The following is a 288,358-nucleotide window of genomic DNA, read 5'->3' on the forward strand; positions in this document are numbered from 1 at the left end:
TATAAATGACTTTAACCATAATTTTCTCAGGAACTATTGAACAGATTGACACTATAAAAGCAAAAGGCACAAGTCGGAACTGAGGACTACCTCTCTGCCAAATTTGGTGTAGTTCCGTTTAGCCGTTCGGGCTGTAGCTGTGGCTAAAGGTCCTATGGGAAATTGCATGGGAAAACATGTTTCGGGACCCCCCTTTTTTCTTGGCCCCCGCTTGACTAATCACCCCCAAACCTTTAGGGAAGGAGCGGAACTGACCTGGCCAAAAGTTTGGAACATTTCAAGAAGATTCATCAATCGACGCCAAAGTTATTGCCAATAGAATGTTGAGGTTTTCCTATGGATAATAGATCCTGACTATAACTACCTACTGGCGACCGCATCACGGACAACGGGAGCGGGGTAGCAAGGACAACGGAAGTGCGGGTAGGGGGAGGGGGAAAAGGGGGCACGAACAAAGTAGTGCTCACAGTCTAAATAACATGTACCGTATTGTGTAACACTCGAAGTAAAGGGGCCTGTAGCCATGAGAGGGTACAAATTACGTTGTGGCCATAATAAGGAGGGACTAACAAGCCTCATAGTCAATCAGAAGGCAGCATTTATGAAAGATAATGACATGAGTCAATTAAAAACATGGGTGGAGACTGGGTAGAGCTTCCACTCCATACTCCATTACTGCATGTCTCGCTATAGGCTCGACCTAAAAAGCGAATGTAGGGAAAATGAAATTTTAAATATTCAATAAAAAATTATACATTCTAGCACCAAAAATCTTAAAGTGCCACCTCTGGTGACCCTCTGGAAGACTTAGGCCTTAATGTTGAGGGGCTTTGGAGCTTTCAGTGGGACAAACTAGCACTGTCAGACAGATTCGCAAGTTGATAACAGCGGCTTGACTCTTGACGTCTAGCCAGTCTCCTTCTGGAGCTTTTCTGCAAAACTTTGCAGATCGTTTTCAAACTTTCAAATCTGGTTGCTTGTGGGTTCCTTTGGGGAAAGTAAGGTTCCAGTAGCTCCTGTCAAGGATTTAAACACTTGGGATTGCCTCTTGGTGGCTAGGACTCAATTACCCATAATGTACCTGCAAAGTCCAGGAAAAATCCAGTTGCAGCTGGTCAGTTAGGGGGATCGTCTATTGGGCTTTGCAAGGGACTTCTTCCAGGTCAAATATACCTGCTTCTGATCAGGGAGTCCAATCCTTTTCCTTTGAGTCAGGCATAGTTCTTTCCTTGCGGATCCTTTGTAGGTGAGGCAAGTGCAGTCCTTCTGAGTACAAGCTTTCTGTGGTGCAGTCCAACGGTCCAGCAGGGCAGTCCTTCTTCTTTTGTTTTAGGTAGTTGTCGGAGGAGTTCCTGCAGCTCTCCCATATTTATCCTCCATTCTGGGCTGGCAAGGGAGGGACACCTCAACCAATAGGGGTACTGATACCTCCCTATGCTATGACCACTTCCTTCGAAGTGGGGCATATTTTTGAACCAGAATGCACTGTTTGGCAAAAATAAAAATGGAGTAAGTTGTTATGTGTGTTTGTGTAACGCAACACAATTGTGTGGCTACCATATGGTTACAATCCCCTTCCAGCCCCTTTCCTCATCTAATTAGGGGAGCACCCATCTGGCTAGGAATCAAGGAAGTGGGGTCCCGTGATATCTGTTCTCCTGCCTTTGAAGTCTAGCTTATCTCCCAAGGCACCTTCCATTGCCTGGCATTGTTAGGAAGCAAATCTCCTCTCACCAAATGGCTGTATTGTTTCAGCCCCAGCCACCTTACACCGACCCAGGGAGCAGCTTGGTTCAGGCTATCAAAGGATGAAAACCAGAAGGGCTGCTACAGGGCTGTTTTATGTACCTTCAGGATAGTAAGCTCAAAAACTACTTCACTGTAATAGTCATAATAAATCCAATTTTAGCAAGTTGTTGGATTTATTGTAACCATTATGTTGATACTCTGAATGAGGTTGCTAACTAGCTCCCAAGCAATGACAGACATTATTAAGTTTAATAATGCCTTCCCCACTTTAGGCTATTGGGCTAGCAGGACTACAATAAGGAAAATTACTTTGGTTTTTTTTCCCTACAAGGGCATATAAAACATCTTTTATTTCGTCTGTGCTTTTTAGGTCTCGTAGAGAGACCAATTGCGGTCAAACCAGAAAGCTAACCCATGGCTCTCAAAAGGCTCTCCTCAAGCGGAGGATTTTCAACAGTTCACGAGAATCCACAAGCTCCTCGTGCACGAGCTCTCATCAAAGGCAGCCCAGCCTACCTCACACAAGCTTCTCCCAGCAGGCAGCCCACCCCCCTCCCTCTCCATATGGTCGCTTGAGTTGCAGGCAGCCCACCCCCTCCCTCTAATCTGACATCTGACCGAGCCTTCTGCCTATCAGCCTTCCTCCCACCTCCCCCCTAAGTGCTTTCATTTTCACGGCCTCAAGGCTGTGAGCTACTTCAAAGAGATCCGCTCCGCAGCTAATCAGCCTGCCCACTCCCTTCCTGTCTGTGCCTTTATCTCCGTGCCCCTGCACCAGGCCGCACTGTACCATGCTAGACAGCATGTATATAGGATGTTAGATTATGGATTTGCCACATTGCCACATAAACCACCACCTGAGGTAACATGCAGATTATAACAAGAACGATTTTGTTTCTAGCTCAAACAGATCAAAAGTTACTAAAAACGTGGTGATGGGGTTAGGCGTAGCGAAAGCCCTTCGCAAAGGGAAACTGGTCATATTTCAGTAGCTTATTTCTGTATTTGGCTGTTAAATTGCTACTAATAAGGTGCAATCTTTGCTAGTATTTCTTAGTACTGCCATATGAAAAAAATTACTACATTGTTTGGGCAAACAATGTGCCCGCATAAAACAGTACTGCATCATTTGCCTTTTCTTGCCACACACATTACACTTTTAACCTTGATGAACGTTTGATAATGCTGCATTCACAAGTACATTTTGTGTCTATTTCTGATACATTTAATCTTCAAATAACGTACTCTACATTTGAAAAAAAGTTTGTCGATGAACACAAATGTAATGACATTAAACTAAATGTTTGCTGGTCGTGCTACTGAGGGTTTGTCAATGTTAAACTCATTTGTGTAATTTCAGTACAAATAAATGTGCTGTTTTACTACGGATCGGATTAAAAAGTAATATCAAGCAACAGCTCCCTCCAGTGGCCGTTAACTGCAGTAGCATTACAGACAAAAATCAGTTTGCTGAGGTCTGCCGATGCTCGCAGCAGGAGTACTATTCAGAACTACTTACGCGTGTGTGCAATTCACGTATTAGCAGTTCCTGTTTCCTTATCCCTAAAGGAACACAGCAGTGGGGAAGTATTGCGGCTGAATAGTTCCATTAAAGTTACAGGAAAGGACCACTTTTTTCCTGCCCAGTTTAAGTGTACACCTTTTACTTATACCGGTCAATTCTAACTACCGGCTGCCATACAGTTGCCATTAAGAGTACAAAAGTGGGATACAATTATTTATTTATTTTAATAGTTGCATCCCAACTTCACGTGATATTTAGAGACACTCGGGACGTTTAAAAAACCATACGCGGGACAGGACTTTAGGTTCTGATTAACACTTTAGACAATCGTATTAAAGGCATGTTAATATGAATACTTTCAGCATAAACCAACGACACGGGAACGCTGCATTTTGAAGTATTTACAATTCTGTAAAACACAATTAAATAAAATAATTCAATTATTTCTAAATGGCCCAAGCGAAGAAATATACAGATAGAGGTGCTGATCGTTGAAAACTGTAAAAGAACGGCAGGTTGGATTGCTTGTGAATGCAGAAAACAAGTGCAAAGAAACGGTTTATAAGACCGGTACAGAGGCGCAGGCACGAAATCGAAGTAAAAGTTGCATATTTTACAGCTGGATCAAGTCACCCTTCTCCTTCTGGACCCCTAGTTGTCTTTCATCAGAACTCCAAAACAACACTTGCTGTGTACACGAAACTAGCACTTCCATCAGAACAGAATTTTGACTTTAATTTTCAAAAAGAGTATGTACAGTTTATTTCACATTTCGGCTAAAATGCAAATAAGCCAGCAAGAATATGTACAAAATATTTCCGCTGAGTTTTTCTTTTTTAAATTTTACAACACGGTCAGAGAATGGTTCATCAACGGGTGAACTGTCTTCGGTCTGATGTGTTCTTATTGATGTGTTTGAAGATCTTTGATTTGTGAACACTGTTAGATTTCTGATATCAAGTCCGATTATCTGGTGTATGTTAGCAATCTGAGTAGTACGCCAATTGCCTCCAAACTGTTCTCACAGCCAGCAACAAAGCCTTACCCGCTCCCAATGTCCCCATTGTTTTGACTTATTGCAGCACGGAGTCAAGGGGGTAGGCAGCAATTTTGCTGGGCTTTGTATTTTAACTGTTGAATGCCACATTTTGTTGCATGAAAGACGCTAGTACCAGGTTAATATGGAAAAGCACATTAACATGCAGCCTCCAGCCTGCACGACTTTCTGAGGCGAGCTGGACCGTTGCCTTTACAAACGAAGACAGTGCAAAACCAGATTGGAGTTTAGAAGCCATGTAGGAGGAGTTCAAGATTCAAGTCTTTCTCTCTATACTTGGTCAATAACCTTAATATCCCTGACTTTTATTGCCTTTCTTTGTAATGCGATCCGAACACATTATGCTTCGTTTAATTTGCAACATGCACTGGCGAGCCATGGGCATGCTGCAGCTCCCGATTTATGTGACTGCTGCTTTCAAGCTTGTGAACAGAAGATGCTCGGTTGCAAGTTAAATGATAATTCAACCCCCCACACACACAACCCCACGCACAACCCCACACACACACCCCCCACACAACTCCACACACACACAACCCCACACCCACAGACACAACCCACACACCCACACACCCACACACACACCCCCACACACACCCCCACACACCCACACAACCCCCAACACACACCCCTACACCCCCCACACCCCCACACCCCCCCCACACACCCACACACACACACACACCCACACCTCCCACATACACAACCCCACAAAGACACAACCCCACAAACACATACAACCCCATACACACAAATTCACACACAACTCCCCGCACACAACTCCCCATACACAACTCCCCACACACACACAACCCAACACCAACACCCCACACACACACCACAAACCACAAACACCCCCCCACACACACACCACAAACACACCCCCCCCACACACACCCCGCACACAAACCCATCTATCTATCGCCCTCACTCTCTCTTTCGCCCTCACTCTATCTATCTATCGCCCTCACTCTATCAAGCTATCGCCCTCACTCTATCTATCTATCTCCCTCACTCTATCTATCTATCACCCTCACTCTATCTATCGCCCTCACTCTATCTATGGCCCTCACTCTATCTCTCTATCTATCGCCCTCACTCTATCTCTCTATCTATCGCCCTCACTCTATCTCTCTATCTATCGCCCTCCCTCTATCTATCGCCCTCCCTCTATCTATCTATCGCCCTCCCTCTATCTATCCATCGCCCTCACTCTATCTATCTATCGCCCTCACTTTATCAATCTATTGCCCTCACTCTATCTATCTGTCTGTCGGCCACTCTTATCTATCGCCCTCCCTCTATCTATCTATCGCCCTCACTCTATTTATATATCGCCCTCACTCTATCTATTGCCCTCACTCTATCTATCGCCCTCACTCTATCTATCACCCTCACTCTATCTATCTATCGCCCTCACTCTATCTATCTATCGCCCTCACTCTGTCTATCTATCGCCCTCACTCTATCTTTCGCCCTCCCTCTAGCTATCTATCGCCCTCACTCTATCTATGCCACCACCACAGCATCACTCAGGGGCACCACAGCATCACTATGCGCTACCACAACATCACTGAATGCCACAACATCACACCACAACATCACACCACAACATCACTCAGAGCCACCACAGTATCAATATGTGAAACCATTCAACAACAACTGGTTCAAATATGTTCTCTCAATGTTTCAAGCTTTATTACAAATGTCACAAAAATATTTCACTTATGTTCTTGGATTTTCGTCCCAATAAAATACACTGAACAAAATCTTCACAAAAGTTATTGACAAAAGTGTAAGCTATTGCCATTATAATTTACAATACCTTTTATGTAAGTATTAATTATTAAAAAAAATTAAATATCAATACATCTAAGTCACGTAAATACAAAACATGTTGCATTACAAATGCTATAGGTGTCACATTTGCAAAAGATAAAAGTATTGACATTGTAAATGACAAAGCTATTCATTTCGCTATTTTCAAAACCAACACATAAATAATAAAATGTGTAATTTACAAGACCAATAGCTCAAACTTTCTTAATGCAAGACCTATTGCATTGCAAATGCTTGTCTACATACCGACTCTGTGTCGGCAAGTACCCTGTCCTGTGGGATACCTGTTTGTTCTCCCTTTACTGATGTCATGGAGGATGGCATGGAATCAGTTGGTCAAGAGTTGTAGGCAAAAGAAAAGTGTACTCAAGGATTCCTATCCAGCCTTCGTTTGCCACTAAATGTTCTTCTTTAGCAACCTCATTAAAACACCCAGTGCCCTTATTTAACAAACACTACCTGAAAGGAATCTCTGTAATACATTTATGCTACGAAACGTCTGCAGATCTGCATGCTGCACCAAGACCAAAAGTCCAGAGGGTGTGTTAGAGAGTTCTATTCTTTACCACAACTCTGAGGCTTTACAGAAGAACCCCATAGGAATAGACAGCAAAGAGGCTCAATGAGTTGTACAGCTACTGCTGAAATATGATCTGTAAGTCGCACATTTGAATACCGCCAATTCCACTCCGGCTTCCTTCCTTTCACATTCATTACGTTAAGTATCATACTTGACGTAATTGTGACACCTTTTATTTGATGCACATAATATCTGCAGACATGTGTTTTAAAGCCATGTATAAAAACAGTTCACTGTACCCTAGCTCTGTAAACACTGTAGGGGTATCTTGCTGCCAAGTGACCCCCATGCCATTTGTGACATGTTCCGCCGTCCTTCGGTTTTTAGCTGATGGCAAAAGTTGTGCAAAGAGAGAGAGCGAGTACATTACACCAAAGGTAGCGAATTCACCTGAGCGGCGACAATGTTTTGCTTCTAAAAAAGAAACACACTTTGAAAAAGGAACTTTTAGTCTTTACGGCAGTTTATTTCTTACCATTGGTTGAGTTAATTGCCACTCTGAATTTCTTCCTTTTTATTGGTGAGCGCACGTCGGCTTCCCTTCGTCTGTGTGTGTTTGTTTTCTTCCCTAGTGCTTGGACCAGGTACTGATTGATTTGTTGATTACTGTTCTACACTGCTTACGCTTGGATTGTGTTTTTAGGTCGAGCTGGTGTAGCAAAGCGAAGCATTGCGTCCAGCGAAGTATCTATTGTTATTAACTTCCTGGGACCTGAGACGGGGGATGTGCACGCGCAAGCCCTCGGCGATTTCACCTCGTGGGCGCGCACGCCCAGCCCGGCGCCGTGCACATCTCCTATCCCACATTCTCTTCTCAGCAATTGAATAACACATACACACACACAGCCACACTCGCGCATGCATACACACACACACACACACACACAGCCACACTCACCCATACACACACACACACACACACGCACACACACACACCCACACACACACACGCACACCTCACCGTTGCTGTTTGGGACAGTCGCCGGGTCCTGGGCGGGCCGGGGCGATGCGGCCAGGGGCTCCAGACCAAGCACAGGCTGATAACTTCCAGCCTGCTAACTTTCTGCTGCTCCGGCGGGACCTGTGGTGTGCTGCGGGAACGGCGGCTGCGGGGCAGGACGGCAGCTGCGCAGGATTCATAGCCCCTGCCCTTCGGCCACCTCCAGGGCTCCGCCCTGCTAGCGCACCATTGGCCGCAGCTCCGGTGTTGGTGATGTCACCTATCCCAATGTTGCAAGGCAGATGACAGGCTTTCACTGTGCAGAATTATTCATTTGGAATTCTGCATGTACATTTTACATTCTCGTCAAAATCCAGGACTGTTCTCCAAGCTCCTAGAAGCCGTTCATTTTATTGTGCGTGCTCTGAAAGTTATCATGAGGGTGGGAAGCTCACGAGTCTATCAGGAGGCAAAACCAGAAGAAAGCACGGACACTGCGCAAGCGCTATTTCACCACCTAGAGCCTCAAATTCTATCACGAGGCACTAGTTCCAAGAAGACAACAATTGCCTACGTGCCTCATATGGCCGGTGTTTTCCGTGCAACGAACATGGAAGGCCTCCCCCATTACAATGTTAGGAGAGGGTACCCGCTGCCCCTGTGGCTGTTGCATAAACATGCATGACACCTGTATCTTCACAGCCAGCGCTGCACAGAACTGCAAATGAGTCATCGACGAGCTGCTGTTCTTGTGTAGGTGTCGACACAGGAAGCATGGTACGCTTGTCCAGTACCAATGTACCTTGAATGCTCTGCATTTTTCACCCTTGTGTAGGTGTCGCCACCGGAAGCATGGGACGCTTGCCCTGTACCAATGCTTGTCCGTGCCTTGAATGCTCTGCATTTATCACTCTTTTGTCTTCCAGAGCCTGCCTTTGTCAGGGTAGCGGCCTGGGCGGAGATGCATTTGGCGCCCTCCTGCTGGTGAATAAAACGAGGCAGCGGGAGCCCCTGGGTTCAGAGGTCAGCCCCTGGAGGATTGCATTAGTAGTGTCTTGCCTCTGAACAGATCCCTGCGCCACCCCACTCACCTGAATTATGCACCGATTTGCATCTCGCCCTGGTGCCGAGTTGTTGATTGGAGGTGGGTTAATAGTGCGTGGCAGCAGCGGGTGGAAGGAGATAGGAGGGCAAGAAAGCAGGTTGATGTGTTAAAAAAAAAGGTCTGCAGCCCTGGAGCCAGAAGCACGGTCTCTGTTGACATTAATGCAGACAGCTCCTTACGCCCCTCTGAAGCCTGCGCCCTGGGCATGAAGCCCGCTCGCCCATGCCAAAAGCACAAACAGAATGGCCTCTCTGCAGTGATGTCACTCCGTTCCTGCCATCCCCTTCTGCCTCGATGTTTTCAGAGGCCTACTAATGTTGAGGGCGGCCATGGGCAGTGCCACTCAAAGGCTGGCGTTGGGCATGGTGTATGCGAGCTGTTATTGTTCCTACTTTATCCCCAACAAGCACTAGGATATTCCGGGGGTCAAGCGCTCCTAAACAGAGGATATATTTTCCAACATTTAATATTTTCTTCATATGTGCAATGAATTAAATTGTTAATATGGATGGCCAGTTTATATGGCCAACCGGAGCTCAGTTAGCTGCTAGAACCAACAGTGTCCTCGTGGCACTGGATGCTCAAACTAAACATTGTAGTTGACTGACTGCTGTGATGTACTCAGCTGCTCCCATGTTGTCTTCATGACTTTGCTGGTACTTTCCAATCCGTTCCCCATGCTGACGAAATGCTGGGGCAAAGCCCTGTGGACTCTGTTAGACTGGGGCAACACTTGTTGCCACCACAGCATCAATCTGTGCAACCATTCAACAACAACTGGTTCAAATATGTTCTCTCAATGTTTCAAGCTTTATTACAAATGTCACAAAAAGATGTTAATAGTTCACTTCTGTTCCTTTATTTTCGTCACAATAAAATACAATGAACAGAATTTTCACAAAAGTTATTTACCAAAGTTTAAGCTATTGTCATTATAAATTACAATCACTTTTATTTAAGTATTAATTCTTTTAAAAAATAAAGCTATTGCTATTTGTAATATCAATACATCTAAGTCATGTAAATACAACACATTGCATACCAATGCTATAGGTGTCACATTTGCAAAAGTTAAAACTATTGGCATTGTAAATCACAAATCTATTAAATTCGCTATTTCTAAAACCAAAACAAATAAAAAAATTGTCATTTACAAAACCAATAGCTCAAACTTTCCTAATGCGAGACCTATTGCATTGCAAATGCTTGTTATAACAAGGCACCCTACACTAGGGGCACCTAGGGCGGACATTAGGGGTGACTTATCTATACTAATATAATAAAGAGAGAGCCCAAACTTTTGAGGCGGGTAATCCCAGGAACCACAGCACCAATCACAACACCCAGGACAGCGTTGGAAAGGGCAGTTGCAGCAGAAGGACATAGGCTATGCAGATGCCCACCATATACATTTAAAAGGTAAAAGAACCGTTCCAGCAAAGTAGTCCCTTGTGGGCGTGTCTGCGTTGTGCTGTGGGCGTGTGCTGAGGGCGTGACAAATGCTGGGGGCGTGTGGTACGTTCCGCCGTTCATGCCATGTCTGATATTGTGTGATGTGGGCGTGTGCTGGGCACGGGATTACGGGAAAAAAAAGCGAGCGGTGTGCCCAATATTTCATTGTTTTTTCCTCCCAGGTTCTGTACATTCCAGCTCCGGGTGTCCACCCTGCTCCCTTTAAATAGACCTGCACCCCATAATCATAACCCACCCGTACTCCTTAAAATACCCCAACACCCTTAAACACTAACCCATTTTAACCCTATAAATATACCCTGTACCCCAAAACCCAAACCTATCCCTAAACCCTAAAAATACCCCTGTACCCCAAAACCCAAACCTAGCCCTGAACCCTATAAATACCCCTGTACCTCAAAACCCAAAACTAGCCCTGAAACCTATAAATACCCCACTACCTCAAAACCGAAACCTACCCCTGAACCCTAAAAATACCCCTGTACCCCAAAACCCAAACCTACCCCCTGAACCCTAAAAATACCCCTGTACCCCAAAACCCAAACATAGCTCTGAACCATAAAAATAACCCGGTACCCCCAAACCCAAACCTACTCCTGAACTCTCTAAAATACCCCTGTACCCTAAAACCCAAACCTAGACTTGAATCATAAAAATACCCCTGTACCCCAAAACCCAAACCTAGCCCTGAACCCTTAAAATACCCCTGTAACCCAAACTCATACTTATCCCTAAACCCTAAAACTACCCCTGTACCCCATAACCCAAAACTATATCTGAACCCTTAAAATAACCAAACACCCCAAACCCCAAAACATATACATCAGTACCCCAAACATATACCCCTATACCCATACTTACCTTTTCCAAACATTAAAAAAAAACATGCTTTTACCATTCATGCATTTACAACGAATTTCATTGTAAATGTATGCATGGTAAAAGTATATAAAATGTAATGCTATGCATTATAATGGCATTGCGGAGTCATGGTACTTTAGTAATGAAAGTATGTGGAGTGATGGTATGCGGAAAGAAAGTTGTGGAATAATGGGTGTTGGCACGGCGGCCCACATCTCCAGCAACATACTCATACTTTTTCTCCACCGATTTGAAAAATGCACAGGTCTCTCTCATTGATGGCCAGCATAGACATACACTTTTAGACACACCTCCCGCCACAAGTTCTAGAATTGCGAACTTTAGAGCTGGGGAGCAACGTTTGCATCTCGGCATCAGCTCAACATCCTGTGATTCCAGGCAACTCGCTTTGTCTCCCCGTGCCTGCCACAAATGAATGTGTTCTTCTGTAATGTAAATTGTGCTCATGCCATCTTGTCGAGTTCGCACTAGATAATATTGCAAGGAAAAATAAAGTAGGGAGAATCGAGTTCACACACTACTGAACGCGCACTCTTAAGTGCATCAGCAGTGCACTGTGAATCAGAGCGTTTCACAAGCCTGTCACCGATAAGAAATGCTATGAAAACGAAATCCTACAAAACAATATACTACTGGCCGGCAGCAGTTCATACCCGGACAACGTCGAGACGGGCTGCTAGTATGTTATACAAAGGTCGTTTTGGGCTTTGGAAGTACATTTAATTCTAAAGATGAATGTGGACATAGTTTAATTTTTAAACCAGGCTACAAGGCAGGGATGGCTTTAAAACACACCAGACACCACAGCCGCGTGGTGTGGACATTAAGTCCACTGGGGTCTCTAAACCTACATGCCCTAGCATATACTAGGGACTGACAGATAGTTCTTCATGGCCAATTATAATTATACCAATTACCAATACCTTTTAGAGGATAGAGCACTGGCCCTGGACATTGTTAGCAGATCCCAGGGCACCACCTGTATCAATCAAAAATAGGGGTGATCTGGGCAAAAAGGATTACTTTCCTACATGGCCACCCCAGACATAAGGTGATGGGCAACTAACCTACACCATGATAGTCCTCATCATCTAAGTGGACATACCTGGAAAGTCCATCTGCGCTAGCATTGGCAGTCCCGGGTCTGCATTCCACAGCGAAGTCAATCCCATGAAGGGAAATGGGCCAGCTTAACAATTTTGATTTCTTCCCTCACATCTGCACCAGCCATCTGAGTGGTCTGTGGTCAGTTTGAGCAAAACCAAAATAGCCTACTATGTGCATGATTAGGCTAACATAGAGCAAACGACAATGGACCATGTGAGAAACACACAACACCCTCCCTTCGGTAAGATTGGCAGCACAATAATGCACTAAAAAATATATATCAATGTTATTGGAAGATAAAATCAAAGCAGGATTCATAAAATTATATTGGGGAAAAAATTATCTAGAAAATGAATTGTCAGTTTTGTAAAGTAGTCAAATTATGGTGCTTCCGAGAAATCCATGAAGTTGTTCACAAATTCAAAGGCCAGGGACTCCAAAAAGGAGTTGACTCTGCAGAAGACGATCGATTGACAGTCCTAGTTACAACTTCCAAAAAACAGACATGATCCTTGGTCTCAGCCGTTGCTGAGATAGCTACCGGGTAACCTGCATCCGTGTTAGTTGATTCTGTTTTCTGTCATTATTGTGCCGACGCACACATTTCCTCAAAAGTGAGTGGCTCAAACCTCACATTGTTGAGAAGCTGCAAACCTAAAGGACAGTCCTGACAATGGGTCACTATGGGACTCATTAGCAGTACAGTGACCAAGGCAGCAGGTGTCTACAAAGCCAGGCAAATATCCAGTGCCTGTTCAATAGGGCACGAGAGGAAGTGGAACACGGGCCAATCAAGATCCAGCTCTTGTAGTAGTATTGAAACATGCACTCTATAGTGTTGAAATGTTTGCAGGCCCCTGGGGCTTGCAAATGGAACATTTATTGCAGAGAAGTAGAAATCCTCCTAACACCCTGGAAAATATGGAATGAGTAAAAGCAGGTTTTATTCCAAAGACAGTTTGGAATGAACTGACTGGGACAGAACCAACAACCTTAAAAAAATGTGTGAGACCTGCCATGTTAGATGCAATAAAATTCAATGCACTAATTCAGCAAATGACTGTATTTCACTAGAAGTTCTACCCACCTGTGAACCAAAGTTTTTGCAAGCAAATGTCAGAGCAACCTTTTTTTGAAACAATAGTGATTTGAGTCTATTTAGCTTGTTGAAATGTACCCTCAGAGTTGGAATTGAAGGCCACAATGAGCTATCCACTATCCCCTGTATAGGGAAGGGGCAGGATGCTGCTGCAACAGGTGACAAACTTGAAAACAGACACAATGTAGGGAAGCCCAGCTAACATTCTGCAACAGTCTTGATCTCTAAGCACTAAATAACTGCCATTTAAAACAACCATATTAAGTGGAAGAATTGCGGGAGGCAGTATTTCTTTTAAATAACAGGCCAAATATGGTGCCTGAGCACTACATGCGCCCCAGATCGTAACATGCTTGCAAACAAGTGAACGCCCGACAGAAGAGTTGCATTCCTCACCAGTAAGGAAAGCTTCCTTATTGGCACGTTCACAACAATAGGAGAAGAGAAGCAACCATAACTCATGTATGAAACTACCTCCAAGGGGCTCATATCTACCAGCAGGAAAAATGTTGATGCAAGCTGTGAACTGAAATGCTGAAATAGATAAGAGATAGATGAAATAGATAAAGACTTAACACTGTGTGTCAACCATTCAGCTGAAGGTGTTCGGGTTATAGCAAATGGAATTTTTCTAACTTCTCTAAATGCAGCATTGTGTAGGTTAAGACTTTCTTTGTCATCAATTGTTGTTTGCTTGTAAATTAAAGGGCAAGACTGCAATTAAAAATAGCCCCATGATAGGTACTCTTTCTTAAGGGTTTGTAGCATATAGCTAAACTGCATCATAGATCTAAGCTGACTTTGCCATGATACAATGTATAAAGCTGAAATAGATACGAGCATTTCAGCCATGAAATGAAACCACATATCTGTGCTGGAGGAGTGTGAAAGAGAGTGCAAAACAGAAGACATTTCTGAAGAATAATCAGCTTGATCCATATAATGCCCAGAGGCACTTGGTTGAAAAACTGGAAGCTCAGTTTCAATAACAGGACTCAAAAAGTCCAACAGAGGTGGATCTGCCAACAGTGGATCAGCATTAATGACATCAGCTGTAGAAGACGCAGTAGTAGAGACTGTTCTCACTCTGTCGTGTTGTCGGTTGAGGACCCAGTTCCCTGACGCCACAGCCGGGGAGTTTCAGCATTGGGAATGCTCATGGCCTGCAGAGGATTTTCCAATAGAGTAGCACAAACACCCCATTACTTACTATTGAGTATTGGTCACATGGTGTAATTTGACATGTTCGATGGAGACAAAACATCTGTCACTAGAACCAAGAAGCAGTTGAAAGTTTGCACTCCTTGTAACTTGATTCCCAAAGACTGGCACTGGAGCTCGGTAGGATGGGCTAATCTCCTTTTTAATCTTCAACTTCTCTCAAACAAGATCTCCAATTTTTGGAATCCGCCGAAAACGTCAGGCTTTACATCTGCACTTAGAGAGAGAGACATGTGCAAGTGTTTGTTTGACTGAGCGTCACAGACTTTTGTACGTCCTCTAAGACAGCACAAGGTTATCTACATCATAGGTTGCAGCAGCAGCCACAATGTTTTGGACCATCAATGTCTGGAACATACATCTTGAGGCCAAAAAGTACTTGGTATGGGATCTGCCCACCCTGTGATCTTTTAGGGAGGGTTTTGAGAGCCTTTTGAACCCTGAAGTGTTGGTTGACTCAACTATGCCCAAACTGCACCTCGTTGTTTGAGCTTTGTCATCACCAGTATGGGCAAACCCATGGTGTAAGAACAAAAATGTTTTCTATGATTCTTAGGTCTTCAAGCTTCTGCTTCTCCAATTCTTTTACTGGTCATAAGTGAAACAGGACCCACCAGTGTCTCAGCGATGCCGGCTTGCCATTTATTTTAACAATATGGAGTTTTACAAGCTGATCCTTCAGACATACTAGACCTTGGAAGAAGTGGTAATCTCACTTGCTCAACACCATTTAAGTAGATGTTGGGAGCAGAGTTGAAGACGTCCAGCTCTTTTATAGTTGTATAGATGAGAAGCACATTCCAGGCCTTGGAAATGTGGCTGATCTGGAGATCTGTTGGTGATAAAGTTTCCTACTAGTAGAAGCAATGCAAGGCTCCCATTTGAAAAACCTTTTTGCAAAGGTGGGGGCCAAAGTGGGGTAAGATCTGAACATGGCACAATGGCACTGGTTCATAACATGGTGGCCCTCATCTCTCTGGATCTCTCCACAGCATTTGACACAGTCTACCACCCTATCCTCAACCAACACCTACATGACATTGGAATACAAGGCCACACAATCCGATGGGTCTTCATGATTGAATGGGCCCAGTTGGTCAGCCTGGCATTGTTTGCCTCAGGCACCCTGCAACCTCATCTTTGGAGTTATGCAAAAATCCTCGCTGAGCCAGATTGTCTTCAATGCATAAATGACCCTCTGGTCAACATCATCTGATCTCATGACATCAACGTCCTCTCCTACCCTGATGACACATAACTCATTCTCTCCATGGATGAGATGCTAAGTACCTGGATCTCCATCAATGCCTGCATGGCCTAAATCACTACCTGATGAAGACCACCTGTCTGCCTCCGCTTGTCCAGACTCCAACTTTCACATATCAAACACGTACTGAAAATACCCTAAATTATGGAACGACCTACCGCTGCTCATAGGAGCCTCCTCATCACTTCTTGAATACCACAAGAAGCTGAAGACCTGGCATTCTGAGTAGTCCCACTAGCCTCTAGGTTTGGCTAGACTCACACAAGCTTGGTGGCAGGATACCCTCCTGTGTGATAGTGTGCTTACAAATCCACCTAATATAACACTATTGACAGAAGTGCCCATGTAGATCGAGACTACAAAGGTGAGCTACTGAATTAGCATTTTTATATATCGGGAGCCTCTTTTTTCTATTCTTTGCCATGTTTGTAAATGATAAATGGAATGAAGCACCACTGTTTCATTTTCTTCTTTAAACAGCAGCCTGCTTGTGGGAGTTCTAGTTTCATCATCAGCATCTGCGTTTAGAAGCGCCAGATATGAGCTTGGATCCTAGGCTTGCTGGAACAACCTTCACCAGTGCACAATCTTGTGAAACGATTATCTGTACAACAGTTGCAGCATGATGTGCTGTCCTGGGATGGACAGTCACATGCCAGGTGAGGTACCATTCTACAGTATCCACAGCTTGATCTTGCACAGAGGTTCCCTTTTCATTGCTTGTCCAACCCCTTGTTGTGCTGCCGTTTGGCCAATTTTACAGATTCTATCTTGATAGGGCTTTGTTCTTGGGGTTCGTCTTTGGTCTCCAGTTTGGTAAATGCAGAATCTACTTGGCATTTAACAGTTTGTGTGATCTTGCCACAGTCAGAATGCCATCCATGGTGAGGCCAGGTTGTCTGAGAATGAGTATGCCCACCAATACAATCAAGAACTTTCAATGAGATGCACCTTAACTTCCTAGTTTGGGTTGCGGTTGGTGCACATCAATTTAAGCCTCATCAGTCTGACATAGAAGATGTCAATGGATTTGCCTTCTTTTTGTCATAATTGTCTCATCTTGAAATGTTCCAATAAGGATTAAGTTGTGGGGTAAAGTGCACATTAAAAGCAGCCATACCCTGATCATAATCATACTCACCACCAGTGTTAGGGACATTTGGGATAAACTTAAAAATCACCCTGCCTGCAAGCTAAGAGAGATCTCTTAAAATCAAATACAATATCCTTCGTGGTCCGAAGATAGTTGTTAGAAGGTTCAATCCAAAATGTACATGTAGGTGAAGCATTGGGCGATGCCGCTAATTTGTTGAAACTGCACCCACAGTGTGAAGCGCTGTCCACTACTGTAATGAGCCACCTGTGACCTCCCCCACGGTAGGACATTGCCTCAGATATGCACCTGGTTCACCCTCTGGCCAGGCATGACTAGACATTATATAATAAAAGGATCCTAGACCGCAGATGCAGTTGCGGCTCCTCCGCTAGGCGGAGGAGCATTGCCCCACCAAACAAAAGGAAAAATAAAATGATAATAAGGTATTGTTATTTTAATTTTATTTTTCCTGTTGTAGTCACTGGCTCTCCGCGTGGGGCAGGTCTGGCCAGTGCATTAGGGCTAGTAGGGCTGAGTTTGCATCCCTAAGTGTGCATGACTGTTTGGCCATTCCTTTTGGGCCGACCACACTGTCCTGCACACTTTGCATATTCCCACCAGGCTGCATTACACAGCCTGGTGAGGAACATGCAGGGGCTTCCTGTACCCGTCTGAGCACCGAACCACAGCTCTCAGACTAATCACAATGCTGCATTGTGATTGGCTCAGTGGAAGCGTGGGAGCGCTGGTGCTTCCTGCTGTTTCCTGCTGCTGGGCCAGAGAGGGGAAAAAGAGGACGGAGGAGAGGCTGCAGTGACCATTTTCAGGTAAGTGTTTTTTTTTCTTTTCCCCTCCTGTGCTATTAGAGTGGTAGCTGTGGGGCCTGATAACACACTTACTGAATGAGCAATACGGCGCCACCCACCACAGCTACTTTCAATGGTATTCCTTTCATGTCAAACTGAGGGATTCAGTTTGACCATACAAATCAACTGAAAGATACCATTAAATTTGACATTTGCTGAGTCATTTTATATTTCTGTGCATAGAAGCCATCGAACAGAGCACCATCTCTACTTCCCTTTCAGCAAAAATAAATCAGAGCAATCAAGAAAATACTAACAAATATACATGTGTCGCGTATAAATCACAAAACGCACTATAGTGTCAAAAGGGAGCAATCCTTTGGCTAATTAACAACGCAGTCAGTACCACAAATGTGTCTTTATCATATGTTCCCTTAGCTCACAAGTCGTTACAATGACTTGCTTTTTCGGCATTGCTGGACTTTGGAATAGTATAAATTACTATTCCAACTTCAGTCAGTGTATGAGCAAGGAAGGTGTTGGACTTAAAATCCAGCACCATGTTCCCTAAAGCAAGTAGTTGTAATGACTTGCGTGCTAAAGGAACGTGTGGTAACGTGGGGCAAAGGCAATGCATTGTATTGACTGTATGGTAAAGAATATTTCCCCTCTCCAACACCAATGGTGGTCTTAAAAAACACACAATTACAGGAAAACTGCAATATTTACAGAGTTTTCACAACATAAAAATAAGTGAAACACCCTAACAGGACAACAGTCCAGTTTATTCTATTAAAACACCTTGTACAGGATTTTTTTCATTTGTAATCCCACTATCAATGTCCATGGGGCGGGTCATGGAAATAAGTGTGGGAGAAGTTGATGAGTCAGTTCCTTTGAGCACTTCCTGGACACATCACGTTCCGCATTCATACCAGTTGCAGGGGTGGAGGGCCTGGCCTGCTCGGTGAGCCCCACACCACCTGAAAAAGAAAGGTGCCACCATCCCTGGGAGATCGACAGGCATGAATGAAGGCAGCCCAAGCCTTTCACCAGCAGCCTTCATGTTTCTTATTACCTCGAGAACTTTCCTGGTTAGATTAAATGCCAGGTTGGTCCTGATGTGTTTTGCCAGTCTCATGTGCTGTGCACCTTTGTTGTCTTACAGTGTTACTGTCAATAATGACTCATAAGCAATTGTTCACAGTTTAAATATATATTTTGGTATTTATTGGTGTTTTCTCAGGGACGATTTGTAAGTTGCAGTAGGCTGCATCATCAGTGATGCCTTAATCACAGCATTCCATTTTAGAAACGCAAACATAGAACGCAGAAATTTGATAAAAGAACATTTTGAAGCAACACAAGATGGCACAGCTGGGGCATGTCCCCTTATGAAACCCTCCCCTCTGCTAATTTAAGCTGCCCTCCTTTGAGGCCGACAGATCCACCGAAGGTACTCATTAGGGGCCTTGAGGAGACCCACTTTTCTAGCAACTCTCTGTGCCTGCACGTTGTACTCTGCAGTGATTAAGTAAAATGGGAAATCAGCCCACTGTAGGCGGAGGAAAGCAGCGAAGCACATGAGGAGACTGGTGAACAGCCCCCTGCCTTGGTATTCTGGCTGAGTGTATGCCATCCGTAGCTCTGCATTCTGATCCATGATACACCATGAGACAGGCCTCCCTCCAGGGTCTCGCATGCACAAGGAGGGCAGGTGTTGGATGCGTTGGCGGGTAAATTTAAGGCTGGTCTCTTTCCCACTATTTACCCAGGAGGCATTCACCACCTCAGCTTCAGCATCACTGAGCGGGGAACATTTAAAAGCTGACAGATCATCCCTGCAGAAATTAGACAAAATATTATTTAGAAGAACTCATCATATATTTCTATCAATCACATGTCAATAATCTTCCCTCTTATCTAAAAATAACATATTTACAAACTTAATAGGTATAATTAGTGTAGGTATCCTACCACAACCAAGTTGGTAGGAATTAGCAGGCACAGTTGATTGAATCAACAACCACATCGATTATGTGCACTCACAGTCTTCTTAGTGAAGACCTCTCTAGTTGAGTTGAAGGGGTACACTGGGATTTAAGAATGAAATACAAGCACACTCTCTCTAAGAGCCCGATTCACAGAATGAATTTAAGACTCAATCCTAAACTTACTACTATTTTGGTATTCACAGAATGAATTTACTACTTTTGGTATTCACAGAAGTTAGGATTTTGTCTTAAGTTTGTCTTAAGACAAACGTAAGACAGACTTAAGATAGACTTAAGACCGATTTAAGACAAAATCCTAACATCTGTGAATACCAAAAGTAATAAGTGCATTCTGTTAATGCCAAAGTAGTAAGTGCATTCTGTGAATACCAAAATAGTAGTAAGTTTAGGATTGAGTCTTAAGTTCATTCTGTGAATCGGGCTCTTAGAGAGAGTGTTTTGATTCATATTGCGAATAGGATCGAAAGTAATCTCTCACCATATGTAAGTTATTGTTTCTGAGATGCGGCACTGAAATAAAAAAAAAATAACCGCACGATCTAGATTATCCATTCAGAAGACCAGCCCTGAGAATAACATTTAATGAAGCCACTACAATTGAAATGAGTAGATAGGTACTTTATTGAATCACTCTTGTACACATCTACACAGCAGGCTCAACCAGATACTACTGCTGTTCTCATTAAACTTAAAACAATAATGTCAATCAAGCATTCTTAATTCCCTTGTGAAATCCTCACAAGGGCATCATGAGCAACAATAACATCCCAACATTTCTCTCCAAGTCTTAAGTAGCTGAACATCAAGGCCAGATAGGCCGAGTCCAGCAGTGATGGTGACAGCATACCTGCAATGTGTGAAGGAGGCAAAAACGTCCACATCCCCAAGAATCCTGTGCCCACTTATGTGGAGAGAGATGACATAAACAAATTATTTTCTGCCTAAAAGGTACCACTTAGGGTCCACTAGGACCCAGAAGAGCATTGGGGGAGTAGTCTGTGGAAATGCATGCAGGACACGCCTCTAACACTAGAGATTGGGGACCAAAGCAGGTAAACTCCAATGAAAACCATTTTAATTGATAAGTTTGGGCTGACCCCTGAAAACTACTGCCAAAAGATCAGGGTTCCAACTAGAAGAAGGGGGAGAGGAAAATGTAAAAATAAGGCATTCTCTAAAGGCCCCAAAATAGTTCTCAAAGGAGTAGTGATACCAGTCTCAGGATAACTGGAAGAAGAAGTGGTTCTTTGATAAGCAGACCGGGTAGTTCGTTGTCCAATGCACTGAGTGCTACAACTATGGGCACTCCAATGGTGACTCCAAATGTCTTAAGAAGGCACTGCCCCCCACCGATGGGCCAACATCTGGGTTAGTGAGTGTAGCGCTCAGGGAGGACATACTCCCAGTTAGCTTTGGGGAGCAGACATAGGTGGCCCTAGTTTCCATAGGTAATACGAATATGGTGCCAAAAGCCCATATGCCTTCAAATTCCTCTAAGTACAGGCACTTGGATCACCATCAATATGCAATGGGTGGGGTGCTCTGAGAGACATAGTAGTCAGTATGACTACTATAAAGTGTCAACATCACAAAATAAAATGCTGAACGAATTGTTGAAACTTTTCAAACACTCACCCCCAGTCACAGATCTGGGTCTAAGCAATTGTTATTGTGCTCAAAACATCTTCCCAGTATGGACCCAGCCATATGCAAATCAGCCTTGAGCCAGGGTAGGCATCAAACTTATTGGACCCCAAGACTGCCTTAGGCGACAGATTACTCCAGGTCTTGGTGGACCACACCACTTGCTTCAAAGAGGCCATCCCTCTGAGGTCAACGACTATACCTGTGGAGGCCTGGGCACTGATTTGCAGTTTTACCCATGATGGGTTCCCCAAAGAGGTAGTTTCTGACAAAGGCATTAATGTCATGTCAACGTACATGAAGGTCAAGTGAGATGAGTGTGGGGTAATTTATAAGTTCTCCAGACCCTATCACCCCAAAACCAACGGTCTTGGGGTGAGATTCAACAAGACCTTGAAGGGCATGATTTTTGGGCCTATCTGAGTGCATAAGGCATAAGTGGGATTTCCTACTTCCATGCCTTCTCTTTGCCTCCATGGAGGTGCCACAGAAGGGAGTGGGGTTTAGCCACTTTGAGCTCTTCATGCTCACTGTTAGGATACCTTTTAGCCTAGTGAGAGAGGGATGGAGGCAAGTTTAAAAGAAAGATCCACCGGATGTGGTTAGCTACATGCTGGCACTCCGCAACCTGATGCAACGCTTCCAGAAAAAGGTGAAAAGTAATCTTGAGGCCAGTCAAGAGGTTTTAAAGCTCTGGAAAGAGCAGAAGGCCACTCTGGTAGAGTTTTAACCTAGCCAGAAGGTGTGGGTTATGGAACGTCTAGAGTCCAGAGCTTTACAGGATCGCTTGAAGGGCCCATATGAGGTGAAGGAGCAGAAGGGGGAGCCAACATATTTGGTGGATCTCCAGATCCTTAGAATCCTCCTTAGGGTGCTCCATGTGAACTGCCTCAATCTTCACTTTGAAAAGTTCGAAGTCAACATACTCCTGGTGACAATTAAATAAGGTAATGGAAGAGTACAGGGATCCTTCCCTGACCTCATGTCTGCCTAGGGCCTTGATGGGTCAGGGGATGGTGTCAACCTTCCCCCTACTCTGATCTTAGAACAGCAAGGTGACTGTTGGCAGTTATTGGGTTAGTTCCCTTCTCTGTTCTCCCTCACCCCTGGACTCACACACCTCTGCGTCCATGACATAGACACTAGAGATAGTACACCCATTAAATAAGAATTACAGATCTTTAGACAAAGTGATGGCCAGTATCAAGGAGGAAGTCTACAATATTCTGGTGTTAGGGGTAATTGAGCCCTCCACCAGTCCGTGGTTCAACCCTGTTGTGCTGGTACACAGGTATGCCTCACTGGGAACCACTCCAGAACTTCATGGTGTATCTAGGCCCCATAGTTGCCAGGGACAAGGTACAGCCCATCCAGGCCGAGATTTAGACTATCCTTGAATAACAACTCCCTAAAACACAGAGTAATTTGAGGGTCTACCTTGGCCTCACAGGATACTATAGGAAGTTTATTGAGGGACATGGCACCATTGTTGCCCTAACTTCAAAGACGTAGCCAAGACAGGTGATCTGGGCAGAGGCCTCCCAGAAAGCCTTTGATACTCTCAAGGAGGCCATGTGTATACCACCTGCACATTGGGCTCTTGACTTTTGTAAGGAGTTTATAGGGCAGGCTGGAACTTCAGACCAAGGCATATGGGCATTCTTTGCACAGTTAAAGGAGGAGGGCCTAGACCAACCGGTTGTATTCATTAACAGGAGACTGATTCCACTGGAACTAAGGTGGAGTGCGTTTGAGAGAGAGGCCTTTGCTGTGGTCTGGGAACTGAAGAAGCTGAGACCATACCTGCTTGGGACTCACGTCCGGGTTCAGACAGACTACAGACCCATCGGGTGGTTCATGCAAATGAGAAGAGAAAATCCCAAACTGTTGAGGTGGTTCTTCTCCCAACAGGGAATAACCTTTATGGTGGAACACAATCCTGGGTCAGACCATGATATTGCTGATGGTCTATCCATGTCCTTCCACCTTAGTGATGAGAACTTCCATTGCAGTACAGTATGTGGTACAAACTACCATTCCAACCTGGCAAAATAAACCTGTTTGCTAGGCCCAAACCTTCCTTTTTAATACAGATAAGTCACCCTTGAGGTAAGCACTGGGCAGCCCAGAGGGCAGTGTTCAATATATTTAAAAAGTAGGACATGTACTTTTAAGTTCTACATGTCCTAGTAGGGAAAAACTCTCAAGTTGATTTTACTATTGCATGGCCTATCTCTCCCATAGAATACCATTTGAGTTGCCTTATTACATTACTAATCAGTTCATGTTTGGTGTCTCTGGAATCACAATGTAAGATCCTAACTGATGGGGAAGTCGGATGTTTATTTGCAGTTCTGAAAATATCACTTTTAGAAAGTTGTCATTTTCTGGCCTCAGCCATTTAGTGCCTGCAGCTTTCCTCTGGTCACATGACTGGGTGTAGCTTTCAGTAGAGGTTTGTGTACTCCTCTTAGACAGCCACACACAATGGGAGCTGAGGCGTGACTGGATGGGCCATCACTGGAAGTTTTGGAGGAAAGAGCTGGGCACAACCTAACTTGCACCAGAATAGGCTGTGCCCTGTTGCTACACAAAGGGTGTAACACCACTGCATTGTCACTCCAGCCAGCTGGGAGACAGGGAATTCCTTGCACTGCAAATCCATTTCTAGAACCATTTCCCACCTTCCAGAAGCGGGGTACGCGTGTATAAATGATAGACCTCAGATACCACTCCTACAGTACACTTCTGGGCCTGCGGATACTATACCAGGATGAAGGGCTGCTGTTCTGCTGAAAGGTTTGCCATTCTGCTGGACTTCTGCTGTGAAGGGACTACTGCCCTGCTGTGCTGACCTGCTGCCGTCTTGCATGAGTGAGTAGGACTGAAGCTGCATCTCTTAAACCCAGATAGTGTGCTGGCCTCCTTATCTGAAGTCTCAGAGCCATCTGTAAGCCTACCATGCCGAGTTTCACCACTTCAGTCCTAGACTCTTGGAAGTGGGCATCAGGTGCTTGCCAGTAGATTCAGAGCATCTTTTTTGCTGAGCAGCCCATCCCCAGCAGAACCGACATATTACCACTGCAGCATGAATTTGACCTACCTCAAGGAATCGCATTACTGACACAGCCCACATCTTCTTCAGAACCACCACTGTGCTACACATCCTCTGTGCAAGCCCTCAGATCTCTTGTCAACAACTGCTTTAATGATGATACCGAACATCATAGAGAAAAGCCTTTTGAGGGGATCCTAGACGGCGACCCAACAGTACCTCCCACAGCAGCCTCACCGCCTCTCAGAACTGAGGGCCCGATTCACAGAATGAACTTAAGACTCAGTCTTAAACTTACTACTATTTTGGTATTCACAGAATGCACTTACTACTTTTGGCAGTCACAGAATGAACCTACTACTTTTGGTATTCACAGAAGTTAGGATTTTGTCTTAAGTTTGTCTTAAGACAAACTTAAGACAGACTTAAGACAGACTTAAGACAGACTTAAGACAAAATCCTAACTTCTGTGAATACCAAAAGTAGTAAGTGCATTCTGTGAATGCCAAAAGTAGTAAGTGCATTCTGTGAATACCAAAATATTAGTAAGTTTAGGATTGAGTCTTCAGTTCATTCTGTGAATCGGGCCCCAACACTTTGCTCCGGCTGCATCACGCATCTCAACAACCCAGAATTTAAGGTACTTTATTCAGCGGGTGTAACTAGGTTCCAGCAGACGGCCCATGCTCCATCGCAGTCGCCCTGAACTTGTGACTTTGTCCCAGTCCTACATGAAAAGATTCCACAGTTGGTGTTTTTGCTGCTTTTTCCCTAAATTCACTAAGATTGAATAGCTCAGGTTCTACTAATTGAATTTTCAACATTTTGGTCTTTTTTTTATTTATTAAAACCAATTATATTTTTCTAACTCTGTTGTGGGTTCCTTTTGTGGTATGTATTCACTGTTCAAAGTGTTGCACAAATACTTTACATTGCCACATTGACTACTCTGAGCCAAGCTACTAAGGGGGTAAGCACAGCTGAACTTGGGCTTGAGAAGAAATCTGTAATGTGACAGATTTTAACACTTCGACCAAGGCAATAAAAAAAATTCAAAGCCCGAAATGTCACGTTCACATTGTGCAATCAGGAATTTCATTGTTGCCATCATAAACACTACTCCATGGACACTTCTAAAATATCAAAGCACCTAAAAGCAATGCACCCAAACAAGACTGCCCATGCCAAGTTTCAGTAACTACATCTACCAGGCGAAGAAGTACGGGGAGCACCTGCTGATGTAGTAAGACAACAACTGGAGGCACAAGACTGCAGTATGCACTATGTTACGATATGCTGCAATCAATGTCACAAGGTGGTGTCTTCAGGCAAGTCTAACAGAATAGTGTTTGCCATAGCCAAGGGCATGTGTTTAAAAGAACACCATAAAATGTGTATAAAAAGACAATAAATAAAAAAATAAATGAAACAGCTACAGCATTATAATGTTTTAAAAAAATTGCTGTTTGAAAAAATCTAAAACAAGAATCAGCATTTACCTCCCCCCTTCTCCACCTCGTTCTCTGTTTGTATGCCTCTGTCCTTCCCCACCTCCTCTCTGTGGTCACCTTGCTCCTGCTCCACATGCACCTCAGCCTACTATTCTCTGTGTGCATACCCTTGCACCCTCCCTCTTACAGTCTGTGGTCCAATCCACTGCATGTGCCCCTGCTGCCTGCCCTCCCTGGTTGGATTGTAAACCCTGGGCTTATCCAGTTCTACTCTGCCCTGCATTTTTTTGTGTGTGGGCTCCCTTCTACAACTTCTCCCTCTGTGGTACCTCGTGCTGCCACTGCCCCTGTGCTGCTACTGTTCTCCCTGGCTGCCCCTACTCCTATCCCCCTCCCTCTTTGCCTTTCATGTGGCGCATCATCGCCTCCTCCCTCACTTATCCTTTAGGTGCCACTGCCCTTGTGCTTCCACTGCCCTGCCTGGTAGCCCCTCTTCCCCTTTGTTTTCCGTGTGACGTTCCCCTGGCCACAACCTTCCTATTTTCTTGTGCTGCTATTGCCCCTCTTCTGCCACTTCCCTTGCTGTCATTCCCTACCCCTGGTCCCCTCCTACTTTTTTGTCTGCAGAACATGCCCCTGCTCCTCCTTCTTTGGTCCTTCCCGGGTCCCTTATGGTGTCACTACCCTTGCCTTGATAATGTGGTCCCTGGCTGTTCCTGCCAATGCCCTCTCCCCCTCACTGTCCGCGTGGTCATCTATTGCCCCTTCATCTCTCGTCTGTTGTTCTGCTTCAACCCTTCAGTTGCTACTGACCTCTCTGTTTGCCCTTCCCCTTTACTGAGTGTGGTGTAACTCCGCCCATTTTCCATGACCCTTCATGGTGTCGCTGCATCTATCTCGCAAAAGCTCTCCCCTTGCTGACCATGCCCCTGACTTCCTCCACGCTCGCTGTCCATATGGTGTGCTGTTGTCCTCTATGTCAATAGTGTGTTGTAATCCTTCTGCTCTGTGCTTCTACTGTCCTTCCTGGGCACCCCCACCCCTATCCTCTCTACCTGTCAGTTTCACAGGCTCCTGCAAGCTATCTTCCTGGCTGCTTCTGCAGGCAGTACCACTGTGCGGCTACTGTTTACTTGTTTCCCTTTTCTCTGTACCCTCGGGGGGTGGGAAACAATTATTTTTTCTGGATTAAGTTTGGCACCACAGGATTGACAAGGTATGTAGAAGACAGCAGCTACTCCGGAACTGTATACCGGGAGAAGTCATCAATAAAATAGATAAATCTGGATTGTTTGTTAGTGAATAATTAAGTAACAATATTAAGTTACAATATCACAAGTTGATAAACGTATATAACAATGAAGACATACAGTATATGTGTATCCTAATTTACACATGCCTTTGGTAATCCTTGAACACTGAAGAGAGGTTACAATAAATTCAACCAAGTGCTGACATTCTCATATTATTTTAGAAAAAAGGTTTACCCTTACTGGGTTTAGAGCATCAACACTTAATATTGATGCATCCTTTATGTTAGAAAACGGGGTCTCTGGTTGGCAGAGGTAGATACCTTTGACCAAATAGGGACCCATGCTTCTAGTCAGGGTAAGTGGTGAACACACAGTAGATAATCCCTGCTCACCCCCTCGGTAGCTTAGCACGAGCCGACAGGCTTATCCCCAAGGCAATGTATAAAGTATTTGCACCAACACCCACAGTTACACAGTGAAACACCAGAAATGGATACCACAAAGGTTGTTATAAAAATATAGATATCTCTATCTAATTTAGGCAAGATCAAAATGACAAAAATCCAATATACACAATTAGCTCTTTTTAGAAATGTATTTGATACAGGTCTTGGTAGATAACAATCTGATAGTTACAGTATCCCTTTAGGTAAACATAAGGGGATCTAAGGACAGTCTCAGGATAAAGGATTCATATAGACTGTATCCCTTTAGTAGCCAAGCAAAAAAAATACGGCTGATCCTGTCCTTGTTGACCTTGAGACAGTTCCTGTGTCCTCAACTTACTTTTCTCCTGCGGGGGCTGCCCAACCTTGGTGGTGATGTTGGCACCAGGAATCATGCCCCCAGAATTGTAGAGAAGCAACAGGCTCCTCGGAGCGGTCCCGGTACCGCAGCACGCCAGCTGTGCTGGTACAGGCCATCAGGGAAGTACTGGTCATGGAGGCTTCACTCGGCGATGCCGATCGGGGCACTGTCTCCCTAGTAGTAGTAGCACACAGCAGTGCTGGACCGGAGTCTGAGTGGTTACCTGGGGGGGTTGCCTCGTTGTCATCTTTCCTCCCATTGGACACCCCACAAAGTGGCATGGGCACAAGCAGCTGTTCCCTCGTCGAGGGGAGACTCCAGTTGCCAGGCGACGCACTTGAGCCGGTCGGGTCACGGTGCTCTCTCTCTTCAGACACGCAACTCGTGCCAGTAGCGGTGAAAACACACATCGCTCTCGAAGATCACAGGCCGGAGGCGGTGACAGCAGGCACCCCTGCACTCTGGCAGATCACGGGCCGGCGATGGTGAAAGCAGGCACGCAGCACTTCTTGGATTCCTCACGGTCACAAGCAGAGGCGATCACGAGGAAAGCTCCTCTCAGCAACACGGGCTCCCCGCAGGACACAAGCTGGGTGCAAGCACTCGCACACATCGGTGATAAGACGTTTCTTTGGAAACTTTTGTATCCCTGAGTTTCTGTACCACGAGGCAAGCTCTTCTCAAGCCCTTGGAGAAGTTTCACTTCAGATCCTTGCACCTGGGGGTGAATGTTTGCATTGTCCAGCATTCCTTCCAACAATTTTTTTTTTGCATACTTCAGGACACATCACTCAGCAAAGTCTGTGTTGCAAGCAGGGGAGGGGGACACAGCACACAGCAAAGTCCCTTGTCCTCTCCTTAGTAGAAACAGCAAACTGCAGACCAGTAAGGGCAGTACTTCTCCTCAGACTATTGAGCTGATCTTCTTTGCAGAGATTCCTCTTGATCATGAAGTAGTTTGATTTACAGGGATTTCAGCTCTTACATTTATACCCCAAAAGTCTTTGTTCTTTATGTGTAAGGTGGTCCTGGACCCAGTCAAAACCAGTTCTGGGTGCACTCTGACAGTGCACAACTTTTTCCTTTGTGAATGTGAGCCATGGTCTTCAGACGCACCACAGGAGGTGGAGCCAGCAATGTGGAAGGCAGTCACAGCCCTATTCAGGCCCAGGTGCTACTCCTCCCACCACTCCAAATTCAGATAGGTCTATTCAGTCTAGTGCTGATTCACCAAGACTCCTGGAGTCACCCCAGCCCCTGCGTCTCTTACGTCAGACAGCCAATCCACAAACAGGCAGAGGCACACAGAACAGTTAAACAAGAAAATAGCCACTTTCTAAAAGTGCTATTTTCAAACACAGAATTTTTAAACCATCTTTACTAAAATATGTGTTATTACATTCTTAGTTCAGGGATACCAGACTTGGGCTTGCTATAGGGGTATCCTCTGTACATAGAAAGGTAAGGGTATGGCCTGGCAAGTGGGTGCACTTGTCAGGGTGACATGGCAGTTAGCAAACTGTGCACAGGCACTGCGGTGACAGGCCTGAGACCTCTTTTTAGGGCTACTCATGTGGGTGGCACAATCAGTGCATATGCAACTGACACATCCATTCACTCACCAACACACTAAATCATCCATACAGGGACTCATACACCCACGGATTCATCAATACACCTTAAACATTTTAAAAACACACACAGGATGATGCCATCAGTGATGTCATTTGAGATGTCATCATTTAACTATAATGTACACCCCTGCATGTACTGCTTATAACCTCACATATTACATCACTCATGACATGGTCATTTACATCATTGATGGCATCTCAAATTTCATTACTCATCATCCAGCAAAATAAACTTCAATATACTTCATATAATACCATTTATTTTGTTTAAAATAAGAAGAAGACACATAAGAGAAGCGTACAGCACAGACCTGTCTAAAATCTCTATGGGAAGTTGCATGGGGTAAATACGTTTTGGTACCTCCCTTTTAGTACCTCGCTTTTATTCAGCCCCTGCTTGACGATCCCCCTGGAACTTTCAAGATAGCAGCTAAAGTGAATGGCAAACCGGTTTTGAAAGTTTCATGAAGATTCATCGATAGGGTACTAAAGTTATTAGCAAAACAAAAAATGCTAATAATTTGGAAACTAGGTCCGATTCCTAAGTATCTACTGGCCACCAAGCAGGCCCTCTATATATATATAAATATATAGAAGGGGCTGAAGTTTCCTCCGTCTCGGATGGCAGTTCAGATATAGACAGTGAGTCTGACAACGAGTTGGCAGGAGCACAGAGGGCGGGGTTTCAAAAATGTACCCTAGCACAGGAGCTAGAGGTGGTCCAGCAGGATCGCAAGCAGACCCTCCGCTCTGGTGCCAAAAGTGCAAACATAAACAAAATGCCAACACAAAGCGGGCAGCAAGGAGGCGCTGCAACAAACAGCAGAGGGGCAACAAACAAACCAAGAAATACGCAGAAAAAATGGAACCGCAGATAAGTCAGGGATCTGACATATCACAAACAGTTGTCAACCTCACGGATATGCAGCTAACCCCCAAAGAAATGTCTATACTCTCGCTAGGTCTGTCTTACAGTGCTAAGTCCAACTTTGATTATGCAGGTACCAAAATTGAGATATATAAATACGTGCGCAAGCTCAAACTGCGTAAATATCACTGTCTACATAAACGACGACCACCGTCCACAGAGGTTGTGCAGGGAACTTAGCTGCCAACTTCGCAGACAGATGACTCTATTTTGGTACAGGAGCTACTTGATATGGTTAATGACTCTGATTTGCCTTTATCTAGCCCGGGCATGAATGTTTCCACGATAACTACAAACTTCAAACCTAAGTCAAAATTCTGTCCATTGATGATGAAAGACAACATTGACGCGTTTCATGATAAATTTTTTCCCAAGAACTAAGAGCACTTTTTCTTAAACAAGGCACTTTTTCCAAAAAACATCACTACCGTGATTTTGAATATCATCAACTGATCAAAAAATTGCAAAATAATACTAACATAATCATAGGACAATCCGACAAAGGGGGAAATGTTGTTTTATGGCCCCAAAAAATGTACATGGAGGTGGCGTTGGGGCAGCTTAATGATCGAACATGCTACCGACAGACAGATGCCAACCAAGTACAACAAGCGAAGTGTGACATCTATTCCAAATTGATGGCTTGGAGGAGCACTGGCATTATTACCATGGACGAATTCAAGTTCATGAAGAAGGAAAATCCAGTAATGCCAGTAGCTTACTTCATTCCCAAAATCCACAAGGATAGATCTGCACCGCCGGGCCGTCCAATTATTTCTGCTTGCAACAGTATACTTGAAAATGCGAGTAAGTATGTTGACTTTTTCTTGCAAGACTTTGTTAGATCATTACCGTCATTTGTGCTAGATACAGGAGATTTTTTGAGCAACATTAACAATGTGTAGTGGAAACAAAGTTATCTATTAATCTCACTTGACGTGACCTCATTGTACACCAGTATTGTTCACAAAGACCGGCTGAGAGCAGCTCAGCATTTCCTGGATTCTAGACCAGATTGTTTGAAAGACCATACATGCATGATTATTGCCATAATCACATTGTGCCTGGAAAACAACTTTTTCTTATTTGGTAAACAATTGTTCCAACAGACAAGGGGCGTGGCGATGGGGGCCTGTTTACACATGGATTACTGGGAAGAACAGGTCCTCACGCCTAAGTTCAGGGACATCATGAATACCAAAATTATAAGGTGGCTAAGATACATCGATGACCTCTTCTTAATTTGGGATGGGTCACAGGATGAGGCAGTTGAGTTCATTGACAATCTAAATGAAAATGACCTCAACTTACAGTTCACAGGCCAAATTGTGACACATCAGTTTGTTTCCTTGATGTAGAGGTTTTCTCTCGTGGGGGGGAAACTAGAAACTAAACTATACCACAAACCAACTGCAGGGAATAGTGTCTTGCATGCGGGTAGCCACCATCCAGGTCACCTCATAAGGAGCATCCCTTATGGGGAAATGCTCCGAATTAGGAGGATTTGTAGTGCAGATATAGATTGCACAGAGGCTCAAGCAGCATGCAAGGGTAGATTCCTACAAGAGGTTACTCGAAAGAAATTATTGATAAAGCCATCGTAAGAGCTAATTCTTGTGACAGAATATCTTTGTTGTCTACTTGTACGCAAAGCAGAAATAATACATCCACAGTTGCAGACAATGAAACTCGACTCATTCTAACATTCAATAACCAACACTTGATCATTAGAAACATTGTCAAATGCAACTGGACACTTATCTCTAGTGACCCAGTACTAAGTGGGCAGATCAAGGGCACTCCGAGTATAGCCTACAAAGAGCTAGAACTATGGGGAACTGTTTAGTATCTAGCAGTCCAGAGATCCGGACCACAAGCTCGTGGTTGGACTCAAGTAAAGGTTTCCTCAAGTGCTCCTCCAACAAAGCGTGTAGGAATGGAGTTAGCAAAAAAGAATATGTAACTCCGTTTAGTAACAAACCCACAGTAAACAAGTGCCAATTAACATGCTGCACCGAGTATGCAGTGTATGTGCTGGAATGCCCCTGTGGTCTGCGCTACGTCGGTAGCACAAGACCACAGATATAAAAACGCATTCTTCAGCACCTTAGGGCCATTACCAACGGCGACACTGTGTACCCAGTTGCGAGGCACTTTAAAGAGTCACAAGGGAAAAATCCGGCAGAATTGAGATATTTTGTCATTGACGTGGTACCACCACAAAGGAGAGGTGGAGACCGTGAGCTGCTATTGCGCAGGTTAGAGACCAGGCACATCATTTTATTAGATACCAAGACCGCCAATGGTCTCAACTCTGGTGAAGAATGTCATACTTACCTATAAATACTGTTTTAATAATGACCAACTGTACGACCAAAATCATACCTGCTGTCTCAATCAATTTTTACTATATAAGCATTGTTTTTTTATTATTTTCACAATTTTATGTTTCACTAGGTAGCACTATTTTGTAGTATCTATCTTGCCAATATTTATTGCTGTTTTTGCACATAATTTAAACATGGTTCATCTTTTTGCACAGTTGCTTGCCTAACCCATTAAGGCGTGATTTCCAAAGTGTCAGCGTTTAATGTGCACATAGGCTTGTATTTTGAGACGCTAGCCTTTAGAACTTGTAATTCATGGTACTATGGACCCGTTCTGTGGCTAATTCTATGCATACATAACAAAATATTTATTCAGGTGTATGGTCTCATATCTGTAAGGGTGGAACAATATCAATTTTAATTTAACTATACATTAAGTTATTTTATTGTTGATATCCAGTATTTTGCTTCTATATTTATATATGTATTTTTAATATCTTTTATATATATATTTATATATTTATGCATTTATTATGTTCAGATATACTTCCATCCTGTTGTGAAACTGATTGAGCATTTATAACACAGTATGTGTCTTACACAAATGTTAATTATGTGCATATCTGCATTTATGCAGTTATTGGCTAAGGCAATATGTTTTCTATGTCTATGATAGCAATATCTGGCACTAGCACTTTAAAAGGAGCACATACGCCCCTGCACGTTGTCATGTGATCAAGGGCTTGTTATCCTGAAACGCGTAATGGTTGTGTGGTGGAGAGCTAAATAAAAAAATCAGCACCAGTATCTGGGTTCGCCTCGTCTATGTAACCTACGTGACTGCTGGAGACGTTTGTATGCCGAATATATATATATATATATATATATATATATATATATATATATATATATATATATATATATATATATATATATATATATATATATATATATATATATATATATATCAGTGAGATGGAGTGTACAACTGTACAACAACACTCTACATAAGATTGTGAACAGAGCAAATCAATTTAACGGACTCAATTAATATCAGGAGCAGAATGGAGTTTTAGAGACTGTTGTCCACAGTACACATCTAATGATGTACCTCAAATCATTAACATATAACTGCAATATTCAGGTAAGACCTTCAAGGATATTTCAGTATATATGGCATATTTAAATCATATAGCCGTATTGACAGAAAAATCTATAGATTCCATATTTCATCATTTTGTCAGCAAGACCAATAATAACGTAAACACTTACCTCAATAAGTAAAGTGCTGTGCTATAGTGTTATTGCTACAATTACAAAGTGCAATTGCATGATCATTCAAGTACATATTGCAGAAATTATTGCAAAACACGTATTGTGATGTAATATCGAAGTGCCATTGCAGCAATTTCGAAGTGCAATGGCATGATTCTTATAGTTCATATTGTACATATGGACCATATATATACAAATAAAATGCATAGATAAACATCAAAACAGTATGTAATTAAAAAAAATCATAAATTCTGCAATCCAATCTTCCTTGCCAATATTAGTATTGAATAAGTTACATTCCATTTCAAAGCCAATCATTGCCAGAGTTTCGCTAATTAGCACTCTCCAACATCACTATTGATCTAATATTGATTTTGCATTTGTCTCTCTCCTATGTACATGATAAATATCCTGAGCTCTAAAAATGAACAAATGGTGTCTCAGGGCCCGATTCACAGAGTGAACTTACGACTCAATCCTAAACTTACTACTATTTTGGTATTCACAGAATGCACTTACTACTTTTGGTATTCACAGAATGAACTTACTGCTTTTAGTATTCACAGAAGTTAGGATTTTGTCTTAAGTCTGTCTTAAGCTTGTCTTAAGTCTGTCTTAAGTCTGTTTTAAGACTAATTTAAGACAAAATCCTAACTTCTGTGAATACCAAATGTAGTAAGTTCATTCTGTGAATGCCAAAAGTAGAAAGTGTATTCTGTGAATACCAAAATAGTAGTAAGTTTAGGATTGAGTCTTAAGTTCATTCTGTGAATCGGGCCCTCAGTGTCCATAAGTATAAGTGGCTTCATCTCTCCTTCATCTCAGTTCACCAATGCCTTATCTCTCATTGTTTTTGATGTTTTGTATCCCATAATATCTTAGATCATTGATATTGCCATCATGACTCTCACAGAAAGGGTTGGCTAATGGATAAGTGAAAACCCTTTTTTTTATTGTGTGAATATGCTGCAGAATCATTAGTTTCAATTTGTTGGTGGTGCTTTCATATCGTTCTTGTCACATGTACACTGCAGCACATAAGCAAGACGATCAGTTTCACATTTTATGAACTCCTAAATTTTACATTCCTGATTGTTGTACAGTTTATATGTAGATATATGTATCCCATATTCACAGGCTTCACATTCTGAACCTTACCTGTGCCTGATCTCTCTTTATTAAGCCAATTTGTCTCCTTTGATTTTATGGGTGACATGTGACTCCGTGTCACAAGATATCGAAGGGTGGCCACCTTTCTGTACATGATATGAGAAAAATTCTTAGGTATCTCTCTTAAATGTTCATCCATTTGTGAAATATTCCAGTTCATTTTGATACTATTTCTTAATTCTTTGTACGAGGTATCAAAATCCATAGTAAAAACTTATGTCCGTTGTATCTTTGCATTCTTTCTTCCTGATTACCATCAACTCTTCTGTGGTTTTTGCACATGCTCCGTGAAGGGCATACTGAAGGACATTCAATGGGTATCCTCTCTGTTCAAAACATGTAATCATCTCCCGTGCCTCAAAATCTGAAATTTCTGAATAATTGTGCCTGGCTTGCAATAACCCTCCATAAGGAACACTTCATTTTAAAGCTTTTTTTTTGTTTCAAAGTTATTTTTATTAAAATTTTTATGAGTATACAGTCCATAGGCACTCAAGGCATCATCACGTGGTCCCACGCAGGAGATCAACAAGACACAATAAAAGCTTGGTATACAAGATAGGTACCGAAAACAGAGGGGGTGAGCTCCTTAAGCATGGGCGGAAAATCCGTTCCGCTCGCGGATTTTGCGGATTTTCGGTAAATTCGCAATCAGCAAACGCTCGCGAATTTACCGAAAATCCGCAAATTCGCACGCAGTGGATTTTTTTTTCTTGGTGATACAATTTTGCGGCGTGTGGTGTAAGTTCGCAATTGCGAACATGTAGGTGCGGCGGGCAGCAACAATCTCGCACTCGCAAAATTACAAAAATTGCAATTCTGCACAAGAAATCCACTAGCAAGCAGCATAGACCTTCTGAAAATGATGATTTTTATCAGAATAACTCCTCAGGTTGACATTTGCCTGCACTTTTTTGGATTTGAGGCCTTTTGACTTTCTTTGGATCACTTTTGGATTAGAAATCAACTTTCACAAGTAAGCTTGTTTGGGGCATTACAGTTGCTGTAATGCTTCTCTGCAGAAAAACGAGTTTTGCAAAAGTGAAAGCATTCAGCAGGTGCAAAAGTTCAAACTCATCATTAGTAACCATTCCCTGTAGTGCTTCCTGACTGGGGCCCCTCCAGAGTTCAGTTGCTAGTTGCAACAATTGTATGACCCTGCTCTGACCCTCACAGCAGGCTCATAGAATAGCTACAAGTAGGCCACAAAGGTCCTGGAAAAAAAAATTGCACTGCAACAGAAAGCAAATTACAGATAAGGAAGCAGGTTCCAGACTGTAATTTTAAAACAGTGACACATTAATAAATCAACCCCAAATTAATTCATGTCAGTTGAAGCAGGGCAGGTGTGCTTGCTTTTTCCCCCCATAATCTACAGTGATGATGAACCAGAGGGTGGCATTGATGTACCAGAGGGTGGCATGGGTGAAACAGAGGGTGGCAGGGGTGAAACAGAGGGTGCTGGGAACCTGTGATGATGAACCAGACGTAGAAACAACATAATCGCGACCGTTGCGAGCCGACATGTAAGTTCGCAATTGCGAACTGGTACAAAACCCTCGCGAACTGGCAGAAATCCTTGCAAACACAAAAAAAGAAAAAAAAATCTGCAAATTCGCGAGAATTCGCGGATTTTGCGGATTGCGAGTTCGCAAATTCGCTAAATTCGCGAACGCCAGATTCGCAAAATTCGCCCATGCTTAGAGCTCCTCCTCGGATTCAGCTAGCAAAACGAGAGGTGCAGCTGCTAGATAAGAGGAGCGTTTCCTACTGTCTCAATAAAGCTCAGGTATACAAAAGATCAAGTATCTTGTTTGGCAGTTGACCAAACCTCATGAAACTTGACAGGTTTCAGCAATATTACATTATCTAGAATACTCATCTGGAGTGCTGCAAGGTGTCGAAAAGAACAAATTTAGCGCAACAGAGCCTGTCCCAATGTGGGGCAAGCAATAAAATGACAACCAAAAGAACAAAGAACTCCCCCCCCGCCCTAACCCACCCCCCACTCACCCGTGGTGGCGGCAGCATTCGTAAAAAAAAAAAGAGTGCCAGACACTAGTACAGTAATCAGAATTGGAAGAGATGCAGGACCCTGATGGTAGAGGGACAAACAGCGGAAGGAAGGCCTTGAGAGAGGAAAGCACCCAGAGACCCCCATTTGAATTCGAAGTTCTTGTAATCGTCTCTGAAGATGTCGGCCATACGTTCAAGGCTCAATAACCTCCAAAGGCGGGCATGCCACAGGGAGATAGCTGGGGTCTCCTTCTTCTTCCAGGCCGCCGCTAGAGTGACCTTGTCCGCGCTGATACACAGCCAAATATTCATCTTGTCAGCTCAGGTCTGAGGATCTAGGGAAGGGTCACGTAGCCCCAGGAGGACCCCCGCCACAGTAGTAGGGATGGGATAGCACAACATTTCTTTTATGCGGGCCAGGATTTTGTCTCAGAAAGGCCGGATAGACAGGTCACCCAATAGTCCGCATCCCCTCTAACATCTGTCCGAGGTGGTGGGGAATATTTGCCGGAGCTTGGAGGGGTGAAGGTACCAGTCCATCATGGTCTTAAGATGCGCCTCTCTGAGATCTATAGAATGATTGAATCGGGTAATGCCAGACCAAAGATGAGTCCATTCCTCGTCAAAAATGGGACGCTGAATCAGGTCCTCCCACATACTCATGTACCTGGGCTGTGGGAAGAGAGCGGTCCTAAGCAAGAAGTTATCGATAAAAGAGATCACACCCTTCACAGTGGATGTGTTGGAGAGAAAGACTTCAAATTTTGTGAGAGGTCGGGTAGCAACCTCCTGAACTTGGGGATTGAGGGCCCAGTGCATCAATTGTGCATGGTGGTATAATTCCACGTCCTCCAAATCAAACCCCCTTTTGCACTCATCGAAGGTGAGGGACTCACAGTCTTGGAATAAATGGACCAAGGCTAGACAGCCCCACCTCTTCCATGCCTCAAAGGGACCCTCGTGAAGAGCCGGAGGGAAAAGTGAAGTATGATGAATCGGGGTAAAGGGAGATGGGAAGGAAGTCCACCTTTCGCCACCCAAAACTGTGTCCCAGACTTTGAGAGTGGTGCGTGTAGGTGTGCTGAGGTAAGTATTTGGGGGCCTGTCTTTACGGGGGTGCCACACCAAGTCCCATATGGTCGGACCTGTCACGCTACGGTCCATGTGCAGTCAGTGTTTCTCAGAGTCTTTCTGAGACCATTCGTCTAGGACCGCAGCTGAGCAGCCTTGTAATATAGGTGGATGTATGGCAGCCCCCCGCCCTCCGTGCGAGAGAGGTGGAGACGGGAGTAGGAGAAGCGTGCTCGTCCACCCTGCCAGATAGAGCACAGGATCATGGCTTTGATTTTTCGAAAGAAGTAGAGGTCTAATTCAATAGGCAGGGCCTGAAATAAATAAGTTTGGGCAGGAGGGTCATCTTTACTGCATGTACGCGACCCAGTAATGAGAGGAAGAGCGGCTTCCATTTTGTGAGCTCTGCTTGGATGCGTGTGAGGAGGGGAGGGAAGTTGGTTCTGTATAACCCCTGAATATTCGGCATCAGGAAGACCCCCAAATACTGAATGGCCGATGTGGCCCAAGCCAGTGGTGGGAGAGTTCGGAGATTAGAGACCGTCTCCAGCGCAAGAGTGAGATTAAGTATAAAGGACTTCCCAGAGATTATTTTAAAGCCCGAAACACGCTCATAACGTTCGAGTTCAGATTGCAGGCTTGGTAAGGAGCTTTCGTGCTCCGTGAGGGATAAAAGCACATCATCCGCAAAGAGTGAAATTTTATGGGGATTGCCAGTAAACAGGATTCCCTTAATGTCTGGGTTATTCCGGATCACCAGGGCTAGAGGCTCAATGCTGAGGGCGAAAAGTAAGGGGGAGAGGGGGCACCCCTGCCGGGTTCCCCTCGAGTGCGGAAAAGTGTTGGAGCGCACCCCATTAACTACCACCCGGAATTGGGGAAGCGATAGTTCGCTTTTATCATGTCAAGAAATTTGGGGATAAACCCAAAAGCTGTTAGTGTGTGGAAGAGGAAAGACCAGTCGACACTATCAAAGGCCTTCTTTGGATCTAAATGGGGGGAGTTGGACTCTCTGGGTTCTGCCGATGAAGGAGGAGGAGATCCAGTTCAGGGTTTTGTCACAGATCGCTGCGTTGTGAAGGCCTGTGCGTAGGGTGTGTTGGTAGAAGGTGTCGAAGGTGGCCGAGAGGTCCAGGAGATGGGGCCGTGGTTCCGCCATTGTCCAGCAGGGCCCTGATGTCGTTGGAGGCAGAGATGAGGTCAGTTTCGGTGCTGTGATTGCTGAGGAATCCGGATTGGAAGGAGTCCAGGATGTTGTTCACCTCCAGGAAGTGTGTCTGTTGTCTTTTGGTGGTCTTCTTCATGACTTTCACCGGGAACGGGAGCAGGGAGATTGTGTTGTGTGGATTCGGGCCACCTTATGCGTGTATGTTATGTTAGCTTGGCTTTTCTGAATTTAAACGCCATCTTTTTCCTTTGACTGCTTTTGCGCACGACACTGCTGATAGTTGTTTTTGCGAGTTAGCTTTTTAGAAGGTTCTCACATGGGAAAGAGTTTGTTTTTCCCTTCCCTAGACATACATCGTACCCTCAGTCTGTACAGTGAGTGCTGAGCTGCCAAGGCCATCATAACGCATGAGCCTGTTTTTCGGCATGCATGTGTAACACTTTCTAGACACAATATTTTGGCAGCTACGAGCTGAGTGAGTTTCTGCTGTGTTTAGCATAGCACACTTGACATGTTCTCACACACTTGGAAGAATCCAGGGATACAGAGAGACATATGCTGATCCTGATGTAAATTACATTTATTGAGCGGAAAGGTAAATGGGGTCCCCCGATACTCACAAGACCTTGTATATTTTATAATAATAATGATCCTATATAGGGAGGGTGTATAACTAGGCACTATATTTTACCTGTTTGCACTTGTAATATGGTTCCTGGTGTTTTATGGAATTGTAACCCTGCTAATCATAATATTACTGATAGTATGTTTGCTTGTGTTGTCTAAGATACTGCGAATGCGGACAAAATAAAGATTTTAACCTTACAGTGTCTCTTTATTACTCCAGTTACGGACTACTATGAGTGTAACCAAAGTGGGTCCTCAGTTCCCACTATTCCTGAGATAGTCCTAAGTCGCATGTTCTGGGTTGTCTAATCATTGGTTTCTTTGCTATAGGACGAAGTTCTAATGTGACACTGATTGCTAGCTGGTAAGGGTTTTGTTAGGTACGGAGGTGAGTTTTTGGCACACCAACAATTCACTATTGTCCTAATGCTCTGTGCACAGGTCTGTATATGAGCAGAAATCCATGCAACAATGGGTCAAAAGTTCTTGAGGTCCTTTGCCTCCGCCTTGAGCTTCTTAAGTAGGGCGTTGATCGTGGCATGCTTCCAGCTCTCTGGAAAGGTGGCGTCTCGAAGGAGCTGTTGATAATCTTTCGGAGTTGGGGTGCGATGATGGAGCTTGCTTTGTTGAAGATGTGGTGGGAGCAGGGGTCGGAGGGTGAGCCGAATGGATGGAGTTCATGATTTTGATGGTGTCTTCGTTGTTGACGTTGTTCCAGGAGAGCAGGAAGTTGGTGTGTTTGGTAGGCGGTGAGTCGGCGGTATCGTTGTCTGTCGTCGGTGTCTGGGTGTCAAAGCTGTCCTGGATGTCTGCGATCTTGCCGTGGAAGAAGGTGGCCAGGGAGTTGCAGAGTTCGTTTGACAGCTGGATGTCATTTGAGCTGGATCTGGGGGTGGCTAGTTCTTTCACGATGTTGAAGGTCTCTTTGCTGTTGTGTGCGTTCTTTGAAGGAGGTTCTTTTGGTGGATCAGATGAGTTGGTGGTGTTTGCGTTTGGTGTTCAAGACGGCTGTTTGGTTGTCTGGTGTCTGGCCTTGGCGCCACTGCTTTTTGTATATTCGGCAGGTCTGCACTGTCTGAAGTTGTAGGCTATTTGGTTGGTGTCCGGGAGTTCGGACGGAGGGACTTGGGCAAGGGTGGTGAGGAGATGGTCTTTGGTGACTTTTTTCTAGCTGCGGTGTGGGAGTCATTGCGGTTGGTTGTGCGCGGTGTGTTTCTCAAAGGAAAAATGAATACAGTGGTGGTCTGTCAAGTAGAGTTCAGTGTTGTGTCTGAAAGTGACGTGGTTGCTGGTGGAGAAGATGGGGTCGAGCATTTGTCATGCGGAAAAGGTGGGTGTCAAGACAAGCTGTTTGAGTGCGAGGTTGGCGATCAGGGTTATGGAGTTGTTGTCATTGGCGTTCTCAAGGTGGAAGTTCGGATCACCCAGGAGGATGTAGTCTGTGGAGGCATGGTCGTGCGTGCTGATGAGGTCGGCGATGGAGACGCTGAACTGTGGTCTAGGTCCCGGGGTCTATAGACAAGGGTTCCTCTGAGGGTGGTGTTGTGATCGGCGTGGATCTGGAAGTGTAGGTGTTCGGCCGTGCTGAGGAAGTTTCTGGTGTTGGTTGAAATGTTGATGGTGTTCCTGTGGATGATAGCAAGTCCCCCTCCTGGCTTGTTGATGCGGTCCCTGCGGGTGATCTTGTAGCCGTCCAGGATGGCTATGCAATGTCGGGCACTGATGTGGCATTCATCCAGGTCTCTGTCAGGAAGGCGATGTCCGGGGAGGATGAGTCGAGGAGGTCCCATAGTTCAACGGCATGCTTGTGGACTGAGCTGGTGTTGAGAAGTATGCAACTGAGGTGGGTGTGGCCTGCTTTGGTAGGAAGGGCAGGTCGTGCAGGTGTGCGCTGGCTGGTGTAGCTGCAGTTGCAGCAGGTGAAGGGTCCATGGGTGAATTTCGGGGTGACCTAGAAGCAGGTGGAGGATCGGCCAGCGTTGAGCATGTGGAGGGTGTTGGCGCAGTACCAGCGTCTGACGCCGTGGTGCTCGCGCGGTCCGATTGCGGACGGGTGCAGACGGGCTTGCCTTAGGCACAAGGCAGCAAAAATGAGGGGGACAAAAATGACACAGCAAAAAATACAGTAATCAGAATCAGAAAGAACACAGCAATACATGAAAATACATTAATCAGAAAAGCAAAACAGTCACCAACAGAAGGGGAGCACTGGGGGTTATGGGAGGCAGACAGCCAGACGGGCCCTGGCGCGCAGCACCGGTTAGCAGGATAAAACTTCGCCAGGGGATGGGCTCAGACATGTCGGTGGAGTGGCGGAGCTGCTGGGGAGAGTGCTGGCCCTGAGGTCAAGGTCTCACTCACGCTCCCCCGCAGCGGTCGCCATAAGAAGGGGAGTCTGGGTCAGAGGCGGGACGGCAGGGGCAGCAGTGCCAGGCAAATGGGGCGGGAAATCCTCACAATGAGGGCACAAGGCAGCAGAAATGAGGGGAACAAAAATGACGCAGCAAAAAATACAGTAATAAAAATCAGAAAGAACACAGCAATACATGAAAATACATTAATCAGAAAAGCAAAACAGTCACCAACGGAAGGGGAGCACTGGTGTTTACTGGGAGGCAGAGGCAGTCGGGCAGGCCCTGGCACGCAGTGCCTAGTAGCTGGATCGAACCCTGCACAGGGACGGGCTCAGACCTGATGGCAGAGTTGTGAAGCTGCTAGGGAGAGTGCTGGCCTTGGCCCTGAGGTCATTCATATTAGGGGTTGAGATAAATAACTTTCTTTGCATCCCTCCCAGGAAATTAATAAATTGTCAATAAATATGAGTTCATAATTTCTCGTGATCTAAGGTAGTTTTATTCTCCTCTGTCCACGCAATTACTGCTTACTACCATCCCATCACAAGGTTTGTCTATTTTGGGGCAAAAGTAGTCTTCATGGCTGTACTCTGTTTCTGCAGAAAGTAGGCCCCTTTCAATAATCAGAAATTGAGATTCAAGCAAAAGACAAGCGTTTCAAGCAACATATTAGGTGGTTCCATATAGCTCACAGACCCTTGATCTCAGGAAATAATTGCATGCACTCATTCCTTGTTAATGTTCGGTGTATAAAATTAGAGAGACTACATCTGCAGTGATGGCATTGTCACTATTCTCACCTGATTCACCTCCACAGGAGTATCATGGAAAAAAGTAAATTCCCTCACTCTCCTAAGTCTCCAGATATTCACTCAAAACATACAAAAGAATTTAAGGACACCTAGGGGGGAACGAGGAAGGGGGAGATCGAAGCACTTGCTGCCAGTGTAGCTAACTGTAATGTGCTTCTAATTGTGACTCATACAGGACACTTTACTGACTACCACCTTGGAAGCTGTAACATATACAGAAAAGAATTCAAGCTTTCTTATACGAATAAGATTAACTATTCAAATTAAAGTGTATAGTAAATTTACCTTATAGAACACGGTCATACTTCCCGATCTTAACCCCTTCGCTGCCAGGAGTCATTGGGCCACGCCTTTTTGGTGGGTTATTTGGGGTAGTTCCTGCTTAGGCCCCATACCTTTTTGTCCACATAAGGTATCCATGCCAAATTTGTGTCCTTTTTTTCAAACAGCCTTAGAATAGTAAAGGGACCTCAGGGTATGTGGATTTCCCTGAAGGACAGTAAAACACAAACAATTTAAGAAGGGTCTGAGGGAAATTTAAAGACCTGCCCAGTTCGTATCCCCCTAACTATAATCCTAACAACAAAAAGAACCGGGGGTCTATAACGGAGCTTCAAGTACTCCGAGCTGCTGCAAAACTCCTACATAAGTGAGTAAGGCGCTAATAGAGCTATATAAGTCTCTATATCAGAATGTGTGCCAGGACAGACCTGTCGAAGGACCTACTGAGATTGTTGGTAAGACCCGTACAGAGATGTGTTGGATTCCCATCAAATAGGTATGTAGATCAAGTGTTCTCATTCGGTCATCCAAAAATGGGGTGGTATGTCTCTTGATCAATGAGACCCATCCATCGCCCTTACTCAATTGGGTCGCACCATCAATCGCTAAGGTACCCATGAACACATGATAAAGATGGGATTGAGTGCAGTGCAAAAATCAAAAGATGTGTGAGTTAAAAACAAGGGGTAAAAGGATCAATAGGCGAAAAACTCTAATGTAATTTGTCCTTTCCCTCAAACAAACTAGAACAATGCAGAGGAAGCAGTCTAAACATATAACTGCATTTACAAGGCCAACATGTTTCAGCCGGTAGGGACATGATCCCATGGCTTTCTTCAGGGCCAGAGTTCTAAGCATTAGCTACTGCATACATAAAGTGAACGTAACGACAATCTGTAAAGGATATACATAAATAGTCCAAAATCGTGTTCCTCTGTACCAAACGGTGTCTCTTACATCTGTTAACAAGAAACAAGAAATCAATTGTAGTAAGTCCTATCAAAACGGGAAAGACCTGGCACTGGCTTCTACTAAGTAAGCCAATTTAGTTTACTAATGTTACTCACCTGAATAGTACAGGGAGTGTACCTCACCTCTCCTGGAACCCAGCTCAGGAAAAAGGAGGCCCCGCTCTGTGAAGGCAAGGAAGGGGTAATGAACGGAAGGGTGGACAGTACTACTCTATCTCTCCCTCCAATACATAATATAGCCCCTATAACAGTCAAGCTTCACAGAGCCACAAAAAATCCTAAGGGTGGAATAAGTCACAGAGCCCATAAAAGTCCCAGGTTCCCAAGATCCATCACTTAATGTAAAAAGCTTTCCTGTAAATATGAGTGTCCTCAATAGGATGGAGCTAAACTGTAGCAGGTTTAGATCTGAGCTAGCAAACCTTTGACAGACCAAGCCTGGTCTCATATCCCAGAAACATAGGTGAACCAGTCTATGCCACCCCAAAAGAAAAAAGGCCAAAAATAAATCCTAATGAGCCACTAACCTGTCCGGCGTTGTCTCATTGCAGGACCCGAGCTTTGTGGGAGGCAAAAATGGCTGCCCACAGGAAGCTTATAAAGGAGATAGGGGCGGAGTATCACGTACTCTCGCGGGATTCGATTGAACTACAGAGTGATGTCACAATCCACTGTGTTGTAGTTCACCCAAGAACTACAAGATGACATCATTACGGCCATCTTTGTAGTTTAAATTAGGTCAAAAATAAAGGTGCTTTATTTAACCATAGCGCAAGTGTTTGCAAGCGCGAAATAGTCGACCAAGCTGATGTCTATTTATAAAGATCCACCCTTAGGATTTTTTGTGGCTCTGTGAAGCTTGACTGTTATAGGGGCTATATTATGTATTGGAGGGAGAGATAGAGTAGTACTGTCCACCCTTCCGTTCATTACCCCTTCCTTGCCTTCACAGAGCGGGGCCTCCTTTTTCCTGAGCTGGGTTCCAGGAGAGGTGAGGTACACTCCCTGTACTATTCAGGTGAGTAACATTAGTAAACTAAATTGGCTTACTTAGTAGAAGCCAGTGCCAGGTCTTTCCCGTTTTGATAGGACTTACTACAATTGATTTCTTGTTTCTTGTTAACAGATGTAAGAGACACCGTTTGGTACAGAGGAACACGATTTTGGACTATTTATGTATATCCTTTACAGATTGTCGTTACGTTCACTTTATGTATGCAGTAGCTAATGCTTAGAACTCTGGCCCTGAAGAAAGCCATGGGATCATGTCCCTACCGGCTGAAACATGTTGGCCTTGTAAATGCAGTTATATGTTTAGACTGCTTCCTCTGCATTGTTCTAGTTTGTTTGAGGGAAAGGACAAATTACATTCGAGTTTTTCGCCTATTGATCCTTTTACCCCTTGTTTTTAACTCACACATCTTTTGATTTTTGCACTGCACTCAATCCCATCTTTATCATGTGTTCATGGGTACCTTAGCGATTGATGGTGCGACCCAATTGAGTAAGGGCGATGGATGGGTCTCATTGATCAAGAGACATACCACCCCATTTTTGGATGACCAAATGAGAACACTTGATCTACATACCTATTTGATGGGAATCCAACACATCTCTGTACGGGTCTTACCAACAATCTCAGTAGGTCCTTCGACAGGTCTGTCCTGGCACACATTCTGATATAGAGACTTATATAGCTCTATTAGCGCCTAACTCACTTATGTAGGAGTTTTGCAGCAGCTCGGAGTACTTGAAGCTCCGTTATAGACCCCCGGTTTTTTTTTCCCTGAAGGACACCAAGAAATTAGCCAAAATACAGCTACATTTTGGTTTTTGGGGAAAAATTGGGAAAAAGTGATGCAGAAGAAAGCATCAGTTTTTTTTCCTTCAAAAGGTATCAATGAAGGGTTTTCAGGTCGGAAATAACCATCTTCCCAGCTTTCAGGAATATTCAGACCTTTTTCAGAAAAACAAAATTTTCTATACAGTGTTGGTATTTTACTGGGACCTAGTCTATTTTTCCTATTTTTGTGTGCATTCAACCTCCTCCTCCTTCCAGTTAGTGGTGGAAATGGGTGTGAAAGATATAATGGATCCTGGAACACTACACATTTTTGTAAAGTAGACAAAATTCTGAATGTATGAAGAGGTCATTTGTGCAGATTCTTCAAGGTTTTTCTATAGAAAGTAATAGTTGAAATGATAAAATTTGAAATTGAAATTGAGTAAAAAAAAACTGCCATTTGTGCTTACATTTTCTCCTGTAACTATGGTAGATATGTTTAAAGCAATATACCGGTATGTCTGTGGGACCCTTCTGTTTGTGGGTCTATAAAGGGCTTGTAGGTTCACCAAGAACCTGAGGTACCCAAAGCCAATAACTTGGCTGCACCTTGCAATGTTTTGTACTGGGTATACAGCAATTCATTTCGTAAAATATAAAGAGTGAAAAACAGGTATCAAGGAAACCTATGTATTTCAAAAATTGTGAACTAGATATGGACAATAGAAGCAGTGGTTATTTGCGCATCTCTAAATGTGTGGGTCCCCATACTAGCATGTGAATTAGAGGACATTTTTCAAAATGTGTTCTTTTTTACACACATTTTACATTTGGAAGGCATACATGCATAGAAAGACAACTGGAAATAACACAGTGTGGTCACATCACATTTTTCCACAGAATATGGACCCTTTTTTTGCAATGTGCCTAGCTGTAGATTTCTTGCCCTATCTCAGCTGGCACATAGGGAAATGTAGCAAACCTGTATGTTTAAAACTAGACACCCAGGGAAATCCAGGATGGGGTGACTTGTGAGACTCTCCTCAGGGTCTGTTACCCAGAATCCCTTGCAAACCTCACATTTTGTTTAAAAAACATATATTTTACTCACATTTACACAGAGGATAATGTGAGGTAAATTACATTGTTTAGCTACATTTGAGGTTTACAGGGGATTCTGGGTAAGAAAGCATTGGCGTATGCACGCAAGCCACACTTCTCTGCACTCCCCGGGAGTATAGTTGTCAGGACTTGTCTGGGTTTGGTAGCTTTCCCTATGTGGCTGCAGAGCCCCGGACCAAAAACGCAGGTGACCCCCTTGCAAAACCAGGTCATTTTGTGATTGTTAATTTTGGATTCCTTCACAATACATTTTGGGCCCGTCCCTGCCACAGGCACTGGCCTACCATACAAGTGAGGTAGAATTTTTATCAGGAGACCTGGGGGAACACTGGTTGGTAGGAACTCTGTTTCGGCCCAGTGAACCCCACCACTTTCCCTCACAGAAATGTGGGAAAACATGTTTTTTTCATCAACATTTGAGGCTTGCAGGGGATTCTGGGTAAGAAAACATCAGGAGATCCATGAAAGCCACATGTTCCTGGACTCCCCAGGCTGTCAGGTTTTCAGAAATGTATGGGTTTGGTGGGTTTCCCTAATGGCTGCTGAGCTCGGGACCAAAAACGCAGATGACCCCCTTGCAAACTCAAAAACATAGGTTCCTGTAGAAGAGGTAAAGAGATGGGGATGGTCAGTGTGCCAGAAGGCAGCACACCCACTATTGTGGGTGGGATTGGAAAGAGACCCTTTTCTTTATATAACCCTCACTCACTCTAATAGTGACATGCTTCATCTTTGGGTTCGTCCTAACTCCTAAAGGTCGGGGTGGGCTCAAAAATGTTTCAGGGAGCACTTATGAAGACTGGGTGTATGGAGCGTAACTTTAAAAGATAAAATTCCTGTCCCACTCCAAAAGTATCCTATATTTGTGGGGTGGGAGGGAAAGTCAAAAAGGATGTAGGGCTAAAGGATTTGATTGGACTATGACCCTTATGGTCATAGGACGATCACATTCTTTAGCCCTACATCCTTTTCATCCTTTAAAAAAATATATTTTATCTTTAAAGTTACGCCCTGTTGTTTGGGCCAAATCTCCTTCCAGGTTGGACTGGTGTGTGGTCAAATAATGTTCCACTACTGCTGACCCATACGAAAGTGGCTAGAAACCTGGGCATTTTGTTTTTATTCAAATCTCTCCTTTAACACCCAGGTCCCATCGGTGGTAAAATCCTGCCTTTAGATTCTCTGCCTGCTTAGTTGATTTCTATACCTAATTCATCTGGGGGCACAGGTCACAGTGGTAAGGGCTTTCATACTGTCACAGTTGGACTACACCAATATTTTGTACCTTAGCTTCCCAGAATACTTATTTCAGCAACTAGAGGTGGTACAAAACAATGTGGTCTGCCTATTGCACAAACTACCTAAAGGCTCATCTGCTTCCGAGCAGCTTCATTGGCTTCCGGTTTGGAAGCATATAATGTTTAATGCACTGACCTTGACATATCAATCCCTCCACAATAAGGGCCATTTGTATCTAACAAATGGATCTGGGCATACAGCCCAGGGAGATTGCTGAGCTCTAGTCAGGCTGGGGCTGTTAGCAGTACCCTGCTTTGAAAAGCTGAGGAGAGGAGGCTCCTCCTTTACGATTTTGACAGCAGGTAAGTGGAACAAATTGCCTGGCCATCTAAGACTAGAAACAGAGGAAGCTAGTTTAAAGAAGGGATTGAAAACATTCCTTTTAGTCTTTAGGTCTTGCTCTGGTCCATCTGTGTTGTACTTTTCTGTTCCTATATTTTGATGCTGAGCGCCGGGACCCTCTTGGAGTAGCCATGTGCTATATACATAATACTCATTCATTCATTCTCATGTGACTAGCTTTCAGAATATCCTATCTAGTTCAGCATGTGTTTATCTAATATCTGATTTCTTTTAAATATTAGTCCTAAAGGATAATTAAGAAATGTAAGTTCTGTATAAATGTATATCACTTTCAATTTGTAAAATGTAAAACGCACAAACTTGGCAGAACAGTGTTAGCAGCTGCAGCAAACCAAATTTTTCTATTATATATACGTGTTAATCTTTGACACACTAAGGAATCTAAATAAGAAAAAAAAATGGTTGGAAACTTCCTCAAAGCTAATTTAGCTCTGTGTAAACAGCAGTCATTTTGTAGCCTTCCTCCAGCTTCCTTTACTCTCCTGCTCAAAGAACATAAATTTTTCTTCCTCTCAGAAAAACAAGAAAAAATGAAATGGATTCATCTTGTTGAAGAAAAAAAAATCGCAAACAAGATTTGAAGGCAGCAGGCTACTGTACCCTTCAGTGTGGGAAGCAAGAATGCTTGTCTCCGAGCTGCGTAAATATCCAAAGATAGCATAGGTGATGAATTACGTATTCCTTCTCCAGAAAAACTCAACAATTTCATTTTCGCAGAGCTCTGCAGACATCGTGCGTTGATCCGAACTTTGACTTTGTTTATTCAGCTGAATGAGAGGAAGTTAAGGTTTGAAACTTAAATTATTATTTTGAAGCCTGCCCTCTACCACAACCTGTATGCTGGTGTGTATGGGCCCGATTCACAGAATGAACTTAAGACTCAATCCTAAACTTACTACTATTTTGGTATTCACAGAATGCACTTACTACTTTTGGTATTCACAGAAGTTAGGATTTTGTCTTAAGTCTGTCTTAAGTCTGTCTTAAGTTTGTCTTAAGTCTGTCTTAAGTTTGTCTTAAGTTTGTCTTAAGACAAAATCCTAACTTCTGTGAATACCAAAAATAGTAAGTTAATTCTGTGAATGCCAAAAGTAGTAAGTGCATTCTGTGAATACCAAAATAGTAGTAAACTTAGGATAGAGTCTTAAGTTTATTCTGTGAATCAGGCCCTATATGTGGTAAATGCTGTAATGCTCCCTCTTTTAAACTGCTTAACATTATTTTGCTATTTCTGCCTTTTTTTCCCAAGTGATGCTATATTTTACAAAATGCTTCTTTCTGTGCTCTTCTAGTGTATTACGGGGCAGAAGTGTAAATGTGTCTATGATAATGACAGCCCTGCAATGCCCTGTCCCAGGGCCTGGTTTAGTTGGATGTGTCTGAATTAACATTTCAGTAAATGGGGAGCATGAACATTATCAACAGGTCTCCAGGAGTCTTCTACCGATCTGAACCCTTTCCAATGTATCAAATACTGCAACTTCCCTTTGACAACTTGTGAATCTTTCATTAACTGGATTTCGTAGTCTATCTCAGAGCCATCTATCACTGGAAGTGGAGGCTGTGTTTACTGAGCGCCTGGATTCATTGGTTTAATCAACGATACATACAGCACTGGATGGATCTTCATTGTTATTCGTAAAGCTAGTTTGATGGCCACTGGCTGTATCACCTTAACTATGGAAAAGGGACCGTGTAAACAAAGGAAGACATTTCTTTTGCCAGGGAATTGTAAATATTTCGTGGGGGGCTAAACTGTTTCTCTAACCGTATATATAGGCACAACTCGTCTTTTAATTGAGGCTTGTTTCTTGCAATAATCCTTTTGTTGTTTCAATGCATCCAGTACCTTATTATGAAGAACAGATAACGTAGTTAAATGTTCACCTACGGTGGGAAGATTTTAGTAAAGTCATTTTCCTCAGGCAAGAAGCCTGTTAAGCAGTAAATTGGGGAATATCCAATGGAAGAATGCTTATTATTATTGTGACTGAATTTGTCTAACCATACCAAATCCACCCATTCATTTTGGGGCTGTATAAAAGAGCGTGAGTAGGTTTCAAAATCTTGATTGACCCACTCTGTCTGGCCATCAGCTTGAGGATGATATGCTGAAGAAAGTTGTATATCCAGACCTAAAGTCTTACAAAATGAGGACAAAAAACGACTCGTCCATCAGGTCTCTCGCTCTGCCACTCCCACCTTGCTCTGCTGATTGTGCCTTGCATTGCTGGCCCACCTCAGCGGGGTTGCTGTCAAGGAAGACACTCTCCTTGCTCTTGATGATGACGACCAACCCCTGTCATCCCAGAAGCTCCACAAGCGCCAGGAATAATTTAACACTGTCACTCAGAGAAACCCCCAGGGGAAAGGGGGAATGGGAGTAAAAGAGAGAGAGAGAGAGACTCTTCTTGGAGTTGAGGGTACCTCTTTGAATTCTGGAACACTTCCTTCTAGCAGAGACCGGATTAGAAGGATATTTCTCTTGACCTCCGATAGTTTATTAAAATGTTCAAAAAGAATGCACAAATATCAACAGGTAAGTACAAAGGACTTGATGTGTTTGGATCATACTATAACATTAGCAGGTAATAACCAATGTTACAAAATAAGTCTAAACCTTAATACCTAAAAACATTTGCTCTCTGGAATACTCTCTCAGATTTGTATAATGAACAACTGTATTGCTTCTTCAGGTGCTTTTGGCTGTAGAAAGGAAAAGAAAAAGCTTTAAACAAATAGCCCTGAATTAACTCTACTAAGATGAATTCCTCAAGTTGTATAATTTGGTATACCTTTCAAACCATTTACATAAAAACAAATAAAGTCCTTGTAATAGTGCTGAGTCCACAAAAGTCCTTTAGTTATTTATGCCATTATTTCTCTTTCTCGTGGCTCTTTTTCCATTATCTTAATTCGCTACAAATTAGTGGTGTTTCAGCATCTCTTTAAAAATTAGTCTCCTTCTTGGATAGATTCTCCAAGAATAGTGGTTTTTTGGCACTTAACAAAAGTGTTTCTTGACAAAGAGTAAAGTGTTTTCAAAATGAACTCACCGATATTTGCTGCCAATTGTTTAAGTCCAACTGTTTATTTTCCTTTCGCTTCAGGTTCGTGTCACCGGAAGGATTCTCAGGAGGAAGAAGATCCGGTTCGAGGAAGGGCCGGGATCGTGCCAGAAATACTCTTGGATGTCTGCCGGGGAAACGAAGAAGTCTTCAGAGATGACAGGAGACTCGGAGGGAAGCACTAGAGGTCACTAGAAATCTCAGCGCGGAGCAGGGGTGAAGCACAGGAAGCCGCCGATTAGGGAAGGAGAATCGGGTAAGTGCTGACGCTGCCACCGACGAGACCAAGCACGTTTTACTGGTGCAAGCGGTTTAAATACTCTCTTACCGCTCGTGCCGACTTCCAAGGACTCGTGCTGCACGTGGTTCAGGCAAACACATGGAATATTGATGAGTAACTGCTCCGAAGTTAATACAATGCACAACCCTTCTTTAAACAACAAGTACACAAGCATACCCTAGCGGAATTTAAATGGAACAAGGCCAATAACAATATTCCAAGACCAAACCATATAACAAGAGGTACAGGGGCGTAGCTAGAGCTTGTGGCGCCCTGGGCTACCCCTAAGATTGCCGCCCCTTGGGGGGGGGGGGTTCTGGGGAAAAAGGACGGTGAGCACTTGAAAGATGTCAGAGTCTCTGAGGAGAGACACGTAGTATTGCTGCTAACAGTTACCTCGATTATGAAAGTTAAATTTAGTTATTTATGAAGTTTTATAAAGCGCAAAATTTAACCCGAAGGATGTCAGAGCGCTTTACAATTTGAGGCAAAGGCAACAAATCAGAACATTAGACTAACATGGGGAATCTAATGGGCATTGAGATGTTTACTCCTCTCAAAATCCCAATGGTTGTTAGAAATGGGGGTCTCTAGTTGGCAATGGTTGGACCCTTTTTCCTAAGTCAGAGTAAGGGGGCTACACCCTTTGATAACCCCTGCTCAGACCTGTGGTAACGTAGCACGAGCAGCTAGGCTTCTCTCAGAGGCAGTGTGTAAAGCATTTATGATCATACACAGTAACACAGTGAAGAACACTACAAAGGGACACTACACAAGTAGTTATAAAAAATACGTATCTTTATGCATAGACTTAACACAAGACCAATAATGATAAAAAGCCACAATACTGTAAACTAGGGATACTCTTGAGATGATGGAAAAATAGTTCAAAGTTTGCAAAAATGCACATACATGACACGGTCAAAGGCTAGACAGTTGAATACACCGTTGACTGGCAGTACAAAAGAGAACACACAGACTGCATGATCTATCTGGGGACTCAGAAAAACCACATGTGACATCCATCAGAGAGCTATGTGAACAATTACCCCTCAGCACAAAGCAAACATGCACATACATGACACTGTTCAGGGATCCATCATCTACAGCAGACCATTAAATGACCATACATCATAGCCCCCCCATTAAAGCAGTGGGGACCTGCACAAAACTGATGTGCTCTGGGGACCCAAAACCAACTTAACAGTGTTGAAGCCTGTGTTTCTTTACATTTCAAAAACAGCAAATTAATTATTATCACATGGATTGACTCACTGTGTGTGCCCTTAGAACTAAACACAGCACAAGGGGGTCAGTCAGCTCCACCTTGCCAAAATAGACTGGATAAACAGCCCACTCTGGTGGCCCAAAGGCAACAACCAGGGGTCGCGCCCTGTCATTACTTCTAAGCAGCAGCAACCAACTCCCTGGGAATGAAAAGACGTGTGCTCTTGGGACACAAAACCAGCTTGTAATAGTGCATCTCTCCTTCAGAGCAGCCTCAGCACAAAGAAGACATAAGGTTAATATGACTTTATTCTTCGGTCTTGTAATAATATAAAAAATATTGTTTTAGTTTGCAGCCCCTCTAAATACACATCAAAATAACAACAGAAAAATTCAAAATGATGTATAAGAAAGTAGATGAAAACACCATGTTGAATTTTCAAGTAAAATTTAAATCCAAAATTTCTAAACTGTTATTTTTCTTGCTTTTCTATTAGCAAAATCATCGATGACATCATCAGCGTCTAGTTCATCACTCAGTTGCTGTTCTATAGACAGTATGGCAAGATTTCTTAAACATAAGGCACTCATTGTAGATCTTAATCAATTTCAATTTAGAAAGACACCTTTCACAACTAGCAACACTTACAGCAATTGTAAGGAAAATTCGCAGTACTATTACAATATTTGGAATGGAGTTCTCAAGACTGTATGTTAGTATAAACTGCAAAAGTTCAAGGGGACTGTCCTTCCATGTCTCTGTTTCGTATTGCGTAGCAGCAACAGAAATAAAACTCTGAAGTCTTTCTCTCTCAACCAGGAAATCTTCCTCGTTAATGTCATCATGATAATGATTTAGTTGACATTCGTATTTATCATCCAAAAGATTTGATGGAGTAAGGAAAGCATATTTTTCAGCAAGAACATGAAGTTGTTGCCATCTTGTGGTGATTTCTTGGATCAGTCTGTCCAGTGAAGAAAACATTTCTCTCCTCAACTCAGTTTTGCATGACAATTCAGCACCTCGTGATTCTTCACCTGCCATTAGTTTCTTCTTTCTAGACCGATGATCCATGACTATCCCAAGATCATCACAAATTTCTTTGGCGTAAGCTACTGATTTGTTAACTAATTCACACCTATTTCCAATCAATCACTCAATCATGGACATTTGTATAGCGCGCTACTCACCCAGAAGGGTCTCAAGGCGCTGGGGGGGAGGGGTCCGCTACTGCTCGAAGAGCCAGGTCTTGAGGAGCTTCCTGAAGGAGAGATGATCCTGGGTCAGCCAGAGGTGGATCGGGAGGGAGTTCCATGTCTTGGCTTCCAGGAAGGGGAAGGATCTTCCCCTGGCGGTGGCTCTGCGGATGCATGGTATGGTGGCGAGGGCAAGGCAGGTTGATCATAGCTGGCAGGTGGGCGCATAGAAGGTCAGGCGGTTGTTGAGGTACTTGGGGCCCTGGTCATGGAGGACATTGTGTGCGTGGGTGAGGAACCTGAACGTGATCCTCTTGCTGACGGGGAGCCAGTGCAGGTCTCTCAGGTGGCCGGAGATGTGGCTGTGTCGGGGGATGTCCAGGACGAGTCAGTTAGAAATGATTTTAAAGCATTGAGCTTTATGTCACATTGTTGTATATTCAATCCTTTGGTTTGGAGTTAGACCTGAGTGTCATTAATTTCTACAAGGACAGATTCCCACAGTCCAAGAAAGCACAGGAAGGAAAAAGATTGTAAAGCAACAAGCAGCACACCAGCATCTGACCTGGTAACTCTATTTTCTTCTTCACCAGTTAAAAGTTCTACAGCACTTAAGATTTTTGAGTAATTCTTTTTTACAACACTCACAGCATCTCCACCTGCACTCCACCGAGTTTCAATTACACGCTTGACACTCTGACCAGTGACTGAAGTCAGAATATCCCAGCGATGGGTCGAGGAAGAAAAATACGTGAACAAACGCTCCACAGTTCCAAAAAAGGTAACAGAATTCACAGCAACAGAAGCTGCATGTAAACCAGCCAAATTCAGCGAGTGATTTGTACAAGCGACAAATTCTGCTTTTCCATTAATTTCTCTGATGCGTCTTTGAACGCCAGTATGTTGACCAGCCATCACAGCAGCATTATCATATGCCTGTCCTCTACAATTTTGAATATCAATTCCGTTGCTTTCTAAATTCTGCAAAATCATGAAATGTTGAAATCAATGAAATCGACAAATGATTCCACAACCATCACTTTATTTCCATTGATCATAACGTAGCGTAAAACTTGGCTCGTCTGATCCTTATGAGCAATATCAGGGGTGCTGTCGAACATCATAGAAAAATACTTTGCTTCTTTCACTTGCTCAATAACTTTGCTTCTTACTTTTTCTCCCAAAATTTCTATAAATTCATTCTGAATAGTAGGCGACATATATGATTTAGCATACTTTTTTCCCAGCTTAATTCTTACAGTATGCTCACGTAGCACTGGATCATATTTTGCCAACAAATGAACTAATTCTAGAAAATGTCCTCTATTTCCTGTTGATTTAGGTTCATCATCAGTCTTGCAATGAATTCCTTCTCAGTGACCCCGTGAAGCCAAATTTTGTTTAGCTAGGAATCTAATGATATCCAACAATCTTGAAAGCATCTCCCTCCACTTCTTTACTTCGTTTTCAACTTGTTCTTGTGCCTTTTTATCAATTGAAGCTCCACATCGGATTCTAATCTCCAACTCCTTCCATTGTGTGAAACATCCAACATGGGCAACACTAGATTCATGATCGAAAATTCTGGGATTCAGTTTCCACCACATGTTGAATCCATCTGCAGAATCAAAATTCAAATGACTTCTGTCAGCAAATAGTCTGCAACAAAAGCAGTAAAGAGCTTTCTTTGAAGGAGAGTACACCAACCATGACCTCAACATTTTTTCATTATTTGGCAGAGTTTGAAAACACCACTCGCGTGTAAGTTTTCTGGTTCGTCCTTTGATCAAAGCACCCTCACGAATTACTTCACCAACATCAGAATCTAGATGTTGAACAACATACGCCCCTTGTTGTACCAGCAAGATACGTATGTCATCTTTAATCTTACTTGGCCAAAGACCAACATCTTTTAAGTCAACAGCTGGAATTTGTTGTCCATCAGAACCCTTATCACTTGTTGAAGTATCACATGACTTTGATGATGGATTGACTTCAAAATCAGAAACTGCTTCAGTAACAGTAGTAGTGCTAGTAGTTTCTGCTCCAGTAACAGTAGTAGTACTAGTACTTTCTGTTTCACCAAAATCAGAATCTAGATGTTGAACCACAGACGACCCTTGTTGTACCAGCAAGATGCGTATGTCATCTTTAATCTTCTTACTTGGCCGAAGACCAACATCTTTTAAGTCAACAGCTGGAATTTGTTGTCCATCGGACCCCTTATCACTTGTTGAAGTTGAAGGATCCCTTGACTTTGATGATGGATTGACTTCAAAATCAGAAACTGCTTCAGTAACAGTAGCAGTACTAGTAGTTTCTGCTTCAGTAACAGTAGTAGTAGTAGTACTAGTACTTTCTGTTTCGTGACTGAGGTATTTCAGGACTGAACCTTCATACTTTTTTAATTCTTCCTCTCTAGCCTTTTTCTTTTTTCTAAAGGCTGCACTGCTTTCTTTTATTCGCTTCATCTTTAAGCTTGAAAGAATAAGAAAAAGATATTCATAATAAAAAGAATAACGGATAAATACATCCAATTTCAAAATGTTAGCTTGTAGTCTGCTCCATTTCAATTGCAATAAAATAAAATGAGACAAGAAGGGCATGCGACTCCTACACCTTGTAAATCTCACTGTCTTGTTATCTGACACAGCCTGTACGTTGAGCTGTCAGAGCGCGGCTAGTTAAGGGGCCATTAGGCCTCCTTTCGATCGAGTGGCCTGGAACATCACACTTAAGTGTAAATACAAAGGAGACAAAATCATACAGATGGTTATCTCTTCACAGGTACTTAAGAGACATGCTTTTGACTTTGTTAGGCACCTTTATGTAAGTTCATGTACTGAAAGTATCTCATATGTGTTGGTCTGTCCCAGTATTTACACACAATTTAAAAAGTACTATTTTACTTTCTTTATAACGCTACACATCCCAATGCAGAGTGTCAGACTGATTTTAATAACACATACAGATTGAAAATAAATCATGCAGGGGTGTAAATCAGTGAACAAGATGTGATGTTGCATGAGTCAGTGAGGGTTAAAAGTAGTAGCAGTCACATATCCCACATAGCTCACTGTGCTGTATTAAAAGGCTTACTATTTATAAACTGAAAGTAACAAAAGGATCTGGCTGTGTTAAAAACAGTAACCTTACCTAGCTACATTAAAACAAAATATGTCACCTGCATATTACATGATGTGCTTTGCAGGCACATTAACCTTCTACACTACTTCGAGTCAGATCTGAGTCTACACAAAATAGTTACTGGGCATCTCTGAAGCAGATGCCTTAACCCTATAAAAATATTAGGAAATGCAGACTTTGTAACCAATTAAGCATAAAAGATCTACTAACATGCTTCTCCTTGTTGCCAATTTCTTTGTGGCAGGGTTTTAAAAAAAATGTGAAATTAGTTGAGGCCCAGATATTGCATTGGGATTGCGCCACTTTTTTACCACAACCCAAAGCAAAATCCAGTTTGTTAAATCTTATGATGGGCTTACATACACTCATGATATACCTAATAAAAGAATGTGTGTGTAATTACACTCATTTGAGCAGTCAGCAATGAGACACTCGAAAAGGACTAAAAGTGGTGCAAATGTCTGTGGCGGCGGACTCATGATTACAATAAAATTATGAAAATATCACAACTAGCAATCCGAAAGCTTGGCAGCTATGCACTTTGAGGCTGCTCTTTACCAACTGACGTTGGAACTACTCAAAACAACAATGTACACAGTAGAACGCTTCCTAATGTGTATCATCTGTGAGTGACTTGTCCATGCATGTCTTATGCGTGGCATTCTAATGTACAATTTGTCGCACTTTGAGGGACTCTTCATTGAGAGTAGAACAAGTATTTACATCATGGAAACTAGATGTCCTTTTTAAATTGTGGCGGTCTTTTGTGCAATATAATTCTCTAGAAACAACAGTAAAACATTTGCAGGGCTGTCCATTTTTGTAACTAACTTCTTGAGCTACTGAGCGCACTATGCGACCCGCCGCATACATTGAATCTAAAATGTCTCCACAGTGTGTGTAATTAATCAATGTCATCAATGCTGCGTGCCGCGCTCGCTCCTCTCTCATACAACTTAACGCACCTGGCACTGCAGCTCTAGGCTAGCCTCTTTGTATATAAATAAAAAACTAAAACTAAGCTGCCTGCTCAGTGCATCTATATGTCAAACCCCTAGTAACGTCATTGTTCTTGGAAATTCATATGTCCTGACTGGGCAACAGAGCAAATGGACAAAAGAGCCTGCCAAGGGCGGTAGCGATGACACATGATGAACCCCTCAAAAAAGTTGAAAAGGCACCTCCCTACACAGCGCTTCTGGAAATCTTAACTCATACAGAATCGGCCACAAGCTGTAGAGAATAATCAGGCACCGTTATGGATGTTATCTCAATCTCAGCTCCTGATGTCTTTCAGGGCCTCTTTAAGGTCTGAAGTCAGGCACATCTAGCTTTAATCCTAAGTTAGGAGCCTTGCAGTCATCCTAAGAGGCCCGCCGCCCTCCATCATTCTTGCCTTACATTGGCTAAGATGAGCAGACTGCTGCATTCCTTAAACTCACACTGTTATGTTGCTTGATAGCTGCAATTGGTGGGAGTGTGGTAGTGCAAGCTGCAGCAAACGCTTACAGGCACAGCACAATTGAGGCCACACCACTGCATACAGAAATGCACACAAGACCATTTTGCAACAACCAGAACTGTACACCGTTGCAGGTATCCACAATTTGGGCATAAGAATGCACTTTTTCTCCTTCAAAAACATTCTGGGTAGAGCCACTAATGAATGTATGCAAGTGAATTTTTAAAAATAATCCCTAAAGGATTTTATTAATACAGTAGTTGATGCAGAGCTTTTAAATCCAGATGGCGGCTTTGAGAAAATATGTTTGTGTGCAAAAGCAAAATGTGTTAGGATAGACTGAAGAACCCTGCCACCTCCTATGCTAACTCAATACAGATTGAAAAAGGAACATGTCGAGTTAGGCCTTTGACTTAGATATGGGTGAATTGCATATATGCTTGGACCCTGCCCCATTAAAATCACTGAGAACATGTGAGCATCTTCTACTTTCACAAATGTATGGGCACCACAGGTTTCATATAATATAGATGTGAGTACATAAGTGCAAAGTAGATTTTAATGTGTAATCTTAAAGCGTACTACTCCCTAAATTATTTGTGTAGGTGAGTCAGCTGACTCTGATTAATTTATGGTACAGGCCTGAGGCAGCTTAGCTCTGTGTTAGGACCATCACATCCGGTTTAGGGTCCTATGGTTCTGCAGTCTAAACGCTAGTACTTGCTCTTCTTGATTTTCATTCTTAGAAGAGCCACGTGACCTGTTTTAGAGATGTCCGCTTTTTATTTGGTGGCATCTGAGGCTAATATTAGTAATTACTTGAAACGTCTTACATTCCAGATTACAACATTTGCTTATGAATAAGGTGGCCCCTGCAGTGCAGCTTTACCGACTACGCTCACAACAGTCCATGAGATAAACCTTTTCCCATCACATTCATTTTTTGCATGATCCCGACTTTGACAACAGCCACCACATGGTTAAAGTGATTTGTTTTATTCTCCTTGTTTTAAAATGCTCCTTATCTTTTATTTGTGCCTAATTAGCATTATTTACACCTTTTTCCTTATTAGTCAATACATTATTCTATCAAAAATTCACAAGTTTATCATACAAGCAGCATTGCACAAGGGCAGCAATTAAATAGCGATAGAATAAAACACATACTTCCTATCGAAACTTTTATGAAATATATAAGTATGGGCATTGTCTTCAAAGCTTTGTCATGTGAAGTGATGCCCACCCTTCTTTCATAGCTGCCAAGGTTTCAGATTGCTAGGTGTGACCGTGTGACATGATTTTGATAATTTAGTTCGTAATTGTGCCTCCTTCGGCCCCACCCATGTGCAACCCCTATCAAAGTAGCTTAAAACATTGTCCATAGACAGATACCGACTGCAGGGTGGGTCCATCCAGTGACATCCTTGACAATAATAGTGAGTCTGATGTGTGTAAGCTGGGCTTTTGCTGCGAGGCCAGTTACAGGCATCTCTGTTATTTAGTTAGGTCACCTCTGTGCTTGAAAGTTGTAGAGGTCACGAGGGGTGTCAGGTGTAGGGTCAGGGGGGCGGTGAAGGCGAGATCAGGAGGCACAGATCTCTCCATCCATTCCCACCCTATGGCTTATCTGTCCTTGTCTTGCAACTGCGAACAAAAGACGCCATGGGCAGAATGAGACGGTCATGGGTGGTCCGGGCCAGATGCCCTTAAAGAGGCCTGGGCTGATTGTCCCTAATGCCCCCACTCCCCCACCGGGCTGTATGTCACTCGATTGGCCGGTGCTCCTTGAGTGGGCCCCACTCGCTATGTTCCTGAAGGGAGAAGAAGTGTCTGTGACAGGCCAGCGTTTGTTTCTTTGAAAGCCGAGTGAGAGGGATGGAGATGCTACAGCACAAAAGGTTTCCCGCTAAACGTAGTTTTAGGATTTTGTTTTCATTGTTTGAAAATAGGAACATTAACCCTTGGTAGTGTAGTGGTCCCGGCCCCCGAACCAGCAGTGGAGCGGACCCGAAGCATTTAATGATCCCAGGCAAAGTTGGCATTTGCCCTGTTAACTCGATAGTCAGTTCGCCTGGCTGTCGATGTGAAAGCAATCTGATATAAAACACAGAGGGCCTGTGAGTCAGCCATCTCGGGCATTTGCAGTAGTTTTAAGATCTTTTCAGAGTTTCTCTATGCTTGCCTGTGCTCAAGTGAATCTAATTTCAAATATTTATAAGTTTCCCTCGTCTTCAGTGTATGATATTCTGCTTGCAAGACAGTGTGTCACTCATAGTAGTTGAAATGCCACTCATAATTACACTGAAATTATGAAGATGTTGTTACATATAGCGATTTGAAACCTTGGCAGCTATGCATCATAGCCCCACCACCCTGGTATGTCTGCCCCCTCTGACTGGACTCAACTCCGATCCGACTCTCTCACCTCAATCAATTATTTTATAGTCGCATGTCTGTCGCGCAGAGTGCCGCCCGCCCGCAGCCACAGTCCACAGAGAGACAGTACTACTGTTAAGCAACAGAGAAGCTGCAGAATGGTGGTGGTCTTCACACTCCTCGACACAACGGGAGGGGCGGTCAGCGCGCAGCGCGTAACCGTCACACCGGTGCGGCAGCAAGAGGGCTGCCCAAAATGGTACAGGGCCGTCATTGGTTGCGGCTGTGCGCACCGCGCACGCTACCTGATTGACGGTCCTGTGAGCGAGGCTGGGAGGTGGGGGCCCTGAGTTGATGACGTCGGGATTACTTCGAATCGGAAGTGGAACCAACCGACATACATTTATAATTAAATGCATGGTGTGCTTAAATCAGAATGGGAGATGGCTGATTTACTGTCACTGTCCCGACCCGTCCGACCGGTGTCGTCGCACGGCCGGCCCATGGGTCAAAACTCAAGGTGCCCTGGTACTGGTACCGTGATTATGTGTAAAGCAGCGCTGCGCCACCGGCCACAGGCCACCGCGCCGCCCTAGTCACAGCTCACAGACCTCCTCAGCCGCAACAGGCCTCGGTGGGGCCTCCTCCAGTCAGTCAGTGAGAGTGCCGGCCCGCCCGCGCGGCCGCCTCAGCCACCTCAAAAAAGGTGCCGCCTGGGGCGGACCGCCCCCCCTCCCACACCCCTCTAGCTACGCGGGTGAAGAGGTACAATTTATAATGTTTGCCGTCATAGCATTATGGGAGATTACCCATAACTTAAACAGGTTGTTTTCTAGGGCAATCTAACATGGACGGGGATTTTGGTGCTCATGACAGTTGCCACATTGGATCTACAACTTGGACAAGCAGGTAGTCCCACCAGTGAGATCCCTGAGGCCAGGACCAATGGAAGTAATGTGGGGGGACTCTACAAGCACAGTGTTCGGTGAGCAAAGAGAAGAGAAACCAGGTCCTTGTGGGTGGATCAACGTGAATGGAAGCAGCCAGCATTAGGCCAGAGAGGCTTGTTCAGCGGCCAGGCCCTCTCCCTTCCACCCAGCTATCCTGTGCTCTTTTTGACGTCACATTGCGAAAACGGGTGAGAGTAGAGCAAAGCAAAACAGCAGCAGCGCGAAGACATGCAGTCAACAGAGGCAGACATGCATAGGTTGCCATGATCCAAGGCTGATCCAACCACGCAGCAAGCTTGTGCAGTATGCCAGGGGGCATGCAGCAGTTCCTCCATCATTGTAGTGTAGTCCAATGTGGCTTACTTCCCAGGAGGTCCATGGCCGAGCAGTGACTAACCGCAACCTGCCAAGCAATTGAACTCTAGAATCTGCCCGGGTTGGTCTTTCCCATCAGCTCTGCCGGACCATTATCTGCACTGCTGTCCACTCTACCATACTGTGCCTCCATTTTGATTACCTCGCCTACCGTTTCCCAGCCTTACAGCACCTCTATTGCTTTGGAGTTTACAGATGGGAGGCTGACAGGCTGAACTGATTGCCTGGCTCCACCCAAGTCCATCTGAAGGAGGGTCTCTGACCACCACAATCCAGAAAACCAGACTGAAAACTGACAGGCACTCTAGGCACTGTAGGTAAATAGGTTTTACCGATTCAACGGTATTTACCGATTCTGTAATTGCCGTTCATTCCTATGGGCCTGTAGGCCCATAGGAATGAAATGAAATGAAATGAATGAAATGAAAATTATATTTATATAGCGCATAAACGACCCTGAGGCCTCGCAGCACTGGTGGCTAGAATCGGAGAAGGTGCTAGCAGATGGTTCCAAACAGATGAGTTTTTAAAAGCTTTCTAAATGCCAACAGATTGCTATTCTTTCTGAGGGTGGGGGAAGGGAATTTCAGATTTTTGCGGCATTGAAAAGGAACAAGCGGCCACCCTAACGTGCCTTGTTTATCTTATTGGAGGTGGCCAGGTGTAATGAGCTGGAACGCAAGGCTCTATGGGGGAGATAGGGAGTGACTAGAGGATTAATTATAGCTGGACCAGTCCTCCATATAGTTTTCTGAGTCAAACACATGGCTTTAAACTGTATCCTGGCTGCAATAGGGAGCCAATGCAGTTTGTTCAGGGCAGGTTTGGCAGACCGCCAGCGTGGTATTTAGTAGAGCAGTCGGGCTGCGCAAATCTGGGTGACCTGAAGCTCGTTAATTGCAGCCCGGGGGGTGCCCAGATAGAGAGCATTACCATAGTCCAGGCGAGAGAGTATCAAGGCCTGAACCATGATTCTCCTCACCTGAAACGGAAGCAAAGGGAGAATCTTCTGGAGCATTCTCATCAGACCATAGCAGGTGGATGAGGTTTTGGTGGCCTGAAAAGTAAAATCAAGGGAACTGTCCAACCAAACTCCCAGGCTCTTTATCTGTGTCTTGGGGGGGGGGGGGGGGGCTCAGACAGGTTGGCCATAGGGGGGCGAGAATGTTGGGCGATGGATTGCCTAGCAACAATAATTTCTGTTTTTTCCCCATTTAGTCATTTAGTCTAAGGCAGGAGAGTTCCATCCATCTGGCTACTGCCTCTAAACAGGGACCCAGACTGCTACACGACCCCTCAGCTTGGTTTAATGACACCACAAGCTGGGTGTCTTCTGCATAGGTGACAATTCTAATGCCAAATGGATGTACCTCCACCAGAGTCCTCATATAAACATTGAAAAGTGTGGGGCTCATTGCAGAGCCCTGAGGAACCCACCAGCTAAGTGGCTGCTTGGTGGAAATAGCCTCTCCCTCAAAGACCTGAAAGAAGCACTCGTCAAGAAAGGAGACAAGCCATGTCAGTTCTGCGCCCGACACTCCCATGCCACTAAGTCAGTGTACTAAAATGGCATGGTTAACCATGTCGAACGCAGCGCTGAGATCTAACAGAATAATGGCTGCCTTCCCTCCCCGGTCCAGCAGACTCCTTGTTTCCTCTGTCACTGCCAACAGGGCTGTCTCAGTCCCATGTTGGGTATGGATACCCGTCTGAGAAGTACACAGCAGATTGCTAGACTCTAAATACTCAACTAAGATGTTATTAATGTGCTTCTCAGCCAAAGAATGAATGTCAATTACAAAATCGGTAATTACCGATTCGGTAAAATAGGGAAAGAGTCAAGGGTGGCAGGGTGTCACTTTGACACCCTGTCGCACCCCTGAATAGTGCTTGTGTGCACATGTGGCATGCATACATGCCCTAAGGTCATGTATGTCTATCACATGGCTCAGGCGTTAATGCACAGATTTGCATTTACAGAGGTATTTGTTATTTACCACCAACTAATAGTTCTTATAGAATCCTTAAAGCACAGTAGCACTCTTCAAAGTGCTACTGTGCTATTATTTACCGAATCGGTAAATGATGATTCAGTAAATACCGAATCGGTAAATACCGATTCGGTATTTACTGAATTTGTAAATTGGCCCCCTACATCAGAAAAGCCTATTACCGGTCGGTAACGGCCGAAATTCCTTAATTTCAGCGTTACCGACCGGTAATAGCCATCCTACATTTGGCCCTTTGTTCCTTGTTACATTCTCTTTCTGAAAATTTGAGAACAGATAAAAGCAAAATACAAAGCGTTTCTGATGTTCGGAATCTTTTGGATGTATGTTCTGGTTCTAAACAATTTACACAAAATATCCAACAAGATCCTCAGGAGTTTCTAATGTATATGCTTACAGAATTGGAAAATGAAGGTGTACACATAGAGAATATTTTTGGCCATTGTTATAAATGGGAACATCAATGTGAAAATTGTGTTTATACAGGTACCACTAATGTAGAATGTTTACTCCCAAGCACACGTTTTAAAGTAAGACAAGGTTTCCCCTTTAGAGATAAACATAAAAATTATTACAATGACACATTTGAACAGTTTTTCTTTCAGATTCTTTGTCACGTTTTATTCAGATTTTTCCAGCAACAGCCAGCAACAGCCAGCAACAGCCAGCAACAGCCAGCAACAGCCAGCAACAGCCAACGCGTTTCGTCGCAACAGGGTGTGATTCTGCGACTTTCTCAAGGCTGTACAGAATAAACATAGAAGATTTCACTACATTTAATTGTACTGTCCAGTTTCTAAACCAACAAGAAGATTATTACACAATTTATATGAGTGATGAACTCAAAACAGAGGGTATGTCCCAATGAAAATCCTGTGCAATACATTTAGAAACATCACTTAATTTCAATTTCAAACCAATATTAACAAAAAACTCAGATGGAGAGACGGAAAATAAATATCTACCAATGGTTCGCGATAATGGAAACCTTATCGCCCGAAAGGGAAGATAATTTGGAAAGCGTGCTCCTTATTCCGAGCATTACACCCGTGAAAAACGCAAATGTCGGTGTCTGTAGTGTCAGAAAATCTTTTGAAATATAAATCCGTGCAAGAAACGTGTATTGATTCAACCAGTAATCCCTCAAGAGTATATGTTGTTTATAAAAAGTTTAAATACCTATAATGTCCCGAATCAAAATTCTGTAGAGAAATAAAAGTACTTGTAAATATATTATAAGTAACACATCGTGTTATCCACTTATGTTAGATCAGTGCATATTTGAAATCAACCTACTGTAAGTGCGGTGATACTTCCGACCCACACAGGGGTTCTGACGATCGCAGTAGTCGCTATATGTGCGCAAATCCTTTGTAAATTCAGTCCAAGTTATCCACCAATTAGTTCATTTTTCTGTAAATCAATTTATAATGTCAAATCTGTATACTTGCATATAAATACACAGGCAGCCTTGGCATAGTGTCATTTGAAACACCCCCTATCTAAATCAAATAAACCCATTTAGTATTATGCCAAAAGGCGGAATTTGTAATCTTCCAAAAAGTTTGTCAAAATACAGCCCATATACTGTATCCACATCATGGTCAGAAATATATATATATATATATATTTTTTGTGGCTGGTTCATATTAACACCATAAAGTATGTCACCAAAATCAGGCCCTATGGCGATGTCAAAGATTTCTCTACGGTAATAGTTTTATCAGCGGTATACTGCTACGCCATGTATTTAAATCGTCAAACAATACTTATGACATCTTAGAAGTGGCTCAAGATATTTCTAAATATCATAGAGAATATGTACATAGAAACGGAATCTCCAACACAGTCACTAGTGTTACAAGACCTAAGGAAAGCCCCATATCGAACTATATGTGTGCTGTGGAATTCTGTGTTTCTGAAAAAAATTGTGGGATAATTCAATATTATAAATTTACAACATCTATGATCTCCATGTTCGTTTTAATAAAGTTAGTGAACAAGTGAATGAAAATAGGTTGTTCGTTGTAATCTCAAATATAGATTATTTATTTAGTGTTAGTTATTGTGTGTTCCAGATTATTTGTGATATCTATGTTCATCATGAATGAGCATTTGAGTGAGTGTTGCTCATTCATTTGGATTTCGAAATGGAAATATATTTTGGTGTGAGCTATAAAGTGATTTGAAATGTGATCACTGTAATAAAATATGCATAACCAAGAGCTCTTCATCACCTACTGTACCTAAGAGTTATTGTAGATGCATATGTCTAATTATTTTGAAAATGGTCAACAAACATTTTAAAAATCCTCAAAACGGAATGTAAGTGCCATAAGTTGCAGAACTACTGGTCATTCATTAATTTTATAAAAGAGTAAATATGACATGTAGCCATAAACAACGTTGCTTATTATAGATAACAGTCAATGACCGCATATGGGAATATGTTCGGGCATACGTGCGTACTTGCATCATAGTGATTACTTGTCATTCCCCAAAAAGTAATGTAATTCTTGATCAATGTTAAGACCACACTCAATGCTATGCATTTTGAGTATCCACAAGGCCTCTTTTCTGCGCAACATAAGTTCTCTGTTGCCCCCTCTGGGGTGTCTGGGTATTTGGTCTATTCCATAATATTCGAAGCGCCTGTTTGTAGTTTGTAATGGACATATTGACATGTGCGCTGCTAAGAGATACCTAATTTCCCCTTGTTTTACCACCCTCATGTGCTCACATATCCTTTCTCGCAATGCTCTAATCGTGCTACCTATGTATACTTTCTTGCACTTGCACTCAATAGCGTAAACAACAAATTTGGAAAGGCAATTAATATTGGTCCTTATCTCATATTTCTTGCCATTGGGACTGTGAAAGTGTGTTTTCTTGGGGGTTGCCTATTTGCACGCTGTGCATTGGTTGCAACTGTGAAAACACTTACCATGTTATGTTAGCCAGTTATCATTACTGGGCATTCTGGGGTAACTTGGGCTTAAGATGTTCCTTAGTGTGAGTCCCCTTCTGTATGTTATTGCTGGTCTCTTAGTCACATACATATCTAGACATCTGTCTGCTCGTAGTAAGTGCCAGTGTTTATTCATACTACGGCTCAAATATTTTAGACCAATCGGTGTATCCAGTAACTAGTCTAACAGTGTCCTCCCCCTTGTTCTTTTTCTGGTAGTCCCTCAGCGTGTTCTCACGTTTAGTCATGTCAATTCTTGACTCTGCCTTCCTTAATGCACTTCTGTCATAGCCTCTATTACGGAATATTTGTATAGTTCCTTTTTTCTGTTCTTCAAAGTCTGTGTTATTACTGCAATTACGCCTTACCCCCATTAGTTCCCCATAGGGGATTGCATTAATTTGGTGAGGTGGGTACGCACTTGAGGCATGCAAAAGTGCATTGCATGCTGTTTCTTTTCTGAAGATTCTGCTTTCAATTTTTCCTTCTTTTATAAAAAGTTCAACATCCAAAAAATAAATGACTGTTTTACTAGATTCTGAGGTAAATTGAATGTTACAGTCATTGTCAGTTTTTCTTTAGTGCCTGTCCATATCATTATACAGTCATCTATATAACGTCCCCAGTATAAGATGGAATCATTCCACTGTTGGCCCTCTGGGCCCCAGATTCTCCTATCCTCTAGCCAACCCATAAAGAAATTGGCATATGAGGGAGAAAATCTAGAGCCCATGGCCATTCCTTGTTTCTGTCTGGACCATTTATCCTTAAACAAAAAAACATTATTGTCGAAGATAAGTTCAACCATCTCAATAAGCATTTCCGTATGTTTCCATGCTCTAGCTGCCCTTTTATTTAGCATCCTCCTTATTGCTAGTAATCCAGGTTCCCTCGCAAGGCTGGTGTAAAGCTCCGTAACATCTAAGGTTACTAAGTGCATACTGTCATCCCAGTTGAAATCAGATAAAATACCAAGAATGTGTTTGGTGTCCCTGATGTACGAGGGTAGGTTTCCCACCAAGGGATTGAGGAAGACATCCACGTATTTTGAGATTCGCTCTGTAGGTCCCCCAATGCTTGAAATGATCGGTCTCCCAGGTGGAAATGGTAATGCCTTCTGCACCTTTGGCAGCGTGTAAATGCATGGATATCTAGGTTTATTAGGTTTCTGTGCATTGGTTGCAACTTTGAAAACACTTACCATGTTCTGTTAGCCAGTTATCATTACGGGGTATCTAGGTTTATTAGGTTTCAAATATGTCAATTCGTCATCATCTATTAGTCCCAAACCATGCCATCTTTTAGGTTGGGTAATAATGTGTTCTATCAAGGCCCACATAGGGTTGGTGTTCAAAGGTTCAAAACATGATAGGTCACTAAGTTGGGTGAATATTTTGTTGTCATAATCTATTGAGTTCATCAAGACCATGTTGCCCCCTTTGTCAGCCTCTCTAATAGTTAGTTCCTTATTCTCACACAGATCTTTCAGTGCTTGTCTTTCTCCCCATGTTAGGTTGTCTTTTTTATGTCTTGTCCAGTTATTTTTGTCCTCATGTCTGTCCAAATCAGCTAATACTAATTTGTGGAATAGTTTTATATTATTACCTGATGTTAATGTGGGTGGTCCATTTTGATTTCTCTTTCAAATTACTGGATATACTGTAGTCATCACTAATGCCTAGACGTATTTATTTCATCCTCACATTCACTCAAAGACAACAGCAACTTTTATTTAGTGCAACTCTAACCATAAGGCGCCATATACCTATACGCATAACCACGCCGGTATCATTTTACCACTAGTGTAGACACTGAAGGATTTTTATACTTGACATTACCGGACTGCAAATCAGTGTCTTTCAGTAAATTAGTTAAAGCTGCAAACCAAAACATGGAGTGTAGGCAATGCAAATCAGAAATGTTATCAACAATATTTATCCAAAGATATGGAAAATAGATCATTTTAATGAAGCAACGCTGTACAGCTGATGGAAGAAAATTGGACACTTTAATTAAACATTTTGTAGCTACACAACTATCAATATCTGGAAGGACTTTTGTAGCAGTAGCAATAATTTTCCACAATGGTCCTTCAATAACATCTCGACATTAGGTGTCCCTTCTTGCACAAAAACAATCTCTACATGACACGGACACCCTTGCACCATAGTGCAAGGGTATCAGCACAGCTGCAGTTTCTGCAGCTGTGCAGAGCAAAGCACAGAGCTGCAATATATTTATGTACATATGTTTCATCCCTGTGCTTTGGAAGTACTATAGCACGCTGTAGTTAAACAGTTTACAGTGTCATGCTGCAGCACTTCCTTATAATTGTGCACTTATGCATTCACCACACATCAGAAATGTACTTTTACAGTCAATTATGCACTCCACATACATTCATCCTAATTTTCACACACAAGCCTACTAGTTTAGATCTTTCTTTAACCAGAGTAGGTATTTCTGAAAAGAACTTTTTTTTTCTTTTTGTTGTTTTTTTGTGTTTTTAAACAGGGAAAAAATGAGAACTGGGAAAAGAGAACTAAAAACTGGGAGGAGAGGAGAAAAGAAATCTAACAATAGTGGTGGTCAACAGCGCGATACACCAGATCCACCGACTGCTCTTTATATGCTATGAGCCGTACGCATTCTGAGTTTCCCTAATTGGGGACGAATATCAGGGTGTGTAGTAGAGGTTGATGGTTTTGCTCCACTCGTACTCAGGCCTTCTTATGAAGCAGGAGGAGCCTTTTTTAATCTTCTTAACTCCTTCCTGGCAAAGTTGATTGGATGCTTAATCTGTACGTGTTTCCGCATACTTGCAGTACCGCAGGAGTACTTTTTGGTGGAGTTTCCCCTTGAAAGCACTGCATTGCAAATGCGGCAAGTGACTTTAGTTGCATTCACCTTTTTAAAGCCTTCAGGTATAGTGAAAAAATTCCAGACAATGCTGGTATCTCTTTCTTCACGTGGACGTTTAGGAACAAATTCCTGCTCTGATGAATTCTCTGAATCAGAGGAAGGAGGTGGATTTGCAGCCATTATGTATTCTGGTGAATCTCTTCTCCAATAATGATAGAGCAGAAGATCTTTTCAGGAGGTCTTCCCATAAGAAAAGTTCTAATAAGCGTGATTAAAATGGGTGGGGTCCTACAATAGTTTCAATAGGAAGTATAATGAACCAATCAAATGTCTATTTTTGAAATCACATGGTGTGGGCCTAGGTTGCGCGTAGGATGCGTACAGCGCCACTTCGTGAATTTGCATTAAAAAGGGATGTACTTTTTAAGAAAGTTAAAGAATATTATTTTAGTAATAATGTCAGATAATATGTTGTCTTAATATTTATGTTAAATATATATAAATAAGTTTTCCAACATTGAAGAATTCGCGGAAGTCACACACCCACCGCGTCCGATATGCATATGACGTCACGTGCTACGGCGCGTTATACCTACATCTTGCCAATGCGCCAAGCGTCGCGCACAAGTCGCATAGCAACCGCGTTGGGAAAGTCGTACTCGTCGCACACCGTATGCGGATCCTAGACAGCGACCCTAAAATGGCGGACACGTTACTTGCAGTAAACAAACAGGGAGTTTGTAAGGTGTGCAACTCCTTAAAAAAAGAAGAAAAAAAAATAATTTAAGTATTTTATGAACAATATTCAATAATGAAAAAGAAATATTTTTATGTTAAAAAAATTAATTAAAAAATGTGTAATTTAATTGATAAAATAATATATAAAAATAAAAAGATTGAAAAAATGTGGTTAGAAAATATAAAAAAACAATAAATACATTTAAAAATTATCATTTAAAAAATGTTTGAAATTTACTAAAAAAAACATGGGTTTTGCATATGTTATAGTTATGATTTAGCATTCACTGAAAAAGCCATAGGTTTCAGACATGTTATAGTTAGGAATTATCATTTTAAAAACCTTTGAAATTCTCTGATAAAAACCATAGGTTTCAGACAAGTTATAGTTACGAATTTGCATTTAAAAAACCTTAGAAATTCACTGAAAAAAAAATAGGTTTCAGGGGTGTTATAGTTACCTGGACATTTCACTCACGTAAAACCATTGAAATTCCCGTTATAGTTAGTTGAACTAACTATAACTCCCGCCCCCGCAATCCTCTGCTGACGATGTCACATATTACATCATTCATGACATGGTCAGTGACATCACTGATGACATCACTGATGACATCTCAAATGACATCACTGATGATATCACTGATGACATCATCCATGTGACAATCAGATACACCTCATCATACACTAGTATAACCTTTCATCACTCACAGTAAAATACAGAGTATCATATTTGAATTCATTAACACACCAATACAAGTATCTAAAAATCCACTCACTCATTCCTAGATCTACACACACACCTAATCAATTACCTATAGATACGCTCATACATGCTGTCAATGATCAATAGAATACAATCAAATATACTTATACACCTATATTAACATTACACACCAGCACACATCTTATTCAGTTAAGCAGTCAGCCCACTCACTGGCAAGTGGGTGAATGTGAGATTGGCTGTATGAGTGTGTGCTTGTGTCAGGGAATGTATAGGTGACTGAGTACATGTTAGTATCTGTATGAGTGAGTGGGTGTGTGTATCTGTATTGGTGAGTAAGTAGCTGTGTGATTGACTGGATGAGTGAGTGGCTAGGTGTGTGAGTAGTTCTATGGGTGACTGACTCAGTGTGTGAGTTGCTGTATCAGTGTATGTGGAGTAGTGGGCTTCCTTTCCTGTTTTGCTCTTGACTTTCTTCTGTGTTTGGTCTCTCCTAGAATAACACATTCTCACATTGGTTCCTGTCTGGGTCTCAATTTCTATCAACTTGTAAGCCTTTTCTTTCACTGATTCCTGGGGAATAATAACCATGTATTAAATTGTTTTCTTCTAATAATTCCCCCTGTTGATATTGTAGTAACCTAGGTACTGGCTAAGGGGGTGAAATCCTACTCAAACTGCAACCACAATTCCTGTCAGGGTAGAGTCACAAGCAACCCCAAACTAAAGTGTGCTTAATCCCCTGGTAGTTTGGCACGAAAGGCTTAACTTAGAGGTAGACTTTTTAGTATTTATGCAGCACTTCAAACAGTAACAGAGTGAAGAAAAGATTAAAATGTAATACATTATTTGAGACCAAAATTATAAAAATCCAATCAGTAGAACCAGAAATATGCAATTTTAAAGTTTTCAGAAAGGATAGTGTATATAAGAACAAAGTGCCGACTGTCGCTATCAAGTCGCGCCAGACCAGGATAAAGTCACAAGTTCAGACCAACCACGATGGAGCGTGGGCAGAATACAGGAACCAAGTTAGGGCTGTTGAACAAAGTTCTTTAAACCCTGGTTGCAAAGTGTTGCATTATCCTGTATTGAAGATGGAATGTGAGGCTCTGCGTCTGAGATGCAGCAACAACTCTAATGAAGCCGGTGACATGGCTTGTGATGTGAAGTCCTATGTCATTGTCGGTGATGCCATTGACAAAGGCTTGTGATGAGAGGTCCCTTGCTGGAGAGGAGTTGCTTAGCAGTAGTTTTAAGGAGCAGCCAGTTTCTGAAGGGGGGTCCAGAGTTTAAGGATGTGTTTCACTTTGGCAATTCCAATGTAAAGCTGTGAGAAGATGTGTTGCGCTATATTGGTTCTGCCCAAGAGACCACAGCAGAGCTGGCACTTACCAGCATCCAGGACTGGGATGGCACCCCTTGGGGAGCAAGAATTACAGCTGACAGAGTCTAGGTGCTATGTTCAAGGTGGTTAGAACGTTTTTGTCCCTTAGGCTGCTCAGATCAGGCGACCAGCCAACTAACGCTTGGAGTCACTTTGGTCATCCTGTGTTCAAGATGATGGCCCTGTCCTTTTCACTCTGACAGCAGGGTAACACTGGTACTTCTGAGTCTTCTACAGGTCCAGAGGTGTCCTGAAGAGTTTGGGCTTAGGGTAAAATTGCTATACTTGGTGGCAGCTTTGAAGTACGAGTAGGCTCTGGAGGATTTCTCCCCAGAGATGTTTAGAATTTCCTGCCTTCGAGCCCTGGCCCAGCTTATCTGGAGGAACAAATGACTAGTATAAAACCCTTTGTGAGCATGCTGCAGCAGAGCCTTAGTGATGTGCAAGTCTGGTAGGTGACAGCTCCACCCCCTATCAAGTCAGATATGTCCCATCCTGCCAATACCTATTCTCTCTATGTTTCACTGTCTGGAAGCAATACACAAAGACCAACTGCGAGCTACACTTGCAGACATCGAATGATTGGGAAAAGTAAATGCAAACTTTCTAAAAGCGGCATTTCAGAGTTATTTTGTAAAATCAGACTCTACCATTAAGGAGGGTTTTAAATTGCAATTCTTTAGACACCAAACTAATAAGGTAATATGGTAACCCATGTTGTCCTGCAGGAGAGATAGTCCTAGCAGTATTAAAAAAAGGATGTAATGTTTTTCACTACCTAGACATGAACAATTTAAAGGAGCATGTCTAACTTTCTAAATACTTACACCCTGTCCTCTGGTTTATGTAGGAGCCACTATAGTGGTAACTAATATGTATTAAAAATTAAGGCTTAGGTCTGGCAAGAGGTTTTAGTTTGTCTGGTCGAAATGGCAGTCTACAACCTCTACGACCTACTCAATTCAGAGAGTCCGCTCCCTTCTGTCTTCCTCCGCTACGAGATCTTGTTAACCTATCAGTATCTTCAGGTATGGTCCCGGCTATCTGGAAACAGGCTCAGGTTATTCCCATCCTAAAAAAACCTGCCCTTGATCCTTTGAAGTTGGAGAACTACCGCCCCATTTCCCTCCTTCCCTGGGCTGCTAAACTGACCGAGGCCCACGTTAATACCATCTTATCTAATCATCTTCACTCTGCGAATTTATTAGACCCCTCGCAGAATGGGTTTCGGCCTGGTCACAGTACCGAGACTGCGCTGCTCTCTATGGTCGAACATCTCCGGACTTTGGTCGATTCTGGTCACACTGCGGCACTGGTGCTTCTTGATCTCAGTGCCGCGTTCGACACGGTCTCCCACGCTGTTTTATTACAGCGTTTGGTTGAGGCAGGTGTCGACAATGTGGCACTTGAATGGTTTCGATCTTTTCTATCTGGTCGTACCTTCAAGGTTATCACTCCACCTTATAAATCTAGACCTTACTCCATTGACCAGGGAGTTCCGCAGGGCTCGGCCTCCAGCCCCACCTTATTCAACCTCTATGTGCAGCCGCTGGCTGCTGTCGCTATGCGTTGGAACCTTACCATGGTATCCTACGCTGACGACACGCAGCTGGCGGTTGCAATAAGTGGGGCCTCTGACCTTGAGGCTGCCAAGTTCCGTGAGGGATTTCTCTCAGTGGTCCTATGGATGACAGATAATTACCTTCAATTGAACGCCAATAAAAACGAGGTGCTCATTGTCGGTAAGCAGAGTCATCTTTGGGGTGATAAATGGTGGCCATCTGAACTCAGCCCGACCCCTACTCCAGTCATCGAGGTTAAAAATCTAGGGGTCTGGCTTGATTCTCAACTCAATTTTGTCACCCACACTAAAAAAGTGGCCGCCACCTGTTTTGGCACTCTTCGTAAACTCAGATCTACTTTTAGATTCTTTGACGCTCTCACTAGACAGCTTATTGTACAAGCCACGATTCTGTCCAGGTTGGACTACACAAGCTCTCTTTTGCTTGGAGCTAATCAGGCTGAACTACTAAGACTCCAACGCGTTCAAAACGCTGCAGCCAGGGCTCTGGTAGGCGTACCCAGATTCTGCTCGGCCAAAAAAACTATTCAAAAGCTCCACTGGCTCCTTGTGGCTCAGCGTATCAAGTTTAAGTGCCTCTGTCTCTCGTTTAAAATTCTTAAACATTCTTCTCCCAAGATCGTGGAGCATCTTATCTCTCCTTATATTCCCACTTGTTCTCTGAGGTCCTCAAGCCTTCATTTGGCTATAGTTCCACGCTGCAAGAGGTCCAGATCCGGCGGCCGCTCCTTTCGTGTGCTTGCTGCCAGGTTGTGGAACTCTCTCCCTGTTCATATCCATGCGATTGACAACCTCTTGGCTTTTAGGAGAGCTGTAAAAACCTTCCTCTTTCCTCTGGATTTCTAATGTTGTTGTGTTTGCTCATTTTGGTATTGCTTTGCCCTGTTTCTGTTCTATTAGTGCCAGGACGCCCCTTTTGCTGGGGCATCTGTGCGCTCAATAAATTCGGATAACATAACATAACATAACAACTGTGCAGACAGGCTACAATGACACATGAGTTAGGCTGCATGTGCAATGGGTCATGATGAGAATTTGGGCATTAGGAAGGAGAGAGATTGTGGGTTTGTCATTAGAGTTGGTGTCTGAGGGGGCTGGACCCAAAGCAGACAGGAACTGGTAACAGGAAGGAAAATGCATAATGGTTGTGCCAGCAGGACAAGTGTGCTAAAGCAGAGGCCATGAGGTAGGTCACAGATTTTTTTCAATATTTCCTAGATGTAGAAGAAGGTTGCCCAGTGAGTAGGGGGGCCCAAGATCACAAGGATAAGCATTGAATGGAGGCTCCGATAGTTTAGATTATTGTGGGATAGTGTGAAAGGATGACTTTGAGAAGAGACATCCAGCTGTGGCTAGCAGCCAAGATAGGAATGAGCTGAAGGACCATACAACATCAATGAGCTGTAAGTGGAAGATTGTGAGCAGCTTGAGCCAGAAGATTCACTTTCTCCATCAATCCTCAGAAGGAATGCATATTGAGTAGAACACAGAATCGGTGTCTGACAGTAATTGCTGAATGGAGGGAAGTAAAGTAGCAGCAGAGATTTGTGGTCATGAGTGGTCCTAGAAACATGATCAACCACTGGTAAAGTTAATTCCAGAAATTCACATAGAGTCACTTGAGTAGGGTGTCAAGACACCAATGGTGCCAATCTGTTTGGCATCTGAAAAAGGGATGGCAACCCTACTCCATAACAGGGTTAGTCTTTTATTTTGAGAAAAGAGTGATAAGTAGGGATTCTGATAGTAGGTATCCTTTCCTTTCCTTTCCTTTTTCTACCTTCACTGGGTTCCCTAACTAAGGTAAGAGAGAGCACGTTGACACTAACCTAATCGCAGAGTGTGTTGGGATGTGAAATGTCCCCAGTTGTCATGGAAGTAGAAAGCAGGATAAGTAAAGTGAAAACAGTAGAGTAGCAAATCGCCCAAAAAAGCAAACTTTCAATAGCTATATACCTAAAGCTAGGTGTACATTCTTCGGTAGAGGTATGTAATTTATTATAGTCAAAGAAAAGTGAACCCAAACAAAGAGTCTATGTACAAAGCCCTTTTGTGATGGCAAATGCTGTGATTCACAAAGTCACAGCGTTTGTGATCACAAAAGGATTTTTCTTTTTTGAATCACAAATAGGAGGCAGTGAAAGGGGATTACCCCCTCTTATTTCTAGTTTAGAAAGCAATATATTTATGGTTTACTACAGCAACTGTGGTTGCAAACCATTGATGATTGCCGACCCCGAGTTGGAATTGTAGCTAGTGTAAACATGTTCACAGCCTCAGAGGGAGAAGCCAGTGCTGCTCCCCATGATGTTTTCCAAAATAGAAATAGCAGGAGTTTCAAATGTGCTGCTTTAAAAAAAATCTTTATGGAATGTAATCATAGGGATGATGATCTCCTGTCTCTTGTAGGCCATCCAATTAGAACCACTCGAATGAATATTAATAAAGCAGATAGTTGTACAACCCCATGTGATTCAGTGTTTTGTGATCCAATGTATTAGTACACAGGTTGGTTTGCAAATTAATATTCTATTATCAAAAAGTATGTGCACAATTTGTGACTACTTCTTGATTACATTTTAGTACATGGGTCTCAAAATATTTCCAAGGTTCTGCCTAACTTTGCAGGTCTCCTGACATATCCAAATATTAGCAAAAAAAATGGGACTTTGTCTCTGGCAAATTTTCTGGGGAGCCTTGCACCTTCCAATAATGCACCCCCTTTTCAGAGGGGAGAACACAAGTAAAAGGATTCTGGACTTCTCTTCCATCAACTATGGTTGGGTTGATGGAATGGTTCTCATGAAATGCGTGTCTTGAGAAGGATGTATCTGGATTGAGGTGTTTCTGCAATCTAACTTCCCCACTTCTGAAGTGTAGTCAGGACCAGTAATTTTTTTCGTGCAAGGACTCAGGCCGCTGCTGACATGGAACAACCTTTATCCTCTTCAAGCACAAGAAACCTGAAGCATAGCAAAAGGGGAGGGGGAGAATGCTGAGTACTAACTGGAGCTTTGTAGGGAGGAGACATTTTTTTTGTGGATTTGGAGTTTGTCTATAAATGCAATGGAACAGTGGAGGCTAGCTAGGAAAGTTGGAGGACACATTATCTTTAGCCAGTGAAGGCTTTGGGCGAGTCTGAGAAAGACTGTAGTATGGGCAGTGCCCTAAGGCAATTAGGAATGTGAGGGTACTACTAGGGTCTGAAAACTGCAAGCTGTAGCAGAGGTGATGACTGCGACTAAAGAGCTAGGAGGGTGTTGTGAAGGCAAAGAAGTGTGAGAGCTATTTCCCATCATAGAATACATATTACAAATTGGGCTTATGCTAACCTAGGTTGTGTTTACATTGTCCTCCATCTTGCATCTATGTCCAAAACTATCGTGTGTTAAACTGTTGTTGTTCTTCTCAATTTAAATAAAGAATTGCAAGGCTCTAGCTCCTATATTTATTTATTTATTTGTTTATATTTGTAATGCGCACAGCTACCCAACAAAGGGTTTCCAGGCGCGGCAGATCCCAATAGCAATGTGGTTACAGAAAACTAGATGTTAAAGAGCCATGTTTTTAAGAGCCATGTTTTTAAGGCTATACAGAGAATGTTCCCACATACCTTTTCTCCATCTGTACCTAGCCAAGGATATTTCAACCGTCCCAGACTAGAAGAATGTCTGCAGTCCCTATGTAGTACTACCATGAGAGAAACTGTGAAAGTATTCTGTAGTAATAGGTTTCTTCTTGCGTGTTCCCTATTGGTACATATCCTGAGAATCGTGCACCCAAGTAGATTGTATGAATGCTGTTTGTTAGAAGACCTATAAAAGGACTTGTAGCTTTATACATGGAGGCGACCCCTATCCCCATCTTTAGAAGGCAAATCTATGCTGGATTTCACTTAGAACTGTATTTAGTTCTCTGTACTTCTGAACTGAATCCTTTGCTACTGAATTTGCTCAGAGCATGTTCTGTATAAACTCCCTATTAAGTTTCTATATAAAGTTTTGAAAACGACAATCCTTGTCTGTCATTCTTACAAGAATATTTATCACCTGCTACTGAGCCTAATTGATGTAAAAGGATTGACAGCTCCAGTCGTGGAGCACCAAAGTCCCCGTCGGGACTACACTGCTCCCGGTCCTAGTCATGGTTACATATCCCTGACTTCAGTCATACAGTGGAAAAGTGACTGATGTTGTAGTAAAAAGGAATGAGCAACACAGAAAGAGTTAGCATAAGGGTAAAATTCCAGATTGAAGTGGAAACTGGCACCCCTTTGAGAATAGCAATAGGACAGGATCAAAGGTGTTTTTAGATTAGAGGGAGGTTCTAGGGACCTTTTCAACAGATGCTCCACAAGAGGATAGGGATATGGCAGGAAGAATTGGTTGCTGTGGTGCATAAAGGCACTGGGACAGAGCTTAAAAGTGAACACCTTTTCATCAGGTCAAGTACTGGAATTAGTTTACAGGTTGCATCCCTGCCCACACACAGTATGGATTGTTACAAAAAGGAGCCATTCATCATGTAAAATGCTTTCAAGATGCTTGGGGGTTAACAGTGTTTAGCATTCTGGTGCTGTCATTTAAACACCTTATATGAGCAGTAAAACAAATCTGAACTGCCCCATCATAAGCTGCCATACCTAAGCCATTTGGACTGAAGTTCTTTTTTATTTGTAAGTTTGACTTCCAACACTAACTAAGTCTTCTATGTTTTCGAGTCTAGTCAAATTATAAAAGTAACACCAATGATAGTACCGCGGGGGAAGGCGCTATCTAAATAACAAGTTCTCTGGGGCTGATTCACAGAACTAACTTAGAACAAAATCCAAAACTTACTACTTTTGGTATTCACAGAAGTTAAGATTTTGTCTTCAGACAGACTTAAGACAGACTTAAGACAGAATCCTAACTTCTGTGAATGCCAAAAGTAGTAAGTTTAGGATTTTGTCTTAAGTTACTTCTGTGAATCGGGCCCAGAGTTCAGAATCACATACCATCAGTCTCAGGGCGTTCATAAAATGCGTATGATTTAGAACTGAGCCTCCCTTGATACCTGGTAACCCAAAAGTGGATCCTGCTCAGAAACAGCTTTTAGGCATATATGGTCACAAAATGCTAGTCGCAATTTGCGACCAGTAACGATTTTCAAGAACCTAATTAGGCACTAATAGGTCGGTTATTAAAATATCTGCATCGTAGTGGGTCTTTTTCTCACCTAACTTATGCATATTAATGAAACAGGTTGCAGATTCTAACTCAATAGGATTTGTTGCCAACACTGGGTTCAGCAGACCACCATGATTGTGATTGGAAAAATAAGAAATTCATTTTTCTTAAACGATAATGGGATGCTTTAAACAAAAATTCACACACTTTTTTTAAGACTAGCCAGTGAACCCCATGGACCTCCGCCTTATCTTAGAAAATGTTTATTCAACATTCTCAATATGAGTGGGTCTGTAAAATATAATTGTCTTGTGACCGTATTTTCGTTGCAGAATATGAATACATACCATAAAAAAAATGGTATTTGGAAGGGCAGGTATGGTTTCATAAACCTATTTAATGATTTGAAAACCTTTTCTAAATTATCAAATGGGCTTAGCCGCACATTTGAAAAAAGTTTTAGCATTTGCAAACCCTTTCATTAAGTACACCTGGCCCCTAATGCACTTTGTCTCACCTCAGTGCTATCTCTAGGTACAAAGTGACATTCTTTGCGTATTGTGTGTTGTTGTTATGAGACACTCACCTTGTTTTGAACTGAATCCTGGTTTGGACAACTTCTGAGTTCACACTTGAGCTATTCTCAGAGACACCCAGATGTATATCTCTGACAAACAGGAGACATTGCTGTTTTTCCAACTCCAACCCTTTAGATTCAGAAACGCTAACAATCACATTTTCTAAGCTCTGCTGCAGACCTAGAGAGATATCATAAGGATGCTGAAATTTAGTAACCATTCATAGTTAATAATAAAATGTACTAAGGGGTGTTACACCACACATACATCACAGCAGGATCATACATTTACAGCATAGGCTTACTCGTCCCCAATGAGCATTCAGTTAAAGAGGGCACCATTCTAACAAACAATGGAGCATTTACAAGGAAATTGCAGAGAGTGCAGCTGTGGCAAAATTTGCAGCACAGGCGTTGCCATTTCCAAAACACAGAGATGCACTGTATTTACAACAATATGGCGCACCCCTGTGTTTCCCTAGCGCTGGTGCTAAAAATAGCCGCCTAGCACCAGCACAGTCACATTTGCACCATAGGCTAGGCTGGGCGGCCAATCTATTTCTGTGGTAACTGCGAAGGCTTGGAATGCTCTCCCTCTTCATTTGCATACCGCCCAGTGTCTATCCAAGTTTAAGAAGGATCTCAAGACCCATCTGTTTGTTTGTTAGGTCTAGGCTGTCTCTCTGTGTTATGTTTGGTCACCTCCGCAACGTGCCAGGATACTCCCCAGTAGCAGAGCGCGCTACAAAACAACCTATAACATAACATAACATAACATAACATAACATAACATAACCATAGTGCAAGGGTGCCAGTGTTGCAGGGAATGATTGTTTATGTGCAGGAAGGTTTCCCTACCTGCAAATAAACAATCAAAAATGCCAATTTGTTACTTCTGTGCTTGCTGCATTCTGCAGCACACATATATGATTGTTTATGTCCAGTATTTCTCCTCGTTGTGCCATTCTTACACCCGCTATTGCATGGTGTCAGTTATTGGTGCTGCCTCAGAATTACACATTCTTGTAAATCTGGGGCAGTGTCAAAAAGCAATGGATGTTGTGGTGGAATGCCCACAGCAACACCCATTGCACGTCACTTTCATGCAGAAAACTGCCTGAAAGGTACTGTTATTCCTAGGACCCTCCAGACCCTCCAGACCCTGCGCATTTTGGATAACCTAAACTGAGGGCATTGTGTGCAGATGGACTCTGGACACCCCCAAAGGATGAGTCAGCCGTTAGACCAGCTAGCTCTTTGGTGCCACTATCACCCCCCTGCATTCCACAGTGGTATATGTAGTTTCTGGCATCCACTGAATATGACAACCCTGATACCTCAGGTATCGTGGAAACAATATGATACCCTTCTTTCAGTCACTCGTGCTTGCTTTTCTCAGAATACATAGAATGAAGATTGGAACGCTTTCAATGAATATTTATCGGTCAAGCGTCAGTCTAGTATGAAACATGTTAGCCGCAAGACAGGAGCAGACAAATGTAATCACTAGTACCAATATCCTAAAAAGTAGAGTGCTAATAAGATGAATAAAAACATATTATATAAAACAATTGCATTGACGTACTCCTACGATGCGTAGCCCACCAAAATGTAGCCTAGGTATGTGAGGGAATCTTGTGTATGTAAATCACAGGATAGATCCTAATGGAGCCAAGAAACCCCCGGGAAGGACTAACCCCTCACCTGAGGGTTCTGAATGAAGGACCCCATCTCTGCGTCAAGGAAGGCACCCGCAAGGGATGTCAGGTCTCTGCCTGTCAAAGGATCAACCTGCAGAGTCTTGGTACAGCCTGGAGGGAATTATCCTCTGTTTATGTAAGGGGGAGTGAGGGTCTTTTATACTAAAGTGGTCACTCCAGGGATTTTCCAGAATCAATGTGTTTTTAAAACATTCACTAATCATTTGCTCATCCTTTTCTAACAAAAACACTCATGCACAGCTTGGTGTTGGCCAAGGATGAAAAAAGTGGTGATCTTTATACAGAGTAAATCTACAGTGCCTGGGGACATATTTATGTATGCCAGGTACAGGGATTAAGATAGGTTAACGAGAGCCTGGTTGTCGAAGAGACAGAAGTAAGATACTAGGTAAAAGGTCACCTGTGTTTAGGACGATTATGTCGTTTGGATGGGACATAATGTATGTAATTGGTATGTGCGTGATGGAACTAACCTAAAAAACATGACTGTACTGTATTTACAAATATTTATAAATATGAAGCAGGGCATTGCGCCACAGGAACGCCAGTAAAAATTATTATCCTGTTGCGCAATCTCCTTGTAAATTTGCCCCAATGTGCAAGAAACAATTTTCTTCAATTTCTGTAGTGGTCTCCTTCTATTAAGACCTCACCTTTATGACATACTGTCCCATTTGGTTTTCTGCCTCTACTTTGTGCTTTTGACTTTGTTTCTTGCCACTCCCTTGTGCTTCTCTGTCCCATTTTTATGCAGCTTTTCACAGTTTGTGTGCATCCTGTTTCATGCCTTTTATCCTAATTGTGCCTCTTATTTTGCCCCTTTCTTTGGTCTGGGTCTTGGCTGCTCTTTTCTCTATTGCTCCTTTTTCCCATTTCCTACTCGCCTGCCTACTCCACCCCGTTATGCCCTGGTTTCTGGTCCCGACACTCCATCCTTCTACCAGGACCTACTCCACTCAGTGTAGCGGAGAAGAGTTTTTTTCCTTGATCGCGTTTATCAACATTATATTGGCGAGCGAGGAAAATTCACCTCCTGGTGAGATTTTTCCCCATACGCGATCGTCAACAAATTGGTGAGCATGGAAAATAAACCTCCCAGCGAGATTTCTCAATGCGGGGGGCGGTCAGGTTTCTCATTGTGAGTAGTCGTGCATGCTCGTGACCACCAGTGTTGAGAAAATGTTTGTTCGCATTGAGAGAGCTGCCACTCGAGTAAAAATCTACTTGGGCAGCAGAAAGGAAAGAAGCACCTGTTTGCGCTGTGCATGGTGCCGTTTGCGATGATTGCACAGTACGGACAAGCATGCCGCACTGAAAATCACTGCAAACTCTATTTTTCTATCACACTCCGCCGCATGCGGAGGTCCGCGTAGTGCAGTATAGTTTCACTTTACGTAGTTTCGCATAGCGCAACACCGCAAACCCCGCACAGGGTTATTTAAAGGTGGCTGCAAAATGTAAATGCTGCTGGTTTGCAACAAGCGCATAAAAGCAAACACAAATGCAGCCTCCACAACTCAACCACACCCCTTGCCAAGAAGCCTTATCCTTTGCCTACCCACTGCTACCCCGCTTTGACCCTCCTTGTTCTCAGTCCTGGATGCCATTTGATGCGCTGCTGTTACACCACACGGTACTCAAGAGCTTTTCTACAAATGCTAATGCACTCACCCACGCACCACTGCCCATCCCTGTACCAAAAGCACTCAATACTCTCCTACTCACACCAGGGCCAGCTTTAGCACTGGTGGCGCCCTGTGCGACAATGTTTGTTGGCACCCCCCACAGACTCCCTCACTACCACCCTGTAACAGTGCCTTCTCAATTCTCCATAACCATTCTCTCAGATATATTTAATTAATTATAAAGCGCCACCTATACCAGTGTAGGGTGTCAGAGCACTTTAAATCGCACACACATTACACAGAGACAATCAATCATATGTGAGTAAATCAGTGTATAGGAAGTGTTACATAAGCCAGAAGACTACAAGGTGTAGGAGTAAGGATTTTTATTTTACCGAAATGAGCTCTTTTTGAAACATTAGAATAATGAAAGATGGAGGAAAGCATCTAAGTGCTCTATACCTTGCAGTTTTCACACAGCTTTTTGATGCCATTTACTAGGTCACTGTTCCATGTTAGGATTGTAACATCTACACTGCTAGTAACAAAAGGATCTCTCTGACAAAAGCACTGACCAATTTCAACTATTTGCACCTTGTGATTTACATGGCACACATTATTGCAGCAGGGATATTAACCCTCTGTGCTACCATAAAATGAGTTAAAACTTTCACTGTACAAAACTCCTTCTCTCTCCAGAAAGAACATTAATCACCAGAGTTATCTTGACATTTTTATTGTTGTATGAAAATTGCTGGTGGCCAGCAATGCAGCAGCAAGTGCTTTTTAAAACCATAAAACACTTCCAAACAGGCGCCCTCCTGAAAGAGTCAGCACCTGGACGCAGTGGCACCGGTAGCACCACCCTAGTTCCGGCCCTGACTCACACACAAACATCACCACAGCAGCCCACACTCCTATGGATGCTCCTCAACACCTGATAACTCACAAACAGCCTTTGGAAATCTGGAAACTCATACACAACCACAGATGTCTTCCTCACTGAAACAAGGCTGACCGGACATCGCCACAGCTATTGCAAGATTGCCAGGAACGACCACAAGCATGGAGTTGGAGTTTCCATTATATTCATGGACACATCTGCTTCACCATCTCTAAAGACACACCCACAAGCTACAAAGCATACCTCACATTCAAACTACACATCACAGTAAATTTCAGTCTGTACCGAACCCTCATATACAGACCACTGGGACCACTTTACAACTTTGACAGCAATATCACAGACTACATCACAGCCCTCATCATTGACCCCAGCACCTCCATTGTCCTGTGAGACCTAAATGTTCAATTAGAAGATGGCATCAGCCAGAACTTGACAGCACTTTTATAAAATCTCAGAAACCTCGGTCTCATCGAGCACGTGACCATTTCCATCCACGTTGCTGGGCATCTCTTGGACCCAACTTTTACTGCCCTAAGCAACATGACAGTCAACAAATCAAAACCAATGGCCTATACCCTCTCAAAATCAGCACCACCATCCCCCACCACCGTAGGCCTACCAACATTGGACCTGTCTTCCGTAATTGATAAAACATCCCTGAAGAGAGCTGGACTTTCGCTTTAATGTTCCCGCTTATCACACATAGTCTGCCAAAAGCCATCAAAAACATTTGGGTTATTGCATGTGCTGACAACCTAGATCACCTCAAATGACACACAAGTGCGAGAGCAACATTAATTACAAGGCAGATGACCTCAGCCTGACAAAACGCTACCGTAAGCAGCTGGAGTGAAAATGGGTAATGAGCCAAGACACCACAGACAAAGACATCTTTAAATCTGCCCTGGTTACCTACCATCAACCAATCCTGATCACCAAACACAGCACTTGCAGACTGCATCAATGTAAACAATAACAGCATAAAATACATCTCTGCCATCATCACAGACTTCCCCGTACCTGCCCCCATCATCAGCAACATCACATTCTCATAAGACCACTCACTCGCAATTCTTTTTTAACAAGATCACCTCCATATACAGCAATTTTGACCCTCAACTGGACCTCACTGCTTTCACTATTTAAATTCCCATCTCAACAGAAGAACTTACCCTATGTCACGATTCTCCTGTCCCTTTCTAGTGGAAGCCTGCATAATGGTCATCAGTCATGTACATCCATAGTACATAACTTTCTTATCCCATCTGAAAAACCCACCCCTGTCCAGTGCACCAGCACCTCTTATTGTATGAGTGTAAAGACTTGAGATCCAATAATCTTTTTACAAGAGAAATTGCAATAAAAGTTGTTGTCGTACTATTTCTATGTTATTTAACATTGTGACCTTGGTTTAGGCGTTTTCATGGATTAATCTGAGGTATTTCAAGTTTCACACAATTAGCAATATGAATGTGCGTTGTTTAACTTTGGCGTCGGAAAGCCTTCTGCACGCGGAAAGCCGAAGGCAATTAAACGCGTGTACGTTTAACCTTGCCGTCTGAAAGCCTTCTGCACGCGGAAAGCCGAAGGCTGTTAAAACGTGCGAGCGCACGTTTCCTCTGGGTGCGTCGGTATTTAAACCACACCCAGGCCTCGGGAACTCGCTTTGCCTCTGACTTTCAAGAGGGCAACTACGCGAGTTCCTGTCATCGGATTCTCTGCTTCCAGCGCTCCACCGGAGGACATCGCCTGGAGCCCTGTAAACATCTCGACCAGCGCAAGGAAAAAAGAACATCGCCTGGAGCTCAGCAATCATCACGACCAGCGCTAGGAAGAAGACTTTAAGCTAAGTTTTGTTTGTTTGAAAGATCTTCCAAGGCGCCCAACGCAAGAGAGAGAAATTCACTAAAGCTTTAGTTATCCTTTGACTGGAATTGAACTAGACTTTTCTATGCTTGGTGCCTTTTGGGCTATTTGAATATCTGTGATTATTTTTTTGAGTCTGTTTATTCACAATAGGATCATTGTGAGTTACAGTGTGCACAAATCTGTTTCTGTTTAGGAGTATTCACAAGAAGGTCATTGTGAGTTACATGTGCACGAGTTGTCACTTTTCTTGGTGTATTTCATTTTCTTAGGTTAAGATACACAAGAACTCATCAGAACCCACCATTTAATCTTGTGAGGAGATAATTTTCAAACTTCCAATCAGTAAGGTTCCAACTCATCTATAAGGACTACTCCAAGACTCCATTCCTGACAAGACAAGAAATTCTGGACGGTGGATAGAACCAGACTGTTCGCAGGTAGGAGTCAGCTCAGTTAGATTTTTAGCTCTCTTAACAGGGAAGGGGGTGGACCAGCTTTTAAGTAGGAATGCTGTAAAGCTAGAATTGGATAGTAAGTGTTATACTCTTGTTGATTCACAGGTCGACAGCAAGACGTATAATACCCCCCCCCAACGTCCAGTACCGGCCCTCCTCCCGAAAGTTCTAGTTAATGCTTAGCTGTAAATCTAGTCAGCAAGTTTTGGTTAGAGTTTTTGTGAAGATGGTCCCTTGCGTCTCTGCGAAAACCACTACGCTGTCTACAGGAATTCCTGTCATCTCAAAGGTAAGAGACAGCGTATTTAGGTCTTGACAGAAGGCAAAGCCCAAGAAGAATATTTCGCCCAGACGCAATGGACCAGGTTTCCTTACAGGAAATAGCAGCAGTTTTAAAAGACATCAGGGATGAAAATGTTTCCTTAAGAAATGACATGACTGCGTTACAAGCAGCCATTCAGCAGAGTCCAGTCAGTGTGCAGGCCTCATCTTCAGACTCAGGAGTGCAAACTCAGATTCAGGTAGTTACCCCAATACCAACACCTTTAGCTCAACCTGAACGTTTTTATGGAGACTGTAACAAGTTCTCCATATTCTTGCAACAATGTCATCTACATTTTTTAGCCAAAAAATCAGCCTTTCCTGATGACTCTTCCAAAGTAGCCTTTATGTTATCATACTTTGGAGGTGATGCAGCTCTTTGGTCCATTCCTTTGGTTGAAAGAGATGATCCGATTTTGTATAATTTCAGGAATTTTGAACGTGCCTTAAAAAAGATTTTTGCAAAACATATGTTTGTGCAGTCTGCAGACAATGAGTTATTGAGTTTAAAACAAGGGTCTTCTGATCTAATTCATTACATCTCCGAATTCAATCGTTTGGTACTTGAGGCTAATTGGCCGTATGATAAAAGAATTTCTATTTTTTATAGAGGTCTTCGGGAAGATCTGAAAGACATGGTAACCCAAATTTTAGAACCCCCTGATGATATCAATGAGTTTATTGATCTCGTGGTAAAATTGAATCATCGTCTTAGTGAAAGAAAGGGCGAAAAGGGGAAGAGTGATCATAAAATCTTGTTTGTAAAAGATAGGAATACATCAGTAAAGGAAGTAGCCATTAAGACAGATCATGTGGAACCTATGCAAATAGGAACTGTTCGAGGTCCGCTCTCAAAAGATGAAAAGGAGAAAAGACAAAAATTAAATCATTGTCTTTACTGTGGTAAGACTGGACACTTTGTAAGAGACTGTCCAACCAGACCAAATAAGTTTAAGTCAAAATCCTCAGATCTAGCTTTAACTCAAGAGTCGTCGGAAAACTAGAAAACTCGATGAAAGAAGAGGTCGGTTCATCGAGTGTAATTTCCAGTTTGGCCTCTACTGTTCCACCTTTGGGATGTAAGCATTTTGGTATTCTAGTCGAGTTAAGAAGTCTATCCCCTTCCTCTCAGACTAGAAAGGTAGAAGCAGTAATAGACTCAGGAGCTACGGGAAACTTTATGGATACTCAGTTTTTCTCCCAGTTAGGCTTTGAATCTATCCTAAAAGATCATCCTGAGATTGTTAGAGCAGTAGATGGTAAGGAATTAACTTCAGGACCGATTAACCGACAATCCGAAATTCTTGACATGGACTGTTCGCCCATTCATTGTGAAAAGATCCAATTTGACATCATAGACGCCCCTCAATTCAAGATTCTGGGAATTCCTTGGTTGATCAAACACAACCCAAGTATAGATTGGGTGTCTCAGACTATAACCTTTCAGTCATCCCATTGCGTTAATAAATGCTTTCTTCTTGAAAGATCTGGAGAAGTTATTCAAGGGTTTAACTTTCCTTCTGATTCGTCCAGTGTTTTGGCAATAGAAGGGGGTTCAACCTGTTTACTCAGATCTTCAAGACGTATTTGACAAGAAAAAGGCAAACACTCTCCCTCCACACAGGGACTTTGATTGTAGAATAGATCTTGTCCCAGGGGCTACTCTGCCTTGTAGCAGAATATATGCATTAACGGAAAAAGAGAATGTTCATCTTAGAGAGTATTTAGATGAGTATCTAGCAAATGGCTTTATTCGTCATTCCAAGTCTCCTGTCTCATCAGCTCTCTTTTTTATTCCCAAAAAGGGAGGTGAATTGCGTACGTGCATAGATTATAGAGCTTTGAATAATGTGACAGTAAAGAACCAATATCCTTTGCCTTTGATTCCCACTTTGTTAGACCAGATCAAAAAGGGTACCATTTATACAAAATTGGACTTGCGTGGAGCTTATCATTTGGTACGAGTTCGAAAGGGCAACGAATGGAAAACAGCTTTCCGTACAAAATTTGGACTTTTTGAATATCAAGTCATGCCCTTTGGTCTTTGCAATGCCCCTGCAGCTTTCCAATTTTTTATAAATGAAGTTCTGCACGAGTTCATTGATGTATGCTGTGTTGTTTATATAGATGACATACTTATCTTTTCCAATTCTGAAGAAGAGCACGTGCAACAGGTCCGAGCTATTCTTAAAAAACTGCTTTCAAATTCTTTGTATGTCAAGTTGGAAAAGAGTCTATTCCACACTTCGAAAGTAGAATTCTTGGGATATGTCATCAGTCCTAAGGGAATAGAAATGGACCCAAAGAAAGTGGAAGCGGTTGAATCCTGGCCCAGTCCTTCTTCTGTAAAGCAGGTTCAAAGTTTCTTGGGATTCGCAAATTTTTACCGTCGGTTCATTCAAGATTTTTCTAAAACAATCACTCCTATCACTAAATTGTTAGGAAAAGGTGTAAAGTTTGTGTGGACTGATCTAGCTGAGGAAGCTTTTCAGAATCTCAAGAAAAAATTTATTTCAGCCCCTATTCTTTCCCATCCAGATCCCAGTCAGCCTTTCATTGTAGAAGCAGATGCTTCCCAGTATGCAGTAGGAGGCATTTTGTCTCAAAGACATATTGACACAGGACAAATGCACCCAATCGCATATTTCTCTAGAAAACTATCTGAAGCAGAATTGAATTATGCGATTGCAGATAAAGAACTTCTGGCAATAAAGGCAGCTTTTGAAGAATGGCGCCATTATTTGTTGGGAGCTAGACATCCTGTGACAATATATACGGACCTTAGAAATCTTCAAGCCTTGAGGTCTGTTAAAGCACTATCTGCAAGACAATTGAGGTGGTCAATGTTTTTTAATGATTACAATTTTGTTATTACCTATTGACCAGGTAAAGAGAATTTGAAAGCTGATGCATTGTCTAGAATGGGAGAAGTTTTTGTTGATGCTCCTTCTGAAGTAAAACCTGTAATACCTATCTCACGATTTCAAGCCAGTATAACTTTTTGTGATGTTATTTCAGACATTAAGAAAGAATTGGCAAAGAAAGATTTCAAGGTGTGGAAAGAATCACATCCTTATTTACAAGAAAGGGATGATTTGATCTTTATGCAGAATCTCATTTTTGTACCCACTGATGCAATAAAAGAAAAGATCTTACATTTCCATCATGATACTGCTTTAACAGCTCATCCAAGTAAGATTAAGACCTACGACTTAATCAAAAGAACCTTCTGGTGGCCTTCAATGTTTAAAGATGTGCAACTTTTTGTTGAGACTTGTGGTGTATGTATTCAGAATAAACCTTCTCATCAAAATCCAAGTGGTTTGTTAAACACGACAGCGCCGGGCTGGATGTTGCTACCGCCCTCCCCGACAACTACGCCATTGTCAGAATAGACAGGGACAAACAGGTAGGGAGTGGGATAGCCATCATCTTTAATGGAGAACTAAAATGCACCCTGGAACCTGTAGCTATCCCAGACTGTGAAGCGGGTCTTTTCAAAATCTCCTTGAACCCAAATTTCACAATGTCAGGCCTTCTGATCTATCGACCGCCAGGCAATCCTTCTCAATGGGTATCCAAATTTGCCAATCTCATCACCCCTTACTACATGACTTTAAGCAACTTTTCCCTGTTGGGTGATTTAAACCTGCACCTAGAGGACCCCACCATCCCCTCGTGCTTTAACCTACTGGAAGACCTAAAGGCCTTAAATCTGTCCCTGATAAACTCTAGCCCTACTCACATAGCGGGACACTTGTTGGACCCTATAATATCCAACATCAGAGAACTAAGTTGTATTGCCACCTTGCCCACTGGCTGGTCTGACCACCATCTTATTAAATTCAGCATTACTCTTCCACCCTCCCCCAGCTTGCAACATGATGCTGACGGCTCATACAGAAAAAACTGGAAGCTAGTAGAATTAGAACTGCTAAACTCGGCACTACAACAAAACCCACCAAGCCATAGCTCCAACATGGATTGGCTAGCAACCGAAGCACATAACTGGCTTAGCGATGCAGCTAACAAATGCTTGCCCTCTACTCGCACCAAAGGGAGTAGACACCGCCCTCCGGCTCCATGGTATAATGATAGTCTAAAGATTGAAAAATCCAAATGCAAAGCGCTAAAACGCAAATGGCGTAAAAATTACGCCCCTGATGCAAAAAGAAGCTACCAGGAAGACAGGAATCTTTATCACACTGCCTGTGCAAAAGCAAGAGCTGCTTTTGTCTCAAAAACTATTGTGGAAGCAACAAATATGCCAAAAACCCTTTTCAATAAAGTTAAAGAACTGGCTGGTGCACACACTACAGCTGCGGCACCCCCATTAAACACTCAACAATGTCAAGCGTTAGCATGCTTTTTTACTGAGAAAATTGACAAAATCATCTTAGATATCAAGGCAAAAAATACAGAACCATCCTCTCCCTCTGACTTAACACCTACTCTCCTTGGTGACAACTTACTGGAATCCTGGCCTGCTCTTTCAGTAGACAAACTGAAAGTAATTCTTAAAACCATCAAATCCGGCTCCCCCAGGGACCCCATCCCTATCAAAATCATTAAAAAACTGGATGAACACTCATTGGAGATCATTGCTAATCTTCTGAACTCATCCCTTGATCGTGCCACTGTTCCAGCCTTATGGAAACATGCCATGGTTACGCCCCTTCTGAAAAAGCCGACTGCAAACCCGGAAATACTGGCCAATTACAGACCCATATCCTTGCTCCCGGCATTTTCTAAATGTCTGGAGAGACACGTACATTCTGCTTTAGCCCCTTTCGCAGAAGAAAACTCTCTACTACATCCATCTCAATCTGGTTTCAGGGCTGGCTTCTCTACAGAAACCGCCCTGCTCGGAGTCACTGAACACATCAGAAAGCTACTTGACCAAGGTCAGACGGTCGCGCTCGTGCTATTGGACCTGAGCGCGGAGTTCGACACCATCTCCCACAAAACTCTTATCAAAGAATTGCATAAAAATGGTGTACGAGGAAAGGCACTGGATTGGATCCGGTCCTTCCTGACAAGCCGAACTTTCCAGATCGCATCTCCACGAGCCGTTTCGGACACCCTGCCTGCATCGCATGGAGTGCCCCAGGGGTCTATTCTAAGCCCTCTGTTCTTCAATATATATCTCAAACCCCTGGCCGACCTTGTTGAACAATCGGGTCTTACTCTTATGAACTACGCCGACGACTCCCAAATCATCTTTTCCCTATCCGAATCTTGTCCTCACTCCCCGTCGTTACTCAAAGAAGGACTCTTAAAAATCCTGAACTGGATGACAAAAAACCAGTTAAAACTAAACGGCGACAAGACGGAAATACTGGTTCTGGGAAAAGATCAAGATCTCTGGAATCCCGTACACTGGCCTGACCAGATGGGCGCCTTTCCTACCCCGGTGACCCACGCTTGAAACTTGGGCTTTATTCTGGACAATTCCTTATCCATGAACAAACAGGCCAGTAAAGTAACCGGCCTATGCCTCACCATAGTTAAATGGTTGAGGAAGATCCTCTGGATGCTGCCATTGTCAACGCAAAAGACCGTAGTCAATGCCCTCATTACATCTAGGCTTGACTACGGCAACATTCTGTACTTGGGCGCAAACAAATCTGTAATCGGCCGACTGCAGGTGGTGCAAAACGCAGCGGTTCGGCTACTCTGCAATATTCCCAAGAACTCCGGAGTCTCGAACCATCGTCGGAATCTTCATTGGCTCAGGATCGAAAACAGAATCCGCTTTAAAGCCCTGAACTATATGTTCAGAATTAAAGCAGGTACAGCGCCCAAATATCTTCAAACTCTCGCCTACCTCTACACTCCCAAGCGAAACCTTCGGTCGCAGATGGCAGCCTGTTTCTGCGTACCGAGATTCAAACGGGCGAGAACAGGTGGCAGATCCTTTGCCCATCTGGGACCCTCCCTTTGGAACACACTCCCCCCCTGTATCCGGAAGGAAGAAAATTACTTCAGGTTCAGAAAGCTTGTTAAGACCTGGCTGTTTGAACAATAACACTCAACAGCCATTTCCCCCTTTTTTCCGCCCTCAAACTAGCTGTGTCTAGGCGCCGGGAAACCCTTTTTGGGTAGCTGTTGCACCCTACAAATTGAAAAAATAAAATAAAATAAAATAAAACCCTCTACCCTTACCACCTCAACCATGGCACACAATTTCTTTAGATTTTATTGTTGAGTTGCCAATCACAAAAAAATGTTTTACCACCATTCTGACTATTGTAGACCAGTTCTCACGCATGGCTCATTTTGTCCCGCTTAAAAAACTACCATCTACCATGGAATTGGCACACTTGTTAATGGAAAATGTAGTCCGTTTACATGGAATTCCATCAGTGGTAATTTCTGACAGGGGGTCCTAATTCATTTCACGAGTTTGGCAAAACTTGAGGTCTCTTCTGAATATGGATATTCTTTTATCCTCTAGCTATCATCCTCAAACAGATGGTCTTACTGAACGTACCAATCAAACTATAGAGCAATTCATTCGCTGTATGTTAACCAATGTTGGTGAGGAATGGTCAACACTCTTAAGTCAACTGGAATTTGCCTATAACAATGTTGATCATTCCTCCCTTGAAATGTCACCTTTTTTTTTGTAGCCTAGGTTATCACCCTAAGTCTTTTCCTAAAGAGATAAAAGAACTCAATCATGTACCAGCTATTTCTGAGTAGGTTTCCAAATTGTCCTCAATTCAAGAACAAGCAGCTTTCAATTTAGCCAAAGCAAAAGAAGATCAGAAAAGGTTTGCTGATAGACTTAGATCTGAACCACCACTTTACACACCTGGGGATAAGGTTTGGCTAAGCACAAAAAATTTGAAATTGAAAGGGAATCGTAAATTTAATCCCAGGTTCATAGGTCCCTTTCCCATAGAAAAAGTTCTAAATCCAGTATGTGTGAGATTGACCTTGCCTGCCAAATATCAGATCCATCCAGTATTCCATGTATCTTTAATCAAACCTTTTCACCCCCAGACTCGATTCATCCAGCCTCCTTCCTCAATTGATATTGAGGGAAGTCCTGAATTCGAAGTAAATTCGATTTTAGATTCTAAGAGGTCTAGGGGAAGGTTGTTTTACCTTATTGACTGGAAAGGTTACGGCCCGGAGGAAAGGTCTTGGGAACCTTTAGAACACTTAAAGAATGCTCCCAAATTATTTAAAAAGTTTCATGCTCAACATCCTAAGAAACCCAAACCAATTTCACCGGTTTTAGGGGGGATCTTGAGGAGGGAGTACTGTCACGATTCTCCTGTCCCTTTCTAGTGGAAGCCTGTATAATGGTCATCAGTCATGTACATCCATAGTACATAACTTTATTATCCCATCTGAAAAACCCACCCCTGTCCCGTGCACCAGCACCTCTTATTGTATGAGTGTAAAGACTTGAGATCCAATAATCTTTTTACAAGAGAAATTGCAATAAAAGTTGTTGTCGTACTATTTCTATGTTATTTAACATTGTGACCTTAGTTTAGGCGTTTTCATGGATTAATCTGAGGTATTTCAAGTTTCACACAATTAGCAATATGAATGTGCGTTGTTTAACTTTGCCGTCGGAAAGCCTTCTGCACGCGGAAAGCCGAAGGCAATTAAACGCGTGTGCGTTTAACCTTGCCGTCTGAAAGCCTTCTGCACGCGGAAAGCGGAAGGCTGTTAAAACGTGCGAGCGCACGTTTCCTCTGGGTGCGGTCGGTATTTAAACCGCACCCAGGCCTTGGGAACTCGCTTTGCCTCTGACTTTCAAGAGGGCAACTACGCGAGTTCCTGTCATCGGATTCTCTGCTTCCAGCGCTCCACCGGAGGACATCGCCTGGAGCCCTGTAAACATCTCGACCAGCGCAAGGAAAAAAGAACATCGCCTGGAGCTCAGCAATCATCACGACCAGCGCTAGGAAGAAGACTTTAAGCTAAGTTTTGTTTGTTTGAAAGATCTTCCAAGGCGCCCAACACAAGAGAGAGAAATTCACTAAAGCTTTAGTTATCCTTTGACTGGAATTGAACTAGACTTTTCTATGCTTGGTGCCTTTTGGGCTATTTGAATATCTGTGATTATTTTTTTGAGTCTGTTTATTCACAATAGGATCATTGTGAGTTACAGTGTGCACAAATCTGTTTCTGTTTAGGAATATTCACAAGAAGGTCATTGTGAGTTACATGTGCACGAGTTGTCGCTTTTCTTGGTATATTTCATTTTCTTAGGTTAAGATACACAAGAACTCATCAGAACCCACCATTTAATCTTGTGAGGAGATAATTTTCAAACTTCCAATCGGTAAGGTTCCAACTCATCTATAAGGACTACTCCAAGACTCCATTCCTGACAAGACAAGAAATACTGGACGGTGGATAGAACCAGACTGTTTGCAGGTAGGAGTCAGCTCAGTTAGATTTTTAGCTCTCTTAACAGGGAAGGGGGTGGACCAGCTTTTAAGTAGGAATGCTGTAAAGCTAGAATTGGATAGTAAGTGTTATACTCTTGTTGATTCGCAGGTCGACAGCCAGACGTATAATACTCCAGTCAACGTCCAGTACTGGCCCTCCTCCCGAAAGTTCTAGTTAATGCTTAGCTGTAAATCTAGTCAGCAAGTTTTGGTTAGAGTTTTTGGGAAGTTGGTCCCTTGCGTCTCTGCGAAAACCACTACGCTGTCTACAGGAATTCCTGTCATCTCAAAGGTAAGAGACAGCGTATTTAGGTCTTGACACCCTAACCTCATTGCCAGCTGTAAATATAAAGGAAAACATCACTACAAAGAAGTCCATATTCTCAGCAGCCACTTCAGACCTCTGCCTCACCATGCCTTCACCAAAGGACGTCTACCTATCACGAAGCATTACACTCATCCTAAACACCTCCATCAACTCACCTACATTTATTGACACCAGGAAACATACTGCTGTTAGGCCACTGTGCAAAATAATATCCACTGACTCAACCACGCTCCCCCAACGATAGACTGATCACGAACAGATGTCTCACCGACCCACTCAGCAACCACAAGTTCCTTGATGCCACTCAGACAGGGTCTTTCATGCCATCCTCATGTGACACCTCCATGAGATTGGCATCCAAGGACTTACCCTTTGCTGGATCTTTCCTTTCTTGATGGACAGAACACAAGCTGTCAACCTGGCACCCTACACCCATGGAAGCCCACAAACTCACCCTTTTCAACACATACATGGTCCCCCTGGCCTATATCATCTGCAAACACACTGCATCATTATTTTCTCCTTCTTCAATGACACTCAAATCATACTATTCCTCTCAGACAAGACTCCTGACACAAGAAACAACATCACTTCCTGCATGACCAAAGTCACCAACTGGATTAAATCCAGCTGTCCCAAACTCAACATCAACAAGATAGAAGTAGTGATCTTCGACAAGAACAACTCGCTGTGGGACTCCTGTTGGTGGCCAGTAGAACTTGGTCACACACTAATCCCAGCTCCCAAGTCAGTAAACTCTGGATCATCATAAAGACCAAGCTGACATGACTGCAAAAGTCAGTGCTGTACCAGCATCCTGCTTCCACACTCTGAAGATACTTAGAGGAAGATGCTCAAATGGCTCCCAAGCAACAGCTGAAAAAACAGCTAAATTATGCCCCACCTACCTGAACAGTTGCACCTCCTTACACCAATCACCCAGACACCGCTGCTCTTCCGGACTCCAGCTCACACACATCCAGAGGCCAGACTTTGAAGCATTTAGTTTCTAAATCCCAGAATGACCTCCTGCTAAACATTAGCCTCCTCCTCTCTTCTTGAATTTGGCAGAAAGCTGAAGACATAATGGTATCCTGACACAATGTAAACTTCAGAAATGCTATAATACAGCAGGCTTTATCTCACATGCCCTTGGTGTCCTTAATGGGGTTAACAGTAAATCTGGTATCACATTACGGGCATTCTATGCTGACCTAGGAGGCAGATTCATAATTAGGCACTGTTGTAGGGACTGTTGCTAGTTTGGGGGTATGGACCCAATTAGGATTATCCACATTTTTACCAGACACTCAGCGCACGCATGCTTCAGTATGGTGACTTGCCACAGATCTGGGGGGTGACTTTAACTGCGTTTCAGATCTGGGATGGGCCTGCTAGATATTTGGAGGCATTGTTCTCCTAGCAGTATAAAGGGTTCACTCATTGTACTGCTGCTGATGACATTTACACATGCCTTGATTTTTGGTTAATATCTAGAAGCGTAGTTACTGGGTAACTAAATATGATATCCTCCCGAGGACCTGGTCTGACCATTCACTGGTTATGTTGCATTTGGTACTCCATTCCAGCAAGAGAGCTGTGTTTATTGGAAATTCCCACCATATTCTTTGCCAGACAAGGCCTTCAAAGAGAAAACTGCCCAAGCTATTGTTAAGGTATATATCAGGGACGCTGTGATTTCAAAACATGCTGGAATGCTTAGAACATTATGAAGCATATTTTAAGTGTTGAAAAAGATATTGCCTGAATGGTTCTCGAACATCAACACTCTGGTAGCCCCTAATTATAAAAATACATTAAGATTATGTCATAAGACTTTGGATAGTGATATCAAACACTGTAGCAAATATGCCATGGCATGATGCAGATAACATAGCCAAGAGATTCTGTAGATATTACGCTGAGCTGCATAGCTCACAAATTACCCCAGATGAGGCGGCTATTACAGATTTCCTGGAGTATATACATATGACTTGTCTCACTTCTGACCAAAGGGAACACCTCATGGCATACCTATACCCCTCAGAGATCCACTCTGCACTTACAGGTATACATGTTCCTGTAGCGCTTGGTAGTGATGGCCTCACTGTTGCCTTTTATAAGACATACAAGGACCTTCTTGTATCTCTTTGGTCACGCTCTATTAGGGAATGGTGAAGGCAGATGTGATGCCACTTTCAATGAGAGAAGCTTTGATTGTAACTATTCTGAAGCGCCTTGAGACCTTTTTGGTGAACTGTTGCACTATATAAGAGCATTTGACTTATGACTTAAAACTTATGAAGCCAGACAAACAACCTAATTATTGCTCCTCTCACAAACCCTTGCCATTGTTAAATGTGAACACTAAATTATTTTCCAAAATCCTAGTGAATAGACTTCCTCCAATCATGCCGGTGTGGTGTCCCATGCACAGGCTGGATTTGTCCCAGGTTGTAGTATCACATATAGTCTCAGAACATTGTTTGGTGTTATACAATGCTTCAACCTGGATGTGAGGGCTGCTGTAATCGTCATGGCTGCTGGAAAGCCTATGATTCTGTAGAGTGGGTGTTTTTAAAAGAGTGCATAGTCGGATTGGAGTGGACAAAATATTTCTGCACATGGTCACAGTCTTACATATATCTCCATCTGCCAGGGCCCATGTTGGTAATTCGGTCATGGCCCCTTCTCAATCACAAGAGGATAATTCAAATCAAATCAAATCATCTTTATTCGGTTTTCCATTATTTTTTGAAAACCATAAAAGTACATAAAAACACAGTAAAATATAAAAATTCACATTCTTTCTAGTTTGGAAAAATATTTTAAAACTATTTTTTGTCAGTCCTTCTTGTTACGCAAAGACTATTCAGTCACTCAAGTAAAGAGGATAATTGTCAGGCTTGCTCTATATCACCCTTATATTATGCCTTGGTTGCTGAACCTTTGGCATGTGCACTCAGGGAGTATCATGGGCATAGGGGGCTGCACTTCCCTGGCTACCACCTCATTTTCTCAGCATACGGGGATGGCATTCTGCTGTATTTTCACAACCCAGAGAAAAATCTCTGCACTGTACATAGGGATGTGGTTCGATTCGGGGCCTTTCAGCAAGCCATGTGAATGGGATACGCCCATCATTTTCCCTCTGACTCCCTCTATGCATTCCATTTGTTATATTCCATATAGGTACCTTATATAGGCACAGGTAATTCTGCAACATTTCACCTATATTCTTCCCTACATTACATACATATAGGTTCTTAGGGACTGGCCTTTTACCTAGATACAACACGGCATTCAGAATGCAGGTTTTTCTCTAGCTTGAAACTCATACATCATGCAAGAGGCTTCCTGGAAGCAGAGCAGGACTAACAGCAGGAAGAACATCTCCTGTATATTATCACTGTATAAAGTTCAGGCCTGATGTCATCCTTTAGACTGACACAGTAACAAAGCAAGGTAGGACCCATGGGAGACCTGTGGGTATATATACATCATGTCTTGCTTAGACAGACAGAGTTGACCGTGACTTCCCGGCTGACACACTGACCAGGGACACTGAGGTTCCTGCATGCAGACACTCCAGCTCGCAGTGGTCTAACATCCCTCGCGGGGTGTCCAACTCGAGTCCAGGACGTGGTCCCATATTCTCTCATTCTCAGGTAATGGGGATGAATAGATCCTAGGGGGATTCTTGACTTAACACCTACACCGATGCTAGGTACATTTAGGTACATCTAGTTACGGAGGCATAGTAGGAGTATGCACTTTTTATCATGTGTTTTATGTACTTGTATATATTCATGATTACTGCAAAATGGTAGAACTGTACCATCCCTTTACGTTCGTAGTACTGCTAATCATATATCTCTGCTACTGTCTAATGGTTGTTACAGCACATATATTTTACACTAGAATACCAACCGTTCAATAAATTCTTATTGAAATGCCCAGACTGTTTATATTGTGTGGGCCCGATTCACAGAATGAATTTAAGAGTCAATCCTAAACTTACTACTTTTTTGGTATTCACAGAATGCACTTACTCATTTCGGTATTCACAGAATGCTCTTACTCATTTCGGTATTCACAGAAGGCACTTACTCATTTCGGTATTCACAGAAGTTAGTAGTCCTAACTTTAGGACTCCTAAATGCCTTCTGTGAATACCGAAAGTCTTAAAAGTAGGATTATTCTCAGTTTAGGAGTCCTAAAGTTAGGAGTCCTAACTTTACTACTACTAAATTGAGAAAAATCCTAATTTTAAGACTTTTGGTATTCACAGAAGGCATTTTGGGGTCCTAAAGTTAGGACTACTAACTTTACTACTAAATTGAGAAAAATCCTAATTTTAGGACTTTCGGCATTCACAGAAGGCATTTAGGAGTCCTAAAGTTAAGACTACTAACTTTTGTGAATACTGAAATGAGTAAGTGCCTTCTGTGAATACCGAAATGAGTAAGTGCCTTCTGTGAATACCGAAATGAGTAAGTGCATTCTGTGAATACCGAAATGAGTAAGTGCATTCTGTGAATACCAAAATAGTAGTAAGTTTAGGATTGAGTCTTAGGTTCATTCTGTGAATCGGGCCCAAAATCTCTGAGACAAACTAAGTGAGCACTAGTGACTGAGCAAAAGGTAGTATATTGTTTCCACGAGTCTGGGGGATCAGGGTTGTTATGTTCTGAGGTTGCCAGAAATTATTCTCTCCCCGATTTGAGGAGATTCTATTGCCACTGTGAGCTAGCTAATACAAACAGGCTAACATATCCGGTGGGGGTGCTCGGAACCAGACTGCCTCCAATCCCACAGTTTATGTTATCCAAACGCGCAGGTTCTGTATAGGGTATATAGGAACTACATGACACATTGACCTTGGAGTTCCCACTATAGTAGAAAGCAGACTTAGTGAGATACTTGGGCATACAGAGCCACACTGATCCATTAATAGTTATCTTAGACAACTAAGGGAAAGTGGCACATACGTTAGAAGAGGATATTGGTGGATTAAATTCCCACTGTCAGATGCTTGTACCGCAAACCTTTTTCTTAGCTCTATGTCCATGCTGATTAAATTGGCTTGGACAGGAAAACAACCAAGGGTTATGTGAGAGATTCTTACACTACCAGTGGGTATGGGGGGACTGAATGTGCCAGACCTTGAACTATACCATAAGGTGGCACAGTGCTTGTAAGCGCACTATTGGCTCCATGGTCAGCATGATTTGCCACACTTGTATACAGACAAAGATGCAGCCTATCCATACACTCTGCCCCAAATGCTATTTCATGACTCAGTGAGGTGCCTTAGTATATTTGATTCACTCAACGCCATGGCACATGCTTGGCAGAGTTTATTACTGATCAAAGCTGGCTCTTTGTTATATTTCCCTTTTATGCCACTGGGATGATGCTCCGGGTTCTCTGTCAGAAGGGAGAATGGTGTGGTGCAAGCCCATAAGACATTAGGAATATCCAAAATTTGAGATTTCTTTCGGGATGGAGGGGTAAACAGCTGGGAGTCCATTGCAGATGAGGCATACACCCCATCAGTGCTTATATTATAATATTATTGGGCATTAGCACGCATTGCAAGACCTTCTGGATGATGACATGCTGGAACCTCCACATATGCCAACACTTTCTTATTTAATACAGACAGGTGCTCCGGTACGATTGGTGACAATATTTTATGCAATTGGACAGGAAGCCCGGAGGCCTACTATGCTTGAGGCGTGCCTGGAATGGCAGAGTGACCTTGACAGGTTATTCGATGATAAATATTGGCAGTATTTATTTTATTTTATTTAAGAAGTTTGATATAGTGCTGGCCTGACCCGAGGGTTTTCGGAGCGCTTTACATCAGATACAATGCAGATATTCACATAAAAAAATAATAGGGAAGGTCGGCAGGGGAGAGTCTGATTCGATGTCTTGCGGACATAGGGCCTGCTTCCAGGCTCCGACTGCTCCTATCGGTTCCCTAGGGAGCGGTCGAGGAACAAGGTTTTGAGTTGTCTCTTGAATTTTACAAAGGAGGGAATAGTTCTGATGTGAGGGGGAATGGAGTTCCAGATTTTGGGTGCGCTCCCGGTGAAGGATCGAGCCGCAGTTTTTTGTTTTGAATTTTCAGCGGGATGAGTAAAGGATAGTTTGAGCTTCTGAAGTTCCAGGCCTGACCAGCTTTTTTTAGTTTAGCCACATAATATTTGGGTTTTACCTGTGTGCAGGGCTTTGTGTGTGATACAGGCTCTTCTGAAACTAGCCCTAATTTCAACTGGGAGCCACTTAAGTTCTCTGAGTGCAGGAGAAATGTGATCGAATTTCTTAATTCTGGTGACCATGAGGCACAGGGTCAGACTGATTTGCATATAGCCATGTCTGAACTGGGGTGGCAGAGTAGGCTAAAGAACGGTGATGGATTAAACCCAGATCTTTTGACTGGATGTGAGTGTTTGATTGATTCAGATGCTCCGTCCATCACCACCCCCTTTTGTACCGCTGTTGGCCGCCATAAGTGTGGCAGGGTATGCTCAGACGTGAGTCCCTTGCTCACTTTGCCACTGGATTCAAGCAAGCCGGGCTGAAGACGGCTGGAATGCCAGAAACCGATCCTCGGAAGCTTGTTTCCGGTCCAGGGAAGACATGGCTTGGCAGTTCGGGCTGGACTGTTCCCATGAGGCACAGGGTCAGACTGATTTGCATATAGCCATGTCTGAACTGGGGGGGCAGAGTGGGCTAAAGAACGGTGATGGATTAAACCCAGATCTTTTGACTGAATGTGAGTGTTTGATTGATTCAGATGCTCCGTCCATCACCACCCCCTTTTGTACCGCTATTACCAATGGGGTCTCTTTAAACCGCAGGCACTGACTGATAAACTTTAAATACCTAAATTGGGTGTACTATACATCAGAGAGACTCCATGGATATAGCTTATGTGACACTGTGGGTGAGGTACGACAGAGGCTGGGATTGTGCACACAGAGTGGTATTGTCTGGATGTGCTAGAGGTTTGAGAAAAGATTTTTCACAAGCTGTTAAATATTACAGGATTTCTATGGGTCCCCGATCCATTGCTTGGTGTCTCGGGCTTTGACAGAGTGGTGGATGAGTGTCAGGAAACTCGTGGCCCTGGGGTTGCTTCTTTCGAAATGTTGTTTGGCCATGTGCTGGACAAAGGTCGCCCACGACACTAGAGAACTGGCACACCTACATTGTATATTACAATATGCAATCTGATATATATATTGATCTGCTTCCTCCCCAGAGTCCTCCTAGAGGATGTTTGGGGTCCATATCAACAGTACTTGGTGGGCAAGGAGATTGGAGAAGCGGAGGAAGAGAGAGAAGAGTTAGATATATGAATGTTTTCGGCACAGTTTATATTCACTAGAAGGGGAAAACTGTATACCTTTCCTCCCTTTATTGACCTTGATGGACAGATGAAAATGTATACACTTGTTTTACTGCTTTCTCCGAGCTCTGCATGCTATGATCAAGAGGCATTCCATGAATGTCGTGTTAAATCATGTCACTCTGATACAGTGCTATGTTCAAAATACTGTGATGTACTCAGCCAGATCATGTGGTTGTTCTCACTTTGGTACTAAATAAAACAATAATAAAAACAAGGAATACTTTGCTTAAGATCAATATGCCCTGGCAATAAGTCTCTGTTCACTGCCTGTATATTAGCAAATTGTACATATAGCTGGATCTTGAAGAAAAGAACAACATGGACATTTTCTTAAATTCCAGCATTTACTACTCTTAATTCACATCAGTAAAGTCCTTCTTAACGACACAAACAGGTATTCACAGTTGCTTGGATAACTTCAATTATACTATAACTATTAAAATTCTATGGTGGATCACTGGCCTCCAAAGAATTGTGCCTTTAGCAACTCAAGACCAGTTTAGTGTCATGCATCTGCTTAAGTCACTCCAGTTAACCTCAGTCCTTTCACACATCCCGTGATGGTAACAATACAATTGTTTTTAGTCTGATGGAAGGTGTCTCATCAAGCATTACATTGAAATAGTGAATGGCTTTATACACACGTCATCAAGCTTTTGCACCCACAGATAATAAACTTCTCATTGGATTCTGCCATGCAAAATGCAAAAGCAAAAGTGAGTGTTGCCATCTATCATTCTTCTCAGGATGTCTTTTGCACTATGACTCTGTATTTGAAAACATTTCTCCTTTTGTAATATTTACATCTATCTTTATCTATTGTACATGTACATGGTACCAAAGAAAAATGGCCATCAGTTTTCAAGGGAATTATTCACAATGTATGCGTTCGATATACACAATTGCGACCTCAATATTGAGGTCACCCATTTAGTTGGACTTACATTCTAACATCAGTAGTTGATTCCAGTTGATGACATTGCTATTCTGCAGTATCAACCTTAGGTTCTCTGGGTCCTTGGTGAAGATATTGTAGGTGTTTGTGTAGAAGTCTGTATCATCCAACATTTCCTAAACAAACATTTGCAAAACCACAAAAGGTAATTAGCGATTGCACAGTCTGTCAAATGTATCCTCTTCCATTTCACATTGTTTCAGATGATATTCAGTTGTGCCCCAAAATGCACAGGGAATTCACTGCACTTATAAGCATTGTTCCCTCTAATTTGTTTCCACTATGTGCAGCAATAAAGGTGCTTTTTGCACTACAGTTAAAGCAGTGTGCATTGAAGAAAAGCAAAAAAAAAATTTCCAGTCTGAAATCAAAGCGAAGGCTTACCTAGATGAAATCTCTTAGATTCGAGAACATTAATGGTATCCGTCCATCTCTAACTATGTTGTAATTTGTTTAAATCATGCTACGAAAAGAACTATTGTCACAACTTAACTTAATAACTTAACACACCTCAGTCAATGTTGCAATGTTTCAATATTTGAATAATTTTTGCTTAAAGATTTGGGGTACTACTATAGGTTCCTTCTAATGCTAATTTTCAACTTTTGGCTTTCCTTCTTATTATTTTTCATTATTTAAGCATTCTAAAAAGGCGGTAGCTTAGATGTTGTGCTGTGACTGCATCACCCAGACTCTGTTTGAGTCTGATTGCCTACTAAACGGGGGTGGTTCTAATGGGGGGTTTAAGGGAAGGGTGGGGGGTTGTTAGGGATGTGCACGGGGGTGTTACAAAGGGGGGTGAAAACACAAAATGGAAAAAAAGAACCAGGATTTTCAGCTAAAGACTTACTCAAGGGGAAGCTAAATGAAACAGAAATCGAACTAGATATGTGTCTTAAAACAAAGCTTTATCTGCTTAAGGTGATCTTACAACTCTTTCCTATAAACAATGGGTAGATTAAGTATTCAAACTTGGAATGTTGGAGGGCTGTTAACAGGGGACAGACAAAGACATTTGGCTCAAACTAAATCCAGTAGATATACTCTGTCTTCAAGAAACCCATGTACCATGGACTAAGACATTGTGGTTAAATCTGAATGGGTATAATCTACTGGTGTCCTCTACACAATCTTCGAATGTAAGGGGGTGGCATTCTTAGCCAAAACTAATCTTGGGTTAGGGCTACGTCATCTTTCAGACCCTCATGATAGGTGGGCTATTGTTAAACTTGCTTGTGGAGTAACTATCTGTACCATATATGGATCAAACCAAGATGATCCTACAATTTTCGAGACATTAGAGGCCGAACTGGCCACCTGGCAGGGCCCATTAGTTTTGTATGGTGATTTTAATATTTCACTAATACCACCACTGTCCAATATCTCCTCCAAATCAAAATATAATGGTCGTAAACCCAGAGTGTATAAAGCCGTTAGGAGGCTTATAGCTAATTTTGGACTAATTGATGTTTGGTTACAAAACAACACTCACGATTTAGGATTTACCTACTTCTCTCATCTCCCACAAAAACAAGTTCGAATTGACTACATGTTTGTTACTGGAAATCTTGCATCACAAGCAACTATTAACAAAATCCCAAGAATAATATCAGACCACAATGCATTGATTCTTGGAATTACAGTCAACCCACAATTCACCCAACAGCGGTCCTGGTCATTTGATAGGAAACTCCTGTCCAATAATGAATGTATTTCCTACATTAAAAATTGGACCAAAGAGTTTTTTAATATAAATCGGTTTAGTCCTTCTAGAAATGTAGTATGGGACACATATAAATCCGCTTTAAGAGGAGAGATTTCTAGCTTTCAATATGCTGTCAGAACCAAAATAAGAACCACCATGAAGCAAAATTATCAGAGCTGGCCAAAGCTGAACTAGAACACACCTCCCTAATTGTACAGGGCAAAGACGCTAGTAATCAATGGCTTCAGGTAGCAGTTTTAAAAGCTGAGCTCAATACTAATCTCAGCCAGAAAGCTGCTCAAACTTATAGAGCTTATAGAAAGAAAGCATATGAAAGCGGTGGAAAAGTGTGTAAACAGCTGGCACTTCGAACCCGTCAAAAAAATGCATCAAATAATATCTCAACAATTGTAGACGGCGGGCAGACTTATGTGCAATCTGCTGATATTATCCTTCATTTTCAACAATATTATCAAAAACTATATTCTGAAGAAGTTATCACTTCTGAAGAAGATATTGATAATTTTCTGGCGGGCTTTCTTAACAATCAGACAGCCGCTAGTCTACTAGATGATATGGCAAGAGAAGAACTTGAAGCCGGGATAACACTGGCTGAAGTAGAGTCTGCTCTATCGCTGTTAACATCGGGCAAAGAAGCAGGCCCAGACAAACTGCCGATTGAAATTTATAAAATTCTTAGTCAACAATTAGGTCCCCTGTTATTGTATTTATTTTTGAGGGTTCAATACAATGGCATCCCCCCATGCTCTTGGGATGAGGCTAGTATTATAGTATTTCCTAAGAAGGGAAAATCACCCGAGCAATTGACTTCCTATCGCCCAATATCTTTGAATAATTCGGACTCCAAATTATGTGCAAAAGTGATGGCTCTCAGACTCAGCGGATCATCGGGCATCTGGTCTCTCCGTGGCAGCATGGCTTCGTTCCGGGGAAAGGGACCACAGATCATACCGGACGGGCTATTGCCCTCTTTGATGCCATGTCTGTCACGGGGGCCGGATGTCAATGATCCTGCTTGACGCTGAGAAAGCCTTTGATCGTGTCTCATGGAACTTTTTGTGGGTAGCCATGGCACGTCTTAATTTCGGCCCTAAATTTCTGAAATCCATAAAATCCATGTATCAACATCCCAAAGCAAAACTTTTACTGCTAGGTTCAGAGATAGGCTATATTAATATTGTAAGAGGTGCAAGACAGGGGTGTCCTTGCTCGCCCCTCCTCTTCGCTCTTTACATTAACCCCCTAATTCTTAAATTTTTGGAAAGTAACAATATTAAGCCAATTCTCTGTAACCAATATGAAATAAAAGTTTTAGCCTACACTGATGACATCGCGGTGTTAACACCCCACCCGACCGAGGCGATACATGAAATTGAACGATTGGCCTTAGAATTCGGCAATTACTCGGGTTATTCTCTCAATAGAGGAAAGACCATTATCTTATGCACTGATAACACTCTCTGTCCAGATCAAAGAAGAGCCAAAACTGCTACTTATCTCTGAATGATTATTTGTACTAATACCAAGACCCTAATCAAAAATAATTTTGATCCACTCATAGATAAGATTAAGATAGATTTGGATAGAGTAAATGGTTTGTACCTCTCCATTATTGGCAGGGTGAATTATCTGAAAATTAACATACTGCCGAGATGTCTATATCTTTTTCGAACAATTCCTCTATTAGTTGATCCTAAAATACTTATGTTGATTAACAAACTTATGTCTAAATTTGTGTGGCAACACGGGAAAATCAGACATTCACTTTCCTATTTATCCATGCCATTAAATAGGGGCGGGCTTACGGCACCAAATATTATGCTATATCATTGGGCAGCTTTCCTAAAACAACTAAATCCAATGGTTTTAGAGCCATCTCTTGCCACTGGAACAACTACCACCCCAATCCCCTCAATATATGAGCTTGTAATTGGCCAAGATGCCATCGGCCTATTACTAAGAAAGACTGAAGCTAGCCATTATAAGAAAAACAAGGGTGAAATTTTAAAAAGTGCTTGGATAATTTGGAATAAAGTACTAAAACATATGCAGATAGGTAAAATCACCCGGTATACACCTTTGCTTCAATCCACCATTACATTTGGTATTGACTTCGACTATAACGCAAAGAAATGGCAAAGGTTGGGTATTTAAACAGTTAAAGATGTCTGGTTAAATGGTTCACACACTGTTTTTCATGATGTAAAAACAAAATGTGGTCTTTCTGAAGGGGATTTTCTTAAGTTTGCTCAACTGCACGCCAAACTAAAAGCAAAAAGTGACTCAATCAGTCTCTCAAAGATTCTATGACATACTTTTAATTAACATAAATGACGATATTGAGCAAATAGAAACTAAATGGGCGGTGAAAATCAACAACCCAGATGTTGATATAGATAGAGTCCTTGAGATGAGTAATAATTTGTTCATGGCTAGCAATTTAAAGGCTCAGTTGTTTAAAACAATATTCCATCTTTACTTTACACCGGCCAAACTCTTTGCGTGGGGTAAAAGAGAGACCGATCGATGCCCACGATGTTCACAGGGTCCAGCGACCTTAATTCATATGTTTAGCAACTGCTCTGAACTTCTTGTCATAAAAAGCATGATTGCCACATTTTGGGAAAAAATCTTTTTCCACAAACTTCCAGAGTCCGACACCCTATTTGTCTTAGGCTTCGATGATTCTTTGAAATTATCTAAATCTGAACTACTATTACTATTCATTGGTACAGCTGTATTGAGATTAATGTTGTCTGCGCGTTGGAAGGAAGACTCACCTCCTAGTTTTCAAATGCGGCTAGCTCACTTTCTTGCTGTTTATAGTTATGAATCAGCAATATTTGCCACTAGAGCAACTAAAGCAAAGCTTTGAGGCAAAGTGTTATGGTGTCCAGTCTCCACTTGGAAAACAGGTTTAATTCCTAGTGGAATTGGCTGAGACTAATGAAACTCTTTGATTGAATTTATTGTTGTCATTTTTTCTCCACAACTATATAATGTATTTATAAGATATCTTATTCATTTTGGTGTTAACTTGCTTTTAGTGTCTTTCACCTTATCTGTGTTATCCATTTTTCACATTACTGCTTCTAGGTTTCTTTCACAATATCATTTGTTCCCCTTGTACATACCTTACTTAATGTGTCAAATTTCAATTGTATTGTCTTATGCTGATACTCGTTCTTTAATAAAAAAAGAAAAAAAAGGGATTGCTGAGCAATGCTCGCTCCCTTATTAAAAAAAAAAAAAAAGAAGAAAAGCAACAACTTAATATGAAAGCATGGGCGGTGTGCAAGCTGCCAAAATAAGTGGCATAGTAAGGGCGTTATGAGCCCTAATGCAAACCAAAAAAAAAGGAACACCCCACAGTCTGAGTTGGTAGTAAAACTACCCATTACTGAGGAGCAGAAGGTTCCTTGCACACCAGGGCATGAGTGCCACTGCATCTTGTACCCTACTCATTCTAACTATAATTCTTCTCTATATGTTATATCCGCGCCATTCATATCTCCTGCTCACACCTTTTCTTATTGCTGTCCACTTCCACTTGATCAGCTAGCTTGGCCTTAACACCTTCCTTCATTTTAGTTTTTTTCTGTCCTTGCTCTTCCTTACACTCCCCCCTTTTCGTTTTTCATTTCCACACTGATCCACTCTTCCCTCATTCTGGCCTCTTTTTTCAATCTATGCCCTACTATGCTCTCTCCTCGAAAGTCTCAATAATTTTCCTGTTCTCTAACACTCTATCAAATGTATATCTTTACTATACTTCCTTCTCATCTGGTTCCTCTCCTTGTCTCTGACCTCCTTGTTTGTCACCTCTTGGTCTACCTATCACAGGCTGGTTGTTTAATTGTCCTTTCCTTCTTTATCTCCCTCCTCTTTTCCTCTCCTTTCCATGTTTAACTTCCCTTTCTTTCTTTTCCTCTCCCTTTCTTACTTATTCCCTGCTTCATTTTTCTATCTCACTTACATAGCTCATACTCTCCATACATGCTTTCTTTTCCCTCGACATTCAACTCTCCCCTCTTAAATGATCTTTCCTCTCCATCAGTCTATTATTTCTGTCCTTAATACTTTTCTTTTTTCCTTTCCAGTACCTTTCCCTATTTTCCAATCATTGTTCTTATATTTTATCTTCAGTATTTCTTTTCATTCTGTCTTTTCCATGTCCTTATTCCTATTTGTACCCTGTCTTTCCTCTTCCTTTATTTCCTATACTTCATAGCCAAGTCTCACCTCCATAGCTGTCCTTCCCTTCCCCATCTCTTTGTATCCCCCTCTATCTGAAGGTGAGCCGGGCCCGTCAATATCCCCTCTGCAGTGCTTCCTTGGTTGGGCGGCCCTGGCGAGACCTCACTAATGAACTGCATACCCCCTCCTCTGAATGCAACAGGAATTGCCAGACCTTAACATGGAGGGGTGACAGCTCTCCCTGCTTCATATATCGGACTACCCTCACCACTGGGACACAGAGCCGGGCCCCTGCACTGCCTACAAGCTACACGTTACTTGGGGGCCCTGGTTCCCCCCCCCCTCCATCCAGGGCACGCTACTTCGGAGGACCTGGGTGCTGCAGCGAACTTACCCTGAGCAGCGTGCTGACAACCCGAACCACAAGATAGACTGGTGTGCACCATTCAGCCCCTCACTCCATCTACCTGAAAAGGAAACCCACTGGGTGGCACATTCCTCACTGCATCTGACGCCGCGCAGTATCCCCGGTGATTGTCACCATGGGGAAACCGAAGGTGACACAGACACCCACTGTGCCGGAAACTGCCCCAGAAAATATGCCCCACACGCGGGCATGGTCGCAAACTAATGTGTCGCAGGCTGACCCAACTGTATTGGCCAAACTGGACTAAGCCACGCCCACTGCGACGCCACGCCCACCCCAAGGACTACAAAAACGCTAGAAACAAAGCGTTCGCCATTATTTGTATTCATCCTCTGAGGCGGAAGCCGGAGGACTGTGCTGACCAAATTGAATTTTAAAAACCTGTACTAGTGCCTAATTTGTGTATTTTAAAACGAGGAGCTCACCTGTTTAAGCGCTCACACCACGCGCTGACACAGCCCTCCTCCCTTTTCCCTGAGACAGCGGTCCGCGCTGAGACAGGGAACGCCCAAGGCCTAAGCCACGCCCACTGCGAGGCCACGCCCACCCCAAGGACTACAAATGTGCCGGCCATACCAGCGCAGCGTGAACGCCGTTTGCGCGCTGAAGGCACGCATAGGGCAAGCCCGTCTGCGCCCGTCGGCGCACGGCCGGGCCCAGGGCCAGAACCCCGGCCTAAAGCAGCCAACCCAAAGGTAAGCTACTCACGTAGAGAGCTACTAAGCCTTAGACCCCCACCTCTTCCTGTGATTACATCCATGATCTAAATGGACCTTTCACTAGCTGCTCTCTATGTAAGCCAGCCCAGCTCACTCTCCCTATAAAACCTAACAAACCCGCCTCCCTCAAACTTGCCTCACTGAACTGTCGCTCACTTCCTAAACACGCGACACAGATTAACCATCTCATAGAAGACCTGGAGATAGATATCCTTTTCCTCACGGAAACGTGGCTCGGCCCACATTCCCAATCAGACATTGCACTAGCAACCCCTCCGGGCTACTGTATTCAGTCCCTACCCCGTCCCTTAGGCAGAGGTGGTGGTGTCGCCATTATTCACCGAGAACATCTCCACTGTAAAACCTGCGATGCGCAGATTACCGACTCAGAAAGTCTTCATTTCACCATCAAACTAAACCCAACCAATTCACTAACAGGATTACTTGTGTACCGTCCCCCCGGCCTCCCAGGTCCCTTCGCTAGTTCCCTTCTAGACTCAGTCACAACCCAGGCTCATTCCCTATCAAACTATATGATAGTAGGTGACCTGAACATCCATCTGGAAGACCCGGTAGACTCGGTAGCGAATGACCTGATCTTAGATCTAGCGGCACTCGACATCTGCCTACTTAACTCCGGTGCCACCCACATCAAGGGTCATCTATTGGACCCGGTGTTCACTAGCTCTTCCTCGATGCAAGCGAAGGAGGCCCTTCCCCTTCCCTGGACAGACCACTTCCTAGTCCCCTTCCAACTACCTGGAACTTTCAGGAAACACCCAAAACCTCCCACCTACAGCAAGGACAGGACCTGGTCCAGACTCCCCACGGAAGAATGGGCTAAGACCCTTGAAAGAACCACTCCTGCACACGCAGAAGACCCGGCTACCGCAGACAAAAAATTCAGAGACTGGATCACCTCCTCCCTGGACTTAGTACTCCCACTTAGAACTAGAGAAGACAAAAACGGCAAACCTGGCTCAGCTCCATGGTACACCGCGGACCTCCGAATACTTCGCAAAAATTGCAAACAAGCCGAACGACTCTGGAGGAAAAACTGGCAACATGCCAACAAAGAAGCTTACCAGACCACAGTTAAACTCTATAAAGAGGCCATCAGACAAGCTAAAGCCTCATACTATGATACGCAGATACAAGAATCATCCAACTCAGCCAGAGAATCCTTCTTAATCGTAAAGGAGCTGCTCAAAGTCCCCATCACTCCCCCCTCCACCACCCCTAAAGTTGACAGAAGTAATGAGCTAGCGAATTACTTTACTGACAAAATCACCCGCATCCTGACCTCTCTCCCACCCCCCGGTCCGCCCAGCCACACGGAAAGCCATTTATCCCCCGACCAGGCCGAAAGTAAATTACGCCCCATACTACCGACATTCCGGCCAGTAACCTGCCTAGAGGTCGAACGAACCTTAACGAAAATGAAAAGTGGGTCACCTTTGGATCCAGCACCAATCAGGTTCCTCAAAACCGTAGCCTCAGTCATCGTACCCACTGTCACGGATCTTATCAACAGCTCGCTCGCCCACGGATCTGTCCCCGACAGCTGGAAGAGTGCGGTGGTGAAAGCACTTAAATAAAAACCTCAGCTAGACCCAGCAGACTTGTCTAACTACAGACCAATATCTCTACTTCCTGGTATCAGCAAAGTAACTGAGAAATTGGTAAACACACAATTGTCACAGTTCCTTGAAGCCAACAACTTGCTTAGACAATCCCAAACTGGATTCCGCCCAGGCCATGGAACAGACACCGCACTTCTTGCAGTCATTGAGGAAGCAAGGCGCATACTGGATTCAGGAGGATCAGTGGCAGTGATCCTCCTGGATCTAAGCGCAGCCTTCGACACAGTCAACCACCGTGTCCTTCTGCATAGACTGGCGGATGCAGGACTTACCGGGACAGCAATCAACTGGATTGAATCCTTCCTTACAGGGCGCACTTTCCAAGTGTGGGACGACAATCATCACTCATTCACTCTCCCACTCACAACGGCGTCCCTCAGGGCTCCTCCCTGAGTCCGACGCTTTTTAATGTCTACATGGCCCCTCTTGAGGACGTGGTAACACCATTTAACATGAAAATGGTAAGCTATGCTGACGATACTCAGTTGGTCGTCTCCCTGTCCCAGTTGATCGACCATCCAGAAAACCTGACCAACTGCCTTACAGGAATTCACAACTGGAGGAATAACTCATCATTAAAACTAAATGGGACAAAGACGGAGGTGATGCTCCTAGGAAAATAATGGACGACCATCCTCCAGCACTCCAGCACTCTGCCCCCGAAAAGTGAAATTAAGACACTCGGTGTGTGGCTCGAACCAGAGCTTACTATGAAAACACAAGCAACCAAAACCTCGGGCACCTGCTTCGGGCTCATGCGCACGACCCGCAAGATCCTGCCCTTACTGCCACCTACTTCTAGGAAACTACTCATTCAGGGACTAGTACTGTCCCGCCTGGACTACAGCAATCTGGTTTATCTGGGAGCCCGTGAGGCCACCCTAACGAAACTCCAGCGGACACAAAATGCGGCGGCACGCCTGCTCACTAACATCCCCTCCAGTATGTCCGCCAAGCCGGCCCTCAAAGCTCTGCACTGGCTCCCTGTGCGCCAAAGGGTGCAATTCAAAGCGATGTGTACGACACATAAGCTGATCAACGGATCTGGCCCGGCGATCCTCAGCAAAATGATCACCCCCTACACAGCAACCAGATCCCTACGATCCCAGAATGAGAACCTAGCTAGCATTCCTAGATTCGAAAGAACCCGCACAGGAGGACGACAGTTCTCCGTTCAAGCAGCTACGGGATGGAACGCTCTTCCCCGCTCCCTCAGACTTGAACCTAACTACCTAACATTCCGCAAGAAATTAAAGACTCATCTGTTTCCTAAATGAAGTCCCCTTGACTGTCTCCCCTCCCTCTCCTCCCCCTCAACAGGATCACAAATCTTATAGCGCGGGGATGCCCTTGGGTCACCAGGCGCTTTAGAAATCGTTATTAAATTTAATTAAAAAATTTCATTCCACTCTTTTGTTTTCCCTCATATCTGCAGCCTTTTTGCCTCATCCATCAACTTCCACACTGTCTGAGTACTCTTCTTTTCTCTTCTTTTCTACCACATGTCAAGGTCCTGCAAACATTGGATGAATGTTTGGCCTCTGCCCTGCTATAGCCACTGTTCTGTATTTTACCGGGAGTTTGCCTTGGACCGGTTTTACTCTCTGTGTCAATGACTCTTCCCCAACTCCTCTCAGAAGAGGTGACCACGCAGAACTAAACCCAGGGAGACACTTCAAAATAATTCTTAGCAAAATCAGGGCAAAACTGTTCGCGGATTCCTTGTGTTCTGGTTCAGGAAGGACCTGGCCTTGTAGTTTCGACTGTAATGCTCCTATTGAAGTAGAGTCAAGATTGAATTGCTTATGGCTGGGAAAAATAACTGGAATGCTACCCATAGTACTTGCCATTGGTTAGACCTACGGCACGCCTTCCTCCCATCAGATGTTGTGTGTTTGATGTAACGTACTAACACCTGACTGAGGAGCCCAAATAAGGGCAAAACCCATTGTGGGTTCCTTGTGTTCTGGTTCATGGAAGGCCTGGCCTTGCAGTTCAGAGTGGACTGTTCCTATTACAGCAGAATTAAGACTGATTTTTATATGGCTATGTCCAAACTGAGGTGGCATGTTTGACAAAAGAAGAATTGGTTGAATGCTGCCTGGAGTGACTGCCAGTGGTTAGACTTATTGCAAGTATTCCCCACATCACCTTTTGTGGCTCTTATTTTAATTAAACTGCAGCCAGTGCAGAGAGGACTTGGCATCTCTCATGTCTGGCCGCAGTGCATTTCCACTGACTGCAGTAAAAATAGCCACACCCCTGACTAAAATACCATGTGAACATCACATGTGGCAAACACTGTCTCCTATGCCCCACTTGTCTAATCTCCTCTAGAATCCTCAAAAGGTAATGTGGCAGCCTTGGCTATGTGCCCCCACCCTTGCTACCACTAAGAGGGCTGCACCCACACCTCACCACTTGTGATGACTATTATCGAACAGGAAAACTGATGTGGTCTGGGCCTCTTGTATTTATATAGTGATTAATACTATAGGCAAACTTGTAATGTATTCCGATTTGTCTTGTGATTTCGAGGCACCACTTTGGACCGCATAGTTGATAAGAATGTTTGATGTAGTATGGCCAATCTGGAAGATGTTGTGTGAGGAGGCATGAAGTTTAAAGATATGATTCCAACATGCGTCTGTGAACATCGCTGCAGATAAATAAGAGGTGCCACAGAGAGTGTGAAAATCGACCTACATTTTGATAAAACCACTAATATGCAGTTAGGTGAATGGGCACATATAAAATTTGAGTAACACCTGAAATTGTAGGTGGTTGTACATTTTACGATTTGGCACTCTTCAAGAACCATAACTAAATGATAGTTGTGGAACAATTTAGACCTTCCTTACAATTCCGAACGTTTCCATTGAAATGTGGCATACTTAATGCAGATGCAAACCATTTTTCTGTTATGTTTCGAACGCCCCATTTCTTTGGCATCTTCAATGCCTTCTGATTTTACATAGTACTGCAACATTTGCTTTTCATTGGTCATTTGATAACCTTACATTAGCTTGCAATAAGAACACAAATCAAACTCATAATATTGACAAGTACCTGTTTGCAGATTCTGATTCAGATTTATTAATAGGAGCGTCGAACGTTCAGCGCCCAGTGCTGAACGTTCGAAGAATGAATGCTGGCCCGTCGGCCAACGGTCGTGCGCAGCACTGCCAAGGTAGTGCTCGCGACGACCGTTGGCCGACGCCAGCACTTAAGGGACTAGCACTTTGTGCTGAATAAGCTTGACAAACGTGACACAAACCCAGCACACATTGTTGAGGTGAGATTTACTTTCGAACACAACTCATGCTTTGTGTAGGAAAATTGCCCACAGTAACGTGAAGTAGTACTATGCCCTAAATTTGACATTTTGTAGGTGGCACATGGGCATTCCCATCCAACCACACACAAGCTTTGAGGCAACCCCCGATCTCTTAATATTCATAGACAGGTGCATGAGACAAAACAGCATGTCTCCTCAAGGCAGGCATAACAGTAGAGCAGCTTTTAAAAGTCTCCATATATTTCAGACTTGCAAGTGTGATGCACTGTACAGCACACTTACAGTGAGGAACATCTTAAAAGATAGTTTTTGTACTGGAGGGATTCCCTGCTGTTACAAACCCTAGGCCTAACAGAATGCTCACATCTTTGAACTAAGGTCAGGGCCATTAGAATTATAAGATTATACGGTATTGGCTTTTTCCGCATGAGTATAGATTTGTCACATGTGCCTCACAATCCATCATCTGTTGTATGATTTGCACATTTTAACCCCAACTTTTTTTTTAGCTTGAATGGATAAAAAGTTACTGAAACCCCATGGCTTCCCGTTTTGCTGCGAAGTGGAAGATCCTTCACAGCGGTTGACTGGTCCCCTTTCTGTCTCCTATTGATGTATTTTGGTGTTAAATTGGTCCTAATGAGGGGTAACATTTGTCCAGATAGTGTTAGCATGTGTGAACTGTCAAAATATTAAAGTAACACTGCCACAAAATGTGTAGCATTAATCCACATAACTTTCCTTTCTTGCTGCATAATACAACCCTGCTGCATAGTTTGGTCCTCTCCTGCCGCATTGTTCCAGTGGCTCTGACTAAGGTGCAAAGCAGAAGTGGGGAAACCAACACATTAAGAGGGACAACTAAGCCAAGCGTTAGCACTGGCGTTCTAGAGCCCCTACACGAGCCGAGCCTTGAAAATATGTGGCTAGTCAATAATGCTACATAGATTGTTAGAATACGGAAAGATGTATTCAAGATTAAAAACAATTAAAACATGGAAGCACCTCATCTTGGTACATCAGATTAGGTGCAAATTATTTATTAAAAGTGAGAGCTTTTAAACATAAATTCAGAAACGTTCCTGCCCCCCACCTTTTAATGGCAATGCTATTAGTGAACTAAAAGGCAAGTCAGGGGTCATGTGTACCCTATTAGTGACCTAGGTTATAATTATAGCTGTAGCAACTTTATAGGCTGTTAAATCCAACACAAGAGTTGTTTTGTTCAGCGCAAAGCCTGAATTGGCTCATTTGAATGTGCCCTCATTTGTGATGATGAGCAAAAAGGAGACTTGATTAAAAAGTATTTGCCTATTTTTTAAGATGAAAGTTTCATTTTTTTACAGTTTTTCTGAGCAACCTCAACAGAAGAGTATTGGGACACATCAATACTGGAACCTGTTCTCCCAGTTCCTAACTCAACAGCACTGGACGTATTGCCACATCCACACCTTCTCATTGCAGTGTGAAACGCAATCACACGTGTTTTGTTTCACACAGCCTGCTGTGGGCCTGTTAAAATACTGCACTATTAAAAGAAGGAGCTCTTTTTGTCATTTATTAAGGGACAGCTCAGATGTTTGACCTACAGGTTTCCTCTATGGATAGACTGAGAGGTAGCTCAGCTTTGTGAAGCATGAACATTTAACTTATGCATTGTAAGTCAGATATAAAATTTGCTTTAACATATGCCTTGTGTATTTTTTCCCAGGACAGTGTCTATGCAAAGGCAGAATACCAGAACTCCACTTGTGTAGGCATTGCATCACTTTTTTTAGCCTCTTCCAGTCCATGATGTTTTGCAGCAAAATGCTTGTGAGACCTTATTTCTGCTGTAATGCTACGTGTGGTTCTGTTAAAAGCAACATACCTCTGATAATGTGTAATAGGTTACCAATGTCAAAACATTGCACAATGAAAACAATACTTTGCGTACTGCTTACTTCAGTGTTCCAATAGCAAACTGGTAACAATGCTGTCCGCTTGGTGTCTCTCTTGTGCCCCATTCAAGGCTGCCACTTTCTCTACCCAGGTCCAGCTGATTGCTATACTTAGTACATACATTTAGGAATAACCATTATAGTTAATATGGTCATTCATCTTAAAGGAACTTTAGAGAAATCATACCAAATGTTGCATTATATTATACACATTAGCTTTACGTTATTTCAACTCAGCATTGATATTAAAGTGCAATCTACTCTCTTGGGGCCAGATGTATCATCCGTTTTTTTTGTCGCAAACGCTGCGATTCGCAAAAAAGCAGCGTTTGCGACAAAATAATCAGCAAATGCGATGTATGAAGAAAATCGCATCGCAAAGTTAAGGCATCACAAAATTTGGAATACCTTAATTTTGCACAAGCATTTAAGGAATAGCAAAAAGTGATTTCTTAAATGCTATGTAAGAAGCAATCAAGTTTTGCGATTTCACACTAAGAAATTGCAAATTACCGCCAACTTGTAGTTGGTGGTAATTTGCGATTTCTTTTACAAATGCTCTTTTTGGCATTTGTAAAGGTGCCATGTGGCGCTCATGTATGTGCGCCATATGCACACACATGTAAATTTCATGGGTGCAGCAGGGTGTCCTTAAGACACCCTTGCACCCTTGAAATTATTCTCAATTTGCGATTAGCAAATTGCGAATCGCAAATTGAGAATAACTTTCCATTCCTTCCTATGGGCCTCCTGGCCCATAAAAATGAATGGGAAAATATTTCCTGATTGCGATTCGCAATTTGCTAATCGCAATTAAGGAATATTAAGAAATCGCTAAATAATTGCGATTATCTACATACATCCAATTTTGCAATTCTCAAATAGCGATTCTCAAAAAATCGCTATTTGAGAATCTCAAACATGGATGTTGATACATCTGCCCCTAAGTGCTCTGGGCTATAGAATTTAGATTTTTCACAGCCTGCTGGGCAGAAAATCTGGATTTTATTAAAAACACGGAGGCTAATATTATGCAAATTCTCCTTTATTGCCATAGCTCAGCATAAACAATGAGAGAACATAGAAGATATGAACATTCTTGAAGATGTATATAGCTCATGAACACACAGCCATCATCCTTCTTTGTCCAATGCTGCGAATCAATAGAATAAAATCAACAAAATTCAAACTTGAAGTAAGACGTCCAACGAGCCATCTTCATTAAACAAAGGTAGGAATTCTTTTTCTGAAAAGAAGGAGACATAAAAGGTTAAAAGATACAACCCTTAGGGAAGGTCAGTTAGTGGAGGGATAATATTAGCCTCCATGTCTTTAATAAAATCCAGATTTTCTGCCCAGAAGGCTGTGAAAAATCTAAATTTTATGGCATGACATGGAGGCCAACATTATGCAAGTTCAAAGTGAATTGAGAACATTGTCAATCACATTGTTAATTGTTCTAAAATAAAAAAAAATAAACATACTTTCATTAGACCAGTCAGCGGGTCTTAATATATCTTGTAGCCCACCTCCAAGTATATAAGCTTTAGAAGCTGATGTACCCCTAAGAGAGTGTGCACCAAAAATAGAAATGTCGACACCACATTCACTCATCACTTCTTTCGCCCATCTTGCGAGAGTGGGGGAAGAAACACAAACTTTCATTCTCAGGAAAGAAAGGATAGAAGGTAGAAGAAGACATAGTCTTGGTCCTTTTTTTAAGATAAAAACAAACTCCTTCAGGCTGAAAGGCCCCGCTAGTAACATCTAAGGCCTTATCATCTGAAGTTCGCCTAAAGGAGACTAAAGAAAGTAAGGTAGTAAGTTTATAAGAAATACGCTTGAGAGAGAGAACATGATTATCTCCCCATGAAGAGATAAGGTGCAATATGTCTCTCACATCCCACAAGGCTGAATATTTAGGAGTAGGAGGATTGAAAACATGCATGCTTCTCATAATCTCTTTTGTCAAGAGGCTTTGACCAACAGATACACCATCGACTAAGGAGTGACCTGCAGCTATTGCTGATCTATAGACATTAACGGTTCCATAACTGAGGCCAGAAGCGAAAAGCTCAGAAAGGAAGTTAACTACATGAACTAAATCAATTAAAACGGGATCATAATGTCGTTGAAGACACCGGCGAACCCATTTGTTCCAGGCCAGTCGATATGCATTCCTTCGTCCAGAAGCCCAGGATTCAAATATGAGTCGGAAAGCATTGTGCGAAAGGCCAGGGATTTGCCACTGTTGCCTGGAATCTTCCAGGCCGTCAGGACTAAAATGCCTTGCTCCAGGAGAGGGTGACTGAAAGATGGGATTAGGATCAGGGAGTCCATGGTCATCTCTAGGATGACTGGGAACCATGCTTGAGACCACCAGAGGGGGGCTATCACTACCATACTCTGAAGGTATCTGCGAGCGTGTATGAGGAGGCGTGGGATCATTACAAACGGCGGTTTTAAGTTTTGCCAATTCTGGAGGAAGGCATCCACCCCTGATGCCTGAGGGTCCGGCCTCCAGCTGAAATATTTTGTCAACTGAGTGTTTAACCTGTCTGCAAAGAGGTCCATCTCGAAGGGGCCCCACTGCTCTTGAATGCACAAAAAAAAATTCTCCCTGTTCAACTTCCAATTGATGGAATCCCTGAAATTTCTGGAAAACCAATCTGCTACACCGTTGTTCAGACCTGGGATGTGTTCTGCCGTGACGGACAGTCCCTTGTTCAGACAATAATCCCAGAAGACTTTCGCTATTTCTGTCACACCTTTCGTATGTGGTCCACCCTGTTTGTTGACGTATCTTACCGCAGCGACATTGTCCATGCGGAGCATTATAGAACATTTCATAGTTTTCTGTGTAATGCTTCGAATTGCAAAGGAACCAGATAAAAGCTCCAAGCAGTTGATGTGAAGTTTCCTCTCCTCGCGTGTCCACCGCCCCCCTGTAGAAAGGTTGGCGCAAGATGCCCCCCAACCCACTAGACTCGCATCCGATTCTATTATCAATTCTGGGGTTTCCCCGAAAATGGCTTTCCCATTCCAAGCCTCTGCTTTTTGCAGCCACCAGGAAAGTTCTTCCCTCGAATCTATGTCTAAGCTGGTCATCTGAGTATAGGATTGACACGCTCTCAGAGTCTTTGCTTTGAGTTTCTGAAGGGCCCTGTAGTGAAGGGGCCCAGGAAGATCGCTTGAATGGTTGAGGAGAGAAGGCCCAAAATTCTCGCTAAGAGTCTCAAGGAGAATGTTTCTAGAGAGAGAATCTTTTATAGCTCTTTCCTGAGTTTTTTTATCTTTTCCTTTGATAACTTTAACTCTCCCGATAATGTGTTTACCATGAATCCCAGGAATTGAGTCTCTTGTGAAGGGATAATGCAAGACTTCTTTGTATTTATGACAAAGACCAGGTATTCTAAAAGCCGGATGGTAAGATCTGTGTGTCGAAAAATTGTCAACTTGGATTGAGCCATGATAAGGATGTCGTCCAGGTAGATTATCAGTCTCACACCCCTTTCCCTTAACCATGCCACCACTGGACGCAGCACTTTGGTGAAGCACCATGGGGCTGAGGATAGGCCGAAAGGGAGCCTGCAAAACTCCCAGGGCCCGATTCACAGAATGAACTTAAGACTCAATCCTAAACTTACTACTATTTTGGTATTCACAGAATGCACTTACTACTTTTGGCATTCACAGAATGAATTTACTACTTTTAGTATTCACAGAAGTTAGGATTTTGTCTTAAGTCTGTCTTAAGTCTGTCTTAAGTTTGTCTTAAGACAAACTTAAGACAAAATCCTAACTTCTGTGAATACCAAAAGTAGTAAGTTCATTCTGTGAATGCCAAATGTAGTAAGTGCATTCTGTGAATACCAAAATATTAGTAAGTTTAGGATTGAGTCTTAAGTTCATTCTGTGAATCGGGCCCCCAGAGTTTTCCCTCCCAAGTGAACTATACGAACTTCCTGTGAGGGGGCTAAATAGGAATTATCAAATAAGCGACCTTTAAATCCAGGCGCATTAACCAATCACCTTTCCTCAGTACATCTCTGAGTAGGTGTATTCCCTCCATTTTGAAATGGTGGTCAGACACCCACCCGTTTAGACTTTTTAAGTTTATGGCACGCCTCTGTGTCTTGTCTTTCTTCTCCACCAAGAAAATATTGCTGATGAATCCTCTTTGAGAGCCGTCTCTTATAGCCCCTTTGGTGAGAAGATCTTGAACTTCTTGAGAAACAAGTTTCTTTTGATCTTGGGAGAATATTATCTCCTGGGGAGGTTTTAACTGAAAGGGAAAATTTATAAAGTCTATCATGTAACCTTTGACGGTTTGTAAGACCCAGGGATCCTGAGTTATCAAGGTCCAGTTGCCAGAGAAAAGGGCTAGTCTCCCACCCACCTTTACAGGGGTATCTGATTGGTCTTTCAATGCACCTACCTGTCGAGAAAGTCTTGTTCCTTCTTTCTCCATGCAAATATCTTCCCCTGCTGCGTTGTCTCTGGGGGTAGAAGGTTTGGTTCCCGTGGAAAGACGACTGTTGATACTTGGAACTTCGTCCAAAAAAGGGTCTTGAAGAGGATTGTCCACGTCCAGGGAATCGACCCCGCATTTCCCGGCCCGTCCAAAAATCCAATCCTCGAACACCTTCTTAATTTCGCGTTGGGACTTTTGGATTGAGCTAGAAGCCCCAACGTATTTCGCCATATCGCGTATGAAGTCTTCTCCAAATCGGAATCCTTGCGAATTGGGTCCTGCCTCTTTATTTGCCAATTCTATGAGTTTAGGGTCTACTTTAAGTAGTATCCCTTTTCTACGTTCATTAGATATGGCAGTGCTTGCATTGCCGAGAAGGCAGATGGATCTCTGAACCCATTCGCGAAGCTTTTTGGGATCAATAGGGATGCCTCCGACATAAGCATTTTTTGCCAAATCAAAGATTTTGGTTAAGGGACCTATAATATCAAGTAGACGGTCCGGACAAGACCTGAGTCCCTTGTCTATGCCCTTCATCGGGTCTTTCACATCCTTAGCTATAAATGCAATGACCTTAGGGTCAAGTTCGGGGGTGAAGGCGATTTTATCGGGAAGGGATGGGTGAGGGCATTCTGATCTCGACCTCACTTCTTTGGGGATCTCCCTTCTTAGCCAAAAGCTAATGTATTCTGCGAGATGTTGGGACGGAAGCCATTCGGGAGAAAGGGGATGTTTAATTAATAAGGGGGGATGTTTAATTATTAAGGGGTCGAACATATTGTCCCCAAAGGGGTCAGTGATACCCATTTTGGATCCCAATACTTTGCTTGTCCCCTGGAGTCCTCTATGGAGTTGTCTTTCCGGATCTCAATATCCGAATCAAAGGGTGACGAGCAGGAAAGGTCTATGTCTGCATCGTTTTGTTCGTCACTATCGATAGGTATAGGTGAATCTGGACCTAATTCTTGTCCCTCTGTGATACCAGAGGCACCGTTCTGATCTCCGCCCTGATGGCGAGATTGAGCCGATTTTGATGACACCTTATGTTTTTTGGAAGACAAGGTAGGTTGTTCCCCCGCGGCTCTTTTCTTTGGGGCCTTAACTGAGCCTTCCTTAGTGCCTGAGGTATGAGCACTACTAGTAGAAGGCCATGCCCTTGTAAACATTTCAAAATTCTTATTGATAGTGTCATTACATTTTTTATTAATGGTTTCATAAAAGGAGCTCATGGCTTTATCCATGGCTTTAGAAACCAGTAGTTCCAATTTTGCATTTAGTGAGGCATCAGGGTTAGAAGACATGATTATATATAAATGTAAAAGGACAAGAGCGTCCAGCAGTCTTCAACCTTATTTATTATTTATTAAGTTTAACACAAAAGCTTTTAAATTAATCTTTCTGTGTTATTTAGCCGTACCTTAAGTCAGACCTGCTTCGTTTTTCCCCTTTTTTTTGTTAAGATATTGCTAAATAGACTGTTAATGCAGAGAAACAGGGGTAATTTAGCCTGGAGAAGCTGTAAAGGCGATTGAAATCGTGAAAGAGTCGAGTCAGATCAGCAACTGCCGAAAGTTGGTTGGTAACCCGGGTAACGATGCACGGAGAGGATCGTGTGTGTCGCTATGGGATTTTCCTCTAAGCCACGTCCCCTCCGCGGCGCGGGATCCAAGGCGCACCACGGAGGGGAGAAAAGCCGAAATCTGAGCAGGAGATGCCAGGTAAGGGTGTAATGTAGTGCCCACAAAGGGTTCACAGGCCGCCGAGCCGGGTCGTGTCGGGCCGCGGGTGATGTTGTCAGGCAGCAAAGGGCGGGCAGCGAAGAGTGCGCTCTCGTTCAAAAGACGCGAACGGAGAGGGGCAGCAAAGGGCCCGATTGCGAGTAAGGGGGCAACGTTACCGGAAAAGAAAGCAGAAAAGACTAGCGTAAATCAAATAGAAAAAATCCACAAGGGAAAGATAGGGAGATACATAAACATAGGCAATGTAAAAACATAGCAGTTATTAGAGAGGAAAAAGGGAAAAATAAACAATAAACAAGCACATGGTAGGGTCAAGTGGACCCAGATATGCGATAACAAGGGTGAAATCAAGCAAGCACACGCACCAGTAAGCACTAGTGAAAGGGAGGTACTTATCTGTGTGAGCAGCGGCAACAAAGAAGGATGATGGCTGTGTGTTCATGAGCTATATACATCTTTTAGAATGTTCATATCTTCTATGTTCTCTCATTGTTACTGCTGAGCTGTGACAATAAAGGAGAATTTGCATAATGTTGACCTCCGTGTCATGCCATAAAATTTAAAGCATGGTTGCTGTTATTATATCATAAGCTCTTGAGAGACACAATTTTTGCTTTTGTTGGTGTGACCTCCTTGCTGGACAATTGCCATGAGGCTAAAAATGTTATGTTTTGAAGGAGCTTTAAGGAATACTTGTACCCTTTGCATGCTAGAATACATTTTGTTGCAACGTTACCTCAAGGCACTACTAACTTTCCCAGCTCTTTAGGCCTAGTGGCTTCCTACAGATTATGCCACATTATATTGCATGCTTTTTCAACGCATGCCATTACAATGCCGTTATTACAATGACCGCGTTGTTACATCACATGCCATTACAACGCTGGTCAGCAAAATGACATGCTGTAGGGGGGCTCTGGATTTTGGAACAGTATAATTTACTATTCCAATTCTGCACGGATGTAGCTGAGTCATCCTTCATGAGAACTACTCAAGGTAGGGTGCTGACAACAACTATTTTATTTTGATTTAGGATAGGGCAGTTGGGAGAGTCATTAACAGGTGTAATATTGCTGAATAATTGGCCCTCATTTAATCAAATGAGGAATGAAAGCTGTATTAGGAATCAAACACAACACTTGGAAGTAACACACTGAAATCAGATGCATTAAACGACTAAGATTATTATGTTGAGACCTGTACATGTTTGCGGCCTCAAACAAGCATATGTTTGAAAGTCCCTATGAGAAGACTGAAAACATGCCTTTGGTCAACTGTCAGACAGCAGCATCTTTCTGAAGATGCAATTACAAATACTTAATGAGCTTATTACTATTTCACTGAAGAAATTCTTGGAGAATTAGCAAAGGAGGGTCATCATGAAACACCTTTGTGAAAGCCGGTTTTATGTTCTGTTGTTATGTTATTACGTTTATATAGCGCTTGATTATTCAAGGGTGTCTTGGCACTGCCTTGTGCAAAGGTATCATGCTGGACAATAGAAATAGGCCTCTTTTGGACTATATCAGGTTATAAAATAAAGAAGTTATCATACAAGGTTTGGTGGGATTGCATGTGTTCACATCAAAAAGTAGATAATATGTATACTAGTCAATGCTCATCTTCTCATAATATCCAATTTATATGTTACCTTTAATCACATTTCTAGATCAGATTGGTAATGATGTTTCAACTACGTATGCTACACTGTGAAAACATCCAACCTCTGTTTCTCACTATGTTATTGCATTTTACTAAGTTCCAGATTGCACAGTTAATTTTTTATATAGTATAATTGTTGATGAGGACTTCAATTCAATTCAATTTATTTTATTATGTTTTGGCTCTCGACGAGGGCCACATAAAATTTACAATACAATTTAAACACAAAGAAAAAGAAATTCAATAAACAAATACAATACAAATTACATCCATTGGCAAAATAATCCAGAATAGGCAACGTCAGACATCTCCATAGCACATTAATAAATAGCTAAAAAACCTTTAAAAAGGTAAAAATGTGGAAGCAAAACATTTGATTTGGGGGACAGTATAGAAATTGTAGAAAAATATTTACCTTAGAAATACCTAGTAGGAAGCATATTGGTTTTAACCATTTAAACCGCAAAGAGCGGAGTGCCGGGCAAATCAACAGGACATGTGTTCGGTCCTGAATACTCAAATTACAGAAATTGCATGTGGGAGAAGATCCATACCATTTAGATAACGGTAAATTTAGGGGCAATAAATCGTATCTTAAAAGAAACCATAATCTACGGACACCATGTGGTATATTCCATGTGGCATAAGGTTTGGCCCACTTCATAGAATAAGAGTTAAGGAGGAGATCACAACTCCCTTTTTCTCGTATTGAATTCATATCTGTTTGGAAGCACAGTTCCCACGATGCCTGTTTTAGCAGGATTTTTAACTGGGCTGGTGAATGAAGGAACAAAACACTTTCGACTAACTTTAAAAGTGACACAGCTCTTCTAAAGTTCCTTACTAATCGAGAGAACTCTTTGAAGTTGCCCAACAGTTCTCCTTTAAGGAGAGCTCTCATCGAACCCGGTTCAGCTCTGGCCAAACAAGCGACCCATCGTACCAGAGCACATAATCCCTGCACCCAGCTGCTCCTCAGACCGAAGTCAAGTCTACATGCGGCCAAGGAGCACGCGGTGTTAAAGGTAGATAGGGATCTTAAAAGTTTCCCTTCAATTTTGTGACAGAAACCCAGTGCTTCAGCTCTATGAGTTCTATGCCATATAGTATCGTTGCAGGAATCTTTGCCCTATACACTTCGAGTAAACTGGAGAAGTGTCTTTTACCGGTGGCGAGATAGAGGGAATTCAAACCCTTACCATGAGCGAGGGCTTTATGTGAGGTATGCTCAATATGGAGCTTCTCGCTCAAATTGGACGAAATTATTTTACCCAAAAAGGTATAGGATTTGACAACCTCTAATTTCTGGCCCCCAATGAACCATCCAAAGTTTTCAGAACGGCACTTCTTTTTCCCGGCAATACACATAATTTTACTTTTAGATATATTAATCTTCATAAAGTGAGCATCAGCAAAAACATGTAAAGCCTTCAGCCGATTAGCCAGCCCTTTAGGAGTTAGATCTAGGACAAGAATGTCATCAGCATACATCACACAAGATATAGGGGCCCCCCCTATCACCGGAGCTATACCCACACAAGCATTCAGGGAAGCAGGAAGGTCCAAAGTGTACAAGGAAAAAAATAATGGAGCTAGGAGGCAGCCTTGTTTAAGGCCGTTCAAAGATGGGATTCGGTGCGAGAGTCCCATTTCTCCACCTTGGAGAACACAGCACCAAGTATCAGTATGGAGAGCACGTACAAGATCCAGTAGGTAAGATGGTAAACCAAGGGCTGCCAATTTTCTCCACAGCGTTCGACGATCTACTCTATCGAACGCTGTGGAGAAATCAATAAAAGCCGCAAACACCACCCCTCCTCTCACATGAGTGTATGTATCAGTGATCACATTCAGGGTGGTGAGGTTATCTAATGTACCGTGCCCCCTACGGAAACCCGTTTGTTCTAACGGCAAGATGTTATTCTCCTCGATCCAATCGTTAAGTAATGCTAAAATACATTTTGCAAAAACCTTTCCGATTGAATCGAGGAGGACTATCAAACGATAGTTCATGGGGTTGTCCCTAACTCCCTTCTTAAATATAGGGACCAATACACTTCCTCTCCAAGAAGCGGGGACCGTTTTAGTAATAAAACAGGATTTAAACAGTGGGTAGAGGATCTTACTCCATAGCAAGGGTTCCTGCTTCAGGACCGTCATAGGTACTTCGTCAGGTCCCATTGCGCCGGAGGAGCGCATGTTCTTTATAGCCTGTTCTATTGTTTTCTCAGTTGGAAAATTAATAGGGCCTTCAGATGTTAGATCAGGGGCACTATCTACAGCCAATATAGCATTCCCTGCGTACAGCTTCCGAATGTAAGAGGACCAGACCTCTTCTGATATAGGGATGTGGAGAGGGCTCATTCTAGTACCACAACCCCTACCAACTATGGACCAGAATTCACTAGGCCTGCCATGTACAACTGCCTCCCGCAAGTTTATCCATACGGAATCTTCCTTCTCCTTTTTCAGTTTCGCTTTTAATCTAGTTCTCCTTCTTTTTAACCTCAATATTTCTTTTGCTAGTTCACCAGATCTACCTAGAAATTGCTCTCGCACTAATTTATTTATTTCCTTATTCAGGATACGCAATGTACTAGGATAAACTACCTTTTTCCTAGGACCACCAACCCTTTTCACATCTAGGATGATCATCCTCATAAACTTTTCAAAATTAACAATTTCGGAACCATGCCAATCATGTAATTCTAATATAGTTTTACATAGCATATCCTGTACACCTATAATGGCAGTTGGATTCCAAAAACATCTACCCGAAGATCCATGAAAGTTGACATCGTTATTATTAAGGGACCAAGACACAGTGGGGGGAGGTTTTAAAGAAATAGTTATAATGATTATGCTATGATCACTCAAAGATGTAGGGGAAACCATAAGATCCTGAATACATGGGAAAATATCATAATCAGAGATCACATGGTCAAGTATTGAGGCACTAAAAGGGGACCTGTGAGTAAATTTCGCAGGCACATCAGAGGGCAATCTCCCATTTAGAATAAGCCCCTCAACTGCCGATAATTCTTCTAAAAGAATCTTCCCTCTTTTGTTCGTTATTATTTTATCTGGAAAGAGGGTTTGTGGAATAAAATAGGCCTCTTCTTTAGATTGGTTTCTAAATAGATTTAAACTAGCATTAGAAATTTTACAATTCAAATCTCCTACTAGGATAGCTTCAGGTGGGGAATTAACATTTTTAATCTGTCCAATATACTCAAACACTTGCTTCAATAAAATGTTAAAACGCTCTTCGGGGGGAATATACACTTTAATAATTACAACTGCCGATTTATTTGGAGAGCTAGGGAGATTAGCAATTGTTATAGCTTGAAACAGGTTACTTGGGTCAATATAATGAGAAAATCTCCAGTCCAGTCTGTTAGACAATAAGCAAGCAATTCCCCCTTTGGCGTGACCTTTCTTGGAGGGGGCAGCCGGCGCTTCCAATACATAGTAATCCTTCCCTGCATAAATGTTATTGGTACACCATGTTTCTTGGATGCAGATAACATTTGCTCCCAGCGAGAATAAAAACTCTAATTTCTCTGAGCTGCTATGTATTCCGGCTGCATTCCAAGAAATAATTTTTAGCTTATTGTTAAAGATGATGGAATAATTTGGGATTTTCTGTACTCTTATTTGAAAGGGCACTAGGTAGCCAATTCCACCTATGATTATCCTCTGATGGAAGAGAATTAGGAATTGGTGGGGGCGGCAATACCTGGGAAACCGAACGTTGCCCTTTAGAAACCCAAATCTTTAGATCTTTAAATGGAGAAAGAGCCCCATCTTGCTTATCACTTTTTTGGGTCATCCTGTGGGGATGCATGGTCTTACCAAGACTAAAAATAGGCAAGACGTCAATCCCTCTACATTGAAAGTTCTCCACTTGCTGTAGTATCAAGTTTACAATAATTTTGGAATAAAATTTGACCCTTATACGTGAGGCACTATCTCCACCTAACAAAGAAACTAACTCAATGTCACTTGACTGAATGAGGTGGAGACTTTCCAAATCTCTGAAACATTTAAGCAACCATGATCTATTTAAGGGCAAATCAGCATCAAATAAAGGTAAGTAGTCCAAAACCAGAGTGTCCACATAAGACATTGAGATTCTTGCCTGGGAAAAAAGGTGTGGGCGTACACCAACCTCATCTGTAAGGGAAAAAGAGGTAGCCAAAGGGTTAAGGGCTCCAAGTTCAACCGGGTTTGAGCTCCTTATCTCTACCATTGGGGAGGCAATCAGTCAATGTCCACCGTTCTGAGGTAGATCCTCCACAGTCAAAGGAAGAGTTTTACTAATGGTCTCAGGACCACAATATGGCAGAGTTCACTAGCCAAATTTGCAGCCACCGGGTTAGAGACAATGACAATATCTTCAATATCAGTTAACACAATTGGATCGCACAGGCTTCCTTTTTTTACCCTTATTATTTCTATGTTTGCCAATTTCCTCCTTTATCTCTTTCTCATCACCATGTTGCCCTTTTTTCTCAGGGATGAATATTGGAAATAGTTCTTGTGTTATTTTTGAGACTGAAACAGACAGATTTTCTTCCTCTATTTCAAGATCTGAATTCTTTACACAGTAGTTGCCGCAGTGGCAGGCAAAATCTTGTCAATTTATTAGTTTCCATCTATTTTTCTCTTTTTAATGATCCCTCTCTCCCATCCTTCGCCTTTACCCCCCCCGCCCCCCTTATAAAACATGAAGACTTTAATTTGGAAGTTCTTGTACAGCATACTTATTGATGTTTTACTTACTTTTGTTATAACAATAATGTTTTTCCTCTTTACTGTACATTGTTGTATTAAATAACGTCTTTTAAACACATAAATGTTAATGCCACTATATTGTGTATCCTGGCGCTGGCGCAGCCCATACAAGCCAAACATGAGAAGCTCTTCAGCTTTGTGAGTGCTTGAAATATTAATTAATTGTTTAAAACACAAATAAGCACAGTATGGACTAGTGCACTGCAAGCTGTAGCCTTTTACTCACCTCTGGCCGTGGTTTGGAAATCACAGTTTTAAAGTCAGGCCAGGAATCTACTAGAACCTCCATATTTAAAGGATTTCCACGGTTTATGTGGAAAACTGAACCATAGACCTGGAATAAAGAAGAAAGAGGCAAATAACACAAATCACACCTGGAGTTTATCTAATAGACATTGGGGGAACGGAAAAACAAAAATGCCTTGTAAAAGTGCAAATGCACATCATATTCCAGAAAATTATTTCACCAGACAGAAGAAAATTCACATGTGCAGATATGCTTTCATCCATATCATGGATTCGGCATACATTTCCATTCTGTGCAGCAGTGCCCACTTAGTTTGCATGCCAGATGCAGAATGGTACAGTGCATGGTAGAACATCAAATGAGTTGTCTCTGGTGGAGATATGAACTAGCGCCTGCACTGAGGACAGCACACTAGTCAAAGGCCGGCTGGCAGTTTGAAGCCTCTGATCCACGTGTTACTGTGCAGATATCAATGCTGCATTCCTTTTAAAGGTGGCAGAGATCCCCCAGCAGGTGGCTTCAGTGACAGCCCCCACTCACCTGCTGTAAGCCACTTCCATATGATGCACAGTCAGAGCACCTCCTGACATTTCTGCTGTGCTTGCATGTGTGCAATAGCACAGGTGCAGAGCCAGCATGTTCCCTCACTTTCATGGAGTCAGGATCCCCTGCAAATGAAGAAATGCCCCTTGAAATCTCTCCGGCACACATGTACTGACTACACACATCCATTACCCCTGCCCCAGGGCACTTCGTGGTTACTGATATGGTGCACTGTCTCACTATGTGCCAAGGATCGCACTTAAGTCAGTGTGCAGGGTTTAAAATGGGGCAGTGACTATATATCGAGACTAATTACCTGTTCCTAGTGCATGCAAGAACCCACACCTGCATTGGAAACAACATGTAAGTGCAAGGCGGGCCAGCAATTTGAAGCCACCAACTCAAATTCTACTGTGCATGCAGTAACATGGGCATCATTTGAAATGGGGTGTAGAGATCCCACTGAAGGTGGTTGCAGTGAATAGCTGTACTTGTTTTTAGGGAGAGATCTAGGGGTCCATGGGACTCCTTTTCCTCCTTTTTAGGGCTCCCCTCAGGGAGTCAGCCTGCTGACTGTGCACCATCTCTTAAAGGCAATAGTCCTTCGGACAACTCTTTGACATCTGTGCCCACATTTCTTAATATGGCATGGGCACAGAGGCAAACTGTTGTTTCATTTATGGGGGGCTGCCTTTCAGCTAGGGAGACCTCACCTGAGACCAGGCCAGCATAGCCTGTATTACAGAAGTGGTCATGCAAGACTCTGCGGCCCCTTCTGTGATACCCTAGGATGCTGAAAGTGGGAATATATGCCTACTGCACCCCAGGGTATACAATAGTATAGCTGCATGAGTTTTTTATACACAACACATGTATTTACATTATTTACATACAGTCACTCCAGACAGAAAGATAATAGAGAGAAGTTGCTCAAAAAGAGTGCCTGTGTAGAAATTGTGTTAGTGAATGAAAAGAGGAAGTCATAAATATAACATAGCCATTAAATAAAACTCTGTACATCTATTTGTAAATCATAAATGTGATCTCATTGTATAAGGGTAAAAGTTTCAATAATAGTTGCCCCTTTTATGGAACAATAATCCAATCCAGCTTTGGGAAATGTTGGCGTTTAAACCAGACAAAGGGGAAAGGAACCTGGTAGAGACTCAACAGCGCGCCCTTCATCAGGACTAGGTGACATAATAGAAGGGAGCAACCTATTTGTTAAAGAGGGACAATTTACCCCAACTCAATTAAAATCAGTTTAGCATGTGTGTATAATATTAACATCTCATTCCCCCTAAAAATATTGCATTCTCACCAAGAGTTTACTGTCCTATGGAGAGGTAACTGCTAAATTATTCAGATGACAAGGGCTGGATGTCTCCTTGTCTAAAGAAGATCTTGAGCAAGACCCTAGAAAGTCAAGGAACAGGACTCACTATTAAATGTGGTGTCCAGGTGCCGGGAGAAAAAAAGAAAATGCCACACTATTAAAAACCTTAATAAAAAACATAGTTCACCTTATGTAAATTGGCCTTGGTGGAGGACTTAACTATGTAGATATGCTGTGTAAAAACGAAAAGGAGCACTATAAGTGACTTGTTTCACAATTCCAGTGAAAACACAGAGTCGAGAATTATATTGTAGGTAAAAAACAATCACCAAAATCTAATTTGTTAACCATTTAATCATGGCGTCGATAGGAGCCTCCTAATGAAAAAATCAACTCGGGCTCTGTGTGAAGTTAATAACAGAGGGGCCAATTCACAGAACTAATCTGAGATAAAATTCAAAACGTACTACTTTTGGTATTCACGAAGGCATTTAGTAGTGGTAAAGTTAGTAGTCCTAACTTTACTGTTACTAAAAGCCTTCTGTGAATACCAGAAGTAGTAAGTTTAGGATGTTATCTCAGTTTAGTAGTAGTAAAGTTAGGAGTCCTAACTTTACTACTACTAAATGGCTTCTGTGAATACCAAAAGTAGTAAGCTTAGGATTATATCTCGGATTAGTTCTGTGAATCAGCCCCAGAGTATTAGTACCATGAAATGGAAACAGAAAGAAGTTTATTTACCCAAGCCGGGTTGCTTACTAGCTGTCTGGCTTCAAGGAATGCCCTGATTCCAGTGAACGTGGCTCATCGAGCAGCGCGTCCTCGGGTTGAAATAAAACAAAAGGAACATCAACTTGCAATTTGACTAAAACATGAAGGGTACATTCTTTTAATATGAATGTGAGTAACTACACACACAAATATTATATGCGTTAATGATCTTATCCTGGTTCCCTATTCAGTGTTTCACCATGTGGCACACAGCAATGTCATCTGTAATTGGTTTGCATTACCTGACACTTTTTTTAAACAGTCCGGTGTAATGCAATGTTACACTTACTAGATGGAAATGTATCTTTGCAAGCCCACTGCCACATATGACACTCTTTTCTTTTTTAATATATGTCCTGATGAGGCTACATGAGGCTAATTTCGGCCAAGTTAGATGCGGTAAAAACGGTGCATTGTCATCTCGATTCCCCGTTGGCAGGGGGGTAAGGCAGGGCTGCGTGCTTGCACCGACCCTGTGTTTGCCTCTATGTCAACGGGGTAATCGCGCACCTTAATGGAGTACAGAACAACGATGTTCCATAGCTGGCCGGCAACAGGGTCCCTGTAATTATGTTCGCCGATGACACCCTTTTGCTTTCTAAAACCGCAATGGGTATACAGCGAACATTGGATGGTTTTCAGGAATACTGTACCGCTCGGGGATTGGAGATCAATTCCCTTAAAACAAAATTAATGATCTTCAACCCCCCTAGATCCACACGAGCAAATCCAAGTCTAGGGACAACGAGACTTGAAAGGCTAACTACCTTTGACTATCTGGGGATCACCATTAATGATAACTTGACGTAGGGCCACCACCAGATCAAGGCACAATTAACATTGGCTCAACTCTCGGGCGGAATTCTTAAACTATCCAACAAGTCCATTATTAAACCTGTTGGACCACCGTTGGAGGTTTACAAATTACAAGCCAGGGGTGCCATTATGTATGGGGGCAAACTTTGGGGTCACTGTAACAGGACAGAAATCACCAGGACTGAAAATAAATTTTTAAGACAGTTGTTAGCACGACCGTCTAGTACCCCACTCCTTCCTTTAAGGTTTGATCTGGGAATTAGACCAATCGACTAAGAGCTAGCGCTAAAACCACTCAGATTTTGGCACCGGCTCTGGGTAACACCGGAGCTGACAAACTACAGACAGGAACTCAAGGAAATATTGACCTTACCATGTGCAGGGAATATTCCCTGGCTTATCTATATAAAAAAAGAACTTATAAGGTTAGAAGTTCCTGCCCTATGGTCTGACCCAGAGAGGGGCTGTAAAATGTTTCCATGCACCCAGCTTATGAATACATTTTGTGCTGACAGACTTAATGCCGCATTATGCAAACATCAAATTGGCTCTATAACTGCCTCTTTCCTGTTGGTCAAAGACTGTTACTTATTTGAGTGATTTCTTGATGACATATATCCTCTACTAGCAAAAAAAACTCTATGTTCAGTGGAGGCATGGTGTTCTACTTTTGCGAGCCTTCACTAGCAGGTGGTCATCCTCTGCCCCGAAAAATTCTCCAGCATGCAAATGCGATACTGAAACCGAGCTTCACGTTTTATTTTTCTGTCCGGAGTATCACAAGGCTAGGAAGTAAAGGCTCGTTCCTTTATGTAAAAAATTGGGCTTCCGACAATGCATGCAGGCATTCAGACTATTAAAATCAGACACAACTGGTCCTATTGTATTTGCCGTTTCACAATTCTTGGCAGCTATGTGGCACAAGTATTGGTTTCTAATTGCTCAAACTTAAACCTGGATTGACAGCCCATGGCCGCACATTGTGTTTTTTATAAATTCTTAAACTGTTTTTAGAAACATATTTATTTTTTTAAAAACTGTGTTTTATACTTATGGATTTTGACTAAATGTGTCTATTTGAAAAACGAGCTTGAAACTATTTTTGCTATAAGTAATTCAATTAAATTCAATTCAAATAATCTTTATTTCGATCGTTACAGGTCATAAAAGATATACAATAATCACACCATAAAAACTTTAAAAAAGAGTTCAGTATTTAGAAATTTTAAAAGTTCATGATTACAGTCTAAAAGAGTGAGTGCATTTTCGATTAAGAATTAGTAGATCGTGCCGCATTAGAGTCCTTTATAATTCTTGCACGTACTCTCCACATTGCCGTCAAAAATTTCGCCATGACAAACACAGTTGGAGGTGTTAAGTCTGTTTTAAGCACGCTGTAGGCTGGGGCATAAGTTCGAAAGCCCAAATTCCTTAAATAGGGGACCAGCCAGTAGCTCCTGATTTTGCTGTAGGCTCTACAAAACAGGACCACGTGTAGGTCACTTTCCAGCTTGTAATTGCATGCTGGACAGTTAGCCAACTCCGAGTTACCGTCCCAGGATTTAGTAAAGGACCTCAAGGGTAGCGAGCCGTATCTCCATTGGAGGTAGATCTTTCTTACATACACGGGGGACATGGCGTCTAAGACATACTCAGGGCTGTAGGAGTCTTTTGCTTTGGTAAATGTGTCGGTTAAAGAACCTTCCCGGATTAAACTCAGAGATCTCTGAGACATAAAGCTATAAAACAGTCTGGAAAGTTCTTTCCTCGGAAACCTTGCGGACGTTGCTTCCGGGTTACACCATAGCTCTGGGACTCCGAGGGTCGTACACATGTCCCTAATGTACTTCAGCCAAGGGATTTAGGACACATGTATTGACCTTAGAAGCTCCTGTAGTTCGCTTCTATAGTGGCCCAGATCCTGGCTGCTCCACAGACGTCTCCAGTATGTCAAAGGTTTGAGGCCCAGTTCTTCAGTGATTGGACGAAGTGCCAAGTCCATTCTTAAGGGGAGAAGGGGACTACTCGGTGGGAGGGTCGCTAATTGTCTAATAAAGTTGTTTTCTGCGACCTGTATAGTCTGGAGCGGTGTATGTCCCCATAGCTCGGCCCCATAGGTAATGCCTCCTCTAGCTTGGGCTTTGTAAATATGTATTGCAGGTGCCAGTGGGCGAAGATAGGATTTATTGGCAATTCTTGTGATAGCACCAGCCCTCTGAATTAGTTTTGTGGTTGCCTTTGTTTTGTGTGGCAGCCAAGTTAGATTCTGATTTAGGGTTATGCCAAGGTACTCAATTACAAGGACTCTTTCTAGGGATGTAGATCCCAGGCGGGGATTTGGGCAGCTTTTGGGTTTTTGGCTGAGAATCATGAATTTGGTCTTGGAGGGGTTTATTTCTAATCCCCTTTCATTGCAGAACTCCAAGAACCCATTCAAGACCCTCTGTAGCCCCATTGGTGTTTTTGACAACAGCAGGGTGTCGTCTGCGAACATAATCGCTGGCACCCTGCTGTTGTTTAATTGTGGCGCATCGACATTGGGGATCCTGCTCAAATACTCTATCACCCCGTTCGTAAATAGACAGAACAGGGTCGGCGCCAACACACATCCCTGCCTTACCCCTCGTTGGACAGGGAACCTATCTGTCAGCCTACCGCCCTTTTCATATCTTACACGGGCGTAGTTGTATGTGTGTAGCCTGATTAGAATCTGGAGAATATCTCCAGGGACACCCAGATCCGCCAGTCCCGCCCACAACTTGGTCCGAGGGACCAAGTCGAAGGCGGCACGGAGGTATACGAAGACCGCATACAGTGACCCACCTTCTAGATGAGTCGTCTTCCAATACAGGATGTTTAGTCTAAGTATTTGGTCAACTGTTGAGACTCCCTTCCTAAATCCCACCTGGAGAGGGCTTAAAATATCAGTCTCCTCCATCCAGCTTTGAAGCCGATCCAGGATTAATCTGCCAAACAACTTTTGGGTTACATCAATGAGGCTGATTGGGCGATAGTTGGCAGGGAGCAGGGGCGACCCCTTTTTAAATATCGGGACCACCTCCGCTCCCAGCCAAGTATCCGGTATTTTCATCCCCCCCAGCACTGCATTGAATAAAACCATCAGGTAGGGTGCCCAAATCCCAGGTTCCTGTTTGAAGAGGTCGCCCGGCACCCCGTCCAGGCCCGGGGCCTTTCCGGAGGAAAGCCCTGCTATTGCCACCCTAATATCTTTAATGGTGAAAGGGGCAGAAGTGTGTGTGTTGTGAGTAATAGGTGTTGTGGTTACTAACTCCTCATTTTTGGGTGAATATAGCTGCTGGAAGTGATCCTGCCAAACGTTTGCAGCGATGTTTGGTTCAATTGCCGAGGGAAGATCCCAGCTCCCATGGTTAATTATTCTCCAGAATCTACGGGAGTCCCTTTTGGCTAGGGACTCCGATAGATTCTCCCAGTGCTGTACGTCCCACTCTATTTTAGCGTTGGCTATAAGTGATTTGTAAGCACTCCTTTTAGAGCGGATCTCCTCCCTGGAGCCTCCTTCTTTTATGGTAGATAAGAGGTCTCGCTTTGCCAATCTACAAGTGCTATTGTACCAGGTATTTTTGGTTGAACCCTGTGCTCTTGGTCGCCCTGTGCTGAAAAAATCAGCTTCAAGCTTCTTGAGTAGGTGTACATGTAGTTGAGATAAATCCTCACTAGTATCTTTAATGGAATCAAGGCTCCATAGGTCAAAGGCCTCCTCGAGGATAGGAATAATCCCAGCATAAAGGGAGGCTAGCTTCTCTCCACTGGAGGCGAGCCTTTCCCATCTTATCCGCCTCCTGTTATTCTCCAATAGGTGTCCTCCTTTCAATTCCTGAACACATGACACAGTCACCCCCGGAGGAGGGATGACGTACTCCAATTCCAAGGCATTGTGGTCACTGTCATGCCTGACTACTATTCAAAAATCCAGTTCCCTTTTCCATACCTGCATTTGTACCAGGAAGTAATCTAGTCTGGATTGCCTCCCTACTTTATTAAATGTACATTTGGACGGGATGTCAGACCTAGTGCGGCCGTTACAGGCTCTCAAACCATAGGTGAGATTTAGTGTGTTTATTTGGACGGCCAAAGGTGTCCAAGCTCTGGGAGGGGGTGCTTCAATCTGAGGGACCTGCCAACTTGAATCCTCCTCTAGGGAGGGTCCATCAAGTAGACCAGGTAATGGCTCAAAATGTGAATTGAAGTCCCCCCCTATTAGGTAAGACATATCCCCAGGTATGGTTTCTAGAAGGGACGACAGTGTCTCTATGGTTTGGAAGTGGCCGCTATTTGAACTGGTCTGGAGTAGATGTTTATAACTAGTAGTTTAAAAGGACCTGGCCATTCAAGTAGGACGGCCAGTATATCTTCTGAGTCTGCTGGATATCTTGAGGCTATACATCCTAGGTCTGAAGCAACCCAGGTTGCTAGACCTCCAGATGGTCGGCCTCTCCCACTCCATAGAGCGGGGATTGAGAAAGTCTGAAATCCCCTAAAGGAAGTCTCATCCCTTGTCCAGGTCTCTTGGAAGAGACAAACGCTTTTTGGATGTATTAACTCAGCCCATGAAACCGAATCTATTTTGTTGGTCAGGCCTGCTACAGTCCAAGAAAGCAATTTTAGAGTTTGAGGGGCGGTCTGTGTGCCAAATTGGCTAGCCCTTTGGCTAGTGTGGTCTGGCCTTAAAGCACTGTCTATTTGCCTTTTATCCATTAATGGGGCTTCTAGGATAATTTCCCTTTTATTTAACTCATAGGGTAGGTCTGGAGACCCAGTAGTAGATTTTTCCTCCCTGAGATTAAGGGAGACATGGTTGCCTTGATCGAACCCTGATGGACTCTCTTTTGCCCCTTCTTCAGCGGCCAACTGTCAGTCCACCATTTCTAGACAGTCATAACGGTTAGACAGTGGTAGAAATAGTGGCTGATAAAATCTTGGGGGCCATGGCTCCTCTCTATCAAATCCACCCCTTCCCATTCCTCTTCTCTGTACAGTTTCCCATCCCTGGGAATCGCTATATGTGGATGGATGAATAGGGGGTATTCGTAATTGATTAAAGGGGATTCTCCTCCTTCCCTGATTACCCTCCCAATTTCCCAGTAAGTCCTGATGATATCCTCTCCTCTGGACATTATTTACATGGTCGTTAGGTGGATAGAAAAAAGAAAGAGGGACTGGGTGGATGGTACTCCCTTCATCCTCCACAAAAGAACTACAGATGAATGAGACTGTTCCTGGTTCTTTAAAACTCACTAGTATACAGTCACCACTGATTGTTTTAGGTCTCTTACCTACCCACGAGACTCTTCTTACCATGCGAATATCGCTGGTCTTACCTCTGGGAAGTGGTCTATGTGTTGAGAGCCAATTGATTACTTTGTTTTTTAGTGACTCCCCTGTCTCATATTAGTCTGATTTTAATTCGGGTACCCCAACTAAAATAACAGTATATGGAGCTACCTCAGGTGGGAGATTGACGGTGGCTGTTCTTGGTTGTTTTACCGTAGGATTATTCGAATCAGGTGCAGTTTGATTGGTATTCAGAGGGGGTTTGAGGGGACTTTTGTGTTGTGGATTGGGCTGAGTGTTGTCGTTAGCTATCGGTGGTTGTTGTTGCGTGATAGGGGGTTGTTTGTTGGGGGCGCCTCCAGAAGTTGCTGGAATTGCTAATTTAGCTTTTGATTTTAATGGTTGATTGCTATGTGATTTAATATTTTTAGCGCCCGCTGCAGTTGTTGTTACTGCCTCATTGGCTTTTGCAGGTTTAGGGGGAGCCAAGTTGTTGATATGTTTTGGATCAGTGGTGGAGGATGTGGGGCGAGGGGCCCCCGATTTCCAACCATCCATAAATTGTAAGGCAGTTTTCTCAATTTTAATTAATCTCGCCTCCATTTTTATCAGGCGGGCTTCCAGAGGGCTTATAATTGACTTAAGGAGGTGGCCGATGTCAGCTAGTGTTATGTCCTCTTCAGCGGACTAAGAATTGTGTTCGGTGGAGGGAGGTGGCTGATCAGTGAGGGTGTCACTGGGCGGTTCCTGGGAGGGGTCAATTGATATCACAGGTGGTGTTCTGTCCTGGGTAGTATGATCTGTGCTAGTTGTATTGCGTATTGACCCTACCTTTTGCTTCGTTTTTTTTGCCTTCCTTTCCTTAATGCTCTGTTTCCCAGTTTTCCTTTTTTGTATGGCGCCCTCCCTTAGCCCCCGATCTATGCTAGATGACCCTAGTAAATTTGGGGTATCAGCTGTTGTGGCAAGTTCTTCCCTCAGAGAGATAGGGCTTTGGGTGGTTATATCAGTATCCTCCCCCGCTTCTGTCGTATTTGGTGGTTGAGTGATTTGTGTTAGAGGGAGTGAAAGAAGGCTCATATCATCTAGATCGCTTAGTATTCCTTCAGAGAGATCTATACTGGTGGTTTGCTGTACCCCACCACAAGCTCCAAGCTGTGAGCTATCTATGATCCGCCTATCCTCAGGGGTTTTCGCCATTGCTATAACCCCCATCGATGACCTCCTGACCCATTCTATTTCCTGCGAGATTCGTCTTTCTAGGAGGGTGATATCATCTATCAAGAGGGAACCTGCCTTCAGGAAATAGTTATCAATTTTACCTTGATTTGGGGCGGTTGTATTGGGGCCATTAGCTGCCAGGCTAGCTTTGCTCCTTGTCTCCATTTTGCTCATAGTGAGCAGTATGGCTCAAGGGCACCTAAGGGTGTGACAATGAATTACTGTGTTCAAAGGTAGGCATAAGGGAAATGCCTGATGTATATGGAGTGGCCCAGTCTAGTCTCTCACGTTCTCGAACGGCCTCAAACGGCCCGCTCTTTGCCCGGTCTTCGCCCGCGCTTCGATCCGTGCACGTCCCACGTTCGCGTCTGGAAGCTGGGCTATGTAGGAGGAGGAAGGGGCGGGAAGAGGCACCAGGTGCGCGCGATGACCTGGAGCAAGCACCTCTGGGCCTCGCAGTCCCGCTCCCGCTGGCCGCTTCAACTCCCTCAGCTGCTGGGCAAACCCTGGAATGGAACACACGGGCTCAGCTTGCACAAAGTTCAGGATGATTACAAACCACCTAAGTTGGAGCACTCGGGCTCAGTTTTCAGAAGGTTTCCGTCTTCAGGGCAATTATGCTGCAAAGTCCCACCGCTTTCACCAGTACAAACGCACGACTGCGAGCGGCTCCCGCGAAGCGGGGGCCGCGAGTCGTTAAGAGCCTTCAGGGAGGAGGGGGCGGGAAGAGGCACCAGGTGCGCGCGATGACCTGGCGCAAGCACCTCTGGGCCTCGCAGTCCCGCTCCCGCTGGCCGCTTCAACTCCCTCAGCTGCTGGGCAAACCCTGGAATGGAACACACGGGCTCAGCTTGCACAAAGTTCAGGATGATTACAAACCACCTAAGTTGGAGCACTCGGGCTCAGTTTTCAGAAGGTTTCCGTCTTCAGGGCAATTATGCTGCAAAGTCCCACCGCTTTCACCAGGACAAACGCACGACTGCGAGCGGCACGACTTAATGCCGCATTATGCAAACATCAAATTGGCTCTATAACTGCCTCTTTCCTGTTGGTCAAAGACTGTTACTTATTTGAGCGATTTCTTGATGACATATATCCTCTACTAGCAAAAAAACTCTATGTTCAGTGGAGGCATGGTGTTCTACTTTTGCGAGCCTTCACTAGCAGGTGGTCATCCTCTGCCCCGAAAAATTGTCCAGCATGCAAATGCGATACTGAAACCGAGCTTCACGTTTTATTTTTCTGTCCGGAGAATCACAAGGTTAGGAAGTAATGGCTCGTTCCTTTATGTAAAAAATTGGGCTTCTGACAACGCATGCAGGCATTCAGACTATTAAAATCAGACACAACTGGTCCTATTGTATTTGCCGTTTCACAATTCTTGGCAGCTATGTGGCACAAGTATTGCTTTCTAATTGCTCGAACTTAAACCTGGATTGGCAGCCCATGGCCGCAGATTGTGTTTTTTATAAATTCTTAAACTGTTTTTAGAAACATATTTATTTTTTAAAAAACTGTGTTTTATACTTATGGATTTTGACTAAATGTGTCTATTTGAAAAATGAGCTTGAAACTATTTTTGCTATAAGTAATTAAGATTGTCATCTACCTGCACTGTTTTTATATGCTATTGTCTGCTTTAATGGTATATTGCCGAAATAAAGATTTCTTGAATGCTACTTCATTCAAAAAGAAGTTGAATTACTACTTATGAACCAATTTCTGCCCTAGATCATACAATTTATCTCAAGATCGGCACCTATGATTATTGCTTGACTGTCTGTCCGTCTCTATTCTTTCCGACTTGTCCTGGAGATACTGCCTCCCTCTCTCTTGATTATGTTTTTGTGTTCTTCCCTGCTTTCTTTTTGCCGATCATTTGTAAAGCTCTCTGATACCCTCACAACTCATGCTTGATTGATATAAACTTCATAAATAAATACATAAATAAATAAAATCCTTTAAGCAGCCACTAGACACATTCTGAAAGGGATACATTTTTACATTTAAATGTTGTTGCAGTACATTCTTGAAGACAGAGATAGAAATGTTTTGTCTAACCCCTTGAGGTTTTTAATCACCCATTTTGACACAGCTGCATTCACATAAATCAGGGGATTCCTTTAAACCAGATGCGGGAGGCAACTTTTCTGGGCTGCTATGCATCTTTGTTTCCTTTTTAAATGCATTTCTTTTTGTTACATTCGTTCATTCATTCATTTGATAACTTTATTTTGGTCATTGACTATAAAAGTGCAGAAAAAATACATACACAAATGCACAATCAATAAAAGAAGAAATAAATACCAGACCTATATTAAAAATGGATTAAACTGAATAGTTATCAAGAATTGAGAGTTAAAATTCATAATAAGACATGTTGGGACACAAGAATTCATCCAAAACTTTTCCTCCGACGCCACATGCCAAACAGAAAACGAGAGACAGCGCAGACAATGGGAGGGTGAGTATCATACGTTAAAACCCTACAAGCCTCAATACAATATCTGAACCCTAGGTTCCTACACAACGGAATCAGCCAACATTTTCTTATAACCTCATAAGCAGGGCAAAAAAACATTACATGGCTAACATCTTCACATTTATAATTACATGTCGGGCAAGCAATAATTTTTGGATTAACCCATTTGCAAGTAAATGCTCTAAGTGGTAGAGTGCCATGTCTTAGCTGGATATAGAGCTTCCTAGCAAGGGGTGGATAAATTACATCTAAAAATTCCTCTGCTCGCGGTTCAGTTTTCACCAAGAGGAACTTTACTGAAAGCCTTCCTAGGGAACCTGATCACTGTAGGGCTAATAAATACTGCTGTCTAAACCGACTTTTAAGTTCCAGTTTTGATATTCCCGGGCAACATACATCCGGGGTCTCCCATAGCTGACGCAAGCCAATCTGGGAAGTAAGAGACTTAACGTGACACAGCCATGGGATGTTCTTGCCTTTTAGCAGGGCCCAAACCTCTAGGAATTCCTCCCTATATGGAGCTAGTTCAGGCACTGACCAAAGCCCTTCCAATAAAGCAAGGGCCATGCTGATACTATTTCTTCTATGGATTCCAACCCCTTGTCAATTCGTAGAGGAGTGAGTGGTGTACTAATTGGTAACCCCAAAATGCTCCTCATGAACCCCTGCTCAACCTTCAGTAGATTAGATATATTTTTGTGACCTCAAAGTTCTGCACCGTACGTTGAGGCCGTTCTAGCTTGTCGTCTGTATATTTCAATAACCGGGGCTGCCGGCTTGAAATCTGAGCTTCTGTGGATTTTGCTAATGCCCCCCATTTCTTGGGATAGCCTAAGGGCTGATTTGGAGATTTGGGAGCCCCAGTCAAAATTTTCCGTCAGGGTAATGCCTAGGTAGACAAAGGTCTTAACTCTCTCCAGGGCAGAACCATTTAGAATGGGGTTCGGGCGCGTCTGCTTTGGGGGGTTGAAAATCATAAACTTGGTCTTCTCCAAGTTAATTTCCAAACCCCGTAAAGCACAAAATGCCGAAAAACCATACAGGGTGCTCTGAATGCCCGATGATGTTTTGGATAACAGCAAGTGTCATCCGCAAACATCCGAGCGGGCACCCTCCTGTCAGCCAACCTAGGGGCATCATTGTCTTTTACATCAAGTAGGAGACAGAATAGCGTTGGCGCTAAAACGCACCCTGGCGTTCACCCTTCAAAACAGGAAAACGTGCACAGAGATCCCCGTTCCTCCCGCACCTGACTTGGGCATAGTTACTAGTGTGAAGCCTAATAGGATGTTCAATAAATAGGATGGGAGACCTAGCTCTGTTAGGACTTTCCACAGTTTTTCCCTAGGGATCAAATCGAAAGCGGCCCACAGGTCAACGAAGATGAGATAGAGGCTGCCCCCCTCCATTCTCGCCGTCTTCCAGAATAAGACCTGCAGCCGAAATATTTGATCCAGAGTGGAAATACACATCCTGAACCCGGTCTGGAATGTGGTTAGTATTTTATTTTCTTTCATCCACCCTTGAATCCTATCTAAAATGACCCTGCCCATTAACTTCTGTGTGGTGTCGATAAGGCTTATCGGCCTATAATTTGAAGGTATTAATGGGCAGACTTTCTTAAAAAGGGGAACGATCTCAGCGTCAAGCCAGGTATCTGGTGGGTTAATTCCCCTAAGAATTGTATTAAATAAAACAACCAGATACGGGGCCCATATTTTCGGTTGAGATCGAAATAAATCCCCGGGGATTTTATCTTTTTGTTACCATTTCATAGTATTAATACTCAGTGGGTGACTTCCCACAGAACCTGAGGGGATTCTTTCATTAAGAGGCTCTTATCCATTTCATGAGTCAAACGTTAAAAACTGGGACTTTGGTGATTTTTTTTTACCTACAATGTAATACTCAACTCTGAGTTTTCACTGGAATTGTCAATAATAACTCTCCTTTTTGTTTTCTCCTTATTAGGCCCCCCATCAAGACCACTTTAAATAACTTCTCAGTCTCTCCAATGTCCGTTTTCACATGTATGCAGACATCACTCAACTCTACATCAAGATCCACTCACTTGAGAATATCAAATCTCTCAACTCAACGCTACAAAAAACTTAAGCATGGTTGGCCGAAAACCATTTGAAATTAAAGTACCTCAAAGCAGAATTCCTCTTAATCGCCCCCCCCAACAAATCGCCCAACATCCTTGACTGGATGAAGCATCTGACACCACTCAAAGGACAACCGCTCATTGTCGAATCAGCGAAATCATTGGGGGTGACACTGGACAGAAACCTAAAGATACAGCAGCATATCAGCGCCTCCAAAAAAGGTCCATATTTCCACATGAACACCTTAAGAAACTAAAAAACCCTTCCTGAAAGTAAACAACTTCAAACAAGCAGTTTAAGCCATAGTAATCCCGCCAGTGGAATATGTGGCTGTAGCCCTATGCGGCCTCCCCAGATTGACGACAGCCCCTCTAAGAGCCGGTATCAACTCAGTCGCAAGACTCATCACAGGTTCAAAAAGAAACACTCACATCTCCCCAGACCTTAGAGCCCTCAACTGGCTACCATTTGAAGCTAGAATTCATTTGAAAATTGCATGTATGACACACAAGGCCTTACATCACAACACTCCGAGCTATTTAGCTCAGAAACTGGTGCTTTCCACTGGTAATAGGTCCTCTAGGAGTTCAGGGAATCTTCTACTGAAACCATAATGATTGGCCAAGAAGAAAACATACAACTGGACCTTCTCGGGAATGGCTCCTAGGATCTGGAATGCTTTGCCTATAGAAACAAGATTGAACCCTTCTACTGCCTACTTAAAAAAAAAAGTGAAAGCGATTATTATGGTGAAACTCACTTGAATTATGTACTTTCCACTGTGATATAAGTATCAGTCTTTATTAATTATCTCCTGTTATCGGAATCACATATATTTCTCTGTTTTCCGTGCATGCACCTGTGTCCAACATCTTCCTTGTAAAGCGCTCTGATACCCGCAAGGGTCTTGTTCACGCTATATAAAACTTTCAAATAAATAAATACATAAGGTGAGCTGTTATTTATTAGAATTTTTTTATTAGACTGGCATTTTCTTTGTTTCCCCAAGGAACCTGGATACTACGTTTAACAGTAAATACTGTTCCTTGCATTTTCTACGGTCTTGCTCAAGATCCCCTTTAGACAAGGAGCCAGTCTGCCCTCGCCCTTTGAATAAAGAGTAGTCCAGAGGAGATTGCTGTTTTCTTTTAGAAAGAGATGCCACTGTTACACACACATTTTACACTGATTTTAATTAACTTGGGCAAATTGACACACTTTACCCAATAGGTTGCTCCCTTCTATTCTGTCACCGCGACCGGCATGGGCGCCGAGCAAAGAAGATTTCTGGGTGCACTTTGAAAGTGGGTAAATGTGGCCCCATGGACCTTCCAGGCATACCACTGTAAGCAGGGGCAGTCATTCATTTCAACTGCCTGCAGGGGGATCTCTGCACCCTTTCAAATGCAGGCTGCAATGCCACCTCCTCAGAGGAAGGATAATAAGCAGCATTAAAAAAATGTCTTTCACTAAGGCAATGTCCTTTTTGCAGGTGCAAATTTGCCGCTTTTGCTAGCAACAACATATTGACTGTTATACAGCACATTGCCCCACACTGGGCACCATGGTACAGAGTGGGACTGCTTACCAGCAAATATCTTTACAGCAAACATGTTTGTGTAATATAAATGTATGTGCAAATAAAGATTTACTCACAATGGCGTTATGTTGCTTTACAAAAAAGAAATGCATTGAGTGAATCACTCACATGATGGCATCATAGATAGGAACTTTTATGAGGAACTAGCTTACCCGTCGCGCGTTGCTGCGATCTCATAAGAAAGGAAATTCAAGGAAACTCGTTATGATAACATTCAATTTACATTGTGTCATTGTTATTGAAACTTATTCATTTTAAAATGGAAAACATTTCTAAGTGTGGCTTGAACAGTGCGTCCTCGATTGGCTTTCAATCTTGATTCTGGTTGCTCTACCTGTTTCAGTCGAGCTGGCTTGAGCAGTGCGTAATTGATAGTTTTCCAATCTTGATTCTCGTTGCTCTCCTGTTTCCTTCGAGCGGGCTTGAGCAGAGCGCAATCGATCTGTTTCCAATCTTGATTCTCGTTGCTTGTTATTTTGAGAATAACAGGCTTGAGCAGTGCATACTCGATTGGCTTCCAATCTTGATTCTCGTTGCTCGTTCTTTTGAAAGTTACGGGCTTGAGCAGTTTGTATTCGAACAGATTCTAATCTTGCTTCCCATTGCTCGTCTGTTTCTGAAGCTCTTAATGGCTTTTTCTTTCGTGCTTCTGATGTAGATTGACCAAACGATTTCCGTTTGGGGGTTATAACTGTTGACGATGCTCGCAAATTCGTTGTCTATTTCAGTATTCAAAAGATTATTCAGAAGGTTTTCCGACGCGTGAGCTGGCCACATACAGTTGTCCATGTGAGAAGCACGGATTCTCCAAATCTAGACCACACACTTGCAGCGATTGTCTTTGCGCTTTGTTGATGGTCATTGCAAAAGCGAGTCGCACCGGAAACTGTAAACGGTCAGTATTGGAAAGATTATGAGGGCCCTGGGGGGCCGATATTTAAAAAATTTATCTTTTTTTTGTTGTTTTTTTTGCCAGAAACCTTCGCGGAAGGGTACTCAACAAAGTCCCAAAGTTTCATGGTGATCGGATGAATGGTGTAGTAATGCATAAAGGACAAACGGACATACTTTGGTTTTTATATATATAGATGGACAATTAGGGCTGATTTACCTACCAAACTACTGAGTTGTCTGCAGGCCCGGACTGGCCATAGCAGGCACTGGGCAATTCCCCGGTAGGCCGCTAGGTGGGGGCCGGTTTTGGGCCCCTGGGGGGCCGTTTTTTTGTTACAAGGGGTTGGCAATATCGTCCCTTGTAACAAATTCGGCAGAAACCGCCCTCGCTAACTGCTTAGCTGCACTCCCCCTCATCCAAGGGGAGGGGTCCGGATGAGCAGTTTGGTTGCCTGCAGTTTGTCAATATACATCCAAATGGAATGAAATATGTATTTAAATTGTTTCTTTCACTTTGTCCTTTTCTCTAAATCAGGATTATTTTTACATTCTCTATCAAATGGCATATCTATATTCCTCTATACTATCAATCAAACTCTCATGGATGCCAATTACAAGTAGCTAGGCATTTGCTTTGGCACCCCTGGCACTCCCACTTTCTAGTTCTCATCCAGTGCTCGCAAAAACAGTCGGTGGAAACAGGATTTATTTTCTTACTTTGGTTACCACTGCTTTCCTACTGCTAGGTGATTTGAACTATCACATGGAAAAAAACAATGACCCCTACACCATTGAAATAAGGAACAGTATTGAGTCCCTAGACCTAAGACTACTCGAAACCGACCCTACTCACAAAGCGGGTCATACGTTAGACATTGTATGCACCAACTTCAAGGATACGCACGTCAATGAACTAATTCCTGTCTTATGGTCAGACCATGTAATAATCAAATTCACTATCAAAATAAATGAGTCCCTACAGATTCACTCTAAAGAAAAAAAGCTGAGTCGCCCATGGAAAAAGATCAACTTAGAAACGTTTACGAAAACGTTTGCCCCCCCGAAAGTAACTGAGGACACAGTGCTTGACAGACTGATCTTAGACTTTGATACTGCAATCAGTAAGACTCTGGACTCTATAGCTCCTAAACGCCTAATAAACTGTCCGAAACTGAAATCGCCCTGGTTTACTGATGAATTGAAAATTATTAAACAACTCACCAGGAAAGCCGAACGGAAATGGCGTAAATCAAAAAACATTGATGATAAATCACACTATAAAACTGCCCACAAAGAATATATGAACAAAATCGCCGATGCTAAGAAAAGCTATCTTGGGGAAAAAATTAAAGCAGCTGGAAACTCACAGAAAGAGCTCTACGCAATTGTAAAAGATTTTTCAAACCCAATGGCCTGCCAAAAGGTCATTCAGGAATCTCAAGACTGGGCCGACGAACTAGCCACCTACTTCAAAGACAAAATTAACACAATTCATGAATCATTTCCCACAGAAACAGGCACAATTAGTGAGCCATGCCATGCCGATGCCTCCACTATAAATCCCATACAGCAAAATTTAGCCGATTTCGGAACAATCACGGAGGACGAAGTAGCCAACATACTAAAAAAGGCCAAATCAGGTTCCCCCAATGACCCAGCGTCCGCACCAATTTTAGCCAAACTAGCACCTGCCCTGACTCCCACATTGACCTCTATTTTTAATATGTCCCTAACGCGTGCCTTGTTTCCCACCCCCTGGAAGGAAGCCATTGTGAGGCCAATCCTTAAGAAAAACAACGCAGACCCCAAGCAACCGGTGAACTACCGCCCCATATCTTTGCTACCACTCTTTGGTAAATCAATGGAATCTATCATCAATGCAAAACTAGTAAAATTCCTTGAAAGACACTCGCTACTAGATTCCTCTCAGTCAGGATTCAGAGCTTCCCATAGCACTGAGACCACACTGATAGAGGTGGTTGATAATATCCAGCTGGCACTAGACTCCAAACAGTCGGCTGTTCTCATCCTGCTAGACCTTTCGGCGGCCTTCGACACCATCTCCCACAGAGTTTTATTAAGACGGCTGGCGGAGATAGGTGTCGAGGGCCAAGCCCTGGGCTGGATCCAGAGCTATCTCACAGACCGTAGCTCTAGGGTCAAATCAGGACCTTTTTCATCAGATGCCATAGATAACGACAAGGGAGTGCCCCAGGGCTCAATATTAAGCCCAACCTTATTCAACGTCTACGTATCACCATTGGCCAAAATAATTAGGGACTTCGGCTTCGACACTCTGTCGTACGCCGATGATACCCAAATAATTATAACCCTTGGCTCTGACCTAGCAGCGACCAAAGTGAGATTCAGGAATTGTATGCTAGAAATAAAAAGCTGGATGACCAACAACTTTCTAATGCTAAACGCAGGCAAATCCGAAATAATGCTTTTCGGAGCGGCCAAATCCATCTGGTCCCAAGAATGGTGGCCACCGGAACTTGGACCCTGCCCATCTCCAAAAGACACTGTTCGGAACCTGGGCTTCATCCTCGATGACAAGCTGTCCATGGCCCCCCATACGAACAAATTAGTACATACTTGTATAGGCCTCATGAGGAGCCTGAGGAAAATATTCAAATGGCTGCCCTTGTCCTATCGTAAACCACAGATTCAAGGCTTAATTACCAGCCGCCTTGACTATGGTAACGCTCTCCTTGCGGACGCAAACGAGGGCACACTAAGTAAATTGCAGACACTTCAAAACGCAGCAGCCAGACTGACCCTTGACCCACCCCCATGGAACTCCCTGCCTATGGCCTTAAGATCCAATCAAAATCACAAAATCTTCCGAAAAGATCTCAAAACTCTACTATTCAAGGCACCAGCATAACAACTCCTCTCTCTCGCATGACTCATATCCTCTGCCAGCGCTGTGAGACCTACCGGTGATATGTGCGCTTTATAAAAATAAATACATACATACATTGTTACCTCTTAAGAACACCAGTAGCTAACAAAGGCGTATTGAGAGTTAATAATGGGACAGGGGATCAACGTTATCTCCGCTTCGGGTGACAAGGTTGTTAATGTCACTTCCGCTAACCAAATGCATTTGAGTATATTGACATCCATGCCTCCTATCTTCCCTGGGTCACTTCGTCCAGCTATGCCATCTCTACCTCGTGGTCGTCCTTCAGCTTCTGTATCACGATGCCTTTATTCGGATCTATGACACAATCACACGGTTTCACAACATATGCCATTACAACACGGGCAATAGAACAAACGCATTGTGTTCCATTACCATGCATGTGGTTACGACTTGCATTAGCGAAGCGCTGGCCTTTGTAATAGTATATATTGCAATTCCAACTACAGTTTGTGCAATAGTAGGAAAGATGTTGGATTTAAATTCCAACATGATGTTCCCTAATGCAACTCATTTTAACGACTTAAGTGGTAATAGAACGCGTGTTAACAACACGTTTGTTGTATTGCAGTTGTAATGGTACTGTGTAGTTCTGGCTGTGTGGAAACGCCTGTTTCCCCCTTCTTTCACCTGATATATTCATCCCATTTCACCACTTCAGGCTATATTGTTTACTCCTTGTTGCAAACATCCCCACAATCTACTGGCTTTTATCTGGTGTTAATTTGACTGGTCAGTACTGGTTAAATGGTTAGTATGAAATAAAGACTGAATCCTTTCTTTTCTTACCCTCAGAGACTCAGGGACACTCTGGAAAAGAAGCTGCTCTAGCTCCATACGATACTCAACGCTCTCAATTGCCAACATCATGAATCAAGAACTAGTGCAGGGGAATAGAAGTGCCTAAAAAAGGATTAGAAAGAACACAACAGAGCAAGATAAACTTGTGAGATTCAGACCGTATTTAAGTGCAATACAATGCATGCATGGACTTCCATCTAATGATTTTCCAAAGTTGGATAGCTCCCTCCTAACGCTTTAATCCATCATGGTACAGTGCAGGTTAATTATGTGTTGTTTGAAATATAAAAAATAAACAATTTGTCACTATATTTGGACCACGGACACGGGGGCAAAAAGTTCTAATTGTGGAGGTAATCAGGACATCTTTTGACTTAAAACAGGGGAGACTTCAAGAGCATCTCACCTTATTTTGAAAGTGAGATTTGTATTCTCTCTGTTTGGGCAGGGCATAAAGAACAGCAGCTCTTTGCTATCGGCTGATGTATTACACCCATCGATCTAAGGTAGCTTTACATGTTTGTTGGAGCTCTCACACCCAACTCAATGTGCCTGTGGATGAAAGTTAGAAGGAAACCGATGTAAAAATTGAAATTCAAGTCAGCAAATTTGACAATTCTCTATGGTTCTCTGAGAGGCAGAAAGGGATTGAGTGTGTTTTGATTTCTGTCCTTGCATTGCTCATGTATGAATTTATAAAGGAAAATTCTAGTCTGCTAATTACTTTTCTCTACTAGGTTTTGCAGCAGCAAGGTGAGTATTATGTTTGGTAGTGTGTGTTGCGGTGTCCCCTATCACAGCTCACTGATGCTCATGAACCTATCAGGCAGCCCCATTGAATGTGTGACTCAGTAACAGCTTCAAGATCTTTTGGGCCTAATCACAAAGGCAAGTTTACAGTAAATCTAGATGTTAAATGTAATGCTACACTTTGTAGTAAATGTTCTTTTTTTGGGTCTCTACAATTCCCAAGGGTAATTAACAGCAAAGTTTACTATGAGTTACCTTTTACACATAACGGTAGGAGTCCACCCCCTGGTCGAAGCCCTCCCTATGGTAAGCATAGCGAAATTCTAAAATGTTCATTTAACTGTAAAATAAATTGGTGTATATAGTTATATTAAATATTAATGTCAATTAATATATATTTATTTTAGATGAATAGCAAAACAACACACTACAGTGCTTTTAATTCAAATTTGATTTAAGTATTCAGTTAAAATATATTACATTTCAGTATTTTTAAAAAGATTTGTTTTTAAAAACACCAAATGTAAAATTCTTATTTTTGTATATTTTGTATAAACAATACTAAATGTTGTGTTTAGAATTAATTTAAATAACAATTTAATGTTTTTTAAACTGTTTATTTTTAACTTAAAAAAGGATTTTAATATATATATTTTTCATCTTTTTTAATTTATTAACCTTTTTACATTACATTCAATTTAGATAAATTCTTAAAAAGACGAAATACATGAATTAATTTTAACATTATTCCCTTTTAAGTCCCTGCCTCTCTTATTTTGCAGTCTTTGCAAATGGCCATGTGCAGGCTTAGCTTTACTCTAAAGCTGGGCTAGAACAATCAGTACAAATATGTTGTGGCCTTTTAGGATGTAGTAAATTTAGAGGTGTTTGTGAATAGCAGTGGGGTTTCTCTTTTTTTGGTTGGGTGTTGGTACTTGCATGACCCTCTCCAAAACCCTCCATTCCCCTCTCAAAATCCCTCCTTTTGTGCAGCAGATAGTCCCCACTTTCACATCCTTCCCCCCGGTCCCACCCACATTTACTGCTAAAGCCCCAATAATGATGCGGGCTGAAACAGCTTCGACCATCAGTCGGAGCCCTTCAGCCTGCATCGTAATCGGCTGGTCGGGTTCGTTTCTGACTATCCTTTTAGATAGGGTTGGTAGGAAGGGAATTCTGAATGGCCTCCGACGGGGCTCCAAGAGCCTGACCGTCATTTGGAAAGCCTTCAGTAATCCCTCGGCCGGCTCTTTCGGCCGAAGGATTACAATGGCAGATTACCACAGCCTTTCTGTGCTGGCCTTTCCGACACAGAAAGGCTTTGGGAATCTGTCTTTGGGGAGCCCCAGCATGGCCCCTATGAGTACAAGGCTCCCGAATTTTGGCCCCCCCTGTTGATCCCTGCACTCAGTGGCAGGCACCTTGATGTGCTTGCCATGGGGTGCAGGAATGAACTGCACCTCTGCTCTTTACAATGAGAGCATGCATTTCGTTTGGAATGCATGACCCTATTGTAAAGTATATAATTGCATCCTACTTGCTGGGCTGAAACCGACAACAGGAGGTTGTTTGGTTCCAGTTCCCAAAGGATGTCGGTCGGACTCCGGTCCGTCCGACTTCGTAATCAGGCCCTAAGTGGAGTTTGTAAACGGGCTCTTTAATTACAATGCTCTCATTTTAAATCAATATTGGATTAATACTAATTTACTCTTACAAACTATATATCTCTATGTAACAATCATGAGTCATTACAAGAACACTTTTGTTTAAGGACTCTACTAAAGTATTTGGTGTCTAGGTTTTGAGACTGGCAAAAAAAAACATTCATAAAAGCATCACATTTCAGAAAGTGAATTTAGGTATTTGCACCATTCACATTGCATCTGCTCTTTACATTGATGCAGTGAGTAAGAGAAGTGCATGTCATGATGTTTTACGGTTCCTACTAATCTAGTAGGACTGTGCATGTAGAACATCAAAACTTCATAATACAGAGACTGGATCTTCCTATATAATCAGTTAATGTTGGTCCGTTGTGGCTAGTTCACAGTCGTGCATCTAAACTCCTAAACCTACAGAGTTATAGATGATGTCAGCAACCTAGAACATGACTCTTGGATTCACAAGGAAATTGTGGTATTCGATATAACCCTTTTGTTTTTAACTTTTGTATTCACAAAGAAAAGATACAGTATTGCATTTTCAAACGTTTATTTTAAAGCTCTACTCTTTGTAGAGTAAACATGAACTACCTATTATAGGAAAGAAAAGACACACTATTGTAATAAGAATTATTGGAATGGTGAAAAACACAAACAATTCAACAATGTTAATTATTCATAATGTTATTAAAGTTACTCATATCTATTAGTAATCTCAATAATAAAGAGATCATATCGAAGGTACCCATCTGCCAAGCCTGTTTGAATGACCTAGCCCAATACCATGGTACTGTATGTCAGGAAGCCAGGCTCAGTGCTTCCACAAATGCGCTCCTGTCTGAGTGCATTCTTAGTTTAAGCTCACATCAGAGTTCCATGATGAATCTGTCTGAAGTGAACCTCTCACCGACTTCAGCATGGATGCTGTTTTTATAATCAAATGGCAATCTCACCAAATTGTGCCAAAGATGCAGAACAACATTTTAATTAGACTGAAGCTGAAGATTTGTCTCCATATGAGCATTGGAAATAAAACAATGCAAGTTATTTGTTTTACAGTGGGCGTACAACATCTCATATCAACAATGTGTTGCATGTTTACAACTTTATACCATTTTTATAATGTGTTACTGTCATGCTTTTTTTCACTAGAGTTCATAATTGTTGGCACCACCAAGCTCCCTAATATTAATCATGTTAGTGGTCCGTACCATCCAGGGCTCCAGCTATGCATTCTGCAATTGAAAGTTGGTACCACTAAGCCTCTTTGAAGCTCCAGATAGACATGGATGAGGAATCACGTTCTGGCTAGAGAGAGAAGAGGTGAATCTGTTTATGGTACTGTACAACTATCACAGGTGCAATAAAGTTGTCAGGGGTGTGCCCCGTGTAGGATGAAGGTTCCTGTTCCTTTGAAATTGCATTTCCAACCCATTAATATAGTGCTTTCATATTGAAAAGGCACCTCTTTCACATCTCCTCCCCCTTGCAGCTTAAAATGGGTCACAGCAGGCACTTTGTGAGACAGACTGCAACAAAGTGCCACTCGTGGTCACCTGGTTTTGCTACTCCTGGAAAAAGTCACAAGTTCAGGCTGATTGTGACGGAGCACATGCCAGATACAGAGACCAGGTTAGCTCCATCAAAAAAGCTACCTTCTCAATGTCCAGTGCAAAGAGTCCAGTTCACAGTAGAGGAGACCCAGAGGAGCAGGGAGCGGGTCGCTGATGGTCTTCGCTGGCTGGGCTTGGCAGCGCAGGGAGTCACGAGGTCATGCGGTCACATGTTGCGTATGGTCATTGCTGGGGCTTTGCTTTAGTGGTTGTTGCTAGCTGTCATTGCTGTAGTTAGAAATACAGATCTTGCCTTGCCTGTCATCGCTGGTGGTCGCTCTAGCGTGAAAAGTGGAATTTACTGGGGCTTTACATTGGCAGTCAACACTGACAGAGGGGTTGCTGTGCGGATGGGCCTGTTTGAGGTTGTGAAGAGCCTAAAACTTCAGAAGTGTTCCTTTTCTTAAAGAGGAGTCACCTCTGATTCCAGGTAAGGGTCAAGGACATGGGGAGACACCTCTTGGGGACCAGGGACTGTCTCCAGCCGAGGCCAACAGGGCTCTGGCATGTGCAGTTGCAGCAGATCAGCTAGGCAGTTGAAGGGTCTGTTAGACCAATCAGCTATAGGATGGACTTTTTGACAGGCCCAAACCCCTCCTCTCTCTCTCAATCACTTGCGCCTCTAAAACAAGCTCCACGTCACAGGAATGTGCGGAAGAAAGCGATAAAAAACATGCATTTGCAATGCAATAGGTCTCGCACTTGCGAGAGTTTAAGCTATTTGCATTGTAAATGAGAGTGCATTATGTTTTAAAAACCTACACATAAATAAATGCATTGGGCCCGATTCACGGAACTAACTTAAGACAAAATCCTAAACTTACTACTTTTGGTATTCACAGAAGTTTGGATTTTGTCTTAAGACAGACTTAAGACAGACTTAAGACAGACTTAAGTTAGGATTTTGCCTCAAGTCTGTCTTAAGACAAACTTAAGACAAAATCCTAACTTCTGTGAATACCAAAAGTAGTAAGTTTAGAATTTTGTCTTAAGTTAGTTCTGTGAATCAGGCTCTATGTTATTTACAATGCCAATAGTTAAAACTCATGTAAATGCAAAACCTATTGCAGTCCAAATGCTTGCACTAAAGGTGCCAGGACGCTAAGTGACAGCACATTAACAACAGGCAGTTCTCCCCGTGTTTGCAGTGTTCACAGAAGCTACTTGTATGAAAAAACTGGGGGGTTCAAAGAGGCGTTGCCGACATAATTAAAGGCGAGGCTTAAAACCTTTATGGTAAAAATCTGTACTCAGCATAATGTGCCACCTGACTGGTATTTCACTGCTTCTGTTATTGTCTCCACATATATAATACAACAAGTAATATTACATCCTAAACAAGCTAGGATGATTGGCTTTGTCAAACGTTATCAATCAATCGATCAATCATTTGTAAAGCGTATTACATACCTGTGATGGTCCCAAGGAAGGCACTAGGGGGAGGAGGATGCTACTGTTCGAAGGGCCAGGTCTTGAGAAGTCTTCTGAAGATCAGAAGGTCTTCGGTCTGCCGTAGGTGGATGGGGAGGGTTTTCATATCTTGGAGGCGAGGTAGGAGAATGATCTGCTGCCCGCGGTCTCTCTTCGGATACGGGGGAAGGTGGTGAGGGTGCAATCTGCGGAGCGGTGCTGGCGGGTGGGGGTGAAGAGGCTGAGTCAGCTGTTGAGGTACGCTGGTCCGGTGGTGTGGAGTGCCTTCTGTGTGTGGGTGAGGAGTTTGAAGGTTATCCTCTTGTTGACAGGGAGCCAGTGCAGGTCTCTCAAGTGGGGTGTGATGTGGCTGGAGTGAGGGATGTCGAGGATCAGGCTTGCGGAGGTGTTCTGGATGCGTTGTAGCCGTTTCAGGAGTTTGGCCTGGGCTCCAGCGTATTGTGTGTTCCTGTAGTCCAGTCTACTGCTGACGAGGGTCTGGGTGACCGTCCTTCTCGTTTTGGTGGGGATCCACTTGAAGATCCTGCAAAGCATGCAGAGGGTGTTGAAGCAGGAGGAGGAGACGGCGTTGACCTGCTTCGTTATGGAGAGGGTAGAGTCGAGGATGACCCCTAGGTGGCGTACGTGGTCAGTGGGTGTTGGGGGTATTCCTAGTGCAGTCAGCCACCAGGAGTCATCCCAGGCGGAGGGGGTGGATCCGAGGATGAGGTCCTCCGTCTTGTCCGAGTTCAGCTTCAGTCGCTGTTCTTCATCCAGTCGGCAATGGCCATCATTCCTTCATGGAGGTTGGTTTTGGCGGTGTGGGGGTCCATGGTAAGGGAGAGGATCAATGGGTGTTGTCGGCATAGGAGATGATGTTGAGGTCATGCCGTCATGCAAAGTGGGTGAGTGGTGCCATGTAGATGAACAATGTTGGGCTGAGTGATGAGCCTTGGGGTACGCTGCAGATGATCCCGGTGGCTTTGGAGCAGAAGGGAGGGAGACGGACGCTCTGTGTTCTGCCGCGAGGAAGGAGGAGGTCTTGGGCCTTCTCTTCGATTCCGGCATCCGAGAGGCATGTTCATAGTGTCCGGTGGCAGACCGTGTCGAAGGCAGCTGACAGGTCCAGGAGGATGAGGGCTGCGGTTTCTCTGTTGTCTAGCAGGGTCCTGATGTCATCGGTGGCGGGGATGATGGCAGTTTCTGTGCTGTGGTTGCTGTGGAACCCGGACTGGGATGGGTCCAGGAAGCTGTTCTCCTCAAGGAAGCTGGTCAGTTGTTTGTTGACGGCCTTTTCGATGACCTTCGCCTGGAACGGGAGCAGGGAGATAGGTCAGAAGTTCTTGAGGTCCTTAGTGTCTGCCTTGGGTTTCTTGAGTAAGGTGTTGATCTCTGCGTACTTCCAGCTCTCCGGGAAGGTCACATTCTTGAAGGAGATGTTGATGGTTTTCCGGAGATGGAGTGCAATAGTGCTGTTAGCTTTGTTGAAGATGTGGTGTGGGCAGGGGTCTCCCGGTAATCCGAGTGGACTGTGTTCATGATCTTGATGAAGTTGTAGTCGTTGATGTGGGTCTAGGTGAGCAGGCGGTTGGTGTGGGTGGTGGTTGTGGGAGCGGGGGTCTCAGTGGTTGCCATGGGTGAGGACGGCGTGGAAGCTGTCGTGGATGTCCGCGATCTTGACAGGGAAGAAGGTGGCCAGCGAGTCGCACATGTCTTGTGAGGGAGGGATGTCATTAGTGTTGGAACTGGATTTGGAGAGTTCCTTCACGATGTTGAAGAGCTCTTTGCTGTTGGTGCATTGTTGTCTAGGCGGTTCTTTTGGCGGATCTGATGAGGTGGCGGTGCCTGCGGGTGGAGTTCTTGTGGGCTGTGTAGCTTTCCTGAGTTCATTCACGAATCCATGTTTTTTTAGAGTTTTCGGCAGGTTTGCTTGGTGGCCTTGAGGTCTTCGGTGAAACAGCTGGCTTTCTTGCTGGTGTGGGTGTTGGAGGGCTTTTTGAGCGGGGCGAGGGTGTTGGCGCAGTTGTTGATTCACTGTCTGAGGTTGCGAGCGGCGGTGTCGGTCAGTCTGGTCTCCGGGTGGGCTCCGGGCAAGGGTGGCGGTGAGCTGGTCTTTGGTGACTTTACTCCAGCAGTGACTCGGCATCTGTTGGGTGCGGCGGTGCGTGGTGGGTTTCCGGAAGGTGAAGTGGATGCAGTGGTGATCGGTCCAGTGGAGCTCGGTGGTGTGGTTGAAGGAGACGTGGGAGCTTGCGGGGAAGATGGGGTCAAGCGTGTGGCTAGCGGAGTGGGTGGGTGTAGTGACGAGTTGTCTGAGTCCGAGGTTGGCGAGGTTGTCGATCAGGGTGCTGGATTTGGTGTTGTTGTTGTTCTCGAGGTGGAAGTTCATGTCCCTGAGGAGGATGTAGTCCGTGGAGGCGAGGCCGTGTGTGCTGACGAGGTCGGTGATGGAGTCGCTGAATTGTGCTCAGGGTCCAAAGGGTCTGTAGACGAGCGTTCCTCTGAGGGTGCTATTGGGATCGGTGTGAATCTGGAATTGAAGGTGTTTGGCGTTGATGAGAGTGTCGTCAGTGGTGGTTGAGACTTTGAGAGTGTTCCTGTGGACGATGGCGATTCCTCCTCCTACTCCATTGGTGCGGTCCCTGCGGGTGATCTCGGGTGCCGAGGAGGGGTTCAGCCAGGTCTCTGTCAGGAAGGCAATGTCTGGGGAGCTTGAGTCAAGTAGGTCCCAGAGTTCAACTGCTTGTTTGCAGGCAGAGTGGGTGTTGAGGAGGATGCATCTGAGGTGGTTTGGTTCTTTCCTGGGCTGTGGTTTGGCGGGTGGATGTTGGTAAAGCTGAAGTTCCGGCAGGTGAAAAGTCTGTGAGTGCGCTTCGGGGTGGCCCGGTGGCAGATGTGATCTCATATGGGGTTAAGTGTGTGCAGGGTGCTGGCATCATTGCGGAGTCGGGCATTGTGGCGTTCGCAGGGGCCAGGGGTTCTGGTGCTGGGCGAGGTCCAGGCGCGGACGGGCGCAGACGGGCTTGTCTTAGGCGCGCCTTTGGCACACCAGCATGGCAGCCATGGAGTGGCTGACATATTAGGGGATGTAGGAGGGAGGAGCAGCTGGGAGGCGGGGAGGTGAATGGGCGGTGAGGGGGGTGGGGCCACAGGGGATGCAGCGGCAGAAAAGCAGGAGGAAAAAAAAAACGGTGGAGGGAAACAGTAGGCAACAGAAGGCAAGAGGGGTGCAATGGGGGAGAAAAAGAGCAAAAGCACTAAAAACAAAAGAGGCACAGTACAGATACAATAAAGCAAAACACAGTATAATGAAGGAAAAAACGAGGAGGGCCTATGGCCTACGGCGGGCGTAGTACACAGTCACAGCAACTGGGCTGGGGGCACGGGCGCAGTCAGGTGGAGCTGCGTGGCTTGGGGAGCGACCTGCCTGGAGGCAGGGTCAAGGGTCGCTCTCACTGCCGTGCAGCAGGCGCTATATAAGGGGATGAGGGAGGGAGGAGCAGCTGGGAGACAGGAGCGGGTAGAGGAATTTGGTGGCTAGGGGGGCGGGCCGCATGGGACGCAGCGGCGGGAAAGTAGGAGGGAGAAAAAAACAGCGGAGGGAAACATAAGGCAAGAGGGGTACAGTGGGGGAGAAAAAGCGCAGAAGCACTAAAAACAAAACAGGCACAGTTCAGACACAATAAAGCAAAACACAGTATAATTACAGTAATGAAGGAAAAAACAAGCAGGGCCTACGGCGGGCCTAGAACACAGTCGCAGCGGCAGCAACTTTGCTGGGGGCACAGGCGCAGTCATTTGGAGCTGCGTGGTTTGGGAAGCGACCTGCCTGGAGGCAGGGTCAAGGGTCGTGTTATCAGTTGAATATGATAAATATACTACATACATACATACAACTCTGGCTTTGTTGTTTATAATATTGAAAATGCCTTAGTTCTTGCACAAGAGGTTGTGGCGTAATGGCTAGAGCTGCCAACTTTGAGCTGAGGAACCAGGTTTGAGTCTCAGCATCGGCTCAACATCCTGTGCTTCTGGGCAAATCACTCAATCGCAGGTGCCTACCAAAAAATACATGAATATGTGTTTGTTGGATTGTCATGTAAAGAACTTTGGGTTTTGCAATATTGAACTGCCAAAAAATAAAATACACATCGAAAACAGTGAACTGCTGCGGACTTAAGATTTTTTTCCCATTCTGAGTGTGAAGGCGAAAATGGAGAGTCCGATAGGGACCTGTCTCGGCACCTGCTTTTAAGAACTGCCCGCACTGAGCACCGGCAGTACCCCACCCACGTAAAGCCCTGGCTGACCTTCTGACGCACCTCCCAAACCTTAACAACTTCAAAATAAATGTTCAATCCTGAAAAAAAAAACACAGAAAACAGAAACGGATTAAAACAATATTAAATAACCAGATGCGTTTCCAGATACAAACTTTATCTAAATTGAATATTATGCCTGGGGTTGGAGATCCTGCTGTCTGTATTTAGGGTGTTACTGCGCGAACCTCTCTTCAGTCAGTGAAACTGTATGCACTTCCCCATGCACGCACAATTTGTCTGCTGGTGTTTTACAGTAGTCACATCTGTTGGTTTTGCCAGTACTTGTTGTAGAAGAAGAGACAGTGGTTTGTGAGCATTCCAAACTCCTAGTCCCTTTTCAGTTACCATGATGAAATCTGATTTCATTTTATAAATGGGATGGCACAGCTCACTGTGCAATACGGGTAGAGGATGTTGTTTCCCAGCAGTCTTTGTGCGAACCAAAGACTTGATAGAGGAGCAGGTGATAAAAGAAAGTGAAAATGCGATTCCAGAATTAGTTTGGTATGCTTAAAGCTGAAGGTAGTAAGCTTACATATCTTTGTGGATGACTTGTAACTGCATATTAACATGCAACCGAATAATTAATGGGCTCCGAGTTGTCTGATGCTTGTAGATACTGATTTCAATGAAACGCACTCTCAGCCTCTTCCGTGCACAGGGCAGTCAGGACTAGTGGAACACTTGAGACCGTAGTGGCGACCAGAGTGATTGTTTCTGTGAAAGACATTGGTCGCTCATGGATCATATGTTTCAAGTGACTTTAAATGTACTGGGCACGTGGACAGCGGTGCCCAGCGACCACTAGTGCAATTGCGCAACTGCTGGGTTTGTGTGTAGAGCGGGAGGGGGTACATTTTAAAGGTCACAAGACACTATAAATTTACTCGCTGGGAACACTGCACGTCTACTGCTCCGGGCCAAGGTACACTGTGAGCATGAAGTACAGCTTAGTTTTGTTTCTCACGACTGCTCCTGGAAGCAAAGTACTGTCTTTCAAGGCATTTCACGGAAAGTGCATCTAAGGTCGTCACATCCCTATCACGAGACCACTTGCTGAGTGTGCGGCAAAGTCGTCTGCTGCCCTCATTTGTAATTCACAGGTGGTGGACTTGAAAAAAAAAAACAAGCACTGAACAGCGACGGGGCAAAATACGCATATAAAAGAGGCAAAGTACGCATATAAAAAGGTTACGTGGCGCCCGTGCACATAAACGTTTCTCCTTCACCTTTAGTAGCATGGTGGCCCATGAAGCGTGCGACATGGCAGGCAGTTAAAAAACAACAAATAAAGAAAGTGGACCATGAATGAAACAGAAACCGACCTATAGCATAACTAAACAAGATGGTCGGTGCTGCTTGCTTAAAACAGAAGTGATGTAGCAGGAGCACTAACCAATATTGACCCAAGAAACTGGGCAACGGAGGAGAAGTGAGCCAATGCCAAGCGGCAGGCGGGATTACACTTCAAATACTGTTTACTACAGGTCTTACGACAGCGCATTCGCTGGCTAGGCTCGACCTAAAAAACGAAAGCTACCAGCAGAACCCTCAGGGGTTAGAGTCACGGATGCAGCTAATGACAATATCGAACATTAGGTGAATGAAGTGCTGCCACGCCTCGCAGTTTCTCCCCAAAAAGTTACTATTGCATGGAGTGGGTTCATAAAAAGACACAAAGCCTGGAGAGAAGGACCCGGTGTAAACACACATCATGGCTAGTTTTTTTATCCTAAACGAAAGCGGCTGCTGTTAAATGTTACGATTCCTTTTTTTGCAAGCATTGGAAAGGGCAACATCTGAGCAGGCAAGTTCATGTTTTCAATCCCCCCATCATAGCGATGGTATTTCCTTTCCCTTGCCACTGAACCCATCAAGGAAGTACTGAACTCTGGGCCCTGAGAGGCATGTCGATAGTATGGATTCTGTCTGCCTGGAGTGGTGAGCCCCCCTCCCCCAGCACGCAGCCACAAGTCCTCCAGGCAAATTAGTAAAGAAACGGAGTGCGGTGTGCCTGAAGCAGGCTCCTCGCTCCGAAATACAGTAAAAACACAAGGAACAAATCTGTTTGACTGCCCTTCAACAAAAAGCTATTGGCATTGTGTGGATCCCCGCTAAAGAGGGAGAGAGTGTCACACCACCGGTAAAAGACCACATCCCGGTGGGCGTGGGAAAAAGGAGACAAGGCGACAACAAGGAGGGACTAAGAAGCCTCCTTTACAATGAAAAGCATATGTTTTGCATACTACATGACGGGAAACTATTAGAAATATGGGTGGGGCTTCAACTCCGCCTCTGAGACCTTCGGAATCTGTATTGATTCCAAGAAGCTCTCGATGCCGAGAGCAGCGCATGCACTGCTTTCGACAGCCGAGACCTAAAAACATGTGATTGACTCAGCCATCGGCGGGGAGGGGGGAAGGGGGCATTGTCATTACTATGGTGGAAGAAGCAGCAAGCACAAAATTGTATCTTTCAGTGAGCAGACATACTTAGTAAATGCATTGAAGGAAACTGACCCGTTACTCTTCCTTTAACCGAGCCGTGCACCAAAACTCCTGATCCACACATGCAGGAATGGACACAAGAAATGTGTGTGGCTGCAATACTTAGATGAGGTTAGAGTTTGAAATAAAGTGCCACATTGATAGAGAGAATAGCATGAACGACTGTTCACAGCAAGGAAACAGAAAAAGAAGTGCAACAACATGATCAGAGAAAACAGAAGGGAAATCCTACATGTAGCAGGGCCAGTCGCCAGAGGTGGGAACCACCCACTGAAAGGTGGGGCAAAGGTGAGAATTAGCCAATACAAGCAAGGAAATGTCTAAAAGGACACAGAGGAGCCCAAAGGGAAGCCTGGGGCATTCTCAAACTCCGTAGAATAGATACTCCATGTCACGCAAAGCGGCGCATGTGCCATGACTCTAAACTGAACCTAAAAAGCCTTTTCTGTGTAAATAGGTACTGAATCAAAATCATAGAGTTGCTGCTGATGCCTCTGAAAGATGTAAATGCACATGCAAGACTTTTCTGTGCTTGGCGGACCCCTGTGTGAAGTTTTAGCTTCTATGTTAAAGCGAATGTTAGAACTGGAATTTCTGGTTGGCTAAGGCTTGCGCCAAAGCCAGGCATGACACCACCATTCTAGTCAGGGCAAGGGAGTCACACGCCAAGATAACCCCTGCTCACCCCCATGGTAGCTTGGCACGAGCAGACAGGCTTATCCCGGAGGCAATGTGCAAAGCATTTGCACACATAACCAACAGCAACAACATCCAAGGCATACCACAAAAGAAACTCCACACAAGGTAATATAAAAATAACTTTTGTATTGTCAAAACACGTCAGATAGTAATCACACAATATACATTGTGCCAACTGGCACGGGTAACATTCACAAGGGATTATTTACACAGGACAGGGCCACGTGGGCCACTGTCAGGATCAACACTTAGCAGAAATAGCACTTCTAGAACATAGAATAAGTGTAGCACAAAATAACAATTGTAGACCACAACCAGTAACCACTGGTAACAGGTAGGTACACACTACGCAATACTAATAACCATAGGCATAGATCACGCAGGGACACAAACTCACTAGTATAAACTATACTAGGCAAAACAACCTCCTAATCATGAAAGCACATCTAGAGGTGTCACAGGCATAATGGCATTGCACATTACGAATAAATCATATTAGGCCTAACTAGTATAATATAAGTATGAATCTGCTTTTTGAAATGTATTGACTTCTTTGATAGTCTGCTTTATCTTTATCTAATTCATGATCATAGCAAATACATTGCTATTCTGCGGTCCAATGTAATTAAGGTGCTATACACATATTATTTGGTGATCATTTGAGGTAGAATTTTTATTGGGAGAAGTGTGGGAACACTAGATGATAGGAAATGTATGAATTCTCACAGGTTCAGGAATTTTCTGTTTACAGAAATATGAAGAGAATGTGCAATTTAGCCAAAGTTTGGTGTTGGAAAGGTTAAGAAAAAGTATTGTGATCCGACAAACAACACTTACCCAAACTTCACTATGTACCCTGTTTTCAGAAATGTCTGGACCTACTAGGTTTCCGTCTGTGCTGACTGAGCCCTAGCCTAAATACAACAGTATCCCACATTGTCATATTGGTCAATTTGTAAGGCAAAATCTGGATCTTTCCTTTTGTCTTAACACGTTTTTCCTCACACAGGCGATTGGTCAGGGACAAAAGCAGGGTACTGCTGTTATCAGAAGTGTAGGAATGCTGTGCGGTAGGAGATGTGTGGATCTCTGGAAATTCCATTAGCTTGATCTGTGTAACATTTGTTTTGCTGTTCGATTTCAGTTTTCACAGCATGCTGTGTAATACAGCAACATGAACAATATTTGGAAATGCAGTAGGTCTTGCATTTGTTTTAGTTAGAGCTATTAGCATTGTTAATGGCAATGTCTTTTACCTGTGTGTTATGGTGTGTATGTATGTGTTCTGGACTGGATTCATGTGGGTTGTATTACATTAGTTAGTTGTGTAATTGTGTGGCGTGGAATTGTGTGGTGTATAGTATATGTGTGTAGTATACTTAAGTATCATGGTGTGCTGTGAAATAATTGGATAGTAATTGTGTGGCATTGATTGTACTGTAATGACATGGAGTGGTATTGTGTGTTATGGAGTATAATTATGTGGAATGATATTTTGTGCTGTGGAGTAGTATGTTGTGGAGTTTAATATGTGGTGTGCTGTTGAATGTTTGTGGCATGATGGGGAATTTTGTGTTGTGGATTGGATGTATGTGGTGTGTTCGGTAATTGTGTTGTTGAGTTGTATTATGTGGTTTGTTGTAAAATTATGTGGTGTGTATTGGAAATGTGTGCAGTTAAATTCTGTGGTGTTGAACTGTGTGGTTAGCTTTGTCTTTTTGGTGATGAAAAAGAACAAATATGTAAGAGATAACATTCAGATCTGTGTGTTTGGGTGTGGTTCAACATATGCAACTTCAGTCATACTGTATTATTATTGACTGACAATGCCTCTGACAATGTTATTAAGTATTATTATTGATGGATTGCCTACCAAAGCTGAAAAGCGCTCCGATACCCTCCGGTCTAGCCAGCACTATATACAACGCTTAATTAACTAAATAAATTCAAACCAGAATGAAAGTTAGAGCTATAGGCATTGTAAATGTGAATGTATCTATGTGTTATGGAGTTGAATGGATGTATGTGGTGTGTAGTGGAATTATGTGGGGTGGATTTGAATTGTTAGTTGTGGCATTGTGTGGCGAACAATTGTGTGGGGTGCTGTGGAGTGGATTTGTGTAGTGAAGTAATATGGCATGTTGTGCAGTGGTATTATGTAGATAGTAGTTATGTGTTTTTGAGTGCATTGGAATTATGTGGAGTAGAATTTGTGCCATGGAGTGTAATTATGTGGAATAGTATTTTGTGTTGTGGAGTGTTCTATAGTGGAGTTTAATTATCTTATGTGCTGTTGAATTTTGCAGTATAATGTTGAATTATGTGTTGTGAATCGGATTGATGTGGTGTGTAGTGGAATTGTGTTGTGATAGCCTCAACTGCAATGGGAAGCTCTCTAAGGGCATTCTTCTGAGCTGCCTGTCAAGTATCCTGCACCTTTACCCAGACACCCTCCCAAAAGGGGGGGACACAATTGAATCTAAGAGCATTGAATTTTGCCCCGCGTGACAAAAGGTTCATGACTTATTCTCGGTAGGAGATGCAGGTCTTATGGGGGAGGTGTCTTTAAAACAAGACGATGCTCTCTAGTCGGAGCCCGAGGCATGCTGATTCTCCTGCCCAAGCACATTTATGTCTGCATTGTTTCATGTGTTACAAACAGGTACATGAACCTGGACATGGTGAGCACTGTCCACTTAAAACAAACTTGTCCTAAACTAAATTATTCAATATTTAACAAAAATTATATTATATATTTTATTCTGTTTATTCCTCTGTACACTATGTTATTATATTGCATTTACATAAGGTACCTATGTACCAAACACAAACTTCTGTTCATACAAATGTTTAACAAAATGACATATCCAATTCCGATTGCAGTTTCACAAAGGTCAAAAATTGAATATACATTAGAAAAGCATCAACTCAGAAGCCATGCATGAGAAATTGCTTGCATTTTTCATTCTGTGCCTGATGCATTTCGGGACTCTCATGTCCCTTGCTCAGGGGTATGTCTGTGAACAAACAAAATTACAATTCACATGATTTGTGTGCTCAATCCTCATGGAGATATACATCCAGCCAACAACTTTAGTATTGCACAGTGACCAAGAGGTGATGAAACATTTGTCATTAATGTATTGTAGGGTGTGAATCATAAGTTAGATTCAAACTGTCCAAAATCCATGGTTTATGATGTGGTTGACATGCTTAATAGTCTGCTGATTACCAATAGACCATATGACTTTGGGTATACCAGACTCAACAGACATAAATAAAATGAACAGGCAGGAACAGTGAGAGAAACAGTGAAAAAAACCTATGCACCAAACACCCTAAATGTGCTCTGAGAAACCACCATGATATTGTGTCTCAACATACCTTGATTTATTAGCGATAGAACAACTAGCAAAGTCTGTGTAAAATGATTGGAAATCTGCAGTTAGAGGCAAAAGCGTAAGCGAACCTAGCTCCAATCTATCAACCTAGAAAAAAATATGGGCACTCAAAAAGCATGGAAACAATGAAGAGAAAGACTCAACTCTGACAAGCGAAGGTTGACGGGGTAAGTAATCCAATAGAAACTAAACCTGTCTGGGGTGCCCATATCTGTGGTAAATACAAACTCCAATAAATATACAACTACAAGGTTCAAAACTACACCCTCAGTCCCTCTAAATAAACAGGTTCCTCAAAGATGACATGCTTACCGGTGCATGTGGGTAACGAGCTTCCCTGGTCTAGTGCCGCTGTCATTTAGCGAGCGACCTGGAGTAAAGATTTAAATGCTGAGACCTCTAGGGGAGTCATCAACAGCAAAAAAAACAGACTGAGATGAGAAACTACAACCGTGTCAGAAACTCTGTGTCCATCATATTGAAGTGTAATACCCAATGTAAAGACCTTGGAACGTAAAGTAGAGCATTTGGCCAGTTGATAAAAAGGAAAAATACGGAAACAATCGAAGCGTGAAAATATAAAAACTCAAAATACTATAAACAACTGCCCACAATAGTTCAAGAGTGGCAATTTAGGACCGCAAAGCATAGCATCTGTCACCAAAATCTGCAGCACATATGAGCTTCTCAACTAGTAGAAAATCATGCTCTATAAAGATAAGCTGAATGGGTTGAGCCTCATTAAACACCCTTGTCTGCACTGTAATCAATTTCACTGGTGTAAAATGAATGTAGTTGTCAAGAAAACCACAACTGTCAACTACCCATCTAACATACTCCATCAATGCCACAGAATGAAAGAAATGAATGACATGCAAGTCCTGAAAAGAAAGTTGCCCTCATACCTAAGACAGAAACAAATAGAAACAGAAGAGAAGATCATTGTGTTTGTGACCAATGTATCTCTGTGTTATGATCTATGCATTTCATAGAAAACAATTCATGTCAACCCTGTCAAACAATCCCTTTGTTAACGTAGTTTCTAAATAATGTATCCAAGAAATCTCACGTTGTGATAATCTCTTATGGTTCTCAACTCCATTGATCATTTTAACTACTTCAATTATATGGAATCTTAACTGAGAGATTGAATGGTTGCATCTTGCCAATGTACTGCTACCCTTGAGGTTTTGCTCTTATGTTATGTTATGTTATGTTAAAAATACTTGTTACCGCGCACGGTCACCAATTAGTTTCTTGGCGCTCAGAGACAAGTGGAAGGAGGGCGCAAGGGAGTAAAAGCAACTAATCGTGAGCAAGATGAAACAGGTAGGTTTTCAAGTGTTTACGGAAAGTGATGTAATCGGGAGTGAGCCGGATTGAAAGGGGAAAGGAGTTCCAGGTGAACGGGGCAAGAAAAGAAAAGCATGCACCACCGTGTTTCTTGCGTTTAAACCTGGGAGTGGTTAAGAGATTGTGGGCGGAGGACCTGAGGTGTCGAGAGGGGATGTGGGGGTGAAGGCTAAGAGAAATAAAGGCAGGGGCAGAAGCAGATAGAGATTTAAATACAGTGCATCCCATTTTGAAGATGCAGCGGTGTGCAACCGGGAGCCAGTGTAGTTTTTTCAACATTTTCAACATAGGCGTGACATGTTGGTATTTGGGCTGTTGAAAAACCAGTCTGGCTGCCTGGTTTTGCACCAGTTGGAGCCGGTGAAGGTGGTATGCAGGAATCCCCACATACAGACAGTTGGCATAGTCAATACGTGAGGTGACCAGGGCCATGATGACAAGGATAAGAGCCTCAGATGATAAGAACCTTCGGATTTTCCCAATTCTACGAAGGTGATAGAAGCAGGCCGAGGTGACAGCGTTGATTTGGGGCCACATCGATAGGTCACTAGAAATAATGACTCCAAGGCTCTTCACAGAGTTAACTGGGCAAGGGGGGAACCAAGGGCCAAAAATTAGGAGTCCAAGGGTGCGTGGACCCACCGATCAGAACCAACTCTGTCTTGCTGGGGTTGAGCTTCAGCTGGCTGAAGTTCATCCACTCGTAGATGGTAAGCATTACTGATTGAAAGTTGGCGCAAGAGAGAGGGGAGGAATCGATGGGAAAGATTAGTTGCAGATCGTCTGCTTAGTTGAAGATAGTGACAGAGGAGTGGCGGAGAGAAGCAAGAAGGGGCTGCATATATAGTTTGAACAAAAGAGGGGACAAGGCGGAACCCTGGGGGACACCACAAGAAAGTGAAATTTGGGGGGCAGAAAAGGTGGACAGCTGTACCGATTGGGAGCGGTGTTGAAGGAAGGACCCAATCCATGACAGGGCCAGGCCCTGGATGCCCGCATTTCTGACACGGTCGATCAGAATGACATGATCAACCGTGTCAAAAGCGGCCGAGAGATCTAATAACACCAGGGCCTGGGCCAGGTTCTTATCAGCCCCCTGTCTCAGCACGTCCATGACCGATACCACCACTGCCTCCGTAGAATGGGCCGGTCTGAAGCCTGCCTGCTGATCATCAAGAAAGTGAGTTTCCTCGATGAAAGCGCTCAGGCAACGGGTGACGTAAGTCTCCAATACCTTCCCCAAATAGGGGAGGAGAGAGATAGGTCGATAATAACCTAAAACAGTAGGGTCAGATCCAGGTATTTTCAAAATGGGTACAACCACTGCTTTTTTAAAAGCATCGGGGACAGAGCCTAGTGCGAATATTGCTCTTGTGCTCTGTCATCCTTAGTTCATTGTTTCGTTCAATTTTACCTACATAAGCTTTTCCACATGGGCAGTTGATGCAATTAATGACGTTGGTTGTATTGCAGTCGGACGTATGTCATAGTTAGAATTTTTTGCTGGAAATAGGATGAGTCAACGTGTCCCCAGTGATCACATTGTTACAATGGATACAATTAACCATTTAGATGTGCCATTATATGTCTTGGAGTCCAGATGTTCTAAATCTTTTGTGGTTCTACATGTGTAGTCAGGAATTCTCACAAGTGTCTCCCTCTGGTGTATGCAAAACTAGGCTTGGATTTAAATAGGTCATTAACATCTGATGTATTCTCAATAAGTTCCCATTGCGTGTTGACAATCTGTTTGATGGCCCTTAAACAAGTTACAGATACGCATGCGTTTTTCTCCTGGGTTCCTCGCCCTCCGCCTGGGACGACTCCTGGTGGCCCCCCGCCCTGGGCAGCGCACCCAAACCGACAGACCACGCACGCAACCTGGGCTTCATCTTGGACTCCTCCCTCACCATGACCAGACAAGTCAACACCGTCTCCTCGTCATGTTTCAACATCCTGCGCATGCTACGGAAGATCTTCCGGTGGAAACCCACCGAGACCAGGAAGACGGTCACCCAGGCCCTCGTCACCAGCCGACAGGACTACGGCAACGCCCTCTACGCCGGAACCACCGCCAAGCTCCAGAAGAGACTCCAGCGGATCCAGAACGCCTCAGCCAGACTCATCCTCGACATGCCACGACACAGCCACATCTCCGGACATCTGAGAGACCTGCATTGGCTCCCCGTCAACAAAAGAATCACCTTCCGCCTCCTCACCCACGCACACAAAGCCCTACACGATCAAGGCCCTAGCTACCTCAACAACCGCATCAACTTCTACGCTCCCAAACGACATCTCCGATCATCCAGCCACGCCCTCGCCGCCGTCCCCCGCATCCGAAGAACGACAACAGGAGGAAGGTCCTTCTCCTACCTGGCCGCCAAGACCTGGAACTCCCTACCGACCGACCTGCGCCTGACCCAAGACCACCTCTCCTTCAGGAAGAAGCTCAAGACCTGGCTATTCGAGCAGTAGCAACACTCCCCCCCCCCCTAGCGCCTTGAGACCCTCCGGGTAAGTAGTGCGCTATATAAATGCCTGTGATTGATTGATTGATTGATTTCTTAGGGTTACTAAATTTGGTAAACAGATCCATCCTGTTTTTGTTTGCCACCCAAGAGACACATTCCTCTAAAATCTCTTCAGGATAATCCCTCTCCATATAGCGCTGTTTGTATTCTCGTATCTGGGTTTTCTTCACAATAGGATCTGAACAAATCCTTTTGACTATAATGAACTGGGAGGAGGATAAATTATGTATTAAGCTTTTAGGATGAAAACTGGAAAAATGTAAAGCATTGTTTCTGTCTGTAGGTTTGGTGTATACTTGTGTATGCAATCCTGTGCCTGTAAGATTTTTTCGAACTCGGGCGTCCAGGAAGTTAATTTGCTTCTCACTGATGTTATATGTGAATTGGATTCTTGTATCCCTAGTGTTTAACAATTGTATCTGCTCTTCCAATTCATTAAGATACATGGTCCAAATGACATAAATGTTGTCAATATTTCTGCAATATTGAGCTATACCAGTTTGTCAGTTGATGGTACTCAAGATATGCTTCTCCTCAAATTGTGCCCTGAAAATATTGGCGTATGCAGGTGCACCAGAAAAACCCATGGATGTACGAGTAAGTTGGGCATAAAACTCTGTTTTCCATTTGAAATAACTGTGGTTCAAGCAAAATTGTAGAATTTCTAACAAGAGATCTTTGTCAGCCTTGATGTCTTGCTGCCTCAATAATGCCCTTTTAATTGTCTTCAAACCAGCTGCATGGGGAAAAGATTTGTATAAAGCAGTCACATCTATTGTGCAGAGTAACCACTGTTCTTGAATCATACTCTGTGTTTGTTGATGTTTTTGTAAAAAATCCATTGTATCTCTAATGTATGTGCACCATCCTTGGAAAAATTGTTGCGAGAAATGCTCAAGGTTTCTCCCAGTGGGTCAAATAAAGATCCCAAACCTGATACAATCGGTCAAATGGGGGGTTATTCAGAATTTTGTGGATCTTGGGAATCATGTAATGTTTGGGTCACCGTGGATTACTAGTAGTTAAGTATAATCTGAGACTATTATCAATCCTTCCTGTATCCTCTGCATCCTGTAAAACATTCTATAAAATCTTTTGTAGTTGCTCACTTTCATGTCATTCATTTCTTTTATTCTGTGACATTGATGGAGTATGTTAGATGGGTAGTTAACAGTTGTGGTCTTCTTGACAACTACATTAATTTGACTCCAGTGAAATTGATTACAGTACAGACATGGGTATTTAATGAGGCTCAGCCTGTTTAGCTTATCTCTTCCATAGAGCATGGTTTCCTACTAGTTCGGAAGCTCATATATGCAGCAGAATTTGGTGACAGATGCTATTCTTAGCAGTCCTAAATTGCAATTGTTGATGTATTGCGGGTAATTGTTTATCGTATTTCAAATATTTGTATTTTCACGCTTCAATTGTTTTCATATTTTTCCTTTTTTTCAACAGGGCAAATGCTCTAATTTACGTTCTGATGTCTTTACATTTGGTATTACACTTCAATATGGCAGACATAGTGTTTCTGACATGGCTGCAGTTTGTCATCTCAGTCCATTTTTTGTGTTGTCGATGACTTCCCCAATAGGTCTCAGCATTTAAATCTGTGTACCAGGTCACTTGCTAAATGAAGGAGGCACTGGTTATGGGAAGCCCGTTACTCGCATGAACCGGTAAGCGTGTAATCTTTTGAGGAGCCTGTTTATTTAGAGGTACTGGGGTTGTAGTTTGGAACCTTGTAGTTGTATATTTATTGGAGTTTGTGTTTACCACAGATCTAGGCACCACAGACACATTTAGTTTCTATTGGATTACCTACCTGATTAACCTTGTGACCTATCCTTAGGACACCCCCGCACCGCACGGCCACCAGCTGTCGCGTGTGCCCCCACCTGCCGCTGTTCTCAGCCTCGCTGAGCCATCCATCTCCTGGCTACGCCCCCCCCGCCGCCACTCGTTGCTTGCCGTCTGCCCTTGGCGTTTTATAAAGTGTCATTGTGTGGTACTGTTCTGTAACCTTATTTTTCTTTCTTCCCACGTATTTGTACTGCATTGTAACCCTATTTTCTTACGGTATCTTCGTATTGTATTTTCTCATTATATCCTCCTCCTGGCCACGCCCCCCCACCGTCACTCGCTGCTTGCCGATTATCCTTGGCGTTTCTGAAAGTGTCTTTGCATTGTACTGTTCTGTAACCTTATTTTCTTTCTTCCCACGTATTTGTACTGTAATGTAACCCTATTTTCCTCCTGCCCATCTGGTTCCTTTGCCCGTGTGTTGCCCCCCTGTGCACTGCCCCCCGCGCCCACCCGCCCCACTTCCCACCGCCGCCGGGAGTGTGGACACGCCCCCTTTGTTTCTGTACCCTCCCCGCTCCCGCCTCCCAGCTGCTCCTCCTCCCTGCACTTCGCCATAAATGGCGACCGTGCGCACGTGCAGCGTTGACGCATAGTGGGAGCACCGATTGTGCGCCGAAGACAGGCCAAAGGTAAGCCCGTCTGCGCCCGTCCGCGCCTGGACCGCGCCCAGGGCCTGGACCCCTGGCCCCCACCGACGGAAGACGACCCGACTGTCCTACAATGCCGCCGAACTCATCGCACTCAATACCGGCAGACTCCCGGGCTGCTACCAAGCCACCCCGAAACACACTCACGGACCCTTCTGCTGCAACGCCTGCAAGTTCACCTGCATCTGGACCTGCACCACCCCAGCAGCGCCCAAGACGCCGACGAGCAACAGCAGCAGCCACCTGAAATGCATCCTGCTCAACACCCGCTCAGTCCACAGACTGAGCGACACCACAACCCCAGACGTCGCCTTCCTCACGGAAACATGGATGAATGCATCCTCAGTGCCCCGACATGGCCATCGCCATCCCGGACGGCTACAAGATCATCCGGAGGGACCGCGTCAACCAGACAGGAGGTGGCATCGCCATCATCCACAGGAACTCCATCCGCATCACGACCAACACCGACGACACCCTCGCACCCGCCGAGCACCTGCACTTCCAGATCCACATCAACCCAAAGACCACCCTCAGAGGCACGCTCATCTACAGACCCCCGGGACCACGCACACAATTCAGCGAAGACATCGCCGACTTCATCAGCCCGCATGCCCTCCCTACCGCTGACTACATCCTCGTCGGGGACCTCAACTTCCACCTGGAGAACAACAACGACCGCAACACCACCACCCTGCTGGACAACCTCGCTAACCTCGGACTCAAGCAACTGGTGACCACCCCCACCCACTATGCCGGACACACACTTGACCCCGTCTTCTCCTCCAGCAAGGACATCGCCTTCCGCCACGCCACCGGACTCCACTGGACGGACCACAGTTGTGTCCACTTCAGCTTCAAAAAGACCACGATCCACCACCAACAGCAACAGGTCGCACGCAGAAGCTGGAACAAGATCACAGCCGACCAGCTCGCAACCTCCCTGAGCAAGAACCCACCCACCAGCGCTACGAACCCCAGCCAAGCGGCCACCAACCTCACGATGTGGATCAGCGACTGCGCAGACAACCTCGCCCCTATGAGGACCCCGCCCAGCAGACCTGGCAGCAAGAAAGCCCCATGGTTCACCGACGAACTCAAGAACTCAAAGAAGAACTGCAGAGCCCTTGAGAAAGCCTGGCGCAGAGACCCAACACCGGACAACATGACTGCCCTCAAGCTCGCCACCCAAAAACACCACCAACTGATCCACACCACCAAGAAAACTGCATTCAAGGAACGGCTGGACAACAACGCACACAACAGCAAGGAACTCTTCAACATCGTTAAAGAGCTCTCCAACCCCAACGCAGGGAACAACGACATCACCCCTTCGCAAGACCTCTGCAACTCCCTCGCCTCCTACTTCCACAACAAGATCGCGGACATACACAACAGCTTCAGCACTCGACCGACACACGCCACGTCCGAACCACCACCCCCCACCACCACCCTCCGCGCCTGGACCCCGATCAGCACCGAAGACACCATCCGCACGATGAACTCCATCTACTCCGGATCTCCGACCGACCCTTGCCCTCACCACGTCTTCAACAAGGCCGACGCTGTCGTCGCACCCCACCTGCGAGACATCATCAACACCTCCTTCAACACCGCTACCTTCCCGGAGAACTGGAAGCATACCGAACTCAGCGCCCTACTCAAGAAGCCATCAGCCGACCCCACCGACCTCAAGAACTACCGACCCATCTCTCTGCTCCCGTTCCCCGCTAAAGTCATCGAGAAGACCGTCAATAAACAGCTGGCCGCCTTCCTCGAGACGAACGGATCCCTCGACCTCTTGCAGTCTGGCTTCCAGGCCAACCACAGCACCGAGACCGCCCTGATCGCAGCCACCGATGACATCCAAGCTCTGCTCGACAACGGAGAAACAGCGGCCCTCATCCTCCTAGACCTCTCCGCGGCCTTCGACACTGTCTGCCACCGTACCCTAGTACAGCGCCTCAGCAACGTCGAAATCCAGGAGAAGGCACTGGAGACAACGGAGAAACAGCGGCCCTCATCCTCCTAGACCTCTCCGCGGCCTTCGACACTGTCTGCCACCGTACCCTAGTACAGCGCCTCAGCAACGTCGAAATCCAGGAGAAGGCACTGGAGTGGACCATCTCCTTCCTCGCCGGAAGGACACAGAGAGTCCGCCTCCCCCCGTTCACATCAGAATCCACCGTAGTCATCTGCGGCGTTCCTCAAGGCTCATCACTCAGCCCAACCCTCTTCAACGTCTACATGAGTCCCCTCGCAGCCATCGCACGCCAGCACAACCTCAACATCATCTCCTACGCCGACGAAACCCAGCTGATCCTCTCCCTCACCAACGACCCCGCCACCGCCAGAGCCAACCGACACGAAGGGATGAAAGAGGTATCCGAATGGATGAAGAACAGCCGCCTGAAACTGAACTCGGACAAGACGGAAGTCCTCATCCTGGGACCCTCACCCTCCGCCTGGGACGACACCTGGAGGCCCCCCACCCTAGGCAGCGCACCCAAACCAACAGACCACGCACGCAACCTGGGCTTCATCCTGGACTCCTCCCTCTCCATGACCAGACAAGTCAACGCCGTCTCCTCGTCGTGCTTCAACATCCTACGCATGCTACGCAAGATCTTCCAGTTGATCCCCACCGAGACTAGGAAGACGGTCACCCAGGCCATCGTCACCAGCCGACTGGACTACGGCAACTCCCTCTACGCCGGTACCACCGCCAAACTCCAGAAGAGACTCCAGAGGATCCTGAACGCCTCAGCACGACTCATCCTGGGCATCCCCCGTCGCAACCACATCTCCGGACACCTGAGAGACCTACACTGGCTCCCGGTCAACAAGAGAATCACCTTTCGTCTCCTCACCCACGCACACAAAGCCCTTCACAACCAAGGACCAGGATACCTCAACAGCCGCCTCAACTTCTACGCTCCCAAACGCCAGCTTCGATCGACCGGCCACGCCCTCGCCGCCGTCCCCCGCATCCGAAGAGCCACCACAGGGGGAAGGTCCTTCTCCTACCTCACCGCCAGGACCTGGAACTCCCTCCCGACCCACCTCCGCCGGACTAAGCATGGGCGAATTTTGCGAATCTGGCGTTCGCGAATTTTGCGAATTTGCAAACTCGCAATCCGCAAAATCTGCGAATTTGCGGATTTTTTTTTTGTGTTCGCAAGGATTTTTGCCAGTTCGCGAGGGTTTTGTACCAGTTCGCAATTGCGAACTTACATGTCCGCTCGCAACGGTCGCGATTATGTTGTTTCTACGTCTGGTTCATCATCACAGGTTCCCAGCACCCTCTGTTTCACCCCTGCCACCCTCTGTTTCACCCATGCCACCCTCTGGTACATCAATGCCACCCTCTGGTTCATCATCACTGTACATTATGGGGGGAAAAAGCAAGCACACCTGCCCTGCTTCAACTGACATGAATTAATTTGGGGTTGATTTATTAATGTGTCACTGTTTTAAAATTCCAGTCTGGCACCTGCTTCCTTATCTGTAATTTGCTTTCTGTTGCAGTGCAATTTTTTTTTCCAGGACCTTTGTGGCCTACTTGTAGCTATTCTATGAGCCTGCTGTGAGGGTCAGAGCAGGGTCATACAATTGTTGCAACTAGCAACTGAACTCTGGAGGGGCCCCAGTCAGGAAGCACTACAGGGAATGGTTACTAATGATGAGTTTGAACTTTTGCACCTGCTGAATGCTTTCACTTTTGCAAAACTCGTTTTTCTGCAGAACAGCATTACAGCAACTGTAATGCCCCAAACAAGCTTACTTGTGAAAGTTGATTTCTAATGCAAAAGTGATCCAAAGAAAGTCAAAAGGCCTCAAATCCCAAAAAGTGCAGGCAAATGTCAACCTGAGGAGTTATTCTGATAAAAATCATCATTTTCAGAAGGTCTATGCTGCTTGCTAGTGATTTCTTGTGCAGAATTGCAATTTTTGTAATTTCGCGAGTGCGAGATTGTTGCTGCCCGCCGCACCTGCATGTTTGCAATTGCGAACTTACACCGCACGCCGCAAAATTGTATCACCAAGAAAAAAAAATCCGCTGCGTGCGAATTTGCGGATTTTCGGTAAATTCGCAAGCGTTCGTGGATTGCGAATTTACCGAAAATCCGCAAAATCCGCGAGCGTAACGGATTTTCCGCCCATACCTACGCCTGACCCAGGACCACCTCGCCTTCAGGAAGCAGCTCAAGACCTGGCTGTTCAAGCAGTAGCAGACCCCCCCCCCCTAGCACCTTGAGACCCTCCGGGTGAGTAGCGCGCTATACAAATGCTATGATTGATTGATTGATTGAACCTTTGCATGGCGGAGGTGAGTCTTTCTCTTCATTGTTTCCACGCTTTTTGAGTGCCCTTATTTTGTTTGATATGTATTCTATTGCTCAAAAATTAAGGTATGTTGAGACACAATATCATGGTGGTTTCTCAGAGCACATTTAGGGTGTTTGGTGCATATGTTTTTTTCACTGTTTCTCACACGGTTCCTCCCTTTTCTTTTTATTTCTGTCTATTGGGTCTGGTATACCCAAGGTCACATTATCAGTTGATAATCAGTAGCTTATTATGCATGTCAATCACATCATAAACAATGGAAGTTGGGCAGTTTAAATTTAACTTAAGATTCACACCGTACAATATATTACGAATACTTCATCACTTTTTTTGTCACTGTACAAAACCAAAGTTATTGGCTGGATTTATATCTCCATGAGGATTTGGCACAAGAATCATGTCAATTGTAATTTTGTTTTTCACAGACATACCCCTGAGGAAGGGACCTGAGAGTCCCGAAATGCTTCGGGCACAGAATGAATAATGCAAGCAATTTCACATGCATGGCATTGGAGTTGATTTTTTTCTAATGTATATGCATTTTTTTTTACCTTTGTAAAACTGCAAACTGAATTGGATATGTTATTTTGTTAACATTTGTATGAACAAAAGTTTGTGTTTGGTACATAGGTACCTTATGTAATGCAATATAATTACAAAGTGTACATAGAAATAAACAGTATAAACATATACTATATTTTGCTTTAAATATTGAATCTATTATGAATAATTGAGTTTAGGGCAAGTTTGTTCTAAGTGGAATTTGCTCACCACTCCCAGGTTCTTGTACCTGATAGTAACACAAGTTTCATTTGTCACATGTTGACAGCATTCGTAGTGATGAAGCACCATTTGATTAGTGTAGGTTACTTTGTGTTAATACACAACCAAAGCTAGTTGTAAAGGTGTGTACCCCCACTCCTACAAACAATTTGCATTGTTTCAAGTGCTGTAGAAAGAGATGGCGAAGCAATAGAATGAACACGTGTTTTGCTGCCTGGACAGGGGACCCCTTCCTTTAAGAAAAACCATTTACCTTCAAGCCCCCATACACGGAAAACTTTAAATGCCGATTTTTAGTTTTTGTTTTTAGAACTGCGAGGTATTCAAATACTGCACTAATAGCTGTTAGAACCAGGGTTGGACTGGCCTATATGGTACCCAGGAAGGGCCTGATGGGCTAGTTGAAGGGATCATTGAGTGGGCCACATTTTCAACAGCTATTGGTCGGTTTTATGGCCATGTGGGACAGTTTTTACTGTTCATTTCCCTGACTTTAACACTTTTTCAGCTATATCCTTCACTAATGGGGGCTACTTTTCTGTTGGTGTGCGACCCTATTTTTTGTGCTAGTCTGACACTAGTTAAAAGTCACTCAGCCCAACATTATTAAGTTGTTAGACATCAAAAATAGGAAAGTCTGCTTCACAGGGATTCGAACCTCAGACTAAGGGGGAAGGAGAGCTTGGTGGGTTGAGCACCTGCTAGGGAGGTCTGTACATAAGGTTGCGGGTTACAGGCCTGCTCCCCAGCGGTGCCTCTACTATGTAAATTTGATAACTGTGTGCTTTATGCAATGTTTCTTCACTTGATTGTAAAAGAAATTAATTTAGTATCGCTATTGCACTTTCAGCCAGGGTGCTAAATCCCTGTAATTACATTTCTTGAATTATAAAAGACAATCCAATTTGCCGCACAGCATGTTAAGCCTGATAGTATTTTGCCCATAACTGATGCCATTATGTCTGGCCAAGTAAGCCACTTTTTAACCGCAGTCACTCTAATGCAACTGATACACTTTCATTGTATCACCCTTAAAATCATAAAAGTGAGAGTGCATTTCAATCAAGTCTCTGCTATGCAAATTGAGTAAAGACCGTCACAGCAGACACCTCCTTCTCAAGTATTGTCTGGCACTGGTATTTGTGACCTACCCATAAAAATATATAATGTCTGCAACAGGCGCATTGACCCACTGAGCTGATTTGCAAATGACGTAAACCAACATATTACAGAGATCTTCACAGCACACTTATTTTTGATACAGGAACCCGAGAATAGCAGGAGACAATATTTGCAAAGCGGGTGCATTAGCCCTAGTTTATGGAAAACAGCGGAGGAACCCTATTGACTGAAGTAGGGAGCGGGTAATCAAACATGAAAAATTAAAAGGTCCCTACCTACAACTTTCTGTGGATCATGTGTTGTGTTGTATAGTGTTACAGAAAGCACAATATTGAAACCTGTAGAACAATTAACATAGTCAAATGAAACAATAAAAAACAGGAACAGCATATAAAATAATTCAGTTTTTATTCATATTTATAAAAAGTTTGTTTACACAAAGAATTTTGCACAATGAAAAACCAAGTTAAAATGGCAGTTTCATAATATTGAGCACAGAATGACAAATAAATAATAATTGAACACAAAATATTAATAAAAGCTAAGAAAACTAAAGAGCAGTCGACGCAGAGTTTTGGTGAGACATGGATCAACCACCTTCTTCAGGACAGAGTTTTCTAAAAACAATGTTGAATAATACAACAATATATTAGCCTCTAGACACATATTAGCAATGCTCATTTTGATTATCTTATGCGTTCCATATTTTGCATATCTTAACTGTTAATATGTGATTACCTTTTGCAACACAGACTATGCCTGGAATAGCACATCTTTAGCGCACCCATCCACCAACAACAACAACACATGATCCATCCATATTCTATAATCCTACCTATTGTAGTACAAAGTAGAAAGTCATTAATCCTTATTCAATTTGGAGAATTTACTTCCTTCTGCGATAATAGAAGCGGAAATATCTTATGACAAAAATGGAAAGCAAGATTTAAATCGGTTTTATTTGGTCCTGGTCTTTACTTAAAGATCTTGCTGCAAAAATTATTGCTAAGAACCATGATGATCTCCACCATATTGGTAATTACAAACGTTGTACCTTTTAATATGGTACTATTCCATCACCATTGCATTTGTAGGAGCCACAGATGTAGTAGGGAATATGAATCGAAGGTCTTTAAAATACATGGGGAAAAAGGGGGAGGCTCAGATTATGTGACCACTCAATATTTAATTACAAGTAGTTATAGTACTAGCCCAAGGGAACATCCTCTCTAGGATTGACTCTTCACAATCCAGACGACACACATACTTTGCAACCCAAACATCCCTGCTTCCTTACCCTACATTGATTTTGAGCCTGCACATCAGACAGAATTTCTTTGAAGTATTCACATTAACCCACTGAGCTACATTACAATACACTTTATTGATGGGTCACGCTCAGGCCACTTGATGACTCACTGAGCAGTTAATGGTAAGCTCCTTCTCGGCCATGACACATTCATGCCACTGTTTAGTCCGTGTACTTGCTGAGCTGCAATCCACCGCTTTACGTTAGCACATTCAGCTTTGTTCTTCTGGAGAACACATGTTTCACTGTAATCTTATACAAACTCAGGGGCAGATTTACAAGCCCCTTGAACTACCAGTACGTCAGATTTTGTGACGCACTGGAAGCGCATTTCTCTGCCCCATATTTACAAGGACAGGAAAAGCCAAAGGGCTTGCGGTGCCACATTGCGACACCTTCTTGAAAATCTGCCCCAACGTTAATATGGAGTTAAAACCCACCAAGTTAAAAATGAGCCACTGTACGTTATCATTAGGCACTGGAGGAAAATGCACACAACACGCAACAATAAACGCGAAAATCCAATTAACACACTCTATTTTAACAAAATATGTATTACAATAGCATTTCAAAAAAAAAGAAGTTTACTATTAAAAAAAAACTTCAAACGTATTTTTACAGACAGGAACGCTGGAGATGTTCTCGGTGGCTTTGGAGCAGAAGGCAGGGAGGCGGATACTCTGCATTCTGCGGGAGAGGAAGGAGGTGGTCCAGTCCAGGGCCTTCTCTTGGATCCCGGCGTCATGGAGGTGTGTGCATAGTGTGCGGTGGCAGACCGTGTCGAAGGCAACTGACAGGTCCAGGAGGATGAGGGCCGTGGTTTCTCGGTTGTGTAGCAGGGTCCTGATGTCATCGGTGGCAGCGATGAGCGCGGTTTCGGTGCTGTGGTTGCTGCGGAACCCAGACTGGGACGGGTCCAGGATGCTGTTTTCCTCAAGGTAGCGGGTCAGTTGTTTGTTGACGGCCTTCTTGATTACTTTTGCCGGGAACGGGAGAAGGGAGATGGGCTCCAAGTTCTTGGGATCTTTAGGGTCCGCCTTGGGTTACTTGAATAAGGCGTTGATTTCCGCGTGCTTCCAGCTCTCCGGGAACGTATCTGTCTTGAAGGAAATGGTGATGGCCTTCCGAAGATGGGGAGCTATGATGGTGCTGGCTTTACTGAAGATGTGGTGCGGGCAAGGGTCTGCCCGAGAGCACGAGTGGACGGTGTTCATGATCTTGATGGTGTCATCATCGTTTATGTTGGTGGGGTGCGTGGAGGAGGCACTTGGGGGCAGAGTAGGCTGGCCGGAATCACGAAGGTGGAGAGCATGGCAGGGAGGTTTAATAATGAAAAATAAAAAAACAAGACTTACCTGGTGCTGCTCGCCACCTTTCGCTCCTCTTTTCCTGGTCCCACCAGCCATTGGGACAGCATCGGACCATCCAATCCCCACACTTCTCTCAAGCATGAGAGCAGCATGGGGATTGGCCTGAGTGGGCTGGATTAATACTCGCTCAGGCACAGGGAGTCTGTGCTGTTTCTCCAACCCAGCTGTGCTATACAGCTTGGTTGTAGAAACTTAAGTGTGCATCTCAGTTTGTCCGACCTATAGTAAAATATAGTTTTTATTTTTCCACTGCTGACTCTGAGACAGTGGGGCGACGTTCCTCTGACATTGCTGAGGAGCCACTGCTGTCATTGAGAAACGCTAACTCGAGTAAGTGCTCCTCTCCCCGTGGTCTTCTTGTTGGAAACGTACTTGTTTGGGGGTGCTGTCTCGCTGTCTTCCATTGTCCCAATTTTGTTGGTTGTGTCCTCGGTTCGATCATTAACTTATCCCAATACACACTTACCAAGAACGAAAGCAGTATTCTCTGCAAAGGTCTATCCTATGTACCAACGTCTTATCCTAATAAATTCAACATACAGACGGAATTGACAAGGTTCTTCAGAAAACTGAGGCTGAAATATTTCTTCAGGAACAAACCCACATCAGCGATGACGACTTTTACAAACTTAAGAACTCCATCTACTTTCATGCCTACGCCATCCTCAGTGGCTCATGAAATTCTAACATATGAAAGTACAGTCATGAGAGATGTTCTCAGAACCATCGACAATAAACATTATGTTAGACACAATATCACGAGAGATGAGAGATATGCACTTGAATCACTGAAGAACAACAGGGCGGTGGTTATCAAGCCAGCGGACAAAGGCGGATCGATAGTGGTACTAGATGTGGAAGACTACAAAGCAGAAATTCACTCTCAACTATCTGATGGTGTCAGCTACAGACCTCTAAGGCGAGATCCAACCAGAGAAATACGCACGGACATCACAGCCATAACAACCAAGGCACTAGAGATGGGCTTCCTTTCTAAAAAAGAGTCTGATTATCTTAACGTGGGACAACCCAGAACACCAACTATATACGTCTTACCCAAAGTCCACAAGGACCCATCAAAACCACCGGGAAGACCCATCATTTCCGGGTGCGGCTCCCTACTGGAACCACTCTGCAAATATATTGATGTCTTCCTTAAACCGCTAGCAGAGGCCACTCCCACATATCTAAGAGACACCACGCAAGTCATCACCTTCATTGATAGCAAGCCATTTAACAAAGAGGAACAGATCCTGGTAACAATGGACATTGTTTCCCTATATACCAGCATTCCCCAGAGACCAGCACTTGATTGTATGAGGAGAGTACTTGACGGCCGGGAGCAACCCACCTCAGTACCAACAGAATTTCTAGTGGCACTCTTAGAAATTGCAATGACCAGAAATTTCTTCATTTTCCAAAGTAACTTCTTTGAACAGAGCAAAGGAGTAGCGATGGGCGCTGCCTTTGCTCCAGACTTAGCCATTCTCTATATGTCTGAAATGGAACAGGATAGTATCCTTTCACATAATAACCCATACAGAGCGATGATTACATCATGGCATCGATACATCGACGATGTCCTCATGATATGGACTGGTCAAGAGGAATCCCTCAAGGCATTCCTAGCCTGGCTAAACAATCAGTCACATGATATAAAATTCACCATGCAGTTAAACAGAGAATCGATCGATTTCCTGGACATAAGTATTAAGGAGAAGGATGGACACCTCTATGCCACCTTGTACCGCAAGCCATCCGAAAGAAACTCCCTATTACGGTATACTAGTCACCACACCAGAGGACTTAGGGACAATTTGCCCTTTGGCCAATTCCTCCGCCTCCGGAGAAACTGTTCCCTCAAAGAGGACTTTTTTAGGGAATCAGATGACCTCATCAGTCGCCTAATAGATCGAGGCTATCCCCAACGCCTAGTAAAAAGATCAAGAAAGAGAGCTTGGTTCCAGGACAGAGCAACACTACTCGAACCAAGGACCAGAACCACAGCACAGGACCGAATGATATGTGTGACGACGTTCTGTACTGAAAGCAATGCTATTCGAAAAATTGTCAACAAACATTGGGGCTTGGTAGGAGAAATTTTGAAAGCTCCTCGTCCCCCTATGCATGCCTTCAAAAGATCTAGGAATGTCAGAGACTTTGTGGTGCGCTCTTTGCTAGAAACCCCACCAGCACCCACGATTCAAAGCTTATGGAATCTACCAGAACTAGTGGGCCACTTCAAGTGCACTAAATGCAAAGCCTGTCCGATGTGTTTGGAGACTAAGCAAATACAGTACAACGACCTCACAATAGAGCTCAAGTCCCTGACTAACTGTAACTCAAGTGGGGTGATTTATGCCATTCTGTGTCCTTGTGACCTCATGTATATTGGACAGACACAGCAAAAAGTAAAAAGCCGCATATTTCAACACTGTAGCCGCATTCGCTGTACTACCCAAGGGGCCCCTTTGGTAGATCACTTCATCGAAAAAAAACACTCACCGGAATCCATCCACTGGTTGGTAATTGAAAAAATTTCCCTGGGCCCACGGGGGGGCAATTTAAATGCAATTCTTGACACAAGGGAATGCAAATGGATGCAAAAGTTTCAGACAATAAGTAAGGGGTTGAATGAACTTGAAGCCAGTTTCTCGCAGATGGCGGGACTCAATCCTGAATAGACTATGGGACAATTTAAACTCCCTTGCTGCATCCAATATTCCCTATGTATGTATACCTGTACAATGTAACGTGTTCACATATTTGCTAGGTATAATTATTCTTCATACAACAACGTTTGGACATTTACTAGGCCATCACGATACTTGAATATATTTCCTAGCACCTTTGACGTTGTTAGTTCTGTCTGGTCCTTTACATGTTAAAAACTGTATATATTTGTAAGTTATTATATACTTGAATTCAGCCAGATTCTTCACCGTCACTACAAAGAACACACCAGTCTGTCATAACTGTGTATATCTGTATCTTCATATATACTCGAACACAGATTAACTCAGTATAAAGAACTTCCCCAGGAGGTGAGGCAAATTTTGCGAGACGCTCCCTTGAGCGCGCTAGTCAGGCCTCGTTTCCCATTGGACCCGTGAGCCGAGCCCCCTTTTTCTATTAGGCACTGGCATTGAGCGCCTGCACCGCGAGCACACTCGGATGCAGGACGCCGACGGAGAGACAGCACGGCTGTGCGTTCCCGTTTTGAAAGGTAATCACCATCCAAACAGCGCGGCTTTCTAGAGACATCCGCTCTGTGTGTCCATACATACAGAGTAAGCCCATTATGTTAAATGTTACTTCCCTTCTTCTTACAGTTATACTAACCCATCGAGGATTATACTACCTGTGCCCAACGGCTGTGTGTTTACCAGCACGCCAAGTAAGTCCCGTTTTACCTATCACCCCCGGCTATTTTTAACTCAGCAAGTTTCAGGGCCCTGATGGCACCTTTTAATTGTTTTTCAGTACTCTTTGGAGCTCGAGGGAGCCCTTTTTGCAGACGGAACATAGGATGACCGTTTGACGACGTAGGTAACCATCCACGTCCCCTTCTTGTATAATATCACCACACTTATTTCACCACGTAGATACTGAATTTTGTATTCATATTACCTTGTAGGCTCTCCATTTCTTCCTGATGAAGACCCCACCATGAGGCCGCGAATTGCCCTTTAGCGTAACCGGGGTCGAAACGTAGAACTACGCCTCCATTCTACACACCATAGGAGCTAAATAAGCGATGCATTCTCGCTATCTATGTGTGATGTGATTTTGGGAACCTTTGCCCATTAATTTGACTGTAGAGGTTTTTCAATCGTCAATCTGGATGTAACAATTATGTCACAACACCTTTACCCTGTCCCCTTCACTCACTCACTTACCTTCCCCCTTTTCACTGAGAGCACCGATTTCGAATACCGAATGTAATGACATTACAATTACATGTATATACTACAATCTGTTTACTCATAACTTTGGCTGCAATTGGATCGCACTCTGACCTTGCATGATTAAAATGCCAAAATGTATGAAATGAATAAGTTGTTCTATTATTCTGACCCATTTCTAAATTCAATGGTGATTATGTGTTTACTTTGAATTATCTGATACTTTTGAAACTCAGACCAAACCTTATTTGTACTGACCCACGGACCCAGGTCCTGAGTTTTAAGGGCCTACCCCTTTTATACTCATACATGGTAAAAGTGCTGCATCAGAAACTACTCCCAGGATCCCCTGGAGGCATTTTATCATAAGCACGGTTACCCTCCCCCACTGTGCCGCACTCCCTGCAACTGCATGTCTAGAATTGTCATGTTTTGGATTGCTGTCACGTTCAGCTGTATCTGAGGCACTACAGGGCTTGTGTTTGCCAAGGCAATGTGGATGGGAACAACAACAAACCTATTAGGTGGCTGCATGCTTGAGTCACTGTCATCTTACTCGAGTTAGCGTTTCTCAATGACAGCAGTGGCTCCTCAGCAATGTCAGAGGAACGTCGCCCCACTGTCTCAGAGTCAGCAGTGGAAAAATAAAAACTATATTTTACTATAGGTCGGACAAACTGAGATGCACACTTAAGTTTCTACAACCAAGCTGTAAAGCACAGCTGGGTTGGAGAAACAGCACAGACTCACTGTGCCTGAGCGAGTATTAATCCAGCCCACTCAGGCCAATCCCCATGCTGCTCTCATGCTTGAGAGAAGTGTGGGGATTGGATGGTCCGATGCTGTCCCAATGGCTGGTGGGACCAGGAAAAGAGGAGCGAAAGGTGGCGAGCAGCACCAGGTAAGTCTTGTTTTTTTATTTTTCATTATTAAACCTCCCTGCCATGCTCTCCACCTTCGTGATTCCGGCCAGCCTAGTCTGCCCCCAAGTGCCTCCTCCACGCACCCCACCAACATAAACGATGATGACACCATCAAGATCATGAACACCGTCCACTCGTGCTCTCGGGCAGACCCTTGCCCGCACCACATCTTCAGTAAAGCCAGCACCATCATAGCTCCCCATCTTCGGAAGGCCATCACCATTTCCTTCAAGACAGATACGTTCCCGGAGAGCTGGAAGCACGCGGAAATCAACGCCTTATTCAAGTAACCCAAGGCGGACCCTAAAGATCCCAAGAACTTGGAGCCCATCTCCCTTCTCCCGTTCCCGGCAAAAGTAATCAAGAAGGCCGTCAACAAACAACTGACCCGCTACCTTGAGGAAAACAGCATCCTGGACCCGTCCCAGTCTGGGTTCCGCAGCAACCACAGCACCGAAACCGCGCTCATCGCTGCCACCGATGACATCAGGACCCTGCTACACAACCGAGAAACCACGGCCCTCATCCTCCTGGACCTGTCAGTTGCCTTCGACACGGTCTGCCACCGCACACTATGCACACACCTCCACGACGCCGGGATCCAAGAGAAGGCCCTGGACTGGACCACCTCCTTCCTCTCCCGCAGAATGCAGAGTATCCGCCTCCCTGCCTTCTGCTCCAAAGCCACCGAGAACATCTCCAGCGTTCCTGTCTGTAAAAATATGTTTGAAGTTTTTTTTTAATAGTAAACTTCTTTTTTTTTTAAATGCTATTGTAATACATATTTTGTTAAAATAGAGTGTGTTAATTGGATTTTCGCGTTTATTGTTGCGTGTTGTGTGCATTTTCCTCCAGTGCCTAATGATAACGTACAGTGGCTCATTTTTAACTTGGTGGGTTTTAACTCCATATTAACGTTGGGGCAGATTTTCAAGAAGGTGTCGCAATGTGGCACCGCAAGCCCTTTGGCTTTTCCTGTCCTTGTAAATATGGGGCAGAGAAATGCGCTTCCAGTGCGTCACAAAATCTGACGTACTGGTAGTTCAAGGGGCTTGTAAATCTGCCCCTGAGTTTGTATAAGATTACAGTGAAACATGTGTTCTCCAGAAGAACAAAGCTGAATGTGCTAACGTAAAGCGGTGGATTGCAGCTCAGCAAGTACACGGACTAAACAGTGGCATGAATGTGTCATGGCCGAGAAGGAGCTTACCATTAACTGCTCAGTGAGTCATCAAGTGGCCTGAGCGTGACCCATCAATAAAGTGTATTGTAATGTAGCTCAGTGGGTTAATGTGAATACTTCAAAGAAATTCTGTCTGATGTGCAGGCTCAAAATCAATGTAGGGTAAGGAAGCAGGGATGTTTGGGTTGCAAAGTATGTGTGTCGTCTGGATTGTGAAGAGTCAATCCTAGAGAGGATGTTCCCTTGGGCTAGTACTATAACTACTTGTAATTAAATATTGAGTGGTCACATAATCTGAGCCTCCCCCTTTTTCCCCATGTATTTTAAAGACCTTCAATTCATATTCCCTACTACATCTGTGGCTCCTACAAATGCAATGGTGATGGAATAGTACCATATTAAAAGGTACAACGTTTGTAATTACCAATATGGTGGAGATCATCATGGTTCTTAGCAATAATTTTTGCAGCAAGATCTTTAAGTAAAGACCAGGACCAAATAAAACCGATTTAAATCTTGCTTTCCATTTTTGTCATAAGATATTTCCGCTTCTATTATCGCAGAAGGAAGTAAATTCTCCAAATTGAATAAGGATTAATGACTTTCTACTTTGTACTACAATAGGTAGGATTATAGAATATGGATGGATCATGTGTTGTTGTTGTTGGTGGATGGGTGCGCTAAAGATGTGCAATTCCAGGCATAGTCTGTGTTGCAAAAGGTAATCACATATTAACAGTTAAGATATGCAAAATATGGAACGCATAAGATAATCAAAATGAGCATTGCTAATATGTGTCTAGAGGCTAATATATTGTTGTATTATTCAACATTGTTTTTAGAAAACTCTGTCCTGAAGAAGGTGGTTGATCCATGTCTCACCAAAACTCTGCGTCGACTGCTCTTTAGTTTTCTTAGCTTTTATTAATATTTTGTGTTCAATTATTATTTATTTGTCATTCTGTGCTCAATATTATGAAACTGCCATTTTAACTTGGTTTTTCATTGTGCAAAATTCTTTGTGTAAACAAACTTTTTATAAATATGAATAAAAACTGAATTATTTTATATGCTGTTCCTGTTTTTTATTGTTTCATTTGACTATGTTAATTCCATTGCAACTGGTGTCAGAATAATTGTTCTACAGGTTTCAATATTGTGCTTTCTGTAACACTATACAACACAACACATGATCCACAGAAAGTTGTAGGTAGGGACCTTTTAATTTTTCATGTTTGATTACCCGCTCCCTACTTCAGTCAATAGGGTTCCTCCGCTGTTTTCCATAAACTAGGGCTAATGCACCCGCTTTGCAAATATTGTCTCCTGCTATTCTCGGGTTCCTGTATCAAAAATAAGTGTGCTGTGAAGATCTCTGTAATATGTTGGTTTACGTCATTTGCAAATCAGCTCAGTGGGTCAATGCGCCTGTTGCAGACATTATATATTTTTATGGGTAGGTCACAAATACCAGTGCCAGACAATACTTGAGAAGGAGGTGTCTGCTGTGACGGTCTTTACTCAATTTGCATAGCAGAGACTTGATTGAAATGCACTCTCACTTTTATGATTTTAAGGGTGATACAATGAAAGTGTATCAGTTGCATTAGAGTGACTGCGGTTAAAAAGTGGCTTACTTGGTTTTACAAAAAAAAAAAAGTGGCTTACTTGGCCAGACATAATGGCATCAGTTATGGGCAAAATACTATTAGGCTTAACATGCTGTGCGGCAAATTGGATTGTCTTTTATAATTCAAAAAATGTAATTACAGGGATTTAGCACCCTGGCTGAAAGTGCAATAGCGATACTAAATTAATTTCTTTTACAATCAAGTGAAGAAACATTGCATAAAGCACACAGTTATCAAATTTACATAGTAGAGGCACCGCTGGGGAGCAGGCCTGTAACCCGCAACCTTATGTACAGACCTCCCTAGCAGGTGCTCAACCCACCAAGCTCTCCTTCCCCCTTAGTCTGAGGTTCGAATCCCTGTGAAGCAGACTTTCCTATTTTTGATGTCTACAACTTAATAATGTTGGGCTGAGTGACTTTTAACTAGTGTCAGACTAGCACAAAAAATAGGGTCGCACACCAACAGAAAAGTAGCCCCCATTAGTGAAGGATATAGCTGAAAAAGTGTTAAAGTCAGGGAAATGAACAGTAAAAACTGTCCCACATGGCCATAAAACCGACCAATAGCTGTTGAAAATGTGGCCCACTCAATGATCCCTTCAACTAGCCCATCAGGCCCTTCCTGGGTACCGTATAGGCCAGTCCAACCCTGGTTCTAACAGCTATTAGTGCAGTATTTGAATACCTCGCAGTTCTAAAAACAAAAACTAAAAATCGGCATTTAAAGTTTTCCGTGTATGGGGGCTTGAAGGTAAATGGTTTTTCTTAAAGGAAGGGGTCCCCTGTCCAGGCAGCAAAACACGTGTTCATTCTATTGCTTCGCCATCTCTTTCTACAGCACTTGAAACAATGCAAATTGTTTGTAGGAGTGGGGGTACACACCTTTACAACTAGCTTTGGTTGTGTATTAACACAAAGTAACCTACACTAATCAAATGGTGCTTCATCACTACGCATGCTGTCAACATGTGACAAATGAAACTTGTGTTACTATCAGGTACAAGAACCTGGGAGTGGTGAGCAAATTCCACTTAGAACAAACTTGCCCTAAACTCAGTTATTCATAATAGATTCAATATTTAAAGCAAAATATAGTATATGTTTATACTGTTTATTTCTCTGTACACTTTGTAATTATATTGCATTACATAAGGTACCTATGTACCAAACACAAACTTTTGTTCATACAAATGTTAACAAAATAACATATCCAATTCAGTTTGCAGTTTTACAAAGGTAAAAAAAAATGCATATACATTAGAAAAAAATCAACTCCAATGCCATGCATGTGAAATTGCTTGCATTATTCATTCTGTGCCCGAAGCATTTCGGGACTCTCAGGTCCCTTCCTCAGGGGTATGTCTGTGAACAAACAAAATTACAATTGACATGATTCTTGTGCCAAATCCTCATGGAGATATAAATCCAGCCAATAACTTTGGTTTTGTACAGTGACAAAAAAAGTGATGAAGTATTCGTAATATATTGTACGGTGTGAATCTTAAGTTAAATTTAAACTGCCCAACTTCCATTGTTTATGATGTGATTGACATGCATAATAAGCTACTGATTATCAACTGATAATGTGACCTTGGGTATACCAGACCCAATAGACAGAAATAAAAAGAAAAGGGAGGAACCGTGTGAGAAACAGTGAAAAAAACATATGCACCAAACACCCTAAATGTGCTCTGAGAAACCACCATGATATTGTGTCTCAACATACCTTAATTTTTGAGCGATAGAATACATATCAAACAAAATAAGGGCACTCAAAAAGCGTGGAAACAATGAAGAGAAAGACTCACCTCCGCCATGCAAAGGTTCAATCAATCAATCAATCATAGCATTTGTATAGCGCGCTACTCACCCGGAGGGTCTCAAGGCGCTAGGGGGGGGGTCTGCTACTGCTTGAACAGCCAGGTCTTGAGCTGCTTCCTGAAGGCGAGGTGGTCCTGGGTCAGGCGTAGGCATGGGCGGAAAATCCGTTACGCTCGCGGATTTTACGGATTTTCGGTAAATTCGCAATCCACGAACGCTTGCGAATTTACCGAAAATCCGCAAATTCGCACGCAGCGGATTTTTTTTTCTTGGTGATACAATTTTGCGGCGTGCGGTGTAAGTTCGCAATTGCAAACATGTAGGTGCGGCGGGCAGCAACAATCTCGCACTCGCGAAATGACAAAAATTGCAATTCTGCACAAGAAATCCACTAGCAAGCAGCATAGACCTTCTGAAAATGATGATTTTTATCAGAATAACTCCTCAGGTTGACATTTGCCTGCACTTTTTGGGATTTGAGGCCTTTTGACTTTCTTTGGATCACTTTTGGATTAGAAATCAACTTTCACAAGTAAGCTTGTTTGGGGCATTACAGTTGCTGTAATGCTGTTCTGCAGAAAAACGAGTTTTGCAAAAGTGAAAGCATTCAGCAGGTGCAAAAGTTCAAACTCATCATTAGTAACCATTCCCTGTAGTGCTTCCTGACTGGGGCCCCTCCAGAGTTCAGTTGCTAGTTGCAACAATTGTATGACCCTGCTCTGACCCTCACAGCAGGCTCATAGAATAGCTACAAGTAGGCCACAAAGGTCCTGGAAAAAAAAATTGCACTGCAACAGAAAGCAAATTACAGATAAGGAAGCAGGTGCCAGACTGGAATTTTAAAACAGTGACACATTAATAAATCAATCCCAAATTAATTCATGTCAGTTGAAGCAGAGCAGGTGTGCTTGCTTTTTCCCACCATAATCTACAGTGATGATGAACCAGAGGGCGGCATTGATGTACCAGAGGGTGGCATGGGTGAAACAGAGGGTGGCAGGGGTGAAACAGAGGGTGCTGGGAACCTGTGATGATGAACCAGATGTAAAAACAACATAATCGCGACCGTTGCGAGCCGACATGTAAGTTCGCAATTGCGAACTGGTACAAAGCCCTCGCGAACTGGCAGAAATCCTTGTGAACAAAAAAAAAAAAAAATCCGCAAATTCCCAGTTCAGTTGCTAATTGCAACAATTGTATGACCTTGCTCTGACCCTCACAGCAGGCTCATAGAATAGCTACAAGTAGGCCACAAAGGTCCTGGAAAAAAAAATTGCACTGCAACAGAAAGCAAATTACAGATAAGGAAGCAGGTGCCAGACTGGAATTTTAAAACAGTGACACATTAATAAATCAACCCCAAATTAATTCATGTCAGTTGAAGCAGGGCAGGTGTGCTTGCTTTTTCCCCCCATAATGTACAGTGATGATGAACCAGAGGGTGGCATTGATGTACCAGAGGGTGGCATGGGTGAAACAGAGGGTGGCAGGGGTGAAACAGAGGGTGCTGGGAACCTGTGATGATGAACCAGACGTAGAAACAACATAATCGCGACCGTTGCGAGCGGACATGTAAGTTCGCAATTGCGAACTGGTACAAAACCCTCGCGAACTGGCAAAAATCCTTGCGAACACAAAAAAAAATCCGCAAATTCACGGATTTTGCGGATTGCGAGTTTGCAAATTCGCAAAATTCGCGGACGCCAGATTCGCAAAATTCGCCCATGCTTAGTCCGGCGGAGGTGGGTCGGGAGGGAGTTCCAGGTCCTGGCGGTGAGGTAGGAGAAGGACCTTCCCCCTGTGGTGGCTCTTCGGATGCGGGGGACGGCGGCGAGGGCGTGGCCGGTCGATCGAAGCTGGCGTTTGGGAGCGTAGAAGTTGAGGCGGCTGTTGAGGTATCCTGGTCCTTGGTTGTGAAGGGCTTTGTGTGCGTGGGTGAGGAGATGAAAGGTGATTCTCTTGTTGACCGGGAGCCAGTGTAGGTCTCTCAGGTGTCCGGAGATGTGGTTGCGACGGGGGATGCCCAGGATGAGTCGTGCTGAGGCGTTCAGGATCCTCTGGAGTCTCTTCTGGAGTTTGGCGGTGGTACCGGCGTAGAGGGAGTTGCCGTAGTCCAGTCGGCTGGTGACGATGGCCTGGGTGACCGTCTTCCTGGTCTCGGTGGGGATCCACTGGAAGATCTTGCGTAGCATGCGTAGGATGTTGAAGCACGTCGAGGAGACGGCGTTGACTTGTCTGGTCATGGAGAGGGAGGAGTCCAGGATGAAGCCCAGGTTGCGTGCGTGGTCTGTTGGTTTGGGTGCGCTGCCTAGGGTGGGGGGCCTCCAGGTGTCGTCCCAGGCGGAGGGTGAGGGTCCCAGGATGAGGACTTCCGTCTTGTCCGAGTTCAGTTTCAGGCGGCTGTTCTTCATCCATTCGGATACCTCTTTCATCCCTTCGTGTCGGTTGGCTCTGGCGGTGGCGGGGTCGTTGGTGAGGGAGAGTATCAGCTGGGTTTCGTCGGCGTAGGAGATGATGTTGAGGTTGTGCTGGCGTGCGATGGCTGCGAGGGGACTCATGTAGATGTTGAAGAGGGTTGGGCTGAGTGATGAGCCTTGAGGAACGCCGCAGATGACTAGGGTGGATTCTGATGTGAACGGGGGGAGGCGGACTCTCTGTGTCCTTCCGGCGAGGAAGGAGATGGTCCACTCCAGTGCCTTCTCCTGGATTTCGACGTTGCTGAGGCGCTGTACTAGGGTACGGTTTTTACAACAAGGGGTGGTGAGGGACAGAGTCTCTGAATTAAACAGAATACTCTCACCCAGTCAAGAGATCAGGGCTAGATCCAACACCGTTTTTTAGCTCACTGCACCATCCCAGTTTCAGAACCTGGCTGTATGCAAATTAGTCTGTTCCTGTCCCAGTGCATGATGGGAACAGGGCAAACCAAACTACAAAAGCCAATTCTTACACTGGGAAGGAAACAAGCTACCGGGGACCGGTTTCTGGCATTTCAGCCTCTTCGGCCCGGCTTGCTTGAATCCTGATGGTGCAATGAGCAAGGGACTCACATCTGAGTATACCCTTCCACGCTTAGGGTGGACAAAAATATTTACAACAAGGGGTGGTGAGGGACAGAGTCTCTGAATTAAACAGAATACTCTCACCCAGTCAAGAGATCAGGGCTAGATCCAACACCGTTTTTTAGCTCACTGCACCATCCCAGTTTCAGAACCTGGCTGTATGCAAATTAGTCTGTTCCTGTCCCAGTGCATGATGGGAACAGGGCAAACCAAACTACAAAAGCCAATTCTTACACTGGGAAGGAAACAAGCTACCGGGGACCGGTTTCTGGCATTTCAGCCTCTTCGGCCCGGCTTGCTTGAATCCTGATGGTGCAATGAGCAAGGGACTCACATCTGAGTATACCCTTCCACGCTTAGGGTGGACAAAAATATTTACAACAAGGGGTGGTGAGGGACAGAGTCTCTGAATTAAACAGAATACTCTCACCCAGTCAAGAGATCAGGGCTAGATCCAACACCGTTTTTTAGCTCACTGCACCATCCCAGTTTCAGAACCTGGCTGTATGCAAATTAGTCTGTTCCTGTCCCAGTGCATGATGGGAACAGGGCAAACCAAACTACAAAAGCCAATTCTTACACTGGGAAGGAAACAAGCTACCGGGGACCGGTTTCTGGCATTTCAGCCTCTTCGGCCCGGCTTGCTTGAATCCTGATGGTGCAATGAGCAAGGGACTCACATCTGAGTATACCCTTCCACGCTTAGGGTGGACAAAAATATTTACAACAAGGGGTGGTGAGGGACAGAGTCTCTGAATTAAACAGAATACTCTCACCCAGTCAAGAGATCAGGGCTAGATCCAACACCGTTTTTTAGCTCACTGCACCATCCCAGTTTCAGAACCTGGCTGTATGCAAATTAGTCTGTTCCTGTCCCAGTGCATGATGGGAACAGGGCAAACCAAACTACAAAAGCCAATTCTTACACTGGGAAGGAAACAAGCTACCGGGGACCGGTTTCTGGCATTTCAGCCTCTTCGGCCCGGCTTGCTTGAATCCTGATGGTGCAATGAGCAAGGGACTCACATCTGAGTATACCCTTCCACGCTTAGGGTGGACAAAAATATTTACAACAAGGGGTGGTGAGGGACAGAGTCTCTGAATTAAACAGAATACTCTCACCCAGTCAAGAGATCAGGGCTAGATCCAACACCGTTTTTTAGCTCACTGCACCATCCCAGTTTCAGAACCTGGCTGTATGCAAATTAGTCTGTTCCTGTCCCAGTGCATGATGGGAACAGGGCAAACCAAACTACAAAAGCCAATTCTTACACTGGGAAGGAAACAAGCTACCGGGGACCGGTTTCTGGCATTTCAGCCTCTTCGGCCCGGCTTGCTTGAATCCTGATGGTGCAATGAGCAAGGGACTCACATCTGAGTATACCCTTCCACGCTTAGGGTGGACAAAAATATTTACAACAAGGGGTGGTGAGGGACAGAGTCTCTGAATTAAACAGAATACTCTCACCCAGTCAAGAGATCAGGGCTAGATCCAACACCGTTTTTTAGCTCACTGCACCATCCCAGTTTCAGAACCTGGCTGTATGCAAATTAGTCTGTTCCTGTCCCAGTGCATGATGGGAACAGGGCAAACCAAACTACAAAAGCCAATTCTTACACTGGGAAGGAAACAAGCTACCGGGGACCGGTTTCTGGCATTTCAGCCTCTTCGGCCCAGCTTGCTTGAATCCTGATGGTGCAATGAGCAAGGGACTCACATCCGAGTATACCCTTCCACGCTTAGGGTGGACAAAAATATTTACAACAAGGGGTGGTGAGGGACAGAGTCTCTGAATTAAACAGAATACTCTCACCCAGTCAAGAGATCAGGGCTAGATCCAACACCGTTTTTTAGCTCACTGCACCATCCCAGTTTCAGAACCTGGCTGTATGCAAATTAGTCTGTTCCTGTCCCAGTGCATGATGGGAACAGGGCAAACCAAACTACAAAAGCCAATTCTTACACTGGGAAGGAAACAAGCTACCGGGGACCGGTTTCTGGCATTTCAGCCTCTTCGGCCCGGCTTGCTTGAATCCTGATGGTGCAATGAGCAAGGGACTCACATCTGAGTATACCCTTCCACGCTTAGGGTGGACAAAAATATTTACAACAAGGGGTGGTGAGGGACAGAGTCTCTGAATTAAACAGAATACTCTCACCCAGTCAAGAGATCAGGGCTAGATCCAACACCGTTTTTTAGCTCACTGCACCATCCCAGTTTCAGAACCTGGCTGTATGCAAATTAGTCTGTTCCTGTCCCAGTGCATGATGGGAACAGGGCAAACCAAACTACAAAAGCCAATTCTTACACTGGGAAGGAAACAAGCTACCGGGGACCGGTTTCTGGCATTTCAGCCTCTTCGGCCCGGCTTGCTTGAATCCTGATGGTGCAATGAGGGACTCACATCTGAGTATACCCTTCCACGCTTAGGGTGGACAAAAATATTTACAACAAGGGGTGGTGAGGGACAGAGTCTCTGAATTAAACAGAATACTCTCACCCAGTCAAGAGATCAGGGCTAGATCCAACACCGTTTTTTAGCTCACTGCACCATCCCAGTTTCAGAACCTGGCTGTATGCAAATTAGTCTGTTCCTGTCCCAGTGCATGATGGGAACAGGGCAAACCAAACTACAAAAGCCAATTCTTACACTGGGAAGGAAACAAGCTACCGGGGACCGGTTTCTGGCATTTCAGCCTCTTCGGCCCGGCTTGCTTGAATCCTGATGGTGCAATGAGCAAGGGACTCACATCTGAGTATACCCTTCCACGCTTAGGGTGGACAAAAATATTTACAACAAGGGGTGGTGAGGGACAGAGTCTCTGAATTAAACAGAATACTCTCACCCAGTCAAGAGATCAGGGCTAGATCCAACACCGTTTTTTAGCTCACTGCACCATCCCAGTTTCAGAACCTGGCTGTATGCAAATTAGTCTGTTCCTGTCCCAGTGCATGATGGGAACAGGGCAAACCAAACTACAAAAGCCAATTCTTACACTGGGAAGGAAACAAGCTACCGGGGACCGGTTTCTGGCATTTCAGCCTCTTCGGCCCGGCTTGCTTGAATCCTGATGGTGCAATGAGCAAGGGACTCACATCTGAGTATACCCTTCCACGCTTAGGGTGGACAAAAATATTTACAACAAGGGGTGGTGAGGGACAGAGTCTCTGAATTAAACAGAATACTCTCACCCAGTCAAGAGATCAGGGCTAGATCCAACACCGTTTTTTAGCTCACTGCACCATCCCAGTTTCAGAACCTGGCTGTATGCAAATTAGTCTGTTCCTGTCCCAGTGCATGATGGGAACAGGGCAAACCAAACTACAAAAGCCAATTCTTACACTGGGAAGGAAACAAGCTACCGGGGACCGGTTTCTGGCATTTCAGCCTCTTCGGCCCGGCTTGCTTGAATCCTGATGGTGCAATGAGCAAGGGACTCACATCTGAGTATACCCTTCCACGCTTAGGGTGGACAAAAATATTTACAACAAGGGGTGGTGAGGGACAGAGTCTCTGAATTAAACAGAATACTCTCACCCAGTCAAGAGATCAGGGCTAGATCCAACACCGTTTTTTAGCTCACTGCACCATCCCAGTTTCAGAACCTGGCTGTATGCAAATTAGTCTGTTCCTGTCCCAGTGCATGATGGGAACAGGGCAAACCAAACTACAAAAGCCAATTCTTACACTGGGAAGGAAACAAGCTACCGGGGACCGGTTTCTGGCATTTCAGCCTCTTCGGCCCGGCTTGCTTGAATCCTGATGGTGCAATGAGCAAGGGACTCACATCTGAGTATACCCTTCCACGCTTAGGGTGGACAAAAATATTTACAACAAGGGGTGGTGAGGGACAGAGTCTCTGAATTAAACAGAATACTCTCACCCAGTCAAGAGATCAGGGCTAGATCCAACACCGTTTTTTAGCTCACTGCACCATCCCAGTTTCAGAACCTGGCTGTATGCAAATTAGTCTGTTCCTGTCCCAGTGCATGATGGGAACAGGGCAAACCAAACTACAAAAGCCAATTCTTACACTGGGAAGGAAACAAGCTACCGGGGACCGGTTTCTGGCATTTCAGCCTCTTCGGCCCGGCTTGCTTGAATCCTGATGGTGCAATGAGCAAGGGACTCACATCTGAGTATACCCTTCCACGCTTAGGGTGGACAAAAATATTTACAACAAGGGGTGGTGAGGGACAGAGTCTCTGAATTAAACAGAATACTCTCACCCAGTCAAGAGATCAGGGCTAGATCCAACACCGTTTTTTAGCTCACTGCACCATCCCAGTTTCAGAACCTGGCTGTATGCAAATTAGTCTGTTCCTGTCCCAGTGCATGATGGGAACAGGGCAAACCAAACTACAAAAGCCAATTCTTACACTGGGAAGGAAACAAGCTACCGGGGACCGGTTTCTGGCATTTCAGCCTCTTCGGCCCGGCTTGCTTGAATCCTGATGGTGCAATGAGCAAGGGACTCACATCTGAGTATACCCTTCCACGCTTAGGGTGGACAAAAATATTTACAACAAGGGGTGGTGAGGGACAGAGTCTCTGAATTAAACAGAATACTCTCACCCAGTCAAGAGATCAGGGCTAGATCCAACACCGTTTTTTAGCTCACTGCACCATCCCAGTTTCAGAACCTGGCTGTATGCAAATTAGTCTGTTCCTGTCCCAGTGCATGATGGGAACAGGGCAAACCAAACTACAAAAGCCAATTCTTACACTGGGAAGGAAACAAGCTACCGGGGACCGGTTTCTGGCATTTCAGCCTCTTCGGCCCGGCTTGCTTGAATCCTGATGGTGCAATGAGCAAGGGACTCACATCTGAGTATACCCTTCCACGCTTAGGGTGGACAAAAATATTTACAACAAGGGGTGGTGAGGGACAGAGTCTCTGAATTAAACAGAATACTCTCACCCAGTCAAGAGATCAGGGCTAGATCCAACACCGTTTTTTAGCTCACTGCACCATCCCAGTTTCAGAACCTGGCTGTATGCAAATTAGTCTGTTCCTGTCCCAGTGCATGATGGGAACAGGGCAAACCAAACTACAAAAGCCAATTCTTACACTGGGAAGGAAACAAGCTACCGGGGACCGGTTTCTGGCATTTCAGCCTCTTCGGCCCGGCTTGCTTGAATCCTGATGGTGCAATGAGCAAGGGACTCACATCTGAGTATACCCTTCCACGCTTAGGGTGGACAAAAATATTTACAACAAGGGGTGGTGAGGGACAGAGTCTCTGAATTAAACAGAATACTCTCACCCAGTCAAGAGATCAGGGCTAGATCCAACACCGTTTTTTAGCTCACTGCACCATCCCAGTTTCAGAACCTGGCTGTATGCAAATTAGTCTGTTCCTGTCCCAGTGCATGATGGGAACAGGGCAAACCAAACTACAAAAGCCAATTCTTACACTGGGAAGGAAACAAGCTACCGGGGACCGGTTTCTGGCATTTCAGCCTCTTCGGCCCGGCTTGCTTGAATCCTGATGGTGCAATGAGCAAGGGACTCACATCTGAGTATACCCTTCCACGCTTAGGGTGGACAAAAATATTTACAACAAGGGGTGGTGAGGGACAGAGTCTCTGAATTAAACAGAATACTCTCACCCAGTCAAGAGATCAGGGCTAGATCCAACACCGTTTTTTAGCTCACTGCACCATCCCAGTTTCAGAACCTGGCTGTATGCAAATTAGTCTGTTCCTGTCCCAGTGCATGATGGGAACAGGGCAAACCAAACTACAAAAGCCAATTCTTACACTGGGAAGGAAACAAGCTACCGGGGACCGGTTTCTGGCATTTCAGCCTCTTCGGCCCGGCTTGCTTGAATCCTGATGGTGCAATGAGCAAGGGACTCACATCTGAGTATACCCTTCCACGCTTAGGGTGGACAAAAATATTTACAACAAGGGGTGGTGAGGGACAGAGTCTCTGAATTAAACAGAATACTCTCACCCAGTCAAGAGATCAGGGCTAGATCCAACACCGTTTTTTAGCTCACTGCACCATCCCAGTTTCAGAACCTGGCTGTATGCAAATTAGTCTGTTCCTGTCCCAGTGCATGATGGGAACAGGGCAAACCAAACTACAAAAGCCAATTCTTACACTGGGAAGGAAACAAGCTACCGGGGACCGGTTTCTGGCATTTCAGCCTCTTCGGCCCGGCTTGCTTGAATCCTGATGGTGCAATGAGCAAGGGACTCACATCTGAGTATACCCTTCCACGCTTAGGGTGGACAAAAATATTTACAACAAGGGGTGGTGAGGGACAGAGTCTCTGAATTAAACAGAATACTCTCACCCAGTCAAGAGATCAGGGCTAGATCCAACACCGTTTTTTAGCTCACTGCACCATCCCAGTTTCAGAACCTGGCTGTATGCAAATTAGTCTGTTCCTGTCCCAGTGCATGATGGGAACAGGGCAAACCAAACTACAAAAGCCAATTCTTACACTGGGAAGGAAACAAGCTACCGGGGACCGGTTTCTGGCATTTCAGCCTCTTCGGCCCGGCTTGCTTGAATCCTGATGGTGCAATGAGCAAGGGACTCACATCTGAGTATACCCTTCCACGCTTAGGGTGGACAAAAATATTTACAACAAGGGGTGGTGAGGGACAGAGTCTCTGAATTAAACAGAATACTCTCACCCAGTCAAGAGATCAGGGCTAGATCCAACACCGTTTTTTAGCTCACTGCACCATCCCAGTTTCAGAACCTGGCTGTATGCAAATTAGTCTGTTCCTGTCCCAGTGCATGATGGGAACAGGGCAAACCAAACTACAAAAGCCAATTCTTACACTGGGAAGGAAACAAGCTACCGGGGACCGGTTTCTGGCATTTCAGCCTCTTCGGCCCGGCTTGCTTGAATCCTGATGGTGCAGTGAGCAAGGGACTCACATCTGAGTATACCCTTCCACGCTTAGGGTGGACAAAAATATTTACAACAAGGGGTGGTGAGGGACAGAGTCTCTGAATTAAACAGAATACTCTCACCCAGTCAAGAGATCAGGGCTAGATCCAACACCGTTTTTTAGCTCACTGCACCATCCCAGTTTCAGAACCTGGCTGTATGCAAATTAGTCTGTTCCTGTCCCAGTGCATGATGGGAACAGGGCAAACCAAACTACAAAAGCCAATTCTTACACTGGGAAGGAAACAAGCTACCGGGGACCGGTTTCTGGCATTTCAGCCTCTCCTGTTCCCATGATGCACTGGGCCAGGGACAGACTGATTTGCATATAGCCAGGTTCTGAGCTGGGATGGGGCAGTGAGATAAATAACGGTGATGGATCAAGCCCTGATCTTTGGACTGGGTAAGAGTGGTCTGTTTAACTCAGACACTCTGTTCATCACCACCCCCTTTTGTAAATCGTTTTGGCCACTATAGGTGTGGCAGGGTTTACTCAGACATGAGTCCCTTTCTCACTGCTCCATCAGGATTCAAGCAAGCCGGGCCGAAGAAGGCTGAAATGCCAGAAACCGGTCCCCGGTAGCTTGTCTCCTTTCTGGTGAAGAATTGGCTTGGTAGTTTAGTCTGCCCTGTTCCCATGATGCACTGGGCCAGGGACAGACTGATTTGCATATAGCCAGGTTCTGAGCTGGGATGGGGCAGTGAGATAAATAACGGTGATGGATCAAGCCCTGATCTTTGGACTGGGTAAGAGTGGTCTGTTTAACTCAGACACTCTGTTCATCACCACCCCCTTTTGTAAATCGTTTTGGCCACTATAGGTGTGGCAGGGTTTACTCAGACATGAGTCCCTTTCTCACTGCTCCATCAGGATTCAAGCAAGCCGGGCCGAAGAAGGCTGAAATGCCAGAAACCGGTCCCCGGTAGCTTGTCTCCTTTCTGGTGAAGAATTGGCTTGGTAGTTTAGTCTGCCCTGTTCCCATGATGCACTGGGCCAGGGACAGACTGATTTGCATATAGCCAGGTTCTGAGCTGGGATGGGGCAGTGAGATAAATAACGGTGATGGATCAAGCCCTGATCTTTGGACTGGGTAAGAGTGGTCTGTTTAACTCAGACACTCTGTTCATCACCACCCCCTTTTGTAAATCGTTTTGGCCACTATAGGTGTGGCAGGGTTTACTCAGACATGAGTCCCTTTCTCACTGCTCCATCAGGATTCAAGCAAGCCGGGCCGAAGAAGGCTGAAATGCCAGAAACCGGTCCCCGGTAGCTTGTCTCCTTTCTGGTGAAGAATTGGCTTGGTAGTTTAGTCTGCCCTGTTCCCATGATGCACTGGGCCAGGGACAGACTGATTTGCATATAGCCAGGTTCTGAGCTGGGATGGGGCAGTGAGATAAATAACGGTGATGGATCAAGCCCTGATCTTTGGACTGGGTAAGAGTGGTCTGTTTAACTCAGACACTCTGTTCATCACCACCCCCTTTTGTAAATCGTTTTGGCCACTATAGGTGTGGCAGGGTTTACTCAGACATGAGTCCCTTTCTCACTGCTCCATCAGGATTCAAGCAAGCCGGGCCGAAGAAGGCTGAAATGCCAGAAACCGGTCCCCGGTAGCTTGTCTCCTTTCTGGTGAAGAATTGGCTTGGTAGTTTAGTCTGCCCTGTTCCCATGATGCACTGGGCCAGGGACAGACTGATTTGCATATAGCCAGGTTCTGAGCTGGGATGGGGCAGTGAGATAAATAACGGTGATGGATCAAGCCCTGATCTTTGGACTGGGTAAGAGTGGTCTGTTTAACTCAGACACTCTGTTCATCACCACCCCCTTTTGTAAATCGTTTTGGCCACTATAGGTGTGGCAGGGTTTACTCAGACATGAGTCCCTTTCTCACTGCTCCATCAGGATTCAAGCAAGCCGGGCCGAAGAAGGCTGAAATGCCAGAAACCGGTCCCCGGTAGCTTGTCTCCTTTCTGGTGAAGAATTGGCTTGGTAGTTTAGTCTGCCCTGTTCCCATGATGCACTGGGCCAGGGACAGACTGATTTGCATATAGCCAGGTTCTGAGCTGGGATGGGGCAGTGAGATAAATAACGGTGATGGATCAAGCCCTGATCTTTGGACTGGGTAAGAGTGGTCTGTTTAACTCAGACACTCTGTTCATCACCACCCCCTTTTGTAAATCGTTTTGGCCACTATAGGTGTGGCAGGGTTTACTCAGACATGAGTCCCTTTCTCACTGCTCCATCAGGATTCAAGCAAGCCGGGCCGAAGAAGGCTGAAATGCCAGAAACCGGTCCCCGGTAGCTTGTCTCCTTTCTGGTGAAGAATTGGCTTGGTAGTTTAGTCTGCCCTGTTCCCATGATGCACTGGGCCAGGGACAGACTGATTTGCATATAGCCAGGTTCTGAGCTGGGATGGGGCAGTGAGATAAATAACGGTGATGGATCAAGCCCTGATCTTTGGACTGGGTAAGAGTGGTCTGTTTAACTCAGACACTCTGTTCATCACCACCCCCTTTTGTAAATCGTTTTGGCCACTATAGGTGTGGCAGGGTTTACTCAGACATGAGTCCCTTTCTCACTGCTCCATCAGGATTCAAGCAAGCCGGGCCGAAGAAGGCTGAAATGCCAGAAACCGGTCCCCGGTAGCTTGTCTCCTTTCTGGTGAAGAATTGGCTTGGTAGTTTAGTCTGCCCTGTTCCCATGATGCACTGGGCCAGGGACAGACTGATTTGCATATAGCCAGGTTCTGAGCTGGGATGGGGCAGTGAGATAAATAACGGTGATGGATCAAGCCCTGATCTTTGGACTGGGTAAGAGTGGTCTGTTTAACTCAGACACTCTGTTCATCACCACCCCCTTTTGTAAATCGTTTTGGCCACTATAGGTGTGGCAGGGTTTACTCAGACATGAGTCCCTTTCTCACTGCTCCATCAGGATTCAAGCAAGCCGGGCCGAAGAAGGCTGAAATGCCAGAAACCGGTCCCCGGTAGCTTGTCTCCTTTCTGGTGAAGAATTGGCTTGGTAGTTTAGTCTGCCCTGTTCCCATGATGCACTGGGCCAGGGACAGACTGATTTGCATATAGCCAGGTTCTGAGCTGGGATGGGGCAGTGAGATAAATAATGGTGATGGATCAAGCCCTGATCTTTGGACTGGGTAAGAGTGGTCTGTTTAACTCAGACACTCTGTTCATCACCACCCCCTTTTGTAAATCGTTTTGGCCACTATAGGTGTGGCAGGGTTTACTCAGACATGAGTCCCTTTCTCACTGCTCCATCAGGATTCAAGCAAGCCGGGCCGAAGAAGGCTGAAATGCCAGAAACCGGTCCCCGGTAGCTTGTCTCCTTTCTGGTGAAGAATTGGCTTGGTAGTTTAGTCTGCCCTGTTCCCATGATGCACTGGGCCAGGGACAGACTGATTTGCATATAGCCAGGTTCTGAGCTGGGATGGGGCAGTGAGATAAATAACGGTGATGGATCAAGCCCTGATCTTTGGACTGGGTAAGAGTGGTCTGTTTAACTCAGACACTCTGTTCATCACCACCCCCTTTTGTAAATCGTTTTGGCCACTATAGGTGTGGCAGGGTTTACTCAGACATGAGTCCCTTTCTCACTGCTCCATCAGGATTCAAGCAAGCCGGGCCGAAGAAGGCTGAAATGCCAGAAACCGGTCCCCGGTAGCTTGTCTCCTTTCTGGTGAAGAATTGGCTTGGTAGTTTAGTCTGCCCTGTTCCCATGATGCACTGGGCCAGGGACAGACTGATTTGCATATAGCCAGGTTCTGAGCTGGGATGGGGCAGTGAGATAAATAACGGTGATGGATCAAGCCCTGATCTTTGGACTGGGTAAGAGTGGTCTGTTTAACTCAGACACTCTGTTCATCACCACCCCCTTTTGTAAATCGTTTTGGCCACTATAGGTGTGGCAGGGTTTACTCAGACATGAGTCCCTTTCTCACTGCTCCATCAGGATTCAAGCAAGCCGGGCCGAAGAAGGCTGAAATGCCAGAAACCGGTCCCCGGTAGCTTGTCTCCTTTCTGGTGAAGAATTGGCTTGGTAGTTTAGTCTGCCCTGTTCCCATGATGCACTGGGCCAGGGACAGACTGATTTGCATATAGCCAGGTTCTGAGCTGGGATGGGGCAGTGAGATAAATAACGGTGATGGATCAAGCCCTGATCTTTGGACTGGGTAAGAGTGGTCTGTTTAACTCAGACACTCTGTTCATCACCACCCCCTTTTGTAAATCGTTTTGGCCACTATAGGTGTGGCAGGGTTTACTCAGACATGAGTCCCTTTCTCACTGCTCCATCAGGATTCAAGCAAGCCGGGCCGAAGAAGGCTGAAATGCCAGAAACCGGTCCCCGGTAGCTTGTCTCCTTTCTGGTGAAGAATTGGCTTGGTAGTTTAGTCTGCCCTGTTCCCATGATGCACTGGGCCAGGGACAGACTGATTTGCATATAGCCAGGTTCTGAGCTGGGATGGGGCAGTGAGATAAATAACGGTGATGGATCAAGCCCTGATCTTTGGACTGGGTAAGAGTGGTCTGTTTAACTCAGACACTCTGTTCATCACCACCCCCTTTTGTAAATCGTTTTGGCCACTATAGGTGTGGCAGGGTTTACTCAGACATGAGTCCCTTTCTCACTGCTCCATCAGGATTCAAGCAAGCCGGGCCGAAGAAGGCTGAAATGCCAGAAACCGGTCCCCGGTAGCTTGTCTCCTTTCTGGTGAAGAATTGGCTTGGTAGTTTAGTCTGCCCTGTTCCCATGATGCACTGGGCCAGGGACAGACTGATTTGCATATAGCCAGGTTCTGAGCTGGGATGGGGCAGTGAGATAAATAACGGTGATGGATCAAGCCCTGATCTTTGGACTGGGTAAGAGTGGTCTGTTTAACTCAGACACTCTGTTCATCACCACCCCCTTTTGTAAATCGTTTTGGCCACTATAGGTGTGGCAGGGTTTACTCAGACATGAGTCCCTTTCTCACTGCTCCATCAGGATTCAAGCAAGCCGGGCCGAAGAAGGCTGAAATGCCAGAAACCGGTCCCCGGTAGCTTGTCTCCTTTCTGGTGAAGAATTGGCTTGGTAGTTTAGTCTGCCCTGTTCCCATGATGCACTGGGCCAGGGACAGACTGATTTGCATATAGCCAGGTTCTGAGCTGGGATGGGGCAGTGAGATAAATAACGGTGATGGATCAAGCCCTGATCTTTGGACTGGGTAAGAGTGGTCTGTTTAACTCAGACACTCTGTTCATCACCACCCCCTTTTGTAAATCGTACTAGGGTACGGTGGCAGACAGTGTCGAAGGCCGCGGAGAGGTCTAGGAGGATGAGGGCCGCTGTTTCTCCGTTGTCGAGCAGAGCTTGGATGTCATCGGTGGCTGCGATCAGGGCGGTCTCGGTGCTGTGGTTGGCCTGGAAGCCAGACTGCAAGAGGTCGAGGGATCCGTTCGTCTCGAGGAAGGCGGCCAGCTGTTTATTGACGTTCTTCTCGATGACTTTAGCGGGGAACGGGAGCAGAGAGATGGGTCGGTAGTTCTTGAGGTCGGTGGGGTCGTCTGATGGCTTCTTGAGTAGGGCGCTGAGTTCGGTATGCTTCCAGTTCTCCGGGAAGGTAGCGGTGTTGAAGGAGGTGTTGATGATGTCTCGCAGGTGGGGTGCGATGACAGCGTAGGCCTTGTTGAAGACGTGGTGAGGGCAAGGGTCGGTCGGAGATCCGGAGTAGATGGAGTTCATCGTACGGATGGTGTCTTCGGTGCTGATCGGGGTCCAGGCGCGGAGGGTGGTGGTGGGGCGCGGTGGTTCGGACGTGGCGTGCGTCGGTCGAGTGCTGAAGCCGTTGTGTATGTCCGCGATCTTGTTGTGGAAGTAGGAGGCGAGGGAGTTGCAGAGGTCTTGCGAAGGGGTGATGTCGTTGTTCCCTGCGTTGGGGTTGGAGAGCTCTTTAACGATGTTGAAGAGTTCCTTGCTGTTGTGTGCGTTGTTGTCCAGCCGTTCCTTGAATGCAGTTTTCTTGGTGGTGTGGATCAGTTGGTGGTGTTTTTGGCCGCAGGAAATGAGTCCATGCTGCTGCTGTCATTTGCAGATCTGTGAGGTAACCCATGGGACACACTAATAGTGGAAAACAAGGTGCATGCAGTGTGTTGATGCCACACTGGGCTACTCGGTGCACTCAGAGGCCAATATGGTGAGGCGGTGTGCATTACAATTGCCTGATGTAAGGACAATAAAACACAGTTACACAATTGTCATTAATTGCTTTGTCTCATTAAATAGTTGCCTGTGATCTCAGCACGTCTGTATCGCCCATCTGCCCCTCCTACGACACCTGCTGCACTGTGCAGTGGCTTTGGGCATTCCTCATCCTCTGGGTCTGAGTCGGTGATTTCAACTGGTGCACCCTTCTTCATGGCTAGGTTGCGTAGCAAGGCACAGGTGGCAATGATTTTGCAGCATATCTAGGGGCGGTACTGCTGTGCACCCCCACTCTTGTGGAGGTAGTGGAACCTGCTCTTCAGTAATCCAAAAGTCCACTCCACCACATTCTGTGTGGACTTTTGGGCAGCATTGTATCTCCTCTCACTTGGGGTAGATGGGTTGAGGAATGGTGTGAGTATGAATGTATGCATTGCATATGCGCTGTCACCTGAGTGGGAAAGGATGAGCTGTCAATCATAGGCACTAACAGATGCAACAACGGTATACCTCAGGGTGTGTCACATGCATTTACCTAGCAGGTATCCTTCGCCAAATTCACCCCCTGCCAGACGTGTGTAGATTTCGCTGTACCTAAAGATGTAGGAGTCATGCGTGCTCCCAGGGAATTTCGCAGCTATATCAGTTATGATGTGTGACGCATCACAAATTACCTGAATGTTGATAGAATAATATGATTTCCTGTTCCGATATATTTACTCAGTGGCAGAGGGGGGGCAGATTGTGATATGTGTGCCATCAATGCACCCTATAACATGTAGGAACTGGGCCATCTGACAAAAATCCATCTTGGTCTTAAGCAGTTCCATTTGCGCTGGGGGAAATCAGAGATAATGGTGCATTCTCTGAAGCATGGCATCCAGGAAGGTGTTGAAGAAGCAGGACAGGCAACTTTGTGAGACAACTCCAGCCACAGCTATCACCCCCTGGTAACTACCGGATGCAAGTAGGTGCAGGGAACAAAGGACCTGCACATGTGGTGGAATTTTGTGCGCCCTGTGTGTCTGCTGCTCCAGGATGGGGTGCAAGTAACGTATGAGGTCTAGGATGGTTGTGGGGTGAAGCCTATACCTGTCATGTATCTCCTCTTCTGTGAGTTGGAAAAGGGTGATGCATGCTCTGTATATGTGTTCCTGCGCCTCCTCATCCTCTGTGCTGCTGCTTGGATCCACATCTGCCTTGCAATGACTTTGAGGGCCGCCATTGTGTTTGAACTGATGCATTCTTGGGCTGTTTTTATGCAGTGCAGCTGGTTACGAGCCTGCTTTTAGTTGGTGGTAATTTGCGAATCGCAAATAGCGATGTTCAGAGAAATCGCTATAGGCGATATTTCCTACATATGTCTGCACATTTTTTTTGCGATTTCGCAGTTTGCGAGGCGCTATTTTGGAGTCGTGGGTCTGATTTCCAAAATAAGGATTCGCTTACTGATTTTGCATTTTTTTTAACGATTCCTTATTTTGCGCTTGCCTTTACATTCCACATGGGTCTTTTGCGATCGCAAACGTAGAAATTCGGTGAATTTCTGCATTTGCGATCGGTATTTCATTTCCTACATCTGTCCCTAAGTTGCAAACTGTAAAACCATTAGAGGCAGTGCTGCTACTAGTGTCCTTAGTCAGGCCACAGGCCTCAAATAGGCATATTCCATGCGGCAGACACCAGAGGTAGGTATATTCTCCATATTTTTACCAATTTAGTGCTTTTTACTGTTTTTGTTTTTTTTGTGCTCTTAGGCACAACTTTTTAAACACAAAAATGAATTTTTATTGCACTTAGCACTTTATTTGCTAGTTTCACGATTTTTTAAAGAAATCCTTTTGAAACCTCTAACTTTGTGTTAAAAAACAAAAAACAGTCTACGGTAGCACACTTACTTCGGTATTCCAGGTTCAAGCCCCAGTCCACCGCAGTTGGTGCCAATTGCGTGGAGGGCTTGGTGAACCAGAAACACCTCAGATTGACTTCTAGGTCTAATGGGGCAGCCGGTCATCTGCGCACCAGTTTCCTGCGGCACTACTACATAAGCAAGATGCCTGAGCAGACGCACAGCGGGCGTGCCGAAGGCGCAACAAAGGCAAGCCCATCTGCATCCCTCCGCACTTGGACCCGGCCCAGGGCCACAACCAATGGCTGCCATATATTAAAAACGGTACCCAGATTGACAAACTCCAAAAATACTCTTCTGAATCTCAATAAGCCCAATATGAATCCTATCTGCCAGTAGCTTGACCTAACCTAGTAGCTCAAAATTTCTTTTCACTACAACAACAGCTAGCGCTAGTGTGAAATTTAAACTGCCCCAACAACCACCCGTACACAAAACGGTCTCAGGCCTGCTTATTAACACACGTTCTCGGATCAAACATAATATAGAATTTGCAGAGCTGTTAACAGCACACAAAATAGACATGGTTTCGTCATTGAAACCCGGGCAGACAGTACCCCTGATCTTGAACTGTCCTTCCAGGATTTCCTTTTGTTTACGTCCTGCTCAACAAGAAGTTCCTAAACCTCCTTGATATCCTTTTTCATCCCGCTTTCTTTGTTAACATAATTATTTGAATATCCTCATTTGCATTTACTTTTATTGTATTATTGGTGTATCTCTTCTTTTTATCCTTATTGCTCATGAAAAGTTTATTGTTATTTCTACATCCCCATAATGTACATTGCTTTTCCTTTTTACGCTCTCCCTTCCTTCCCTCCCTCTTTATTCCCCCATAATTTTTCTTTTTTCATTGTATTTGTATTTATGCTTCTTTTTATGATCAATAAACCTTGATTGAACTAAAGAAATGACAGACAAGATAAACGGGGAGGAGGCTAAGCGATCATTATCAAAGATACTCTGACTATAAAAGGTTCCCCCGCAGGAAGCAACAAAGATTGCGAACTGCTATCCTTCAGTATCACTTTAAGGGATAACTACACGTTCAAATGAATGCTACCGTACAGATCTCCTGGTGCAAAAAAAATAATTAGAATAAATTATTAGCCCAATTATAGAATCAAGTACTGATTCAGAGGATATTTCTTTTTAGGTGTTTTTAATTATCATCCAGAAAATCTAGAAGACCATAACACAACATCTATAATGGATATGATGGCCTGTGCATCAATGGAACAGTTGGTCAAGCATCCCACACATGATGCTGGTCACACTCTAGGCGGAATCTTCACATCTAATCTTCATTTGAAAATACAAGAGGTTCTGCCAATCACATGGTCAGATCACAAAGTCATCATGTTCGCAGTAACCACCACTCATCATATCCCTCTCCCCCATAACCCTCACTGGGTAATGAAAAGGCGCAATTGGAGGAACATCAACCCCCAGCTGATGCAAACTGCTCTTGCATCCTCCAAGCCTGACCCAGCATACGAGGCAAACACGGCAACAGGTAGTTTTACCAATTGGATTAAGGCTGCAGTAAATACATTAGCCCCAGAAAAAAAGCTTCAGTAAACCCTGGTTCTACGGTGTATTGCGTGCACAGAAACAACTTCAGAAAGAAGCTGGAGAAGGAAATACGCTGAAGCTGATAAAATCCTATATGTAAAGACACTGACTGTCTACGAAAAAAATGATTCTGGAAAAAAAAGTAGCTACTTTTCAGAAAAAAATTCGGCAGGCAGGTAACTCTAGCAAAGCAACCTTTGCAACTTTAAAGAGACTAGTTAAAGAACTCTGCCCTTAATATGATTAAATCGTATCTGAGTAATAGGTCCCGATATGTTCAGACTGGTAACTCATGCTCAGAGCATTTCACACTTCTGTGTGGGGTGCCACAGGGCTCCTCATTGAGCCCCACACTGTTTAACTTTCATGTGCCCCCCTGGCTGACATTATTAGGCAGTTTGGCTTCTCTTTGGTTTCCTACGCAGACAATACCCAAATAGTGGTGTCCATTTAAAGGGGGTGTGATAGTGTGTTATTTTTAAACATTACTGTTGCTGGCACTTACCCGCCTTAGGAGGCACTGATACGCTGCTATATTGGGGTATCTGTCTCGATTTCTGCATTCCCCGCCCCGGTGCGATTAGGTGACTAGCACCATTGTGCGGAGGGCGTGGAGGGGTAGAGACAGGCAATTCCGGTCGGCTGGGGGGACGGGACGGTTAGCGTTCCAGATGACCGCCTCAGCTGGGAGGGATTTAAGAACTATGCCTCCACGTTCGCGCAGCCCGTCCGCGGCCGGACGGGGACAGGGGTCGGAACCCGTAGCCAAAATGAGAGATATGTACAATATTCTAGAGCGGAACTGCTGGCCTTATGCCCTCCGATGGACAGGGGCTGCAGAGACAGTATGGTAGCTATGCAAAACATCGGGTGTTCACACTGGGCATTTAGGCTATCAGCTGCCCCAGCCAAATTAGGAGGGGAGGTGACCATGGTAGGGGGCTTACTTAATTGTAGATCCCTTAGTAAACACAAAATTCAAATACTGGATCTACTCTTAGATCAAGAACTGGATTTGTTGTTCTTAACAGAAACGTGGTTAGGCCTGAGCTCTGACCCGGATATTGTGGAAACACTTCCCCCAGGGTATACTCTAGTGAGAGTGGATAGATTGGCTGGAAGAGGAGGGGGGATTGCTCTGATTCATAAGACCACCATTGATTGTGTGTTTGAACCTGCGGCCATTCCCGACTGTGAGGCAGGAGTGTTCACTTTAAAATTAAGCTCTAAACTGACAGTGAAAGGGCTGTTGGTTTACAGGCCCCCAGGTCCCTCCACCCATTTTGTGGTAAATTTACCAGAGAGTATGGCCCACTTAGCTCTAGGGCATGATAAGTTGCTGGTTCTGGGTGATCTGAACCTGCATTTTGATGATCCCCTGAATAAGGAAGCTCTACACGTGCTCCAGGACGTCCAGGCATTTCAGATACAGTTAAAGTCCCTAGCCCTCACCCATTAAGGCGGACACCTGCTTGACCCGGTGTTCGCAAATTGGGAGGATGTGGTAGTTGTTAAGCCGGTTCCAGTCCCGTGGTCAGATCATTTTATGGTTCCTATGAAGATTAGTCTATCGAATGGCGACAATCAGAGAGTAGGGACAGGCACTTGCACTTACTGGAATTGGAAAACTATAGATCAGGGGAGGTTTAATAAGGAGCTGTTGGAAGGGGCCCTCCAGGGGGGATGGATAGTGACACTGCTTGTTTTATTCTAGAGACACGTATTGGTAAAGCGTTTGATATGCCGTATTACCCCCACCACCTCACCAACCTGTGAGAGCTTCCACCTTTCACTAGAATTCTCCCCCACTACCACCTTTTCTGGCATCCTAGCCTATCGCCCACCTGGCGCTCTTAACAATTTCATCACTAAAATAACAGACCTTGCTGCAAGTCTCGTGTTGTCCTCGCCTAATTTCACCCTGTTGGGGGATCTTAACTTACATCTAGATGATCCTCACGCCACTACAGCTAATAATCTTCGCTCCAACTTACAAGCCTTGGATCTACATCAAAAGGGCTTTCACGTAACCCATAATAGGGGTCATCTTCTTGACCACATCTATAGCAACATAGATGCTCTTGTGGTGGACCCCCCTACACCACTACCTTGGACCGACCACTTTTTGATACCTTTCACGTGGCGCACAAACCCCCCTCCCTCGACTCTCCATCCTGCTAGACACCGAGGTAGGAAGTGGTCCTCAATCCCCCTCCCTGCATGGGAAGACGCCCTTGCTATAGACCCACCTAGGAAGGTAACGAATCCCAACACAGCCACCAACAATTTCGATGGCTGGATCTCTAGCACACTCGATCTGGTTCTCCCCATACAATCTAGTAACTCTATAAAAAGACCCAAAGCAGCCCCATGGTACACACCTGCCCTTAAGACCATGAAATTAGCTTGCCGGAAAATCGAGAGAGCCTGGAGACAGGACTACTCTCAACTCAGGAAAACTGAATATAGAGCTGCCATTAAGCTCTACAAACAGGAGATAAAGGTGGCACAAGCTTCTTTCTACGGTGGCAAAATTAATGCAGCCGCTAATGCCCCAAGGGAAATTTTTAAAATTGTCAAATCCCTTATTTCACCCCCTGCTGAGTGTCCCTCTGCCGAGGGCGCCCAAAATCGTAACGATCTGGCCGTTTTCTTTTCCCAAAAAATCCAGGTCATATACTCCTCTTTCAGGGACGCTAACAATGATACGGAACCCCTCGTATCTACAACCTCCGACTCCTCTGTCCTCTGTACGCATGATACAATCCCACTTTTGGACATTCCTGCCTTGGATAAACTCATCCCCAAAATCACCTCTGGTTCTCCCAACGATCCAGCACCCCCCCAGACCCTCACTAAGGTCACGGACATTATTCGCCCAGTCATATTGGACGTTCTCAACACATCCATCACCTCTAAATCCGTACCACCTTCATGGAAGTGCGCGATGGTGAGGGATCTGCTGAAGAAGCCCAATCTTGACCAGAACAACTTGGCGAACTACCGTCCTATTTCCTTACTCCCCTGGCTGAGCAAACTGCTAGAGAGGCACGTAAATAACACCTTGATGAACTATCTGGAGTCTAATAATCTTCCGCGGGCCTCTCAGACAGGGTTCCGTCCTCTGCATGGGACTGAAACCGCTCTCTTAGCGGTGACGGAAGAGGCAAGAGCTGTGTTGGACCGGGGTGGAAAAGTCGCCATCATCCTCTTAGATCTCAGCGCCGCGTTCGACACGGTGAACCATGTCACGCTATTACATCGATTGGCGGACATGGGCGTTTCGGGCGCGGCCCTGGAATGGCTGACATCCTTCCTGGCTGACCGTTTCTTCCAGGTCTTTGAGGGCGAGGCGGTGTCTCCTAAACATCCACTCAGGTGTGGGGTCCCCCAGGGCTCCTCCCTGAGCCCTACCCTGTTTAATGCCTACATGGAACCCCTAGACAGGATAGTCCATCCCTTCGGTGTGCGTATCGTCACCTACGTGGACGATACCCAACTGGTGGTCTCCTTAGACCACTCTGAGGGATCGTCCCACACCCTAGGCCCCTGTCTGGAGGCTGTTGCCAGATGGATGCAATCTTCCTGCCTAAAACTTAACGGAGAGAAGACAGACGTCATCCTATTGGGCAATCCTTCTCCCTCTGTTCTTGCATCCATCTGGCCACCATGTTTGGGCCTGCCCCCCGTCCCCAAGTCCCAAATAAAAAGCCTCGGGATCTGGTTCGATAAAGCTTTGGACTTTTCAGTCCAAGCCACAAAGACCGCCGCCACCTGCTTTGGGCTTATGAGGATGTTGCGGAAGGTGCTCCCTCTGCTCCCATTCCAGGCAAGGAGGATCCTGGTCCAGGCCCTTATACTCTCCCGCCTGGATTACGGGAATGCCCTCTACATGGGAGCTCCGACCTTTGCCACCCAGAAGCTCCAAGTCACACAAAATAGTGCGGCCCGCCTACTCTACAATCTCCCTCGCTGGCAGTCAGCGAGGAATGCCCTAAGGGAGCTTCACTGGCTCCCTATAGTGGCAAGAGTACAATTTAAGGCTATGTGTATCCTACACAAAGCCTTTCATCGCGCAGGTCCCGCCATTCTGCTTCCCTTGGCTACTCCCTACGTCCCGTCCCGTTCCCTCCGCTCCAGCACCCTCTGGCTGGCTACTTCCGCTAGAGTCAGGAAAGCTCGATGGGGATGCCGCTCTTTCTCCCATACTGCGGCCAAACTCTGGAACACCCTCCCTCTATCCCTTCGAGGCAACAGTAATCACCTGTCCTTCAGGAAAGCCTTGAAAACACACTTGTACGCCAAATTCTGCTGATCTGCCCTGAGCCCGCGTTAAGCAACTTCAGTCACAAGCGCTACGAGGCCTCCGGGTAGTTTAGCGCTATACAAGTGCAAAAAAAAAAATAATAATATGGTGGCGCCGCTTCTCCAGTGTAAGGAGGGGCACAGGAAACGTAAAACTGCTCCCAGCCGTTGCAGGTCATTAAAACCGAAACCGCTCTTTTAAGGGCCACTGAAACTATCAGGCAGGGAGCAGATGCGGGGCATACTATGGCTTTAATTATGTTAGTCCTGAGCGCAGCCTTTTAAACTGTAGCACATTACACCTTGCTACAGTGTCTCAGTAAAGGTGGTGTATCGGGGTCTGCCTTAAAATGGATACAGTCCTTTCTAACAGGGCGTAGCTTCCAGGTCAGGCTGGGCATGCATTATTCCAGAGATATTGATTTGCAGCAAGGGGTGCCTCAGGGCTCTGCCCTGAGCCCCATGCTGTTTAATTTATACATGTCCCCTCTAGCAGAGATAGTGCAGGGGCATGGAGTTGGGGTCGTCTCTTAGGCAGACGACACCCAGCTGCTGATTTCCCTATCTCAAGCTCCGGAGTGTGCTGCATCCAACTTCAAAATTTGTATGCAGGATCTTGCCACTTGGATGAACGAGCACAGCCTCAAATTGAACGGTAGCAAAACTGAGGTTTTGGTGGTAGGGGGATGTAGCAAGAGCTGGTCGGCGGAGTGGTGGCCGTCGAGCCTTGGCTCCACCCCAATTCCATGTAAGGAGGCCAAAAATCTGGGGGTGTGGGTGGATCCAGCACTTTCCTATGAAGGGCACATAGGTAAGGTGGCCGGCAAATGTTTCGGAGTGTTAAAGTCCCTGGACTTGCTCCTGGTAGAGGCACGCAAGACCATGGTTCATGCGCTTGTAACGTCGCGCCTCAATTACGCCAACATTCTGTACCCGGGGGCCACGAACATAGTCTTAGTCGATTACAGGTTATGCAAAACTCGGCGGCACGGCATGTGCTCAATAAACCCAGGAGGGCGGCTTCTAAGAAAGCCCTCACCTCCCTGCACTGGCTACCCGTCAGACAAAGGATTATTTTTAAGACTCTTTGTACCTGCCATCGCATTCTCAACAACGCTAGCCCGGCCTATTTAAGTGACTTGGTCACCAGATATGTGCCCTAAAGGTCGTTACGGTCCGTCGGCACTGGACTGGTGGTCATTCCCAAGGTCAAGAAGGCCAGGATGGGTGGTCGCTCATTTAGGTTACGGGCTGCGCAGTATTGGAATAATCTCCCTTTGAATCTCAGGCTGGAGGGCTCTGAACGGAATTTTAGAAGTTTGCTGAAAACTCACCTGTTCTCGTGCAGCAGGTAGTGGCGGAAGGAGTAGCTCTGTTTACAGTCAACTCACCTAGCGCGGGGACAGGACGAGATGGCGTAACCATTGCGCTTTACAAATGCTTTGTTATATTGTTATATATATATATATATATATATATATATATATATATATATATATATATATATATATATATATATATATATATATCTCAGGTTATATAGGCAAAAATCTACGAGCGTTTCAGCCAATGTATTTTCCACGTTGACCAATGTGTGAGTGCAAATTGCCTAAAGCTCAATAGAGGCAAAACAGAGGTTCTCCTGCTGGGATCTGACACTTCCTTTTGGTCACAGAACTGGTGGCCCCCCTGTATGGGAATTCTTTCAGCCCCAGTCTATAAGGTGACGAATCTGAGCATCATCTTTGATGACAGATTGACTTTCTAGCATCAGATCAACATGGTCTAATCTCTGGTCTTCTGGACACTAAAGTCAATCAGGAAAGTGCGCATGTTTATCCCCCAAGATCTCTGTAAATACACTGGTGACTGTTCTAGCCTTGGCTAGACCCTACTTTGAAAATGCCTTGTATGTGGGCCTTCAAAAACAGTACTTGCTCAAACTCCAGCGGGCGCAGAACGCAGCTGCTAGACTGCTGCTGGATATTCCTAAATTCCAGTCCATTTCCCAAGACCTAAAAAAGCTCATCTGACTTCCAGTGAAAAAGAGGATAGAATTCAATCCCTATGTCTAGCATACAGAGCCATGCACGGAACTGGACCCGTGTTCCTGAAACAACATTTCTCATGGTATCATCCACCCAGAAACTTGCGATCATCACAGAGCAAACTCCTCCGGACACCCAGATGCAAAAAAGCTACTTGGGGAGGAAGAAGCTTTGTTCTGAGCACAGGAAATCTATGGAACGCTCTCCCGATGGACTTTAAAAACAGCTCAACATTGCTCTCCTTTGGAAAATCATTAAAAACTTGCCTATTTCCCAATTAATATCCACCTTTCCACTTATCTCCGGCAGACCTCTCCACACAGTGCCTAGACGCCGTAGTGCATTTGTGCGCTATTTACATTTCACAATCAAATCAAATCCCATGCTTGCACAATCATCTATACTTTACCATGCCTACCTGTCTTGATGGTTGATTTATAACAAAGGCCTTCCTTTGTACAACAGTTTTGCGCAACCTGCCTGTAACTATGAGGGGTGCATGCCAATGTCGGAGCCTGCTTCAAGTCTGTGGAGTTTTGATTGGTGCTTTTGATTAAATGTAATTGAACTATTTGCCTTTTATATCAACTTTACAATGAAAGTCATTGTGAAACATGCTCACCTTCCTCTGGAAAATTACATTTAAATTCCATTTCATTTTCACCCTTGTTGCATCCCTAAAATGTTTAAAGCACACTGTTTGCCACTACTATCTCAGCTCTCTCTCTGGGTATTTTAAATTAGTGCAGAGTTAAACTAAAACTTCTTTTACAGAATTGTTCAGAATTAGAAAACTTTCCTAATTGTATGTGAGAAAAGGATTATCCTTTGGGGCCTTCTAGGTGATTTCTTGATAAAGAATGTCCAAGGAAGAACGTGCTTCAGCAAAATAATTTTGAGTGTGGAGGCTGGACCTTCACCACCTGAAGTTAGAGGTGTAGGAGGAAGGGTTCTGAGCTGAGGTCAGCTTATTTTTATAAAAAAAAGAACTTGATAAGCTTTGCATTGCACAAAACATGCACAGTGTGGAAAATCTACACAGTTGTGAGTCAGCCTACTTTACAACTTTACATTCTTCTACTTTTAATCTCATTGAATTTATAGAAGTTGGATTGTGAAAAGTTATCAGAATTCATAGACTCAAACATAGAGCTGTCAACAAACATAACCTTAGACTAATTAACCTCACACATTCTAACCCTGCACTCTAAAATGCATGCTAATCAACTGCAGATTTGCCTCAAAATATGCTGGAGATATGTAACATAGAAAATCCACATATTTCTTCAAATTGAATCACACAATGAGCACCTTAATATTGAAATCAGAATATAGATTGCACGGAATATCAAGGACAGAATATTGAATGCAAAATATTGGTAGGTGAGTAAGTATAGTATTTCTGTGTCTTACTCCACATATATGTATCTACATAATGCAAATACCTGCAATGTATGTAGATATTGAGTTAGGAGTAGAAAATCTATGCTTCCCTATGACCACTTACCTTTAAATATTCTGTCCTCGATGTTCTTGTATCCCGATATTCTGGGAGTTGGTATTTAGTAGTGCAACCAGTTTTTGGGAATGGATGCACCTAAAGAGAACAGATTTAATGATTGGTCAAAGCTGGGGACAATACCCACCCATAAATATACTTCCGGGTACGGGTCATGTGGTAGACTTGGGAATGCGTAGAAATGCTACTCCTTCCAAGGTGAGGCGTAATGAGGAGAATATCTTTGAGCCCTATTCGCAAAACTAACTTAAGACAAAATCCTAAACTTACTACCATTTTGGTATTCACAGAAGGCACTTACTCATTTTGGTATTCACAGAAGGCACTTACTCATTTCGGTGTTCACAGAAGTTAGAAGTCCTAACTTTAGGACTCTTAAATGCCTTCTGGCATAGCTAGAGCTTGTGGCGCCCAGGGCTATCCCTCAGATTGCCGCCCCCCTTGCTGGGGAAAAAAGACGGCGAGCACTTGAAAAAGGTCCGAGAGACACATAGTATTGCTGCTAATAGTTACCTCGATCATGCAAGTTATATGAACATACATGACACAGTCTAAGACTACACAGTTGAATACACCGGTGACTGGCAGTACAAAGGAGAACACACAAACTGCATGATCTATCTGGGGACTCAGAAAAACTGCCTGTGACATCCATTAGAGAGCTGCATGAACAATTACAACACGAAAGGAGTGCATACCACATATCAGCCCTGCATGAAGTTAGAATTTTTGAAATCCTGTTTTATGCTGCTAAAGTTTTGAGAAATGTCAATGTTATGCAGTCTGAAAAATTTCCCAAGGTAAGTTTGACTTTGCCTTCCTTACAAGTTTGCATTAAATTCTGCTATGTGCGGTAGCTCCTGGAACCACACTTATTCTTATTGGACTTTTTAGTTTTGGAATGAAAACCATGTTCCCTTCATCAATGCTTTCAGGGCAAACCTACTAATATCTATCAGGAGAAACCCGCAAGATGGCATTTAGGTGCAGTAAGCAGCAAGATCTGGATGTTGGTCCTCATTACTGGGGAATAACCACTCATAATAAAGTGTATAGCAACAACAAAACAAAAAAAAAATCAAAATACTTCCCTTCTCCCTCCACTATCCCATGTCAATCTAAATAACAGACTAACTTATCCACTACTCAAACAAATGTCCTATTTCACTATACTAGTTCACCACTAATCTTTTATGGGCTTCGGAGTAGCATGCAACTCACCGAAAAAGCACATTAACACCTCAACAAGGGTAGCAAGCGCTATATAAATGCAAACTTTTTTACCTCTTCTACCCCTTCTGTATCCTTCTTAATCCAAATATTTGACTAACATATCGACCACTCAAATTATTAAAAATGACTTTCATATTTCATTATACTAATTACGTCTGTGAGCTCTGCCTCCCGTGGTCTATCCCATCCTCCAGTGTGAAATGACCTACACATAAGTAGGAAAGGTAGGAAAGGAAAAAAAGTGAAAAACGATTGGCAGTGCCTCATGGGAGTAACAACATGGGAGTCTGCTGACTGGTACTCGCCTGCATCCTCAGGTTCTCATCATCAGCGACTACCAACGATAACAAAAGTTGTGATAAAGTAAGAAAAAGAAAGAAGACACAGTGCTAAGTGCCTAAGTATCCATACCTCCAGTATCATTCTCAATCCACATAATCTGGCTAACATATTCACCACTCAACTTACTTTCCTTTTTTCATTATACTAATTCACCATTATTCCTTTCTGGGTTCCGAAGTAACGTGCCACTCGCCAAAAAAGCGCTTTAACACCCCATCAAGGGTAGCAAGCGCTATATAAAAACAAACCTTTTTCCTTCTTCTATTCCTCCACTATCCTTCTCAATCCAAATAACTGACTAACATATACACCACTCAAATTTCTTTCAAATTTCACTATACTAATTCACCACTAATCATTGATGGCTTCCCGAGTAGCGTGCTACTCGCTGAAAAAGTGTTTCGATGACTCGTTATGGGTAGGGAGTGCTGTATAAATGCAATTACAATACAATACAAAAAATAATTGCAAATGTGCCGACAACACCCTCAAGCAACCAGACAAGGGGAACCCATGCAACAAAATGTAAACCCACTCTTCCAAACCCCGACCTCCACAAAGAACGGTCCAAATCGGTGCGTTAAAGGCAATATTTGAGGCTACATAAAATCAACCACATCTGGCCCTCATTCTGGGTTAAACTAGACTTTAGGTTAAAGTTGTTAGGTATATAACGTCCTGCACCTCAGCCTCCTCTTATATATGTTGCAGCTTTGTTCCAAACCACAGGGAGCAAATGCTGATTATGCAAGAAAACAGAAGCCAAGGGGTTCACAGGAGGAGCCCGAAACAATTGAAAGGATATCAGCAAATAATAGCAAAAATCCTCATGTGTGCATAGGAAGCAGTTAGAAACACATGGGAAAATGACTTAAACCCCATTATTATTCACAGAACAATATGGACCTCATAGTCATCCCCAGTGCCCAGTTGGCAATGTTTTTCTGTGCTGTAGTGTGAGATTGTATCTGAGGTTGAGGCAGGCTGAACTAAGGTAAGAAGCCATGGCAGGAGTAGAGTTTTAGCTTCTCATGGGGGCTGGGCATTTCAGTGAGACTGAGTGGGAGCCCAATTTGGTTAAAACTGAGTAGAGACCAATGCCCCTATGTCCAGATGTAGCCTAGACCTTTTTTTCTTTGAATTGTTCTTCTTGAAATCACTACATAGTTGCAGGTTTCAAAACTGGTCACGGATCATAATACTTGCTAGTGGGACAGTTTAAGTGCAACAAAGCATTATGGGAAAGGAGGGACGCAGTACTTCACATCTTCAAGTGACCCTTTGACATCAGTGACACCTTCATCAAGTCCTGCTTTTGTGACAAACAGCACTTTGCTTTCTGGTGTTTTAGGATCCAAAAAAAAGCAAAGTGGTCTTGGCTAAAAAGCCAAGATTGGAAGGCGTCACGTATGACAATGGGCGGTTAACACGATTACTACTTTCATAGGATTAGCAGGATAGGTTGCCATCTTCCAGATTCTTCCACCGATAGCAGGCACCTGATCACATTAAAAAAAACAAGACGAAAGCACCGTTTCTGCTCCACTGCACCACTTGCCCAAAGACTTAATTAAGATCATTGAGAGTTCATGATGTGATTGTGCAGTGTGCACCCAGACAAAAAGGTACTACCCCCCTCACCCCCCACCACCCCACAAGCTGTCGTCAACCGGAATACATCTGCATGGGCAAGTTCTCTGGCCGTGATTTGTAACTTTTTTTAATCTTGAAATGCGCCGTTTGCTTTTCTAACTGGGATCTTTCTTTTAGCCGGAAATGCAATGATGTTCTTACACCGCTTTTTAAATTTGGTAAATATGTTAGATGTACGCTTTTTACATGTTTATACTTTTAATTAACTAATAAACTATTACTAGTCACTTGAACTGTTCATAGACATGACTGGATAACATAAATGCGCGATCCTGGGGCTCTGGAAAAAAACACACAGAGACACACACACACCACACACACACCACACAGATACACACCACACACAGACACACACACACACACACACAGACACACAGACACGCACACACAGAGACACCCCACACCCAGACACACAAAACACACACAGACGCACCACACACACACACACACACAAACATACACCACACACACACAGAGGATGGAAGCCCTATTGTGCAGTGTTTCTGATAGCTTTGCACTGAACTAATGTTATACATGAGTAACACATTTTAGAAAGATGATTCTGCATTTCTTGCTGCAATCATTTGAAGGGAGAAGACAGCACAATGCTACACCATCCATGTATCGTGGATGTGGGACACGGACACCCCGCCCCCACAGACGCCACCCCTTTCAAGTCATGCATTAGCATAGCTGCCAGGGTTTCAGATTGCCATGGGGGACATTTTCATAATTTCGGTCTATTTAGGAGTGACATTTCAACAACTATGAGTGACACTTTCTCACGTGCAAAATGAAGCAATAAAGATGAGGGACATATAACAAATATCAGAAATTACACGAATTTGAGCAATGATAAGGCCAAATAAGTTTTTAAAACTGCTGCACAGCACCAGTAATCAAATGACAGTAACATGTACTTGTGTGGCAAGGTCAGGATGTCGAAGACAGGCATCATGATCAGTCTTTCTGCAATTTTACTCAGGCAGCGCCTGGCGGGCGGCAGAAGCAATTACTGGGGCCTGGTTTGTCGGAAAAAGTTAACAGAATGTTCAAATAACAGTTTAGTAGGCATGGGTAAATAGAGCAGCAGTACCAGAGTTGCTAGCGCTACAGAGGGCCCCCAAAATTGATCTGCTCAACTGATTTATCAACCATTTCATAGCCCCAGCAAACTGTTGCTTTCCTTTTGCAGTTAAGTAGTTATTTATTTGACAACTCCCGGCGGCGTTCGAGCTGTCATTTGTGCCTCCACCTACCCGACCAAATAGAAGGCATGTAAATGCCAGAAAGGAATACAACAGATATCTGCTTAAGGCCGACACTGTGCAAATGTAGTCACGAGTCTAAACTGGGGCTGTGCTCGCTTTGCAAGTGGCAGTCACTCCTTTTTCTCCCTGTTTTGTGTTTCGTACAGGCTGTACAGGGGATGGTGTATGAATTGACAGGACTGCTGTATTCTGTTTGTGTTTGTTAATCACCGGGGGCCAGAGTTGACAGACCGACGACAATGAGGGAAAATAACATTAAAAAACAGGAAAAAACTTACTTTGAGCTCCCTGCATCACTGAGTGGTACACACAATAGTAGAGAAGACATGCAGTGGGGGAGCGGGAATCTGCCCCACTGGTTAATTTGCTGTCTTTTGCCTTGTCCTTGTCTTCTGGTATAAACTCCCTGGACCTGCCCCGAGAGGGGCTGCAGAGGGCAGCTATACAGGGACGCTGGCGCCAGGCCCATAGCTGTCAAGGTTTCAGGTTCTAATGAGTGACATTTTCATAATTTCAGTGTAATTATGAGTGAAATTTCAACGGAAATGAGTGACACTGTGCGTCGAACATTCCGCCCCAGTGCGGACGTTCGATTGTGCTAGCAGGATTCGGACGTCCAACGGTCGTGCGCAGCACCAGCGAGGTAGTGCACGCGACGACCGTTGGACGTTCGCAGCACGGAAGGGGTTAAAGAGCACGAGACCGAAGAGTTACCTGTGGGCCTTAATGGTGATCAATTAGGTCATGATGATATTACAGAGCAGACAGTGACTCTTTGAAAACAGAGTCCCGGGTTTCCCAGCCAGTTCCTCTCAGGCTCAGCAATTAAATTTGCGGCGGCGGCCGGGGGTCGAGTACACAGCAATTGCCCTGCTCCACGCACAGAGACAGCTGAGTCACACGGTGACAAAGGATGCGGCAGCTGGCGGTGAGAGAAGGCAGCGCTGCCGGCCCCGCCACAATGATTTGCAGTAACGTCTCTGCTCAGTTCCTTCCACAAACTCCCCACCTTCGGCAGCAGGACGTGAGCTCACGTCCCCCGGCAGTGCCTGGTATCATGCATCTGACTCAGGCCTGACCTCGCTGATCTGGGCAGCCTGGGTCTCACAGCCGCGTGCAGGAGGCCTCCCTCGCTGTGCCCTCTAATGGACGGACCACCAGTGCTGCGTGGTAGCCGCCCCTAAAATAGTGCCCTCCCCCCCCCCCCCTAGCTACGCCAGTGGTGAATACCGAACGTCTTAAAGTTAGGATTTTTCTCAGTTTAGGAGTCCTAACTTTACTACTCCTAAACTGAGAAAAATCCTAACTTTAACACTTTCGGTATTCACAGAAGACATTTAGGAGTCCTAAAGTTAGGAGTCCTAACTTTACTACTCCTAAACTGAGAAAAATCCTAACTTTAACACTTTCGGTATTCACAGAAGACATTTAGGAGTCCTAAAGTTAGGATTCCTAACTTCTGTGAATACCGAAATTAGTAAGGGCCTTCTGTGAATACCAAAATGGTAGTAAGTTTAGGATTTTTTCTTAAGTTAGTTCTGTGAATCGGGCCCTTTATTTCTCCTATTTTTTGTTTCTTTCTATTTTGTATTTCTTTCTATGGGTGCTGCAATCAGAGGATAATTATTGTGCAGGTAGGTGTCCCTATTAACACAGGAGCAATCTTGTCTGCAACAAAGGCGCCCTTGCACCATGGCACAAGGGTACTTGAGTTATTGCTAGGCAGCACATTGTGTGCCAGGGCAAAGAAAGGACAGGGTAAAGCCATATGACGTTAAATACAACTTTATCCTGCCCTTTCACACAGCGCAGTGCAGCAAGGTGGCTTGCTGCACTGCGTGAAATATTGATACACCTGCTCCTTAGTAATTTGTCTGTTTTTATATGGTATAAACTATAGACGCATTGGCGCTTGTAGAACAAAAATATTTGATTCTCCAGAAACTGAAAGAAAGAGTCAGTAGAGAGAAAGGGTGGAAAGAGACGGCGAGGACCAGGGGCGGCTTCTCCATAATTAAGGAGGAGGGCGGTCTGCTGATAAAAGCATTTTATTATCATTTTATGTTTGCCTGCCTTATCTCTGCTAACAGGAGTCTTCAGCTTTGCGGGACCAGCCAATCTCCTGTGAGAGGAATGGCAGGGGGAGTGGTGGTGGGCACATTTAAGTGCGCATGGCGGTTTGGCCGGCCATCTGAGACTGGCCAAACCCTCATGCACACTTAGGATTCTAGTGTTACAGACTCCCAGTTACTGTCTCAGCGTCAAACCAGGCTACTCCGACCAACAAAAATGCTTCTTTCATGATGGGAAGATTCCCATCATGAGAGAATCGCTGGGATTGGTATCTTGGAGGCCTTGCAGCCTTCAGCTGGAGTCGACGATCATCCGAGAGCAACGAGGCGGCGTCTATTGGAGTGGCAGGTAATTCCAATTTATTTTTAATTTTTATTTATATTCCGTTTGTTTGTATTCTCTCCACCTGCCCGCACCCTAGCACTGACGAATGCCAGAAGCCGCCACTGGCGAGGAAGACTAAACGAAGTGGAGCCTGTATATAAAACAAAAGAAGGGAAACAAGCACATATCAAATGCAAGCGAGGAGGTCATCAAGTGTGGAGGGGATGAAGAGACCGGAAAGTGAGAGAGGGAGGCAAAAGTTTGGGCCAAAATCGACTACTTTGTTCTTGATGCCTGACTGACGGACCCACTTACCTTTGGTAACCTGAGTTGTCTGAGCCCCGCTGTGGCCTCAGTCTGCCGGTGTTTACAAGCAGCCAATTTCTTCTCCTCAGCGAGAACTCAAGACCCACCACTGCTTCTTCACCTGTGCTTTTGAGAAGTGTAACCTCGGAGGAGTAAGTGCCACACCTGGGGAGGATATACGAGGCAGTGAGTGTGTTATTCAGTGTAGAGTCCCCACTGACTCAGCGAGCAGCAGGCGACGTGAGAAATTCATTGCATTTCTGGACAAACACATGAACAGCTGCGGGACAAATACCAGTTATTTGTCCTTCGCTTACTTCGATTTTTATTACAAACTGAATTCAAACAAGGCCCTTTGAATGATGCGGCCAGCTTTATCTCTCCCATGACTCATGGCATACCCTTTATATTTTGAGAAATGTGATATTTCACAAGGAATATGTGAGGGAAGAGTGTCGTTTCTCTTTATGTTTCATTCTAAAATGTAAACCGTGACCTGATAGGCCCTTACAGAGCGGTGAAGCGGAGCCCTGAAACTGCGCACAAGATGAGAAGAAGAAAGTGCAGTCCCTCAAGCGCCTGTTTCTCTGCATATCCTCCTATTTATGGCTCCGGAGTTTGCTTTTCAGGTGACGTGGGACAGAGGTTGTGGGGCAAAAGTATGTACCAGAGGGTGCAATTAATTTAATAACAATTTGCAATTCCGATAGCTCTCGCTTAGCTTCAAAAGAAAAGAATGGTTTACGAATATAGCGGACTTTTTTTTCTTTACATTTTATTGGTAAAAGCACACTGTATACACTACTGCATATTAAAACTTGTGGTTTCTAATGTGCACATTTTCAAAGCCAACATTACCATAGTTATGCTGCTAACACAAACCTGCTTTTCTTAGGGAGATCAGTGTGTAGCACAGTGAATACACTACGGGGCATATTCACAAGGCAATATCGGTGCGTTAGTGGCACTTTTCTGCCAATAAAGCGCCAATATTTTTATAGCCCTATTCTCAAGCTGTTGCTAACAGCCGTTAGTGACATCTTTCTGCCGTTAGCAACCACTTACAACATCGCCTATCATGTTAGCGATACTTATCGCTAATGATTTGCTATGCAGGCGTTCCAGTGCAAAAACGCACGCTAAGACCACATCACTCATTTCACAACGATGGCCTGGACTGGTGATGCAATAAAAAAACAGCTGCTAAGGGCTGTTAGCTGCAGGAACTTAAGACCAGAAAAAAGGAGGTCTTAAAAATGGTGAAAAAAAGCTATATAGAAGGGAGTCTAGCCCAGAACCGCATCTGAACACTCACCTTAGAGGTACTAATCATGCAGCTTGGAGCACCAAGAAGGCCACAACAACCACCGCCACTGCCACCTCCGCCAGGACCACCGCCGAGACTGCGCAGAATAAGACAGCGGGTCCATCACAGATGCATTTATCTCACAGACCTAACGCCAGAGAATGTCATTGCCCACTACAGGCTCACAAGGACAGCCATCCTCTGCATCCTGACACAGACTGCCCACAGGCTGATGGTACCAATACAGCGGACAATCAACATCCCTCCGCAGACAAAGCTGCTGGCTGAGCAGAACCTGTTGACCTCTGATACCTTCCAACCAACAACTGCTAGAGCCGGAGGAGTCTCACAGCCAACCCTATCAAAGTTCCCCACAACAGTTTTGGATGGCATCATCAGCCTGATACCCCAGCACCTTCACTTCCCCAATACTGCGCAGGAACAGCTAGAGACCAAACAAGGGTTCTACACCATATCTTTCTTCCTGCATGTGTTGGGGGTAATTGACTGCACATATGTCCTACTTGTGCCTCCTGCTGACACTGCACAAATATACCGCAACAGAAAGCACACACAGTCCATCAATGTGCAGACAATAGTGGATCACTGGGGCCTGTTCACCAATGTCGTATCCAAGTTCCTAGGCAGTGTGCATAATTTCTACATTTTCCAGACCATCATCAAGCAGTACTTTGAGGATGGCACATATGGAAATGCACTGCTCGTTTTTAAGTACTAACTGAACACAACACACACCTCAATTCCACAATCATGGAACACACAACTTTGAGAATGCACATGTTACAAACTCACATACAACATACCAATCTACATGCCCACCTACCAGACAAAACATCACAAGCAACTGTGGTAACTGGGGTCAACCATGTAGACAAACCATCACGAAAGGCATGGGCCCTCTGCCACACATTAGCATATGTGGTGAGAGGTGGCAATCAAATATGTGCATTGTAGGCACTCGACCTACGAAGAAAGAATGTGCACGAGGCAGAGTGTGGCAGTGGTCGGCTGGACTGTCTTGATTGTGCAGAGCACAGACATGTCCAAGTGGGCATATAGTGCATTCCGTTGTCCATCCTGACAGCGTTGTTGACTGTCCTACCTGACGAAGTGGGAACCATGTGAAGGCAGCATGTAGGATGCAGAGCCTGTCGAAGCAGCTGCTGGCCACTGCCTAGACCTGTATGTACATGGGGAGGGAGGAGCCGAGTAAGGTGCCTAGGTATCTAGAGCTGTTGTGTGTTGGGCTGAGAAAGGCAGTGGCCCACCAGGAGTTGCCACATACTGATGGTGTGGTCAGGAGGATGTGGACTAATTTATTTATTTATAGAGCGCCAGAATTGACCCCCGAAGGGGTATCTCTGCGCTATAGACAGCCACAGTGAAAAAAGCCTTACATTTAAGAATCGAGGGGAACAGATGGGTCTTAAGCTGTTTCCTAAATAGACGGTGTTCTGCACAGTGTTTTGTTTTAATTGAGCAGGAAGTCTATTCCAGTGATGGGGACCTGGTAAGATAAGGCCTTTCCACCTTGTCTGGCTCGTTTGATTCTGGGTACTGCAAGAAGATGATTTCCTGATGAGCGAAGGGACCTCTAGGGGACATAGGGAGTAAATGTATCCACCAAATAGCTTGAACAGATTGAAAAGGGTCTTATGAATGATACAGCACACCTTGAACAGTACCTTCTTCCGAATCAGAAGCCAGTGGAGAGAGGCCAACAGAGGCTGAGAGGCCATCCTCAGGGGCGCATTTGAAATCAGGCGAGCAGCCGTATTCTGGACGACCTGTAGTCTGTCCACTGCAGCCTCATTGGCAGACAGCAGTAGGCTGTTGCAATAATTTAGGCGACTTAATATAAGTGCCTGGGTTAACATCTTCCTAGAGGAGTCCGGTAGCAAGGGGAGAATGCAACGTAAAAGGCCCAACACATCGTAGCATGAGCCAGCTGTATGGGTGGCATGCTCTTTCATGGTGAGGGTCTGTTCAAGGCGCACGCCAAGGTTTTTTACTCAAGTTTTGGGAGCCGGGGGGAACCGAAATCTGAGGGCCACCAGTCGGGTCTCCACAATAATCAGTCTTCCCCGAAAAGCATTATTTCGGTTTTCCCCACATTACATTGTAGAAAATGAGTCCTCATCCATTGAGAGATGTTCCTCATCCCCTTGGAGAAGGCGGCCTGTACAGAGGGGGTGAACTTGCCAAAAGAAAAGAGCAGTTGAGTATCGTCGGCGTAGGAAACAGGGGTAAACTCACTGTTCCTCAACAGATTGGCCAAGGGAGCCACGTAGATATTGAACAAAATAGGGCTCAAACAAGAGCCCTGTTGGACTCCCTTGGACAACTCTTTTGTGGCTGAACGATAGGGTCCAAGGTTAATCGCCTGAGAGCGGGAAGAAAGAAAACTTGTCAGCCACTGAAGGGCCAAGTCTCTGAGTCCAACCTCTGCCAATCTCTTGAGCAGGATACTATGGGACACTGTGTCGAACGCGGCGGACAGATCCAACAGCACTAGAATCGTAGAATCGCCTCTATCTAGGGTCATCCTGTTGTTATCAGTTACCTCTAGTAGGGCTGATTCTGTGCTGTGTTTAGGGCGAAAGCCAGATTGAGATGTATCAAGACTTCCCGTCCGCTCAACATGGTTGGAGAGATGAGTGTTAATATGCTTCTCCAGGAGTTTACCCAGGTATGGGAGGAGAGAGATGGGACGCAGGTTAGAGAACTCAGTTAACGGGGCCTTAGAGTTCTTCCGAATATGCATAACCTGCGCTGCCTTCCATTCCAGTGCGACCAGGCCTTCTCGCAAGGAAAGGATGAGGAGATGAGTGATAGAGGGGGATAAATGACCTGCCAGAGTAATGGTAATTTTTGCCGGTAGGAGGTCCCGGGGCGAACCCTCTTTGTGGAGCACCCTCCAGCTGTTGAATATCCATGTTGCAAATTGCTGCAATGCTCCCTGAAACCCCAGTCTGGTGTGTGTGGGTGCCTTATTGAGGGAAAGTATGAGATAGGAGTCAGATCAGTTGACTGAGGGTTAGTCTTTTATTTGCTTTAACTCTCTGTCTATCATCCCCTTTGGTATCGCTTTGTTCACCCTAAGTTGGCAGGGTATGCAGGGACGTGGGTCCCTTGCTCACTCTGCCACTGGATGCCAGATAGCCTGGCAGGTGAGCGTTGAGAACCCGAAACCGGTCCCAGGATGCTTGTTTCTGGTCCAGAGAAGACATAGTTTGGTAGTTTGGGCTGGACTGTTCCCATGAGGCACAGGGTCAGACTGATTTGCATATGGCCATGTCTAAACTGGGGTGGTGGAGTGAGCTAAAGAATGATGATGGATTAAACCCAGATCAGTTGACGGGGGTGAGTGTTTGATTTGCTCAAACGCTCCATCCATCATCCACTTTGGTATCGCTTTGTTCGCCCTAAGTTGGCAGGGTATGTCCAGACGTGGGTCCCTTGCTCACTCTGCCACTAGATGCAAGATAGCCTGGCTGATGAGGGTTATGAACCCAAAACCGGTCCCAGGATGCTTGATTCCGGTCCAGGGAAGACATGGCTTGGCAGTTCGGGCAGGACTGTTCCCACGAGACACAGGGTCAGACTGATTTGCATATGGCAATGCCTGAACCGGGGTGGTGGAGTGAGCTAAAGAATGATGATGGATTAAACCCAGATCAGTTGACTGGGGTGAGTGTTTGATTTGCTCAAACGCCCCATCCATCATCCCCCTTTGGTATCGCTTTGTTCGCCCTAAGTTAGTAGGGTATGCCCAGACGTGGTTCCCTTGCTCACTCTGCCACTGGATGTAAGGTAACCTGGCTGATGAGGGTTATGAACCCGAAACCGGTCCCTTGATGCTTTTTTCCGGTCCAGGGAAGACATGGGGTGGTGGAGTGAGCTGAAGAATGAAGATGGATTAAACCCTGATCAGTTGACTGAGGGTGAGTGTTTCATTTGCTCAAAAACTCTGTCTATCATCCCCTTTGGTATCGCTTTGTTCGCCCTAAGTTGGCAGGGTATGCATAGACGTGGGTCCCTTGCTCACTCTGCCACTGGATGCCAGATAGCCTGGCAGGTGAGCTTTGAGAACCCGAAACCGGTCCCAGGATGCTTGTTTCTGGTCCAGAGAAGACATAGTTTGGTAGTTCGGGCTGGACTGTTCCCATGAGGCACAGGGTGAGACTGATTTGCATATGGCCATGTCTAAACTGGGGTGGTGGAGTGAGCTAAAGAATGATGATGGATTAAACCCAGATCAGTTGACTGGGGGTGAGTGTTTGATTTGCTCATACGCTCCATCCATCATCCACTTTGGTATCGCTTTGTTCCCCCTAAGTTGGCAGGGTATGTCCAGACGTGGGTCCCTTGCTCACTCTGCCACTAGATGCAAGATAGCCTGGCTGATGAGGGTTATGAAACCAAAACCGGCCCCAGGATGCTTGATTCCGGTCCATGGACACATGGCTTGGCAGTTCGGGCTGGACTGTTCCCATGAGACACAGGGTCAGACTGATTTGCATATGGCAATGTCTGAACCGGGGTGGTGGAGTGAGCTAAAGAATGATGATGGATTAAACCCAGATCAGTTGACTGGGGGTGAGTGTTTGATTTGCTCAAACGCTCCATCCATCATCCCCTTTGGTATCACATTGTTCGCCCTAAGTTGGTAGGGTATGCCTAGACGTGGTTCCCTTGCTCACTCTGCCACTGGATGTAAGATAACCTGGCTGATGAGGGTTATGAACCCGAAACCGGTCCCTTGATGCTTTTTACCGGTCCAGGGAAGACATGGCTTGGCAGTTCGGGCTGGACTGTTTCAATAAGGCACAGGGTCAGACTGATTAGCATATGGCCATGTCTGAACTGGGGTGGTGGAGTGAGCTAAAGAATGATGATGGATTAAACCCAGATCAGTTGACTGAGGGTGAGTTTTTCATTTGCTCAAACACTCCATCCCTCATCCCCTTTGGTATCGCCAAGTTCTAGTCCAGGCATCAGCAGATGCATCTGTCATCTTTTATGTACCATTCATAGCATGCTGTGTTTTGGAATTGCATATTGGGGCAAGTGTGTATGTGCAGTTGGAGATACACGGTCAAAAAATCTGGCCTGCGCTGTTGACACTGCCTGCAGTGATGTGGGTGTTGCTTTTGATGGTGGAATGTACCAGATCCTTGTTGACTCAGCTCCTGTAACTCTGTATGGCGCCTGCTGTGGGTTTGTGTGTCATGGGGTTTCATGACAAGGAACTATATGCTGTGCTGGCCACACCACGGCCGTTGAGTGGTGTTGTTGAAGTGGACGTAGTTTCCACATGTGAAGAAGGGGTTAAAGGTGTGTCCTGCCTTGTGGATCAGTGTCAAGAAGAGTTGGCTCAGTTAGATGTTAGCAAGCATCTGCCAGAGGGTAATGGATTTGGAGTACAAGTGGTATGTGAGGTGGAGTCTCTGATCATGGCTGAGTACGTAGCTATGGAGTAGATGAAGTGGCGTGTGATGACGTTGATGGTGAATGCTAAGTGTTCTCGCCCTCTGTGGACCCTGCAGCTGAGGGTGCCATGTGGCAGGTCTGGATCAGAAACCGCAGGTGTTGGGCGGTAGAGAATATCTAGTATATGTGGCAGTAGATGAAAAGAATATGAGCCATGTCTGGTGTGGTAGTGCGGATGGGTGGCAGCGTTAGATGTAATGAGTGCCAGGGACCCGGCTTGTGTAGGTGTCAGGTTTGCGTACATGTGCAGACAGGCCTGAAGTTGGTTCACTGTTGGAGTGCTCTTAATGCAACCGCGCAGCGCACACAAGTGAATATGCTTGGGGGGAGGTACGAGCATCTGTGAGGCAATGTAATTTGCATTTATGCTGGTCTATTGGCCAGAAGCTACACATGGCAAACATTAATCACAAAATAGCATCAATCACACACCACAAAACTATTAACAGTGCCCACATAGCATGCATAACTACTAATGGACACATCTCTCCATCACATGTTACAGGTGTTCAAGCATATGCACTCACCCCATGGATGATGACACCTCTGCGAGCCCAGACCCAGAGGCAGTATAATTCTGCTCATGGACGCAGCAAGGGCATTGTGGAGCGCACATTTGGCGTGCTAAAGTCACATTTCCGGAGCCTTGACATCACAGGTGAAAGGTCCATAAACAGCTGTCTGAGTTTGTTGAGACTTCTTGCGCCTAACACCCAGACCAGTTGGGCTTCAAGGCCTTATATAGCACAGAGACAGCCCTGGTTGAGATGGCGGAGGCTATTAGAGAGTGCCTAGATTCCGGCGGCAGACCGTCCCTGCTTTTACTGGACCTCTCTGCCGCATTTGACATGGTACCGCATTGCCAACTCCTGGCTCGATTGTCTAATATCAGAATCTCTGGCTTGGGATTGGATTGCATTCTTCTTGGAGAACAGAACACAGCAAGTGTGGATGCCTCCCTTCTCTTCTACACCGAGAAGTGTGACCACGGACGTCCCCCTGGGCTCTACCCTGAGCCCCCTTCTTTTTAATGTGTATGTGATGCCGCTAATCTATCTGGTAGAGGAGCTGAGTGCTAAGATCAAAGCGTAGGCTGATGATACCCAGCTTCTCTTTACATGGAAATAAAACAATATATCCCCTGATATAGCTAAAAACTGTTTTTAAATGGCTAGCGCAGGCCCAACTCAAATGCAAAGAGGATAAGTCCGAGGTACTGCTCTACGGGTCTTTCCTGCCGCATTTTAGGGATGACATTTGGACCGAGGGTTACCCCATGCCCAAGAGAATGGGGAGCCCAGTAGAAAACTTGGGGCTATGGTTCAGTGAGGACCTCGGTTTCCTACCGCAGGTTAGAAAATTGACCGGAATGTGCTTCGGCACTCTGAAACAACTCAAGAAATTTCTGCCATTTCTGCCTAAAGCCGCAAGGGAAATTGTGACTCGTGCTCTTATTCTTTCGTGTTTAGACTAGGCCAATGCATTATACATTGGCCATCCTGACAATCAGTTAAAAAAGCTTCAGACCATCCAGTATGCGGCTGCCAGAGCGGTAATGGGCATCTCCGGGAGGTCTAGCACTAAGCAACTTCTTCGGGATCTGCATTAGTCTCCGGTGGGTCTGCGCGTTTTGTTCAAGGCTCTCACTGTTGACTCATGGTGCCTTATATAAATCGGGGGCCCATGTATCTTAAGAGATGCTTTGATTTTTATGTGCCTCACAGACATCTCTGCTCCACTGGGCAATGCCTTGCTGTTATCCCTCGCTACCTCCTTGCTAGAACGGGAGGTAGCTCCCTCTCTGTCAAGGGGGCCAAGGCCTGGAATGCTCTGCTCTGCGAGCTTCAGAACATTCACGATCTTAGGCTGTTTAAAAAACAGCTAAAAACCTTGCTTTTCAACTAATCATCCAGCCTCGGCCCTCACCTCCTTCCTCCTGAAAACTGTCTTCCGAGTATCCATGCGTGCTATAAATGCTGGATAACATAACATAACATATCAAGTTGACAGCATGGTGAATTTATAAGTGCTTGGGTTTTGGCGCAGTGATTAGATACGTCATTGTACTGGCTGGATGATTAGAGGAGTGCACAGAGAGTGATAGTGTGATTGCTGGACTGCATGGGTACTACCTGGGTAATTGGAGGAGTGAATCAGTACTGCGGAGGTGGTTAGGGGACTGCATGGATAGTGCATGAGTCATTGCATGAATGCATGGGTAGTGCTTGGATACTAACTGGGTGATTGCACAATATAGAATCAGTAATCATTTCTCATGTACTTATAAAATTACATATTCACTGCCTTTGCACTCCTGTAATCAGTCAAGCACCTCCCAATAATTCAGTAAATATACATACAACTATATAAATACCATATGAACACATAAATGAGCCATTACATTCTATCTAGTTAAGTAGATGACTACAACATAGCATAAAGAGTAAAATGTGGTGGTTTACTTTTGAGCTACATCTTGACCATTAAATCTAGAAACATGCAACATCATCAAACTATACCCCTCAACAGACTTAAGGAAGAAGACTAATAAGCAACATTTCTAGAAGCATTTCTAAAACCACACTTTTAATATACATCTTCAGCATTATATCTAAAATTATGTGGCATCATTCAACTATACCTTAGCTCAAACTACAAAAAGAAGCATAATTAACAACATCTTTTTTCACCATTCTATCTTAAAACATATGGCATCATTCAAATGTACCTCCTGTACAAACTAATAACAGAAACGTAATTATTAACACCTTATATGATCATTTTTCAAACAGCACAGTTGTGCTACATTTTACAAAACTATCTATAATTATGAGGTATCATTAAACTATACTTTTGTAGAAAGAAGAAACAATGATACCTAATAAACTACACTTCATATGAACATCTTTGAAAATCTACATTTGTAGTGCATGTTAAACCAACTATCTAAAAATAAAAAGCATCCTTCAGCTATACCTTTGAACAAACTTAAATATATATATATATTACTGTACAAACTGTTTTTTAAACAAACTTCAAGTACAATCAATATAATCCCAATATACATCTCTACATTTAATATTATCTTTCAAGCAACACAATTTACAATAATGTCAAATCTATTTTAAATAAACCTCAAAAATATATAACTCATCTTTTAAATAAATCTGTTGAATGAAAAATCTCACAAAATCAGACAGGATTTTCTTTTACACACAGACAATATAGATCAGCAGACTGCAAGGTAAAACCAGTAATGGCAAGATTTCCCTCTATTTTGCCATACAAATACACATAAGCAACAAATCACATTGCTTCCCAGAGATTTTCAAATTGAAAAACACATTTCCATTGGTCATAGATAATAACACTTTTCAACTGGCTTCTTCACCCCTTCTGCCTAATGCCAGTTTCCATAGCAACAGCTCTTGCAACACTCAACCGAACTGTCAGGTCAAAAGTTTACCACAAAATGTTGAGAACTGTTCGCAAGTGTGGTTGCTTTTGCAAAACATGCCCTTATCCTTTGTGCTGTACCTTTCAAACATTTGTTACTAACAAAAAAGAAACATGCTTTTTAAACAAAGTAAAATGCACCCTATTTTTGAATGTATAATCTTCTTAAACAGCCAATAAAATCCCTACTTCTTCTCAACCATTTTGGATATCTCTCATTCTACCAACTGACTTCCTCAGCTACAAACATCTTTTGATTACCTACAGAGATCCCTTCACGATGCTTTCAGTGAGGATTGTTGGGCTGAGCTATGTATTCTGGTACAAAAGTATGCTGAAAGCAGAGGTATTGACAAAGACCTAGCTTTGGAAAATGTAGACATTAAATGACTTGAACAGAGAGGATTAAAGTGACACCAATTGATGCCTTTAGTTAAAACTTTTTTGCACCGCCAACCCCCTGACCTCATGATTGTGCACGGTTGTGGCAATGACCTAGGCACATTGACTGGGGTAGGTCTGAAAATGCGAATGAGGGACACCTTTGCAGAATTGATGTTGCTTTTCCCCCAAACTGCCTTTGTATACTCTAACATATGCCAAAGAGAGAAATGGAAGTGATCCAATCAATTTTGCCACAGATTGAGAAAGCTGGAAAAAATTTCAATAAAGCTGTTTCTGCTTACCTCAGACACCATAGATTGGGCTCCATATATAAAAACAATCTATGTTTCCATATGCAGGCCATCAACAGGAGTGATGGAGTACACTTCACTGATGAAGGGAACAGAATATTTCTCAACAACTTGAAGTTCTGTAGCCACACTTACATGTAGCTGCAAGAAACTCATAATAAACACAAGGACTCTTTTTAGAGACACCTAATAACCCAGCATATAACCTAGGTTTCTATGAAAGAAATCTTAATTATTTTTGCTAGGAGTCACACACCCAGCGTGACATAGAGCCATGAACCCATTGCATTCACACTAGGGAGCTGTGCTGAGTGCCGTGCACCCCTCGCGTTCACACCAGAGGCTGCGCTGGGAGCTATGCACCCCTCACGTTCACACTAGGGGCCGTGCTGAGCACCGGGCACCCGTCACATTCACACCAGGGGGCGGTGCTGGGAGCCTCGCACCGAGCATTCACACCAGGGGGCTGCACTGAACACCGCAACTCCCAATAAAAAAAAGAAAAGTCAACTTTCATTTATTTACATTCGCCCCCGGGATGTCACCTTGGTGATTCCTTGGGAACGGTTCAATGCCAAAAAGGGGTCCACCTCTCGACAGTCCCAACACTGAATGCTATAACAGCACAGGTGAGGGGGATGATCAAGCGGGGTAAGGAAAGGAAGGGGACTGCAGAGAGGAAGATCTGTAAAGCAAAAACAATATTGGTGAGTACAGATTTATACCAGTGTTCTCTTATGCTACCTATTGAATCTTGCATACCTGTAAAGTAAAATAAGTTTCTCATTTCCAGGTGAGGATTGAATAAACCCACAGGGAAGGGGATTGCGCTGGGAAAGGGGTAAACAGAAGAAGCCTTAACAATGATTTTCGTAAGGGGCGTAAGTATCCCTTTTATTTGCATTACATGTTGTATAACATTTTATTTGTTGTACTGTTCACACCATTCAGCCGAGTAGCACCCGCTTCACAGGGGAAGAGCAGGCGGCTGCCTCTTGAACCCCCCTGTTAGGGATATGTAAACAACAATCACCAATTAATCCTTTTGGTATATAGCCCCCAAGAAATGGTATGTCCAGCAAAAAGTGCTTTGCGCCTCTTTTCCGTTGATCATGGTGCAATTTCCTAAACACCTAATGCTCCAAATGGGTTTGTAGGTTGAAGATGCTGTACTTCCTGAATCGTATGTTCTTCGTCGAGAGCCATACATAATCACCTTTTTTGTATATCGGACCAGGGCGTCGATGTTTATCCCCATAATTTTTGTACAGCTATTTGGCCAGCAGCAGGCATTGTCATGTCACCTTGAATGTCTGTTGTATCTTGACACGTTCGGTGATGTCCGGAATTTTTTCTGTTTTTTGTGGTTGCCTCAAAGAAAGAAGTCTAGGGTGTAATGCTGCATAGGTACAATAAAACAGAGCTATCTTTAGAGAGCTATGTTTGGTGCTGTTATATGCTACCCCCGAGAGCCATGACAAGTCCACCCATTCATCCTTGCTGTTGTCTTCGTCACAACTGAGGTATCGTTTAAGGCTCTGATTAACGCTCTCGATTTGGCTGTCTGTCTGTTGATGGTAGGCAGTTGACATGTTGACAGAAATGTGGATGGTTTTACACCAGGTCTTTCAGAACTGGCAGGTGAAGTGCGAATCCCTGTCAGACACCATGACTGTTGGTAACCCATGTAGACATAAAATGTTGGTGAGTAACAATCGGGCCAATTGTGCAGCAGAAGGAACTGTGGGGCACACTATAAAATGCCCCATGTTAGTGAGGCTTTCGACAACCACTAGTAATGTGGTACATCCTTGGTCTTTCGGTAGTCCTACGATAAGGTCCAGTGATATATGGTCCCACAGCTTTTCTGGGTTAGGCAAGGGATGAAGGTGTCCCCTAGATTTCCCTTGATCTGGCTTGGCTTGGTTGCATACCTCATAACTTCTAATATGTATCTTCGCACTGTGGCCCACCAGAACATGCACAACACCTTCTCCAAGGCCTTCTCCACCCCACTGTGCCCTTCACAGGGGTTTTCGTGACAGCACTCGAATACTTCCTTCTGCAGTTTAAAGCAGGGAACCAATGGCTGTTGCCTTCTCATCGGAAGTTCCTCCTTAAGTAGCCAGGCGGGATTATTCTTTAGCCAATTCTTCCACTTGATTCTCTTCATAGTACATCATACCTGATCACAAAAACGGACTTTGTGAGTAAGGCAAATAATTTTACTGGTAGGTATGATCGCCTCTGTCTGTGACTTTTCTGTTTTGATCATAGTGTCATGTCTGGAAAGGGCATCTGCTTTCATGTTATCGACTCCTGGTCGATATGTTACTACAAAGTCAAATTTGGCGAAATATAGCATCCATCTTAATTGTCTCGGGTGAGTAGACGAGCCGTTTTCATGAATTTCAGGTTCAGATGGTCTGTTGGTACTGCGTGTTTCACCCCAATCAGATAATGCTCTATTCTCCAAAGTCTAACTTGATGGCTAGCAGTTCCCTTTCAGCGATGATATAGTTGGACTCGGCTTGGTTCAGTTTATGGGACATATACGCCACATCTGTAGCTGTCTGGCATCTTTGTTCCTCTGGGATAGCACTGCCCTTACAGCTGTACCGGAATAATCTGCTTCAACCACATAGGCAATGTTGTTGTATGGATGTGCAAAGACCGGGGCTGAGGTGAAGGCTTGTTGCAGTAGCAAGAAGGCATGTTGAGCGTCCTCTGTCCATTGGAATGATACATTCTTCCTCAAAAGCCTTGTAATAGGCGTCACCACTGGTTGATGAAACGCCTATAAAAGTTCGCAAAGCCCAGGAAGCTTTGCACATCCTTCACTGCTTTGGGCTGGGGCCAATCCATAACGGCCTGTATCTTGCGATGAACCATTTCTTGTCCATCTGCCGACAACATGACTCCCAAGAATTCCACCTTCCGCACATGGAACTCACACTTACCGAGCTTATAGAATAGATGGTTTTGGAGCAGCGTTTGCAACACTGCTCTTACATGCGAGGTGTTTTCTTCTTCTCTGTTAGAGTATATCAAGATGTCGTCTATATATACAATGGCCATCATGTCCAGGTATTCTTGTAGCACATTGTTTAAAAAGAATTGACACACCGCAGTGGCGTTACATAGCCCAAACGGCATAACTCTATATTCAAATAGCCAATAGTGTGTCCAGTAGGCCGTCTTCCACTCGTCCCCTCTGTGCATTCTTACCAGATGATAGGTGCCCTTTAAATCCATCCTTGTGAAGATTACTGCTTGCCGAACCTGGTCCAAGAGAACTGGTATCAACAGCAAGGGATACCGTTTTTTTACCGTGACGTTATTCAGCGCTCGAAGGTCCACACAAGCCCCTAAGTCGCCTTTGGCTTTTGGAATTAAAAAAAGAGGAGAAGCAGCCGGTGACTTGGAAGGTCGTATGTACCCATTTGTCTGATTGGTATTGAGGTGCTCCTTCAAATGTTCATTTCCTGGCTCTGTGAGCGCTTATATTCTGCCACGGAGGAAAATGCTCCGGGGATTAAGTCAATTTGGCAGTCTTAAGTACGATGCAAGGGTAAAACGTTCATTTGTTCTGTAGTGTAGTTCCTATTTTCCCAATAGGCTCTGCGCATTGGAATAACATAAACAGCAGTGTAGACGTAGGACTGAGGTCATCTAGGTCTCTACTAACTATGTTAAACTTAATTTAGGTTTGCGCCAGCTAGCTCAGAGGTCACTGGAAACTTTCTTGAATGAAGAGGTATGGATCACCTTCCCTGGCTCAGACAAGAAGGGATTCAGTTTCCGACAACCGCATAAACATGACAACTTTGCTCCCTCAGAATAAGAGTATATCTCTAGAGTCGTGTGATAACAATAGACAGATATTTCACTCAGTCAGCAGTGCATACTTAGTTTCACCAGAGTGCAGAGAAATAGAGAGACAGGCATTTTCAATAAAAAGGTGTTATTTATTGAGCCGTCTTCTTTCTCATGCAAGAGAAATGAATTGCCACAATTGCAATACTTAAAGTAAAGTAGAGTGCGTACAGTAAAAGTAGTATTATGAAATAATACTGTAAAAGCATTGATACGGTTTCTTAGCCATATGATACTTTAAAATGGATAAAATATATACATACATAAATACATTGACTAAAAGGCTCAACTGGTGCTTCTAACTACGCCTACCCCGGTGTACCTGACCTAAGCCTAATACGTAGGAAGGGACAAGTAAGTAGCGATGTTAAGTTAAGTTGGTTAAGGTAATTTTGCCAAGAATCTGCATCAAGAATTCTCCTAAGGGTTTAGTCAGCTCCGTACCTTGGTAATAGAATGTGGGAGGTCTGGTATCTCTTTCCTCAGGACTCGATATTCCAGCAACCCGCAAGGGTAGGCTGGAAACACCGGAGCTGGATTTCTCGGCTGGAGAAAAAGACGGCGTCTCTCTCACTGCATCAAACAGGAGGGGCGGCTTCCGCGGGCATTCGCATCAGCTGGGCTCTCGGGCAAGTAGCTGGCCGCTCTGCTCCAAAACACTGTGTGTTTGCTTAAGGCAACTGTTGGTATTTTATACCTGAAAGGTGCCGGGTTTGACGTAAGGCTGGACATAAGACGTCACCAAGAACTAACAGTTCTTGCAGGACTTCAGGAGTTCTTGTTCAAATCAAAACAAAAGCAGGGGGGTTTTCCCGGGCTGCTGGAGGCTTGGTTTGTTTAAAGAACGCGTTGTGCTTTCTAGGAGTCGATGGGAGTAGCCATGCTGTGTTTTGGATTGCATGGGCTATTACTGAATATGAATCTGATTCTTATGCCTTTGTCAGGACATTATTGATTATAACCTCACAAGGGCATAAATCGGGAATATCGAATTAGGGTCCTAGATAAGAACACGACACCCACTCCACGAATTAATGTCCATCATTACTAAAACTAAGCAATATTAAACATTCAAAGGTGCATGTGTTTTTTTTTTCCGACCCACTCCAAAATACACATTTCGCATTTGAAATGGTATACAGTAAATATACGGAAATGAGTATTTGTACTGTACGCTTTTCAAGCAGTGTTATCATTCAGATAAATGCATATATATTTTAGCTGAATGAATTGCAAAAATTACACATGAAATGGCTCTAAATACAGAAAAGAAGGTCGAGACCATTTCATCACATATTTATACAAATTTCTGTATATGTGCTAGAGGCTGAGGTAAAATATTGTCTCTAGTATCCTAAAATAGAAGCTCTGTTCTCTAAGAATAATTCTACTTTAAACAGAGTACCATGTGCCAAAAAAAGTAAATATTTTGAAAATATGGGCAAAAATAATTTCGCTTTCAGGGGAAAAGTTCTAAATATTTTCTGTAGCTTTGTTTATCAAAAACTGAAGGCTGAATTCAGAGTTCAGGGAATGCTGTGTGCTCATTGTTTTTATTAAGAGTTATTCTCATTGATTGGAGAGAACATTATTTCAGACAGACCTGCAAAAAATTGTTCTACCACATCAGGTGAAAGTTCGGCTAAGTTCGAAAATACTGCAACTGCGCAGGTCTCTGTGTGAGTGCTATCATCGATGGTTGGATCAGCAATGCTCACAGAAGGCTGTACCTGTTTGGTGCTGCTTTCCTCTCTTACCTCACCGCCACATACTCGTAGTGGTGAAGTCTCAACGAATGCCGTCATCAGAATCGGTAGCCACTGGGGACAACACGATGCATGAGTCATTACCGGACCTAGCAAAGTATCGATTTCCATTGGTACTGCTGATTGTAGTGTAAGACAGATGTCCAACACACATTCTTCTCCGCATAGCAGACATCAAAGCACAGGTATGATGCAATCTTGCCAGATCAGTCTGAATGAAAGAAACCAGGTTGTACTTAGATCTCTTAGCCTGGCCAATCCGAGGACCTTAGTGATACGTTCTCGGTATCGTATTGCTAGGATCGTTTCTTCCATCGTTGCTAGAGTCTTGCCTGTGGATTGGCTTGCCATATCGGTGCAGAAGAAGCAAAAATAAAATTCCTGCCACGAGTCCCAAGATTAAGGGTAGGCCACCAAAGACAGAATGGACAAAATTCGGGAAGATGCCCAGAACTGTTTCAAATGGTGTTAACAGTCCCGAAAAAATTGTCTTAAATACATGTGCGATGCCACTGGTATCAGACATGTTTAAGATTTGGCTTAACACTTCGACGAAATGTACGGGGCAATTTGTTGATAAAAGGGTATGTATCTCTGCTGTTGTCCTTGCAACTTGCAGTTCATATGTTTCCTTTGATGACGTTAGAGGCACAGTTGTTTGTAAAAGAATAGACTTCATTCTGCTTAAAGTATCAATTCGAATAGAAGAAATATTCAACCGAGGCCGGAATGCAGCCCCCATATCTGGATTGCTGTGTGGGTACAATACTTGCATACAGCAAACGGCCCAGGAAGTTACAGTTGTCAGATAGGCTTTTCCTGGCAGCATGCCACAACAGCTGTGGTCACTTATTAAAATGTAACTACCATTAGAAAGTGGTCTAAAAAATGGCTCTATCTGTTTTGCAGGCTTGCCATGCAGGTGACATGAAAGGTTATTTGAAGACCCTTCGCAGGCTCCATGCAAATTAATTCCTTGACACAGAAGTGTACCGCTTAGTGATTTTTTACAATTTTTACCACTAAGAAATACCTCTCTGTTTCCTTCACTATAACATCTGTGTGTATAAGGTAAATCCCAGGTTGATTTGATGTATTCTTTACCCAACCTTTCATACTGGCCTGCTGGTATATACTCTTGACAGTAGTTAAACTGGAAAGTTGTTATCGGAATATTATTCGATCCACGTATTATCCATTCAATGACAGGTCTTTCTGACATTGTCAATGGTAATCTCTCGAGTTGTTCAATGCTCAGGATTGTATAATCTGCTCCTTTTTGTGCCAAACTGATTTGTTTATCTGTAAGGTTAAAGAGACCGAATAATGACGTTGTGTTGATTAAACGCCATGGTACGTAGCCTGAATGCAGATTTTGCAACGTCCATCCAAGCTGTACAATAGAACGTAATTGATACTGACCATGTTGTAGCATTAGTAAGTCCTGCTCTATTATAACAAAGGCAGACAATACAATACTGTCCAGTGAAAATATTCTGGAAGACAGAGTCGTTAACCCATTGTCCACAACAGAAAGTGATTTTTCCAAATTAATACGATCAATTTCTCGTATTTTTTCTGCTGTCTCAATTTGCATTACTTTCCATGCTTCGTTGTATGCAGCATATATACCGGCCGCTATGAAACGTTTTTGACGCTGTTTGCGTGGTCCCATTAAGAAATCACGCAAGTCAGCACCGTCTTTAAGTAAAGTCAAGTGTTGCTTAATTTCAGCCAGTGTGGATTTCTGTAGCCACTCAAGGCATAGTTTCCCTACACTGTATGTTGTAACTATCCCTGGATGTTGTCTCTGGGAATATCTAGGGTCTGGTCTGGTCATTTTGAACCCCTGTGTTTCGTTCAGGAATATATCTTGACAGTTATTCGTCTCTGTTGGCCAGATCAACCACTTTTTCCAATCAGTATGTGTTCTGTTTTGGTATAAAATATTAGAAACGTCTATCTCCACTGCTGTCACTATCGGGCATGGGTTTTGGAATAGACGGTGTGTTCATGTCTTTTATCTTAGCAAGGCCAAGACAAGTAGTTTGTTGAATTGTGTCATTCAAGAAAATAATTTGTTCTGGGATCATGCAGGCCCTAAACAGTGCTTTTAGGCCTTGTACTTGCCAATCTTTGGAAACCCAGATTGTTTTTGTTTCAATGTTTTTTTTCCAAATTTCGAAACCTAATGTAGTCAATTTGTCATAAAAGTTTTCTGAATAAATCAATTTAGTATTTGTCAACATTGTTTTCATTCCTGTTCTATTTGACATTTTAAAATAAAACGTTCTTGGGTCACTGTTATTAAGTACTGAGAAGTATTGGAATTTATCAGAAAACTTTTTTGAACTGCCTTTTGGTGGAGTAGGACAGTGTTCCCACTGGTTAAAAGATAAAACATTTCTAGGCTGAGCACTTTCATGCAAATAGTGATCACCATAATGGTTGTAGCAGTAAAGCTCTTCATAATTGGATGAACCCTGCAAGTAATCTTGTTCTGTAAATTTTGCTGACATTACTAAATCTGACATCATATTATTAATGTTTTCAAAGTCCCAGTCATCAGAGAAGGTACTAGGTGTTACAAAATCACTTAATGAAATCTTGAGCTGGTGGGGATACTTTAAAAGCTCAACCGGGCCCAAAATGTCATAATCAGTTCTGTCCCATGCTACCCCACCGGGTATTGGAATGGCTGTGATGTTTACTGATGACAGTTCTCTTTTCTCGATGTAAGAAGATGTGTGTCGTTTTAGGACCAAGTTGATGTTCTGACTTGCTGTATACATTTTACTATATTTTCCTTCAATGAATCTTCCCAAACATATAACCATGATCAGCCAAAGCAGGAGGAAAAGCACACGTAACATAATCCACAATTCAATCCATGGTGAAATTAGGTAAGTCTTTTTCAGTTGTTGGAAAAGTTCAATTACTTCGTTTTTAAAACTTTGTGTTGGAGGTTCTGTCAATTGTTGGAATTGCTTCCGGATTTTCATTTACTTTTGCATTTTTCTTTGTTTCATTAGAATAGTCTGAGGCTATATCATTGTAGATTGGTTTTTCTTGACGATCTGTTATTATTTGGGTTTCAAGAGGCATCAGTTCCATGGCATTATTACACAGTCCTTTTTTATTCATTGCTGATTTCTCCAATTTGATTAGTCTCTTAGCATGAACCTCTTGGATTGTAGCAAACTTTGGTATTGTGCTATTTCTTGGGAGTCCACTGGGCCTACTACTTATTATTGGCCACATGATTGTGGTTTTACCAGGTCGATGGATACAACTCGGTTCTCCTTTTTACCAGCAAGGGGCGGCAGAACTACTGATCTTGTTCTGTTGATAGCTAAGACAGGTACTGCTTCTCTGTATGAAGGCCCAAAATCCTTCTTTACCGCGATCTTTTCTCTGACCAGATCCCCAATCTTTGGAATCCAGACAGGTCTTGCTGGGACAGGTGGTTTTTCTTCAGTGGCTGTCGACTGTTGTTTCAACTTTATGTTACTCAGGTTTTTTCTTGTTTCATTTAAATCCTGTCAAACAGCCAAACGATCTTTGATATCAAAGATTTTTTCTTCTACCACTGAAGTCTGACTATCTAAGTCCTGAATATGCATTCTAGTTCCGAACAATAGTTCGTATGGAGTGAGACCTTTTAGAGAGTTTCTTGGCAGATTGTTAAGAGTACGTTGGACACTTGTTAAATGTTTGACCCACCCATCACCCGAAGCTAATACCCTCGCCGTTATAGATTGCTTTATGTCCCGGTTTTTTCTTTCCACAACCGCATTTCCCTCAAGATGGAAGGGAGAAGAGTACCGCAATGCGATGCCCATACTGTTCATGGCCTCTTTGTAAGCTCGAGAGCTAAACGCAGGACCTTGATCAGAATGTAGCATGCCAATTGCGTGTGCGCCGATAAAGACTCGCAAATCTTTTATAACACTTCTGGCGTCAGCCGAGTGCTGTGGTTGACATTTTTAAGTGAATTCAGTCTTAATTATTATGGGGACGCATTTCTCCGACTGGATTTCTGCGCTATAGATAGCCTGATGCTATCTAATAGTGGTATCTGGGCTACAGGCTGGACCGGTTCACAACTGCGATCTCTGTTGCAGTCCTTGCAATTTTTTGCAAAATAGTAGATATCTACGCTCATTCCCGGCCACCAGTACTCTGATTGTAGGTCCATCAGAGATTTCAGGATCTCTTGGTGCCTCAGACCCAACTTCATATGTGCTTCTTGTAGTAAGAAGATTCTCTGGTTCGTGTTTGGAATTACCCTATCCCCCACTCCAGGTATTTGAGCAAATGGAACGGAGTTTGCATCAATAATGTATGTATTATTGAGTGGATAGTTGAGAGGTAATGCTGAATAATCGCCTTTTAATGAGGCTTTTACCGCTAGCATGGTTTCCCCATCCATGTGTTTTGCTGAATGCTTTTCAGTGGCTGCGGAAGCCAAGTGAACCCTTCCGCTGTGGCTGTGTTAGCCAATGAATTCCCTGCAACGTGAACGCCATCACGTCGATGACTCAATGCGTGTATCACGTGAGTCTTTCGTAGTTCTTTCTGCAAAAGAACTACTTGTTCCCAAAGCCTTTTATGCTTTATTGTAGCACCTGTGTCATCTTTGTAACCATTTTTGATCCATGTCTGCATGTCACTGTTATAGGATTTGACGCAGAAATACGAATCGCACACTATTAGTGTGGGGAATTCACGATCGGCATTTTCAAGCGCCATCTTTAAGGTTCTTATTTCAGCTCGCGGAGCTGAACATTTCCTGAGTGATTCTGTTTTGGTAATCATTGGTTTGAATTTACCAGAGCGCCAGCGACCTTTAACAATTGCGCACGCTGCATCATAGGATTTATTTTCTACATCATAGTGTTGCGCAAAGCTGTCCATATAGATTACGCAGGTATATTTTTCCAGAGGCAGAATTTCAGCTTGCAGAGGATATTCGAGTTCATATACTAGATCATCTAGTTTTTTCAGTTTTGGGTTAAAATAGTATTTCACGTCTTCTGTAGCAAAAGAAGTTTCCCATTCTATCCATTTTGGATCTAATACCCCTTTAACCAGGTTACGAGGACTTGTTAACGCCTCAATGGCTGATTCTGCTGAAAAAACAGCTATTCTTCTGCCTTGGGTCAGGTATCATTCTTTTGCTACAGCAGTTTGAACCGCAGTTAGAATCTTCTCTTTGGAGCTGAATTTCATTTCAGCGTGAGTGTACAAATGTGATTTGTAAGCTATAGGTACCGTTTCTCCCTCATTAGAGGTCAGGTATGTGAATCCGCATCTTCCTGGGATGACTCGGATTACAAGGTTGCGTGTGTTCTCACGTGTTTGCAATTTTGTTTTAGTTAACATGTCTGTTTGTAGTGATCTCAAAATTTCTGTGTGTTTTTGAGTCCAATTGGTTTGTTTGAAATCTGGTTTTATTAATTCATAGAGAGGTTTAACCCTCTCTGCATAATTTAGAATGTATGTTCTTCCGAAATTCAGGAAACCTAGTAGTGATTGTAAATTCTTCAGCGTTTTTGGTGCTTGGAGTATAGCACATTTCTCTAAGAAATTGTCTGCCAGGCTTTTGCCTTCACTTGATAATTCATAACATAAAAATAGGACAGTTAGATGGGCAATTTGTGACTTTTTAAAGTTGAATTTGTAACCCTCTGAGGCGAGTCCAAGTTTTATGGTGTTCACCCTTTTTAAGTGAGTTCCAAGTCATCGTCTGTGAGATAGATGTCATCGACATATGATAATGCTTCATCATCATATATTTGTAGTAACTCGGTTACCCTTGCTGAGAATAATCCCGGGCTATTCTTGAATCCATGTGGGAGTCGGCAAAATTGTTTTTGCGGCCCAAATATTGAGAAAGCGGTCAAATACCTGCTTTCTGGTGCAATGTTTTGACAGAAGAATCCATTAGAGATGTATAATGTCGTTTTATATTTTTTGCGCACAATGTTATTCATTAGTGCTGAACTATGTGAGTTTTGTTCCTCAAATGTTTTACAACAGGAGTTAAGGTGTCTGTAGTCCAAAACTAGACAATATGAATCGTCTGGCTTGGAGATAGGAAACAAAGGATTTGAGAGGTGCATGTTTCGATCACCCCTTGATATTCAAGTTGATCTAAGATCTCACTGACTTGTTTTTAGCTTCTTGTTTAACTGGGTACTGCCTTTGTGCAGTGGGCTGATTTTTTAACTGGATTTTATGGTGAGGTGAGTCCTCATCCCAACCTACATGATTTTTGTACAAAGCAGGAGCTTGGGCTACTGCCCATTTTCTTGCATAAGTAAATTTTTTATGAATCGGGATATGATTCGAGAAGGCAGGCATAATCATTTCTTCGCCATGAGGGCACTCCCTGACAAAGTCTGGTGGCCAGTCTTTTTCAGCTAACAGAATGTCATAGCCTTTTAAACGTTTTTCCCAAAAGAGACTTTTTATTTTCCTGGTTTTATCTCTCTGTGTACGTAATGTTATTTCATATAGCTTATGGGGCACACTAACTCGTGTGTCTGCAGTTTCCACTTGAATGTATTCATTCGTGTCCACTGTCTCCTGAAGATTCATCAGGGTCTTGTGAGCTATGGTCACTTCTGCTCCACTGTCTATCATTGTCTGTGCCCACTCTCCGTTTTTCAGCTGTGTCCTCAGTATCCTCGGCATGTTTAATCTTAATACTTGCTACCTTCTTTCTGGGAAATTGTAATTTTTTACTTTGATGAGCAGTTTCCTTGTCTTTGGACTTGGCGTGCTCTTCTTTGTGTTCTGACCGTCCTCTTCTTTCCGATTTCTGTGAGGAAGATCGAGAAGGATTCAGTGAGAATGATCTAGAGGGACGTGTATCAACATCTTGATATCTGTCTGGTTTTCTTATTCTATCCCTATCTCTATGGTTGTATCTTTTTTCAGAGGGTTCCCTTTGGGGAGACTTGTCTTCTCGGCCTGGAGATCTCTCTCTACGCTGAGGAGACCTTCCTCTGGACTGGAAACATTTTTACCTGGGAATGGTTTGTTTATTACCTTCCCAACTCTTTTTTGGAGTTTTTAAATTATTTTTAATAAATGTTTTTTCAGGATTTTCAGTTAGTTGGGGTTTTATCGGTTTCCCACCCAAACTATCTCTTCTATAATTCTGGCAAGTTCCAATGGTTGGGCTGCTATATCTGTTTCCTTCAGTTTCTGGAGGTTCTTTATATCATCTCTTGCCACTTGAACTAATTCTCTATATGCCTTTGTTAGTTTTTTTAACTAGGAGTTGTTCGCTTGACATTATTTCGTAGTCTAGGTGTGTTGCATAGCTGCATAGGACCGGCCCCATTGCTCCTGGTCTACCTAGTGGACCGAGCCTGGTGATGTGATCATTATGTTTTAGGGCGCCTTTAAACCAGAGCAGGTGCTCCTGGTATTTTAGTGGAATTTCAATCTCCTTGAAAGGAGTGTATTCATCCGGAGGTTCCTCTATTTTGTAATAGTGGAAGTCTTTTGTCGTAGCGTGTGCTGCTGGAAAGTTTATCCATGAATAGAATACCTCTGTCTGCCGATATTCGTGTGCCTCTATCACGAATATGACTGTACCACCTCGCGGTGTCAGGCCATTTTCTATAAGTTTTAGAGTTATAGTTCTTCTTACATTGACCGGAATGAGTATTGCATCCGGTTCAGTTTCATGGAGACTTGCATCTTCCTCTAAGAGTTGTGCTGCAAGTCTTGCTCGCTCCCTTTCTTCGTCACCTTCTGCCATTTAACTGACTGAAAGTTTTCTGTTGCAGATCGAGTTTTAAGGAAACAAAGATTAGGTTCACAATATTTTGGAACACTGTATCCTTCAACATTGATCAAACCAAAAACTAATACAAAGGATTCTCATCCTACTAAGTTCCGGCGGATATTAACCTTTCACCCACTCCAGACGTCTATTGGAGTTTTTACGGGAAAAGGGTTCTGTGTGAAAAAGCACGACTGAGTTACTCTATTGTCTTGCGTTAGAATATCGCCTTACCAAATGTTGGGCGCCATGTAGTGTAGTTCCTATTTTCCCAATAGGCTCTGCGCATTAAAATAACATAAACAGCAGTGTAGACGTAGGACTGAGGTCATCTAGGTCTCTACTGACTATGTTAAACTTAATTTAGGTTTGCGCCAGCTAGCTCAGAGGTCACTGGAAACTTTCTTGAATGAAGAGGGATGGATCACCTTCCCTGGCTCAGACAAGAAGGGATTCAGTTTCCGACAACCGCATAAACATGACAACTTTGCTCCCACAGAATAAGAGTATATCTCTAGAGTCGTGTGAAAACAATAGACAGATTTTTCACTCAGTCAGCAGTGCATACTTAGTTTCACCAGAGTGTAGAGAAATAGAGGGACAGGCGTTTTCAATAAAAAGGTGTTATTTATTGAGCAGTCTTCTTTCTCATGCAAGAGAAATGAATTGCCACAATTACAATACTTAAAGTAAAGTAGAGTGCGTGCAGTAAAAGTAGTATTATGAAATAATACTGTAAAAGCATTGATACGGTTTCTTAGCCATATGATACTTTAAAATGGATAAAATATATACATACATAAATACATTGACTAAAAGGCTCAACTGGTGCTTCTAACTACGCCTATCCCGGTGTACCTGACCTAAGCCTGATACGTGGGAAGGGACAAGTAAGTAGCGATGTTAAGTTAAGATGGTTAAGATAATTTTGCCAAGAATCTGCATCAAGAATTCTCCTATTCTCCTAAGGGTTTAGTCAGCTCCGTACCTTGGTAATAGAATGTGGGAGGTCTGGTATCTCTTTCCTCAGGTCTCGATATTCCAGCAACCCGCAAGGGTAGGCTGGAAACACCGGAGCTGGATTTCTCAGCTGGCGAAAAAGACAGCGTCTCTCTCAGTGCGTCAAACAGGAGGGGCGACTTCCGCGGGCACTCGCATCAGCTGGGCTCTCGGGCAAGTAGATGGCCGCTCTGCTCCAAACCACTGTGTGTTTGCTTAAGGCAACTGTTGGTATTTTATACCTGAAAGGTGCCGGGTTTGACGTAATTTTAGACATAAGACGTCACCAAGAACTAACAGTTCTTGCAGGACTTCAGGAGTTCTTGTTCAAATCAAAACAAAAGCAGGGGGGATTTCACGGGCTGCTGGAGGCTTGGTTTGTTTAAAGAACGCATTGTGCTTTCTAGGAGTCGATGGGAGTAGCCATGCTGTGTTTTGGATTGCATGGGCTATTACTGAATATGAATCTGATTCTTATGCCTTTGTCAGGACATTATTGATTATAACCTCACAAGGGCATAAATCGGGAATATAGAATTAGGGTCCTAGATAAGAACATGACATTTCTTCATTGAACACATCTTCCAAATCACGGTAAGGCTAGGGCAAGTCGATGTCTTGCTCTTCGGCAGTGGCTACCATGTGTATTTTGGATAGAGCTGCTGCTGAACTGTCCTGTGGCTTTTTACAGTGCTGCAAGCAATAAGGGGACCCAAACAGCAAAGAATCTTCGCTCCAGTTGATGGTGGGGTTATGTTTCCGCAACCAAGGAAGTCCCAGGATTATGCCATGTTGAGGGACTTGAATGATGTTAAAGCTTAGCAGCTCCCTGTGGTTGCCTCCACATGTGGCTTCCAATTCCTGTATATTGTAACAGGTGTGCCCTGAATCCAAATGTCATCCATCAACGGCCACCACTCTCCCAGGTTCTGTTTTTTTCACCAGTACCAGCTGTAAGGTGTTGGCTAAGTCAGTATCCATAAACAGTCCAGTGACTCCTGAATCGATCATGGTCTTAAATTAGCCCCACTGGTTAACGATATGAACCTTCAAGGTAAAATAGAAATGAACAGAATGTACTCCTGCCGCTTGATTGATGGAAGGGATAAGATTTACGCCCAAGCACTTCCCTTCTCTTCTTCTTGAGCTCTGGAGTTTTTCAATTTCCGTAATTCCACGGCAGCTGTGGTTTGTCCTTCCCAAGCTCCATTCTTAGGCTTAAGTAAGAAGTCCTTCATGTAGTGGCCTTTCCTACTACAGTATAAGCAGAGCCCGTTCTTCCTGCGTTGTTCTCTTTCTTCATTGGTGAGGGTGGCCTTCAAGGAGTCTACCTCCATAGGTTCTGAGACTTTTCCGCCGCTTCACATGGTGCTTCTGTTTCTCATAAATGGAGGAGCTTGTCGGTAAACTCGTCTTCGGTCGTTTTTGCGTAAACAGAGTCTATGATCCAGTCGCAAAGTTAAGCTGATGAGCTCCAAACATGTGGTGGGTTGGGGATCGATGGGTGCCAGTACATCTTTTAGGTCATCCCCGAGCCCCTGGAAGAAAAAGGCAGCTTGTTTGGCTTCGGGCCAGTCAGTCTTGGCTATCAACCTTTGAAAGGAGTAGCTGTATACCAATAGATCCTTGTTCCCTTGTTTCAGTTCCAGTAACACCCAGTCTGCTGTAAAGGCAGCAGCTCTACGGTCAAACACCCTTTTGCATTCATCAAGGAAGTCTGACCAATTATATAGGAGCGGGTTGTCACGACGTACCAAAGGAACAGCCCATTGTGCTGCATCTCCGGCCAAATAGGAAATGGCAAAGGCTACTCGAGCCTGATTAGCAGTAAAGACCTTAGGCCTACAGTTGAAATGTAGCAGGACCTGCGTGACAAACACCTGGACCGTACCCGGATCCCCAGAGAACCTTTCTGGTGCTGCGAGCGGAATAGGCATGGGCATCTCTATGCAAAAGGGGGCTGAAGGAGTGGTAAACCCTCCCCCTGTATATCTCCCTACACCTACATCAAACGGGTTTTGCTGCATCTGGTCTATCTTCTATTTAAGGTTCTCAGTTTCTGCTTGAGAGGCGGATAGTTCAGTCTGTAGTCCAGCCAGGACTCCTATGACGTCCTCTAATGTGGCCATTTTAGTATTGATCCGTCCAGGAGGAATTAATATATGTGGGCTGATTAATCTGTCGGTTCGGTGATTCCTCTGGAATGGTTCGATGGCAAAAAGGGGTCCACCTCTCGACAGTCCCAACCCTGAATGCTATAACAGTGGGTTTGATCAAGCAGGGGAATGTAAGGAAGGGGAATGCAGGGAGGGAGATCTGTAAAGCAAAAACAATATTGGTGAGTACAGATTTATACCAGTGTTCTCTTATGCTACCTACTGAAACTTGCATACCTGTAAAGTAAAATAACTTCCTCGTTTCCAGGTGAGGATTGAATTAAGCCTTGTCCTATTTTCACAAGGAAGGGGATTGCGCTGGGAAAGGGGTAAACAGAAGGAGCCTTAACAATTATTTTCCTAAGGTGCATAAGTATCCCTTACATTTGCAATACAAGTAGCCTAACATTTTATTTGTTGTAATGTACACACTATTCAGCCGAGCAGCACCCGCTTTACAGGGGAAGAACAGGCGGCCACCTCTTGAACCCCCTGTTAGAGATATATAAACAACAATCACCAACTTAATGCTTTTAACCCCAAGAAATGGTATGTGCAGCAAAAAGTACCTTGCGCCACTTTCCCTTTGAACATGGTACAATTTCCTAAACACCTAATGCCCCAAATGGGTTTATAGGTTGACGTGAGCAAGGTATATATCCAGGCAGCATGAGAGGAGTTAACTGCACTCCAACCCTACTGTCAGCAAGCAGGCTTACAAAAATGTCTCGAGCAATAATATCAGTTACAGCCTGGAGTGGAATTTCCCTTCCTGTAACAGAGTCTCAAGTCGAGTGGTGCAAGTGAACCCTTACCAGTACCAGTGCTGAAACAGGAGCAAGCAGCGAGACACGCTGCTTCCATGAAGAACAATCAGCCCTGAACCCGGCACCGGAGGCTTCTTTAAGCTCCTCCGCTTCCGGGTCATGTGGCACCTTCCTGTGAGGCAATCGCATACCTTCCTCTTTGCCTCATGGGAACTGTAGTCTTTAGGTTCTTCCGACCTTGAGCTTCTCACGCCTATCATCAGAACTCTCCCCGGTCTCCTTCTGACTACTCCACCACCACTCCACCCATGACCACGCACCTTGAAGTTCCCCCAGAAGGGCTGTGATGGCGGGAGACAGGAGGACCTTTCTTATGGATGCAGGTGGGCTGAGCAGGTGTGTGATAGGGGACCCCATCCCGGGGCCTGGCCTCATACTTTGGGACCATGGGGGAGCCCCAATGTCTCCACGATCCCTGCCGTCTCCCCGCGTCCTGCGGGAGCTGGCATTGCTTTTCCACACAGGGAGCTTTAACAGCTCCCAGTGTGGAAAAGCAATCAGCTTTGAATTTGGTAGAGAGAGCAGGTTTTCCTGCTCTCGCTTCCAAAATCCAAAGCAAGTTTGCTATGTGCGGCTCCCGCCATGTGATAGCAAACAGCACTGTCCTGGGGGTCGGCACCCCTGGATACTGCAGGAGCCAGCTCTGGGGGTGGCAGTTCCCAGGGCCATCGAGGGTTCCAAGAGTGGAGCCACGCAGCTCCCCTCTGAATGTCATTGAAGCAGGGGGAGGTGGCAGTCCCCGGGGCTCGGGGGTCCATTATGATTAGTGCCCCGGGGAGGTGGGTGCCCTTGGGGCATGTGAGGGGGCTCGAGCATCCCCACACTGTTTAATATTTAATACAAAAAAGAAGCCCAGGGGTGGTGAGGGGGGCCGTCTGCCACCCCATGAATATTTGTGAAAAGCCCCAGGGGGTGGGCTTCCCAGGGCTTGGGGGGCCTTTGGAGGCCCCAACAAATTAAACAAACCCGAGGGGTGACGGTCCCCGGGGCTGCGGGAGGGCCGTGTGCCGTTCCACAAATTATAAACATAGCCCCGGGGAGGTGGCACTCCCCAGGGCTGCAGGGGCCCCTGTGGGCCCTGGCTAATATATTTGAGCAATGCCCCCGGGACCTGGCCCACCCGGGGGCCTCAATTAAATGAAGCGCATCAGCCAGTGCTTCATTTAAAAAATATATATTTTGGCGGGAATTGCGTCCTCTGCGCGAATTTCGCAGAGATCTAAAAAAAATATATGCTTTTTTTGGACCTGGGCATCCTTGTGTGACGGGTTGAACAGGCTTAGGGGGTCAGGGTGTTTTTACTCTGTTCCCTTTTCTTGTTTTCCAACTTTGTTTTACTGTTTTCTTGTGACTCGCTTCTACAGAGTCTCAAGATGCCTTCAAACACTGGTTTGGAGTGTTGGCAGCCAATCACAATGAAGCTCGTGCTCAGGAGGGGTCACAACTCCATCGCGTCCCCTTATTTTTCAACTTTCTCAGGAACGGATTTACAACATTTAACAAGAAGGGCTATTTCTGAACTAATGGCTACCTTTTTGCCAAATTTGGTGTAATTCCATTCAGCAGTTTGGGCTGTAGCTTGGTCTAAAGTTTCCTGTGAAAAATTACATGGGGAAAAGGCGTTTTGGGACCCCCCCAGGGGGTCCCTAGAGAACCTCGATGGGCAAAAAAAACCTTTTTTTGCCCGTTGGAGTTCTTTAGGGACATTCTGAGAAGCTCTTGGGGGTCAGAGAGTGTCTATCTTGCCTCCTTTTCACGTTTTGAAACTTTAATGTAAATCGGGTAAAACACCATTTTGAAGCGACGTGCGCGACCGGGTGCTCGCACCACGTGCGCGCACCCGAGCACGCACGTCAAGTCATGTGACTCGAAAACAACACTTTTCATTGGTTCATAGTAGTTTCTGTTCTAGAATCTTCAAAAACCCCACCCACTTCCCTCACTATCTGTTTCACTCTCATGGGAGAAGGAGCCTTTGCAACTTTCCTGAGAATTTTCTGAAATGGCTGCAAGACAGGATTCATCTTCTGATTCTGGGGAAGAATATCGGCTACCTCAAAGAAAAGGGAAGGAATCTTTCATATGGAAATTTTTTACTTTTCCTGAAGGGCTAAAAAAAGTGAATGCGCCGAAAGTCACTTGCACTATATGTGGCACTGTTCTCTCAAGAGGAAACCCTTCAATACATACAATGATAAGGCATGTTAGACAAGTGCACCCTGTGCAATTTGCACAGGCATCAACAAGAGCTTTGGCCACACAAATACCACCAGCTGTGGCCAGCACATCATCTGGAGGACCACTTGCATCTCCATCCACTGCAGAGATGGACTTAAGAACATTCTTGACAAAAGTCCACGAGATGCAACAAATGTTTTGAAATTATTGTGTATGGGGAGCAGAGCCTCACTCTGATCGAGTGGAGAATTAATGAACACCTATGCTCCCAGAGAAGATTATTTTTTTCAAAGTTTGGATTTATTTTGTTTCTGTTGAACAGTTTAGCAGTTGAAGATTCCTGTTCCTGTTTGAAAAAAATATATAAAATAACAAAACAAAAAAAATGTTCTTTTCAGAACTAACTCACTTCTCCAAAAAGAGCTGTATTTCTAACACAATGAGTCATTATTTTTTTGAATGAATGTATAGTGAATAAATGAATGACTGAAATGACTGACTGTAGGGGAGGAAAAGACTGAGGGAATAAGTTAAGAATGGAGAGTATGGTGAGTGAGGAAAGGTGAGTCAAAGAGTGACTAAAAAAGGGACTAAGGGTAGGGGAGTGAGTTAAGGAGAGTTAAAAAGTAAGGGGAGGGCACTATGAAAAAGAGAGTAAGGGAGGGGTAGTGAAAAAAGGAGAGCGAGGGCGGAGACAGGGAAGGAGTGTAAGGGACGGAGAGAGGTAAATAGAGTAGGTTAAGGGGAGTAAAGGTATGAAAAGTGGAGTAATGGTGAGGGAAAGGGTATGAGGATGATAAAAGGGAGGTAAATGAAAGTGAGAAGTGGGGAGTGAGGGAGACAGAAATTGAGTGAGGGAATGGAGGGACTTTGGGAAGCACAGTGAGGGAATGTGACTGAGGATTTAAATAAGTGAAGGAAACTGAGGGAGAGTGAGGAAAAGAGAGCAGAAAAGACAACAGGGGTGACATAGAGACAGGAGGAAAGGTAGTAGGGGAAGGGGAATGATGGTGAATAAAGGGCAGTGACAGTAACAGAAAGGGTATGAGGGTGAGGGAAGGAGAATAAGGTAGAAAGCAAAGGAGAGCAAGTGAGTGAGGCGGTTAGACTGAGTGACACAGACGAAGAGAGGGAGAGTTAAATGGAGTGAAGGGGAGTGGAGGACTAAACGAATGGGATTTAGCAAAAATGAATGAGGAGAATGAAGTAAGGGAAGAGAAATGAAAGATGGAGTGAGGGAAGAGAGAGTAAGGGGGAGTGAGAGAATTGATTCAGGTGAAAGATAATAGGAGTGATGAACAGAGATAAGAATGGGTGAGAGTTACTGGTGAGCAGTGACAGGGTGAGAAAAAGAAGCATGTTAAGAGACAGGAAACAGTAGTGAGTAAGAGAGAAGGATTTATGGAATAAGTGAGGAAAGAAGACTGGTGGACAAAGAGGCGGACAGTAAGAGACACAAACAAAGAGAGAGTGAAGAAGTGTGAAGGAGTAAATCAGTTATAGTGACTCAGACAGAGAAAGAGACTTAGAGACGGATGAAGGAAAGAAGAATTAGGGAGATAATAAAGGAAGGGGAGTGTAGAAAAGGAAATGAAAGAGTGAGAGAAGTGGAGTGATTAAAGGTCAGAGAGAGAAGATGTAATAGAAAGACAATAAGGGGGAGTGAAAACAGATTGAGCAATACAGCAACACAAGGTAGTGATTGAGGAAGATAGGAAAGAGAAGTGAGATACAGGCAGTGGAAAGAGAGAGTTACACAAGGTCAGTTATGGAGAGCGAAGAGTATTTTTGGTGAGAAAAGGAGTGTAGAAGTGAATGAAGGGCAGTAATCACAACGAGAAAAGGTGAGTAACATGAGTAAAGGAAGGTTACTAAGAGAGAGAATAAAGAATGGGAACGACACAAAGAAAAGAAAGTGAGTGATGAAAAAGTATTTTTTGTTTGTCAAACTTACCTTAAAAATAATAACAACTTTATAGTATATTTAAAAAAAATATATACTATCTGTGGAAGAAAAGAAAAAATGTAGTTATAATATATATTTCATAATAGAAAAAAAGGAGAAGTCAAGGAAACAGAAACGGAAAGTGAGGAAGGGTGAGGGAGAGAGAAAGAGAGAGAGAAAGTGACAAAGAAAGAGAGGGAGAGTAAGTGACTTACAGGAAATGAAGTGATGAAATGAAGTTTTTTCTCATGACATAAGCCATGCTCAATCTGCTCTGTCACTTCATCATATATTTGTTTTTGCTCAAGATTTAGTTGTTTTTTAAATTCTTCTAAGTTTATTACATCCTCTTGAGCTTGTTCTATTGCTCTTTCCACCTCATCCATGGCAGTGGCTGCTTCAATTTGGATAATTGGTTGTCCTAGTGGATCTTGACTCAACGAAGCAGAACTTTGACTGTCTTGAGAACTGTCTCTAGCAATCTCTGCTGCAATTGTAGCTTCAATCAATCAATCAATCATAGGCATTTATATCGCGCACTTCTTACCCGGAGGGTCTCAAGGCGCTTGGGGGGGGGGGGGGTTCCGCTACTGCTCGAACAGCCACGTCTTGAGCTTCTTCCTGAAGGAGAGGTGGTCTTGGGTCAGGCGTAGGTCGATCAGGAGGGAGTTCCAAGTCTTGGCGGCCAGGTGGGAGAAGGATCTTCCTCCTGTTGTCGCTCTGCGGATGCGGGGGACAGCTGCGAGGGCGTGACTGGTCGAGCGGAGGTGGCGTTTGGGAGCGTAGAAGTTGAGGCGGCTGTTGAGGTAGGTCGGGCCTTGGTTGTGTAGGGCTTTGTGTGCGTGGGTGAGGAGCCGGAAGGTGATTCTTTTGTTGATCGGGAGCCAGTGCAGGTCTCTCAGGTGTTTGGAGATGTGGCTTCGTCTGGGGACGTCGAGGATGAGTCTCGCCGAGGCGTTCTGGATCCGCTGGAGTCTCTTCTGGAGCTTGGCGGTGGTTCCGGCGTAGAGGGCGTTGCCGTAGTCCAGTCGGCTGGTGACGAGGGCCTGGGTGACCGTCTTCCTGGTCTCGGTGGGGATCCACCGGAAGATCTTACGTAGCATGCGCAGGATGTTGAAACAGGACGAGGAGACGGCGTTGACTTGTCTGGTCATGGAGAGGGCGGAATCCAGGATGAAACCCAGGTTGCATGCGTGGTCTGTCGGTTTGGGTGCGTTGCCCAGGGCGGGGGGGCACCAGGAGTCGTCCCAGGCGGAGGGTGAGGAGCCCAGGATGAGGACTTCCGTCTTGTCTGTGTTCAGTTTCAGGCGGCTGGTCGTCATCCACTCGGCCACGTCTTTCATCCCTTTGTGTAGGTTGGCTCTGGCGGTGGCGGGGTCGTTGGTCAGGGAGAGGATCAGCTGGGTGTCATCGGCGTAGGAGATGATGCTCAGGTTGTGTTGGCGTGCAATGGCTGCAAGGGGGCTCAGGTAGACATTGAAGAGGGTGGGGCTGAACGAGGATCCCTGAGGAACGCCGCAGATGACTTCGGTGGCTTCTGATCTGAACGGGGGTAGGCGGACTCTCTGTGTCCTTCCAGCGAGGAAGGAGATGATCCACTCCAGTGCCTTCTCCTGGATTCCGACGTTGCTGAGGCGCTGCACTAGGGTGCAGTGGCAGACAGTGTTGAATGCCGCGGAGAGGTCCAGGAGGATGAGGGCTGCTGTTTCTCCGTTGTCCAGCAGGGTTCGGATGTCGTCGGTGGCAGCGATGAGGGCGGTCTCGGTGCTGTGGTTGGCCCGAAAGCCTGACTGAGATGGGTCGAGGGATCCAGTCGTCTCGAGGAAGGCTGCCAGTTGCATGTTGACGGTCTTCTCGATGACTTTGGCTGGAAACGGGAGGAGCGAGATGGGGCGGTAGTTCTTGAGTTTGGTGGGGTCCGCCGTTGGTTTCTTTAGTAGAGGGCTGAGTTCGGAGTGCTTCCAGCTCTCAGGGAAGGTGGCGGTGTCGAAGGAGGTGTTGATAATGTCCCGCAGGTGGGGTGCGATGACAGCGTCGGCCTTGTTGAAGACGTGGTGAGGGCAGGGGTCGGTTGGAGATCCGGAGTGGATGGAGTTCATCGTGCGGATGGTGTCTTCGAGGTTGATCGGAGTCCAGGCGTTGAGGGTGGTGGTGGGGGGCGTTAGTGTGGTCATGGGGAGCGTTGTTTGTGTGCTGAAGCTGTTGTGTATGTCAGCGATCTTGTTGTAGAAGTAGGAGGCGAGGGAGTTGCAGAGGTCTTGCGATGGGGTGATGTCGTTGGTTCCGGCGTTGGGGTTGGAGAGCTCTCTCACGATGTTGAAGAGTTCCTTGCTGTTGTGTGCGTTGTTGTCCAGCCGCTCCTTGAATGCTGTTTTCTTGGTGGCGCGGATCAGTTGATGGTGCTTTCGGGTGGCGAGCTTGAGGGTGGTCATGTTGTCCGGTGTTGGGTCTCTTCTCCAGGCTTTCTGGAGGGCACGGCAGTACTTCTTGGAGCTCTTGAGTTCGTCGGTGAACCACGGGGCCTTCTTGCTTCCGGGTCTGCTGGGCGGGGTTCTAAGAGGGGCGAGTTCGTCCGCGCAGGTGTAGATCCATTTCGTGAGGTTGTCGGCGGCTTGGCTGGGGTTCGCTGAGCTGGCGGGAGGGTGCTGGCTCAGGGATGCGACGAGTTGGTCGGCTGTGATCTTGTTCCAGCTTCTTCGTGTGGCCTGTTGCTGGTGGTGGTGGACCGTGGTTCTTCTGAAGGTGAAGTGGATGCAGCTGTGGTCCGTCCAGTGGAGTCCAGTGGCGTGGCTGAAAGCGACGTCTTTGCTGGATGAGAAGACGGCGTTGAGTGTGTGTCCGGCGAGGTGGGTGGGGGTGGTCACCAGCTGCTTGAGTCCGAGGGTGGCGAGGTTGTCAAGCAGGGTGGTGGTGTTGCGGTCGTTGTTGTTCTCCAGGTGGAAGTTGATGTCCCCGAGGAGGATGTAGTCGGCAGAGGGGAGGGCATGCGGGCTGATGAAGTCGGCGATGTCTTCGCTGAATTGAGTGCGTGGACCCGGGGGTCGGTAGATCAGGGTGCCCCTGAGGGTGGTCTTGGGGTCGGTGTGGATCTGGAAATGCAGGTGTTCGGCGGTTGTCAAGGTGTCATCGGTGTTGGTCGAGATGCGGATGCTGTTCCTGTGGATGATGGCGATACCTCCTCCAGTCTGTTTGTCGCGGTCTTTCCGGATGATCTTGTAGCCCTCTGGGAAGGCGATGGCGATGTCGGGCGCTGAGGATTCGTTCATCCAGGTTTCCGTGAGGAAGGCAACGTCAGGAGCTGTGGTGTCGAGGAGGTTCCAGAGTTGGACGGCGTGTCTGTGGACGGAGCGGGTGTTGAGCAGGATGCACTTGAGGTGGTTGCTGCTGGTGTTCGGCTTGGTGGGCGCTGGTGCAGTGCAGGTCCGGGTGCAGGTGAACTTGCAGGACTGGCCAGTGAAGGGTCCGTGGGTGCGTCTCGGGGTGGCTCGGTAGCATCCAGGGGTTCGGCCGGTGTTGAGTGCGTTGAGGGTGGCGGCGTCGTACGTCCGGCGGGTGGGCAGGGGTCTGCGAGGGCCAGGGGTCCTGGCGCTGGGCGCAGTCCGGGCGCAACGGGCGCAGACGGGCTTACCTTTGGCGCACCTTCGGCGCTCAATCGGTGCTCCCGCTGCGCGCGTCCGCTGCGCGGTCGCTCTGGGGGCGTCATAAGAGGGGAGCCGGGAGGGAGGGTCTGCGGGGAGGCGGGGAGCGCGGGAACCAATCGGCGGGCGGGGGGGCGGGGTCTTGTGGGAAACCGGCGGGAAAAGCCTGGGGGCTCGGCGGCGGTCCTGCGGTGGCTGGGGCGGCCCTGCGGTGGCTTGGGCGGCTCTGCGGCGGCCCTGCGCTTCTTGCTCTATTTTGTCATTTAACATTTTCAAATAAGTAGCAAAAATAGGACATTCAATAATATCTTTAGTTGCATTGAATGAATCTTCATAACTGTCGAAATCTCCAAGTAGTTCCTCTTCTGTACGCCATGGCTTAAAGAGTTGCAAAAGAGCTAAATAGTAAAATTCCCTTTTCTCAAGAGTTTCGTAACTCAGTTTTTAATCAAATGTCCTTTTCTTTGTATCACTAGACATCCTTCACATCCAATCACAGCATTTACACCTTTATCGATATCTTTTGTAATATTCCTTTTAAAAGTGTAGCTTTGCAGTACTTCATACAGACAAACGTTTTCAAGCTGCTTACTTCTATTTGGATAGTATGTATCCAACATGTTTGTCTTCAGAATGTCTGTACTGTTTGGTTCTTTTTTTGCTAAATATTCAATTTCTTGAACAGGTTTCAAAACTCGGTTTCGTGTTTTGCAAGACCTAAACTCACCCAAATGATTGTTCTTGATTTCGCATATAGACTTGCAGATGATAATCGTTCAGCACATTCATATGCTCCAATTTCTCGATGAGACAACATCTTCAAACTGTAGCTATACAATTTCTTACTTAGGCTCTTTTCATGAGAAATTTCTTCCCACATTTCCTTTAGTTCCGTCTTTTCAGATTTGGTGATGTAAGACTTTACATATCGAGCCAAAGCAATAGAGTTGTCTACAACATATTGAATTTCCATATTAGCATTCCACATGGATAAAATGACTGGGTTATGGTCATTTATGTATTTTGACTCTTCACTTCTTCTTAAATTGTAGGTATTTTTTGGAGATCTTCTTGTGACAGTATGTCGCAAAGATGACATAAAATTGTTCACTTTTCCTTTTGAAATTACTGGTCGTTGAAATCCAAAACGACATTTGGTATAAAATTTATCCTTTGATTTGAACTTTCGTCGACAGTATTTGCCACAACGATGGCTTTGAAATCGTAAGACTTTTCCTCTTAAGTCTTTATCTTTTATACTTTTGGGTATATCACATGTTGCATATTCTTCAATGAAAGACATTACAGTATCACCTGAGTCTGTTCCAAATTTGGGAGCATCTTTGATCCATAATAACATTTGAATATGAGGAGCACCTCTCGCTTGATACTCTTTTCTCCAGAAGAAATCCAAAACCTCGCCAAGAGGAGGATTTTTTTGGGTTTGTAATAAAAGTGTCGCGATTGCAAGCAGCGCTACTACTATTGCGCGCCACTAACCTGAGAACTTCTTGATCAGCAGGAACGATGCGATGAATGTCCTTCTGACTTATCTGAACACAACACCCAGTGGTGTCTTTAAGAACACCTCCTGAATGGGTATTTGCGAGAAGCCGGGAGGATAAGGCGCAGGGGGGCACACGGATCGATGGAAGGGTCCTCGGGGTCTGATACGGAAGAATCCGTAGTGAAGGGACGTACTGCAGCGTGGAGAAATAAAGGACAGGTATAAGTCCCGGTTCCACAAAAGTACACTTCCTTCCCCGACCCCAATCTCTGGCACTTACCAAGGAACACTTCAGATGATCTATAAAGGAAATAACAACATGTTCCTTCATCCACTGCGGATGGTGAGAAAGTTATTCGTCACTTTCTAGTAAGGGCAGAATCCTCTTAGTCTCGGCTTTACCCCGGGGATAGCGAAAAAGTATTTTCAATCCGTGTATTTTGCTTCCTCAATACAGCTTGAGAAACAAAGGAATATGTCTTAGCACACTCTACCAAGCTACACACTCAAACGCTTGGTAATACTGAATGCGCAGCAGGATGCTAGCAGGATCTCGGACAAACAATAAACAGAGAGTAGAAGAACGATCCCGTTCTCCTAGGGTTATACTTGCAGTTGGTCGGAAGTTACTTCACTCCATTGACCACGCTGGCTTTTGATCGGAAAAAGGGCTTGAACTAGGCTGGCCACGCAGGCTCTTGATCGGCGATGATTTCCTGAGACTGAACACGCAGGCTCTTGATCGGTGATGATGTCCTCTCGCACACTCCGGCGGGGATCACCATCCGCCACAACCAAAACCAAGAAAACAATTGTCAAGCGCCGATCTGTTTCCAAGGAGGAGTTATATAGGCTCCGCCTTCTTTCCTTTTCTCCAGCGCCGCTTGGTCTTCTGGGACATGTAGTTTAAAGGGATCCCTCGTACTTGTTTCCCTTTCCTACTTTCCTTCGCTGCGTCTGTGTAAGCGATCATGACAGAACCCCCTCTCGAGGACTGCCGACTCGGCGGTCGACCCGGTTTCCCAGGGAACTGCTCATGAAATGCGGCTACCAAATCAGGGCAATGCAAATGATCCGCGGGTTCCCATTTTCTGTCCTCCGGACCATACCCTTTCCAATCTACCAGATACTGAATCCGGCCATGCAAAATACGAGAGTCCAGGACTTGTCGCACTTCGTATTCCTCCTGGCCATCCACCTCCAGAGCAGGGGGCCGTACTGGCAATCGCATGTTCAAGGGGCAAGCCCTGAGGAGGGACACATGGAACACCGGATGTATGGACCAGGAAAGTGGAAGAGACAACCTCATGGCCACTGAGTTCACCACCTCACTGATGCTGTAAGGCCCCACAAACTTAGGTTTAAGTTTATTTACTCCTTTTAAATGAATGTTCTTTGTGGAGAGCCACACCTTGTCCCCCACCTGATATGTCGGCTCCTCGGACCTCCTGCGATCCGCAAATAGTTTATGAGCTGCTTGCGCCTTCTCCAAACAATGTCTTGCATCTATAAGGATGGCCCTCAGATGGGCATGATGTTCCTGAATGGAGGGAACCAAGGATTCCGCAGGCCAGTCGAACGGAAGCATATTTGGATGGAAACCATACAGGCAGAAAAAGGGGGAACACCCCAGGGTGGTATGAACTGCATTGTTATATGCGAACTCCGCCAACCACAAAAGGGTGGTCCAATCCGAAGCATTTTGCATGGTGAAACAGCGGAGGTACTGTTCAAGCGTTTGGTTAAGCCGTTCGGTTTTTCCGTCCGTCTGCGGATGATAGCTAGACGACAGTCGGGCATCGATTTGCAAGATGGCACAGAGTGCCTTCCAGAAATGTGACGTAAACTGCGTGCCTCGATCAGTTATAATCACGCTGGGCAAACCGTGAGCACGTACTATGTGTTGCAGAAATACCTTGGCCAATTCCACAGAAGTAGGTAAACCCGGCAAAGAAATGAAATGCCCCATTTTCGTGAGATGATCTACGACCACCAGAACCACGGTTTGCTGAGCGCAGGGAGGCATCTCCACTATAAAATCCATGGATAAGGTGTGCCAAGGTTTAGGAGGAATGGGCAACGGACGGAGGAGACCCGCTGGTTTGGTGGGAACTGATTTCCCCTGGGCACAAATAGCACAGGTTTGCACGTACTCCTTCACATCGGCTCGAACCTCTTTCCACCAGAAGGAACGTTCTTCATTAGCCGTGGTCTTGAATATCCCCATATGTCCGCTTAATGCTGAGTCATGCGCCCACTTCAGGGCTTGTTGTTGCAACTGTTTCTGGGGGACATACAACGCATGGTAATGGTACGCCAAGTCATTCTCCACATGTTGATGGTCCGGGTCTTCCTGGATCCAAGAAGCGATATCTTGATCGGCGATGGCTACTTTCAAATCCTCCAGAAAGTCCGCAGATGATACTAGAGCGAGGGATGCACTGTGGTTGTCAGCTTCCTGAAGGATAAAAGGGGGTTCTCCGAGTTCAACCGCATCCTCGACCCCCAAACGGGATAAGGCATCCGCCTTACCATTGCGTGACCCTGGCCTGTACTTAATGACGAAATCATAATCGGAAAAAAACAAAGTCCATCGGAGCTGCCTCGGAGTCAAGGCCTTCGCCGTTTTGAGGAACAACAAGTTGCGATGATCAGTGATAATTTCCACCGTGTGACACGCACCGAGGAGATAATGTCGCCACTCCTCGCAGGCTCTTTTGATCGCCAAGAGCTCTTTATCAGTGATAGTGTAATTGATCTCACAGGGTGTGAGTTTTCTCGAATAGTAGGCCACAGGGTGCAGCTGTCCGGTTTTGGGATGTCTTTGTGATAAGATGCCTCCGAGGGCGGATTGAGAGGCATCGGTCTCCAGGATATATGGCAGCTGAGGATCCGGGTGCCGGAGAATGGGGGCTTGCGTAAATCTGCATTTGAGGAGTTGAAATGCCTGTTCTGCTTCGGTTCCCCATACAAACGGGACGTTTTTTCGCAGGAGGGATGTGATGGGATGAATAGTTTTAGAAAAGTCTTGAATAAAGCGCCGGTAGTAATTGGCAAAGCCAAGGAAGCTCTGGACTGCCTTAACATTGTGTGGAGTTTTCCAGTTAAGGATTACCTCGACTTTGCTGGTGTCCATCCGGAACCCTTGGGCGTCTATGATATATCCCAAGAAGGCGACCTCCTGCACATGGAAAAGACACTTCTCCAACTTGGCGTATAACGAATTTTGTTGTAACTTTCGTAGTACGGTCTTTACATGGACAACATGTTCCGCCATTGATGTTGAGTAAATCAGGATGTCGTCTATGTATACCACACAGTATGTTTCCAGACATCCTCGCAGAACTTCGTCCATGAAGAATTGGAAGGCAGCAGGGGCGTTGCAGAGACCAAAGGGCATTACCCGGTATTCAAATAAACCAAATTTGGTTCGGAATGCCGTCTTCCATTCATCCCCCTTCTGTACGCGAACGAGGTGGTATGCTCCCCGAAGATCGAGTTTCGTGAAGTATTTCGCACCCTTCAACTGGTCCATCAAAACCGGGATGAGGGGAAGAGGATAACGGTTTTTTATCGTCACTTTGTTAATCGCACGGTAGTCAATGCAGGGTCTCAACTCATCGCAATCCTTCTTGGCAATGAAAAACATGGGTGACGATGCAGGGGATGTAGAGTGGCGGATAAACCCTGTAGCAAGGTTGTCATCTATATATGATTTCAAATACTGGGTTTCCTTCTCCGTTAAGGCATAAACCCTACTGCAAGGGATATCGGCCCCCGGAATGAGGTCAACACGACAGTCGTAGACCCGATGAGGTGGTAATTGGGCGGCCTTTTGTTTGTCGAACAAGGCTTTATACTCTTGGTATTCGACGGGCAGCACCGTGACACAACAGAACCTTTCAAATGTACATGCGTTCGCCAGATAGGAGGCCGATGAGGGTACAGAGAGGGATGGTAAAGGTTCGTGGGTTCTGCAATGTTCCTTGCAAAACGGAGAGGTCATGTTGACCGTACGAGCTGACCAACTGACAAAAGGATCATGTAACGTAAGCCACGGCATTCCCAAGATGAGTCGGAACTGCGGGGCGTCTATCAGGTCGAACTGGATGTGTTCCCGGTGATCCTCACCAAACTCCATCAATAAAGAAAGGGTGTTGTAAACCACCGGGCCTGAAGAAAGGATGGTTCTGTCGACTGCCTTTACCGTCTCGGGGCGTAGCTTTTTCTCGCACGGGATGCCCATCCTTAACGCGAAATCCTGGTCGATATAATTACCAGTGGCCCCGGAGTCGAGAAGGGCATCAACTTGCAAGGGATCGTTGGTAGCTATCCAGAGAGTCACACTTATATTTATTTGGGCCACTGCGGGATGAAGGGTATTGGCAAGAACAGGGGAGATCATAGGGAACTGGTATCTCGAGTCGGAGACCTCCTTCGGACTCGAGATCTTCAGTTTTCCGACGGTTCAGCTTCCTTCTGTGTCGCCTGGACTCGGGAAAGAGTAGAGCGCCCGGGAACATAATTCCTGGCTCGGCATTCTTTGATAAAATGTCCTCCTTTCCCACAATATAGGCACAGTTTCAGGCGTCGTCTTTTGTCCTTTTCTTCTGTAGTAAGGGGGCCTCGAACCCCCCCAATTTGCATGGGTTCAGCGTCGTCAGACACCTTAGGTTTGTCTTCTCCTCCGGATCTAGATCGAATGGGGGGATAGTAGAAACGGTTCTCTCCCCTTGGTTTTTCCCCTCGTCTTTCCAGCAGGCGATGATCTAACTGAACCGTCAGATCTATGAATTCAGATACCATGGTAGGTAGTTGCACCACCTGAGCAAGAACATCCATCAGTTCTCCTCGTAACCCTTGATAAAAAAGGGAAATCCGTTTTTCCGCTGGCCAATCAGTTTCTACCAGCAAGCGATTGAAGGTAGTGATATAGGTTAATAAATCCTGTGAACCTTGTTTGAGAGTCATGATTTCCCGGTCAAGGGTGAGCATATGGGATTTTCGATCGAAGAGTTTTCTCAACTCAATACAAAAATCAGAGAAATTATGCAATACAGGGTCGTCTCGCTCCAATAAGGGAATTGTCCAGCTCGAGGCATTCCCACCCATGTAGGACATCATGAATGCCGTTTTCACTGCTTCCTCCTGAAAGACTATGGGTTTACACAGGAAATGAAGCCGGCATTGGTTCAAAAAAGTTTCGAACTTGCGAGGATCTCCGAAAAACCTCTCCGGGGGGGCTAACGGAATCCCTTGGTTCTGGATCACTTGAACCGTTGGTAGTGCTTCCGTGACTACCACGGGAGTAGATAAGGGCAAAAAGTACCCCCCGGGTCGGGAAGAGGAAGGCGGTGGTAATGTGGCCGGTTTGAGTATGGGCCTGACTACTGGCTCCTTCTGTGCCAGATCAGACATATCTTTGCGCAGTTGGGCCACTTCTTGATATAATGCTTGGTTCTCGGCACGAGAGGTAATGACCTCCTGTCGTAGTTCCGAGAAGCTCTCCAACAGTGAAGCGAGAGTAGCGTCGGCGTCCATCGTCCGGGCTGAAACGTATTCTTGGGCTTGACAATCTGTCGCGATTGCAAGCAGCGCTACTACTATTGCGCGCCACTAACCTGAGAACTTCTTGATCAGCAGGAACGATGCGATGAATGTCCTTCTGACTTATCTGAACACAGCACCCAGTGGTGTCTTTAAGAACACCTCCTGAATGGGTATTTGCGAGAAGCCGGGAGGATAAGGCGCAGGGGGGCACACGGATCGATGGAAGGGTCCTCGGGGTCTGATACGGCAGAATCCGTAGTGAAGGGACGTACTGCAGCGTGGAGAAATAAAGGACAGGTATAAGTCCCAGTTCCACAAAAGTACACTTCCTTCCCCGACCCCAATCTCTGGCACTTACCAAGGAACACTTCAGATGATCTATAGCGGATGGTGAGAAAGTTATTCGTCACTTTCTCGTAAGGGCAGAATCCTCTTAGTCTCGGCTTTACCCCGGGGATAGCGAAAAAGTATTTTCAATCCGTGTATTTTGCTTCCTCAATACAGCTTGAGAAACAAAGGAATATGTCTTAGCACACTCTACCAAGCTACACACTCAAACGCTTGGTAATACTGAATGCGCAGCAGGATGCTAGCAGGATCTCGGACAAACAATAAACAGAGAGTAGAAGAACGATCCCGTTCTCCTAGGGTTATACTTGCAGTTGGTCGGAAGTTACTTCACTCCATTGACCACGCTGGCTTTTGATCGGAAAAAGGGCTTGAACTAGGCTGGCCACGCAGGCTCTTGATCGGCGATGATTTCCTGAGACTGAACACGCAGGCTCTTGATCGGTGATGATGTCCTCTCGCACACTCCGGCGGGGATTACCATCCGCCACAACCAAAACCAAGAAAACAATTGTCAAGCGCCGATCTGTTTCCAAGGAGGAGTTATATAGGCTCCGCCTTCTTTCCTTTTCTCCAGCGCCGCTTGGCCTTCTGGGACATGTAGTTTAAAGGGATCCCTCGTACTTGTTTCCCTTTCCTACTTTCCTTCGCTGCGTCTGTGTAAGCGATCATGACAAAAAGACATCATAGCTTCAAATCTATGATTAAAATACCTGCATACATTAACTGGATCCAAAGAGCATAGTTCTCCAGGTGTCTTGTACTCTATATTTTGTATGTTTGCATTTGCCTCTCGAAGAAAATCAAGTAAATCTTCCCAAGCATACTCAGCACAGCTTAGAGTAAGAAACCATGTAGGAGTTTCTAAGTTTCTTAGCATACATTTCAAATCCCCATGACGACGGTACCAATACTCGTTAGTACCACGCTGACTTGCCATAAGATTAATTAGCTGAGATTCCAAACACTGTCTTTCTGTTGGACTTTATCCATAAAGTCATTTGCCGAAACATTTTGCAGATGTACTCCTCTTTTTAGTATATGATTTGTAGGAGAGTAGGGTCTGCAATCCTATGATCACCCAGATTTTTTGCTTTTGTTTCACTGGTTTACGACTTTCTCTGGCTGTGGGCCTGCCAATCAGACCCACAGCCTGGCTGTTCTCTCTCTAAATTACCACATGTACCCTAGGTGCATTTACCAATTGGTACTGGGCCACCTTATCAGACCCTGTAACTCAGGGCATAGGTGTACCCAGGGCTGCCAGGGGCTGCAGCATGTATTATGCCACCCCTGGCTGGCCTCCTAAATTTGACACAACTGGCTGCATGACAGCTGGGGCAAAGTCGTGTAATCACCCTTTGCTGTAGGTGTAGTATACCTATACCTAACCCTAAAATGGACACACAGATTCCTATCAGTCACTCCTATGGCAGGCCTTGACAATCCTGAAGGCAGAGTGCTTGGAATCGTGTGAGATGGTGCTCTGGCATGAGCTGAGCCTGTCTGCAGCTTGCGGAACCAAGTCCTAACATCTGTTCCATGATATCGCATACCATATACTCTTAAGTGCATTATAATCCTCGCGGTTAAATGCTAACTTTGGTATTGCTTTATCAAAACATGTCGAGTAAGGTGTCATACGAATTGGAATACTAACCCCTCGCCAATTCTGGCGACGGGGTTAGCATTCCACCCTTCTAGAGGGACACGACATGTATGTAACTGTGAACCCCGGCTCCTCTATTAGCCCGATCCTTTTTAATGTTTACCTGAAACCACTGGTTCTGCTAATTAAATCGCACAAGGTGACCACAGTAAATTATGCAGACGATACTCAGCTGTTGCTTTCTTGGGAGGGCGAAGAATCCATCCCCTTAGAAGCTTTTCACAACTGTCTAAGAGACACCGCTAGCTGGTTGCACCGGAACTCCCTCCAGTTTAACTCCGCGAAAACTGAGGTTTTGTTCTGTCCGGCGAGCCGCATTCCCCGCCCTCTGCCTGCTGAGTTCTGGCCCCCGGAAAACTCTAACAACCCACCACCCGTTACCAGTGTTCGCAATCTGGGCGTCATGCTAAACCACCAGCTGAGCATGGAAACGCAGGTCTCAAGAACAGTTGCTACCTGCTCAGCCCTCATGCGCTCACTGCGCAAGGTTCTGCCTCTTTTACCACCCCCGGCCCGAGCATTGATAGTCAGGTGTACTATTCTCAGTCGCCTTGACTACTGTAATGCTCTCCTGTTTGAATCCCCTGTGACACTACTGGACAGACTCCAACGAGTTCAGTCGGCAGCAGCCAAACTGGCTCTTGGTTGGACCAGAAGATCCTCTGCCACCGCTGCGCTGGCCGAGCTGCACTGGCTACCGCTGAAGCAGCGTATTGCCTTCAAGGCCCTTTGTCTGGTCTTCAAGGCACTACATGGTGCAGGACCTAGACCTCTCCAACGCCTGTTCTCGTGGCACACACCCACCAGAACACTTAGGTCTACAACTGCCTGCCTGGTGAAAGTCCCCAAATATAAGAAGTCCAGGATCGGAGGCAGATCTTTCAGAGTGGCTGCAGCTAAGCTGTGGAACAGCTTGCCGGCCGATGTCCGCCGAATCACTCATCTCCTACCCTTTAGGAAACGAATCAAAACTTGGCTCTTTCCTTCACCCCTTTAGCCTGCTAGTTAAAGTTCAACCTCCCTGTCTATAAACCCAGGAGTAGCCACCAGCGCCAGGATACCTGCAAGGTGACAGTTGCGCTTAATAAATGTTTTAAATAAATTTAAATAAATAAAGTTAACTAAAGCCTCAGCTCCACAAAATGGATGCTGCCACCACAGACACGAGTCTGACCCCCTGTAGCTGGGAGTCCTCCCAGCGAGGGGAGCCTGGACAAAGGGTTTCCTGTCAGGGGCGGTGCTAGCACCGTCCCAGACATGGTTTTGTGTATCCTGGGTAGGCAGGGCTTTTCAGGAAGGTGACTGCTGAGTGGCACCCCGGTGCTCACTACGCATAGGCCGGTCTGAACCAGTTCCAGGGGCACACCAGCCCCTGGCCTGGGGAAGTCCGGCATGGCAGAGGGGTGTAACCACCCCCCTCCTAGTCCCACCCATAGGCAGGACCTAGTCACCGGGTCAGCCCCCTTTTTTAGTATAAAGATGGGAGCTGGCCCCCTGTTCAAATTAGATCATCTTTGGAATCAAGACACGACTTTCTTCGAAAGGACTTCAAGATTTCTTCTTCAAGATTCTCCCTTGTGGCTAAGGAGTAGTCACCCTGCATCAAGCGGGCACCATCCTAAAGAACACCGCGGTCTGCTGCAAGTCCTTCATCACGAATCCGACGACCCAGCTCGACGAGACCCGGCTTCCCTGGCACCTCTGACCTCTACTCACCTCTACAGCTCAGCTGAGAACCGTGAGTGCGACGAGACCTCGAGGGACCGACGATCGCCAAGACTGCACGACATCTTTACTGCAAGCCCACCGTGTCCTCCACGGGTGAGTGCTTTGGGGTCCGAGAAGCCCCAACCCTGCGCAGCTCCAGCACCCAAGATCAGCCTCCCTGCATCTCCACGATCGGCGTGGGGCCCTTCTGCTGTTTGCTGTGCACCGCGTTGTTTGGCTACTAGCCGGCTGGCTTGTGGCCTCCTGAACGACGCCCGACGACATCACTGCTGCTGGTCTGGTTGCTCCAGACTGGCCCTTGCTTCCTTCTTGAAGAGAGGCACCCCGGACCCTCCTGGTCCACTCCAGACGCCATTTTAGGTCCACCGCGTGGGCTTGAATTTGCCAAGGCTTTGTTGCCCAATCCTGGGTCCAGCGACGCCGACAGCTTCTATCTTCGTGGGACAGCTCGATCCTCCATCCTGGTCGCCGACAACGCCTCCTGGTCCGTGAGATCTTCGAGCACAGCGTCACCCACTCACCTAGTCGAGGTGGCTACCATCCGGTGCCCTCCTGGTGCCCACTGACTACTGGCTAGTAGTCTCGAACTTGGTCCCCTCTGCTTTCAGGTGTCATCTTCCATCGATCCAGGCTTGGATCCACCGAACTTTCTTCACTGGTCGCCTGCCAGCAACTTCTTTCTTCCAGGCTCCTGGTCCGTCAACGAGGATTCCCGACGTCTTTTGAGTCCTATGCAGCTGCAGCCCCTGGGCTAGGTAACTTCGGCATTTCGGTGCCCCAGCATAGCCTCACTATCCAAGCGTCAGGATCCACTTTCGTTTTCTCCCTACCAGGTCGGGTTCGCCCGAGAACACTAACTTTGCAATTTCTAGCTACCATAGACTTTGTCCCGCATCTCGCGTGAGAGTGCACACACTGCACCCGAGTCCCCTGGGTCTCCTAGAAGTAATCTAACGATTCTATAGTCAAGTCCTAGCGATTCCAAAGCCTATTAGTACTGTACTTACCTGCTAGTAATTTCGCATTCCACTTTTCTAGTATATGGTTTTCCGTGCCCCTCGGGCATTTGTATATACTGTGCTAACTTAAGTATTTTTATAAGAGTTTTGGTTTGTGCTTAGTACCCTGTCCTCATAAAGAGTACAGGGCTGTTGTGATCTTTAATAAATAACTGTTTATTTTCATAACACTTGTGTGGTGTCCTTTCACTTGGTGTTCAAGGGGTATATGTGGTATAACAGCTGGCTTGACACGCCCTCTCGAGTCTTTAGCCTTAGACTGCTCGTATCCACGCTACTAGGATAGCTGGTCTATAAGGTTGACTTACAACCAATCATCAATAAGGGTTGCTGGACTGATACATAGTGTTCACTAGAATAGTGACCACTGCATATCAGGCCACCTTCTCACATGGTTCACTGCATAAGAAAGTCCAGATAAGTCACTCTCAAACAGAAGATGAAACAAATATGGAATACATTGACGAAACCTCGGATCTTCTGCATATAATCTTGATGTCCGGTATTCAGATGCAGGAATCTGCATAGGTCGGTCATCATATCGTGCACCTTGACCTTTTGGAAATAACTGAGGAAAACAACAAGCTTCCAAGCTTTCTTCCCATACACTAATGGGACTTCCTTTTGCTTTTTTCATCTGAGACAATTAAATAGCATTCCCCATTGCTTCTTTGGAATGCAGTGGATGAACACTATAATGTTCCTAAATTTCTTCACTCCTGGACACATCCACTTTTTCAATTTGTCCAGCTGACAAATCGTTATCCTCTTCTACAGTTGTTTCCTCTTCTCCTACATATACATTTTTATAGTATAGATTGTTTTTGACCAAAAATGTAGCCTTTTTGACTTTTCTAACATCCACTAAATCTTGCCAGATTTTCTTACTCTTTGTAGGCACGCCCTTAACTAGAATAACTAAAGGTTCCTCTTCCACATTTTTAACACCAATTGTCTCAATGTTTTTCTTTAAATCAAGAGGCAAATATACAACTCTTTGCTGTAATCCTCTCCGTAAATCTGAAGGATTCAATTTCCCTGTCTTAGGCTCCATTTGAACAATAGCCTGAAATGGATGCACACATTGAATCAGAATAGTCTCATAGGTATTTAAATCCATCAATTCAGATGGAATTTTTACCAACTCAAGATTATTATGTACAGCTCTAGCAGGCATTCTATTTTCATTTTATTTATTATAACAATATTTACAAACATGTTGATCAGAACCCAAATCAAAACAATTTTCTAGCCACAAATAAGTTGCAAAATCTTTCCATTCACTATTATTTTCCTCGTCACTTTTTAAATATAAATCAACTAACCTGGTTTGATTTTTGTAATGAGTGCGTCGACAACACACACAAGAAAAGTTCGGCTTTTCACCTGAAGTAACCTTAAACTTTGTTATTTCTTGTTCAAAAGTTTCTGTATTAAAATTCTGTACATTTTCTACCATATTTCCTTCTATTACTGTATCAGTTTCTGCACTGTTTTCTTCTGGACCAAAGTAACTAACCTCAATTTCTTCACAGATGTTCTTAACATCTAATTCAGATCCATGCAAAAGAATACTATTTAACTGTTTGAGCTTAAGTGCTGGAGTTTTTGCATAATACAACCTTCTCACTAATTTCCTTACTTCAGTATGATGCACCGCTAACATCCTGAAATGGTGAAAAACACTCTGGCATACTTTTTAGGAAGACAAGCCAGAGAATGCCCTTGCAGACCTGTTTTTTCTCTAACTCTGCAAGGGTCTAATTCTTGCAACATTTTAATCTTTTGTTTCAGACTTTTCTTAGCTACTTACGTAAGAAATTGCAAAAAAAATCAATTGAATCCTGTCAGACACTACAAATACTACTACAATTCCAAGTGTACACTGGAGCCTTCAGACGTCGCCCTAAAACTTCATCAGCTATCACCTCTTCTGTATTTCTAGGCACAATTTTCTCTTTTTCAATAGGACAATCATCCTTCACCTCATATGCTCGACCACTGGTGTCAACTGCATGCACCAAATCATTATCCTGAAAGTAACTCTCTTCATTAAAAAATGGCTCACAACTTGAACTACACTTCCATTTTCCAGAAAAAACTTTATAAAAATGACTTCTACTTATTACTCTTTTCCATTTACTCTTAGCTTTTAAGACATTGATTGCCTTTTTGAGTGTATTTATTATATCAATTACTAAAACAAACAACTTCTTTTTTGTGTCAAACGCGCGTTCAACAATACTCTCAATATATATTTTATTTCTTATAAAAATATATTTTCCTTTTAGAAATAATTACATTTTTCAATCAATTCGTAACAACTCTGTTATAAAACATTTGCTTCCTGATTTGCTCAAACTGATTACTACATCTCTTACTATAGAGAATATGATCATCATATAGTTGGGAAAGATTTTTCTTTTTTCTCTGATTTCTCCTTGTAGATACTGACAAGTGTTTTTCATTTTCCACATTTTCTAAACTTTTTTTCCTTTGAGTTAATTTCTTTATGAAATCATTGGTTGTCTTACCAGGAGCACTCTACTTTTTGTCCATACTTTGATGATTATGTAAATCTTCTAATTGTTTTTTCTTCGAAAAGTAAGTCTGTATATATTTATTTCTTTTTTCATTCTTGTTCAGCATGTTGATGTTTCTATCTGCAGAAAATTATAATCTGTTGTGAAGAAAGAAAAAAAATGCTATAGACCACTACTAACATAGTACATAGAAATAAGGGGCCCGATTCACAGAATGAACTTAAGACTCAATCCTAAACGTACTACTATTTTGGTATTCACAGAATGCACTTACTACTTTTGGCATTCAGAGAATGAACTTACTACTTTTGGTATTCACAGAAGTTAGGATTTTGTCTTAAGTCTGTCTTAAGTTTGTCTTAGACACATAACACTATCCCTTGCAATTTAGTAAAATATTTACTACAGTCAAAGAGGGTCAAGATTTACAGGACTGTAGAACTGTTGAAACAGTTTTTAATTTGTTTCTAGGGATGGAACTTCTGGGTTTAGCACAATGAATTGGTGTTCAAATTATGTAGAAAGTGAAGATGGGACTCAGAATGTACAAATGAAAATTTACTGAAATGATTACTACTTGCTACAGAGACAGTTGCCTTTGCATTTTAACAGGACACCCGGCATCTAAATTGCACAGCATGAATACAATTTAAAAATGAAGAATCCTGAGATACAAACTGCATTGAACTTTCTTCAACTTTCTACAACTATCTCTCCTAAATCATGACACACTCCATGGTTTACGTGATTTAGCCCACAGTGGGACAGATAGTAGAAACAGAGAGAAAATGGTACAAGCAGTGGATATGAGACTACAGACAGAGAAAAGTTTTAACATGGTATCACTGTCTAATACAAACCAGCAACCATATCATAATAGACCTGTGCAAATGCATATGAAAGGGTGTAGACAGATGGTATACACACAGATACAGAGATGATGCAGACACCCCCGCGCCGCACGGCCACCAGCTGTGTGTGTGTGCCCCTCGCTGCTGCTCGCAGCCTGGCTGTTCCGTGTGCCTGCCACCCTAGCTGCATGTCTCGCTATTCGTTGCCCCCGCAGCTCCGCCAGTTTTGCACTGTATTTTGTTGTTCTTCAGACTTGTGAGATTGTATTGCCTTTTGTTTAATTTGTATTTTTGCCTTCTGTAAATCTTGCTCGTTTTTCCCCCCTGTGCCTTTCCCGCCCCGCTCCCCGCTTCCTGCCACGTGGCCACGCCCCCTTTGTGGTCTGTGCCCTCCCTGCTCCCGCCTCCCAGCTGCTCCTCCCTCCCACTTAGCCTTAAATGGCGACCGCGCAGACGCGCAGCGGTCACGCGCAGCGGGCGCGCCGATTGTGTGCCCGTCCGCGACTGGACCTGCCTGCTACCAAGCAACCCCAAGACGCACCCACGGACCCTTCGCCTGCCAAGCCTGCAAATTCACCAGCCTCCGGACCTGCACCACCCCCGCCAAGTCGAGCACCAGCAACAACCACCTGAAGTGCATCCTGCTGAACACCCGCTCTGTCCACAGGCATGCCGTAGAACTCAACGCGACAGCACCGGACGTCGCCTTCCTCACCGAGACCTGGATGAACGCGTACTCAGCGCTCGACATCGCCATAGCCATCCCCAGCAGATACAAGATCACCCGGAAGGATCGCATCAACCAGACGGGAGGAGGCATCGCCATCATACACAAGTACACCATCCGCATCTCGACAAACGCCGATGAAACCTTCACCGCCGCCGAACACCTTCACTTCCAGATACACACTGACCCCAAGACCACCCTCCGAGGCACCCTCATCTACAGACCACCGAGACCACGCACACAATTCAGCGAAGACATCGCAGACTTCATCAGCCTACACGCCCTGCCCTCCACCGACTACATCCTCCTAGGGGACCTCAACTTCCACCTGGAAAACAACAACGACAGAAACACCACCACCCTGCTGGACAACCTCGCCAACCTCTGACTCAAGCAACTGGTGAACACTCCCACCCACTACGCCGGCCACACGCTTGACCCCGTCTTCTCATCCAGCAAGCACATCTCCTTCAGCCACGCCACCGGACTCCACTGGACTGACCACAGCTGCATCCACTTCAGCTACAGGAAAACGGCGACCCACCACCACCCGCAACAGGTTCCCCGCCGAAGCTGGAGCAAGATCACCGCCGAGCAGCTCTCCACCTCCCTCAGCCAGAACACACCCACCTACACAGCGGACCCAAACGAAGCAGCCAACAACCTGGCCAAGTGGCTAACCGCCTGCGCCAATGATCTCGCACCACTAAAGAACCCTCCCAGCAGAACCGGTAGCAAGAAAACCCCCTGGTTCACCAACGAACTCAATGAATCCAAGAAGAACTGCCGCACCCTCGAGAAAGCCAGGAGGCTCTACCAGACCACAGTCAACAAGACCGCCCTCAAGCACACCACCCGCAAACACCACCAGCTGATCCGCGCCACCAAGAAGGTGGCACTCAAAGAACGACTGGACAACAACGCCCACGACAGCAAGGAACTCTTCAGCATCGTCAAAGAGTTCTCCAACCTCAGTGCCGGAAACAACAAAATCACTCCCTCGCAAGACCTCTGCGACTCACTCGCCTCCTTCTTCCACAGCAAGATCGCAGACATACACAACAGCTTCGACGCACAGACCACGCACCCTACCGCCGAACCAACGCCCGCCACCTCCACCCTCTGCAACTGGACCCCGATCAACACCGAAGACACCACCCGCACGATGAACTCGATCCACTCCGGATCACCAACCGACCCCTGCCCACACCACGTCTTCAACAAAGCCGACGCCATCATCGCACCCCAGCTCCGGGACATCATCAACTCCTTCTTCCACACCGCCACCTTCCCGGAGAGCTGGAAGCACGCCGAGCTTACCGCCCTCCTGAAGAAACCAACGGCGGACCCCACCGACCTCAAGAACTACCGCCCCATCTCGCTCCTTCCCTTTCCGGCCAAAGTCATCAAGAAGACCGTCAACAGACAGCTGGCCGCCTTCCTCAAGACAAATTGTTCCCTCGACCCCCACAGTCCGGGTTTCGGGCCAACAACAGCACCGAGACCGCCCTAATCGCAGCCACCGACGACATCAGAACCCAGATCGACAACGGGGAAACAAGTCAAGTCAAGTCAAGTCAAGTCAAGAGATTTATATAGCGTGCTACATACCCAGAGGGTCTCAAGGCGCTTGAGGAGGGTGAGGAGTTACTTGTCGAATATCCAGGTTTTAAGTTGCTTTCTGAATGTAAGGTGGTTCTGAGTGAGGCGAAGGTGAGTGGGGAGTGAGTTCCAGGTTTTGGCTGCCAGGTAGGAGAAGGATCTGCCTCCCATGGTGGTTTTGTTGACGCGAGGTACAGTTGCAAGGGCTTGGTTGGAGGATCGTAGGTGGCGGGAGGGGGTGTAGAAGGAAAGTCGTGAGTTGAGGCATTCGGGTCCAAGTTCGTAGAGTGCTTTGTGTGCGTGGGTTAGGAGGCGGAAAGTGATCCTCTTGTTAACGGGGAGCCAGTGGAGGTTTTTCAGGTGTCCAGAGATGTGGTCTTTACGCGGGATGTCTAGTATGAGTTTGGCTGACGCGTTTTGGATGCGTTGGAGTTTTTTCTGGAGTTTTGCGGTGGTACCTGCGTATAGGGTGTTTCCGTAGTCCAGGCGACTCGTGACCAGTGCGTGGGTGACCGTTTTTCTAGTTTCGGTGGGGATCCAGCGGAATGTTTTTTTGAGCATGCGAAGGATATTGAAGCAAGAAGATGAGACGGCGTTGACTTGTCTGTTCATAGAAAGTGAGGAGTCCAGGATGACACCTAAGTTCCGTGCCTGGTCCGTCGGGATGGGTGCTTTTCCAATGGCCTCTGGCCACCAAGAGTCATCCCAGGCGGAGGGGGAGGTACCAAGGATGAGGACTTCAGTTTTGTCGGAGTTCAGTTTTAGACGGCTGTACTTCATCCACTCGGCTTCTTCTTTCATTCCTTCATGTAGGTTGGTTTTGGCGGTGTTGGGGTCTTTGGTGAGTGATAGAATCAGTTGGGTGTCATCAGCGTAGGAGATGATGTTGAGGTTGTGTTGGTGTGCGATGGCCGCAAGGGGGCTCATATATACATTGAAGAGGGTGGGACTGAGTGAAGATCCTTGTGGCACGCCGCAGATGACTTCTGTAGCTTCTGATTTGAATGGTGGAAGGCGGACTCTCTGAGTTCTTCCGGCAAGGAACGAGGTGATCCATTCCAGTGCTTTTCCTTGTATTCCGATGTTTCTGAGGCGTTGTATTAAGGTGCTATGACAGACTGTGTCAAAGGCTGCGGAGAGGTCGAGGAGGATGAGGGCGACTGTATCTCTGTTGTCTAGCAGAGTTTGAATGTCGCCAGTTGCTGCGATGAGTGCGGTCTCAGTGCTGTGTTTGGCTCGGAAGCCGGACTGTGAGGAGTCGAGGGTCTTGTTGGTTTCGAGGAAGGCGGCGAGTTGGTTGTTGACAGCTTTCTCGATGACTTTGGCCGGAAATGGAAGGAGAGAGATGGGGCGGTAGTTTTTGAGTTCGGTGGGGTCAGCTGTAGGTTTCTTCAGAAGGGCGCTGAGTTCGGCATGTTTCCAACTTTCCGGGAAGATAGCGGAGTTGAGGGAGCAGTTGATGACGTCTCGGAGGTGCGGTGCTATAATGGAGTCTGCTTTGTTGAAGATGTGGTGAGGGCATGGGTCTGTGGGGGATCCTGAGTGGATGGAGTTCATCAGGCGGATGGTGTCCTCAGTGAAGATTGGGTTCCAGTCGTTGAGGATGTTCAAGGGGGGTGGGGGTCCTGCAGAGGGGTGGGTGGGTTGGTCCTCGGGTCGGTTGTCGAAGCTGTTGTGGATTTCTGCAATCTTGTTGTGGAAGAATGAGGCTCGGGAGTCGCAGAGGGCTTGAGAGGGGGTGATGTCGTTGGAGTTGGCTGAGGGGTTGGTAAATTCCTTGATGATGTTGAATAATTCCTTGCTGTTGTGGGCGTTGTTATCTAGTCTGTCCTTGAAAGCGGCTTTCTTGGCAGACCGGATTAGTTGGTGGTGTGTGCGGGTGGCGTTTTTGAAGGCGTCCCTGGTGCTGGTGTTTGGGTTTTTTTTCCAGGCCTTCTCAAGTGAGCGACAGAATTTCTTAGATTTCTTAAGATCATCGTTGAACCAGGAGGTCTTCTTGCTGCCTAGATTGATTTGACGTTTTTTCAACGGTGCTAGGATGTCGGCGCTGTTGGAAAGCCATTGGGTGAGGTTAATGGCTGCTTGGTCGGGGTTTGTGGAGTGGGCAGGGGGCTTTTGAAGAAGCGATGAGGAAATCTGGTCGAAGGTGATTTTGTTCCAGTTTCTTCGCAGAGTGGGTTGAGGATGGTTGTTGGTTGTGGTCTTGTTGTAGGTAAAGTGAACGCAGCTGTGGTCCGTCCAGAGGAGAGCTGTGGTGTGGCTGAAGGAGACATGTTTGCTGGAGGTGAAGATAGGGTCGAGTGTGTGACCTGCGATGTGGGTCGGGGTAGTGACAAGTTGTTTAAGTCCGAGGTTGGCGAGATTGTCCAGAAGGGTGGTGGCGTAGCGGTCGTTGTTCTTTTCAAGATGAAAGTTGAGGTCTCCCAAAAGAATGTAATCCTCGGAGGGGAGGGCGTGCGGGGTGATGAAGTCCGTGATGTCGTCACTGAATTGTGCACGGGGTCCTGGTGGCCTGTAGAGGAGGGTGCCTCTGAGAGTAGTCTTGGGGTCGATAAGGATCTGGAAGTGGAGGTGTTCAGTGTTTGCGAGATTTACGTCTGAGCTGGTTGAGATGCGGATGGATTTCTTGTGGACGATAGCGATGCCTCCTCCTGTTTGGTCGGTCCGGTCCTTACGGATGATCTTGCAACCTTCCGGGATGGCAATGGTGATGTCTGGGGCTGAAGTAGAGTTCATCTATGTTTCTGTTAGGAAGGCGACATCTGGAGAGAAGGTGTCTAGTAGATTCCAGAGGTCGATGGCGTGCCTGTGGACTGAGCGGGTATTGAGTAGGATGCATTTAAGGTGGTTGGTGTCAGGTCTCTGTTTAGTGTTAGTGGATGTGGAGTTGGTTTTGGTGCTGTCAAACTTGCAGGAGTTGCACGTGAAGGGTCCATGGGTGTGTCCGGGGGCGGCTTGAGCGCAGTCGGAGAGGCAGCCGGGGTTAAGGGCTAGGATGGTGGATGGGGCGTAAGTAATGCGGGTGGGGTGGGTGGGACAGGGGCCAGGGGGTCTGGCGCTGGGCGCGGCCCAGGCGCGGACGGGCGTAGACGGGCTTACCTTTGGCGCACCTTCGGCGGGGCCGCAGCGCGTGGACGCTGTGCGTTGGGACATCTGGCATTTAATGGAGAGTGGAGGGGGCGGAGCGTGGGAGGGGCAGCAGCTGGGAGGCAGTAGCGGGGAGGAGGGGCGGGCCAGGGAACTGCTACAGACAAAATGGAGGGTCAAAGGGAAAGTGAGGCAGGGGCAGCAAATGGCCCAGCGCGCCTACTGTCCTGTTAAAGCGCCAGCAGGCACAGAGAGCAAATGTCGCGCTACAATATAGAGCTGAGAGAGCGGCGCCAAAGTCAAATCCTGGTCGGTTTACAAGCTAAACGAGCACAGCGCTAGTCAATTACAGAGGCTCTCGCACAGCGCTAGTCAATTACAGAGGCTCTTGGTAAACAAGCGAGTCAATTTCAGAAGCTCAAGTAACGATACCCAAGTGAGATCAGCAGCGCCCACAGTGCGTGAGACCAGCGAGGGAGGGAGGGAGCGACCATTCAGGAGAAAGTCCGGCCGGTCACAGAGGGTCAGAGGAGGTGGCGAGCCCTCTATTCGTGGGTGGGAGGGGCAGCAGCTGGGAGGCGGTAGCGGGGAGGAGGGGCGGGCCAGGGAACTGCTACAGACGGCCCTCATCCTCTTGGACCTCTCTGCGGCGTTCGACACAGTCTGCCACCGCACCCTAGTGAAGCGCCTCAGCAGCATCGGAATCCGAGAGAAGGCACTGGAATGGATCATCTCGTTCCTCGCCGGAAGAACACACAGAGTCCGCCTCCCCCCATTCAGATCCGAGGCCACCGAAGTCATCTGCGGCGTTCCACAAAGATCTTCACTCAGTCCAACCCTCTTCAACGTCTACATGAGCCCCCTCGCAGCCATCGCAGGCCAACACAACCTCAACATCATCTCCTACGCCGACGACACCCAGCTTATCCTCTCCCTCACCAACGACCCCACCACCGCCAAGGCCAACCTACACGAAGGGATGAAAAACGTCGCCGACTGGATGAGGAGCAGCCGCCTTAAACTGAACTCAGACAAGACGGAAGTCCTCATCCTGGCATCATCACCCTCTGCCTGGGACGACTCATGGTGGCCCCCGGCCCTGGGCACTGCTCCCAAACCAACGGACCAAGCACGCAACCTGGGCTTCATCCTGGACTCCTCCCTGTCGATGACCAGACAAGTCAACGCCGTCGCATCCTCGTGCTTCAACACCCTGTGCATGCTCCGCAAGATCTTCAGATGGATCCCGACCGAAACCAGGAAGACCGTCACCCAGGCACTCGTCACCAGCCGACTGGACTACGGGAACACCCTCTACGCACCAACCACAGCCAAACTTCAAAAAAGACTCCAGCGCATCCAGAACGCCTCCGCACGACTCATCCTGGACATCCCCCAACACAGCCACATCACTGGACACCTGGGAGACCTGCACTGGCTCCCCGTCAGCAAGAGAATCACGTACAGACTCCTGACCCACGCACACAAGGCTCTCCACGACCTGGGCCCCAAGTACCTCAACAACCGCATGACCTTCTACACGCCCGTCCGCCAGCTTCGATCAACCAGCCACGCCCTCGCCACCGTACCTCGCATCCGCAGAGCCACCACCGGAGGAAGATCCTTCTCCTACCTGGCAGCCAAGACCTGGAACTCCCTCCCCACCCACCTTCGGCGAACCCAGGAACATCTCTCCTTCAGGAAGAAGCTCAAGACCTGGCTGTTCGAGCAGTAATTTACCCCCCCCAGCGCCTTGAGACCCTCCCGGGTGAGTAGCGCGCTCTATAAATGCTGTGATTGATTGATTGATAATGAAATAACACAGGCAGATACTAAACTGTTACAGACAAAGGATACATGGTACAGTGCTGCAAGTAGAGGAACAGATGAAGCAGTCACCAAAAAGATGGTGCAGAGAGACGGTGAGATGGTATGAGCACAGACACAGATAGTGCAAGCAGACACAGACATGGTTCAAACAGAGGATAAAATGGTACAACAAAGAAGAAATGCTGGAAACAGACACTGAAATGTTACATGTAAAGGCTAAATTGAGCACACAGAGGCGGAGAGAGAGAAGACAGAGAGAAAATAATACACGCAGAGGGTGCGAAACTACAGACAGACAGGGAAAAGATTTAACATGGTATCACTGTGTAACACACACCAGCAGCCATATCATAACAGGCCTCTGCAAATGTACATGAAAGGGAACAGACAGATGGTATAGGCAGAGGTAGAGAGATGATGGAGATAAAAAATGAAATAACGCAGACAGAGACTAAACTGTTACAGGCAGAGGATAGATGATGCAGGGCTTCAAGCAGAGGAACACATGGAGCAGTCACAAAAAAAATGGTGGTGAGAGATGGTAAAATGTTATAAGCACATACATAAATAGTGCAAGCAGACATAGACATGTTACACACAGAAGATAAAATGGTACAACACAGAAGAAATGCTGGAAACAGTGAGAGAAATTTTTCATATTAATTTAAACTGCACAAAAATAGATCTCCTTTACAAATTAGCAACTCACCTGCATAAATGGTTTTGAAGATTCAAAATACTCTCAATCACACTCCAGAATCTTTTATTTGAGCACCAAACGCTAAAAAAACAAAAAAGCACTAATTTCATTACCATGTTACATGGTACAAAGAAATAACTAATACTACATGTTCTAAAATCTTACTCA

The 288,358-nt window shown here is 44.6% G+C and overlaps 1 protein-coding gene across 1 annotated transcript; it reads right to left on the reverse strand.

Moving 5' to 3' along the window:
* Positions 1-19,104: 19,104 nt before the first annotated feature.
* On the reverse strand, positions 19,105-153,081 carry LOC147734913 (glycine N-acyltransferase-like protein 1). The gene is made up of 5 exons (XM_086953680.1): positions 152,966-153,081; positions 132,143-132,250; positions 105,284-105,410; positions 81,280-81,451; positions 19,105-19,587 (listed from the first exon to the last, which is right to left on the reverse strand). The coding sequence occupies exons 1-5, from the start codon at positions 153,044-153,046 to the stop codon at positions 19,164-19,166; spliced, it is 912 nt and encodes a 303-aa protein (XP_086809806.1). The 5' UTR covers positions 153,047-153,081; the 3' UTR covers positions 19,105-19,163.
* Positions 153,082-288,358: the final 135,277 nt, after the last annotated feature.

This window comes from Lissotriton vulgaris, chromosome 1_2, assembly GCF_964263255.1.
Source record: "Lissotriton vulgaris chromosome 1_2, aLisVul1.2, whole genome shotgun sequence".
Taxonomy (NCBI): domain Eukaryota; kingdom Metazoa; phylum Chordata; class Amphibia; order Caudata; family Salamandridae; genus Lissotriton; species Lissotriton vulgaris.

What these genes read in the sequence shown, in the direction of transcription:
- LOC147734913 (XM_086953680.1), bottom strand. Translation starts at nt 153,046, where the DNA reads ATGATGTTGGCAATTGAGAGCGTTGAGTATCGTATGGAGCTAGAGCAG. An exon ending in GTGTCCCTGAGTCTCTGAGG is followed by an intron (nt 132,251 to 152,965) that starts GTAAGAAAAGAA and finishes TCTTTATTCCAG; the next exon opens with GTCTATGGTTCAGTTTTCCA. An exon ending in TTTCCAAACCACGGCCAGAG is followed by an intron (nt 105,411 to 132,142) that starts GTGAGTAAAAGG and finishes ATGTTTGTTTAG; the next exon opens with GAAATGTTGGATGATACAGA.